General features: G+C 44.8%; 1 protein-coding gene across 3 annotated transcripts; it reads left to right on the top strand.

The window, feature by feature from the left end:
- Positions 1-83,151: 83,151 nt before the first annotated feature.
- Positions 83,152-257,668, top strand: DEK (DEK proto-oncogene). Of its 3 annotated transcripts, none has more exons than XM_073566105.1 (11): positions 83,152-83,217; positions 181,325-181,490; positions 209,570-209,668; positions 211,869-211,978; positions 212,516-212,610; positions 212,726-212,846; positions 212,959-213,156; positions 226,031-226,166; positions 228,106-228,269; positions 256,532-256,600; positions 256,788-257,668. In XM_073566105.1, exons 2-11 carry the CDS (start codon positions 181,334-181,336, stop codon positions 256,797-256,799), a joined length of 1,161 nt encoding a protein of 386 aa, XP_073422206.1. In that variant the 5' UTR covers positions 83,152-83,217; positions 181,325-181,333; the 3' UTR covers positions 256,800-257,668. The 3 variants fall into 3 exon arrangements, with proteins under 3 accessions (XP_073422206.1, XP_073422204.1, XP_073422203.1); XM_073566103.1 differs by lacking the exon at positions 83,152-83,217 and adding an exon at positions 136,556-136,697; XM_073566102.1 differs by lacking the exon at positions 83,152-83,217 and adding an exon at positions 136,613-136,747.
- The last annotated feature ends 29,024 nt before the right edge of the window (positions 257,669-286,692 follow it).

The raw sequence follows: 286,692 nt of genomic DNA, 5'->3' as shown, positions 1-286,692 counted from the left end.
CAGAACAAAACGTTAACTTTACATGGAAGTGATGGAGTTTATGTTCACACGTTGCACTTTTGCTGCTATCTTTTTATACCAAGTTTAAGCCGCTTGCAAAAAGCAGATTTTACTTATTTTTTTCTACACTTTTTGCTTAGTCTTTGCTACATCTTTGTCAGAGTATTTTTGCCTCTTGTTCATGCAAGGTGGGAACATCAGGGTGTGGGATTGTTTTTCAGCATATAGCAGTGGCAAACATCATGTCATTGAAGCAGAGGCGTAGCTAGGGTTTTGCTTTAGGTGGGGAGAAATTTCTGAGTGGGCCCCTAACTAGGTAACTTTGATTACAACTCGGTGACGCACCCTAATAGTGGATGTAGAAGATGACTGCGCTGTTACTGAAAATAATCCCAATATAAAGACCAACATGGATATTACATGGTCAGTGGTAAATACCAGTCCTACAAAACATACAAGTGATTACTGCACAGTTACAGATAGTGCCTTACCGCTGATGTTCTTTCTGATGGAATCGTTCACTTTTCACGACTTTTCCATCTGGCCCAGACCGACATGACAACTTCTCCAGCCACGACTCTGCTTCAGAGAATACAACAGACATGTTTCACTTCTCATATTCCAGCCCCATCACCATCTAGCCCCAACCTGCACAAACTCCTCATCCTGCTGCTTCCCCAATACTGAGCCGCTGCTGCCGTATGTGTCCCTATTACTGCACCTGATACCCCAATACTGAGCCGCTGCTGCCGTATTTGTCCCTATTACTGCACCTGATACAGTAGCAACGGCTCAGCATTGGGGTATGTGTCCCTGTTACTGCACCTGATACCCCAATACTGAGCCGCTTTTGCCGTATGTGTCCCTATTACTGCACCTGATACCCCAATACTGAGCCTCTGCTGCCGTATTTGTCCCTATTACTGCACCTGATACCCCAATGCTGAGCCGCTGCTGTCATATGTGTCCCTATTACTGCACCTGATACCCCAATGTTGAGCCTCTGCTGCCGTATGTGTCCCTATTACTGCACCTGATACCCCAATGCTGAGCCGCTGCTGCCATGTGTCCCTATTACTGCACCTGATACCCCAATACTGAGCCACTGCAGCTGTATGTGTCCCTATTACTGCACCTACTGTGTGGTTCTGTGTGACCTCTAAATTCCAAAGCATCCCTCTATAATATAGTAATGCCGAATGCAATTGCCCTAGAAAACAGTGCCCACATATTGTCTCCTAGAATGTAATATTGCCCTCTGTGTGCCCCGTTTGACAGTCACTGTAACCTGAGTTCCCCTATAACAATAAGTGCCCACTTTACATTTATTAATGTCCTGAGTTCCCCCTCCTGTACAGCTCCCCTATACACAGTACTATGCCCCCTCACTGTATACATACTGACCCCTTAGTATCCCCCAATGATGGCTCCAACACTGTATGATGGCCCCCTCAATAATCTCCACATTGTATGATGGCCCCCTAGATAGCCTCCATATAGTATAATACACCAGATAGTCCTCAATATAGTATAATGCAGCCACCATGGGCAGACTCTACAGTATAATGCAGCCCCCATGGGCAGACTCAATAGTATATTGCAGCCCCCCATAAGCAGACTGTAATGTAAGGCAGCACCCCCCTATAGGCCGCCTGTAATATAAGGCAGCACTCCCCCATAGGCAGACTGTAGTATAAGGCAGCACCCCCCATTCGCTCCATACACCTTGTACACATACGGCTCCGCTCCGTACACAAACATTTCCGCTCCGTACACCTTGTACACACACGTTTCCGCTCTGTACACCTTGTACACAAACCGCTCCGCTCCGAACACCTTGTACACAAATGGCTCCGCTCACCCCAAACATACGTGGCTCCGCTCCTCCGTACACCTCATACACACACAGCTCTGCTACATCCACCTGGCTGTAAACCCCTCCTGACCCCACACAGAAACTTCACCTTATCCAGCACCAATGCATGACAACCAGCACAGCAGAGTCCTGAAGCCAGGCCAGCCACTGAAGTCCCTGATCATGTGACCCCCTTACTCCGCCCCTCGTGTGACCTCATCACAGGTCCTGTGCACACAGATTAACTCAGGATGACATTGCTGGCACCGGGGCCCCCCACTGCCTTCTCAGGGGCCCATAGCGGCCTGGTGACAGAGTAGGGAGATCGATTCTCCCTGCTCTGCCACAGAATGTAACTGTATCGGCGCGCTTGTGCACGCCGATACAGTTACATTAGTGTAACTCCGGTGGGCCCCCTCAGAGAGCAGGGCCTGGGGCGACCGCCCCCTCTGCCCCCCCCCCGGTAGCTACGCTACTGCATTGAAGGAAGTATGAATGGTCAAATGTACAGAGACATTCTTGTTAAAAATCTGCTGCTACCTACCGGTATGATAAAGATGAAACGGGGGCGAACATTTCAGCAAGACAATGATCCCTAACACACAGCCAAGGAAACTCTTTTTTTTTTTTATTTCAGAGAAAGAAAATAAAGTTGCCAGAATGGCCCAGCCAATCACCTAACCTGAACCCCATAGCTCTTCATGTCGTGCTCTGCTTAGCTATTCATCTTTATGGTTTCTGACAGGTCCACTGATCCCTCAGTGACCTGCCCCCTATTTTACATAATGAATATTATATAGAGAAAAAAATCACCTGCAGCAGGCAGGTGCCGGCGCTGCAGCACGATCGCATGTGTAACGTGCATTTAATTCTTTTATTTTTGATGCTATAAATTCTTTAAGAAAAAAAAAGGGCCTCAAAATGGTGCCAGCCACGCCTGCGCAGCTATAAGTGATCCGTTGGCTGCTACTGCGCAAGCGCCATCTAGCTAAAAAAATGCCTCCTCCAAGATGGTGACACTGATGCCTGCAAATTAGCATCTATCGGATCGCTGATAGATGCTACTGCACAGGCGCGGCCGGCGCTATCTTAGTGGACACCATTTTTTTTTCTCTAGCAAGATAGTACTGCCTGCGCAGTAGCAGTTATCGGATCACCGATAGCTGCTACTCCGCAGGTGCAGCGGGCGCCATTTTGAAACACTTTTTTTTTTCTTTTTTTTAAATTTTATAGCATCAGATAAAATAATTAAATGCACATTACACACGCGATCGTGCTGCATCGCTGGTGCCTGCCCGCTGCAGGTGATCCTTTTTTCTCTTTTTTTTTTTTTCTTTTTTTTGACCAATTGGTCAATTGAGTCAGGCATCTGCATACATTTTCAGTATATAAGTGCCTATCTCCTGTATCACAATCAAGTGGAAATTGTAATTTTTTACCCTTCGCCACGACAGCACCCACTGGAGGTATCGGATCCGCCCCATTTGGAACAGGAAACCCTACAGAAAGATAAAAGGGGGCGGTCCGCCTTTCCTCCTCAGTTTTGGTTTCCTGTTCCCAGGGAACCTCAGGATAATCCTTCAGGAAGACATACCTGGATTTGCACACCGCCTGCACGGTGTCCATGAGAACGGCAGGGGCTGTGATCCGGAGGCAGCGTCAGGAGAGACTCCGTTAGACGGCTCCCCATCGTCTGATGGCTAAGAGGTGATGACCGGGTCCGGGAGGTGCCGTCCGGTCTCACCTAGGAGCACGCCAGGGGGCACCAAGAGCGCAGGAGCCACCGCAGCAGAGAGCGGTAAGTGCGCCAGTGGCGCGAAGAAGAGAAGCAGAAAAAAAAAAGAGGGAGGCAGCGGTGGCGGCAGCGTGGGGAGAAGCGCGGGCCGCATACAGGAGTGGTAGCCGGCCGGCACAGAGGCTCCTGAGCCCAGGAAGTAATGAGTGAACTTCCGGGGCAGGATGGCTGAGGAGCGTGATGGCGCATGTGCGGTGAGCCCGGGGGAGGAGCGACTTCCAGGGAGGAAAAAAAAAGAGGAAATCTATTTAAACAAGCGCCGCAGCTTAGCAGCAGGAAGCCATGTCGTCCCCAATGGATGTGCACACTCCAGCAGGAGACTCTGAGGGGGGCAGCTCCTCCAGGGACTGCACTACTAGGACAGACCCCGCCCGCAGGAGCGAAGTGGGGGAATCAAGACCTAGTACAGGATCCCAGCCATCTGACCCGGTAATAAAAGCTTCACTGGGTGAGTGTGCAATGTATATACTCTGCCTATTAAGCTGACCTCTCCTCCTCCTCCCCCTCTCTCTCAACAAATCGAGCAGAAGGTGTCGAGAGAAAAACTACGGGCCGCTATTCCACTAATTAGAGGGGCGGCAGCCTTCATGGCCGATGCAAAGGCAGACACTCTGCGGCTGGCAGCAAGGTCGTCGGCTCTTGTAAACAACGCCAGGCAGGCACTGTGGATCAAGAGCTGGAAGGGGGACGCGCAATCAAAATCTAAAATTTGCGCAACCCCGTGCGAGGATGACTTTCTCTTTGGGAAAGCCCTAGATGACATACTCGCCAAAGCAAAAGAAAGGAAGAAGACCTTCCCTGATTCTTCTATCCCTTTCTACAGGAGAACCTTTAAAAGGCGACCGTTTGGAAGAAGGAGACAAGCGGATAGGTCAAATAGATGGCCCACGAAGGAGGAAAAGCAAAAGGGTAGCATGTTTAGGGGTTCAACATTCCGGAAGGAAAATAAATATTAAAAAATCAGACCCACCAGTAGGGGGGGTAGGTTAAAAATTTTTTATTCAAAATGGGAACAAATAACCTCAAGCCCATGGATCCTAAGTATAATTAAAGAGGGAATGAAAATAGCATTCCTTCATATCCCTTATGATTTCTTTATCATAACCCGCCTTAACTCTATAGTTCAACAAAAGGCCCTCGAAGAAGAAATTCGGAGCCTACTATCCAAGGGGGTTTTAGTAGAGGTCCCAGAGGGACAGGAAGGTAGAGGATTCTATTCTCCTTTATTTTTAATTTCCAAACCAGATGGTACGTTTAGGACAGTTAAAAATTTAAGGAAGCTTAATACGTTTATAAAAAATTATAAATTTAAGATAGAATCAATCAGATCCACCATAAATCTTCTCTTTCCAAACTGTGTAATGGTGGGGATTGACTTGAAGAATGCTTACTATCATCTTCCTATTCATGATAGATACCAAAGGTACCCAAGGGTCGCAGTGGCATTCGATGGCAAGATCCGTCATATTCAGTATACGGCCATGCCTTTCGGCCTCTCTACGGCGCCAAGAATCTTCACCAAGGTGATGGCAGAGGTGATGGCCTATCTTCGTCAGAAGGACACTCTAATCGTGCCTTACCTAGATGACTTCCTAATTATCGGGAACTTGGTCACCCAGTGTACCAGACGTGTGGCTGACGCGATCTCATCTTTGCAGGATCTAGGCTGGATCATCAACGTCCAGACTTGTTCCACTTTCCCTGCAGATGTTCTTAGGGTTCCAGTTAGACTCCACAAGCCAGAGATGTCTACTCCCTCAGGTAAAGATTGCACTCACAAAAGAGAAAGTGGAGGCAGCCATAAGTAGACCACGCATGTCTCTGAGAGGGGCAATGTCATTATTGGGGTCGCTCAATTCTTGTGCCCCGCCCCGGCAGTCCGGTGGGCCCATTATCATATCCGCACGCTACAGTATCAGATCCTCCAAGAGGACAGGCAACATGGTGGTCACCTCGAGAGCAAGATAACCTTATCACAAGAGGTCTTGACTTCTCTAGAATGGTGGCTAGATGATAACCATCTATCCTCAGGAGTCCCATGGGTTATAGTACCATCTTGTATCCTAACCACCGACGCTAGCCCCCACGGCTGGGGAGCCCATATAAGGAATCGCTTTTGTCAAGGAAAGTGGAATAGAGATGAAGGGGGCTACTCTTCTAATTTAAAAGAGCTGACGGCGGTATATTATGCTCTACAACATTTTCTTCCACAGCTCCAACAGAAACATGTCAGGATCTTGTCGGACATCACCACTACAGTGGCCTACATAAACAGACAGGGAGGTACTCGATCAGAGACTCTGATGTCTTCTGCGGCAAGAATCTTAAACTTAGCCGAAAGTTATTTGTTGTCCCTCTCGGCCCTTCATATCAGGGGAGAGAACAACCAAGAGGCAGACTTCTTAAGCCGACACACACTTTGGCAGGGGGAGTGGTGCCTCAATCGCCGAGTCTTCAAGGACATAGTAGCTTTATGGGGGCAACCTTAGGTGGACCTCTTTGCCACGAAAGAAAACAGACAGATAAAAGTATTTGCTTCCCTGTCTCCGTCAGATCACCCAGACATACTGGATGCTCTCCAGGCTTCATGGAAATTCAACCTGACATACGCCTTCCCTCCGATAATTCTCCTGCCACAGGTCATCCGGAAGATCAGAGAGGACAAGGCGAGAGTAATTTTGATAGCTCCATTCTAGCCCAAGAGACCGTGGTTCTCATGGCTACGAATTATGTCGGTGACAGATCCTTGGGTCCTCCCTTCAATTCCCAACCTACTCTCCCAAGGCCCTTTTTTCCACCCCCAAGTGGACAGCTTACACTTGACAGCGTGGAATTTGAACGGCAGTTACTAAGATCTAGAGGCTTTTCTGAAACACTAATTGCTACACTCCTGCAGAGCAGGAAGCAGTCCACTACCCAGATTTATACAAGGATTTGGAAAAAATTCCTGCAGTTTCATACAGTGCCTCATACCACAGAAGTCTGGATAGTTCCTATCTAAGAATTTCTACAGAGAGGGAAGGACGGGCCTGGCAGTAAACACACAAAGTCCAGGCGTCCGCATTACGGGCACTGTACGGCCATAAAATAGCGGGGAATAAGTGGATATCACGATTTATTACAGCCTGCGAACGGATAGCTCCGGTTCACATACCTGCAATCCCTGCATGGGACTTAAATCTGGTCTTAGACGCCCTGACGGAAGAACCCTTTGAGCCGATAGACACGATATCCCTCAAATGCTTGTCACTCAAGACGGCCCTCTTAGTAGCACTGACGTCTGCTAGGAGAGTGGGTGATATCCAGGCCCTATACATAGATCCACCCTTTTTTCAGATATACCAAGATAGGTTAATATTAAAACCATACCCCCTCATACCTGCCTAAGGTATCAACAAAATTCCATAAATCTCAAGAGATACTTCTCCCGACCTTCTTTGGGGATCCCTCCGCTCCAGAGGAGCGGAAATTGCACACCTTGGATGTTAGAAGAACTGTCCTAAAATATATTGAGAGGTCCAAGAGCTGGAGGCAGTGTAGGGCTCTGTTCATATCTTTTCAGGGCTGTAAAAAAGGGTATGGAGTCACAAAGAGCACAATTTCCCGATGGATCAGGGATGCCATTCGCTTAGCTTACTCTGCGAAAAACGAAGATCCTCCGGAGAGCATCAGAGCACATTCCACCAGAGCAGTGGCAACCTCCTGGGCCAAGAGGGGAGATGTTCCAATTGAAACCATATGTAAGGCAGCAATTTGGTCAACCCCTTCTACCTTCTATAATCACTATAGATTTGACCTTTCATCAACTTCTGACATAAGCTTTGGCAGGACTGTCCTTGGCACGGTGGTCCCACCCAGGTGATGGTCTCTGGAATCTCTCCAGTGGGTGCTGTCGTAGCGAAGGGTAAAAAGCCGGATTACTTACCGGTAATGCTCTTTTAATGAGTCCACGACAGCACCCGCTCACTTCCCTCACTGCTAACGATATCGATAATAAAGTGTATCTGCTAAAGATGAAAAAGTAAAGTTTAGAAATGCAAAGACATTGCCTAACCCTTGGCGGTCCTCCTGGTACTCTGAAATGCAAAACAGAGGAGGAAAGGCAGACTGCCCCCTTTTATCTTTCTGTAGGGTTTCCTGTTCCAAATGGGGAGGATCCGATACCTCCAGTGGATCTGTCGTGGACTCATTAAAAGAGCATTACCGGTAAGTAATCCGGCTTTTCTCCACCATGACAGCACCCACTGAGAGAGGGGATTCGCCCCTAGGAACAGGAAACCTACAAAGAGATAAAAGGGGCGGTCCCCCTAGCTCCCTCAGTTGGTTTCCTGTTCCTGGAAGGAACCCATAGAGAGAAGAGGATACCTGGCCTGGTTGCCGCCTGTACAGCATCCATATGAGCTGCAGGGGCCCCAGAGCTGGAAGCAGCGTCGGGGGAAATCTGATATTCAATTTCCTCCTCCGCTGGTAATGCAGCGTGAGGCCTGGTAACGGTGTGCCTGGCTCACGTACGGTGCTTAGAGCGGCAGGAGCCGGCACCTATGGAGACTCCCCTTGGAGAACGCATTATGGATCAGAGCGTCCTGGCTCAGGGTGAGAGCGCAACTCAGCATCAAGGTACAGGCACCCCCAGGTATGATGCGAGGCCGGGAATGGAACACCGAGCTCGCAAAGGACGCGGTAAGATGCTGAGCGCTGATTCCATACCTGACTCCTTGCGGATGGTCAGTGGTATGGTCCGGTCCGACCGCATAGACCGGAAGAGGCCGTCCTGGCGCATATGAGAGGCACGGCGCAGAAGGCCAGCAGCCGGGGGCTTGGCATGGTGATGCAGCACAATATGGCTGGAGCGGAACTGGCTCCGGTCTGACAGCGTAGACCGGGAGAGGTTGTCCTGGCACGTATGAGAGGCGCAGCACGGCGCAGAAGGCCAGCAGCTGGGGGCTTGGCATGGTGATGCAGCACGATATGGCTGGAGTGGAACTGGCTCCGGTCTGACAGTGTAGACCAGGAGAGGCCGTCGTGGCGTGAAAGAGAGGCGCAGCACAGCGCAGAAGGCCAGCAGCCAGGGGCTTGGCATGGTGGGCCTGAGTCCCAGAGGGGCGATGAGAGCCGCGGCAGATTGACTCCCCCCTCGGCTGATAATGACGGCGTGAGGCAGGGGTCCGGGTGGGGCAATCCTCGCTCACGGATGCAGCACGATATGGCTGGAGTGGAACTGGTGCACGTTTGCGCAGCTGGTCTGCAGTTGAAGGCCTCGTATGGCCACGGATAAAAGTGGTAGATGGGAATGCAAACCACGTCTCAGAACGCCTCGTATGACGGTGCAAGGTACACCCACATGAAGTGGTGGAGGTGCTACCGTGGAGCAGCAGAAAGAGTGGACGCTCTAGGCAGAGTGGTTCCACAGAAAGAGGTGGTAGACGGTGAAGCAGACCACATCTTAGGCCGGAGTCACACTACAGCAAGATACGGCCAAGTCTCGCAGGTTAAAACCAAGCTCTGGCGCCGGCACTCCGGAGCGGAGCGTGCAGCTCCATGTATTGCTGTGCGGCTGCACGCTCCGCTTCGGAGTGCCGGCGCCAGAGCTTGGTTTTAACCTGCGAGACTTGGCCGTATCTCGCTGTGTGTGATCCCGGCCATAGGCTGAGTCTCCACAGCCTGTACCATGTGTTAATTATCAAGGAGACGCAGGGCTGCTCTCTTTAGGTGGCTGCTGAGCAGATGAAGGCCGGGCAATTACCTGAGTGGGATACCAGCTGAAGATCCCTGGTCTGGTTGATGTGTGGGGAAAAAAAACAAGTGCACAGGCCGAAGGTCTAACCTCACCCTGCTCCCTGGAGGGGAAGCTCAGTATAGCTGGACCCTCAGTTTGCAATTAGTCGCTACAGCACCCGGCAGGGGTCAGTGAAGCAGTGTGCAGGAGTTCACTCACTCTTCCTCCTGCTCTCCGAGGGTCGGCAGCCATTCCAGTCTGAACGTGACTGCTCTCTTTAGATGGCAGCAGCTAAGTAGCTGGAAGCCAGGCAAGTACCAGAATGGAATACCAGTCATAGATCCTGGTAAACAGCAGCATACTGGTAGCAATTCTAGGGGCATACACACACAATTTCATGGGCTGAGGTATGCTTACAGAGATGGACTTCTACGCCTTGGTAAGGCTACATCTTTTAATCTGACTTCAGTTAATTGCTTGTTTGTCTTCACAGAGCCTTATGGGGGACTTCAGAATGACTCTGTGAAACGTATGGTTCAATTTTATAGTTTAGACCTTTTCTTGCAAAAGGGGTTGATCCAGCACCTTGTCTCTGTGAAGATTGCCAGCTGTGGCTCGTTAATTGGCTCCTTCGGGTGCGGTCACTCTGACAATTGAGATGTACCATTCAGAGTGGAGGTTATCTGGAACTCTGAGAGGGTGCCCCCTTGAATGTAACTGTGGGCCTGGTCTCTTGTTTGGCACCTTCAAGCGGGGCCATAAGTCTATCTGTACCCCATGGGGCCTATGTATACCATATGGAATAATAGAGTCTGGATACATCGTATTACATCATGCGCCAAAGATGAATCAAAAGGAAAAAGAAAAAGGTACAATAGTGAAGCACACACAGCCAATGATATAATTCATTGTACGTCATATTGCTTCATGGTACGTTATGGAACTTCCTGATATGTCATAGTACGTCATAGTACTTCATAGTACTTCTGGTTGCATCATAGTGCATCAGAATGTGCCATAGCGCATCTTATTGCTTCATGGTACTTCGTGGTATGTCATAGTACGTCATAGTACTTCTGGTTGCATCGTAGTATGCCATAGCGCATCATATTTCTTCATGGTGCTCCATGGTACTTCAGGGTACTCCATGGTACTTCATGATACGTCATAGTACGTCATATCTCATAGTACTTCTGGTGGCATCATAGTGCATCATCGTGTGCCTTAGCGCATTATATTGCTTCATGGTACTTCATGATATGGCCAGGGCTGTGGAGTCGGAGTCGTGGAGTCGGAGTCGGAGCTCATTTTGGTGGAGTCGGAGTTGGAGTCGGTATAAAATGGACCGACTCAGACTCCTAAAATATATAATAAATTGGGTACAGTAATTCAATGCAGGATGTGCTGAATATTTTTTCATAGGAGTTTGGGAAAGTTATGAAATGTCCTATAAATGGCTGTTATATTCCGGATCTAAGGCTACATTCACACACAACGTTTTTCCTGTGTTTTTTGAGGATACGTTTTTCAGCTGCAAAAGCTGATCATCTTTTTAAAAAACCGCATCACCTGAAAGGTTTTTGAGCTCATAGATAATGTTTTCAATAGCAAAAGCAGATTAGAAATCTGCTCTATCTATCCATTTATCCATATCTGTCTATCCATATCGTATCTGTACCAAAAAGAATGAAAACCGGGTAGTACACCAATATATATTCTGTTCTATCTAAACATCTTGATTATTGGATCATAAAAATGATTAAATGTCTGAGGTTCACATTGTACTACAATAAATTTTTCACTTAAATATAAGCAATATGTGTGGGAGTCGGAGTCGTGGAGTTGGAGTCGGAGTTGGAGTCGGTGTAAGGGAAATTGAGGAGTCGGAGTCGCAGGTTTGGCTTACCGACTCCACAGCCCTGGATATGGCATACTACGTCATTGTATGTCATAGTACTTCGTAGTACTTCTTGTTGCATCATGGTATGCCATAGCGCATCATATTGCTTCATGATACTTCATGGTACTCCATGGTACTTCATGATATGTCTTATTACGCCATCGTATGTCATAGGACTTCATTGTGCTTCTTGTTTGCATCATAGTAAGTCATAGTACTTCGTATTGCTTCAGGGTACTTCATAGTACTTCATCATGTTTAGTATTGCATCATGGTACTTCAGATGGCATGCATAGTGCATCATTTTGCTTCATAATACTTCATGGTACTTCATAGTACTACGTCATACTTAGTATTGCATCATAGTACTTCATAGTGCTTCATATTGCATCATTATACTTCATATTGCATCATAGTACCAGGGCTGTGGAGTCGGAGTCGGTGCTCATTTTGGTGGAGTTGAAGTCGGTATAAAATGGACCTACTCCGACTCCTAAAATATATAATAAATTGGGTAGAGTAGTTCAATGCAGAATGTGCTGAATATTTTTTCATAGGAATTTGGGAAAGTTATGAAATGTCCTATAAATGGCTGTTCTATTCCTGATCTAAGGCTACATTCACACACAGCATTTTTGCTGCGTTTTTTGTGGATACGTTTTTCAGCTGCAAAAGCAGATCAGATTTTTTAAAAAAAGCATCACCTGAAAGATTTTTGAGCTCATAGATAATTTTATCAATATCAAAAGCAGATTAGAAATCTGCTTTATCAATCCATTTATCCATATCTGTCTCCATATCTTATCTGTACCAAAAAGAATGAAAGCTGGGTAGCACACAGACTAACACTTCCTGCCAGGCAAAGGAGGAGGAAAGAGCGTCTCAAACATCATTAACAAGATATTTTGTAAGTGACAAAGTTACTGTAACAATGACAGCAGATATGTCTAAAAGACAGCTCCTCCAGCTTGTTGTGAAGGACGGTGTACCATTATCATTATTTGCACGACCAGCTTTTACAGCTATTAATGGAGAAATGGCCCGCAAACTTGGTGTTTCTCTGGAAAGAGAAAGTATTAGAAAATTAGTGATTGAAGAAGCCCTTAAACAAAAGGAAGATCTTAAAAAGACTCTCAAAAGTTGCTTCATGTTTCTTAAAATGGATGCCTGCACACGTCACAGAGTGAACTATTTTGCCATCAATATTCGATAGGTTTGTTACAACAAAAATTGTTACCAACACGCTGGCAGTAAAAGATACTAAACCTCACTCATCACAGCAGCCCGTTTCTCCAGAGCTTAGTGGAAAAAGTTCTGCAAGATTACAAACTTCAAAAAGAACAGGTTCTTGCTAATGTAACGGACAATGCTTCAAACATAAGTACAATTAAACTGATGAATGAGAATAATGAACAACAGCTAGAAGAACATTTAGGATTTAGTATGTTTGAGATGGAAGGCCACAGTGCTGTTCATGTAACTGAGGAACAAACAGATATTACAACAGAAGAACAGCAAAATTATACCGTAGAAATAGATGATCTTGTTGAAGCTGCTTCAAAACACTTTCCTATTCATCACATGCACTGTGTTGTGCACATGCTGCAGCTGGCAATAAGAGAGAGTCTGCAAGAGGGACATGCTGGAAATCTGATTGGAAAAGTGAGGAAATTGGTTATTGCCGCCAGAACCCCTAAAATTGATTCCATCTTGAAGAGACGTGCTGGAAAAGGGCAATTGTTGATCAACTAAAACCGTTTCTTATAGATATGGCGAACCCTCAGGTAACCCTAAATGAAGGTCAATGGACACAGGTGGCTGAATTGAAGGAATTGCTTAATCACCCATTTACTGTGACTAAAAAATTACAAGCTGAGGATTTATCTCCTGGCATTTTCATGAGGGAGTGGAAGAACTTGCTATTTTGCTGTTTAATCGCAGATGGCATTTCTGCTTCAATGAAACGGAGAGAGAGACACCGCTACTGGAAAACAAAATTTTTCTGGCAGCTGTTTATGTGGACCCAAGTCATCGTATATTGCTTGAGGATCAACAGCTTACTAAAGTAAAAGAAGCTCTGACTGAGGTAGCAGTTAGGAAGAGTGGCCTACAGGAGGACTGCCAGGCGCAAGAGGACTCGGGTCCTGACAGTGCTACTGCTGCCATATCTTCATCCTCATCAGATGAGGAGTTTGACTTTGACAATTATTTGGATGACATGGAGCAGGCAAAGCGTTGCTGCAAGGAAAAAGATTTCACTCTGTCTCCTATAGCAAGCAGATTGACCATATTTCAGCAAAATGTTTCACTTGCTCTCAAAGAAATAGAAAAATTCAACCATTCATCAAAACTGACTGTGCATGAGGCAATTCCTTTATACCCGGAAATTGTTAGAGATGTTGCCCATGTGGTTACGGCTTTGCCTCCAACCCAAGTTACTGTAGAGAGGTTGTTCTCTAACCTTAAAATTATTAGGTCAGATTTGATCTCATTTATGAAGGAGGATCTCATGGAGGCAATTTTATTTCTTAGAACAAATTCATAGACTGCACAAATGTTATTTAGTATGTTTTTGTTGAAAACTGTTTTTTGCCACTTATAGTTTATTACATAGTGATGTATGTGTGTGTGTGTATATGTATGTATGTATGTATGTATATATATATATATATATATATATATATATATATATATATATATATACATACAGTCATATGTAAAAGTTTGGGCACCCCTATTAATGTTAACCTTTTTTCTTTATAACAATTTTGGTTTTTGCAACAGGTATTTCAGTTTCATATATCTAATAACTGATGGACTCAGTTATATTTCTGGATTCAAATGAGGTTTATTGTACTAACAGAAAATGTGCGATCTGCATTTAAACAAAATTTGACCGGTGCAAAAGTATGGGCACCCTTATCATTTTCTTGATTTGAACACTCCTAACTACTTTTTACTGACTTCCTGAAGCACTAAATTGGTTTTGTAACCTCATTGAGCTTTGAACTTCATAGCCAGGTGTATCAAATCATGAGAAAAGGTATTTAAAGTGGCCACTTGCAAGTAGTTCTCCTATTTGATTCTCCTATGAAGAGTGGCATCATGGGCTCCTCAAAACAACTCTCAAATGATCTGAAAACAAAGATTATTCAACATAGCTTTTCAGGGGAAGGATACAAAAAGTTGTCTCAGAGATTTAACCTGTCAGTTTCCACTGTGAGGAACATAGTAAGGAAATGGAAGAACACAGGTACAGTTCTTGTTAAGCCCAGAAGTGGCAGGCCAAGAAAAATACCAGAAAGGCAGAGAAGAAGAATGCTGAGAACAGTCAAGGACAATCCACAGACCATCTCCAAAGACTTGCAGCATCATCTTGCTGCAGATGGTGTCACTGTGCCTCGGTCAAAAAGGTGATTATCTCTGAAAATCTCTCAGTGGGTGCTGTCGTGGCGAAGAGAAAAAAATGGATTACTTACCGGTAATACTCTTTTGTAGAGCCACAACAGCACCTGCTCACTTCCCTCCCTTAATATATGTACACGTGGTTCACTCTGGTGGGTGAAGGATTGAGGCTGTATATTTGTGAAATGTATACAGCAAAAGATATAAGTACCGTATTTTTCGGACCATAAGACGCACTTTTCCCCAAAAATTTTTTGGGGAAAGTGGGGGGTGCGTCTTATGGTCGCAATATACTTACATTCGTCCATGGCTGGTGTGGGTGCCGCGGGGCTCTGTGGTGCAGTGGTGGCAGCTGGCTGTGCTCCGGTGCAGGGATAGCGGCTCTCTGTGCTCCGTGGGGGGCTCCGCCGGCATTTCCTCGAAGCCCGGAGGCCCCCGCACATCCGTTGCTGGCTGCTGCCATGTTGCGGTGGCCTCCGGGAACATGGACGCCGGGAAGATGGCCGCCGGTCCGGGGACGGCGCATGCGCAGGTTCAGATCTCGTTCCGAGTTCTCGGGGGACGAGATCTCGTTGCCGAGATTTGAATCTCGTCTCCCGAGATTTCGGGACGAGATCTGAACCTGCGCATGCGCCGTCCCCGGACCGGTGGCCATCTTCCCTGGCGTCCATGTTCCCGGAGGCCACCACAACATGGCAGCAGCCAGCAACGGATGTGCGGGGGCCTCCGGGCTTCGAGGAAATGCCGGCGTAGCCGCCGCCCCTGCACCGGAGCACAGCCCACCGCCACCCTCACCCCACAGAGCCCACCTGCCCCAGCACAGCCCAGCTGCCCCAGCACAGAGCCGCCACCGCACCAGCCTGGACCACTGAATGACCCCTGTGACCACTCCTCCACCTGTGCCGGATCCCTTCCCAGGTAAGCTGAATTCGGACTGTAAGACGGACCCCCATTTGACACATTATTATTTTTTTCCCTATTTTCCTTCTGAAAATTGGGGTGCGTCTTATGGTCCGGTGCCTCTTATAGTCCGAAAAATACGGTATACATATATGCTAGAATCGCTTACTGAACAAATTGACTAAAGCATGTTTGGCGGTTCCTCTTGTTCTCTGTAATCCAACTGAGGGAGCCCGCCCCTTTTATCTCTGTAGGTTTCCTGTTCCTAGGGGCGGATCCCCTCTCTCAGTGGGTGCTGTCGTGGCTCTGCAAAAGAGTATTACCGGTAAGTAATCCGTTTTTTTCCAGGCCTACAGTTGTGCAAAAAATTGATTCTCGATTTTCAGCATGTCATTTTTTAAATTCTCATTTTTATTTTTTTTTTTGTTCTGCTACCGGAAATAGCGACAATCATAGTAATTAAAAATCTTTGTTTTTATTTTTGTTTCAGACAAGTACAACAGCCAGGATCATGTCCCCGTTCACCACCAATTTGTTTTGCTTACCCACTTCACTGCATTTTAACAGTACTTATTTACAGTGGCTACGGAAACGGGGTCGGACTGGGGTGTCTGGGGCCCACCAGGGGAATGGACTCTAGGGGCCCACCCTACAGCTACTGTATATGCAAATATCTGTCAGTCGTTTATCCTGATTATAGTGGAGCATCGGCTGTAAAACACAGACGTCTCCTGCACATCTACTGTGTGCCCCCATAACTGTATGTATAATTACGGTAGTTTACATTAATGGAATTCTTTGGTTAAAACCAGTTATCACCTATCCATGGGTGGACTCCACAGGATAGGTGATCGCTTAGGTCCGACCATTAGAAACTGCGTTGATTGAAAGAATGAGGAAGTTTTATCGTTGATAGAACACATCCTCATTTTAAAATGGGACGGCAGGTGGGATGTCTGACCGCAGCTCCATTTATTCTCTTTGGGGCTTCTAGAAAAAAAACAAGTGCAGTCACTGAGGGAATTAATGGATCAATGGTCAAGTCAGACTTGCCACTCCAGTCTAATGGGGATGAAAAGTTCCACATTTTGCTGTATGGGTCCAAGTAGTCAGACCCCTCCAATCAATACGTTATCACTTATCCTGTAGAGAGGTGATTACTTTTTTTCCACAGGAGAACCCCTGTAACTATATCTCTGATGCTGTGATCCAAGTATTTAATCTCTAATAGAAATAAAGAATCTTTGCCTAAGTAATATCAGAGATCAAATGACTGCCATACACAACACAAACCCCTATACCAAATACAGGGAACAAATACAACCACACCATGACCAAACCACAGTGACCCTATAACAATACATATAAGGAACAAATCCTGCCAGACCATTAACAGACCACGTAGTGACAAACTAATACCACAATCAAGGGACAAATACAGCCACACCATGACCATACCACATATTACCACCACATAGTGACTGAATAATATGATATATTACCAGCATATAGGGACAAAACAATACCACATACAAGGACAAATTATCACCACATAGTGAGCGAATACTACAATACTGATCATGAATACAAACCACAATACTAACAACACTTATTACCACCAGTAACATTATGCACAGTACCTCTGTATATAGTGTCAATGTACAGGTAATACAGGGATCACCAGTGACATTATACACATGAGCTCAGTACACAGTATATAGTGTAAGTGAACAAGTAACACACTGACTCACTTGTGATGTCTGTAGTTGGAAGTCTTTCATCTTCATCTTCATCCAGTGCAGACCACCATCACTTGTTCCAGCAAGGACTCGTCTCTGCAGAAATTAACAGTTATCTATAGTGATCACTTCCAGAGCACATTCCCCACTATTTTCCTCGACTTCTACACTGTCAGATGAAGAAAAAGACAGTGCCGCCCAGCACAGTAGCAGGTCCCCCTTTTGTTCTCCCCCATGGAAGACAGTAACCTCAAAAGTAAATTAAATTACAGCAGTAACAATGTCCCCTGATTGGCCCCTACAGTAATTATGTCTCCACTTGCCACAATAAACCAATAATCTGTGTTCCACATCCTAACCTCCATACAGTAATTGTCACCCCTTTATTTAATAAGGTGCCAGATCCTGGGCCCCTTTATTTAATGTCCCCATCCTGGACCCCAATGTCCAGTTATAATGTCTTCATCCTGGGCCCCTATGTCCACTTTAATAACATCACCTCCCTGGGGCCCTATGTCCGACTGTCACGCTGTGACTTGGCCCTGTGTGACGCGACCTGAAGATCGGTCGGTCACTAAAACAACCAAAACAGACAAGGGGACACAATTACAACGGTGGGCCCTGCAATAGGGAACGGGGAAAGGGACAACTCCTGCACTCTCCTGAGGCTGTGTCCCTGAACTAGCCTAACGTCCCTATACGGCTTCTTTCAAACCGTCGACGACCAGGATACCTCAGCCCTCACTCACCCTGCACCTATCCCTCAGTAGGGAATTGGTAAGTGCGGACACTGGTCCCACCGCTGCACTAATACAACAGAAGGGAAAATAATGGACAAGGAAAAACAAACAACTTAGCTTTCTCTGCTGCCAATGCTCCGAGGCAGCAGAGTAAGGCACTCAAACTCAGCTTTCAGCAGAAACACCACTGCTCCAGATAGCTCCTCTCTCCTCAAAGGTTGGTTTGCAAAGGACCTGCTATTACCAACAGTCAGCTGGTGTACCAGGTGACCTTTTATAGGAAGGCGGGAGTTGTGTCCACTAGCAGACTAAACATGTAATAACACCAGCGGCAAAAACTGATATTAACCCCCCCATGGCCTGAAAGGAAAAAAAGTTTATATCAGAGAATCCAGAATCTGACAGACCCAAAAATGGATCGTGACTCCGACCCTATGGCCACAACCATGCCCAATCACAGAGGGGGGATTCTTCTCACCACCTTGCGTTCCCCGGCGTCCTCTTGTGGCTTCATATTTGGAGTGGCCGTTAAAATGGCTGCCGACTGCCGCTGTAACAGGGCGCTCTGCTCTGTGACAAGCTGCGCGCTGGCATCACAATCACATAGTAACATTGAAAGGCCGCTGGCCTATCAAATGCTGCAGGAGTAGTTTAACCCCTTCATGACCAAGCCTATTTTGACCTTAATGACCAGGCCATTTTTTGCAATTCTGACCAGTGTCCCTTTATGAGGTAATAACTCAGGAACGCTTCAACGGATCCTAGCGATTCTGAGATTGTTTTTTCGTGACATATTGGGCTTCATGTTAGTGGTGAATTTAGGTTGATAATTTTAGCGTTTATTTGTCGAAAATTTAGAAAATTTTGCAATTTTCAAATTTTGAATTTTTATTCTGTTAAACCAGAGAGTTATGTGACACAAAATAGTTACTAAATAACGTTTCCCACATGTCTACTTTACATCAGCACAATTTTGGAAACAAAACATTTTTTTTTTTAGGAAGTTATGAGGGTTAAAAGTTGACCAGCGATTTCTCATTTTTACAATAAAATTTACAAAACCATTTTTTTTAGGGACCACCTCACATTTGAAGTCACTTTGAGGGGTCTATATGGCAGAAAATACCCAAAGGTTACACCATTCTAAAAACTGCACCCCTCAAGCTACTCAAAACTACATTCAAGAAGATTATTAACCCTTCAGGTGTTTCACAGGAACTAAAGCAATGTGGAAAGAAAAAATGGACATTTCAATTTTTCCAACAAAAATTTTCTTTTAGCATCAATTTTTTCATTTTCACATGGGAAACAGGATAAAATGGATCCTAAAATTTGTTGGGCAATTTCTCCTGAGTACAACGATACCTCATATGTGGTCATAAACCACTGTTTGGGCACACGGCAGGGCTCAGAAGGGAAGGAGTGCCATTTGACTTTTTGAATGGAAAATATGCTGGAATATTTAGCGGTTGCCATGTCGTGTTTGGAGAGCCCCTGTGCGCATAAACATTGGAGCTCCTCCACAAGTGACCCCATTTTGGAAACTAGACCCCCCAAGGAACTTATCTAGATGCATAGTGATCACTTTGAACCCCCAGGTACTTCACAAATTGATCTGTAAAAAAAAAAATACTTTTTTTTCACACAAATTTTCTTTTAGCCTCAGTTTTTTCATTTTCACATGGGCAACAGGATAAAATGGATCCTAAAATTTGTTGAGCAATTTCTCCTGAGTGCACAGATACCTCATGTGTGGTCATAAACCACTGTTTGGGTGCACGGCAGGGCCCGGAAGGCAAGGAGCACCATTTGACTTTTTGAATGGAAAATTAGCTCCAATCGTTATCGGACACCATGTCGCATTTGGAGAGCCCCTGTGCACCTAAACATTGGAGCTCCCCCACAAGTGACCCCATTTTGGAAACTAGACCCCCTAAGGAACTTATCTAGATGTGTAGGGAGCACTTTGAACCCCCAAGTGCTTCACAAAAGTTTATAACACAGAGCAGTGAAAATAAAAAATAATTTTTTTCCCTCAAAAATGATTTTTAGCACACTATTTTAATTTTCACAAGGCTAACAGGAGAAATTGGACCATAAATCTTGTTGTCCAGTTTGTCCTGAGTACACTGGTACCCCATATGTGGGGGGGAGCCACTGTTTGGGCACACGGCAGGGCTCGGAAGGGAAGGAGCGCCATTTGACTTTTTGAAATGCAAATTACTTCCTATCGTTAGCGAACACCATGTCGTTGTTTGGAGAGCCCCTGTGTGCCTAAACATTGGAGCTCCCCACAAATGACCCCATTTTGGAAACTAGACCCCCTAAGGAACTTATCTAGATGTGTGGTGAGCACCTTGAACCCTCAAGTGCTTCACAAAAGTTTATGACGCAGAGCCATGAAAATATAAAAAAAAAATTTTCCCTCAAAAAATTATTTTTTAGTGCGCAATTTTTTATTTTCACAAGGGTAACAGGATAAATTAGACCCCAAAATTTGTTGTCCAGTTTGTCCTGAGTACGCTGGTACCCCACATGTGGGGAGGAACCACTGTTTGGGCACACGTCGGGGCTCGGAAGGGAAGTAGTGACATTTTGAAATACTGACTTTGATGGAATGGTCTGCGGGCAACATGTTACATTTGCAGAGCCCCTGATGTACCTAAACTGTGGAACCCCCCCACAAGTGACCCCATTTTGGAGACTAGACCCCCCAAGGAACTTATCTAGATGTGTGGTGAGCACTTTGAACCCCCAAGCGCTTCACAGAAGTTTATAACGCAGAGCCGTGAAAATAAAAAATATTTTTTTTCCTCAAAAAAAAAATGATTTTTAGCCAGCAATTTTTTTTTCACAGGGGTAGCAGGATAAATTGGACCCCAAAAGTTGTTGTCCAGTTTGTCCTGAGTACGTTGATACCTCATATGTGGGTGGGGACCACTGTTTGGGTACACGTCGGGGCTCGGAAGGGAAGTAGTGACATTATGAAATGCTGACTTTAATGGAATGGTCTGCGGGCATCATGTTACATTTGCAGAACCCCTGATGTACCTAAACTGTGGAAACCCCCAACATGTGACCCCATTTTGTAAACTAGACCCCCCAAGGAACTTATCTAGATGTGTGGTGAGCACCTTGAACCCCCAAGTGCTTCACAGAAGTTTATAACGCAGAGACGTGAAAATAAAAAAAAATTTTTTTTTCCTCAAAAAAAATTATTTTTAGCCAGCAATTTTTTTTTTCACAGGGGTAGCAGGAGAAATTGGACACCAAAAGTTGTTGTACAGTTTGTCCTGAGTACGCTGATACCCCATATGTGGGGGGGAACTATTGTTTGGGCACACGTAAGGGCTCGGAATGGAAGTAGTGGCGTTTTGAAATGCAGACTTTGATGGAATGGTCTGTGGTCGTCATTACGTTTGCAGAGCCCCTGATGTGCCTAAATAATAGAAACCCCCCCACAAGTGACTCCATTTTGGAAACTAGACCTCCCAAGTAACTTATATAGATGCATGGTGAGCACTTTGGACCCCCAAGTGCTTCACAGAAGTTTATAACGCAGAGACGTGAAAATAAAAATAAAAATTTTTTCCACAGAAATATTTTTTTAGCCCCCAATTTTTTATTTTCCCAAGGGTACCAGGAGAAATTAGATCCCCAAAGTTGTTGTGCAATTTTTCCTGAGTACGCTGATACCCCATATGTTGGGGTAAACCACTGTTTGGGCACACGTCGGGGCTTGGAAGGGAGGAAGCACCGTTTAACTTTTTGAACGCAAAATTGGCTGGAATCAATGGTTGCACCATGTCGCGTTTGGAGACCCCCTGATGTGCCTAAACAGTGGAAACCCCTCAATTCTAACTCCAGCCCTAACCCCAACACACCCCTAACCACAGCCCTAACCTCAACACATCCCTAACCCTAATTCCAACCCTAACCATAACCCTTACCCCAACATACCCCTAACCCTAATCCCAACCCTAACCACAAGCCTAACCCTCTTTCCAACCCTAACCCTCTTTCCAACCCTAACCCTCTTTCCAACCCTAACCCTCTTTCCAACCCTAACCCTCTTTCCAACCCTAACCCTCTTTTCAACCCTAACCCTGTTTTCAACCCTAACCCTAATGGAAAAATAAAAATATTTTCTTTATTTTATTAGTTCTGCCTACCTATGGGGGTGATAATCAGGGGGTTTATTTACTTTTTCTTTCATTTTGATCACTGTGAGAGTGATCAAAATGAAAGAATGGAATCTGCAGCCGGCAGATTCGGGCGGGCGCACTGCGCATGCGCCCGCCATTTTCCAAAATGGCGGTGCCCATCATCCGGACCCGAGGGACACCGGGAGGGACGGGGTGACTCAGGAGGTACCAGGGGGGGTGAGGGGGGGATCGGAGGCTGGCGGGGAGCAGAGGGAATGGGAGGGGGGCAGATGATGACAGCGACTGCAGATCGCCGCTGTCATTCAGTTGCGGGGGGGGGGCGATAGCCGTGGGGGGGTGCAATCGGTGTCTCCAGACATGTCCGATGCTACAGCAGCGTCGGACATGGCTGGATTGTAATATTTCATCAATTTTCATTGATGAAATATTACTATCGCTCTGATTGGCTGTTTCACTTTTAACAGCCAATCAGAGCGATCGTAGCCACGTGGGGGCGAAGCCACGCCCCCTGTGGTGAATTACAAAGCCCCCTGTATCTGCGGGTCGGGTGACCTTTCAGTGACCCCGGTCACCCGACCCGCAGGGGGGCTTTAAAGTCATGACGCCACATAGGCGTCACTGGTCAGATTTGAACCAGGTTTCATGACGCCTATGTGGCGTCATTGGTCGTGAAGGGGTTAACAAAACTGCTATGTGACATCAACGCACGGCCTTTCACAGAGCAGAGCGCCTTGTCACAGCTGCAGCAGGCATTCATATTGATGTGCGTTGCCGCCAGGGTCTGCTCCAGGTTTTCATGGACCTCAGGCGAAAGAGTATCAGTGGGTCCCTTTAACATGTGCCAGGATTCCTGATGCATAGATAAAAAATACAAGTATAGTACAATATATGGGCACCACATAGTCATCCACACAGTATTATGGGCACCTCATAGTCCTCCATACAAGTATTATGGGCACCACATAGTCAGTCATACAGTATTATGGGCCACATATAATGCTCATTCATACAGTATATCACAGGCCCCTTGCCGTGCTCCTCCGTACAGTATTATGGGCCCTCTTCTCTTCCATACAGTATATTATGGGCCCCCATGCTCCTCCATACAGGATATTATGGGCCCCATGCTTCTCCACAGTATTATGGGCCCCCATGCTCCTCCATAAAGTATTATGGGTCCCCTGCTCCTCCATACAGTATATTATGGGCCCCCATGCTCCTCCATACAGTATATTATAGGCCCCCATGTTCCTCCATACGGTATATTATGGGCCCCCTGCTCCTCCATACGGTATATTATGGGCCCCCTGCTCCTCCATACGGTATATTATGGGCCCCCTGCTCCTCCATACGGTATATTATGGGCCCCCTGCTCCTCCATACAGTATATTATGGGCCCCCATGCTCCTCCATACAGTATATTATGGGACCCATGCACATCCATACAGTATATTAGTCCCCATGAACCTCCATACAGTATATTATGGGCCCCATGCACATCCATACAGTATATTATAGTCCCCATGCTCCTCCATACAGTATATTATGGGACCCATGCACATCCATACAGTATATTATAGTCCCCATGAACCTCCATACAGTATATTATGGGCCCCATGCACATCCATACAGTATATTATGGGCCCCATGCACATCCATACAGTATATTATGGGACCCATGAACCTCCATACAGTATATTATGGGCCCCATGCACATCCATACAGTATATTATGGGCCCCATGCACATCCATACAGTATATTATGGGACCCATGCACATCCATACAGTATATTATAGTCCCCATGAACCTCCATACAGTATATTATGGGTCACATGCTCCTCCGTACAGTATATTATGGGCCCCATGCACCTCCTTACAGTATATTAAGGGCCTCATGCTCCATACAGTGTATTATGGGCCCTATGCTCCTCCATACAGTATATTATGGCTCCCATGCTCCTCCATACAGTATATTATAGGCCCCTCCATGCTCCTCCATACAATATATTATAGGCCCCTCCATGCTTCTCCATACAGTATATTATAGGCCCCCCATGCTCCTCCATACAGTATAATATAGGCCCCCCATGCTTCTCCATACAGTATATTATAGGCCCCCATGCTCCTCCATACTGTATATTATGGGCCCCATGCTCCTCCATACTGTGTATTATGGGCCCCATGCTCCTCCATACAATATATTATGGGCCCTCATGCTCCTCCATACAGTATATTATGGGCCCTATGCTCCTCCATACAGTATATTATGGTCCCCTATGCTCCTCCATACAGTCAGTATATTATGGGCCCCCATGCACCTCTATACAGTATATTATGGGCCCCATGCATCTCTATACAGTATATTATGAGCCCCCTGCTCCTCCATACAGTATATTATGGGCCCCATGCACCTCCATACAGTATATTATGGGCCCCCTGCTATTTCATATAGTATATTATGGACCCCCTGCTCCTCCATACAGTATGTTATAAGCCCCCATACAGTACAGTGCCTTGTGAAAGTATTCAGCCCCCCTGGAACTTTTCAACCTTTTCTTACATATGCTTAAAAAATAAAGATGCCAAATGTAAGTTTTTGATGAAGAATCAACAAGTGGAACACAATTGTGAAGTTGAACGAAATTTATTGGTTATATTATATTTTTGTGGAAATTCAAAAACTGAAAAGTGGGGCGTGCAATATTATTTTGTCACCCAGGTCCCCCAGCGCTTACCCGGGGCCCATGGGGGAGTGCATTATCCTATATGGAGGCTTATGGGGAGTGCATTATTCTATATTGAGGCTATGTAGGGGCATCCTACAGTGTGGAGATTAGTGTTGGAGCTATGAAACTTTGGGAGCTGCTAAGGGGTCAGTATATATACAGTGAGGGAGCATTGGACTGTATAAGAGAGCATCATATTGTGTAGAGGAGAGTTTTAAAGGGGGAGACTCGTCACATCATTAAATGTAAATTGGGCACTTATTGTTATAGGGGAATTATTTCTAGGGGACAATATGTGGGCACTGTTTTCTAGGGCACTTGCACTCGGCATTACTATGTTCTAGAGGGTTGCTTTAGAATTTATAGAGCACAGAGAGCCACACAGCAGGTGCAGTAATAGGGACACATATGGCAGCAGCAGCTCAGTATTGGGGTATCAGCAGGATGAGGGGTTTGTGCAGGTTGGGAATAGAAGGTGAAGGGGCTGAAAATGTGAGAAGTTAAATGTGTTTTTGTTGTAATCTCTGCAGCCGAGTCCTGGGTGGAAGAAGTTGTCATGTCAGTTTGGGCCAGATGGAAAAGACGGGAAAAGTGAATGATTCCATCAGAAAGAGCATCAGCTGTAATTCATTATCTATAACTGTGCTGTGATCTTTTATATTATTATTATACATTTTTATAGCGCCATTTAATCCATGGTGCTTTACATATGTAAAAGGGGCAGATATGGGCAAGTACAATAAACATGAGCAATACAAGACACATAAGTACAGGAGGAGAGAGGTCCCTGCCTTCAAGGGCTCACACTCTACAGGGGATGGATGAGGATACACTAGGAGAGGGTAGAGCTGGTCATGCGGTGGTTCAGTAGAGTGGGGATCACTGCAAGTTATAGGCTTGTCAGAAGAGTTAGGTCTTCAGGTTCTCTTTGAAGGTTTCCATGATAGGTGAGAGTCTGATGTGTTGGGGTAGAGAATTCCAGAGTATGGGGGAAGCACAGGAGAAGTCTTGTATGCGGCTGTGGGAAGAAGAGATAGGAGAGTAGAGAAGGAGATCTTGGGAGGATCGAAGGTTGCGTGTGGGTAAGTAGCGGGAGACCATGTCACAGATGTACGGAGGGGACAGGTTGTGGATGGTTTTGTATGTCATAGGGCTTTGAACTGGAGCCTCTGGACAATAGGAAGCCAATGAAGGGCTTGGCATAGGGGAGAGGCTGGGGAATAACGGGGAGACAGGTGGATTAGTCGGGCAGCAGAATGTAGGATGGATTGGAGTGGTGCCAGAGGGGAGGCCAGAGAGTTGGTGGTTGCAGTAGTTGAGGCGGAAGATAAGGGCATGCACTAGTGTTTTTGTGGTGTCATGGTCAAAGAATGCATGGATCCGGGAAATGTTTTTGAGTTTGAGATGGCAGGAGGAGGCTAGGGTTTGGATATGTGGCTTGAAAGAGAGAGCAGTGTAGAGGATCACCCCGAGGCACCGAGCATGCGGGACTGGGGAAAGTGAGCAGCCATTGACATTGATGGATATGTTTGTTGGAGGGGTGGAGTGAGATAGGGGAAAGATTATGAATTCTGTTTTGTCCATGTTCAGTTTTAGAAAGCGAGCAGAGAAGAAAACTAAAATAGCGGACAGACATTGTGGGATTTTGGTCAGTAAAGAGGTGATGTCGGGTTCAGATAGGTAGATCTGCGTGTCGTCGGCATAGAGATGATACTGGAGACCGTGGGATTCTATGAGCTGTCCCAGGCCGAAGGTATAGATGGAGAAAAGTAGGGGTCCTAGAACTGAGCCATGAGAAACACGGACAGAGAGCGGGCGGGGTGAGGAGGTGGTGTGGGAGAGGGACACACTGAATGTTTGGTTTGTTAGATATGATGAGATCCAGGATAGGACCAAGCCTGTGATGCCCAGAGATGAGAGAATCTGGAGCAGGAGGGAATGGTCCACAGTGTTGAAGGCAGATGACCGCTCTTGGCGGTTAGTAGGTCGTTGGTGACATTAGTTAGGGCAGTTTCAGTTGAGTGATGCAGTTGGAAGCCTGATTGTAAGCGGTCAAGGAGGGAGCAGGAGAGGTGGCAGGGCAATTCAAGATGGACATGCTGTTCCAGTAGTTTTGAGGCATAAGGGAGAAGAGATATCTTCGGTAGTACTGGTAGTTACCATCGACTATATGCCAGTAATATCCATATTGGTCTTTATATAGAGATTATTTTCAGGAACATCACAGTCATCTGCTGAGGTTCTCCTACATCCACTATTAAGGTGCGTCACTGAGTTGTAATCAGGGCTTCCTGGCTAGAGACCCATTCAGAAGTTTTGCCCTCCCCCGAACCAAAAGCCTAGCTACGCCTCTGATTCTTACCCGTTACTCAGACACTCATATTTAAGTCACATGCTGTCCTTTTCCTTGTGATCCTCCTTGAGATGGTTCTACTCCTTCATTAGAGTCCAACTGTGTTTAATTAAACTGATAGGACTTGATTTGCAAAGGCACACACCTGTCTATATAAGACCTCACAGCACATGTCAGACCAGATGTGAATCATGAGGTCAAATGAACTGGCCAAGGAGCTCAGAGAATTGTGGTAAGGCACAGATCTGGCCAAGGTTACAAAAGAATTTATGCAGTACTCACAGGTTCCTAAGACCAAAGTGGCCTCCATAATTCTTAAATGGAAAAAGATTGGGACCACCAGAAGTCTTCTTAGACCAGGACATCCAGCCAAACTGAGCAATTCTGGGAGAAGAGCCTTGGTGAGAGAGGTAAAGAAGAACCCCAAGATCACTGACTGAGCTCCACAGATGCAGTAGGGTGATGGGAGAAAGTTCCACAAAGTCAACTATCACTGCAGCCCTCCACCAGTCGGGCCGTTATGGCAGAGTGGCACAACAGAAGCCTCTCCTCAGTGCCAAGGAAAAAACACCGTGTGCACAACTGTGGTGGTGCCGAGGTAGGTTCCCAAACCATTTATAGTATAATGAAAACCTGGCACTCAACTTAAGGAGGACCAGGCTTGCGCTTTCCCTGCCAGACAAATAAGACTCAACTGCGCTCCAGCAGCACACTGACATTTGGCTTTACAGGGACATACAAAAAGCGTCCTCCAATCTAAGTACAGACAATCTTTGAGCACGTAACTGATGAAAGTCTGCACTGACCAAAACATTTTGTTTGGTACTACAAATAAACTGTTCCATTTAAGCATTTAAGTTGAGTGCCAGGTTCTCCTCAGTGCCAGACATATAAAAGCCTGCACAGAGTTTGCTAAAAAAAACACATGAATAACTCCCAGTGTTAAGCATCGGGTTCCTGTCGCTGCACAGCAGGAATCCCGAGCCTTGCATTCGGCAGTCTCGCATTCCTCTCCGGCCGCAGAGGAGGCTGCTCAGCAGACTCGTCGATCCCGGCGCTCTGCTCAGACCAGCTCTGTGGGTTGGTTGCTGCTGTCACCTCTGGTCCAGCTATAGCAACGCATGCTGGTCAGCAGCGAGCTACTCCAGGGACTAAGTCCTTTCGGTCCACTAAGCATGACCGTGAAACGATCTCATTGGAGATCGGAGGTCACATGCTCAGGTCCTTCTCCAGCTCGGATTGGACCATCAGAAAGGTCGGGAAGGTCCTGGAAGGAAGCTGCTGTAAAAGGTTCGCATGGCCAAGCGGCCATGCGCTAGTATAGACTGCATTACCAGACTATGAGGAGTGAATGTTGTATGTATGAATGTCTCTGGTGAATGACTCATTAAGAAACCCCTACCCTTGGTGCGCATGTGTTGTGCAGCCTGTTAAGCACCCAGTCTTAGGTGTAGGTAGAGGCAGAGTCTGAGACTGGCATCAGTGTCCACCGCTGGCTCTGCACGCCATGGTGCACGTGCTCGACACTCCACCATAGCGTCTATAGTGGCATCCGCAGGTGCGACGCCACGTGCCCAGCAGGTCTAGAGGGACTCTGACCCCGTGTCCTTGGGGCAGAGTTCTGTGACCGCATTCTGTGCACTCCCTTGCTGAGCTCTGTGAGCTTTAAACAGGCTCCGGCATTTATGTTCTGCGGTAGTGCGGCTCTGTGAAGCAACAGAGTCTGCCCCTGTACACACCGGGTGACGCTAACCAACGTGTGTTTTTCTATTATTCCGCCATTACTGAGCAGCAGTTTACCACCCCTGCACGGTGGACCCGGGCTGCAAATGCACCTTAGTACCATCTTTTAATATTTGGTGCGTTCCGCCAGCCCTAACACCCAGACTATGAGAAGTAAGATTCTCTGGTTTGATGAGACGAAGATAGCGCTTAGAATTATCACCAAAAAGTTCTATGTGTGGAGAATACCAGGCACTGCGCATCACCTACCCAATACAATCCCAACAGTGAAACGTGGTGGCAGCATCATGCTATGGGGGTGTGCGAGAGACGAAGTAAAAGTCTCTTCCCTCCTGTAATGTACCTCCCACCCTTGTGATTCCACAGGATCATTGTTTTCTTTTAATTAAAAGAGCTAGGAAGAAACTCTTTGAAGCTCTTAACACAAGGGTGCAAACTTTTTTGGCTCTTTTGTCTGACTGAAGCACATGGAGACCCCGTGGTACAACAAGTCACAGCAGGCTGAGGTATTGAATCTGGAAAATGACCTATAATAACAGAATGCGATATCTCTGAGCCTAGCCGAGCACATTATCGGAATTGGCATTCCTTTCCCCACATGCCCATATTGTTTACCCACCTCCAGAACCTTGCATTATGGCGTTATAAAGCATAGCTAACAGGAATTATATACAGTAGGCATATTTAGTCTCTATGCGCAGATCAGATCCAGCGGAACCCAGTGGCCGTACAATCAACCCATCCAGAGCTTCAGACGCAAAGTTATGGGTCATCCAAGATTCTGGACAGAAAATCTTATTCTCAGACATGGGAGGTGGGAGGAAGTCCAGCCCTGGGGTGGTAGCAGAGTGTGGGAGGGAATAGCCTAGGAGATATAAGGCAGTCCCTCATTTTGGGCTTAGTTTTCTACTGGCAGGAGGCCCCATTAGCTGTCGCGGCCAAGGGAACCATGCAACTAAGATTTGGAACTGTGATCCATCAGCTCCTCCCTGTGGTCACATGCTACCTAACATGGTAATTGCAACCTATATTTCTAGTGTGCCTTTTCGGCGATTAAATATAAAATTAATCATGGGCTGCTCTTTTATCTCGATTCACGAATCCCCACGTCTGCACGCTCGGTTGGTCAATTGTGCGCTACCTGGGTTGGTTTCTGACCCAATATACGCCTGTTGTCAGACGGGGCTTATGTCAAACGAGGAACTGGTGGGAGAATACCGTGTTGTTTTAGTGAGGCACTCTGGCTGTGACTGCTGGGAGGTTTAAATATATATCCCCAGCCTGGACTGATTATATATATATTTATATATAATCTATCCCCTCTCACTGGGAGCGCCTTACTAACTCGTACCTATAAGGGAAGCCTTTCTGGTGACTATTTGCCCTTGGTGCAGTTCCCTGACTGACCTGGAGCAAGTTGTGCCAGAGAGCCGATCCCTGCCGGTCCTTCTCTCCCCTCCCCCGAGGTGTGTGAAGTCGACGCCCCCTTCCCATGTGAGAACCCTCATGGTGTTTTTCAGCTGCAGGGACAGGACGACTGGTTACAATTGAAGGAAACATGAATGTGGTCAAGTACAGAGATATCCTGGATGAAAACCTCTTCCAGAGTGCTCTTGGCTTCAGACTTAGCCGAAGGTTCACCTTCCAACAAGTCAATGACCCTAAGGACACAGTTAAAATAACAAAGGCATAGCTTCAGAACAACTCTGTGACCGTTCTTGACTGGCCCAGCCAGAGCCCCGAACCTAAATCCAATTGAGCATCTCTGGAGAGACCTGAAAATGGCTGTCCACGAACGTTCACCATCCAACCTGACGGAACCGGAGAGGAGCTGCAAAGAAGAATGGCAGAGGATCCCCAAATCCAGGTGTGAAAAACTTGTTGCATCATTCCCAAGAAGACTCATGGCTGCACTAGCTCAAAAGGGTGCTTCTACTCAATACTGAGAAAAGGGTCTGAATATTCATGACCATGTGATATTTCAGTTTTTCTTTTTTAATAAATTTGCAAAAACTTCTACAGTTCCATATTTTTTCTGTCAAGATGGGGTACAGAGTATACATTAAAGAGAAAAAAATGAACTTTTTTGAATTTACCAAATGGCTGCAATGAAACAGTGAAAAATTTAAAGGGGTCTTAATACTTTCCATGCCCACTGTATATTCTTTTCATGATATAAAAATTTGTAAGCATACTTCAAAAGTGTAACTACTGTATATTGTAAAAAAAAAAAAAGGGTGCGCCCGTCAGCTCCGTATGAGGGGGGCATAGGGGCCTAGGATGAGTGACAAGAGGGCCCAGGATGGGGGAACATAGGGGCATGGGATGGAGAAAATAGGGACCCAAGAAAGAGAGACATAGAATCCCAGAATAGGGGAGCATAGGGGGCCTAGGATGGGAGATATTATTAAATAAAGTAGCCCAGGTTGGGGACATTATTTAATAATGCCCCCATTCTGGGCCCCTTTATTTAATAAAGAGACGCAAGATCTGGGACATTATCAAATAAAGGCGTGTGAGGCAGTGGCTGGTGTTACATGTGAGGGTCGCTGCATGTCCCCCCCAATATGCGCACGGCAGCGTATTGAGGCCATGAGAGGGCATTGCAATCACAGGCATAGCTGTGGTTGCAATGCATACTAAAGTGAGTATAGGTCTTGGACATGCTGGTTGTCCAAGGTAGATTTAGGGAAAACCTGCCTGGGCTTTTGTGTATTGAAACAGACTACAGATGGTAGTGCTGCAGTCCGTTTCATTTCCGGCCCGGGTTTTCCATGTGGCTGAAGGCCACAGGTTGCTATTTAAAAACCCTGCAGTATAGGGTTTGGGTGTGCCAGAGTCAGTCTGGTGTGTGCTAGAGGACTGAGCAGTCGGCTTTGCAGTGCTTCATCTGTGTGAGGCAACACAGACAAGGGGAGCCAAAGCAGCCAAGGTAGCTAAGGGGCCTGGCACCCACAGCATACACAGCGGTGCAGTCGCCCTCATCAATTGGTCTCAGAGGTGGACTGTCTTTGTGCCTGGCGGTGAACCGGAAGTAGACTGTCCTGTGCCCGAAGGAGGACTGGCATGTTTAGTGACTGTAAATGGGAGGATATGGTTCCCGGCTGTAATCCGGAGGATATTGGTTTTTTTTTAAACTCTATTTTTATTAGAAATTTTCTTTGTTAACAACAAAAGAAAGGACAGAAAGAAAAAGCCATACAAATACATATCATGTTACAAATTTGCATTATTCAGAGAGACGCAACATCACGGCTCTAATCAAGAGCATGTATCTCTAGTAGCAGTCTGTCCAAAAGTCGATGGCGTCCACTTCTTCCTTAAGATTACATATTTAAAGAACAGCTTTGACTCTGCTACCCTCTTCCCTCCCCAACAATCTCTCCCCCCCCCCAACACCCTATAACCTTTTCCTCCCTTGCTTTGTGGAGAGCCTACCCGCTCACAGGCCCCATGACTCTCCATAATTGACTTTCATTGGCTCACAGAAATCATTTGCTTCAGTTCAGTTTTAATCTTCCCAGTGTTCCCCCCAAAGATTCCTTGTGGTACCATGTTGTGTTCCTGAAAGGAATAACTATGCGTTGAATTTCCTCCTTGTTACAGTGTTCCACAATATAATGCCTCCACTTTGTAAAAAATCTAGATGTTTCGCAAGACTTCCTCTTCTCTGCTTCCAACCTTTCCATTAGCATTACATGTTTCAGGCGACCCGAGAGTTCTTTTATGGTGGGCATGTCTTTTTGCAGCCAGTTTGTTAGTAATATTTTTTTCATGAGCATTATGATTATATGGACGACTTCCGGGGGCCCCCCCCCCCTTCATGAGCAACGGGGGACTTCTCCCAATAATGAAATAAGATCAAATCTCTCGGGATTTCATCACCCCAATCCCATATGTTCTTTATATATTTTCTAACCGCACCCCACATATCCGCCACGTGCTTGCAAGTCGGAGGATATTGTTTAATGTGAAGCACTGTGAGTAGAACATTAACACGGTGGTGCAGTCACCCACGGCAATTGTTCTCAAGAGGAGGAGTGGCGTGTTTAGTGACTGTAAACTGAAGGATATCGTGTACTGTGTAAAGCTGTGAGTGGCACATTAACACGGTGGTGCAGTTGCCCACGGCTACCAGTCAGAGGTGGACTGGCGTGTTTAGTGACTAAGGCCTGTTTCACACTTCCGTTTTTTCAAATCCGTCAAAATCCGTTGGTTTCCGTAAAAAAACGGATCCGCCATTTTTTTGCAGGATCCGTTTTTTTTGTCCCATAGACTTCCATTAGTGGTTACCGCGGATCCGTCAAAAAAACGGATCCGTTTTTTTAAAAACGGATCCGTTTGCATCAGTTTCCGTCAAAAAAACGGAAACGGATCCGTTTGGCGGACACAAAAACGGAAGTGTGAAACAGGCCTAATGAAGAGGATATGTTTCCCGGTTGCAAGGATATCGTATGCTGTGTTTTGCTGAGTTGAACATTAAAGAGACGTTTTGTTTTGAACTTTGCTGGGTCACTGCCTCATCACTGCACAGGGTGATACCGCTGCACTACAGGGAACAGGATGAGAGACATGGATGGGTGACATAATTACTGTATGGGGGGCCACGATGGGTGACATAATTACTGTAGGAGCCAATCAGAAGACATTATTACTGCTGTAATAATTTACTTTTGAGAATACTGTTTTCCATGGGGGAACAAGGGGGCTCCTGTTACTTTAGAGAGCATCAATATGTTGCTTTTTTCCCTCATTTGACGTAGTGTATAAATGGGGGAAAAAGTGGAGAATGTGCTCTCGAAGTGATTAGCTATAGATAACTTTGTCAGAGTCTGGACTGGAAGAAGTGATAGCAATCTGCGGTGGATGAAGAAAAGCGAAAATTAATGACTTCAACTGGAGATGTCAGTGGAAAGTCACAGTAATACATGTACATGCACACTATTCACTGTATCCAGAGCTCCTATGTATAATGTCACTTATGATTCCTGTATTACCTGTACACTTACACTATATACAGAGATTCAGTGTATAATGTCACTTATGATTCCTGTATTACCTGTACACTTACACTATATACAGAGCTTCTGTGTATAATGTCACTGGTGATCACTGCATTATCTGTATACTATATACACAGGAATTCTGTGTATAGTGTCAGTGTACAGATAATACAGGGATCAACAGTGACATTATACACAGGAGCTCTGCATATAGTCAGTGTACAGTTAATACAGTGATCACCAGTGACATTATTCATAGGAGTTCTGCATGAAATATATAGTGTACAGGTAATGAAGAGATCAGTGACAGTATAAAGGAGTGCATAGTGTAATGTCACTGGTGATCAATGCATTACCTGTACACTATATACAGAGCTCCTGTGTATAAATTCACTGGTGAACACTGTACTAGGCTAACTTCACACTTGCGTATGGCTGGTCTGTGGATAGCTGCATATGTCCTCCCTTAAGTTCTGCCTACTTCTGCATACATCCTGCTTTGTCCTGCATACCTATCTTTAATATTGGGTATGCAGGGACATGCGTTGTATGCGCATGCGTCCGCATGCGGCATTTTGACATGCCTGCCGACCACTCGGGAACGCAACATGTTGCATTTCTGTGCGGTCGGCGGTCACGCCAAAACGCCGCATGCGGATGCATCCGCATACAACACATGTCCCTGCGTACCCAATGTTAAAGATAGGTGCACAAGACGCATGCGAAAGTAGGCGGAGCTTAAGGGAGGACATACGCAGCCATCTGCAGACCAGCCATATGCAAGTGTGAACTTGTCCTTATATGTACACTGATACTACACTGCTCAAAAAATAAAGGGAACACTAAAATACCACATCCTAGATTCCAGTTGCAAATATTTATTCATTACATGGTGGAACGCCTTGAGAACAATAAAACATAAAAATGATCAATGTACATCAAAGTGGAAAATCAAATTACAGCCTGATCTAACTTTCGTGGAAATGCCTCACGACAAAGGAATGATGCTCTGTAGTGTGTAGAGCCTCCAAGTGCCTGTATGACCTCCCTACAATCCCTGGGCATGCTCCTGTTGAGGTGTCAGGTGTTCTCCTGAGGGATCTACTCCCAGACCTGGATTAAAGCTTCAGTCAACTACTGGATAGACTGTGGTGCACTGTGGCCTTGGTAGATGGAACGAGACATGATGTTCCTGATGTGCTCAATTGGATTCTGGTCTGGGGAACGGGCTGGCCAGTCCATGGCATCAATACTTTCATCATGCAGGAACTGCTGACTCACTTCAGCCACATAAGGCCTAGCATTGTCATGCATCAGAAGTAACCCAGGGCATACTTCACCTTCATATGGTCTTACAATGAGAATCTCATTCTGATACCAGTCAGGGTACCTCTGGCTAGCACATGGAAGGCTGCGCGGCCCTCCAAAGAAATGCCTCCCCACACCATTACTGACCCACTGCCAAACCGGCCATGCTGGAGAATGTTACAGGCAGCAGTATGTTTTCAACAGCATCTCCAGACTCCGTCTCATCTGTCACATGTGCTCAGTGTGAACACAGGGCGCCAATGTCTAATCTGCCAATCTTGGTGTTCTCTGGCAATTGCCAGTTGCCCTGCACAGTGGTATCTGCTCCAAGCACTGGACACTGTGCTGACGGACACAGCTACCCTTTTTGCCAGAGCTCGCAATGATGTACCATCCTGGATGAGCCACACTACCTGATCAACTTGTGTGGGCTGCAGACACCACCTCATGCTACTGTACAGTACCTATTAAGGACCAACGTGAGTTGGAGTAGTGATACTGCTACCAATAGGGGCAGCACCGCCAGGTAGTGTCGTCAGGATATAGCCAGAGGTTGGCATACAGAGTAGCAGTGTAGTTGGCAGGATAAGCAGGAATCTTAGTCAGCATATAGCCAGAGAACGGAGCAGCAGTAAGATCTTGAGGATAAGCAGGAATTGTATTCAGGATATAGCCAAAGGTCGGTACACGTAGCAGCAATAGGATATTGAGGATAAGAAGGAGGTAGAAAGAAGATAGACTAAAGGCTTGGAGCTCAATAATCTCACAATGAAGGAAGTGCAGTGCCAGGTTTAGGTATGGTGCTCAATCAGGAGATCACAGGGTAAGCCAATCAGGAACTTGGGGTGAAGACATCAGGAACTCTGGTTGGAGATATCAGGAACAACACCGGTACTGGTATCTGATTTAGCAGGGAACTGTTAAGTGAGCTAAATAGCTCGGAGGGAAGAGCTGCCGCCTGGTGCACAAGAGCTGCTGTGTTTGTATCTTGATGTACCTCTAGGAGTGAGAGCAATGACAAAAAACAAAAGTGACCAAAACAACAGCCAGAAAGGATGACAATAGAGAAATGGTCTGTGGTCACTCCTTGCAGAATCACTCCTTTATAGATGTTGTCTTGTTAATTGCCTATAATTTCTACCTGTTGTCTGATCTATTTGCACAATAGTAAGAGAAATTTATTCACAATCCGTGTTGCTTCATAATTTGACAGGTTGATTTCACGGAAATGTGATTGACTTGTAGTTACGTTACATTGTGTTGTTTAAGTGTTCCCTTTATTTTTTTGTGCAGTGTATATACAGAGCTCCTGGGTATAATGTCACCAGTGGTAATATTAGTATTATTGTTTTTATTCATTGTCATTATTGTAGTATTATCCGGTTACTATGTGGTGGTAATATGGGGTCTGGTCAAGGTGTGGCAATTTTTGTCCCTTGCATGAGGTAGTATTCGGTCACCATGTGGTGGTGATTTCTTCTGGTCATTGTGTGACAGTATTTTTCCCTTGCATGTGGTATTATTCAATCACTATGTGCTGGAAATATGCTGTCTGGTCATGGTGTGGCGGCATTTCTCCCTTGTATGTAGTATTATTGGTCTTAGTATAGTGGATGGTGTTGTGAATAGAGGTCACTTGTTCTCTCTGATATCAATAAGGAGATTATTTCCAATATAGATCAATTACTTGGATGTTTAACTCCTCCCTGTCCTGTGACTATTACACAGTAGCAAGTATGCACTTATAGAGGTTCTCAGTAGTGATGAGCGAGCATGCTCGGTAATGCTCGGTGCTCGCCCGAGCATCGCAGTGCTTGCGATGCTTGGCATGCACCGAGTATTTCCAGGATTGTTCTGCAGGGGTTCGGGTCACTCCCCCTGCATGTTTTGGGATTGTCTGCCACGTACTGTAATGCCGCAGCCATGTTGGTTGTGGCATTACAGTGATTGGCTGGCCGCACAGCATCATCAGGTTTATATCAGAACTGGCGCCGCCCTGTTCATCACATTCAGCTCCGGAATCAGATAGTGTAGGGAGAGTTGCTGCCTAGATAGGTTCAAATTTGGGGGTTTCAAAGTTAGTGTGTGTATACCATAATTGAATATACAAATCCAGCTAAGTCAACAGTCCTAAGGTCTAATTACAGGGTATATAGATTGCAGTGCTAGGTAGACAGGGAGTGTATGTGGGTATATACAGATCAGTGCAAGGCATGCAGGCACTGTATGTGGGTATATAGATTTCACTGCTAGTCAGGCAGGCATTGTATGTGGCATACTTCATTGCATACATCAAGAGGGTCCATTCCATTACTGTTTGCTGTTGCTGCTTATTACATATATTGACCATATATACATAGCCCCAGGTATCAGTGGCCAGGAATAATTTTTTTTTTTGCATGTTAATCCTGATTATTTTATTCTAAAGCAATCCAGAGCACACATTTTTTTTTTCTCCATTTGTTTGTTGACACTGCAGAATACAGCCAAATCCTTTTCATAGTACAGCGTGAAAATCCAGCTATTTTCAACGGGTTTGCCCATCCCAGCGATCATATCTGAGTGCACAGAAAATTTGCTATTTTTGTGGTAAAGTCAAAATTTTTTGGAGTGTCTTTTACAATTTCTTTAAGCAAAAAAGGAAGCACACTGTAGCGCCATAACATGCAAATATGAAAAATGAATTGCATTACTGCTTTAGAAGTATGAAAAATTGAGAAAGTTTAGCGCATAAAATGGCCACGTTATGTGTACCTGTAAGCCACGGTAAGGCATTTCTCGTTTTCCGGGCCCTGTCTATGCCAATCCTCACTAAGACTGAAGTCTCCATCTGAATGGGAACCTATGAAAAATCCTCTGTGTAGACTGAAGTCTATATCTCTGTGGAGGGGAAGTGGCCCTGCTTTGATTAAAAACGCCTGCTGCTAACAGGTGGAGTGCTTATTTAGAACGTAAATTAATGCAAATTTCAAAAACTGACCGTCACATCCAAGCATAAGCATAGTGTGAACAGGTGCTTAACCTAGAGTCACCAACTCATACATGTTCAAGCAAAAAAGGAAGCACACTGTAGCTCCATAACATGCAAATATGAAAAATGAATTGCATTACTGCTTTAGAAGTTCACACTATACTTATGCTTGGATGTGACGGTCAGTTTTTGAAATTTGTATTCATTTACCTTCTGACTGAGCACTCCACCTGTTAGCCGCAGGCGTTTCCAATCAAAGAAGTGTATTTTGCTGTAAAAATACAGGCCACATAATTTACAGTGTGGTATCTCTGTCACATGACTCAGCTATCTGTGGGCTAAAAATTGTGGCATTTCAGGCCTCCATTGAACTGTTTTTGCGTGTGCTACCCTAGTTAGTGACACTGTTTTGCTGTAAAAAAATAAAAATACAGGCCACATATTTTACAGTGTGGTATCTCCGTCACACTCTTCACCTATCTCTGGGCCTAAAATTTGGGGCTTTTTTGGGCTAAATTGAACTGTTTCTGTGTTTTTATCATTGATACCAGTTTGGTTCCAAAAAAAGGTGTTACCTACAGGCAAGATATTTTAAACTGTGGTTTTCCCGCACACGGATCACATATAAGCTCCAAAGTTATTCATTTTTAGTGAACGTGCAAAATATTGTAGTCCATTTAAAATGGGCAAGGTTCATGGCAAGGGACAGGGAAGTGGACGTGATGATGCATGCAGAGGCCGAGGACGTGGGCAAGCTGAAATTTGCCCACAACAAAACACCCACATCTTCTCGCTCGACCTTCCTGTCACAATTACTAGGGGACCGCAGCAGTACACCACTGTTGAACCAAGAGCAGTGTCAAAACGTTGTTGTTTGGATAGCGGATAATGCTTCCAGTCACTTTGCTACCAGCACCCTGTCTTCCACATGTCAAGTCTCAGTAGCCGTGAGTCTGGACCACATATTCCTCACCCTGATCCTCCTTCCTACCACCATGCAGAGCGCCCAGAGACAAATGATCCAACACTTTGACACTCCGAAGAGCTGTTCACTTTTCCATTTAGAGATCCGGGCCTCTCTCCCAGTGCACTTGAAGCGGGGCAAGAGGACATCGCTTGTAGCAATGCACAAATATTTGAGCATCACGAAGGTGATGGTGGGAACGTATCACAAGAGGTGGACGATGATGAGACACAATTGCCAAAAAGTCAGGAGGAGGACCAGGATGTGGAAGTGGAAGAGAAGGTGCTGGATGATATACTAACTGACCCAACCTGGCAGGAGGACATGCAGAGCGAGGACAGCAGCACATGGGGAGGGAGGCATAGCACCCCAACAGGCAGGAAGAAGCAGTGTAGTAGCCGCAGATAGAAGACGGGCAACCGTTCCCCATAACATCAACATGACGGAAGTTGCCAGAACAAGTGTTAGGTCTTCCCAAGTCTGGTTGTTTTTTAAAGACACTGCCTATAACCCCAAACAGGCCATTTGCACCACCTGCCATTTCCACATCAGCAGAGGTAGCAAAACTATCAGCCTGACCACCACCAGCATGATCAGTCACAAGGCAGCAAAGCACCCGACTTTGTGGGCCGAATCCCAGGGTAAAGGAACACTGTCTGCAGGTGACACCTCTGCTGCTTCTTCTGCTGTTGTGCATGGAAGCCAATCCACTGTTCATGGTGCCTGTGAAGATGCCTCCTGCCCTACACCTGTCATTGCACACACTCATCTGGCACCATCATCAAGCACGTCCTTGTCCCAGCGCAGCGTTAAGTTGAACATACCCCAGTCCTTGGAACGCAAGCGGAAATAAGCTGCCAACGCCCCAGAGGCCACCCTACTAAATTCACATGTTTCTCATCTGCTTGCGCTCAAATTGTTGCCTTTTAGGCTTGTGGATACGGAAGCTTTCCGCAACCTGATGGCGGCGGCCATCCCAAGGTACTTGGTCCCCAGCCACCACTATTTCTCCCGGTGTGGCGTCCCCGCATTACACAAGCACGTGTCCCACAACATTAGCCGTGCCCTCTACAATGCTGTTACTGGGAAAGTCCACCTAACCATGGACACGTGGACAAGTGCTTCTGTGCAGGAACAGTACATCTCGCTGATGGCACACTGGGTTAACATAGTGGAAGCCGGGACCTAGTTGGACCTTGGGATGGGACACGTCCTCCCGACGCTGAGGATTGCGGGCCCTACGTCAATCAGGGTTGCCCCCACAATCTACAGCTCCTGCACCTCATCCTCCTCTTCAGCCTCCATCTCCGAAATGACCACATCAGTCACCAGCTGGAAGCACTGCAGCACTGCCTCAGCCAAGTGGCAACAGGCTGTTGCTGAAGATAATATGCCTAGGTGACAAACCACACAATGCTGAAGAGTTGTGGACAACTCTGAAAGAGCAGGCAGATCTGTGGCTGACACCACTGAACTTACAGCCTTGCATGGTCGTGTGACAATGGCCGGAACCTGGTGGCAGCTCTGAGGTGAGGCAAGCTCACACGTACCATGCCTGGCCAATGTGCTTAACCATGTGGTTCAGTGGTTTATCCAAACCTACCCTGAGCTGCCGGATCTGCTTGTGAAAGTACGCCGCCTGTGTGCCCATTTTTGAAAGTCAGCTACAGCTTCTGCCACCCTTTCCGTACTTCAGCAGCGTTTGCAGCTTCCGGTTCACCGACTGTTGTGTGATGTCCCCACGCGTTGGAGCTCTACACTGCATATGTCAGAAAGGATTTGTGAGCAGAAGAGGGCAGTTGTTGACTACCCACATCAACAAGGCCATCTGTATTCAGTTCAGACTGCACACAAGACCTCAGGAGTGAACATGGATGTCAAACATGTACCATCCTAGAAAACTTTGAGGAGTCCACCAAGATGGTGAGCAGCGATGATGCAATAATTAGCATCACCATCCTGCTTCTCTGTGTTCTGAAATGCTCTCTGCTCACAATCATAGAGGATGCATTGCAGGTGGAGCGCGATGAGATGGATTAAGGAACCATACAGGGTGATCACACAGAGCCCAGCCACATGTCATCCCAACGTGGATATGTTGACAATGAAGAAGTGGGTGGAGGAAGAAGAGGAGCTACTTTCATGCGCTATAGAAGGTACTACAAGCACAACTCATACCGTCTGTTCAGCGTGGATGACCTGAGGACAGTGAGGAGGAGGAGAGTGTCATGATCCAGGTTGGATCTGACAGATTAAATGCACAAAGTAACCTTTTTTTTTCCTTTGGCTGTGTGCCAAAGGTGGTGTTGCCCCCCGGAGGCCATTAGTGTCATTGCACTGTGGTGATTTCAGTTGTAGTTTTGCCCCCAGTGGCCATTAGGGTCATTGCACTGTGGTGATTTCAGTTAGTTTTCCCCCCGGTGGCCATTAGGGTCATTGCACTCTGGTTACCTTAGTTTGTGCACGTGATTATGTAACAGGTGTGATTGCTCTATAAAAGAGTATCAGGTGTGTTAATCACTGTTGCTGAAAGTTTCTCATTTGCAAGCAAGCCTGGGTAAAGAATGGAGCTGAAGGAGAGTCACGGGCAGCCCAGTCAGAGTGCTGGAGTAGCAGCTATCGTGTCTGCAAGGAGGGCTGGCATGGATTGGTGGAGTGTCAGCTATGGTGTCTGCAAGGAGGGCTGGCATTGCTTGGTGGAGTGGCAGCTATGGTGTAGAGCTGCACTCAGAAATGTCATGAACTCATTTTCTGCTCCACCAGTTGAGTTCCCCTTCCGTTCTCCCTCTGGTGGTGACAGGAGGTAGTGCGGTTGGTTTAAGTGGTAATTATCTGCCACCTGATGAGGAAGATAACGATTGGATCTCTCGAGTATCAGACTGGATATAAGACAGCCGACGCCCTCTCCGGGTCCTGGTAATTCAGTCTGCTTCTCAGGTCCTGGACTTCAGCTCTCTTCCAGTCTTCTCAAGTTAAGTGTGTTTTTTGCTAATGTTCACACTTGCGCTTGTTGGTCAATTCAGTTTGTTGTGTAATCAGCCTGCCCCTGCTGGGGCTAAGCTGAAATTCCACTCCTATTAATCAGTATTTGCCAATCTGCTTTTTGTCCTTAATTAGATTGGCCTCTTTTTTGCTCTGTCTCAGAATATTTCAGAGTGCTGATATAGGTTTAGAAGTCTAGTGACTTCAGGGTTAATTTTGCTATCAGAAGTGTTGGACAATATTTTTGTAGGTTGTTTTTGGCAGATTGCAGACAGTGTCTTTTCTGTCCTTTTTAGTTAGCCGGGCCCCATCGTTTGCTCAGCCTATTTTCCTGCCTTTGTTTGTATTTTCATCTTCACTGTCAATACATGTGGGGGGGCTGTCTTTCCTTTGGGGTCTGCTCTGGGGCAGTTAGTTTTCCTCTTTAACTTCTTTAGGCTTATGTAGTTCTCCGGTTGTGATGAGGTGTCTAGGACCCCAACGTAGGAACGCTCCACGACTACTTCTAGTTGTGCGGTTAAGATCAGGGATCTGCATAGTTTCCAACTTCTCTGGTTTTCTGAGACTTAGCTTGTTTTGTTTTTCCTCCTCGGTTTCCCAATCATAACACAGAATGCTCGACCAAAGCTAAGTGGTGTTCCCCTGTTTGTCACTTTTCCTTATGTGTGTTTAGTGCAGTGGTGGGATTAGTTTCTGCACTGACCAATTCCCTAGTGAGGGTTTAGGTGCAGGGCGAGCTAGGGATATTAGTTATCCTGATCGGCGCCCGGTGCAGAACCGGCCTAGGGAACGTTAGGAGTGTAGAGACACTGACTCAGGGGAGTGCAGGAGGTCTCCACTTCCCCGTTCCCTATTGCAGGGCCACCATTGTTATTGCTACCCAGGTTTTCCCTATTCCCTTTGTCTTATTGTATTAGTTGCCGGCCTGCGGGCCGCGTCACATAGGACAAGTACACGTGCCGCGTCCGGTTGTATCAGTTACCGGCCTGCTGGCCGTATCACTCAGGACGGGGCACGTGACATTATCACCAACCATACATTTTTTTTTTTTTCTGGTTAGCCTCAGGCCATGTTCAGACCTGTGAGTATTTGCTGCTGGGCCTCACTGAGGTGAGTGAGGACCTGCATGGTGTAGAAGCAGTTTTAGCAGCAATTATCAGGGTCTGGGGCCTCCCATTTGGCTCAACCAGGAAATCAAATAGCGGCTGACAATGAAGCCCCTAGAGTCACTGCTGGGGAGCGGGACTTGCTCTTACAGGCGGATGTACCCAGACAGGTAGGTGGAGTTGGTCCCCATGGTACTGTCTGGGGTTCCCCGAGGTAAAGGGGTGCGTCCCTGTAGTTAGAAGACTGGTGTGATAGTCCGCGGGGTCTATGCCAAATCTTCCATACCACCGAAGTAGACGCCCCTCCTGGTCGTTCGGCGTAAGGCGACCAGGGAGTGTATTTTTCCTCCATTTCCCAGGCCTCTCCCTCACCAGTGTGAGCATCAGGTTTGCTGCGGGGGAGTAGGGGCAAATCTCTACCCTCGCCATTAGCCAACCCTGAGAGGCGCAAACCTCGTGGTGGAAAGGGTTGGGGGGTGGTGTACCCCTTGGTGGAGTGCAGGGGTGTGAGTGTGGTGACAGGGGGACGCCTCTGTTGTCAATCCCAGTGAGAGTTCCCTGATTATTGACAAACGAATGTGTGCCAATAAACGTTCAGGTCCGGACTTGTGTGTGAACGAGTGTGTATGGGTCCCACCAAAAAAAAACATCTAGTGGGATTGTGTTGTGGAGACTTACCAGCTCATATCAAACATACACATATATTACTCGTTCCCCAGGTCGACGCTTTGGAGATGAGTGGTGCCTCCAGAACTTACTTTGCCAATACCAGCGGTGTGTTTGTCATAAACCTGAAGTGCAGTTAGTGGTTGGGGTGAACTCTGGATCTGAGCGTTTCCGCTGTAGGTGGTGCCCTGATGAGGAGTGGTCTTGAGGGTCCAGAGGCCCCTCATTAAGGGGAGGGTACTGTCATAATCCAGGTTGGATCTGACAGATTAAATGCATAAAGTAACTTTTTTTTTCCTTTGGCTGTGTGCCTAAGGAGGTTTTGCCCCCGGTGGCCATTAGGGTCATTGCACTGTGGTGATTTCAGTTAGTTTTCCCCCCGGTGGCCATTAGGGTCATTGCACTCTGATTACCTTAGTTTGTGCACGTGATTATGTAACAGGTGTGTTTGCTCTATAAAAGAGTATCAGGTGTGTTAATCACTGTTGCTGAAAGTTTCTCATTTGCAAGCAAGCCTGGGTAAAGAATGGAGCTTAAGGAGAGTCACGGGCAGCCCAGTCAGAGTGCTGGAGTAGCAGCTATCGTGTCTGCAAGGAGGGCTGGCATGGATTGGTGGAGTGTCAGCTATGGTGTCTGCAAGGAGGGCTGGCATTGCTTGGTGGAGTGGCAGCTATGGTGTAGAGCTGCACTCAGAATGCTGGACTCAAAATGTTGGGCTCTTTGGCAGAAAAGCTGGACTCATTTGCTGGACTCTGTTTCTGAACAGCTGCACGCAGGTGTGGACTCTGTTTGCTCCAAGACTGCACTATGGTGCTGAGAAGATCCGTTTCTGGACCGTGCACCCAGATGTTGGACTCGGTGGAGGAAAAGATGCACGCAGGTGGTGGGCTCTGTTGCTGGGAGCGTTAGCAACAGAGCAAAGCTAAGTGGTGTTCCCCTGTTTTGTCACTTTTCCTTATGTGTGTTTAGTGCAGTGGTGGGATTAGTTTCCGCACCGACCAATTCCCTAGTGAGGGTTTAGGTGCAGGGTGAGCTAGGGATATTAGGTATCCTGATCGGCGCCCGGTGCGGAACCGGTCTAGGGAACGTTAGGAGTGTAGAGACACTCAGGGGAGTGCAGGAGGTCTCCACTTCCCCGTTCCCTATCGCAGGGCCACCATTGTTATTGTTACCCAGGTTTTCCCTATTCCCTTTGTCTTATTGTATTAGTTACCGGCCTGCGGGCCGCGTCACATAGGACAATTACACGTGCCGCGTCCTGTTGTATCAGTTACCGGCCTGCTGGCCGTGTCACTCAGGACGGGGCACGTGACAGAGAGCATTGTCAGTCATCCTCTTGGTGAGAACACGGATGTCTTGCCTGTTAGCAGTCTGGCATGTATGGCTGACTTTATGTTGTGCTGCCTTTCCCGTGACCCTTTTATTCTCCAAATTTTGGGTGACAGTCATTACTGGTTGATGACACTTCTAGACCCACGCTACAAGGAGAACTTTCAACCTCTTCTTCCAGAGGCAGACAGGTGTACTAAAATAGTGCAGTACCAGAAGACCATCGTTGCGGAATTATTAAAAAAATTCCCATCTGAAAACGCTGGCAGCAGAGGTCACACTTCATTGGACATCCAAGGAGTACAGGCGAGAGACACAACTCCAGTCCAGCAGAGGCAGGGGAACACAGGCAAAGTTCTGGGTGAGTGTTCTCAGACTCTCCCATTGCAGTGGCCCTGAGGCGTGGTGCACTGTCACAAGGAGTGCAAAGTTTTAGAAGATGGCGAGTACCATGCTGACTGTACAAACGTCCTCCGTGATTCCTCTGTGCCTTATAATTATTGGGTATCCAAGATGGACACGTGGCATGAACTGGTTCTCTACGCCTTGGAGGTCCTGGTGGGCCCTGCCGATAGCATTGTGTCAGAACGTGTTTTTAGTGCTGCTGGTGGAATTATAACTGATAAGCGCATTTGCTTGTCAACTGAAAATGTTGACAGGTTGACTCTTATAAAAATGAACAAGGGCTGGATTGGGCCAGACTTCTCTACACTACCGAATGATAACAGCGAAACATTACCTCAAATCTAGTGTCATTTTTTGGTAGGTACAGTCATATGTAAAAGTTTGGGCACCCCTATTAATGTTAACCTTTTTTCTTTATAACAGTTTTGGTTTTTGCAACAGCTATTTCAGTTTCATATATCTAATAACTGATGGACTCAGTTATATTTCTGGATTCAAATGAGGTTTATTGTACTAACAGAAAATGTGCAATCTGCATTTAAACAAAATTTGACCGGTGCAAAAGTATGGGCACCCTTATCATTTTCTTGATTTGAACACTCCTAACTACTTTTTACTGACTTCCTGAAGCACTAAATTGGTTTTGTATCCTCATTAAGCTTTGAACTTCATAGCCAGGTGTATCAAATCATGAGAAAAGGTATTTAAAGTGGCCACTTGCAAGTAGTTCTCCTATTAGATTCTCCTATGAAGAGTGGCATCATGGGCTCCTCAAATCAACTCTCAAATGATCTGAAAACAAAGATTATTCAACATAGCTTTTCAGGGGAAGGATACAAAAAGTTGTCTCAGAGATTTAACCTGTCAGTTTCCACTGTGAGGAACATAATAAGGAAATGGAAGAACACAGGTACAGTTCTTGTTAAGCCCAGAAGTGGCAGGCCAAGAAAAATATCAGAAAGGCAGAGAAGAAGAATGGTGAGAACAGTCAAGGACAATCCACAGACCACCTCCAAAGACCTGCAGCATCATCTTGCTGCAGATGGTGTCACTGTGCATCGGTCAACAATACAGCGCACTTTGCACAAGGAGAAGCTGTATGGGAGAGTGATGCGAAAGAAGCCGTTTCTGCAAGCACGCCAAAAACAGAGTCGCCTGAGGTATGCAAAAGCACATTTGGACAAGCCAGTTACATTTTGGAAGAAGGTCCTGTGGACTGATGAAACAAAGATTGAGTTGTTTGGTCATACAAAAAGGTGTTATGCATGCGCTGTATTGTTGACCGATGCACAGTGACACCATCTGCAGCAAGATGATGCTGCAGGTCTTTGGAGGTGGTCTGTGGATTGTCCTTGACTGTTCTCACCATTCTTCTTCTCTGCCTTTCTGATATTTTTCTTGGCCTGCCACTTCTGGGCTTAACAAGAACTGTACCTGTGTTCTTCCATTTCCTAACTATGCTCCTCACAGTGGAAATTGACAGGTTAAATCTCTGAGACAACTTTTTGTATCCTTCCCCTGAAAAGCTATGTTGAATAATCTTTGTTTTCAGATAATTTGAGAGTTGATTTGAGGAGCCCATGATGCCACTCTTTATAGGAGAATCAAATAGGAGAACTACTTGCAAGTGGCCACTTTTAAATACCTTTTCTCATGATTTGATATACCTGGCTATGAAGTTCAAAGCTCAATGAGGTTACAAAACCAATTTAGTGCTTCAGGAAGTCAGTAAAAAGTAGTTAGGAGTGTTCAAATCAAGAAAATGATAAGGGTGCCCATACTTTTGCACCGGTCAAATTTTGTTTAAATTCAGATTGCACATTTTCTGTTAGTACAATAAACCTCATTTGAATTCAGAAATATAACTGAGTCCATCAGTTATTAGATATATGAAACTGAAATAGCTGTTGCAAAAACCAAAATTGTTATAAAGAAAAAAGGTTAACATTAATAGGGGTGCCCAAACTTTTACATATGACTGTATAATCCCATGCACTGCTTCACACCCACACATGGGTATATGCTTCCTGATTTTGACTATCTGTTGTTATCCACCGCCTTCTCCTCATCAGCCACCACCACTAGATCACTGGACCGTGATGCAACAGCCACGTTATTGTGCTAAAGGGTGTTTTTGATGCCCATAAAAATAATTTTTACACATGTTGATGTATACCCCCCAGGGGGAAATGTTTGTCAGCCTATACACTTAGTGTATGGACATTACAACCATAGGAGGACCTGCTCCTTTAAATTGGGAAATGATTTTTAGTTGGCCATCCTCCATGTCTCTTCTGACACCACCACTAGATCACCAGGGAGAACGTGTTCCGTGATGCAACAGCCAGTTTGTTTGTTTTTTTCAAGGGAGTTTATGATGCCCGTAACAAAAAAGTTTAAACACTATGTTGTTGATGTGTACCCCCCAGAGGGTAATGTTTGTCAGCTCATACACTTACTGTATGGGCATCACAAGAATAGGAGGCCCACTCCTTTGTAATGAGAATGGATTTTTAGGAGGCCATACTTCTCGTCTCCTCGATGGGGTATTGGGGTGCATCCAAATTTGTGGCAGGCCTTGCATTCACTGCATAGGCAAACAATATGGGAGACCCACTCCCTAATAATGTGAACATTGTAGTTTGGTCAGCTTCAACAATGCAATTCTCCACTGCCAGTTCTTCAGCCTCAACACTGCAATGCTCCACGGCCAGGTGTTCAGCCTCAACTATGCAATGCTCCACTGCTGGGTCTTCATCCTCAACTATGCAATGCTCCAATCCCGGGTCTTCAGCCGCAACACTTAAATGTTCCACTCCCGGGTCTTCGGCCTTTACTATGCAATGCTTGAATGCAGGTTCTTTAGCCTCAACACTTGCACTCACTTCATGGGAAAACAGTATGGGAGTACCAAATGAATACTGGGAACTTTGGTTTCATGTGGCCATCCAGTACATTGGTTCAAAGAGTTATTTGGGTGCGTGTAACTTTGGGGCAGGGCAGGCCTTGCATTCAATGCATAAGAAAACAGTATGGGAGTACCAAATGAATAATGGGAACTTTGGTTTCATGTGGCCATCCAGTATGTGGGTTCAAAGAGTTATTGGGGTGCGTATAACTTTGGGGGCAGGGCAGACCTTGCATTCAATGCATAAGAAAAGATTACTCTGAAAAGGATGTTCGTTAACATATTTCCCAGGAAAATCCATTTTGGTTTCATTTTTGTATGTTTTATTGTGCTCCTGTAAAAGTGGCGTGAAACTCTGACAACATTGTTCACAGCTGTGACGTGGAAGTCAGAAATGCTTCTAGGGGTCTTCCCCATGATGTTCCCATGTCACTTAAGCACTGTTCCCATCGATTTCTGATGTTTTTAGACCCTAAAAAGACCCCGAGGGGAGCTGCAAAAATGCTTGGTTTTCCCATAGACTTACATTGGGCTCGTTAGGGTCGAGCACCCGAGCATTCCAATTTGCTCGACACGAGCACCCGAGCATTTTAGTGCTCGCCAATCACTAGTTCTCGGGTGAAAACAAGTAATCACCTACCTTAAGGACACATTCAGTATTTTGTCAGTATTTTACATCAGTATTTGTAAACCAAAATCAGAAATGGATGAAAAATACAGAAATGGTGTATATGTTTCTATTATAATGTTGGATTTTTCCACTCCTGATTTTCACTTACAAATACTGATGTACAATGCTTTCCACATACTGAATGTGGCTTAAGTATGTGATATGTTATTAATTGATGAGGGTCCGACTGCTGGGACTTTAACCAATTGGCAGAATGTGCAACCCCAAAGAGGATGAATGGAACAGCAGTCAGACACATGACCTGCCACTCCATTTTAAAATGGGGATAAAAGTGCCCTGCCAGGGATAAAAGTTCCCCATTCTTCCGATCAGTAAGGTTTCCAATGGTCGGATTCCACCGATCAATAATTTATCACCTACCTAACCTGTAGATCGGTAATGAACGAGCATTGCATTGAATTGCTTTCATCAAAGAACTCTGTATTGCAAACTAGCATAATTGAACATCCCAGTAATGGTGTGTTCACAGTAGATGTACAGGAGACTCCTATGTTTCACTCCTGTGGGCACCAGACACCCCAGTCTGACCCTAACAACAGCAGCTCATTATTAGGGTGGCTGTCAATAAGTGCTGGGGGCATGGTTACAGAAAGCATGCCAGCAATACCCCAGTTACTGAACTCCAAACGCTACCCGGGGGTAATAAAGTTACTTCCTGACAGCAGGGCTTTATCTGTGAGCGCTTGGCATGTTCAAAACACTATTAACCTGCAGATTAACTCCATATATGCAATGCTAGTTTCACATTTGCGTTGGGCAGAGCTGCAGAGGGCTGCGTACTTCCTCCGTTAAGCCTCACCCACTGTCACACCTCTTCCATTCAGCTCCGCCTACGTCTGCATGCGTCCTGCATACCTATCTTTAACATTGGGTACATAGGCCATGCGGATGTACTGTATACGTATGATTTTACAGAAGCCAACAATTTAGCAGCTATTCTGCTATGAAGAACTCTATGAAAAAAAAAAAAAAAAAAAAATATATATATATATATATATATATATATATATATATGTGTGTGTCTGTCTGTCTGAATGACGTGTATATACAGTATAGATGTATTCTATGTGTATATATCTATTCTTTCGTTTGGGTTTAACCTGTCATTGGGCTTCATTATATGTCCATTTTGCAAGCCTGCAAGAAAATCTCGACATACGGATGCTTACATGCGCAAAATTCGCGGCCACACCTTGACAACGGATGACATACGGATCACTGTTCAGGGAACATTTCTGCGTATTACGACCGTACAATATGGTCCGTATTTTTCTACGTTAAGTGTGACTCCAGCCTAACCCTAACTATAGCACTAATTCTAACCTGCCTTATCTGTTTGTTTTTTTTTTACTTTATAACAAGATCGCTGACTGGCACCGCTGTTGCCAGCAGCACTTGTCACACTGTTTATCCTCTAATCTCTCACTGACAGGAGATCAGAGGAGAAACAGCGTTATTATGAGTCGGGTCGCTCGGGAAAGTCTTTCCCAGTGATTTGTCTCATTGGCTGGAGTGACGCTGACATCATCAGGACCTGAGTCAATCATGTCTTGATGAGGTCGGGGGTCACAGAAAGCGTTGTGCACTGGAATCCCCTTGTTATAAGGTACATGGGAGTCCCGATCAGAGCTGCACAAAGCCCTGCTAGCGCCGACGTTTATCTACTGTTGGCGGTCTTGAAGCGTTTTTTTCAACGAATTAACCCCTTAATTTAACACCTAGATGTCCCAAATTGTACACACAACCCCTAATCTAATTATTAGTCAAAGACATATAAAAAAAATACATGAAATTAAATCGTTTACTGTATGTAAACCATGTGTCATTTCATGTTGGGTTTTGGATTGATTTTACAGAAGCCGGCAATTGAATTAGCAGCTATTATGCTATGTAGAACTCTATGAAATGTAAATATATATATATACTGTATATGTGTGTCTGTGACGTGTGTGTGTGTATATGTGTGTATATATATATATATGTATTCTATGTGTATAAATTGTAAGGTAGTGCTTATTGTTAGTGTTGGGGGACACTCGCTTGCTGCGATGTTGATGCACACAGGAACACTTTCCCTTAACAGTCCAATGCAGTTTATTATGGCATCATAAACCGCACCGTAAGCCATGTTATACTTCACAGACTCACACATAGTCCATAACATTTCAAGATATGGCTTTTCCTTGCAGTCCCTAAACACACTGGACCTCCTTACTGTCCAGTTACCGTGGGCGACCACACGCCGTACAGTTCATTAATGTCCATAGAGCACAACAGGCACCAACAGTCATATCCCCATGTCCGGGGTTACCTCGCAGGAGCTCCGGCTCCAGATGCCAACTCTTTGTCAGTCCTCTTTTTCCCAGGGAAGCTGCCGAACTGGGATCACCGTCCCGGATAATGTCTGGCTCACCAGGCCACCTGACAGTCCAGATCCACAGTCGGACAGTAGCTCCCTCAATGCAGTGCCGTCACTGACTCAGGGATCCGACCCTACTCCCCAGGTCTCCCAACACACTGGCCACCAGGGCCTCATCGGGTGCTATTCAGGACGTCTGTCTCCTCCTGAGACCGTCCAACACTCACGCCTTACCAGGTCCAAGGTCACAGTATGTGCTCCAGGGATCCGATCCTTCTAGCAGAATCTCCCAATACTGACCCTCCAGGACCTTGCACCCTGAACCACTCAGGTACACACACTCTCTCCCCATGTGACCAGACCTCAGGCACATGATATGGTACATAACCACACCCACAGGTGAGGTATGGATCACATGGTCATGATCTCACTACAGGTCCTATTCCACACACAGCCACACACATACAGGCTTTACATTGGGCATTCAGACACATGCCCCTGGGTAGGTTTGTAGGTGACTGGTTCCACCCGTCTCACCAGCTACCTAGAAGCTTTCCCAATACACAGCAACAAACCCTCAGCAGTATTATCTGCTGATCAACATACGTTCAAGCTTCCACCACAAGGCACCCACCATTGTGATACATATCGGCCATTTGCAATCCTGCCACTCACCATTTCCCCATCACAATAATAGAAACGCCTGCATGCATGTCCTGGGAAGCCCATACAGCATCTCTAGCTGTCACAGGGGTCACTGCATCACAATATCTATTTTTTTTCTTTATTAAATATGTCAGTGTGATTTTACTGTCTTGCAAAATGAATTGCCGGCTTTTGCTAAAGGACACCGGGTGCGTATTTCTCGCAAGTCACACGTCTGGTCCGTGTGTAATCCGTATTTTTTGCGCCCCCATAGACTTGCATTGGCGTATTTTGGCCATAGGAGGCTGACAATCGCAGCAATATGGCCGAGACATACGGCTGTTGGGAGCTGCCCCATAGAGAATCATTGGTCCGTGTGCAATGCGTGGTTTTAGCGCCTCTCACTCGTCCGTATTTCTCTAGTGTGACGCCAGCCTTAGCGTTAGGCTAAAGTTAGGGTTATGGTTAGGCTAAATTTAGGGTTAGTGTTAAGCTAAAGTGAGAGTTATTGTTAGGCTAAAGTTAGGGTTAGGCTAAAGTTAGGGTAAGGCTAAAGTTAGGGTTAGGCTAAAGTTAGGGTTAGGCTAAAGTTAGGGTTGTTAGGCTAAAGATATTGTTAGGGTTAGGCTAAAGTTGGGGTTAGGCTAAAGGTAGGGTTAGGCTACAGTTATTGTTAGGGTTAGGCTAAAGTTGGGGTTAGGCTAAAGTTAAGATTAGGCTAAAAGTAGGGTTAGGCTAAAGGTAGGGTTAGGCTAAAGTTATTGTTAGGCTAAAGTTGGGGTTAGGCTAAAGTCGGGGTTAGGGTCGGGGCTAAAATTAGGGTTGGGATTAGAGTTAAGGGTGTGTTGGGGTTAGGGTTGGAGTTAGAATTGGGGGGTTTCCACTGTTTAGGCACATCTGGGGCTCTCCAAATGTGACATGGCATTTGATCTCAATTCCAGCCAGTTCTGAGTTGAAAAAGTCAAACCGCGCTCCTTCCCTTCTGAGCTCTGCCGTGCACCCAAACAATGGTTTACCCCCACATATGGGGTATTGGCATACTCAGGACAAATTGCACAACAACTTTGGGGGTCTAATTTCTCCTGTTACCCTTGGGAAAATAAAAATTTGGGGGAGAAAAGATAATTTTTGTGGAAAAAATATGATTTTTTATTTTCACTGCTCTACGCATTAAACTTCTGTGAAGCACTTGGGGGTTCAAAGTGCTCACCACACATCTAGATAAGTTCCGGGATCTAGTTTCCAAAATGGTGTCAAATGGCGCTCCTTCCCTTCCGAGCTCTGGTGTGCATCCAAACAGTGGTTTACACCCACATATGGGGTATCAGCATATTCAGGAAAAATTGCACAACAAATTTTGTGGTTCATTTTCTCTTTTTACACTTGTGAAAATAAAAAAATGGTTCTGAAGTAAAATGTTTGTGAAAAAAAGTGAAATGTTCATTTTTTCCTTCCACATAGCTTCAGTTCCTGTGAAGCACGTAAGGGGTTATCTTCTTGAATGTGGTTTTGAACACCTTGAGGGGTGCAGTTTTTAGAATGATGTCACTTTTGGGTATTTTCTGTGATATTGACCCCCAAAACTCACTTCAAACGTGAGGTGGTCATTAAAAAAAAATGGTTTTGTAAATTTGGTTGTAAAAATGAGAAATCGCTGGTCAACTTTTAACCCATATAACTTCCTAAAAAAAAAAAAAAAAGTTTAAAAAATTGTGCTGATGTAAAGTAGACATATGTGAAATGCTATTTATTAACTATTTTATGCGATATGACTCTGATTTAAGGGCATAAAAATTAAAAGTTTGAAATTGCAAAATTTTCACCAAATATCCATTTTTTTAACAAATATCATAAAGTACAATATGTCACAAGAAAACAATCTCAGAATCACTGGAATCCAGTGAATCGTTCTAGAGTTATGACCTCATAAAATGACACTGGCCAGAATTGAAAAAATTGGCCTGGTCACGAAGGCAAAAATAGGCTCTGGCGTTAATAAAATGCACCTTCAATCCAACTAAACCATTGGCCTGCTGGGCATATCCATTTATCTTATTTTCTATAAAAACGGTAGCATTTAACATTTATTGTATTTGCCAACACAATGCTTTTCTCACATCACAATTAAAGGAAATTATTCATAATAACGAAATACATATATAATGTATAATATCAGATGCCTGACATAACAAATGTCTTCGTTAATGTTTTTCTATATTTTTGTGGATAGTCAGTGTATGTACAGGAACACAGATTGCTATAAGATGTGTTGTAAAGAACTAATTCATCTCTCTCCTCGCTACTCTTCCGCTTCTCCCCTCTGCAAATCTCTTCACTGGCTCCCACTCCCTCAGCGTATCCAATTCAAATTACTAATATTGACCTACAAGGCCATCTATAACCTGTCTCCTCCATATATCTCTGAATTAATCTCCCGATATCTTCCCTCACGTAATCTCCGATCCTCCCAAGACCGCCTTCTCTCCTCCACACTTATTCGCTCCTCACCCAACTGCTTCCAAGACTTCTCCTGAATAGCCCCCATCCTCTGGAATTCTTTGCCCCAACACGTCCGGCTATCAACCACACTCGGATCCTTCAGACGGAACCTAAAAAACCCATCTCTTCAGGAAAGCCTACAGCCTGCAATGATCCCCACTGCCCCCTCACCACTACTGGAGCTACCGCCTCATAATCACTGGAACTGCTGCAACCCCCTAACCTATTGTCTCCTTCCCCACCATCCTGTAGAATGTAAGCCCGAAAGGACAGGGTCATCTCTCCCCTCTATATCAGTCTGTGATTGTTAGTTTGTTTACTGTAAGTGATATCTGTAATTTGTATGTTACCCCTTCTCATGTAACGTACCATGGAATCAATGGCGCTATATAAATAAATAATAAAAAGAGCTACTGTCCCAGTTTTCCTAGCTGATAGGACCTTTTAAATTGTTCCTGTGACCTCAAACAATGCACTCATAATGAATTAAGATCTTTGACATAGATTTCTCTGAGCCTTTTTTTGTACTTTAGCGGCAATCTGGTAGCCTCTATAGGTTTCTTGGACGTTGGCACCACCTGGTGTCAACAATCTGTACTGATGACTAACAGGTATATCGTCTGTCTTATGTCCTCCAACAGGTGGCAATTAAGAGTTTCCTTCTTTGTTTTTGTTCAGATAGAAAATAGGGGGGGAAGCCGGCACTGCTTAAGGTTAGAACGCATAAATTGGAGTGCATATGCACATAATGTCTAGCTGTATTCAAAAATGAGATATTTAGCAAAAAAATTGATCAATTCAATTGAGCCACCCCGCCGCGCCAAGGCAATCTCATATGGGGGGTCCTACTCTATATATCTTTAATAAATGATGTGCCATTACGGCCTCCTAAATACATTTAGAGCATGACCACATCAAGTGCAATCTGTACCTGAACATTACTGGATCGCTCCCATGAAGCCAGATGGAGCAAGTGCAGATGAAGGCCAACCAGGTCTGAACAGAGACATATCAGGAATGGCCTCCACACATTGCCTGTATTTAAGAGGCCGTAATGGCACAGCATTTATTAAAAATATATAGAGTAGGACCCCCCATATGAGATTGCCTTGGCGCGGCGGGGTGGCTCAATTGAATTGATCAATTTTTTTGCTAAATATCTCATTTTTGAATACAGCTAGACATTATGTGCATATGCACTCCAATTTATGCGTTCTAACCTTAAGCAGTGCTGGCTTCCCCCCCTATTTTCTTGTTGTTGGTTTGTGGCTCACCACCACTGTTGCCGTGCACGCTTGGTTATGTCCGCCATAATTTTTCTGTGTTCATTGTGATGGATTAGGCTGCTGTGCACACACACGGCAGCCCCACCCTGCCCCAAGCTTTATTTAATTGTGCACCTGTGTCTGGACCAACATCGCCCTTCATCTATGTTTGCTGGTCAGGCAATGTGTGGAGGCCATTCCTGATATGTCTGTGTTCAGACCTGGTTGGCCTTCATCTGCACTTGCTTCATCTGGCTTCATGGGAGCGATCCAGTAATGTTCAGGTACAGTTTGCACTTGATGTGGTCATGCTCTAAGTGTATTTAGGAGGCCGTAATGGCACAGCATTTATTAAAAATATATAGAGTAGGACCCCCCATATGAGATTGCCTTGGCGCGGCGGGGTGGCTCAATTGAATTGATCAATTTTTTTGCTAAATATCTCATTTTTGAATACAGCTAGACATTATGTGCATATGCACTCCAATTTATGCGTTCTAACCTTAAGCAGTGCTGGCTTCCCCCCCCTATTTTCTTGTTGTTGGTTTGTGGCTCACCACCACTGTTACCGTGCACGCTTGGTTATGTCCGCCATAATTTTTCTGTGTTCATTGTGATGGATTAGGCTGCTGTGCACACACACGGCAGCCCCACCCTGCCCTAAGCTTTATTTAATTGTGCACCTGTGTCTGGACCAACATCGCCCTTCATCTATGTTTGCTGGTCAGGCAATGTGTGGAGGCCATTCCTGATATGTCTGTGTTCAGACCTGGTTGGCCTTCATCTGCACTTGCTTCATGGGAGCGATCCAGTAATGTTCAGGTACAGTTTGCACTTGATGTGGTCATGCTCTAAGTGTATTTAGGAGGCCGTAATGGCACAGCATTTATTAAAAATATATAGAGTAGGACCCCCCATATGAGATTGCCTTGGCGCGGCGGGGTGGCTCAATTGAATTGATCAATTTTTTTGCTAAATATCTCATTTTTGAATACAGCTAGACATTATGTGCATATGCACTCCAATTTATGTGTTCTAACCTTAAGCAGTGCTGGCTTCCCCCCCTATTTTCTCTTTGTTCAGATACCCTTGTCAATTCCATTCTTCTGCTCCATCATATGAGGTTCCGTCATGGTATTCACCATTTTACTACAAAAAATAGCATAGCATTCTGCACTATTTTGTGCAATATTTTTCGGATAGATCTGCAATTGGGGAGCCTGCGCCTTGGCTGTCATTGCAGATGAGAGCAGTGCCTTATTTGTATCCTTGTAATATAGACAAGTGTGCAACAATTGCAAAACCCTGGAAAATCAGGGAAGAGCGGAACAAAAGCCCTGATTCATCATTTGCAAATTTTTTTATGTCACTTTCTTTTTTTGTTTTCTGGTATTAGTTGCCATTTTTTGTGCAAATTTCAACAAAATGGTGCACAAAGTTCATGAATTTGGTGCAAAATCAAAAATGATTTTTTTCCTGTGTTGAACTGTTTTTTTAATCTTTTTGGTTCCAAAAGTAAATTAATTTGAGCCAAAATACTGAAAAACACAACAGAGGGGAACTGTAGTGAAGTTGCACCAAAATTTACCACTTTTTTTTTTAAAAGGCCCAATCAAATGAGGCTAAACTATCTGGAATTGCTAGACTCCGCCAATACAGCAGAAAACAAAAAGAGAAAACAGACGCGCACACATGAAATAGATTTATCCCCTTTCCAACCTTAGACGTAGCCATACGTCCAGGTCATCTGGTACTTACTGTCCTGGGACAAATGGATACGTCCACACGATTTTGCGCACTTGATTGCTGCCGGGTGTCAGCTGATTCTGACAGCTGACACCTGGCACTCAGTGCTAGGAGCGGTCCCACACTGCTCTCGACACTTTAACTCCTTAAATGCTGCGATCAAACTCTATCACAGCATTTCTGGAGCAGGCAGAGAAAAGAAAGCCCCTCCAACCTTGAATCAGAGACCCCGTGACATAATTGCAGGGTCCCGATCATTGCCATGGTGACCCAATGTCATTATGACTACATCCGGGTCAGCAGAGCTAGAAAAGTTGCTTGATCATGCTCAGAGCATGATGAGGCAAGTTTGACTGTCAGTGCAGCGATGACCGCTTCATACCATAGGGATGCTACTACATCCTTATGCTATACAAGTGATCAGCCTGCAAAAAATGAAAGTACCATAGTGGGACAAAGTAAAAGAGTTAAAAAAAAAAATAGAAAAATGAAAATATATTGTACTCAAATAAATATTTTTGTATAAAAAATAAAAATACACATATTTGGTATTACTGCATCCAGAATGACCCGAACTATAAAACAGTCCCACTAGTTAGTTCCTTTAGTGAACACCATAACAAATAAAAAGCAAGGCAAAAAACAAATGCTGTCTCATCATACTGCCAAAAAAAGTGGAATAAAACGTAATAAAAAAATATAAAAAAAATTCCTGAATTGCTGGTTTTTGTTAATTCTGCCTCCCAAAAATTGGAATAGAAAGCGATAAAAAAAAAGTATTGCTTCTTAAAATGGTACCAATAAAAATGTCAACTTGTCCCACAAAAAAACAAACCCCAACATGACTGTCAGCCGAAATATAGAAAAATTATATCTCTCAAAATGTGGTGATGCAAAAACTAGTTTTTACAATAAAAAGTATCTTATTGTGTGACGGCAGCCAAACGTAAAAAAAATCGTATCTCTGTAATCGCACTGACCCAAAGAATAAAGACGTCTAATCATTTAGAGCGCACCAATTCTTCATCTGCTGTTGATTTGTTCATTCTGCCTTCCAAAGATCGCAGTACAGCTTGGCTCACATTTATCCTGTGCGGTGAGCACTGACACTGGTGTTTCTTTGTACATCACTGAAATACGTGATTCAGATGGAGATGAAGATTCCCTATAATGAGACATATAGAGGAAATGTGGATGCCATAGTACCTGTGATTCGGCAGTGTCCGTTTTTTTAGGCGTGCAGAAATGTGTTATCGGCCACAGTTTTGTGCACTTCTGAAAAGAAGGACACCGCTAAACAGAGGGCAGACTAAGTCCAGATTAACTCTGTTGCCTCATTATAGTGAATGGATCCCTCGGTGGTTTCATCTGAATCGCATCACTAAGATTTAGATGGAAACAATGATGTAAGTGCTCTGCATAGAGCACAGGATAAATGTGATTCCAAACTTTATGTAAAATGTTCCTAACGAAACCTTCAACCCAAGCCATAAAAAAGCAACTTCCCACTCAGGTCTTTCATCTGTTAACGGAAAATGGAAATATAGGGGGCTTCCACGTTACTGATAGAACAAAGGCTCTGGAAAAGCAAACTGGCTCCTCACCCTCCAAAGATATTCAGCAAATTCTGTGCTCCCACATCCAAATGTCCCCTCTTTTCTGAGCTAAACAGTGTGCCTAAACCACATATAGTGTCCACATGTTTTGCATTTCTGAAGCGATGAGAGCCTGCCTAACTTACGGGTGTATGTCTCCAGAAGCATGAGCTGGGCATAACATACTGGTCACTACAGTGTACTGGTCACTACAATGGCAGTTTTAAATTTTCACTCAGCAACATCCACTGCTGCTTCTTTCTGTAAAACACCCATGGAATTAAAATCGTCACTACACCTGTAGATAAATTCCCAAAGGGGTATCATTTCCAAAATGGGGTCATTTGAGGGAGTGATTCTGCTTTACTACCACTTAGAGGCTCTGTATATGGAGTACGCAAATTATTCTAGGAAAATCTGCGCTCCAGGAGGAAAATAGCGTTCCATCCCTCCAGGGTCTCACTGTGTGGATAAGAAGTACTGTACAGTCACATATGCGGTATTGCCACATTTAGTAGAAATTGTGGGACAAATTATGGTGTCATTTTTACCCACTTCTTGTGTGAAAATGTAAAATCTGGGGCTAAAACATTTTATATGGTATAAAATTCTGTGACACACTTGTGTCAATATGATCACTGCACCCCTAGATGAATTCATTGAGAGATTTAGTTTGTAAAATGGGGTTGTTCTGTCCTCACTGAATAAGGCAGAATTATACAGACAGCTAAACCGCTATACCGGGGTCCAATAAGGAAGACTGTAGGTTGAGTCTGTGGTTTTATTGAACTTGATATATTGGAGCGATGAAACTACAAGCAAAACATAATATATACAATCAGTCAGTACAGGGTACATCAGAAATACATATTATACATAGTATACTGTGAATGAACATTTATAAACTAATAGCTGACCAGGGGCAGGAATAATTAACCAGGCTAATATAGGACAGGAATTAGCTACAGAAAGCATGAGTACATACCAGCGATGCAATCACAAGGGGAGAAGAGATATGAGATGGTTCCTGAATGCTGGCTGAAGGAAAAATGGAGAAACTGGAGGGAAAGTACCATAATCCTTTGCAAAGGCTACCAGAATGCACTGCAAAAGGAGGGAAAAGATTCAGACGTGAAAGTAACAAGATAAGAGAAGACTGTAATTATGACTCTGGCCACTAGAGAGAGCTGAAACACTGAAAACAATAGAATCTATGAAAAACTGTACATTCTCTATATTCACCAGTAAATCACTGTAAATATTATCAAACAGACATTCAGAGATTAGAAATTAGATGTCGGAGACAGAACACTTCCCGTCTGAAATCAGTGGATGTCACTATCCTTTTTCTCTGAAGACAACAATAGGACCAGTTCAGTTACCGGTCTGAAGAATGTCTTAAGCTTATTCCCTTTGGCCATCCTCAGTTCAACTTTGCAAACGTTGCCATCCTTACTCGGGAATGTTGCGGTCACTAGACCAAGTTGCCCCTGGTTTCGGTGGACTTGAAAGGATGAGGTCACCAGTGCCCAGATTAGACCTAGTAGATTGCCACTTTGTCCGTGGCTGCAGGGTAGAGAAATATTGTTTGCGCCACCTGTCCCAGAAAGTATTTGCAAAACTTTGTACCTGTCTCCATTGGCGCTTGGAGAGGTCCTTAGCGTTGGAACCTCCTGGAGGGGCACTGGATAGTCCTGTTTTCTGGGTGAGGAATCATAGAATCGTAGCGTTGGAAGGGACCTCCTGGGCCATCTGGTCCAACCCCCTGCTCAAAGCAGGATTCGCTAAAGCATCCCAGTCAGATGTCTGTCCAGCCTCTGTTTGAAGACTTCCATTGAAGGAGAACTCACCACTTCTCGTGGCAACCTGTTCCACTCATTGATCACTCTAACTGTCAAAAAGTTTTTTCTAATATCTAATCTGTGTCTCCTCCCATTCAGTTTCATCCCATTGCTTCTAGTCTTTCCTTGTGCAAATGAGAATAAAGTTGATCCTTCTGCAATGTGACAGCCCTTTAGATATTTGTAGACAGCTATTAAGTCCCTCTCAGTCTTCTCTTTTGCAAACTAAACATTCCCAAATCCTGCAACCTTTCCTCATAAGACAGGGTTTGCAGACCGGTCTGTAAGAAAAAGTTCTATTGAGAGCTGTAAGAGTCGGGAAGAAGTTCCACAGACGATCTCTTATCAAGCTGAGGTTGAAGGTTTATTCGGAGATACACAGCAAAACAGATACAGAATAACAGAGGAGTTGGAATATGTGGGCAAAAACAGGAATTCAGACAGGCAGAGATTCGCTAGGAAGTCTGGCGATGATAAGGCTCTGTGCCCTGGCCATGGTGAGGCACAGTGGCATGATGGCGATGGAATGGCCCTGATCGACAGTAACAGGTGCTTCTTATACATTATCAGAACAAAGAAAGCTGCATTTTGCCGCAGAGGGCGTTAACATTATAATTCTAAGGAGTTTTCATGGTAATCTACAGAAACGTGGTTTAGAACAGAGAATATAATGACATAATACGAAGATATTAATTAACATTTCTTCAAGCAACACTAAAACCCATAAGTCATTGGTATCTATGGCTACTGTCCTAAAATCTTATCATTGTCTCCAGTCTAGGTCCCTAAATTCTCACATCCTGACATTTTAACTACTCTACACTTCGCTACCACACTATCACGTATAAGCATACTGGCCATATATTTGGTGACCTGTGACCCTATTGATCGATCCAATCTTCCTCTACGCACATCGGCTGAGGTTGCTAGGAGACATGATCTCATTTTGCCATCCTCCATCTATTAGTTCTTTTGTAGAAGTAGTTTCCTTTACAACTTGTGTAATTCTGACAAAATGGCTGCTAGAGACAACATGGCCGCTCAGTATATCATGGCTGACCATTCTCTTACAAGTCCCCCTCTTGTACTCTATCCAGAGTACAACATACAGTACTGCAATATTCATGGGTGAATTATTGAAAATAAGAATATTGGGGTAATTCAGTGCTTTATGCACGTGTGTGTAAGGCAAAAGTCCCTAAAAATAGAACAAACACATAATAAAAAAAATAATTCAAATAGTCCCAAAAAAAATAAGTTGCACAATAGTCGAGTCTTTTGGTCTTTTTCTTCTCATTCTTTGTCTTCTGGATTCTCCTGATCTTCTCCCCCTCTCACACTATCAGAGTCCCACTGTATAGTGTGAAACAACTTCTCCTGATCATCCAATAGGTTCATGGTCCCAGGAGTCAAATATGAAAATCTTCAGCGGACCTGGAGGAAATAGAAAAAAAGAGTGGAGTATCAGTCCTTACCAGAAATCTCAGTAAAATAATTAAGTAGTCTACACTGATTGATATGAACCATTTTAACAACTTTGTAGCTTGAAATTTGAGCAAAGACTTAATCATTGTTGTTGGGATATAAGGCACAAGTTTGTCATTAACCCGTTTGTAATACAAGCACTCCCCCTCAATGGGCAGGGACTCAAGGGAATTGAACAGGGATGGGTCTCCATCCTTCTCCTGTGCCTTTATGAGATCTTGCAGAGGAGAAAAGACAAGGGGGGGCTCTCGGGGTTTCTCAGTGACTGCAGCGATGACTTCTTGAGGATATGTCATCGCCTGTGAGTGCAGCCTCCTTGGCCGCGTGATCTACATATGCATTGCCAAGGATGTGGGGGTCAGGAATCAACCTCTGGTGTCCCTTGATTTTACAGAAGGACCATCATTTTGGGAATTCTTTACCCCATTGCTCAATTTGTTTAAGAATTTCTGCAGCAGAGTTTTTAAAGTGACATGCGTGGTTTGTAAACTTAAAGGAGCAAATCCCACTATATGTCTCACTTGATTCATAGTCCAGTGCACGCCCAGTAGGTGCTTCATGCACTGAGTGAATCCTTTTTCCACGGGAGTAAGCAACCTAGAGTAATAGACACTTCTGGGCTTTCTTTGGGCCATTTTTGTAGGAGCACAGAAGAAATAGAGATATCACCGGTGTGAGTCTGAATGTAGAAAGGCTGGGAAGGGTCAGGGTTAACCAATGCAGTAGCTGCCGTAAGGGCGCGCTTCAATCCCTCAAAAGCCTGTAAGGCGGTTCCCTCTACATTAACAGGGTCAAAGTCATTATCAACATTTTTCAATAAATCATACAGTGGTTTAGCCAAATAAGCAAAATCTTCAATGAATTCTCTGGAAAAATTAATAAGACCCAAAAATTTTCTGAGTTCAGTAATATTAGTTGGTATGGGGACAGCCTGAATAGCTTTAACCCTATCATGCATGGGCTTCTTTCCTTCCTTCCGCTGAGACAGACACACCCAGAAATTTAACCTCTGATTTCATCAATTGTACTTTATCTAGACTCATTTTGAGTCCTGCCTCTTGTAAAGCCTGACAAACATTTGCAAGGGTTTCTCTGTGTTCACATTCATCGACAGTTTGAATCAATAAATAATCAACATACTGTAAGACTTTGTCTCCATACCCGAGGGGTTCTAACATCTGAGCCAATGCCTGATGGAAATACACAGGAGAACTGTGAAATCCCATGGGCAGCCGCGTGAACAAGTATTGCACATTTTCAAAAGTGAATGCGAAGCGGAGTGCAGATTCAGGTGTTAGGGGTACTGAGAAAAAGCCATTTGCAATATCCAAACAAGAAAATACTTTACAATCACTCCTCAGCTGTGACATAACTTCAGGGACAGATGCAACAAGGTGAGCTGCTGAGGGAGTGTACTTATTTACAAGTCTTAGGTCTACTACCATTCGAAAACTGCCATCTTCCTTTTTTACAGGTAAAATAGGACTATTACATGGAGAATTTCCTTTCACAACAACACCTTGCTTCTCCAATTCACTGACTGCAACCCTTATGTAAGGGATGGCATCCTCAGGAATACGGTACTGACGCTGGAAAGGTGGCAGTTTTTCACCATCAATTTTAACCTGAGTTTGCATTAACCCACAATCAGTTTTCTTTGAGATCCACAATTCAGGGAACTTTTGCTTCAATTCATTCTTTAAAGCATCATTGTCAGCATTTTCAACATTTTCACCAGTACATGCTCTGAAACTAGCAATGGGTAATTTATGACTCTCCTCCTCCTCCTCCTCCTCTACAGGGACAATTACAGAACAGATAGTGGCTTCTTTGTTCCGCCACAAGACTTTGTTACATAAATCAACAACAATTCCCATTGCTCCCAAAACATCAGTTCCCAAAATAGTGTACCGTAACTGTGGGTTTACCCAAAAAGCGCATCGAAGACCCCTTTGCTTCGATCCCCCTGTGTCCTGAAATCTCAGGTTCACCGGACGACTTTTTACTGCTTGAATACAGGAGCCCCCAAATTCTACCAAAATTGGTAGTCTCAGGCAGTCCAGGGGGTGACTGCAATTTGTGTCATGTTACTAAAACTGAGGCTCCTGTATCGATGAGGATGTCTTCCCAAGGCAGCCCCTCTATTTTCCCTCTGACATAAGGTCTACCGTCCTTGCCCAGGGAAAGGGGGGCAAGGAGGGTAAGGGGAACAGGGGGAGCACTCCATCAATCAGTGTTACCTGCCGTGGGAAGCCCGAAAAATCCATCATCCCCATCTGGACATGGCTTCCGTCCAACAGCTGCCACCTCCGCCCCAAAGAGATCCTTAGTCAGGGTCCGGTCCTCATGTTCCTGTAGCTCCTTGATCAGGGGAGCACAGGGACGAGGAGGAGTGACCCCTCCCTTAATAGCATGGACCTCTGGGTGCGGATGAGTGAAAGCCATTGGGGAAGGAGCAGGAGCAGAAGGCTCCTGTGAGACTGGGTTAACCATTTGAAGACCATTGTACTGCTGATACTGCCTAAGGTCATTCACTGCTGGATACGGAAGTCTAACTCCGAAAGGTAGTCTAGAGAACTCCCGGGGCTGTTGGGGATTAAATGGTGCCCGGGGTTCTAGGGGTACAATCCCTGGCACAAGGTTGGGACAAAAACGTCTAACATGTCCCAGATGTCCACAAAAATAACACAAGGGGGGCCTCTCATGGGATCCCATGGGGGCTCTGCCGAACGGGACCTGCCCATTCTCGGTACCTGGCCATACCCCCCCGGAACCCCTGGCCTCCCCGAATCAGCAGATACACCCCGAGGTGAATGGTATGCAAAAACATTAGACTCATCACCCCTCACCTCGGATTGCATCGTCCTAACAAAACACTCACTTACTTTCCTCCCAATTAGGCAACATTTTTTTAATAAATTTAAGATGGACCAGGAACATTTGGCCTGGGATTTTTTTCTCTCGGGGTTGAAGAAGCATCACACCTAACCTAGGGTCTGCATGTGCTGGAGCTGTCGGGACAATATATCTTTCCTCAACTGTGTCTGCATAAGCTGGAGCTGTTGGGACACTATATCTTGTTATGTACTACTTCACTCATTCTCCTAACTCTCTTCTCCAGTCTACAACTATATTTACATCAGCACTGTGTCTTGAAGCTGCAGTGTCCATCTGTGACATAACTGCTCTCAGCTGCTGCTGCTGCTGCTCGCACCCCTCCTCTCTGTGCTTCCGTGCTAGCTCCAGCATCTCACTCAGCTTTCTAATCTCTCCCTATACGCTGCCCCTCCCCGGGTGATCATGTTAACACATTGTTGTGTAAACTGTTTATCAAGAGCCTGATCAAAGGTTATGACTGTCTTACACAAAGCCGATACCCGGCTGTTACTCTTCCCTAGTGAATTCTTTCTATCTAGTTCCCTGTTTTCTATGGTAAACCATCGCATACAATTTAACCACGTGGTTTCCACATTAACCCCCTCCAGCTGGGGTGTGCCAGCATATTTCTCTGCCTGCTTCCGTAACCACTCCATATTTACAGTGGTCTACAAGGACAAATTTTACACTGTTCTAGTTTCAACAAATGCAATTTAAGCAACGTTAGATACTCACACCTCTCTCGAATGGAAGACCTCCAGCCGGCTGTTTGGGGGTCGACCAGATATCAAAAGAGGTGCAGCCGTGATTCCAGCCTCTCGTTAGCTTGCCAGGCGTCTCCCCACGCCCTTTTAAAGCTTCTTGCTACCGGGCACACAAAAAAATTCTCACGTCCTTGTAGATAGCTTCTTCTTAGTTACTCATCTTTTTATAGTCTTTTTCTTTGTCCGTGGTTTTATTATAAAAAAATCGGGCAGGAGGTTTCAGAGCGATCACGAGAGGTTCTCCTTCAGGCTGGCTTACTTTGATCGGTTTCACGTGTGGCCACACGCGTTTCTTTTATTTTTTTCTCCTCCTCTTCCCACCTCCAAGCCCTCATCTGCAGCTTCTTCCGGTGGTTCTTCTGGAGGCAGCTCTCCGGTGCTGCTCCTCCTGGCTGGCAATCGCCACTTGTAAGAAAAAGTTCTATTGAGAGCTGGAAGAGTCGGGAAGAAGTTCCACAGACGATCTCTTATCAAGCTGAGGTTGAAGGTTTATTCGGAGATACACGGCAAAACAGATACAGAATAACAGAGGAGTTGGAATATGCGGGCAAAAACAGGAATTCAGACAGGCAGAGATTCGCTAGGAAGTCTGGCGATGAATAAGGCTCTGTGCCCTGGCCATGGTGAGGCACAGTGACATGATGGCGATGGAATGGCCCCGATCGACAGTAACAGGGGCTTCTTATACATTATCAGAACAAAGAAAGCTGCATTTTGCCGCAGAGGGCGTTAACATTATAATTCTAAGGAGTTTTCATGGTAATCTACAGAAACGTGGTTTAGAACAGAGAATATAATGACATAATACGAAGATATTAATTAACATTTCTTCAAGCAACACTAAAACCCATAAGTCATTGGTATCTATGGCTACTGTCCTAAAATCTTATCATTGTCTCCAGTCTAGGTCCCTAAATTCTTACATCCTGACATTTTAACTACTCTACACTTCGCTACCACACTATCACGTATAAGCATACTGGCCATATATTTGGTGACCTGTGACCCTATTGATCGATCCAATCTTCCTCTACGCACATCGGCTGAGGTTGCTAGGAGACATGATCTCATTTTGCCATCCTCCATCTATTAGTTCTTTTGTAGAAGTAGATTCCTTTACAACTTGTGTAATTCTGACAAAATGGCTGCTAGAGACAACATGGCCGCTCAGTATATCATGGCTGACCATTCTCTTACACGGTCACCATTCTGGTCGCTCTTTTCTGAACTTGCTCCAGTTTGTTGATGTCTTTTTTAAAATGTGGTGCCCAAAACTGGACACAATATTCCAGATGAGGTCTGACCAAAGAGGAGTAGAGGGAAATAATGACTTCACGTGATCTAGACTGTATGCTTCTGTTAATACATCCTAGAATTGCATTTGCCTTTTTTGCTGCTGCATCACACTGTTGACTCATATTCAGTCTGTGATCTATTAGTATACCCAAGTCTTTTTCACATGTGCTGTCACTTAGCCCTATTCCTCCCATTCTATATATGCTTTTTTCATTTTTATTGCCCAGATGTAGTACTTTGCATTTCTCCCTGTTAAAAACCATTCTGTTAGTTGCTGCCCACTTCTCCAGTTTATTTAAATCTTTTTGAATCCTCTCTCTCTCTTCTCTAGTGTTAGCTATCCCTCCTAGCTTTGTGTCATCAGCAAATTTAATCAGTTTACCCTCAATTCCTTCATCTAAATCGTTGATAAAGATGTTGAACAATACAGGGCCCAGGACAGAGCCCTGTGGTACCCCACTTGAGACATTCTTCCAACTGGATGTGCAGCCATTTACGACCACTCTTTGGGTCCGATCACTAAGCCAGTTATGAATCCACCTAACAGTGGAGAGTAGCTGGAGTCAATAACAAGGGTTCCTCGGGGTCGTTAGGGACTGGAACCAAGGCTCTTGCATTGATTATAGCTGCATCTTCTGCCATGAAGGTGATTAGGCTTTCGTGGGTAAGGCTCGCTGCTCCTTCTTGAAAAAGAGTTGAGTCAAGAATTCTCCATACTAGACCAATCATTCGTTCCCAAGATCCTCCTATGTGTGAAGAGTGAGGCGGGTTGAATGACCATGTGCAACTTTGGTCACTGAGGAACCTCTCGAGAGTCTTATAGTCTAGATTTGAAGGTATTCCCAATTCTTTTGCTGAACCAATGAAGTAGGTACCTCTGTCTGAACATACATGTTTGATAGGACCATGGATGGCAATAAAATGTCCCAAAGCATTGATGAAGCTTAAAGTGTCAAGTGACTCAATGAGCTCTATGTGGAAAGCTCTGATTGAAATACAGGTAAACATGACAGCCCAACGTTTACTATTGGCTTGTCCGCCTCTCGTATGTCGTGTAACAACTGATCAAGGCCCAAACACATCGAGACCAATGCCGGTAAGCGGAGGGTCTGGGCTGATTCTATCTGCTGGTAAGTCGGCCATCTTTTGGGTTTGAGTCGAACCACGAAGCTTACGGCAGGTAATGCATTTGTAGATGATACTACTGATGAGTTTCTTTGCACCGACAATCCACAGGCCAGCAGTTCAGATGGCTCCTTCTGTAAATAGTCTTCCTTGGTGTTTGACCAGATTGTGGTAGTGTTGTACGACTAAGTAGGCAACATGACATTTTCCGGGAATGATGAGAGGGAATTTCTCCTCAAACTCCATTTTAGCTTCCTTCAGTCGGCCTCCTACTCTCAGCAGGCCATTGTTGTCGATGAATGGGTCGAGTTTTCTCAATGCGCTGCTCACTGGTATTGGAGCTTTGTTAATGAGTCATTGGATTTCCACAGAGTAGGTTTCTCTTTGAACAGTGAAGATGATGTGGTTTCTGGAAAATTCTAAGTAGGAGGTAACAGGTGTTTTTACAAAGATGCCAACCTTTACATTTTTCTTTGTCACAAGCTCTGATAGTCCGAATTAGCGAGCTATATGAGTCAGGCAGGTAATGGCTCGAATGAGTGACTTCCAACTTGAAAATTTGTCAAATCTGTGAGATCCAAGCTGGATAGCAGAAGTCATTGTATGAAGTGTAGACACCTGAAGGCGGATTTCGGCATCTGAGTCCTGTCCCACTAGTTCAAAGGTGTCTGGAAAACGTTCCTCAGTGTACAATAACTTTGATCCTGAGAGCCATGTACTTCCTAGTCAACTTTTGTTAACTGCTCTAGTTGCGTGATCAGCAGGATTTTGGTCCGTGGGAATGTAATGCCACTGTTTTGGATGAACTGATCTCCTAATTCGTAGCACTCTGTTGACATAAAGATAGAATCATCTAGTTTCACTGTGGATGTATCCAAGGACTACTTTGCTGTCTGAGTAGAACTTGGCCTGTGTCAGGTCGATATCCATCTCGGATGCAATGAACTCTGCTAATTCAACTGCTAAGACTGCAGCACAAAGCTCTAACCTGGGTATAGTGTGCGCTGGCTGTGGAGCAAGTTTGGCCTTGCCCATAACAAACCCAATGTGGCTCTGACATTTGGAGTCTACAGTTTTGAGATAGGCAGCAGCAGCAATTGCTTTGACAGAAGCATCTGTAAATACATGCAGCCTTTGGCTTTGTGTTTCTGTAGATGGCACAGGGGTGTATGGTCTTGGCACATTCAGGTTGGAGAGGGCTGCTAAAGAGTTATTCCATACTTCCCACTGAATTCTCTTATCAGGTGGCAGAGGTGCCTCCCAGTCCGATGTTTCTTTAGCTAAGTCTCTTAGTAAGGCTTTGCCTTGTATAGTAATAGGAGCTGCAAAACCCAAGGGGTCATACAGGCTGTTGATGGTAGACAGGACACCTCTGCGTGTGAAAGGCTTTTCTTCCTGGCTGACCTGAAAGGTGAAAGTGTCTGACTGTAGATTCCAGAGAAGCCCGAGGCTGCGTTGCATTGGTGTGGGGTCTGACCCCAGGTCCAGGTCTCGGAGACCGTTACACAAGTCTTGTGAAGGGAATGCTTTCATGAGTTCTTGGCTGTTTGAGGCTATTTTGTGAAGCCTGAGGTTAGTGCAAGCAAGCATCTCTTGGGCACTCCTGAGAAGACTGATGCCAGTCTAATTTGAAGGCATGGCTTTCAGACAGTCGTCAACATAAAAGTCTTTTTCTATGAATTGTCTGACATCTGATCTGTATTCTGTTTCTCCTACTTGAGCCGACCTTTTGAGCCCATAAATGGCGACTGCAGGTGAAGGGCTCTTGCCAAAGATATGCACTCTCATGCGATACTCTGTGACCTCTTTAGTGGGATCATTGTCTCTGTACCAGAAGAATCTTAGGAAGTTCCTGTCTCTCTCTCTCTCACAAGAAAACAATGGAACATTTGCTGGATGTCAGCGATGAAAGCAATGGAATCCTTACGGAAGTGCATAAGTACTCCTAGCAGTTTGTTATTGAGGTCCAGTCCTGTCAGTAGAACATCATTCAGGGAGACATCATCAAACTTAGCACAGGAGTCAAACACCACTCTAATCTGGCCAGGTTTCTTAGGGTGGTATACTCCAAACATGGGGAGGAACCAGCATTCTTGAGTCTTTGAGAGTGGGAGCTAGCTCTGCATGTCAGTTTTCGTAAATCTTTGACATGAAGGAGAAAAAGTGATCTTTCATCTCTGGTTTCTTTTGCAGATTATGTTTGAGAGAGGAGAAATGTTTTAATGCTTGATTTCTGTTGTTCAGTAGACGTGGTCTGTGGGTTCTGAAGAGAAGAGGTGCGACCCAGCTGTTGGTCTCATCTTTTACAAGTCCCTTTCCCATTAACTCTTAAGAACAACTTGTCCTCTACTGACATTGCTACTTGGTTGTCTTGCTTAGTTCTCTGGAAGACTGTGCACCCTAACTGATCCTCATAGCTTCCTGACACTTTACTGCTGTCATGAGTAAAGTCTATTAAATGATTGGGAGTTGGATGCTGTGTGGTAGCTCTCTGACATGGAACTCATTGTTACAAGGTTGAAACAGAGATGGGCGTCCTTTTTCCAATGTATTTGTCAGCATGCTTGTCACAGAAGATGGGGCGTGCATGTGTCCCAAGCATACGTTTCCTATTATGACCCATCCTAGCTCTAGCTTTTCAGCATAGGGAGCATTGAGTCCATTGATATGACTTCTCATTTTATGAACCTGTACGATATCTCTTCCCAACAGCAGTATTATCTGTGCCTGATGGTCGAGTTCCGGTATAAGGTGTGCTATGCGTTTCAAGTGAGCATGATGGATTGCCACATCTGGCGTAGGGATTTCAGATCTGTTGTCTGGGAACTGGTTACACTCGATGATCATAGGTAGTGGTAGGCAGAATTGTCCGTCTAAGGACTCAATTTGGTAGTCAGTAGCTTTCCTGTCTGCTGTTGTCACAGTACCTGGACATGTCTTTAATGAATAGGTGATGCTTGGCCCTTTGATGTTGAATAGGTCAAAGAATGTTGATCTAGCCAAGGATCGATTACTTTGATCATCCAAGATAGCATACGGTCTTACAGCTTTGTCTCTATGGCCCTTTGGGTACAATCTGATGAGGCATATTTTTGAACAGGACCTACTGTCTATTGTCCCTTTACAGACTTCAGTACATTGTGAAGTGATCTCTGGCTTAGCTGCATCAGTGTTCCTTTCCTCCCTGCCATGCTCACTGTCAGCTGTTGTGTTTGTGTACTCCATGGAGCTGGGCCAGGGTGTAGAGCAGTGTTATGATCTTTGGTACCACATTCTGTGCTTTTTACACTGACCTTGCAATCCTTGGCAAGATGAGTTGTGGATGAGCAGCACTTGTAGCAGATACCATTCTCTTTCAGGAAGCTTCTGCGATCTGGCATAGATTTTCCCCTGAAGGCTCTGCATTTCAGGATAGGATGCGGCTTGTCAGGGTCCTGCACCTTTGTCTCTGATTGGGAGCAGCCAGCAGACCTGTAATTGAAAGTTGGAGAAGAAACATAAGACTTGTGTACTGCCACAGATGTTCTGCGTGGATTCGCAGCTGGTGACGGTGTGGCATATGACATTGCAAAGTCAAAGCTGGGATCGTTTCTGATTGTTGCTTGTTGGTGTACAAAGTCTACAAAGACGGAGAAGGGAGGGAATGGAACATTGTGTTTGTATTTTTACGTAGAACCATGTGTGAGCCTCCTCTCATGTAGATTGTAGGGCAACTTTTGGACTATAGGGTTAACACCTCTGGGTGTGTCAAGGTATGCAAGTCCTTGTAGATCATCCTCACATTTGGCAACTAGGACTTCTTTTAGTAGGTCACTTAGTTCTCTAAGTTTCTGGAGACCTTTGTTAGATATTTTAGGAAAGTCACTGATTCTTTTGAACAAGGCTCTTTCTATTACCTCTGCTAAGCCATAACACTCATCCAGCCTCTTCGAGATCTCTTTGAGGCCAATCTCAGAGCGGTTTATATTAATGTCTCTGATCCTTACTGCGTGTTTGACTGACTCTACGCCCAGGTATTTGACTAAGAGGTCTATCTCTTCCCTGTGTTGTATCCCCAAGTCTCTAGTGGCATTTTGGAAGGAAACTTTCCAAGCTTTGTAACCTTTAGCTTGGTCAGTGAATTTCATGAGTCCCTTGGCAACCAGTTCACGTTGTGTGAAGAACTTAGCACATTCTGTTGTGAACCGGTTGTCAGCAGAGTATACTGGTGATGGGCTGCCCTGATAGTGATGTGAGGTGCGTTCATACCTGTTAATATCCTCAGGGTGGCGCCAGCCGGTGTCATATTGCTTTGGTCTGGTGTGCGGTGTGTCAGCAAGGTGATTCACGTTGGTTACCTGGTGAGGAGCAAGGTATTCATGAGCAGAGTTGTTTTGCTCCACGTTTTCCTGGAGCTGAGCCTCATGATGACTCTCACTCGCTTCACTGGAGATGTCGTGTTCTTGGTTATAGTTTGGATCAGGAAGTTCATTAACATACTGGGATGTGCGTTGTGGCGAGTCTTGCAGTGGAAACTCCAGACTTGACGTACTGCTTCGGCTATGCAGCTCAGAATTTTTGCATGGCTTCTAGCAATTCTGCTTTAGCTAGGGCTGCGGCAGCTTCTCTTTTTGCTGCTTGGCTCTCTAAGGTGGCATCCACGCGCGCCTTCTCTAACTGATTCATAATATGTATCAGGAATATCTATTATATATAGTATAATGTGAATGAACATTTATACATTAATTGCTGACCAGGGGCAGGACTAATTAACCATGCTAATATAGGACAGGAATTAGCTACAGAAAGCATGAGTATATACCAGCGATGCAATCACAAGGGGAGAAGAGATGAGATGCTTCCTGAAAGCAGGCTGAAGGAAAAATGGAGAAACTGGAGGGAAAGTACCATAATCCTTTGCAAAGGCTACCAGAATGCACTGCAAAGCTTACCAGAATGCACTGCAAAAGGAGTGAAAGTAACAAGATAAGAGAAGACTGTGAGTATGACATCTGGCCACTAGGGAGAGCCGAAACACTGAAAACAATAGAATCTATGAAAAACTGTACATTCACTATATTCGCCAGTAAATCACTGTAAATATTATCAAACAGACAATAAGATATTAGAAATTAGATGTCGGAGACAAAACAGGGGTTACTTTTCTGGCAAATCAGGGGCTCTCCCAGTGTGTCATGGCTACTGCAAACCATAACAGTAAAATCTGCATTATAGCATGGCACTCCTTCCCTTCTGAACTTTGCATTATACCTGAAAAGTATTTCCGGATTACATGTAGGGTATTGGCACACTCAGAAAAAAATGGATTGTAAAATTTGTTGTAAAACATTTTCCTATTCGCCCTTAGAAAAATTAAAAACTTGGGGCTAAAATAACATTAAAGTGGATGAAATGTAATTATTCTTTCTGCACCACTCAATGGTATAAAATTCTGTGAGGCATATGTGGTGTCAATTTGATAACTGCACCCCTAGCTGAATACATTGGAGGGTGTAGTTTGTAAAATGAGTTCACATATGAGGGGTTTTTGTTGTTCTGGCACCTCCGATGCTCTTCTAATATGAAATGGCACCCTCAATGTATTCCAGCAAAATCTGAACTCCAATATGGCGCTTCTTCCCTGCTGAGCTTTGCACTGTGCCTCAAAAGTAGTTTTCCAACACACATGGGGTATCAACATACTCAGGAGAAATTGCCCCACAAATTGTATTGTGCAATTTCTCCTGTGACCCTTGTGAAATTTAAAAAAGGGGTGGGGAAATGTGATTTTATTATTTTCATGGCTCTGTTATAAACTGCTGGGAAGCACCTGGGGGTTCAAGGTGCTCATCACATACGTAAATACACTCCTTAAGTGGTCTAGTTTCCAAAATGGGGTCACTTGGAGAATTTCCACTGAATAGGCACATCAGGGGCTCTCCAAACGGGACATAGTGTCCGCTAATGATTCCAGCAAATTTTGGTTTCAAAAAGTCATACGACGCTCTTTCCCTTCCAAGTCCTTATAGGGGTATCCGCATACTCAGGAGAAATTGCACAATCTTGAGGGGTGCAGTTTTTAGAATTTTGTGACTTTTGGGTATTTTCTGTCATATTGACCCCTTAATGTCACTTCAAATGTAATGTGATCCTAAAGAAAGTTTTGTAAATTTGGTTGTAAAAATGAGAAATTGCTGGTCAAATTTTAATCCCTCTAACTTCCTAACAAAAAATAATTGTTGCATAAATTGTGCTGATGAAAACGTAGACATGTGGGAAATGTTATTTACTAACTATTGTGTGTGCCATAACACTCTGCTTTAAAGGCATAAAAATTAAAAGTTTGAAAATTGCTAAATTTTTACCAAATTTCAATTTTTTTTCACAAATGCAATTCATATTGAAGAATATTTCTTTGAGCATCATAAACTGCTGTTTCTCCACTATATCATTTTGTCTGGAGATCTGCATTTGGGTACAGAGAAGGTTTCTGCTAATTTGGATTAGACACAACTATTGGTATCAAAGCTCTCTAAAGATTCCTTGGCTTTGCAAATTATTACCACCAATTCATTAAAAGTGACATTCCTGATATTTCTTTTGACAGCCTTCACTCATAAGTGTGCCAATTCTCGGAACTTATCTTATTCTGATGTTCAAGCCTTTCAGAAACTCAAATCTTGTCTTTCCACTGCTCCCGATGTTGAAAGATTTTTCTTCCTTGACATGGATGTCTCCAAATTCCTTTGAATCAAATTAATCATACCTGCAGATTATTTTCCAAAAAATTCTCTTCAGCAAAACAGACTTATTCTAATGGTGACTGATTTCTATAAAATTAGCTCTAGAGGAATGTGACATCTTTTTAAGGGATCTAAGTTCCTGATCACCATCTACACTCACTGGCCACTTTATTAGGTACACCATGCTAGTAAGGGGTTGGACCCCCTTTTGCCTTCAGAACTGCCTCAATTCTTCGTGGCAGAGATTCAACAAGGTGCTGGAAGCATTCCTCAGAGATTTTGGACCATATTGACATGATGGCATCACACAGTTGGCGCAGATTTGTCGGCTGCACATCCCTGATGCGAATCTCCCGTTCCACCACATCCCAAAGATGCTCTATTGGATTGAGATCTGGTGACTGAGGAGGCCATTTGAGTACAGTGAACTCATTGTCATGTTCAAGAAACCAATCTGAGATGATTCGAGCTTTATGACATGGCGCATTATCCTGCTGAAAGTAGCCATCAGATGTTGGGTACATTGTGGTCATAAAGGGATGGACATGGTCAGCAACAATACTCAGGTAGGCTGTGGCGTTGCAACGATGCTCAATTGGTACCAAGGGGCCCAAAGAGTGCCAAGAAAAAATTCCCCACACCATGACACCACCACCACCAGCCTGAACCGTTGATACAAGGCAGGATGGATCCATGCTTTCATGTTGTTTACGCCAAATTCTGACCCAACCATCCGAATGTCGCAGCAGAAATCGAGACTCATCAGACCAGGCAACGTTTTTCCAATCTTCTACTGTCCAATTTCGATGAGCTTGTGCAAATTGTAGCCTCAGTTTCCTGTTCTTAGCTGAGAGGAGTGGTACCCAGTGTGGTCTTCTGCTGCTGTAGCCCATCTGCCTCAAAGTTCGACGCACTGTGCGTTCAGAGATGCTCTTCTGCCTACCTTGGTTGTAACGGGTGGCAATTTGAGTCACTGTTGCCTTTCTATCAGCTCGAACCAGTCTGCCCATTCTCCTCTGACCTCTGGCATCAACAAGGCATTTCTGGCCACAGAACTGCCGCTCACTGGTTTTTTTTTCTTTTTCGGACCATTCTCTGTAAACCCTAGAGATGGTTGTGCGTGAAAATCCCAGTAGATCAGCAGTTTCTGAAATTCTCAGACCAGCCCTTCTGGCACCAACAATCATGCCACGTTCAAAGGCACTCAAATCACCTTTCTTCCCCATACTGATGCTCGGTTTGAACTTCAGGAGATTGTCTTGACCATGTCTACATGCCTAAATGCACTGAGTTGCCGCCATGTGATTGGCTGATTAGAAATTAAGTCTTAACACACAGTTGGACAGGTGTACCTAATAAAGTGGCCAGTGAGTGTATATGAACTATAAAAATCTGGAAAGTCTAAAATCAGCCTGTAGCCTGAATCCACATAACCTTGAGGGTTACTCATCTTCTCAATGTTTGACACCCTATCCAAGTTCTTGGATCCAAGTGATGCCTCTGAAGATACACACTCACATGAAATTGAACCTGTACATATCCTTTGTAGCGCTATGGATGGTGCCCTTGCATGGTGTCCACTTCTCCCTCCACAGAGGGACACTGGCTTACTCACTGCCACGTCCCAGCAGCATCGTCCCCGGCCAGTCCCTGCCTCTGCCTCTCCCCGGTGGTGTGCCTATTGTGGATCCGAAGTCCCCTGGTCCCAGTGCAGACATGCCTGAACATTGTCCCCCGGTCCGTGTGCAGCCAATCCCTGACCCAGTATCCTAGATCGGTGTGTGTGATCACAGCCCTAGTCTGTGTCAGCGAACCTAACCCCTGGGGTGAGCAGCTGCAATATCGAGATCTGCCTAGGAGTGGTATCTGGTGGCTACCTGCAGTCCAGTCTGTCTGCACCATCAAGAGCTCCTATGAACACCTGGTACACTTTCTTTTTTTTTTAAACCAGTTATTTTTATTTAGGTTTCAAAAGATTTTAAACAATAAACAGTGGATATCAATATACATGTAACAATTCACATATCTTGTAGTAATACAATCAAAGCCATCCCCCCCTCCCCCCTCCCCCAATACTCCTTGTGCCGGGTATACTTGAGAGTCTTAGCAATCATATCACCGCCATCCAGGCGGACCATATTTTTTCGAAAGTTCTTTCACCATGCCTTCGCCTGTAAATGCTTTCCTCTAAATGCATTACCGTACGTGTCTGAGCAATAAATTCCCTCCCAGTGGGGAGTTCCGAATCCTTCCATTTTCGTGCTATTAGTTTGCGTGCCACATACAGCAACCTCGCTATTGCCACTTTGTAATGTTCTGAGACAGGTATCCCATCCACCTCCCCCAAAACACACAGCACTGGATTCCTGTCGAGCGTACATGCATAAGCTCTCTCAATTTTGTTGATAACGACCAGCCAGTATGCCACCAGCCGCGGACACGACCATAACATATGTAACAGTCCGGCCTGGTCTGTGCCACATCTAGGGCAGCTAGAGTCTCCCCTCAAGCCCACCTTGAATAGGACCAGCGGTGTTTTGTATGTTCTATGTATTACATATAATTGGGAGAGCCGTGCCTGCCCGCTTAGAGAGATCTTCGGGACATATTCAAGAATAGCCTCCCATTGTTCTGTTGTGAGGGTACCCACCTCCCTTTCCCATTTACTCTTTGCAGTGAGGTGATTGTCCCCCAGATAGGAGTGTAGTAGATCATGATATATGCTCGATATAACTCCCCTCGTCCCTCCCTTCATACACACAAAGTCTAGTACAATGTCGCCCTAACCCTCATGGCTCCCAATCTACACTGTGCCCTCCTAGCATGTCGAAGCATATAGTATTGAAACCCCCATACTGAAGGCAAATCAAATTCCTCTCTCAATGTCTCAAAGGTCTTCAGGTCCGTTCCACTCTGCAGCTGGCACACATATCTCACTCCTTTCGCCTTCCAATTGCCCATTTGACGCAGCTTATTAAGTACCTAGTCAGCTCATCCACCCCTCTGATCCTTTTAATGGTGTCCCATACCTTCTGAATCATATCTATGGTAGGATATGGTGCTCCCAGTTTCTTAAAGGTACCATCCTCTAGACCCTGGAAAAGTGGGCGTCTCCCCGTCACATGTACCAGCACCCGGTGAGCTGCTCCTCCACAATCGAGCTCTCTCCATCCCCTGACATGCTGGCCCTGTACTGCCAAGAAATAGACCCATGGATTTGGTGCGGCCAGTCCTCCCTCTTCCTTTCCTTTTTGCAGAGTTCCAAATTTAATCCGTGCCTGCTTCTTGCCCCATATCAAGGATCTGAAGATAGAATCAATGCCCCGAAACCGTTTTTTTGGTAGCCATATCGGCGAATTATGCAAAACGTACATTAGTTGTGGCATAAGGACCATCTTAATCAGGTTAGTTCTACCCGTTACCGTTAAAGCCAATTTGCACCATGCACCTATTTTCCCTTTAAATTTCTCTAGCAGAGGAACCAAATTCAGACCCGTGAATCGGGACAGTGGAAGAGCTACCCATATCCCTAGGTATTTAAACTGTGAAACTAGCTGGAGTTGTTTCCCCCTCTCATCTATCTCCTCCGCTTCTATTGCTCTATCCACAGCAATTACTCTATATTGGGACCACCAGGTCCGTTACACCAGCACCTCGTTCATAATAAGACCGAGTGCACGCTAAACCTATTCCTATACTGTATTTATTGGCGTTTGCACCAGTCGTTTCCTTTAATCCATCCATGTCTACTGACACTTTTGCCTACGATTTGGCTACCAGTTCCAGTATACTGTCTCAGGTGACTGGTTCGAATGAGTTCCTTAGGACCCCAGCACATGAACTGAGGACTAGGGATTTTGAAAAAGAGAAACGTAGATTAATTTCCTACGATCTACATTGTACAACATTAGCTGAATACCACAGGCAGAATAAGATTCCCATGGGGCTTGGGAGCAATCTTCGCCCTACCCTCTTTTCTAATGATCCAGAATATTGCGATAAATACAAAAAAATCCTCAATAAATGTTCCCTTGATATCATCATTTTAACTGTGGAATATCTCCAAAAAGCCATAATTGAGACAAAACAGAATATTCAGGCAATTGAGGCACAACTCTCAACCACTCTCTCTTCTTCTGAGTGGACCTCCCTGAAGACACGGACGGACAAGGCCTTAGCGGATCACCAAAAAACGCTGCAGGAACGTAAGAGGCAGAAATTCCAACGGGACTCTGAGGATTACTCTAATAATCATGTATACAAATGGACAGATTCCTCCGCTCCTACAAATTCTTGGCGCCGACCCCGAAATCCACGCAGATATGGGTCCTTCAGCTCAGAGAGCGACTCCTCAACAACTTCTGGCCGCTACCGTTTTTTACCAAAGGGCCGCAGGGGAGGACACCAAAGCACAGACCCACAAGGCGATCAAGGAGAAAGGATGACCACACGGTCACAGGTGAGATATCAAACCTGGTGATTAATATATCGGACCATCTCCTCTCCCCTGCGGAACTTTCCGTCCTACATAAAGGACTTTCCTTTTGCCCCACTCCAGCTTGGGACTCATTCCAATTAAAAAAGGACCTTGAACGTTTTTATCGGACTATCAGGCTGAAGACTCACTTTGGCTTGGCCTCAAATTCCACTAGGGATTCAGTACCACCCTCAGGGACTGGTCCAGTACCTGAACTCTCTATTTCAACTTTTGGCCTCCACAATCGGAGCAATTTCTGTCCCCCACGCACCCACCATGCCACTGAGACTTTCATCTCCTTGGTAGACCGTGAGGTTAGCGCCCTTTCGCACCAGCAACAACTAGGTTTTTTTCCATCACATTTCAACCTTTCTCCTACTGAAAAACAGGCTCTATCATCTCTACACAATAATAAGACGATTATCATAAAACCTGCTGATAAAGGGGGAGCTATTGTGGTGATGAACCGTACACAGTACATGAATGAGATATCCCGCCAATTGTCAGACACTGACACCTATGGCATTATACCTAGGGACCCGCTTGCCAGCATTAGCAACAAGATTCGCAATGTTATTGATGCATACCTCACCCGTCATATTATTGACCAAAAAACCGCGACTTTTCTTGTTAATCCTCATCCCATCACACCAGTTTTTTACGTGCTACCAAAAATTCATAAATCACTACACAATCCCCCTGGCAGACCAATCGTGGCCTCTACGGATTCTGTTTTGTCCCCTCTCTCTATTTTTCTAGAGAAAATCTTAACACCATTGGTAAAAACAACCAAGTCTTTTCTCCTCGATACAGGGCACTTTTTAGAAATTATTAAGCAACTTGGCACGGTACCACCAGATAGCATTTTGGTCACTCTAGACATCAATAGCCTCTATACCTCGATTAAACATGATAAAGGGATTGAGGCTACAAGACACCTACTTAATTCATCAAACATGTCTAGTGACTCTATTCAATTCTGTCTTGACCTCCTTAACCTGGTACTCTATGAAAATTATTTCATGTATGGGGATACCTTCTATATCCAGAAGTGTGGTACAGCAATGGGCTCAAACGTAGTGCCTGCTTACGCTAATGCCTTTATGAATTACTTTGAAGTCACCTACGTGTTTTCTAATGATTTATTTTCACAACATGTCTCAGGATACCATCGCTACATAGATGACATCTTTTTTATCTGGACGGGCACATCTGATTCTTTACAATCTTTTCATTCCTTTCTTAACTCCATTCTCCCTGAACTTCGGTTCACGATTCATTATAACACTGAGTCTGTACCTTTCCTGGACACAAGAGTTCTTAAAGACACCAATGGATGCCTCTCAACAGACTTATACTGTAAACCTACAGACTGCAATAGTCTTTTGCATTACACAAGTTGCCATCCTAAAACCATCAGAAATAGTCTACCCCGTTCCCAGTTCAACAGAGTCACACGTATAGTCTCTGACTCCAGAACTCTTAATAACAGACTGGACACCATGACGCAAAAATTTCAGGAAAGATGTTACCCATTGAGACTTCTCAATAATGTAAAGGCACGTGCCTTAGCACCCATGTCCCCTCCCCCTCGTACACATCCTAGGGAGAGGATTCCATTTGTACATACATTCCATCCGTTGATGCCCAAGGTATATTCCATCATTAGGAAACACTGGCCCCTCCTGGCAAGGGCCTATCCTGGTATCGATTCCTTCAACTTGCCAACATTAATATGCACTAAAAGACCACCCAATATCAAGGACAAGCTTGTGAGAGCTGACATAGGTAGCTCACGCCTTACTACTACACAAAGGCTACTTGCTACTCGACGTAATGGTACTTTTCCATGTCTAAACTGTGCAGCCTGTTCAAATATCATCAAATCGGACAATATAACCCATCCCAGGACTGGCAAATCCTATCCAATACACGGTTTTTACACATGTGACTCCAATTTTGTTATATATCTGGTGAAATGCCCCTGTGGACTCCTTTATGTGGGTGAGACCACACAGCACATTAAGGACCGTATAGCTAGCCATAAGTCCACCATTCGATGTGGAAAAACCTGGCTGCCATTGCCCGACCATTTCGCGAGATTTAGACACTCAGTGGCCCAACTTAAGTTCCAGGTCATCGAGCATATTCCCCGCCCTAGAAGAGGTGGAGATCATATTAAATTGCTTAAATCACGTGAGACCTATTGGATTCACAAATTGGACACTTTGGCCCCTAAGGGCCTTAATAGAGAGATAGATTGGCTACTTTGAACATTTATTAACATTTTCTCTGTTATTTTACAGAACCGCTAAATTACTGTGATCATAGGTGAGTTTGCCCCACCCCCTCACTCTTATTTTGCATTTATGCTCAGTTTTTTGGATTTTTGTATTTTTATTTTTTTATTTTTTTCATATCCTCCTCTACACAATTTTTTTCTCCATGAGAGGTTAATATCACCAACAATAGTTATACCTTATCCTGTCACCTTGCATAATGTGCCCATTTATACACTCACCAATAGCCCTGTACATATTGGCTATACTTATACTTCATCCACATTATGCTACCACTTCTATTTAGAAGGCTAGTGTCATTTCTCCTATGCAGGAACGCACACACAGCTACCACCATTTGCTATATATGTGTTGTCAAGCTTCCAGCTGCCCTAGCAACGACCATAGTATGCACACAGCAGCTGCATGACGTCACTTCCGGTCTGGGCCGCTCACTTCCGGTCCAGCGTCACACAGGGGCTTTAAAATGCTCACCAGGAGCCATGCAGGCACACACGCCGACTCAGCCAGGCGCGGGAGCGCCGCTTTAGACAGCAACCCCTGCAGGTAAAGACTCTCTACCACTCATGCTCTGCCTTGTGACTGCTCCTAGGCGCTATGGGCTTATTTTAACTGAACACACATACTCTTTATCTAACATTTGCAGGTCCCCACTAGCCATTGATGGTGATCTGGCACCTTTATAAGGATTTTAGCATATGACTAGGTACCATACATTCCTTTTCTATGGTTTCAGTACTGTGTCTCACACATGCTAATTATTTTCACCATTCTTTGCAGTCTCTGTGACACCACAAGGATTTTCATCCCTCTTCTCTATACCCTTCTCTTGTATGGCACTGGATTAAGGTAATTACATACCTCTTTCTGCTTTTAATTATACCTCATTTTGTTACCTGTTATCTTGACAGTCTAATCAGTGTATGTATATATATATATGTATATATGTAAATTCTTTGTTTAACATGTGCTCTACATGCTGTGATCCATGGATTAGTGTACAAGTATGCACCAGGATGACCACCTTATTATTTTTTGTTCATATTCTTACTTTTATTCTGCAAAAAATTTTTGTTACTTATATGTTTCTTTTTATTTTACAGCGATTGTATGATAAAGGCTCCGGTGGAGCCGAAACGTTCTTTATATCGCTTCCATTGCATTATTCTGTTACGCTCCCAGACTGTGTGTTAATAAAATTTAAACTATTTGGCATGATAATCCACAAGAGTGTGCGGTGAATTATATAATTACTCTATCCACAGCCATGACATAAGACTTGTGCCAATTTATCTCCAGTCCCGAAATGCTCCCAAATTGTTTAATTACATCCATCGCGCACCCCAGTGTCTCTCCTGCACTTTCCAAAAACAACAGGATGTCGTCGGCATACAATGATATTTTTTCTTCCAGCTTCCCAAATTTAAATCTGACCACTCCCCTCTCAGCTCTGATCTTGGCCGCCAGGGGCTCCACTGCCACCGCGAACAATAGCGGGGACAGCGGATACCCCTGCCTTGTGCCCCTATGCAAGTCAAACATCCCGGACTGTTCTCCATTCACCTTAACTACCGCCTTTGGGGATGAGTACAATAACTTCACCCAGGCCATGAACGCGGGGCCGAATCCCATCAGTTCCATGATTTTCCATAAGTATTGCCATTCCACGCTATCAAATGCTTTCCTAGCATCCAATGACATCACTATTCTCCTGCCACCATTATCAGCAGGCAGTTGCATATTAAGAAATAATCTTAAGTTAACAGCCGTGGAGCGGTTAGGCATAAAGCCCGACTGGTCCTCGTGTATAATGGTATGCGCAACCCCGGTGAGCCGGGTGGCCAGGATCTTAGCGAGTATTTTGACATCCGTTGTCAACAACGAAATGGGCCTGTACGACTCCGCATACATGGGATCTTTTCCCTCCTTCGGCAGAACTACTATCACCGCTTCCTCCATTGATCTCGGCAGTGCCCCCGTCACGAAAGCCTCATCAAACACAGATTTCAATTTCGGAGCCAGCAGTTCCACTAACTCCCTGTACACCTCCCCAGGTAGACCATCAGCTCCCGGTGATTTGTTATTGGGCATAGACAGTATTGCACATTCCACCTCCTCCACACTCACAGGTTCTTCCAACCTCAACCTATCTTCCTCAGACAATTTAGGTAGTGAAATGCCTTCCAAAAAAATTCTCCACATCCCCCTCTGTGTCCCGTGCTCTCGAAGTGTACAGTGCCATGTAATATGACCTGAAGACCTCCAGTATGTCCTTTGTGTCTGTCAGAGTCGCCCCTGCTTGATCTCTGTTTATACACCCTGGAAGACACCATGCACTTCCAGCTCTTCCAGCTCTGTGCCGCAGATATCACCGCCAACAAGTGACCTACTCTCTCTCCTTCTTCAAAGAATTGGGCTTGCTGAAATGCCCTTTTCCTCTCAGCTTGCATCATGTGCAGTTTATCAACTGCCTCCTGAGCCAATTTTAGTCTATTGTGAGCTTCACTCGTTGGCACCAAAATCATGTCTGCCTCCGCTCTTGTCAGGTCATCCTTTATTTGTTGATCTGCCAATTTAGTTTTGGTCTTACACCTCACAATCTCACTTATAAAAAGTCCCCTCGTAAACGCCTTCATGGCATCCCATACCGTTGTGGCCTCAGTACTCCCTTCGTTCACTTGGAAGAAGTGCTCTAGCTCTTTGGTTGTGCCACCCATGACCACCACTTTAAGCCACGTCGGGTGAAGACGCCAACCTCCCCTCTGACCCTGAGCAGATCGTGACCACCATAGGACCATGATCCGAGAGAGTCCTCTGTAGGTATTCCACCTCCCCCACCATCCCGGCCATAGCGGTATCCCCCAAAGCCAGGTCTATCCTCGACAGTGTTCCATGTGTTGCCGAATGACATGAAAAAGTCCTCTTACCCTCATTTCGTACTCTCCACAGATCTACCAGCCCAAGTTCCCCTACACACTTGCCAAAGGCAGTCATCCTGTCCTTTCCAGCTTCCGTACCTACCGGTCTTACTTTATCCCAATAATCATTCATAGTGTTGTTAACATCTCCCATAATCAACAACGTAGTCTCCCCCCATCTGCCCGTCAGTTCCAGTACTGCTTGTAGTTTCTTTTTAGAGTAAGGTGGAGGGATATATAGAGCCACTAAAATCATTTTGTGTCCGAACAATCTGCAAGCAATCCATACATACTGCCCTTCACTGTCTACATGCACTTCCAGCTCTTCATAATGTGTGTTTTTGTGTATTAGGACTGACACCCCCCTGGAGTACGAGGAATAAGTAGAATGATATGTCTTTAGCATCCAGGCTCTTGACAACCAGCAGTACATAGTGTCTCTAGTGAGATGTGTCTTCTGCAGGCACGCGATCATAGGTTCACAGGATTTGATATGATTCAGAACAGCCGCCCTCTTAACCTTATCAGATATACCACGTACATTCCAACTTAACATCCGAACAGTACGGTTACTCATTGTGCATTAGAAAGAACAATCCATCATCATCAAGTAACATCATTACATTGTGGTCCCAATCATACCCGGTCAAACAGCATGAAAACCCCCATCTCCCTACAAATCCGCCCCACCCACCTCCCTCCATCCCTCTCCGCTTCCCCTCCCCCCACCCTTCCCCTTTTGCAGTTGTCACTCTCCCCAACGTGAGAGTGGGAGCTCAAAGAACCTGAGCAACTTCTCAGTATTCCGCACATCAACATGCGTCGTGTCCTCCTCCATCATTGGCAGCCTCTCCGCCATATTGTCAACAGTATGCATAGTCCCGAACCATTAGTCAAACAATTAACCATAATACATAGATCCCAGTGGGGAGTTCTCCCCCTCCTCTGCGCTCCTATTTCGCAGAGTAAAGCAGCGCCACAACCCTGTCCAGTGATCAGTCTAGCAGGGTCATGTGGTCATATTGCCATTATCTTCTCTCAATTTGCTCCGGTTGCGCTCCAACCACGAAGCAGCCTCAACCGGTGACGGGAAAAAAATGACCTTTCCAAAAGCTTCCACTCTTAATTTAGCAGGATAAATTGTAGAGTATTTCAAATGCAAAGAGCGGAGCTGTTTCTTCACTTCGCCATACCGCAGTCGCAACTTTTGCACCTCGGCTGAGTAATCCGGGTATATTTCGATTCGTTTGCCCTCCAGGTTAAGATCTGTCAACTTTCCAGCCTTTCGTAAGATAGTGTCCCTGTATCTGCAATTCAGGATTCTGGCTAGCATCGTGCGAGGTCCATCTCCCGGCACTGGGGGTCTCATGGGTACGCGATGGGCACTCTCCACCGCAAACACTCTCGACAAGTTATCAGCACCAAACTTGTCCAGCAGCCAGGTTTCAATAAAGGCTGTGTTGTCAGCACCCTCAGCTCTCTCAGGGATGCCCAGAATGCACAAATTGTTCCTACGTGACCGGTTTTCCAGGTCATCATTTTTATTGGCTACTACCATGATCCTCTGAGTGTGCTGTTGTTGTGTCTTTTGCACTGAGGTTAAGTGATCTTCTGTTACACCAACTCTGTCCTCCACCTCAGTTAATCTGGCTGTAACTTTCTGCATAGATGTTTTTATGCCTCCCATTTCTTCTTTCAGGCAATTCACCTGCTTTGTTAGAGCAGTTAAGGCAGTCTTGCAGTATAAGACAGCTTGGAATACATCCCGCAGGGTGGGCTCTGCTACATCTGCACTTTCAGCTGCCTGCAAAGTGTCACCATCCCCCTCTTCCTGCTGCTCTAGCTCTGCATTCAGCACAGGCATCTCCTCATCGTCTTCCTCCTCATCTCTGTGCTTCTCACTCCCTCCATTTCCTTCTTCATCTGTCTCTATGCCCCTCACATATCTGTTCAGCCGGGCTGAGACTTCCAGCCTCTGTGCATAGGCTGTGTTTCTTCTTCCTGTCTCCTCCTCTCTCTCAGCACCATCTTGGACTGGGGCACTGCTGCAGGCTCCGGCATCTTTCTGTCTTTTGCGGCCCATGTCTGTCTCTCTGAGTCTGGCAAAAGCTCGCCCCTGACTCCTGGGACCTTCAGACATCTGATCCTGGTAAAGGAATTAGCTGGTTCGGGCTCTGTGCAGGATAATTGAGGCTAATGGTGGCAGAGAAGCACAGCCACCCGACTTCTCACATGAAGAGCTAGGCCCCGCCCCCGGTACACTCTTTCTTAAGCAGGCCCAGCCCTGTGGCACAGTGGGTCCACAGATCCACTTGCTCCACCATTGGGCATAACATCCTTGCTTCCAGCTTTCCACCTGAAGGGTGATAGCTAGTCACAAAAGCACTCCACTGAAAAATCTTATCTTGTGCAAATTATTCTCTTTTCTCTAGTAACCCAGGTGTTAAATGAATTTATGAACTCCTTTCTCATTTCTACAGGACACTTAAATAAGAACACTGTAAAAAAATGTGGCATCTTGTCCTTAGTATGCAATTCAAACTCTCTTCTGGCACATCTGTCCTCTTCAGCCTCTTCCTATACCACAAGTTCACTGGGCTGAGATCTCTATAGACTGTTACTGATCTTCCTAAGGCGGTAAGGGTCACTACCAACTGGCTGTAGTGGATTGTTTCTTTTTAAAATGTCTATTTTGTCTTCGCCACCACAGCACACACAGAGAGGGGATCTGCCCTTAGAAACAGGAAACCTACAGAAATAAAAGGGGCCCCTCAGTTGGTTTCCTGTTTCTACGGGAACCTGTGGGAAGAGGATACCTGGGCTGTGAGGTCACCTGCGTGGTATCTGTGGGAACAGCAGGGCTGCAGCACCAGAAGCAGTGTTGGGGAATTCTGCTGGTCGGCTTCCCCCACTCATCTGGCGATGGATGGCATGAAGCCAGGGTACGGAAGAGGCCGCCCTGGCTCATGTGGCATCACGGTGTGGCAGGACAGGCCAACACTCATCCAGGAGGAGCAGGGTGCGAGCATCGGCCATCCGGCTCCTCCATGAGACCCAATTTCTGTGCGACGGCGCCGAGAAGGAGAAAGCCAGGCCATGCATGTGCAGTAGCCAGGTAAGCGCTTCTGCCCCGGAATAGCAGAGATCACTTCCAATAGGGCCGGGGAGGTGGTAGAGTCGGCATGAGATTTAGAGCTGGTAGCAAGGGGCCTGCCAGTATGTCATGATGTCCTCCCAAGGAGACTCTGTAGTGCACCCACAGGTGGTGGATGTGCAGGCGCACAGCAGAAGTAGCAAGAGCAGCAGGAGATGCTCCTGGGAGGGTGACTCCATGGGAAAGAGTGGAAGAGACAAGAATTCTAAGCAATCCACACCTTCAGGCGCCTCCAGAACCGGTACTATGCTGATAAGCTTCATTGGGTGAGTGTTACAGGGCTCTACTTATTAAGCTGATTGCCCCTTCAGGTTAAAAATACTGGGAAGTCTAAGCATAGGGAATGTGCTTTGTGCTCACAGCCCATTCCTGATAATTACCCAAGAAGGCTTTGTCAAACTTGTATCAGCCAGACTCTGGAGGAGGAATCGTCCATCAGAGAGAATGATAAAAGACATGATTGTGGAGGAGCTCCAATTGCTCAGGCGCTCGGATAAGGCTGGAAAAAATAAATCCAGCATAAGGAGTGTTTTCCCCATTTCCAGCCCCTCTTCTGACAATGACTGGGTTAAATCTGCTGATTCCTCTCAGGCGTCATCATCGTCTGATGAAGAAGGGCGTTCCTGTTTCCCAATTGAGAGTATCGATAATTTGGTGAAATCAGTTCGGGGGACCATGGGGATTACGGACTCTAAGGAGGCTAGAACCACACAGGAGATTATGTATACTGGCCTCTCATAGAGGAAGAGGCAAACATTTCCGGTAATAGCCGCAGTGAAGGAAGTGGTAAAGAAGTAGTGGGAGAAGCAAGGACAGCGAGGTTTCCTTCCTTCAACCTCAAAGAGGAGATACCCCTTTGATGATGAGGACCTGACAACTTGGTCTAAGGTGCCTAAAGTGGATGCCGCAGTAACTTCAACCTTGAAGCGCTCCACCCTGTCGGTACAAGACTCTGGGACTCTGGCTGATCCTTTGGATCGTAACGCTGACACGCTCCTTAAGAGATCGTGGGAGTCTTTTTACGGGGGGCCTTCAAACCAGCTATCTCAGGCTTTGCACGGCAAGCTCGATGCTGGTCTGGGTGGATCAATTGGAGGAGCAGATAAAGAAGGGGGTCTCTAGGGACAAATTGCTGTCCTCTATCCCTATGACCAGGGGAGCTATGGCTTATTTGGCGGATGCCTCAGCAGACTTCTTATGCCTGGCCGCCAGATCAGCGGGACTGGCTAACACTGCTCATCGTGCCTTGTGGCTAAAGGGCTAGAAAGGGAATGCGCAAGCTAAATCAAAGCTATGCGCAATTCCATGCCAGGGTGAGTACCTGTTTGGCATTGTGTTGATATTATCATCACCAAGGCAGGGGAAAGGAAGAAGGGGTTCCCTAACCAGTTTATTCCATTCTACAGGAGGGCCTTCAGAAAACAGCCATTTGGTAATAAGAGAACCTATAGGAACCAAGATCACTGGTGGCAATAAAGACCAAACAGAAAGGTACCCTTTATAGTGGGTCTTCCTCCAAGGGAGGAGACAAGGTCCGCTAGTCCTGGCCCTCTGGTGGGTGGCAGGTTGTAATTCTTCTGCCATGAATGGGAAAAAATAACATCTAATCCCTGGGCCCTAAGCCTCGTGTCATCTGGCTTGAAATTGGAAATCGGCCGAGTTCCCCCCAACTCTTTTATGTTGACTTCTCTAAAGTCTCCTACGCAACAGGAGGCATTGGAGTTGGAAATTAGGGGTCTATTGTCTAAACATGTTCTTGTTGAGGTCCCAGCGGACCAAAGGGAGAGGGGATTCTATTCTCCTTTATTTCTGATTTCTAAGCCAGATGGTTCCTATAGAACCATCATTAATCTAAAGAAGTTAAATAACTTCCTACAGTCCCATACCTTCAAGATGGAATCTATAAGATCAGTGTCATTTCAGGACTTAACTTTTCTCAGCCTCAGTCTGGTCTCAGGTTTGCTATTTAGCTCCGCTGCATCCTGCAGGCAGTGTCAGCTCTAGTTCTGCCTTCGGCGTGTGTATCTGATTCTGATATATCCTGATTTGCCATGCTGTGATCCCTGACTTGCCCTGTGTCTGTTTATTCCCTCTGTCTGTCCTGACTCAGTGTTTCCCCCGGAAAGCTATTGCTAGGCTGTTTTGGTGGTCCTCCATGACCTCTGATGTCGCTAGGTTTGTGTCTGCTTGTGATACCTGTGCCCGTGCTAAGAGCTCTCCTAACCGGCTGGCGAATTGGTACCATTGCCAATTCCGGATAGACCTTGGACTCATTTGTCCATGAATTTTATCACTGATCTTCCTCCTCGAATGGCAAAACTGTTATCTGGGTAGTGGTTGACAGATTTGGTAAACAGGCGCATTTTGTACCTTTGACAGGATTGCCTAATACAGTAACATTATCTAAGTTGTTTGTTGAGCACGTAGTACGGCAGCATGGCATGCCTTTGAGTGTGGTTTCTCATAGAGGGGTACAATTTGTGTTCAAATTTTGGAGGGCATTTTGTAAAAGATTGGGTATTTGCTTGACCTTCTCCTCTGCCTACCATCCCGAGACCAACGGTCAGACGGAGAGGACCAGTCACTTGAACAGATTTTGTGGTGTCTTGCAACATCTCAGCAGGATGATTGGTGATCTTCGTTGCCCGTGGCTGAGTTTGCATTTAACAATCGGACTAACCAGTCCCCTGGCACCTCTCCGTTCTTCTGTAACTACGGTTTTCACTCCCATTTTGGCGAATTTTCCAGACTGGATTCAGGAGGTCCAGGGGCTGATACAGCAGTTCAACGGTTGGGGGAGGTGTGGAGGGAGGTCCAGTGGAACATTGGGGAAGCTCAGGGCAAACAAACATTTTGCTGATAAGCGATGGTCTGTAGGACCTATGTTCCTGGTGGGAGATAAAGTGTGTTTGTCTACCAAGAACATTCGTCTGAAAGTTCCTTCTGCTAAGCTAGGTCTCAGGTTTATTGGTCCTTATGAAATCATTGAGGTTGTCAATCCAGTTGCCTTTCACTTACGTCTTCCTCCGTCGCTTTGGATCCTCAGTATGTTCCGTAAGTCCCATCTTAAGTCATTTGTACCATCCTCTGCTGGGTCCCCATCCACTTCGCCTCCTGTCTCTGTGGATGGTCAGACCGAGTATGAAGTGGAATAGATTGTGGATTCTCACATGGACCGTAGTTCACTTCAGTATTTGGTCCATTGGAGGGGTTACGGTCCTGAGGATCGATCTTGGGTCCCAGCCCCATCTGTCCACGCTGATCGATTGTTTCATACATGTTATCCTGGAAAGACTGGGGGTCCGGTGGCCAACCTTGAGAGGAGGTACTGTCATGATCCAGACCGGGTTTTGAGTCCTGTCTTTCCATGTTTCCAGTCTTGTCATTTCAGGTGTTAACTTTTCTCAGCCTCAGTCTGGTCTCAGGTTTGCTATTTAGCTCCGCTTCATCCTGCAGGCAGTGTCAGCTATAGTTCTGCCTTCGGCGTGTGTATCTGACTCTGGTATATCCTGATTTTGTCCTGCTGTGATCCCTGACTTGCCCCATGTCTGTCCTGACTCAGTGTTCCCCTGTAAGTTTGTTGACGCCCTGGTTTTGACTTGGCTTGCTTTCAGACCTGCTTCTGTCTTTAATGTTAATAACAGGACAAACAAAAGAGCGCGCAGTCAATTGTATATATAAAAAATACAAAAGTTTTTTTATTAGGTTACAACAATTCAAGACAAATAACAAAGAAGTGCTCATGAATAAGTGTGGACAATATGTCCCATGGAACAGCCCCTCACATTCCCCTAGATGGAAAACCCAATAAGCCACACATATGGGAAAAATATCCTATCTACATCAAGATGCCATATCGGCATCTAAGGGGTAAATCGCTGCAACAGCGGTCACAGAATAGGAGATAAGAAATGCCTGCTAGCAATAGTAGTAAAAATGTGCCCAGTGCTAATTAGATACTGAAGCTGCAGACAGATACCCATAGGGCAACTTACCCGGGAGGGGAAGGAGAGGAGGTTCAGCAGTGAGGCTAGCAGGCATTTCTTGTCTCCTATTCTGTGACCGCTGTTGCAGCGATTTACCCCTTAGATGCTGATATGGCATCTTGATGTAGATAGGATATTTTTCCCATATGTGTGGCTCAGTGGGTTTTCCATCTAGGGGAATGTGAGGGGCTGTTCCATGGGACATATTGTCCACACTTATTCATGAGCACTTCTTTGTTATTTGTCTTGAATTGTTGTAACCTAATAAAAAAACTTTTGTATTTTTTATATATACAATTTGACTGCGTGCTCGTTTCTCCTGTTGTTAACACTAGTTTTTGAGCTTACGCATATGGTGTTGGAGCTGGGTGGTCCCTTGTCTCCTTATCACCTTCTATTTATGGGATTTTTGTTGCCCCTGCTTCTGTCTTTGTCTTATGCCCTTCTGACCAATTCTGTCCCCCTGGCTTATTTCTGACCACGTGTACTTCTGTGACCTCTAGTACTTCTGCTCCTGACTTGGCTTGTCTGACCACTCTTTTGCCACCTGGTGGCGCTTGTGCTGCTGCTCAGTGTTGCTACGCTGTGTGTGCAACCTCTCTTCCCTCACCAGCACCCCCTGGTGGAGGCTGCGCCGTAACTGCAGTAGCTTGACAATCGGCCAATAAATTTTTATTTCCAAGATGCTTCATGGTGTTTCTGGATTTGAAGGATGCTTATTATCATCTGCCAATACATGCCGGGTTCCAGCATTATCTCAGAGTGGCGGTCATCATGGAGGGTCACATCTGTCATTTTCAATTTACGGCAATGCCTTTCGGTCTATCTATGGCTCCTCGGGTCTTCACCAAGTTGATGCTGGGGTGATGGCTTATGTGTGGTTGAAGGACACGTTGATAGTTCCATACTTAGATGATATCCTGGTAGTGGGGAAATCGGCCATCAAATGTGAAGATCGACTTGCTGATACAATTTCATCCTTGCAGGCTTTAGAATGGTTTATCAACTGGGTCAAGTCCAGACTGGTCCCAGTAACTATTCAGTCCTTCCTGGGCCTGCATCTAGATTCTCTAAGTCAGAGATGTCTTCTCCCAGAGGTAAAGATGTTGGCGATAATGCATAAAAGGAGGTCGGCAATAGATAACCCTCAGACGTCTCTAAGAGAGGCTATGTCCCTCCTGGGCTCTCTTACATCCTGCATTCCTGCTGTTCAGTGGGCCCAGTTTCATACTAGATATCTGCAGCATAAGGTCCTCGATGATGAGGAATGGCTGTAGGGTAGACTGGATGACAAGATAATGCTGTCATTAGATGTAGTTAACTCCCTGTCATGGTGGTTAGATCAAGATCATCTCTCTAATCTGTCATGGTGGATAGATAAAGATCATCTCTCTAATGGGGTTCCGTGGGTCGTGATACCCTCGAGGGTGGTTACTACTGATGCTAGTCCCTTTGGATGTGGGGCTTATTTAGGCGATAGCTTAGTCCAGGGACAGTGGTCCATAGAAGAAGCCAATGACTCCTCTAATTTAAGAGAATTAAAAGCAATCAGTCATACTATACATGAATTTCTCTCACAGCTGCGCGGGTCTCATGTGAGTCCTGACGGGCAATTAAAAAAGGAGGGAAGCCAGCGCTGCTTGTGGTCAGAACGCAATACATAAAGTGCATATGCACATATTAATTTCTAACTGTATTTCAAAAGGAGACATTTAGCAAAAAATTGATCAGTCATTTGAGCTACCCTGCCATGCCAAGGCAATCTCATATGGGGCAGTCCTCCTCTACGTTTTTTATATTCGCTGTGCCATTGCGGCTTCCTAAATGTATTAAAAGCAAGACCATATTAAATGCACACAATACCTGAAGAGTTTCTGAATCACTCCCATGGTGCCAGAAAGGTGAGTGCAGATAAAGGCCAAGTAGACCATGGGAGTGATTCAGAAACGCTTCGGGTACAGATCTGCTCTCTCAGGGCCCATTCCGTCATCCTCAGGTGTAGGGTCTACACTAGACGGCTTGGAACTTGAGAGGCAGTTACTGAGACTAAGGAGGTTCTCTGATTACCTGATTAATACCCTTCTGCAGAGTAGGAAGGAATCCACAACAAAAATAGATAGTAGAGTGTGGAGGAAGTTCCTTAATTTTCATAATGGGGCCTTCTTTAATGAGGTGCCTATTACTGCTATTCTGGAGTTTCTGCAGAGGGGTCGGGAGCTGGGTCTTTCAGTTAATACACTAAAAGTTCAGATTTCATCTCTAGAAGCCCTGTATGGTCAAAATATTGCGGGGGATGGGTTGCACGATTTCAGCATGCGAGCGTAGCAACCCAATGCACATTAGTCGCTTACCCTCTTAGGACCTGAACCTGGTCCTTGACACCCTGACAGGCCCTTTGTTTGAACCCTTAGGGTACCGTTAAAATAAGCGATGCACCAGCTATCCCGACATCGATACGACCTGGTAAGCATCGCTGGTGCGTCGCTAAATGATCGCTAGTAAGATGTCAGTCAGATCTACTCAACAACGCAGCAACGATCTTGGCGGTCGTTGGGACCTTGTCACACAGCAGCGATGCCTCCCGCCTGTGTCCATGATTTCTGAGGTCACTCGTCGGTGTCAAACACAGCGATGCATGCTGGCCAGTGGGACACCAGAGATCAAAAAATGGCTCAGGACATTCAAGCACGATCAGCGACACACGTAACGAGATTGCTGGCGAGGTTGCTGTTGCGTCACAAAATCGGTGACGCATCAGCGATCTCGCTAGTGATCTCGCTTAGTGTGAAGTACCCCTTAGACTGTTTCATTGAAACATATTTCATTGAAGACTGCCTTATTATTTGCTTTAATGTCTTCTAAGAGCCCCGTCACACATAGCGATCTCACCAGCGAGATCGGTGTGTGACAGCGATCGGCCCCCCTGCCGGTATCGCTGATTGCTGTAGGAAACCGCTGGACATTTCTTTTGTCGCTGGTCTCCCGCTGGCCAGCACGCATCGCTACGTCTGTCAGGCGGGAGACCAGCGATCTGCTGGTAACTAGCGTACACATCGGGTATCTAAGGGACGCACGTCCCTTGGATACCCGATGTGTACGTTAGTTACCAGCTCCCTGCATCAGCGCACTGGTAACTAATGTACACAGCGACGCCGCGCGCTCGGCATCTCTGTGCTGATCGCTGGAGAAGCTGTCTGTGTGACAGCTCACCAGCGATCACATAGTGACTCACCAGCGATCCTGACACGTTGATATAATTGTCGGGATTGCTGGTGAGTCGCTGTGTGACTCCAGCTTAAGAGAGTGAGCGACATTCAGGCTCTGTTGATTGACCCTCCCTTCCTCTTAGTATTTATTATTATTATTATTTATTGTTATAGCGCCATTTATTCCATGGCGCTTTACATGTAAGGAGGGGTATACATAATAAAAACAAGTACAATAATGTTAAACAATACAAGTCATAACTGGTACATGAGGAGATAGGACCCTGCCCGCGAAGGCTCACAATCTACAAGGGATGGGTTAGAATACAGTAGGCGAGTGTAGAGCTGGTCATGCAGCGGTTTGGTCGATCGGTGGTTACTGCAGGTTATAGGCTTCAGGCTCTTTTTGAAGGTTTCAATGGTAGGTGAGAGTCAGATATGTTGTGGTAGAGAGTTCCAGAGTAGGGGTGATGCGCGAGAGAAATCTTGTATGCCAAGGGTCCCCAACCGCCGGTCCGCGGCCCAGAACGGGCCGCTGCAGTGCCCTTGCCGGTCCGCGGACACAAGGGGAGCCAGGGGCGGTCAGTGGCGTAGCGGGGGCTGGGGCGGCGCGCAGCAATTCTTAGCGGCGTGTAGCGGCGGGCAGGGAGCGATCAAGCAGCTCCGCTGCCTGCAAGAGGGAATAGCAGGAGCGGAGCTGCAAGGACCCGTCCAGCTTCCTGCCCGCCGCCCGCGCTTCCTGTCTCTGACTGTGTGAGAGCGAGGAAGCGCGGGCGATGCTGCGACAGGTGAGAGGTGGTGTGTGTATGTATGTCTGTCTGTGTGTGTACATGTATGTCTGTGTGTGGTGTGTGTGTACATGTATGTGTGTGTGTGTGGTCTGTGTGTGTGTGTGTGGTCTGTGTGTGTGTGGTCTGTGTGTGTACGTGTGTGTGTGTGGTCTGTGTGTGTACATGTGTGTGTGTGGTCTGTGTGTGTACATGTATGTCTGTGTGTGTGTGTGGTCTGTGTGTGTGGTCTGTGTGTGTACATGTATGTATGTGTGTGTGTGTGGTCTGTGTGTGTACATGTATGTATGTGTGTGTGTGTGTGTGTGTGTGTGTGTGGTCTGTGTGTGTACATGTGTGTGTGGTCTGTGTGTGTGTGGTCTGTGGTGTGTGTGTAGCCTGGCCGTGTGTGTGTGTGTGTGTGTGTACATGTATGTCTGTGTGTGTGTGTCTGTGTAGGTGGAGCCTGGCCCTGGAGGAGATGGGGACATGAGGAGAAGGCCATGATGGGTGTAATGGTAGAAGGCAATGAGGGGGTAATGGGAGAAGACCATGATGGGGGTAATGGGAGAAGACCATGATGGGGGTAATGGGAGAAGGCCATGATGGGGGTAATGGGAGAAGACCATGATGCCGGGGGTAATGGAAGAAGGCCATGATGGGGGTAATGGGAGAAGGCCATGATGGGGGTAATGGGAGAAGGCCATGATGGGGGTAATGGGAGAAGGCCATGATGGGGGTAATGGGAGGCCATGATGGGGGTAATGGGAGAAGGCCATGAGGGGGGTAATGGGAGAAGACCATGATGCCTGGGGTAATGGGAGAAGGCCATGAGGGGGGTAATGGGAGAAGGCCATGAGGGGGGTAATGGGAGAAGGCCATGAGGGGGGTAATGGGAGAAGGCCATGATGCCTGGGATGATGGGAGAACGCCATGAGGGGGGTAATGGGAGAAGGCCATGAGGGGGGTAATGGGAGAAGGCCATGAGGGGGGTAATGGGAGAAGGCCATGAGGGGGTAATGGGAGAAGACCATGATGCCTGGGGTGATGGGAGAAGGCCATCATGGGGGTAATGGGAGAAGGCCATGAGGGTGATGGAGAGAAGGCATTGATGTGAGTGATGGAGAGACGTCAGTGATGGGGTGAAGGCAATGATGGAGAGAAGGGAGTGATGGGGTGAAGGCAATGATGGGGAGAAGGGAGTGATGGGGTGAAGGCAATGATGGAGAGACGGCAGTGATGGGGTGAAGGCAATGATGGGGAGAAGGGAGTGATGGGGTGAAGGCAATGATGGAGAGATGGCAGTGATGGGGTGAAGGCAGTGATGGAGAGATGGCAGTGATGGGATGAAGGCAATGATGGAGAGATGGCAGTGATGGGGAGAAGGGAGTGATGGGGTGATGGAGCAGGCAAGAATGGGGTGATGGAGCACTCATTCAAAACCTATGGTGAGTTGAGTCACATTATAAATGTTATTTAATTATAAGTATGCACTGCTACACTACAACCGTGTCCATAGCCCCGCCCCCTTATGACCAAAGCCCCGCCCCTGCCACACCTCCATCCCCGCCCTACCGGGCCATGGAAGAATGGTCTTGCTTGAAACCGGTCCCTGGTGCAAAAAAGGTTGGGGACCACTGTTGTATGCGATTGTGGGAAGAGGAGATAAGAGGGGAGTAGAGAAGATCTTGTGAGGATCAGAGGTTGCGTGCAGGAAAGTACCGGGAGACGAGGTCACAGATGTATGGAGGAGACAGGATGTGGATGGCTTTGTATGTCATGGTTAAGGTTTTGTACTGGAGTCTCTGGGCAATGGGGAGCCAGTGAAGGGATTGACAGAGGGGAGAAGCTGGGGAATAGCGGGGGGACAGGTGGATTAGTCAGACAGCAGAGTTTAGAATAGATTGGAGGGGTGCGAGAGAGTTCGAGGGGAGGCCACAGAGCAGGAGGTTGCAGTAGTCAAGGCGAGAGATGATGAAGGCATGGACTAGGGTTTTTGCAGATTTTTGGTTGAGGAATGAACGGATTCGTGAAATATTTTTGAGTTGAAGTCGGCAGGAAGTGGAAAGGGCTTGGATATGTGGTTTGAAGGAGAGATCAGCATCAAGGATTACCCCGAGGCAGCGAGCTTGTTTGACTTGGGAGAGTGGGCAGCCATTTACTGTAATGGATACGTTCGTTGGGGGGGGGGGTCACGTGAGATGGGGGAAAGATGATGAATTCTGTTTTGTCCATGTTAAGTTTCAGAAATCTAGCGGAGAAGGATGAAATAGTGGACAGACATTGAGGGATTCTGGTTAGCAGGGAGGTGATATCTGGTCCAGAGATGTAGATCTGTGTGTCATCAGCATAGAGATGATACTGAAAGCCATGAGATTCTATGAGCTCTCCCAGGCCAAAGGTGTAAATGGAGAAGAGCAGGGGTCCTAGGACTGAACCTTGTGGGACTCCGACAGATAGGGGGCGAGGTGAGGAGGTGGTGTGTGAGTGGGAGGCGCTCAATGTCCGGTCTGTTAGGTATGATGAGATCCAGGATAGGGCCAAGTCTGTGATGCCAAGGGATGAGAGGGTCTGTAATAATAGGGAATGGTCCACTGTGTCAAAGGCAGCCGACAGGTCCAGGAGGAGGAGGACAGAGTAGTGTCGCTTGCTCTTGGCGGTTAGGAGGTCATTGGTGACCTTAGTAAGGGCAGTTTCAGTGGAGTGGTGTGACCGGAAGCCTGATTGTAAGCGGTCGAAGAGGGAGCAAGAAGAGAGATGGGAGGACAGTTCAGGTAGACGTGTTGTTCCAGTAGCTTGGAGGCATAGGGGTGAAGTGATATAGGGTGATAGCTAGATACAGAGGATGTGTCAAAAGAGGGCTTTCACTATTTCAGGATAGGGTAGTTTTGAAGCCTGACCCTTCATACCTCCCTAAGGTAGCGGCAGATTTCATAGAAGTCAGGAGATCTTCCCTCCTTTTTTGATAATCCTTCAACTCCTGAGAGATTTCACACCTTAGATGTGGAGAGCTGTCCTGGGTTATATAAACAAAACTCGTCCCTGGAGGCAGAGCAGGGCTCTGTGTCTTTTCAGGGCCATGGGAAGGGGTCTGGAGTCACAAAAAGCACCTTATCCCAATGGATAAGAGGTGCAACCTGTCTGGCCTTCTCAGCAGGTGAAAGTCCTGCGGATTAGGATATAGGTACATTCAAGACTAGCTATGGTATCCTCCTGGGCTGAGAAGGCGGACATTCCGACTAATTTAACATGTAAGGCTGCAACATGGTCTTCACCATCTACATTTTAAAGTCACATTTATAGGCTTGATTTATCGTCACCCTCTGACTTAGTTTTCGGGAGATCTGTCCTCAACACGGTGGTCCCTTCCAGGTGATGGTTCTCTGAAAATCTCTCAGTGGGTGCAGTCGTGGCGAAGAGGAAAAAAACAAATTACTTACCGGTAATACTCTTCTATAGAGTCCACGACAGCACCCACTCACTTCCCTCCCTTAGTTGTTTATGGATGTATTGTACATGGCGCACTTTGGGTGGAGATTGTATGTATGTACATAGGTGTGTATAGATGTTAAAGTTTAGGTACATTAAATGTCTCGCTATGGCAAATTGACTAAATCTTGTTTGGCGGTTACTCTCATTCTCTTTAATCCAGCTGAGGGGGACCGCCCCTTTTATTTCTGTAGGTTTTCTGTGCCTAGGGGCGGATCCCCTCTCTCAGTGGGTGCTGTTGTGGTCTCTATAAAAGAGTATTACCATAAGCTGTTTTTTGTTGCATTACTAGGAGTTCAATGTGCTTGACAGCTAACCCAATTGGTTTTCAAAGAAATTTTAAGTTTCCACTGTTCGAATAGTGACTGACCGTGGTGTGCAATTTGTTTCCAAGTTCTCATGAAGTTGATACCTTTTAATGGCTAACTGAAAAGATGGTAACACATAGAAAAATATTCAGTCTCGAAAGTTTGCAATCTACTGGCTAACACGGTACAAAGATATACATCTTTCCTGTATCAAGTTCTCATGAGCACTCAAGTATCTAAAAATCTCAAATTGGCAAACTGTAGAATCAATCAGTCCATTAAACAATACCTATGTATTTCCTCTAATTTCCATCAATATAATTGGCCAGATTTGCTACCATGTGCTGAATTTAAATACAAATTCAGTATAAAGGAAATCTCACTTTGTTACAATGTATGGTTGAGCCTTGTCTTCCTCTCTCAGTTGCATTAAAAAAGCCAACTTCTTGCTATGAATAGTGTTTCACAGGGCATTCACAGGACATCCATATCATTTGAGATGCAAGCTAATTTAGCTGCCGTTGCGGCCAGTGTGAGACTGGGGTGTCAAGGGCCAGTGGTGTAACTACAAAGTTATGGGCCCCGGTGCAAACTTTCAAATGGGGCCCCCCCCATGCCAAAATACACGCACATCTCCGCTCACCTCATACACACGCGCCTCCGCTCCGTCCACCTTGTACACACGCACCTCCGCTCCGTCCACCTCGTACACCAGGCTGCGCTCTGTACACACATGGCTCTGCTCCATACACCTCGTACACACACGGCTCCGCTCTGCACACCCCATACACACACAGCTTTGCTCTGCACACCTTATACACACATGGCACCGCTCCGTACACCACACACATGGCTCTGCTACACCCCCCTGTAAACCCCTCCTGACCCCACACAGAAACTTTACCTCATCCAGCACCATGACAACCAGCACGGCAGAGTCCTGCAGACAACGAGGCTCTTGATTATGTGACCCCTGACTCCTCCCCTCCTGTGACCTCATCACAGGTTCTGTGCGCACAGAAAAGAACAGCCTACGACTTCATTGCAGGCTGCGGTGGGTCTATCTGGGAGGGCGAGGATGGGGTGCATGGGGGGTGGCGGCTCAGTGCGGGACGCGGGGGATGTCAAACGGGACTATCCCGCAAGAATCGGCATGGTTGGGAGATATCATGGTCTGACCTGCCGGGCCCGATTCCCCCCGGGCCCAGTCGCAGTGGCGACTGCGGTAGTTACGCCCCTGCCAAGGGCCCACCAGTAACATTGACACAGGGGGCCCATTTTTCACCTGCATACAAATATTACACTACCCTCATTCACAAATTTACCTATATTTCTATATAATAATAAACTAGGTCGTTTGGTTAATGAATGATGAGTAAAACATGTGAATTATGCCAAGTAGTGCCATTACAGTGGGGTTTGGGGCCCATGTCTGCACAGGGGCTGAACAGGCCCTATGGGCTAGTCTGAGCCTAGTTGTGGCAAATGTGAAGAGTACTGATAGAAAATGTAAACCTGTAGCCAACATCTCTCCTAGGTAAGGAAAATAGATTTTCACATATGATTTTACGGAGAGGGGTCGGTATGGGGGTGAGCAGAGTCACAGGCAGGACTGTGGAGGTGGAGTCGGAGTCAGTGCTCATTTTGGTGGAGTCGGTATAAAATGGACCGACTCCTAAAATATATAATAAATTGGGTACAGTAGTTCAATGCAGAATGTGCTGAATATTTTTTCATAGGAATTTGGGAAAGTTATGAAATGTCCTATAAATGGCTGTTCTATTCCTGATCTAAGGCTACATTCACACACCGTTTTTACTGCGATTTTTTGAGGATACATTTTTCAGCTGCAAAAGCAGATCAGATTTTTAAAAAACCGCATCACCTGAGAGGTTTTTGAGCTCATAGATGTTTTCAATATCAAAAGCAGATTAGAAATCTGCTCTATCCATCCATATCTGTCTCCATATTTTATCTGTACCAAAAAGAATGAAAGCCGGGTAGCACACAGACTGACACTTCCTGCCAGGCAAAGGAGGACGAAAGAGCGTCTCAACCATCATTAACAAGATATTTTGTAAATGACGTTACTGTAACAATGACAGCAGATATGTCTAAAAGACAGCTCATACAGCTTGTTATAATGGTACACCGTCCTTCACCACTATTTGCACGACCAGCTTTTACAGCTCTTAATGGAGAAATGGCCCGCAAACTTGGTGTTTCTCTGGAAAGAGAAAGTATTAGAAAATTAGTGATTGAAGAAGCCCTTAAACAAAAGTAAGATCTTAAAAAGACTCAAAAGTTGCTTCATGTTTCTTAATATGGATGTCTGCACACGTCAGAGTGAACTATTTTGCCATCAATATTCGATAGGTTTGTGACAACAAAAATTGTTACCAACATGCAGCCAGTAAAAGATACTAGAGCTCATCACAGCAGCCAGTTTCTCCAGAGCTTAGTGGAAAAAGTTCTGCAAGATTACAAACTCAAAAAAGAACAGGTTTTTGCTATTGTAACGGACAATGCTTCAAACATAAGTACAATTAAACTGATGAATGAGAATAATGAACAACAGCTAGAAGAACATTTAGGATTATGTTTGAGATGGAAGGCCACAGTGCTGTTCATGTAACTGAGGAACAAACCGATATTACAACAGAACAGCAAAGTTATACTGTAGAAATAGATGATCTTGTTGAAGCTGCTTCAAAACACTTTCCTATTCATCACATGCACTGTGTTGTGCACATGCTGCAGCTGGCAATAAGAGATAGTCTGCAAGAGGGACATGCTGGAAATCTGATTGGAAAAGTGAGGAAATTGGTTATTGCCGCCAGAACCCCTAAAATTGATTCCATCTTGAAGAGACGTGCTGGAAAAGGGCAATTGTTGATCAACTAAAACAGTTTCTTATAGATATGGCGAACCCTCGGGTAACCCTAAATGAAGGTCAATGGACACAGGTGGCTGAATTGAAGGAATTGCTTAATCACCCATTTACTGTGACTAAAAAATTACAAGCTGAGGATTTAACTCCTGGCATTTTCATGAGCTATTTTGCTGTTTAACCACAGATGGCATTTCTGCTTCAATGAAACAGAGAGATAGACACAGCTATTGGAAAATAAAATTTTTCTGGCAGCTGTTTATGTGGACCCAAGTAATCGTATATTGCTTGATGATCAACAGCTTACTAAAGGAAAAGAAGCTCTGACTGAGGTAGCAGTTAGGAAGAGTGGCCTACAGGAGGACTGCCAGGCGCAAGAGGACTCGGGTCCTGACAGTGCTACTGCTGCCATATCTTCATCCTCATCAGATGAGGAGTTTGACTTTGACAAGTATTTGGATGACATGGAGCAGGCAAAGCGTTGCTGCAAGGAAAAAGATTTCACTCTGTATCCTATATCAAGCAGATTGACCATATTTCAGCAAAATGTTTCACTTGCTCTCAAAGAAATAGATAAATTCAACCATTCATCAAAACTGACTGTGCATGAGGCAATTCCTTTATACCCGTAAATTGTTAGAGATGTTGCCCATGTGGTTACGGCTTTGCCTCCAACCCAAGTTACTGTAGAGAGGTTGTTCTCTAGCCTTAAAATTATTAGGTCAGATTTGAGGTCATCTATGAAGGAGGATCTGATGGAGGCAATTTTATTTCTTGGAACAAATTCATAGACTGCACAAATGTTATTTAGTATGTTTTTGTTGAAAACTGTTTTTTTGCCACTTATATAACACTATGTAATAAACTATGTATTAGTTTATTACATAGTGTTTGCATATATACAGTATATACACTCACTGGCCACTTTATTAGGTACACCATGCTAGTAACGGGTTGGACCCCCTTTTGCCTTCAGAACTGCCTCAATTCTTCGTGGCAGAGATTCAACAAGGTGCTGGAAGCATTCCTCAGAGATTTTGGACCATATTGACATGATGGCATCACACAGTTGGCGCAGATTTGTCGGCTGCACATCCCTGATGCGAATCTCCCGTTCCACCACATCCCAAAGATGCTCTATTGGATTGAGATCTGGTGACTGAGGAGGCCATTTGAGTACAGTGAACTCATTGTCATGTTCAAGAAACCAATCTGAGATGATTCGAGCTTTATGACATGGCGCATTATCCTGCTGAAAGTAGCCATCAGATGCCTGTTCTTAGCTGAGAGGAGTGGTACCCAGTGTGGTCTTCTGCTGCTGTAGCCCATCTGCCTCAAAGTTCGACGCACTGTACGTTCAGAGATGCTCTTCTGCCTACCTTGGTTGTAACGGGTGGCAATTTGAGTCACTGTTGCCTTTCTATCAGCTCGAACCAGTATGCCCATTCTCCTCTGACCTCTGGCATCAACAAGGCATTTCCGGCCACAGAACTGCCGCTCACTGGATTTTTTTTCTTTTTCGGACCATTCTCTGTAAACCCTAGAGATGGTTGTGCGTGAAAATCCCAGTAGATCAGCAGTTTCTGAAATACTCAGACCAGCCCTTCTGGCACCAACAATCATGCCACGTTCAAAGGCACTCAAATCACCTTTCTTCCCCATACTGATGCTCGGTTTGAACTGCAGGAGATTGTCTTGACCATGTCTACATGCCTAAATGCACTGAGTTGCCGCCATGTGATTGGCAGATTAGAAATTAAGTCTTAACACACAGTTGGACAGGTGTACCTAATAAAGTGGCCAGTGAGTGTATATATATATATACTGTATATATGCAAAGTGTTATATATACTGTGTATATATATGCAATCGATATTACATAGTGTATTACATATTTACAACTTATTACAGTTTTTTGTGTTCTAAAGTTGAATTCCAGTAAATATTATGTTCTATCTAAATATCTTGATTATTGTATCATAAAAATGATTTAATGTCTGATGTTCACATTGTACTACAATAAATTTTTCACTTAAATATAAGCAATATATGTGGGAGTCTGTGTAAGGGAAATTGAGGAGTCAGTCGCAGGTTTGGCTTACCGACGCCACAGCCCTGGTCACAGGCAGATATAGTCATGCTGCTGCAAGTTCTTCTGAAACTATACACTTTAACTCCTTTACCCACCACCCCCCCCCCCCCCCCAAGTCTTTAACCTTCATGACCAAGCCAAATTTTACAAATCTGATCATTTTCACTTTATGTGGTATTAACTCTAGAATGCTTCGATGGATCTCACTGATTCTGAGATTATTTTTCATGACATATTGGGCTATGTGCACACGTATTTTTTTTGGTGTGCAGATTTTGGAGAGAAAACCGCAGGTAAATCCGCAGGACAAAAGTCCAGCAGTTTATCTGCGGTTTTGCCCTGTGGTTTTACACCTCATAATAGATGAGGTGTAAAATTGCAGCGTTTCTGCACCAAACAATTGACATGCTGCGGATTGTAAACCGCGGAAAAATCAGCATGTGCACGTTTTTTAATTTCCATAGGAAATAAAGGTACTGTACAACGCAGCAGAATCCGCACCGTGTGCACATACACTTGTACTTCATGATAGTGGTAACATTTGTTCAATATGACTTGTTTCTTTGTGGGGGGAAAAAAAAAAAAAAAAAAATCGAAACCTTGTCAAATTTAACAATTTTCAATCTTAATTTTTACGCCCTTAAACCACAGTTTTGGCTTCCGAAATAGTTAAACTAAATTTCCTACGTCTACTTTACATTAGTACAATTTTTGGACCATCTTTTTTTTGTTCGGAAGACTGAAAGGTTAAAAGTTGACCAGTGATTTCTCATTTTTCCAACAAAATTTACAAAATCATTTTGTTTAGGGAACACATCACATTTGAAGTGACTTTGAAGGGCCTATATGGCAGAAAATACCCAAAAGTGACACCATTCTAAAAACTGTACCCCTCAATGTACTAAGACCCACATTCAACAAGTTTATTAACCCTTCAGGTGCTTTACAGGAATTAATAGAATGTGGAAGGAAAAATTAACATTTTAACTACTGCACAAAAGTTTTACTTTAGACCCGATTTTTTGTTATTTTTGCAAGGAGTGATGTCTTGGAAGGCAGACTTTGATTGAATGGTCTGTGGGTGTCATGTCGCATTAGTAGAGCCCCTGAGGTGCCAGAACAGAAACCCCCCATAAGTGACCTCATTTTACAAACTACACCACCCAATGAATTAATCTAGGGGTGCAGTGCTCATATTGACACCACACATGTCACAGAATTTTATACCACTGGGCAGGGAAGAAAAAATAAGTCCATTTTTACCACCAAATGTTTGTTTTAGCCCCAGATTTTACATGTTCACACTAGGAAATAGGTAAAAATTGCACCAAAATTTGTCCCACAATTTCTTCTGAATGTAAAAATGCCCTATATGTGGCTGTACAGTACTGCTTAGTCATACTCAGGAGGGACAGAGAGCAATGTGCTTCCTGGAGTGCAGATTTTCCTAGAACAGTTTGCAGACTCCATATACAGTGCCCCTATGTGCTAGGAGAGCAAAATCCCCTCTCATGTGACCCCATTTTGGACATGATACCCCTTTGGGACTTTATTTACAGGTGAAGGGACGATTTTGATTGCATGGGTGTTTTCCAGAATCAAGCAGCAGTGGATGTTGCCAAGTGAAAATTGCAAACTGCCATTGTAGTACCCGTACATTGTAGTGCCCAGTATGTTGTAGTCCCCAATATGTCATAGTGCCCAGCTAGTGCTTTTGGAGACATGCACCCCCCTAAATTAGACTGGCTCTCATCACTACAGAAAAGTCAAACATGTGGATGCAAAATGTGGTTTAGGCACACTGTGGCTCAGAATGGAAGGGCTTTTGGATTTGTGAGTGCAGGATTTCTAAATTTCTTTTGGGGGGGTGAGGAGCCATTTGACTTTTCCAGAGTCTTTGTAAAATCTGTAAAGTGAAAGCCCCCTATATTTTCATAACAGATGATGGACTTGAGTAGTGACTTGCTTTTTTGTGTTGATTGAGCTGAAACTTTGTTGGGAACATTTTACATAACATTTGGGATCACATTTATCTGGCACGCTACGCTGAGCACTTATAACGGGGTGTTGTGGGAACCATTCCTGGCGTTAAGAGCCAGGTGTCGGCTATGATATTAGCTAAACACCCAGGGGTGATTGATTGCGCACACACAGCTCCTGTACGCGCAAAATTACCAGAATGTACCCAGTAAGTCCAAGGTTGAGAAGTCATTGCCAACCAGGACGTACTGGGTGCGTCCAAGAACATGAAGAGGTTAAAGAATCGTTGCAAGAAGCTGGCTCCTAAATTCAACGGTCCATTCCAGCTTACTCATCTGCTTAATTCTCATTTGAGGCTATCTCAGACATTACCAGTTTCAAAAACTTTTCATATCTTCTTAAAGCGGATCTGTCACCACATTAGACCTATGTAAACTGTTATAGATAGCTGAAAACAGTACTACCTGTATGTCTCATATCAGATGCCTTGTTGTTGAAAAATCTTTTATCGCTTTATATAATCTCTTCCAGTCTCTGGGGAGGACGTTGTCTGGAAGATAGGAAGAGCACTCTGCCACAAGAGCTTGTTTTAATTAGCAGGGGGAGTTACCAGTGTGATGTGTAGTGGCAGCCCTCTGCTCTCCTGACCTCACTGCAGAGCTGTGTTTAGTTATAACTGACACATCTGCAGATTCCTCTCAGCTTCAGCTTTCATCTCGCAGGCAGATAGGGTTGCAGTAATGTTACCGGCCCTGCCTGCTGTATTGTTTTAGGCAAAGTGGGGCCCTCGGCAAAGTTTAAAATGGGGCCCAAATGCTAACATATTGCACATCACACAGAAGCATTTTGATTGTAGCTACATACGCTGAGTTCAGGACGTTAAATTAGTGTGATCGACAATATTTGTCGTTCAACACTTGTTTCCTGGCCTCTTTCCACCATCTGAGAAATTAAAGAAACCTACGATGGTGAGGGTGAAAACTGACAAATCAGAAGTGTACAATATGAATAAATGAGAAAAATTAAATGCTTGATAAAATAGTCTCTATTATAAAAAAAATGGCACAACAACATAATTTAAGTGCATAAAAAAGGCATATAACCGCTGTTTAGATTTTTTGTAAATATATATCTCCATGAACATGGATAATTAATGAATATAACCAGTGTATACTAGTATATCATGGATGCCCATACCCCACAGGCTTAAAATGAGACTAATAGAACCAGGTAAGTAGCCAAATGCTCAGCATGTAAAGTGCATAATATGCAATAGTGCAGAAAAGAAAAATACCTCCGCAAAAAATAATTTGAATGTGATATGCAATAGTGCAAATGAAAAAGTGAGCCTCCACAATTGAAATGTAACGCTGTGCACTATAGTGAGCTAAGACGTGGCCAAACAATGAGCCACTTGAAAATAGTTATAATGAGGCTAGATTTACCTGCAAGCCCTGGGTGTCTGTGGGTGACACGGTGTCCCTTGATAACGCACCCCGACGCGTGTTTCGGAAGGTTTCTTTAATGTTGCACCGGATGGTTTTAGCGAGGTCATATTAATCCTAAATATATATGTTTTCTATACATATTATATGTACATATTTGGTGTTATTGAAAGTGTGCTCACTATCTAATTTTTCACCATCTGAGAAAGAATGATGGGGACAGAACTATCACTAATGGATCAATCTGTCCCCATACAGTATCGTGTTATCAGCAGCATATCTGCAGTTTACACCCCATAGGCCTCCATATAATATAAAGTGCCCCATAGTCCTCCATATTAAAATACACTGCTCAGTCCTCCATATAGTATAATACACTCCTCATAGTCCTCCATATAGTACAATACACTACCAGTCATCCATGTAGTACAATTCACTTCCCATAGTATAATGCAACCCAGTTCTTCACATAGTATAATGTATTCCCCATAGTCCTCGATACAGTATCATGCAGCTCACATATAGTATAATGCAACCACCCCACAGAGTACAATGCAGCCACGCCATACAATATAATGTAACCCCCCATAGAATATAATGCAGCCCCCCTCTTATAGTATAATGCAGCCACCCCTTAGAGCATAATGCAGCCACCTCACAGAATATAATGTAACCCCCCCATAGAAAATAATGCAGCCCCTCCATAGAATATATGGCAGTCCCCTCAGAGTATAATGTAGCCCCTCCATAGAATACAATGTAGCCCTCCTCATATTGTATAATGTAGCCCCCTCAAAGTATAATGAAGCCCCCCATACAATATAATCTAGCCCCCCATAGAATACAATGTAGCTTCCTCATATAGTATAATGTAGCCGCCTCAATATGATGCAATAACCCCCCATAGAATATAATAAATATAATGCAGCCCTGAATAGAATATAATACAGCCCACCTCCCCATAGAATATAATGTAGCCTCCCATATTATATAACATAGCCTCCCCCATAGAATATAATGTACCCCCATGGTATATAACACAGCCACAAAGTATATAGCACAGCCGCATAGTATATAGCACAGCACCACAAGGTAGATAGCACAGCACCACATGGTATAAGCACCATGGTACACAGCACAGCCCCACATGGGATACAGCACAGCCCCTCCCCCAGTGTAGCACCATGGTATACAGCACAGCCCCACATGGTATAAAGAACAGCCCCCCCTGCACAGCACCATGGTATACAGCACAGCCCCCAACACAGCACCATAGTATACAGCACAGCACCATGGTAGAGCCCCCAGCACAGCACCATGGTATACAGCACAGCATCGTGGTATACAGCGCAGGCCCCCAGCACAGCACCATGGTATACAGCCCCTCTCCAGCACAGCACCATGGTATACAGCTCCCCCAGCACAGCACCATAGTATACAGCACAGCTCCCCCAGCACAGCACCATGGTATACAGCACAGCTCCCCCAGCACAGCACCATGGTATACAGCACAGCCGCCCCAGCATAGCACCATGGCATACAGCACAGCCGCCCCAGCACCATGGTATACAGCACAGCTCCCCCAGCACAGCACCATGGTATACAGCACAGCACTATGGTATACAGCACAGCTCCACCAGCACAGCCCCCCCAGCACAACACCATGGTATACAGCACAGCACCATGGTATACAACCCCCCTCCCCCCAGCACAGCACCATGGTATACAGCCCCCCCAGCACAGCACCATGGTATACAGCTCCCCCCAGCACAGCATGATGGTAAACAGCACAGCCCCCCAGCACAGCACCATGGTAACAGCGCAGCCCCCCAGCACAGCATCATGGTATACAGCACAGCCCCCCCAGCACAGCACCATGGTATACAGCCCCCCTCCCCCCAGCACAGCACCATGGTACAGTACTCACTTGCATAAAAAAAAAAAACTCCTCACCTCCTCATGCCTGTGCTGCTCCTGCCTCCCGCTCTGCCTGGCACACAGCGGATCCGCTGTCAGAGGCACAGCGGGGAATGATGGGAGAGGGAGCGTCAGCTGACACTCTCTCCATCATTGCTCTCAATGCAGTGGTGGGGGAGTCGGCGCTGGGGGCAGACGGCCCCCCTGCGTCACAGGTGCCCCATAGTGGCTGCATGATGTGCCGCTAGCTGGGGGAGCGGGGGCCCTAGGCAGCTGCCTGGTCTGCCTGCCCCTAACGCTGGCCCTGACAGCAGAGCTCAGAGAACTTAAAAACATATGTTTACAAGAAGACAAATTAAATTTGCCTGTTCAGTGTTAATTACTTGTCTCACACTGGGAACTCTCTATTCATGTAAAATAATCTGTAGAGGCAGAGTTATCTTCCAGGCAGCGTCCTCCCCATAATCCAGCAAAAAAGCACACAGATGAACGGCAGACTAGGGCACACAAATCACCACATTAACAGACGGAGCTATTTATCTGAAGTATTGCGGTGTATAGTTCAGTAAAACAACGGAGGTGCTTGCATGTAGAAACATGAATATTTCAATGTATAATACAAAAAGAAAAATGCAGCACTCCCCAATAGAGCTGAAAAACTGTGTGTCTTTATTTCACATGAAATCCATCAACAGGTATGTGGACATGCAGGACGTTAGGTGCCGGACAACAGCCGTTTCGCTATTACTCACTTCTGCGGGTCCAGGTTAGGGGATTAGCTTAAGGTCATTTCCTTTATAGGACCACAGACCTTACCAATTAACATACATAAGTTATGAGACAAACATTTACAAATATATGTTTAGCAAAATAATTATACAATGCACTGAGTGCAAAATACTGGGAAAGGATAATTCTTTCCATATTGATTTACAAGATAATCTATATTTTTACAATATCATAGGAAGATTATAATCTAAATAACTTTATATATAATTATTTATAAAAATACTGATAGATCGATCCGGTCATTTAGTCCCAGAGGACCTTGTGCGTTCGCTTTCAGAATCCATCTCGCTTCTTGTTGCGATAAAGCTTTGTCATGGTTGCCTCCTTGAGGTGGACAATTGACCTTTTCAATCCCTGCAAAACTCAAAATTTCTGGGTTAGCTTTATGCACATCTTGAATATGCTTAATTAATCGCAAAGAGCCCTCTCCTGAGGTAACAGATCTATAATGTTCACCAAAACGTATCGGAAGTGGTCTTATGGTTTTTCCAATATAAAAATAACCGCATGGACAGAAAATAATGTAAACCACAAATTTAGTTAGAAAAGAAATGTAGTTTTGTACCCTATGTTCAATAGAGCCAAAATGTATAGAATTCCCTGTCAGGTGTACGAGATGACAGTATTTGCAGTGGCCACATTTATAATTTCCTTTTACTGATAAATCTCGTAGCCAATCATTTGAGGGGGACAAAGTCTATGATGTACTAATAAGTCACCTATATTATGTGCCCTCTTATATGCGAATTGCGGAACTAGTTTGCCATCTGTGTGTTAAGTTTTATCTGCATCAATTAGATGCCAATGTTTTCTCACTGCTGCATGTATTGCTCTATCCATTGGGCTATGTTTAAAACAAAAATGAATTTTTTTTTTTGTAGGTTTAACTACATTATTTAATTTTTTTAGTCCTTTCCTTTAACCCCTTCCTGACATCCGACGGTATATCCCGTCCATGGGACCTGGGCCCCTATGCCCATGGACGGGATAGTACGTCGGGCGCGATCAGCGGCGCCCACGTGGTGAGCGCCGCTGATCACGGCCGGGTGTCAGCTGATTATCACAGCTGACACCCGGCACAATGTGTCAGGGGCGGTCACGGACCGCCCCCGACACGTTAACCCCTTGCACAAACATGATCGCGGTGTACCGGGAGTTAAAGGGAAGCATCGGCAGGGAGGGGGCTCCATCCGTGCTTCCCTGAGCCCCCCACGGCAGCGCAATGTGCAGCGCTGCTGCGGGGGACTCCTTTCCTCCAGGCCCCCGAATCCAAGATGGCGACTGGGGCCTTCGGGGGCCTGAGGAAGCTGGCTTCCTCAGTGCCTGCAAAGCGCAGGCATGAGGAAGCCTTCTGCAGTACCTGTGTCAGATCGCTGATCTGTCACAGTGATCTGTGATGTGACAGATCAGCGATCTGTCACAGGACAGTGATGTCCCACCTGGGACTATTTAATAAAGTAAAAAAAAAAATAAAAAAAAGTGTAAATAATGAAAAAAAAAAATCGCCAAATAAATTAGAAAAAAAAAAAAAAATATTCCCCCAATAAATCCATTTTTTGGAAATAATAAAAAAAAAAAACAATAAAAGTACACATATTAGGTATCGCCGCGTCCGTAACGACCCGCCCTATAAAACTGTCTCATTAGTTAACCCCTTTAGCGAACCCCTTAAAAAATAAAAAACGAAGCAAAAAATAATGATTTATTATCATACTGCCAAACAAAAAGTGTAATAACGCACGATCAAAAAGACGCATATAAATATCCATGGTACCGCTGAAAACGTCATCTTGTCCCGCAAAAAACGAGCCACCACACAGCATCATCAGCGAAAAAATAAAAAAAAGTTATAGCTCGCAGAATAAAGCGATGCAAAAATAATTATTTTTTATATAAAATAGTTTTCATTTCATAAAACCGACAAAAACATAAAAAAACGACCTAAATGAGGTATCGCTGTAACCGTACTGACCCGAAGAATAAAACCGCTTTATCAATTTTACCGCACGCGGAACGGTGTAAACGCACCCCCCCAAAAGAAATTCATGAAACGCTGGTTTTTGTTCATTCTGCGTCCCAAAAATCGGAATAAAAAGCGATCAAAAAATTTCACGTGCCCGAAAATGGTACCAATAAAAACGTCAACTCGTCCCGCAAAAAATAAGACCTCACATGACCCGGTGGGTCAAAATACGGAAAAATTATAGCTCTCAATAAGTGGTGATGCAAAAACTATTTTTACAATAAAAAGCGTCTTTTAGCGTGCGACAGCTGCCAAAAATAAAAACCGCCATAAATAGTAAATCAAACCCCCCGTTATCACCCCCTTAGTTAGGGAAAAATAATAAAATAAAAAAAATGTATTTATTTCCATTTTTCCATTAGGGTTAGGGCTAGGGGCATGTTGGGGTTCGGGTTGGAGTTAGAATTGGGGGTTTCCACTGTTTGGGCACATCAGGGGCTCTCCAAATGCAACATGGCGTCTGATCTCAATTCCAGCCAATTCTGAGTTGAAAAAGTCAAATGGTGCTCCTTCCCTTCCAAGCTCTGCCATGCGCCCAAACAGTGTTTTACCCCCACATGTAGGGTATCAGCCTACTCAGGACAAATTGCAAAACAATTTATGGGGTCCAATTTCTCCTGTTACCCTTAGGAAAATAAAAAATTGGGGGCAAAAATATCATTTTTGTGGAAAAAAATGATTTTTTTATTTTCACGTCTGAGCGTTATAAACTTCTGTGAAGCACTTGGGGGTTCAAAGTGCTCACCACACATCTAGATAAGTTCCGTGGGGGGTCTAGTGTCCAAAATGTGGTCACTTGTGGGGAGTTTCAATAGTTTAGGTACATCAGGGGCTCTCCAAACGCACATGACACCCGCAGACCATTCCATCAAAGTCTGCATTCCAAAACGTCACTACTTCCCTTCCGAGCCCCGACGTGTGCCCATACAGTAGTTTTCTCCCACATATGGGGTATCAGCATACTCAGGACAAATTGGACAACAACTTTTAAGGTCCAATTTCTCCTGGTACCCTTGGGAAAATAAAAAAATGGTGACTAAAAGATCATGTTTGTGGAAAAAATACGAATTTTTTATTTTCATGCCCGGGCGTTATAAACTTCTGTGAAGCACTGGGGGGTTCAAAGTGCTCACCACACATCTAGATAAGTTCCTTGGGGGGTCTAGTTTACAAAATGGTGTCATTTGTGGGGGGTTTCCACTGTTTTGGTACATCAGGAGTTTTCCAAACGCGACATGGTGTCTGATCTCAATTCCAGCCAAAAACGTCAAATGGCGCTGCTTCCCTTCCGAGCTCTGCCATGCGCCCAAATAGTGGTTTACCCCCACATGTGGGGTATCAGCGTACTCAGAACAAATTGCACAATAACTTTTAGGGTCCTGTTACCCTTGGAAAAATAAGAATTGAGGGTGAAAAGATCATGTTTGTGGAAAAAATATGATTTTTTAATTGTATGGCTTTATGTTATAAACTTCTGTGAAGCCCATGGGGGTTCAAAGTTCTCACCACACATCTAGATAAGTTCCTTAGGGGGTCTAGTTTCCAAAATGGTGTCATTTGTGGGGGGTTTCCACTGTTTTGGTACATCAGGGGTTTTCCAAACGCGACATGGTGTCCGATCTCAATTCCAGCCAAAAACGTCAAATGGCGCTGCTTCCCTTCCGAGCTCTGCCATGCGCCCAAATAGTGGTTTACCCCCACATGTGGGGTATCAGCGTACTCAGGACAAATTGCACAATAACTTTTAGGGTCCTGTTACCCTTGGGAAAATAAAAATTGGGGTGAAAAGATCATTTTTGTGGAAAAAATGATTTTTTAATTGTACCGCTGTACGTTATAAACTTTTGTAAAGCCCGTGTGGGTTCAAAGTTCTCACCACATATCTAGATAAGTTCCTTGGGGGGTCTAGTTTCCAAAATGGGGTCACTTGTAGGGGGTTTCCACTGTTTAGGTACATCAGGGACTCTCCAAACGTGACATGGCGTCCAATCTGAATTCCAGCCAATTTTGCATTGAAAAAGTCAAACGGCGCTCCTTCCATTCTGAGCTCTGCCATGCGCCGAAACAGTCGTTCCCCCCCACATATCAGGTATCTGCGTACTCAGGACAAATTGCACAATAACTTTTGCAGTCCAATTTCTCCTGTTACCCTTGGTAAAATAAAAAAAATTGAACCTGAAGTATTTTTTTTATGAAAAAAAGTTAGATGTTCATTTTTTTTTTTAAATATTCAAAAAAATTCCTGTGACGCACCTAAAGGGTTAATAAACTTCTTGAATGTGGTTTTGAGCACCTTAAGGGGTGCAGTTTTTAGAATGGTGTCACTTTTGGGTATTTTCTATCATATAGACCCCTCAAAGTGGCTTCAAATGTGATGTGGTCCTAAAAATAAAATTGTGTTGTAAAAATGAGAAATCGCTGGTCAACTTTTAACCCTTATAACTTCCTAACAAAAAAAAATTTTGGTTCCAAAATTGTGCTGATGTAAAGTAAACATGTGGGAAATGTTAGTTATCAAGTTTTTTGTGTGCCGTATCTCTGTGATTTAAGGGCATAAAAATTCAAAGTTGGAAAATTGCGAAATTTTCAAAATTTTCGCCAAATTTCCGTTTTTCTCACAAATAAACGCAAGTTATTTGAATGAAATTTTACCACTAACATGAAGTACAATATGTCACGAGAAAACAATGTCAGAATCACCGGGATCCATGGAAGCGTTCCAGAGTTATGACCTCATAAAGGTACAGTGGTCAGAATTGTAAAAATTGGCCCGGTCTTGAACGTGCAAACCACCCTTGGGGGTGAAGGGGTTAATAAATCCATTTGAGAAAATTTTTTTACTCGTTCATGTGCTTCATTTAATAAATTCATAGGGTATCCCCTGTCCAAAAAACGTTGTTTCAGCTCAGAAATTTGTTCATTGAAAATAGTTTCATCGTTATTCAGTTTTCTTACTCTTAGCATTTGACTATATGGAAGTCCCTGTTTTGTATGTAGTGGATGAGCGCTTTTATGTGAGTAATTATTGGTTGCGGTTTCTTTTCTAAAAACTTGTTTTTAAAAAAACTTTTATTTTAATTTTGACATCAAGAAAATCTATAGTGTTTCCACCAAATGAAAACGTGAAGCGCATGTTGTCACTGTTCACATTATTCAGGTATTTTACAAAATCCGCAAATTCTTCCTTAATTAAGCATATTCAAGATGTGCATAAAGCTAACCTTAAGGCTATGTGCACACGTTGCGGATTCTGCTGTGGATCCTGCTGCGGATCTGCAGCGTTTCAGGCTCTTCGGGTCCGCAGCAGATTTAGGTGCGTTGTACTGTACCATTGTTTTCAATAGTAAACTGAAAAACGCTGTTCACATGCTGCGGGTTCACATCCGCAGCATGTCAATTCTTTGTGTGGATTCCGCTGCGGTTTCACACCTTCTCCATTGTAGAGGTGTGAAACCGCAGGTCTTTTGACCTGAGAATTTACCTGCGGATTTTTCAAAATCCACGCGGAAAAATCCGCAGGACCTAAATCTACGTGTGCACATAGCCTAAGGTGTATCGCTAGGACACAATTTTTTTTGCCATATCTTCTCTATGCTTACTAGCTTGCAGATCATAACAGTGCACTGAAGCACGTTCGGCCTATGCAATTTATACTTTTAGTTTCATCCAAATAATAAGTTTTTCTGGCATATAAGCATGTGTCTTATTTAACCATTTAATTGTCTGCGGCTTTGTGGTTGTGCACTGAACACCATGATATATTGCTGTGACACAATTTTTGCCATACTTTCTTTATGCTTACTAGCTTGTAGATTATAATAGTGCACTGAAACACTTTAGGTCTATGCAATTTATACTCTGATTTTACCCCAATGAGTTTTTTTCTGGCATATAACCATGTGTCTTAATTAACCATTTAATTGCCTGCAGCTTTGTGGTTGTGCACTGAACACTCTAAGGCTATGTGCACATGGTGCGGATTCTGCTGCGAATCCGCAGCGTTTCTGGTCCTGCGGGTCCGCAGCAGTTTCTGCTGCGTTGTACAGTATCATTGTTTTCAATGGTGATACCAAAAACGCTGTGCACATGCTGCGGATTTTTCCGCTCGTTACAGTCCGCAGCATGTCAATTCTTTGTGCGGATTCCGCTGTGGTTTCACACCTTCACCATTGTGAGGTGTGAAACCGCAGGCTAATCCGCAGGTAAACCGCAAGTATTTTGACCTGCAGATTTTTCAAAATCCGCAGCACTTCCAACTACGTATGCACATAGCCTAAGATATATTGCTGTGTCACAATTTTGCCATACTTTTTTTATGCTTACTAGCTTGCAGATTATAATAGTGCACTGAAGCACTTTAGGTCTAAGCAATTTATACTCTGATTTTACCCTGAGTTTTTCTGGCATATAACTAGGTGTCTTAATTAATCATTTAATTGCCTGCATTTTTTTGTGGTTGTGCACTGAATACTCTAAGGCCGGAGTCACACTGGCGAGGAATACGGGAGCGTGAGAGGCGCAAAAAACACGCATTACACACGGACAAATGACTTTCAATGGGGTCACTCGCACCAGGTGTATTTTTCTCTTCCGTATCCTACGCTCCGTGCCAATCGCAGCATGCTGCGATTGTCAGCGTACGCCAATGCAAGTCAATGGGTGCGCAAAAAATACGGATTACACACGGACCACACATGTGACTTGCGAGAAATACGCACCCGCTGTCTTTTAGCAAAGCCGGCAATTCAGTGCGCTGTACAGTAAAATCACACTGACAGGTTTAATAAAGAAACGAAAGAATAGATATATACACATAGAATACATATATATATATATATATATATATATATATATATATGCATTCTATGAGTATATATCTATTCTTTGGTTTGTGTTTTAAAACCTGTCATAGGGCTCCATTATATGTCCATGTTGCAAGGTGACGAGAAAATCTCGCCATACGGATGCTTACATGCGCAAAATACGCGACCACACCTTGATTACGGATGACATACGGAGCACTGTTTAGGGGCCATTGATCCGTATTACGCATGTAAAATACTGACCGTATTTTGCATTGGTTAGTGTGACTCCAGCCTAAGACAGGGTTCCCCAACTCCAGTCCTCAAGGCCCACCAACAGGTCATGTTTTCAGGATTTCCTTAGTATTGCTCAGGTGATAATTGCATCACCTGTACAATACAAGGGAATTCCTGAAAATATGACCTGTTGGTGGGCCTTGAGGACTGGAGTTGGGGAACCCTGCTCTAAGATATATTGCTATGACACAATTTTGCCATTCCTTTTTCTACACTTATTAGCTTGTATGCAATTATACTCTGATTTTACCCCAATGAAGAGTTTTTTCTTTGGCATAATTACTTTAATATAAACATGTGTTGAGCATACAGTTGTGGCCAAAAGTATTGACACCCCTGCAATCCTGTCAGATAATACTCAGTTTCTTCCTGAAAATGATTGCAAACACATTCTTTGGTATTATTATCTTCATTTAATTTGTCTTAAATGAAAAAACACAAAAGAGAATGAAGCAAAAAGCAAACATTGATCATTTCTTACAAAACTCCAAAAATGGGCCAGACAAAAGTAATGGCACCCTCAGCCTAATACTTGGTTGCACAACCTTTAGCTAAAATAACTGCGACCAACCGCTTCCGGTAACCATCAATGAGTTTCTTACAATGCTCTGCTGGAATTTTAGACCATTCTTCTTTGGCAAACTGCTCCAGGTCCCTGATATTTGAAGGGTGCCTTCTCCAAACTGCCATTTTTAGATCTCTCCGCAGGTGTTCTATGGGATTCAGGTCTGGACTCATTGCTGGTCACCTTAGAAGTCTCCAGTGCTTTCTCGCAAAACATTTTCTAGTGCTTTTTGACGTGTGTTTTGGGTCATTGTCCTGCTGGAAGACCCATGACCTCTGAGGGAGACCCAGCTTTCTCACACTGGGCCCTACATTATGCTGCAAAATTTGTTGGTAGTCTTCAGACTTCATAATGCTTTGCACATGGTCAAGCAGTCCAGTGCCAGAGGCAGCAAAGTTTTGGCAAACTCCAGCCTGGCTTTTTTATGTCTCGGGGTAAGAAGTGGGGGTCTTCCTGGGTCTCCTACCATACAGTCCCTTTTCATTCAGATGCCGACGGATAGTACAGGTTGACACTGTTGTACCCTCGGACTGCAGGGCAGCTTGAACTTGTTTGGATGTTAGTCGAGGTTCTTTATCCAACATCCGCACAATCTTGCGTTGAAATCTCTTGTCAATTTTTATTTTCCGTCCACATCTAGGGAAGTTAGCCACAGTGCCATGGGCTTTAAACTTCTTGATGACACTGCGCACGGTAGACACAGGAACATTCAGGTCTTTGGAGATGGACTTGTAGCCTTGCGATTGCTCATGCTTCCTCACAATTTGGTTTCTCAAGTCCTCAGACAGTTCTTTGGTCTTCTTTCTTTTCTCCATGCTCAATGTGGTGCACACAAGGACACAGGACAGAGGTTGAGTCAACTTTAATCCATGTCAACTGGCTGCAAGTGTGATTTAGTTATTGCCAACACCTGTTAGGTGCCACAGGTAAGTTACAGGTGCTGTTAATTACACACATTAGAGAAGCATCACATGATTTTTCGAACAGTGCCAATACTTTTGTCCACCCTCTTTTTTATGTTTGGTGTGGAATTATATCCAATTTGGCTTTAGAACAATTCTTTTTGTGTTTTTTCATTTAAGACAAATTAAATGAAGATAATAACAAAGAATTTGTGTTTGCAATCATTTTCAGGAAGAAACTGTTATCTGACAAAATTGCAGTGGTGTCAATACTTTTGGCCACAACTGTACTTTATTATTATTGATATATCTTTCACATTGCGTTTTTTTTCATTGCTTTACCTCAAAGATATTTAGATAATATATTTTCATATGCTCTAGGCACTTTTGTATTTAGCAAATATTTTATTTCCTTTTGGAATTTTTTTTGTATTTTTCATGCTTCCATGCACTGTTTGATTTTTAAACTAAGTTTTTTTTGTGTGCTTGGTACTTACCTCATTTTCCCAGTGTTGTTATTCTTCATCATGTTCCGCTAGCTTAATGTGCATATAATTATAATTTTATTACACTCTAATGAAAAGATTTTTCTAATCTGATATTTTTTGGCATTTTTTTCGTCCTACCTCCATTTAAATCTTGGGAGGTTGTGTATATATATATATTAAATTTGACTTTTTTTGCTCTATGAATTTGTTATATGACTATCTATTAAGATATTAAAGGGAACCTGTCAGCAGAATTATGCACAGTAATCTACACACAGTGTCAGGTCGACGCCGTTATACCGATTAAAATGATACATTGGTTGATGAAATTAATCTTGTGGTTGTTGTTTAATGTTTATTTTCAGTTTGTTTTGAATGATGCTCGTGCAGGGTGGGCCTGTGGGGGGGGGGGGTGTGCTTCATGTAGTGCTCTGATTAGATATTCATAAAGAAGACTGCTGACAGGTCACTGATCCCTCAGTGAGCTGCCCCCTAGTTTACATAATCAATATATATGTACCATATTTTTCGGACAATAAGACGCACTTTTGGTCCTCAAAAAACGTGAAAAGTGGGGGTGCGTCTTATAGTCCAGATGTACTGGCTGTGGTGGGGAGGTAGGGGGAGTAGTTTCAGCAGAGCAGCGGGTCACAGAGGCAGGGGCCGGCTGCTGTGGCTAACTCCTGTGCCCACTGCTAAAGAGAAATGAATGTTCACTGGTATACATGGTCCCATTCTTTCCTTATCCTAGTATGATTGGTCCCAACCCCCATCCTGGTATGCATGGCCCCATCAGAAAACATTAAAAAGCAAACCATTACACTTAACTTCCTGTCACTCCCTCGCAACGTCCTGCTCTGATGCCAGCAGCTGCTTAATGCTTGCTGCTGGCGGTAACGTGTTCCCATACTTAAGAAGAATGAATATTCACCCCATTCCATGAATATAAATTTTTCTTAAGTATGCGCACACGTGACCGCAGGCAGCAGCAGGAAGGCTCCGGCTGACACTGTGCTCACTAGAGAGCAATGAATACTCACTGCTTTGCGTGCACATAGTCCAAGGAAGGAGAGCAGTGAGTATTCCGGCAGCTGCCCTTCGGCTTGCAAGCTGCGCATCACGTCCATGCCATACGCTGCTTACAAGCATAAAGCAGTTGCTGGCATCAGAACAGGATGCTGCGAGGGAGCGCTGGGAAGGTAAGTGTAATTTTAATTTTTTTTTTTATGCTTTCTGATGGGGCCATGCACACCAGGATGGGGGTAGGGGCCATTCATATGAGGATAAGAATGGGACCATGAATACCAGGACCGGGATGGGAGCCAATCATACCAGGTTTGGCCTGCATTCCAGGATAGGGATGGAGTCATGCATACTAAGACAAGAAAGGGGCCCTACCAGGAAAGCGATGGGGGAGATGATTCCTGCCAGTATAGGGATGACGGAGCCATGCATACCAGAGTAGGGAGAAGGGGGCCATGCATACCAGGATAGGGACTTTAGGTATTTTCTGTGGTGAGGTGAATGGGAATATGGAAGTAGGCATCTTTTAGATCTATTGTTGCCATCACAAAATTGGGACCTATTGGTGGAATTGCTGTTTCTACTGATTCTATTTTGAACTCTCGGTGTGTGACATACCGGTTGGGGCTTTTCATGTTTATAATTATACGTGCATCTCCAGAAGGTTTCTGTACTATAAAGAGTCTGGAGTAGTGACCCCTCCTCCACTCCTGACTTGGTACTGGGGAGATTACGTTCTTAGATAGATAGATCCTGAAGCCCTGATATTAAGAGGTCCTGAGCACCCGGTGATGGAAAAGAGGTGACTCTTAAACCCTGAGGGGGAAGGACTCTAATTCTATTAGCAAGCCCTCCCTGTAGAGGTTGAGGACCCACTGGCTGTTGGAAATCAACTCCCATTGGTGAAGGAACCTTGAGAGCCTCCCCCAACAGTGTCTGAGTCATTGTTTGTCCTGCTGCTGTGTTTGGGAGACAAGGATGTTCTTGCCTTTCTCCTTAGGATAACTCCGCCTTCCCATCTTTCCCCTTTCCTCTAATTTGAGGGGTGTCAGGCAGGGAGGGACAAAAAAAAACAAACCACTTTTTCACCAACTTTTGTTCAGGTAGAGACTTTTTATCTATGGCCTTCTCTAGTATTTGATCTAGAGCAGGACCAAAGACATATTTCACCTTTGAACGGGATGGAGCAGAGCTTAATTTTGCATGTGACGTCCACGCTCCACATTTTGAGCCACAGTGCCCTTCGAGTAGAGTTGGACTGGGCCATAGCTCTGGCAGCTAGGCAGACTGACTCAGCTGAGGCATCAGCTAGGAACCCCGTTGAATTTAATAACTGAAGGGAGTCTAGTAGCTGCCCCCTTGAGATCCCCTGGGATATGTGACTGTCCTGCTGATCCATCCACCGACAAAGGGATCTGGCAAAACACATGTGGAGGCAATATTAGTTTTGAGGGAAGGGGAGGTTTCCCAAGACTTTCTCAAGAGGCTCTCCACCTTTCTATCCATCGGGTCTTTTAGCCGAGAGGAGTCCCCAAAAGGGAGAGAGGTCCTCTTGGCTACTCTAGCCACGTGTACATCCACCTTAGGGATCTCCCAATTAACTGACTCTCCCTCCAGGGGAAATCTGTATTTCAGTTCACAGGGGGTGCTTAGGTGTTTTTCTGGAGATTCCCACTCCTGGGAAATCATGTTTAGGACATTCTCATGGACAGGGAATCCTATTTGCCTTTCCACCTTCAGACAGTCAAACATTTCATCCTGGATCGTTTTTGGGGTTTGCTACTCTTCGAAGCCCATAGTATTACATACTGAGCTAATCAAGTCCTCCATGAATTCCATGGAGAAAAAAAAAAAATATTTCCTAGCCTCTGTAGATCTACAAGATGAAGATTCCTCCCATCTCCCAGAGGCCGAACTGTAAGAGTCCTCAGAATCTGAGTCAGAGGGCTCAAAATACATCTTCCTTTTCTTGGGGCAGATGGACCCAGAGAAGGAGGAGTAGGAGATGGGGGTGTCAGGGTGGCAAGGGAGGATTAAACTTCCTGTTTCACAAGGGCACGTATCTCCTCTTCTAGTGAGGGGTGCTCAGCCCTAACCACCGTATCAGTACACTCGCGGAACAACTCCCATCTGGATGGGAGCTTCCTGCAGCAGATTGTGCATTTAAATATTTTTTGGCCTGGTTTTTGTGGGAAGACTTGTCTCCCTAAAAACATGAAGAGAGAAAAAGAGGGGGAAGTGACACCAAGGGGACGCTTTTGAAAACCCCATATTAGGACCCCCCCCTATTTCCCATACACTTACTGGGGCAGGGGTAGCAATGAGCTCTGCAAATGCAGGGCCTGATGCAGAAACACCTTCCATGGGGACAGATAGCCTTACAGGAAGGTGACTTCCGCAAGGTTTATATAAAACAAATCCAAAGTGGAAAAAAGAGCCGGGCTAAATAAACCGCGCTGACCAGAAAAAAACGCACCTTCGGCAGTCCATATAATAAAAAACTTCTTTAATAAGCCTACACGTTTTGTGGCAAAACCAGCCACTTCATCAGGGCATAAAAAACAATCACAAATTCAGGATATAAATACAATCACAAACTGTTTCAATACACCTTTCTTTGACATCATTTCCTGTGGAAACACCCATATATCATATAAAACCATGTATATAAATAAAAAATGCTTAAATATTGTGATTAAAATCCAATAACATATCTATCAATATCATGGAAATTTTATACACCAAAATAACAAAAAAATATATGCCCTGATGAAGTGTCTGGTTTTGCCACAAAACGCGTAGGCTTATTAAAGAAGTTTTTTATTATATGGACTGCCGAAGGTGCGTTTTTTTCTGGTCAGCGCGGTTTATTTAGCCTGGCTCTTTTTTCCACTTTGGATTTGTTTCATTTACTACCAGCGGGATACCAGCGACGACCAGACCTTTATGAGTGATTCCCAGTTTGTTGTGACTCACACAACTTCAGCAGGTGAGTCTAACTGATTGGGCTTGCTTGCTATTGTGGTTCTTCAAGACAATACACCCTATGTGCGCTTTCCATTTTTGTTTTTTCTAGCAAGGTTTATATAGGAATAAACCCTCCCTCAGCGCCATCAATTATCCCCCTCCTCCTCCCTGGGTCCTGAGCACGCCATTCGGTGTTCTGAGGGCCAAAACTGGAAGTTTGTGCCCTCCACCGTGGAACACACAGCCTGGAAGTGACACGTGCGCCCTGAAGACGTTACTTCCGGGACGCCGAACAGCGTGCGCAGGAGGAGGAGGAAAACCGGAACGCTCACGGGAGGACTCCGGAGCGGGGGTTACTGGCCCGCTTTACCCCCGGAGGAGGCACGGGAGGGCCAGGAACGGTCCCGGAATCCACAGCGAGCGGGGAGACAGGAGCAGCCTTCCGCAGAGGAGGGAGGCCCCGACTGCCACTGCCCGGCTATCTGTTTAAGGGTATCACTGCAGTCACCGGCCACGCAGCATACCCCTTAACCTCTCCATGCCCCAAGGGGGACAAGAAAGACACTGGCAAACAGAGGGTGGGAGGATTTTTTAACCTCTTTGTGCTTCCTGTCCCCCATTAGGGTGTGGAGACAACCTCCTATGCTGTCGTGGAAGATTACTAGAGAAATAGTTTTAACGATATAAAAAAAAAAAATTCAAATCACTCCCCTCTCACCCCAATAAAAAAAAAAAAAAAAAAAAAAAAAAAAAATCAAAACACACATATTTGGTATCACCGTATTCAGAATCGCCCGATCAATAAAAAAAAAAAGGATTAACCTGATCGCTAAACGGCGTAGCGGGAAAAAAAAAATCAAACCGCCAGAATTACATTTTTGGTTGCCATGACATTGCATTAAAATGCAATAACGGGAAATCAAAAGAACTTATCTGCACCAAAATGGTATCAGTAAAAACGTCAGCTCGGCGCGCAAAAAATAAGCCCTCACCCAACCAGAGATCATGAAAAATGGAGACGCGATGGGTCTCGAGAAATGGCGCAACTTTCTTTTTTTTCCAGCAGTTTGGAATTTTTTTCACCACTTAGATAAAAAAGAACCTAATGACCTGGAAGACGCTTAGAAAAAAGTTTGGGCTAGCATGGAATATTTAAAAATTCATTAATATATGGGCAAGCCCAGATTTCCCACAGGGGAGGGAAAATGACCTTTTTAGAGAGTGGAGGGAGAAGGGGATAAGGACTTTAAGGGTGTGTGCACACGCTGCGGATTAGGTGCGGATTCATCCGCGCGGATTTTGTAAAATCCGCAGGTGAAACCGCAGGTCAAAATACCTGCGGTTTTACCTGCGGATTGCTCTGCGGTTTCTCATCTCCTCAATGGAGGAGATGGCAAACCGCAGGAGAATCCGCAGAAAGAATTGACATGTCAATTCTTTCTGCGGATTGAAAACCGCAGAAAATTCCGCACCGTCTGCACTGCGGTTTTTGATTCCCATAGGGAATCATGGTACTGTATACCGCAGCAGAAACTGCTGCGGGTCCGCAGCGGCCGGAACCGCAGCAAAATCCGCAGCGTGTGCACACAGCCTAAGGGGACTTGATGCATGATACAGAGCGGAGATGGATGACGTGTGGGGAAAGAAGGGAGAAATATGACTTGCACCCATTCCAGACTCTCCAGTATGAACAGATAAAGCAAGGGATAATGAGGAAATTACTTAACGTAAACAATGAATATGGGATAAACCACTTGGATACGATTTTATTAAAGGACATTTATGAGATTACCATTTCAAGGTCTCTATAGGGACTTACGAGAAGCATTAGTTCCCGACATACCAGGGAAAATTTTAGAGGGATGGGCAAAGCAGTTGGGAGACCAAGAAGGGGAAGAAAAAAATCTTGAAAGGGTGGATGGAGATGAGGAAGATAGTAAACGAAATCTGGACAGACACTCAATACAGACTTATACATAGGGCCATATATGGTTTCAATTTTTTGAATATTAGACAAGACAAACTGGTGAAATGTCCGAAATGTGATACGGAAAGAACGGACTTATACCATGGGATTTGGCAGTGCGGAAAAATTGAGGGATTTTGGAAGCAAGTTCAGGGATTGGTTAGAACAATCTGGAATAGAAACATGGAGCTGGAACCAATGGCTTGGCTATTCCATTATCATCAGGAGGGAGGGGATAAAGGAGGGGGTACAATACCATCTCTCTTCCATGGTATAGTCGTGATAAGTAAAAGGGCAATTCTCCAGAAATGGTAGGTGAGAGAAATTCCCTCTAGAGAAGAGGTGATAAGTCAGCTGAAAAAACCGCTCATGCTGGAGAAAGTGGTGGTGGAGAGGAGCAAAGAAAGATCGACAGCAATATTTTTCAGTAAGTGGAGAAAGTGGTATATGCTCAGGAGAAGAAATAAGACAAATAATGTTAACATTTGTATCTACAAAATGGTATATGAAGAAAGATCTGTTAAGATCCCTAGGTAAGCTGAAATTATAGGGGGAGGTTCCAAGGCCGAGTCGGAGGGAAAGGGTTGTTAAGTAAGTTTGGATTTAAGACATAAGAAACTGTTGAAGGATGGGAGGAGGAAAACAGGAATGAAAAATATATAAGGAGGAGTTGAAAGAGGCAGATTGAAAGGATTATGTGAATTTATTGAGATTCCTTGATAACTTATGACGTTTGATATATTTTTGTATGCCAATACTTAACCTTTCTATAATTTGTATATTTTATGTAAGAAAATCATTAAAAAGTTGATTTAAAAAAAAAAACAAAAAACTGCAATTTGTTTTGCTGCCACTAGGGGGAAATGTTTTCCATCAGTTACATCCTCATTGATTCTTTTCTTTGTCTATTTTGCTAGTTAAAATCTGAATATTTTGTGTTTATTTTGATTGTTAAAAATTTATAAAACTTAATAAAAATTACAGTTATAAAAAAAAAATGTAAACATCAAAAAAAAAAAAAAAAAACCTAGACATGTTTAGTGTCTATGAACTCGTAATGACCTGGAGAATCATAATGGCAGGTCAGTTTTAGCATTTAGTGAACCTAGCAAACAGCCAAAAAAAAAAAAAAACACAACAACAACAACAACAACTGTGGGATTGCACTTTTTTTTTTTTTTTGCAATTTCAACACACTTGGAATTTTTTCCCGTTTTCTAGTACACGATATGGTAAAACCAATGGTGTCGTTCAAAAGTACAACTCGTCCCGCAACAAATAAGCCCTCACATGGCCATGTTGATGAAAAAATAAAAAAGTTATGACTCTGGAAAGAAGGGGAGCGAGAAACAAAAACCCCGGTCATGAAGGGGTTAACATGGATGTTAATCTATGCAAGCGCTGAGGAATATTATTTTGCATTTTAAAAAAAACAAACAAACACATAGGCTGCTACACAGGATTATTATGTAGCGCAAAAAAATGGTTTTCTATAAGCTGGTACTACCTAATATTATTTGCCTCTACAAATAGCTGGTTTGTATATTATGGTAGTGGATGAAACCCTTCCTATTTCCCCCTAATCACACAGTCCGTTCCTAACTCTAAACTATACAACACAATTGAAAATAGAGATCTGCAGCTTGTACTTACAATTATGCTAAAACACCCAGGTGCCTGCCTTTCACTCTACCTCGCATGAAATCTTTCCCTACACTATCTCCACCGAACAAAGAACTAACCTTCAGCTCTTAAAAGAGCTTTTTGGAATAACACTCACTATAACCTCCTGTCACTCTCCCTGCTGCAATGTGCGCAAGATGGTGCCAGCAACCTATAAATATTCCCTATAACAAGGTAAGGCCAGCTAGTCACAGTAACGCCACACCAAAGATGGCACCAGCATTAGGCTATGTGCACATGCTGCGGTTTTTGCTGCGGTTCCGCAGACATGGTACAGTACCATGTAACCCTATGGGTTTTCAAAACCGCAGTGCTCACGCTGCGTTTTTTTCCGCGCGGTTTATAAACCGCAGCATGCCAATTGTTTCTGCGGATTCCGCTGCGGTTTTACACCTTTAATATAGTAGAGGTGTGAAACCACAGGGCAAAACCGCAGGTCACTTTACCTGCGGTTCCGCGGGGAAAAACCCGCAGGTGATTCCACAGTGTGTGCACATAGCCTTACTGTGATTGGCAAGCCAGCCCCAGCAAGTTCTTTGGCTGCAAATAAAGTGCCAAACATGCTGAGCGGTCACTGGAATACTGATTTGAATACATAATTACTCACTGAGTAAGGGTATGTTTCCAGAGGTCAGAATCCCTCAGGATTTGCTGCGGATTGGACGCTGCGTTCAGATGTTACATAACGAAGAGGATTTTATGAAATCCCATCTCCACTATGGGTGCACGGCCACCTCCGGCGAGTCTTTATAGACCGCTCCATGTCTATTTCTCTTGTGGAAGACGCTCAGTCTTTGCAAGATAAATAACGCAGTCTATGGATACGATGATTCTGCATGTGTTCAATGAACACATGCGGTATTACCACACGTACAACAGGGGGTGGCACTTCGGGCGGAGGGAGGGGTATCCACTGCATCAAAACCAGGGCTGTGGAGTCGGTAAGCCAAACCTGCGACTCCGACTCCTCAATTTCCCTTACACCGACTGCAAGACTCCCACATATATTGCTTATATTTAAGTGAAAAATTTATTGTAGTACAATGTGAACATCAGACATTAAATCATTTTTATGATACAATAATCAAGATATTTAGATAGAACATAATATTTATTGGAATACAACTTTAGAACACAAAAAAAATGTAAAATTGTAACCATGTAATACACTATGTAATATCGATTACACACACACATATATATATATATATATATATATATATATATCACACTATGTAATAAACTATGAGTGGCAAAAAACAGTTTTCAACAAAAACATACTAAATAACATTTGTGCAGTCTATGAATTTGTTCTAAGAAATAAAATTGCCTTCATCAGATCCTCCTTCATAGATGACCTCAAATCTGACCTAATAATTTTAAGGCTAGAGAACAACCTCTCTACAGTAACTTGGGTTGGAGGCAAAGCCATAACCACATGGGCAACATCTCTAACAATTTCCGGGTATAAAGGAATTGCCTCATGCACAGTCAGTTTTGATGAACAATTGAATTTTTCTATTTCTTCAAGAACAAGTGAAACATTTTGCTGAAATATGGTCAATCTGCTTGCTATAGGAGACAGAGTGAAATCTTTTTCCTTGCGGCAACGCTTTGCCTGCTCCATGTCATACAAATACTTGTCAAAGTCAAACTCCTCATCTGATGAGGATGAAGATATGGCAGCAGTAGCACTGTCAGGACCAGAGTCCTCTTGCGCCTGGCAGTCTTCCTGTAGGCCGGTCTTCCTAACTGCTACCTCAGTCAGAGCTTTTTTTTCCTTTAGTAAGCTGTTGATCATCAAGCAATATACGATGACTTGGGTCCACATAAACAGCTGCCAGAAAAATTTTATTTTCCAATAGCTGTGTCTCTCTCTGTTTCATTGAAGCAGAAATGCCATCTGCGATTAAACAGCAAAATAGCAAGTTCTTCTGCTCCCTCATGAAAATGCCATGAGATAAATCCTCAGCTTGTAATTTTTTAGTCACAGTAAATGGGTGATTAAGCAATTCCTTCAATTCAGCCACCTGTGTCCATTGACCTTCATTTAGGGTTACCTGAGGGTTCGCCATATCTATAAGAAACAGTTTTAGTTGATCAACAATTGCCCCTTTCCCAGCACGTCTCCAAGATGGAATCAATTTTAGGGGTTCTGGCGGCAATAACCAATTTCCTCATTTTTCCAATCAGATTTCCAGCATGTCCCTCTTGCAGACTCTCTCTTATTGCCAAGTGCAGCGTGTGCACAACACAGCACATGTGATGAATAGGAAAGTGTTTTGAAGCAGCTTCAACAAGATCATCTATTTCTACAGTATAATTTTGCTGTTCTTCTGTAGTAATATCTGTTTGTTCCTCAGTTACATGAACAGCACTGTGGCCTTCCATCTCAAACATACTGAATCCTAAATGTTCCTCTAGCTGTTGTTCATTACTCTCATTCATCAGTGTAATTGTACTTATGTTTGAAGCATTGTCCGTTACAATAGCAAGAACCTGTTCTTTTTTGAGTTCGTAATCTTGCAGAACTTTTTCCACTAAGGCCTGGAGAAACTGGCTGCTGTGATGAGCTTTAGTATCTTTTACTGCCAGCGTGTTGGTAACAATTTTTGTTGTCACAAACATATCGAACATTGATGGCAAAATAGTTCACTCTGTGACGTGTGCAGGCATCCATTTTAAGAAACGTGAAGCGTCTTTTGAGAGTCTTTTTAAGATCTTACTTTCTCTTTCCAGAGAAACATCAAGTTTGGGGGCCATTTCTCCATTAAGAGCTGTAAAAGCTGGTTGTGCAAATAATGATAATGGTACACCGTCCTACACAACAAGCTAGAGGAGCTGTCGTTTAGACATATCTGCTATCATTGTTACAGTAACAAAATATCTTGTTAATGATGTTTGAGATGCTCTTTCCTCCTCCTTTGCCTGGCAGGAAGTGTTAGTCTGTGTGCTACCCAGCTTTCATGCTTTTTGGTACAGATAAGATATGGAGAAAGATATGGAGACAGATATGGATACATAGAGCAGATTTCTAATCTGCTTTTGATATTGATAACATTATCTATGAGCTCAAAAACCTTTCAGGTGATGCGGTTTTCTAAAACTCTGATCGGCTTTTGCAGCTGAAAAACGTATCCACAAAAAACGCAGCAAAAATGCTGTGTGTGAATGTAGCCCTACATCAGGAATAGAACAGCCATTTATAGGGCATTTCATAACTTTCCCAAATTCCTATGAAAAAATATTCAGCACATTCTGCATTGAATTACTATACCCAATTTATTATATATTTTAGGAGTCGGTCCATTTTATACCGACTCCAACTCCACCAAAATGAGCACAGACTCAGACTCCACAGCCCTGGTCAAAAGTAAAGGGAATCCTAAACATGGAGACACATCCTAACAAATAGCCCGAAACCGTACTATTCGTGCGAGAAACAAATGGTGCAGAACGTATTCGCTCATCACATGTAAGCACAAATGTCAAAAGTGTATGGGTCCTTACAGGGTTAAAGGGAATCTGTCACCCCATTTTAGCCCTATAAGCTGCAGCCACAGCCATCAGGGGCTTATCTACAGCATTCTGTAATGCTGTAGCTAAGCCCCCGATGTAACCTAAGAAAAAAAACGTTAGATTATACTTACCGGGGGGCAGGTGCGGTGGGTGTCGCGGTCCAGTGCCTTCCATCTTCTAGCGATGTCGTCCTCCTTGCTTCTCCCTTGGCTCCTGCGCCACGTGTACTTTATCTGTCCTGTTGAGGGCAGAGTACTGCAGTGCGCAGGCGCCAGGAAAGGTGAGAGGTCCATCACCTGCACACTGCAGTACTTTACTCTGCCCTCAACAGGACAAAGTACGCGTGCGCAGGAGCTGAGGGAGAAGCAAGGAAGAGGATGTCATCGCTAGAAGATGGAAGGCACCGAACGGGACAGCGACACCCACCGCATTCGTCCCCCGGTGAGCAGGGCTGTGGAGTCGGAGTCGGTGCTCATTTTGGTGGAGTCGGAGTTGGAGTCAGTATAAAATGGACTGACTCCGACTCCTAAAATATATAATAAATTGGGTACAGTAATTCAATGCAGGATGTGCTGAATATTTTTTCATAGGAGTTTGGGAAAGTTATGAAATGTCCTATAAATGGCTGTTCTATTCCTGATCTAAGGCTACATTCACACACAGCGTTTTTCCTGTGTTTTTTGAGGATACGTTTTTCAGCTGCAAAAGCTGATCATCTTTTTAAAAAACCGCATCACCTGAAAGGTTTTTGAGCTCATAGATAATGTTTTCAATAGCAAAAGCAGATTAGAAATCTGCTCTATCTATCCATATCTGTCTATCCATATCGTATCTGTACCAAAAAGAATGAAAACCGGGTAGTACACCAATATATATTCTGTTCTATCTAAATATCTTGATTATTGGATCATAGAAATGATTAAATGTCTGAGGTTCACATTGTACTACAATAAATTTTTCACTTAAATATAAGCAATATGTGTGGGAGTTGGAGTCGGAGTGGTGGAGTCGGAGTCGGTGTAAGGGAAATTGAGGAGTCGGAGTCGCAGGTTTGGCTTACCGACTCCACAGCCCTGCCGGTGAGTATAAGAAAACTCCTTTTTCTTTTCTTTCAGGTTACAGCGGGGCTTATCTACAGCATTACAGAATGCTGTAGATAAGCCACTGATGGCGGTGGCCGCAGCTTATAGGGCTAAAATGGGGTGACAGATGCCCTTTAACCCCTTACCTACAATGGACGTAATATTCCGTCCATGTGACCCTGGACCTAATTACCATGGACGGAATATTACGTCCCAGCGATCACGGACCGCCCCCGACACGTTAACCCCTTGTACACCGCAATCGCGGTGTACCAGGGGTTAAAGGGAAGCATCGGCAGGGAGGGGGCTCCCTCCGTGCTTCCCTGAGCCCCCACGGCAGCGCAATGTGCAGCGCTGCTGCGGGGGTCTCTTTCCCTACAGGCCCCCGGATCCAAGATGGCGACGGGGGCCTTCGGGGGCCTGTAGGGAGCTGACTTCCTCACTGCCTGCAAAGCGCAGGCATGAGGAAGTCTGCAGAACTGCCTGTGACAGATTGCTGATCTGTGATGTGACAGATCAGCGATCTGTCACAGGACAGTGATGTCCCACCTAGGACAAGGTAATAAAGTTAAAAAAAAAAAAAAAGTGTTAAATTAAAAAAAAAAAAAAAAAAAAAAAAAAAAAAAAAAAAAAAAATCGCTAAATAAATTAGTAAAAAAAAAAAAATATATATATATTCCCCAATAAATCCATTTTTTTTTAAAAAAACAAACACTAAAAGTACACATATTTGGTATCACCGCGTCCGTAGCGACCCACCCTATAAAACTGTCCCATTAGTTAACCCCTTTAGCGAACCCCTTAAAAAATAAAAATAAAAAACTAAGCAAAAAATAATGATTTATTATACCACCGAACAAAAAGTGCAATAACGCGCGATCAAAAAGACGCATATAAATATCCATGGTACCGCTGAAAACGTCATCTTGTCCCGCAAAAAACGAGCTGCCATACAGCGTCATCCGCAAAAAAATAAAAAAAGTTATAGCTCGCAGAATAAAGCGATACAAAAATAATTATTTTTTATATAAAATTGTTTTCATTGCAAAAAACCGACAAAACAAAAAAACGACCTAAATGAGGTATTGCTGTAACCGTACCGACCCGAAGAATAAAACCGCTTTATCAATTTTACCGCACGCGGAACGGTGTAAACGCACCCCCCCCAAAAGAAATTCATGAAACGCTGGTTTTTGTTCATTCTGCGTCCCAAAAATCGGAATAAAAAGCGATCAAAAAATGTCACGTGCCCGAAAATGGTACCAATGAAAACGTCAACTCGTCCCGCAAAAAATAAGACCTCACATGACTCGGTGGGTCAATATACGGAAAAATTATAGCTCACAATATGTGGTAATGCAAAAACTATTTTTACAATAAAAAGCGTCTTTTAGCGTGTGACAGCCGCCAAACATAAAAACCGCCATAAATAGTAAATCAAACCCCCCGTTATCACCCCCTTAGTTAGGGAAAAAATAATAAAACTAAAAGAAAATATATTTATTTCCATTTTCCTATTAGGGTTAGGGTTGGAGTTATAATTGGGGGGGTTTCCACTGTTTGGGCACATCAGGTGCTCTCCAAATGTAACATGGCGTCTGATCTCAATTCCAGCCAATTCTGCAAAAGCAACATGACACCCGCAGACCATGCCATCAAAGACTGCATTCCAAAAACGTCACTACTTCCCTTCCGAGCACCGACGTGTGCCCATACAGTAGTTTTCTCCCACATATGGGGTGTCAGCGTACTCAGGACAAATTGGACAACTTTTGGGGTCCAATTTCTCCTGTTACCCTTGGGAAAATAAAAAAAAATGGGGACTAAAAGATGATGTTTGTGGAAAAAATACGATTTTTTTATTTTCACGCCCGGGTGTTATAAGCTTTTGTGAAGCACTGGGGGGTTCAAAGTGCTCACCACACATCTAGATAAGTTCCATGGGGGGTCTAGTTTCCAAAATGGTGTCATTTGTGGGGGTTTCTACTGTTTTGGTACATCAGGGGCTTTCCAAACGCGACATGGTGTCCGATCTCAATTCCAGCCAAAAACGTCAAATGGTGCTGCTTCCCTTCCGAGCTCTGCCATGCGCCTAAATAGTGGTTTACCCCCACATGTGGGGTATCAGCGCACTCAGGATAAATTGCACAATATCTCTTAGGGTCCTGTTACTCTTGGAAAAATAGGAATTGACCGTGAAAAGATAATTTTTGTGGAAAAAATATGATTTTTTAATTGTACGGCTGTATGTTATAAACTTCGGTGAAGCCCTTGTGGGTGCAAAGTTCTCATCACATATCTAGATAAGTTCCTTGGGGGTCTAGTTTCCAAAATGGGGTCACTTGGGGGGGGTGGGTTTCCACTGTTTAGGTACATCAGGGGCTCTCCCAACGCAACATGGCGTCCGCTCTGAATTCCAGACAATTTTGCATTGAAGTCAAACGGCGCTCCTTCCCTACTGAGGTCTCCCATGCGCCGAAACAGTGGTCCCCCCCACATATCAGGTATCAGCGTACTCAGGACAAATTGCACAATAACTTTTGCAGTCCAATTTCTCCTGTTACCCTTGGTAAAATAAAGAAAATTGAACCTGAAGTATTTTTTTTGTGAAAAAAAGTTAAATGTTCATTTTTTTTTTTTAAATATTCAAAAAATTCCTGTGATGCACCTAAAGGGTTAATAAACTTCTTGAATGTGGTTTTAAGCACCTTAAGGGGTCCAGTTTTTAGAATGGTGTCACTTTTGGGTATTTTCTATCATATAGACCCCTCAAAGTGACCTCAAATGTGATGTGGTCCTAAAAATAAAATGGTGTTGTAAAAATGAGAAATCGCTGGTCAATTTTTAACCCTTATAACTTCCTAACAAAAAAAAATTTTGGTTCCAAAATTGTGCTGATGTAAAGTAAACATGTGGTAAATGTTATTTATTAAGTTTTTTGTGTGCCGTATCTCTGTGATTTAAGGGCATAAAAATTCAAAGTTGGAAAATTGCGAAATTTTCCAAATTTTCGCCAAACTTCCATTTTTTTCACAAAGAAACGCAAGTTATTTGAATGAAATTTTACCACTAACATGAAGTACAATATGTCACGAGAAAACAATGTCAGAATCACCGGGATCCACGGAAGCGTTTCAGAGTTATGACCTCATAAAGGGACAGTGGTCAGAATTGTAAAAATTGGCCCGGGAGTTAACGTGCAAACCACCCTTGGTAGTGAAGGGGTTAAAGAGGCTATGTCAGCTTTACTAGGCCCAGCTCCTCTGGGAATTATACAGTAATATGAGCAGTCCGCACTGTGGACACAGCCTGGGGATAAGAAACAGGAACGCCACAGCTTTAGGCTGTGTGCACACGCTGCGGAAAAGGTGCGGATTCAGTACAATCCCCAGGTGAAACCGCAGGTCAAAAGACCTGCGGTTTTACCTGCGGATTGCTCTGCGGTTTTTCATCTCCTCAATGGAGGAGATGGCAAACCGCAGGAGAATCCGCAGAAAGAATTGACATGTCAATTCTTTCTGTGGATTGAAAACCGCAGATAATCCACGCGGAAAATTCCGCACCGTCTGCACTGCGGTTTTTGATTCCCATAGGGAATCATTGTACTGTACACCGCAGCAAAATCCGCAGCGTGTGCACACAGCCTTAGTCTATTCCGACATCTCCAGGAAGAAACCCCCAGCTCACACCTGACAGCCTGACAAGCTGAGCGTTTCCCGCCATGCAGGCGGCTCCTCCAGCACCAGAGCTGTCGCGGCTGGAGAGGGGCTCCGCTTCCAGCACGGGCCTCTCCTCTTCCGGGGCCGTCTCCGTCCTGTCAGCTCTGCTGTGTCCTGTTCCCGCCTTCACAGGGCGCTGCTCCTCCTCTCTGCCTGTGGTTGGTCGCTGTTTTCCCGCTTTGCTCTTCCACCGCCATTTTAAATAAAAAAAAAAAAAATAAGGAAATATTATCTCCTCCTGTCTATAAGCTGCTTTGTTGGCGGGAACAGGGTCTGGAGTCGGAGTACCGGAGCCATAAGCTGCACGTAGCTCGGGAGTCGCCTCAGGGCTGGTGGAAGCTTCCAGTGACAGGTATCTCATCTTCCCGCTGCGCCATCTCCTCTCTCCGGCCTGAGCCCACGGTGAGTGTTCGGGACGTGACTGTGGCCTCGTCACGTGTGTTCGTGCCTGGCTGTATGTGACGGGCGGGTGTGTGACCCCCTGCTCTCCCCCGTGGGCGCAGCTCTCACGCCTGATGAGTGATGTCCCTCGCTTCTCAGGTCTGTGCCGCTTGGTCTCCGCTTCTCCATAGAGCTCAGGTGCAGCTGGAGGAGCAGCTTGTGCTTTCCGCCCCTGGCAGCCTGGGGAGCTGCCATCATGTCCTCAGGGAGCAGCTCGCAGCACATAATTTCATTATGGTGACCAGGATCCTTCAGGGAAATGTTAATAATTGTGAGCTGTAGTAAGGTGACGCCACATGGCTCCGAGATCAGGTCTGTACAAGAAGCACAGTGCTGACACCGAGCCACCAATGCTTCTATGTCATTCACTGAGGGTGATGCTTCCTGCACACAAATTGAGAGTGAAGTTGGGTTTTTCAGGGGAGGGCAACATCGGTAAACCTGACTGTGTGTATGTATATATATATTAAAAATGGGCTTTTTCCCTTATCGACTTGCTAGATGTGATTTCTATTTATTTTTGGGCTGTCCTCCCCCTTTTTTTTTTTTTTTTTTTTTTAACTATTACTGTATCATGTTTATTTCCCCATATGCAAAATTAAAAACAAGTGACCATTTTACAGACTTATGTGACTACAGTTGGTGAGTTTAACCCCTTCCTGACATCCGACGTACTATCCCGTCCACGGTACCCGGGCCCGTATGACCGTGGACGGGATAGTACGTCTACCGCGATCAGCGGCGCCCACGTGGTGAGCGCCACTGATCGCGGCCGGGTGTCAGCTGATTATCACAGCTGACACCCGGCACTATGTGTCAGGGGCGGTCACGGACCGCCCCCGACACGTTAACCCCTTGCACACCGCGATCAAACATGATCGCGGTGTACCGGGAGTTAAAGGGAAGCATCGGCAGGGAGGGGGCTCCCTCCGTGCTTCCCTGAGCCCCCCACGGCAGCGCAATGTGCAGCGCTGCTGCGGGGGGCTCCTATCCTCCAGGCCCCCGAATCCAAGATGCGACGGGGGCCTTCGGGGACCTGAGGAAGCTGGCTTCCTCAGTGCCTGTAAAGCGCAGGCAAGAGGAAGTCTTCAATGCCTGTGACAGATTGCTGATCTGTGATGTGACAGATCAGCGATCTGTCACAGGACAGTGATGTCCCACCTGGGACTATGTAATAAAGTAAAAAAAAATGTAAAAATAAATTTAAAAAAATCGCCAAATAAATTAGTAAAAAAAAAAAAAATAATCCCCAATAAATTCATTTTTTTTAAAATAATAAAAAAAAACTATAAAAGTACACATATTAGGTATCGCCGCGTCCGTAACGACCTGCCCTATCAAACTGTCCCATTAGTTAACCCCTTTAGCGAACCCCTTAAAAAATAAAAAACGAAGCAGAAAATAATGATTTATTATCATACCGCCAAACAAAAAGTGTAATAACGCGCGATCAAAAAGACGCATATAAATATCCATGGTACCGCTGAAAACGTCATCTTGTCCCGCAAAAAACGAGCCGCCACACAGCATCATCAGCGAAAAAATAAAAAAGTTATAGCTTGCAGAATAAAGCGATGCAAAAATAATTATTTTTTATATAAAATAGTTTTCATTGCATAAAACCGACAAAACATAAAAAAACGACCTAAATGAGGTATCGCTGTAACCGTACTGACCCAAAAAATAAAACCGCTTTATCAATTTTACCGCACGCAGAACGGTGTAAACGCACCCCCCCAAAAGAAATTCATGAAACGCTGGTTTTTGTTCATTCTGCGTCCCAAAAATCGGAATAAAAAGCGATCAAAAAATGTCACGTGCCCGAAAATGGTACAGATAAGAACGTCAACTCGTCTCGCAAAAAATAAGACCTCACATGACTCGGTGGGTCAAAATACGGAAAAATTATAGCTCTCAATATGTGGTGATGCAAAAACTATTTTTACAATAAAAAGCGTCTTTTAGCGTGCGACAGCTGCCAAACATAAAAACCGCCACAAATAGTAAATCAAACCCCCCGTTATCACCCCCTTAGTTGGAAAAATAATAAAATAAAAAAATGTATTTATTTCCATTTTTCCATTAGGGCTGAGATTAGGGATAGGGGTGTGTTGGGGTTCGGGTTGGAGTTAGAATTGGGGGTTTCCACTGTTTGGGCACATCAGGGGCTCTCCAAATGCAACATGGCGTCTGATCTCAATTTCAGCCAATTCTGAGTTGAAAAAGTCATATGGTGCTCCTTCCCTTCCAAGCTCTGCCATGCGCCCAAACAGTGTTTTACCCCCACATGTAGGGTATCAGCCTACTCAGGACAAATTGCAAAACAATTTTTGGGGTCCAATTTCTCCTGTTACCCTTAGGAAAATAAAAAATTGGGGGCAAAAATATCATTTTTGTGGAAAAAAAAGATTTTTTTATTTTCACGTCCGAGCGTTATAAACTTCTGTGAAGCCCTTGTGGGTTCAAAGTGCTCACCTCACATCTAGATAAGTTCCTTAGGGGTCTAGTTTCCAAAATGGGGTCATTTGTGGGGGGTTTCCACTGTTTAGGTACATTAGGGGCTCTCCAAAGGCAACATGACACCCGCAGACCATTCCATCAATGTCTGCATTCCAAAACGTCACTACTTCCCTTCCGAGCCCTGACGTGTGTCCATACAGTAGTTTTCTCCCACATATGGGGTGTCAGCGTACTCAGGACAAATTGGACAACAACTTTTGGGGTTCAATTTCTCCTGTTACCCTTGGGAAAATAAAAAAAAATATGGTGACTAAAAGATCGTGTTTGTGGGAAAAAATATGAATTTTTTATTTTCACGCCCGGGCGTTATAAACTTCTGTGAAGCACTGGGGGGTTCAAAGTGCTCACCACACATCTAGGTAAATTCCTTGGGGGGTCTAGTTTACAAAATGGTGTAATTTGTGGGGGGTTTCCACTGTTTTGGTACATCAGGGGTTTTCCAATCGCGACATGATGTCCGATCTCAATTCCAGCCAAAAACGTCAAATGGCGCTGCTTCCCTTCCGAGCTCTGCCATGCGCCCAAATAGTGGTTTACCCCCACATGTGGGGTATCAGCATACTCAGGACAAATTGCACAATAACTTTTAGGGTCCTGTTACCCTTGGGAAAATAAAAATTGGGGTGAAAAGATCATTTTTGTGGAAAAAATATGATTTTTTAATTGTACCGCTGTACGTTATAAACTTCTGTAAAGCCCTTGTGGGTTCAAAGTTCTCACCACATATCTAGATAAGTTCCTTGGGGGGTCTAGTATCCAAAATGGGGTCACTTGTAGGGGGTTTCCACTGTTTAGGTACATCAGGGACTCTCCAAACGTGACATGGCGTCCGATCTGAATTCCAGCCAATTTTGCATTGAAAAAGTCAAACGGCGCTCCTTCCATTCTGAGCTCTGCCATGCGCCGAAACAGTCGTTCCCCCCACAAATCAGGTATCAGCGTACTCAGGACAAATTGCACAATAACTTTTGCAGTCCAATTTCTCCTGTTACCCTTGGTAAAATAAAAAATTGAACCTGAAGTATTTTTTTTGTGAAAACAAGTTAGATGTTCATTTCTTTTTAAATATTCAAAAAAATTCCTGTGACGCACCTAATGGGTTAATAAACTTCTTGAATGTGGTTTTGAGCACTTTAAGGGGTGCAGTTTTTAGAATGGTGTCACTTTTGGGTATTTTCTATCATATAGACCCCTCAAAGTGGCTTCAAATGTGATGTGGTCCTAAAAATAAAATGGTGTTGTAAAAATAAGAAATCGCTGGTCAACTTTTAACCCTTAACTTCCTAACAAAAAAAAATTTTGGTTCCAAAATTGTGCTGATGTAAAGTAAACATGTGGGAAATGTTAGTTATCAAGTTTTTTGTGTGCCGTATCTCTGTGATTTAAGGGCATAAAAATTCAAAGTTGGAAAATTGCGAAATTTTCAAAATTTTTGCCAAATTTCCATTTTTTTCACAAATAAACGCAAGTTATTTGAATAAAATTTTACCACTAACATGAAGTACAATATGTCACGAGAAAACAATGTCAGAATCACCAGGATCCATGGAAGCGTTCCAGAGTTATGACCTCATAAAGGTACAGTGGTCAGAATTGTAAAAATTGGCCCGGTCATGAACGTGCAAACCACCCTTGGGGGTGAAGGGGTTAAGGCACGGTGTACTTTCAGCATTTATTTCCAGGGGCAAAAAGTGCCCCATAAAATGAAAAACGCACAGTAATGTCAAGACGACATTGCTGTGCACGTTTTCTGTCCTATGTCACGTCTGCCAGCACAGCCTGGCTGTCAAAGTGCTGAGGTGTGCGGACAGCTGTCACTGAGAATGCATCCAGGCACCTTCCTAACAGCGTTATCTGATGTGACTGGTTCCCTTTCAATGATGAGCCCTATAACTTGGAAGAGCCTGGCTCTCGGTGTACTAGCACTACTGTGTGTGCCAGATTCGTCATCTATGCCCTGTGAATTTATCCGCCGTAGGTTTAGAACATTGCCAGGATGCTAAATGCCACTTCACACGTGACACAACTCGTAAACTCCTTCATGACCTTGGACTTATGCATATGTCCAGGTCGGTAGTTACTTGACTATCACTGCCTGCCGATTCTGACAGCTGAAAACCGGGCACTCGCTGCCAGCAGTTCAACCTCCTAAATGCTGTGATCGCAGCCTTTAGGCTATGTTCACACGTCGCGGTTTTTTCGCGGCGGTTTTAAACGCGCGATTTTGCTGTGAAAAATAAGCATCCCATGCATTCCTATGGGATTCCGCAATGCTGTGCTAATGCTGCATTTTTTTCTGCGGAGGAATTGCTTTGCGGTAATAGATGCAGCATGCTCATTAACTTAGCGGAATCACTGCGATTCCGCCCACATAGGAATGTATTGTTCTGCTTTCTGCATGTGGCTGTGCACGCCCTGCGACCATGTGAAAAGTAAGCGGAACATTTGCGGATGGTACCCACGGTCCGGAGGAGAGGAGACTGTCCTCCGGGTTGTGGGTACCTTATCCCTGTAAAAAATAGAATTGTTGTTCTCACCTTCCGGCGTCCCGCTCAGCCTTCCCGCGACTCTCCACGCTCCCGGTCCCAGTAATCCTTTGCGAAAATGACCGCGCTGACGTCGCGATATCGCGGGAGCGCGAAGTCTCGTGGTCATTCACGCAAAGGATTACTGGGACCGGGAGCGTGGAGAGAGGCAGGAAAGCTGCGCGGGACGCCGGAAGGTAAGAATAACAAAATTTATTTTTTAATTATTTTTTACATCCTATCTTTTACTACTGATGCTGCATAGGCGGCCTCAATAGTAAAAAGTTGGTCACACTCGATAAACACTATGTTTGACGAGTGTGACCAACCTGTCAATCAGTTCTCCAAGCGATGCTACAGATTGCTTGGAAAAACGCTAGCATTCTGCAAGCTAATTATGCTTGCAGAATGCTAGTTTTTCTGTGGGAATTTAAATGTTTAAATGCAATTCCCCCCGTGCGGAATGGAATCCGGAATTCTTGTGGTAATTTCCGCGAGAGTTCCGCTACGTGTGAACATAGCCTCAGAAGGCAGGCAGAGGAACGGAGCCCCATCTGTCCTCCTATCTGCATCCGCTCAACATCACTTGAGCACAATCGTTGCCATGGTAACCCAATGTCATGACGACATCTGATTCACCAGGCTCTAGCAAACTGTTGGTCATGCTCAGTGCATGATCTAACAAGCATGTGTGAGAGTATTGCAATGCATTAGAACTATGATCAGACTGCAGAAGGTGAAAGTCCTATAGAGGGACTAACCTTAAAAACATTTATTTATGGGTACAATTTTTTTTTCATAACAACAAAAGTACACATATGGTATTGGCATGTCTGGGATGACCTGACCTATACAACTGTCCCACTAGTTAACCCTTTCAGTGACTACTAAAAAAAACCATTCTTTTTAATTATACCGCCGAACAAAAAGTGACATAAAAGGCAATGCAAGACAAATGTAAATAAAAATGGTATAGCTGAAAGCGACATCTTGTCCCGCAAAACAGCTGTATGGTGTCTTATCAGCAGAAAAATAAAGATACAGCTCTCCGAATTAAGCAATACAAAAATAATAAATTTTTCTATAAAATAGTTTTTATTGTGTAAAAGCCAGGGCTATGGAGTCTGAGTTGCTATAAAATATATAATAAAATTGGGTACAGTAGTAGAATGCAAGATGTGCTGTAAATGTTTTCATAAGAATTTTAGAAAGTTATAAAATGTCCCATAATTGTCTGTTCTGTTCCTGATCTAAGGGTCTCTGCTTTTAGTTGAGATGAATCTGTGCTGCATTTTGTGTACCATATTTTTCGGAATATAAGACGCACCTTTTGCCTCCAAAAAGAGTCGGTGCTTCTGGTCCGGATGTACCTGCTGTGGTGAGAGAGCGGCATTGACGGAGCAGCGGGTCACAGAGGCAGGAATCGGCTGCTGTGGCTAACTCCTGTGCCTGCGCTGCTAAAGAGAAATGAATATTAGCTGCATTCCTCACCCGTGGGCGTGGAGGGCAATGAATATTCATTTCTTTTTATCATCCTGGTATGATTGGCTCCCATCCCCGTCCTGGTTTGATTGGCCCCATCATAAAACATTTAAAGGGAATCTGTCACCCTTTTTTTTTTTTTTTTTTTTTGACTGGTGACAATCAACTGCCGGCATTGACATCGGGCTTATCTACAGCATTTTGTAATGCTGTAGATAAGCCCCCGATGTAACCTGAAAGATGAGAAAAGCACGTTAGATTATACTCACCGGAGGGGGCGGTCCGGTCCGATGGGTGTCACGGTCCGGCACCTCCCATCTTCATACGATGCCATTCTCCTCTTCCCTTCCTGTAGTGGCGCGGCGCACTGCTCTGCCCTCAAGGGCAGAGCAGTGCGCCGGAGCCACTACAGGAAGGGAAGAAGAGTACATCATCGCATGAAGATGGGGAGGCATCGGACCAGACTGCCTCCTCCGGTGAGTATAATCTAACGTGTTTAATTCGGTCGTCAATGACAGCACCACCTGACAGAGGGATCTGCCCTTCAGGAACAGGAAACCTACAGATACAAAAGGGTGGCACCTCCCACGCATCAGTTGGTTTCCTGTTCCTAGAGGACAGGACTTCCTACAGATCGTCCGTCATGGATCGTCAAGGAAATTCCCAGGCCGACTGACCGACCCGGGGGGGGGGTCTCCTACCTGTCAGTGCAGAGTCCCAGCAAGCGTCACGGTGGGACCGGGCAGGTCGCCACAGCATTGTGTGGAGCAAGGGGTCCGGAGGACAGCCGTCTCCAGAGTGCCGGCACCAGAGGTATGTATTCCCCGGGCCCTTCCTGGAGCGCCCCCCCACGGGGTCTGGTCTTCATCTTCGGCTCGGTCCTGCGTTAGCGTCCAGTCAGCGGTACGTGTCGGCGCACGGGGCTGGAAACATACCGGGCCGGGGGTGTCGTGCCAGTGCCCCATCGCGCATCCCGCGGTCTCAGTTTGAACGGCGGAAGTGATGCGGCGGAGGGGGCGGTGCCGGGAATGCCGAAACCGGAAGTCGGGTGCCGGCCGGCTTTTTTGTATGCGCCGCAGGAGCGCAGCTGTGCTGGGGGGGTGGGGAGGTCACGAGGGGGTCCCAAGTGGGAGGTGCTCTTGGCCACAACCCTGCTGGCCGGATATCCGGAGGCAATGTATGGCAGGCTGGGGCACTTCTGAAGGCCCATTGCAGCAATGGATACGACGGAAGCCCCCATAGACCAACAGGATGAGATGCAGGAGCACCTGCAGAGGCTGACCTCAGTAAAGCCTCATAAAAGTGGTCAGCAGAAAAAGCAAGGATGAACGAGCGGGCAGAGCCACAGAAGTTCCTCCAGACTGAAGGATCCCGCTGCCTCCCTCCGTGATCCGGTACCTGCTTCGACTGCATGGGTAAGAGATCTCTGTGAAAGTACCCTGATGCAGTATTCCCTTATGTTTTTTTTTTCTTCTTGCAGGGGAAGAAAGGTTCGGGTAAACAGAAGCACAGGGAGTGTGCCCTCTGTAGTTGCCCCATGCCAGATGCCCACCCTAAAAAGTTGTGTCAGCCGTGCGTGCGACAGACGGTAGGGTTTAAAAGGGAACGATAGTCCATGGCTAGATTGACAGGCCCTTACACTCTCCCCCGTTTATACAGGTGGCGGAAGAGATGCCTGACTTCACCGCAAGCCTGAGAGAAATGATCAGGACAGAAATGAAAGCCCTATCACAAGGGCAGTCTTCTAGGAGACGAGAAGCTAGTCTTTCAGGTTCAGAGTCCTCGGTCGCCCCTAGGAAGGACGATGACTCCTCAGAGTCCCCTGCCTCCTCTTCATCTTCTTCGGAGGAAGACTCTAGCCATTTCTGCTTCCCCTCAGACCAAATAGGTTAGTCAAAGCAGTAAGATCCACCATGGGGGTAGCGGACACAAAACCAGAACTCACAGGATATGATGTTTGGTGGTTTAGATCCAAGGAAGCGCAGGGCCTTCCCTCTAAATAACAAGGTCCTGAGCCTGATAGACAGAGAATGGAAAAGGCCTGAAAAGAGGGGCACCTTACCACCGGCCTTTAAACCGCGGTACCTCTTTGATGACCCAGTGGTAAGCAGATGGGACAAGGCCCCTAAGCTTGATGCAGCAGTAGCCAAAGACTCCAAAAAATCCTCCATACTGTTTGACGACATGGCCTCCTTGAAAGATCTGTTGGATAAAAAAGCGGATTCATTTCTAAAAGGAACATGGGAGATGTCAGCTGGCACTCTAAGACCATCAGTAGCCGCCACGTGCACAGCCAGATCCATGATGGTCTGGCTTGATCAACTGGATTCTCAGCTGAAGGACGGAGCCTTGAGAGCATCCATCCGGAAGACCCTGCCGATCATTCAAAACGACGCTGCCTTTTTAGCTGATGCTTCAGCGGATTCGGCAAGGATGGCGGCCAGGACCGAATGCAGCTCGAAGGGCTCTCTGGTTGAAATGTTGGCCGGGAGATATCCAGGCCAGGTACCGACTCTGTTCCATTCCGTGTGAGGGGGAATATCTATTCGGTCCCATGCTGGACGAACTTTTAGAAAAAGCCGGGGATGATAAAAAGAAATACCCCAGTCTGCCGAATCCTTCCTATAGACGTCCCTTTACCTGGAAGGGATATTTCCATAGAAGGTCGTCCAGGGATCAAGGCAGATGGGATGAAAAAAGAAGGAAAAGTACAGGATTTATGTTTGGAGGAGGGGGGTGCCAGGAAGGGCCAGCGCGTGAGGCTAAAAAGCCACCCCAATGACTAGTTGCTCCGGTAGGAGGGAGACTAGCTGTCTTTTACCCGGCCTGGTCGCTAATTTCTAGTAGCAACTGGATCCTGGGGTTGATGGCATCGGGACTACGGCTAGAATTTTCCTGTGTCCCCCAAAACAGATTTAAGGTTACCCCACTTAGATCTTCCCCATCAGAACAAGTTGCCCTGGAGGATGATCTATGCCACAAGAAGGTCCTGACGGAGGTGCCGGAGGCAGAAAGGGGAAGAGGTTTCTACTCCCCGCCTGTTCCTAGTCCGTAAGCCAGATGGCTCCTTCAGGACTATAATAAATCTTAAAGCCCTTAACGAGTTTCTGAACATACGTCCGTTCAAAATGGAAACAATCGATTCCACAATAAAATTGCTGTTTGAAAATTGCTTTATAGTGGTGTTGGATTTAAGACGCCTACTACCATATACCCATTCATGCAGCCCATCAGCGTTTCTTCAGAGTGGCGATTCAGTTAGATGGGTCAGTTCAACATTTCCAATATGTGGCCCTCCCTTTTGGGGTTGCAGTCGCTCCACGGGTATTTACTAAAGTTGTATCGGAGGTTATAGCCCATCTGCGTGAATCAGACATTCTAGTGGTCCCCTACCTGGATGACTTTCTTATTATAGGCAAAACGTCGGAACATTGTTTGGAGCAGTTACAAAGGGCAATGTCTGCCCTAGAGCGGTTAGGATGGCTACTTAACCACAAAAAATCTCGATTGCAGCCAATGAGTCCAGCAATTCTTAGGCCGAATCTTAGATTCTGAGAAGCAGGAATGCCATCTGCCTCTTGAGAAGTTAGTTCGCCTACACTATCAGGTCCTGAATGCTTCCAATAACCCCACCATGTCCCTCAGGAAAGCCTTGTCCCTTCTGGGCTCTCTCTTGTCCTGTATCCCTGCTGTCTGGTGGGCCCAGTTTCATACAAGGAAACTACAGGGCGAGGTTTTATTACATCAAAGAGTCCTGGGGGGGGGGGGGGGGTTACCTGGAGGGCCAGCTAGCTTTGTCCCGGAACACGAGAGAGTCCCTAGAGTGGTGGTTAGAGAAGAATAACTTATCCAGGGGGGTGCCCTGGGAGTATAACACAACCCGCATAGTCACCACAGACGCAAGCCCTTCCGGTTGGGGGGCTCATATGGGTGAAATTTTAGTCCAGGGCCTATGGGAGCATCATCAGGTAGAAATGTCGTCTAACCTGAAAGAATTGACAGCAGTGGAGCAGGCAGCTAAAAAGCTCCTTGTGTTTCTACAGGGTCATCACGTGCGAGTGTTCTCCGACAGTCAGGTCACCGTGGCTTACATCAGTCACCAAGGCGGGACTCGTTCCAGACCCCTGATGAATGTAGCAGAGCGTTTGCTCCAACTAGTAGAGCAGCATTTTCTATCTTTAACAGCTCTACATATAAAAGGAAAAGAAAACACCACGGCGGATTTCTTAAGCCGCAATCTGCTAAAACAAGGGGAATGGTCCCTAAAACCCTCCATCTTCGACCTGCTTGTACAAAAGTGGGGGCAACCAGAGGTAGATCTCTTTGCCACCAAGGAAAACATGAAAGTGAGACAATCTTGCTCTCTAAATCCCAGAGAGGACCCTCTGCCGGTGGATGCTTTTCTGATAAAGTGGGACTTCAGGCTAGCCTACACCTTCCCTCCCCTATCTCTACTACCCCTGGTGATGAAAATCAGAAAGGACAGGGCAAGGATTATAGTGATCGCTCCATTTTGGCCCAGGAGGGCATGGTTCTCATGCCTCAGGACCATGTCTGTGTCCGACCCGTGGGTGCTTCCGGACATCCCAGATCTCCTATCCCAGTTTACCATCCTCAGGTGACTGGCCTACATCTGACGGTGTGGATTTTGAACGGTCACTGCTAAAAGATAAAGGTTTGTCCCCAGACCTGGCTAACACCCTGCTTAAAAGTAGGAAAATCATTACAACCAAAATTTACGTTAGAATCTGGAAAAGATTGCTTCAGAACTCAGTAGTCGCTGGGGAATCGGCACCTATAGTTCAGATCTTAGAATTCCTACAGAAAGGTCTGGACATGGGGCTTTCCACCAATACCCTTGGGGGCCCTTTTTAGCTGTGAAATCGCGGGTAATTACTGGGTCAGTAGGTTCATTAAGGCGGCAGGTAGATCCAGACCAGTAGTGAAGGATAGGTTCATGCCGTGGGACTTGAACCTAGTTCTCACGACTATAATAATCTTTATTTTTATATAGCGCTAACATATATTCCGCAGCGCTTTACAGTCACTGTCCCTGATGGGGCTCACAATCTAAATTCCCTATCAGTATGTCTTTGGCGTGTGGGAGGAAACCGGAGTGCCCGGAGGAAACTCACGCAAACACAGGGAGAACATACGAACTCCTTGCAGATGTTGTCCTTGGTGGTATTCGAACCCAGGACTCCAGTGCTGCAGCGCTAACCACTGAGCCACCGTGCTGCCCGATATGGCTATGACGGAAGCTCCATTTGAACCTTTCTCATCAGCTTCCATAAAAAAATCTGTCCCTCAAAGTAGCCTTCCTGGTAGCTCTGACGTCAGCTCGTAGAGTAAGCGACATCCAGGCATTATCTAGGCTTCCTTCTTTTATCGAGTTCAGAGACGATAAGGTAATACTTGAGCCTGATCCAGCATACCTACCTAACGTGGTTTCTAGTCTTCATAGGACACAGGAAATAGTTCTTCCATCCTTCCTCCCTAATCCAGCTAACGAGAAGAGAAAGAAACTACACACCCTAAACTGTGTTCCAAATTATTATGCAAAAAGAGTTTAGGAGTGATAAGGTTAGAATTTTTTTGTTTGTCATTTAAACTCATTGATGGTGATGTGTCATGGCTCTTTATATCACTGAAAGCAATTGCAGATACCTGTGCAAATTAGTTTGGCAGGTGTGTCCAAATAAAGGCAAGACTACTTAAGAAGGCTGTTCCACATTATTAAGCAGCCTACATTTTTTGCCAAAATGGGAAAGAAAAAGGATGTGTCAGCTGCTGAGAAGCAACAAATTGTGGAGTATTTAGGTTAAGGCATGACTACAATCAACATTGCCAAGACACTTCATCGTGATCATCGCACAATCAAGAAGTATGTAGCTGATTCCCAGCACACACGTGCGCGTGCTGATAAGGAAAAATTGAGGACTCTTTCCAACAGGCATTTACGTCAGATTAAAAGAGCAGCTGCAAAAATGCGTTGTCATAGCAGCAGACAAGTTTTTGAAGCTGCTGGTGCCTCCAACGTCCCCCGAACAACAAGATGCAGGGTCCTTCAGAGGTTTGCAGCTGTGCGTAATCCATCCTGTCGACAACCTCTATCCAGTGCACACAAGCAGAAACTGCTCCAGTGGGCCAAACTATACATGAAGACTGACTTCCGAATTGTTTTGTTCACCGATGAGTGCCGTGCAACGCTCGATGGTCCAGATGGATGGAGTGGAGAATAGCTGGTTGATAGACACCCCATGAAAACACAGCTAAGGCGCCAACAAGGAGGAGGTGGAGTAATGTTTTGGGCTGGGATCATGGGGAGACAGATTGTCGGCCCCTTTAGGATCCCTGAAGGGGTAAAGATGAACTCCATAATCTATGTGGAGTTTCTAAAACAGAACTTCCTGCCAAGGTTCAAGAGGAAGAACCGTGCTTTCCGCAGCAAGATCATTTTCATGCATGATAATGCACCGTCTCATGCTGCAAAAAACACATCTGCATCTCTGGCTGCTATGCACATAAAAGAGGACAAACTTATGGTGTGGCCACCATCTTCCACTGACCTCAACCCCATTGAGAACCTCTGGAGCATCATCAAAAGGAGTGTTTATGATGGCGGGAGGCAGTTCACATCTAAGCAACAGCTCTGGGAGGGTATTCTGTCCACATGCAAAACAATTGAAGCACAAACCATCCAAAAACTGACAAATTCAATTGATCGAGAGAGTTCAGAAGCTTCTTTCGAACAAGGGGTCCTATGTGCAAATGTAATATCACCTAGAATAAAGTTTTGACTTGAAAACTGTTGGATTTCATTTTGTAATAAGCTGATAATGCTTATAATTTCACAATTGACCATTTTTTTTTGTTCAAAATAAAAATAAAAAGGTTGAAAACTCTTCTGTGCATAATAATTTGGAACATGCATTTTGAGTGTTTCTTTTTAAAAATATACTGTTTTCATAGGCACAATACTTAGGAGGTGTTCCAGCAACTTCGATCAAAGGATGGTTAAAATCAAAAGACTTTATTAAAAAAAAATGATTAAAAACAGAATAGAAGCATAAAAAACATATGGTTCACCATTGTGACAGACGCTTACGCGTTTCAGACTGGAGGGTCCTTACTCATTGTGTTTTCATAGGCAGTTTGTTAAAAAACATTGCAATTATACTAGAATATTACATGACTGGAAAATAACAATGACTGCAATTCATATAGGTAATTTAGCGAAAATATGAGGAAATATTTTTTGCATAATAATTTGGAACACAGTGTAGATGTTAGGAGATGTCTCATAGAATATCTGACAGTTACCGATCCCTGGAAGAAGGATAATGCCCTATTTGTCTCTCATCAAGGCGCTAGGAAAGGTCTTAGAGCATCAAAAAACACACTAGCCAGGTGGATTAGAGAGGCTATTTCACTAGCATACACCTCAAAAGGCAGATCGGCACCTGGGAAGCTGAGGGCGCATTCCACCAGAGCCATGGCGACCTCGTGGGCCGAAAGATCAGAAGTATCCATTGACGAGATATGTAAGGCGGCTACTTGGTCCTCTCCGAGCACCTTCTATAGTCATTATAGGCTAGACCTGGGTGCTTCCTCAGACTTCTCCTTTTGGTGTCAGGGTTCTGCAGGCTGTAGTCCCTCCCTAAAGTAGTTATTACTCTCTGTCAGGGTGGATTTGATTTAAATCTAACTGATTTAAATCACTAGTCAGTAAGGCTTGATTTAAATCAAAGTTTCTACCTAAACTAGTTCTTGCTACTTTAACATGCAAGTAGATGAAGATTTTTAGATCACTTTTTATATTACTTTTTTCTCCCCAGTTTAATGGGTTAATCATTCATATTTGGACACCACTGTTCTGTTGTACTTAGGAAGGAGAAAAATAATCCTGACCTTAATAACAATTTAAATAGATTTATTCAACTGAAACAATAACAACATTACAGCATAAGTTATTTGCTTAAACATCCATGTTTGTTAACTAATTTGGCTAAACAAAGTATATATATATATATATATATATATATATATATATATATATATATATATATATATATATATATATATATTTTAAGAACCTTAGATTGTCAGCCCAGCCGACACATGAAAAACTTAAATACTACTGTCCCTGCTGTCCTCTGTAGCTCACTTGTCGTCATCTTCATCATCTTCTTCTTTGTTCCTATTCATAATCCGGGAAAGAAAAACAAGCTTTCCTGCTTTATTGGGTCCCAACCGATTTCTCAATTTAGAATGAATGAGTCCAAAGGAAGAGAATATTCTTTCAACGCCTGCAGAAGAAGCTACTGCTGTTAAAAGTGAAATCATTACTTGAACAGTCTCTAAATCCAAGCGCTTAAGTGACTTCCACCAGTTTACTGGTGTGACCTTCCTTAAAATATCTTCAGCAAACATATATTGAATTGTTCCCCCTTAGCTCTGAAGTTTATTATAGTTGGCATTAAAGATGGATGATTGCTGGATACCCATGTCATAGCTAACTCCTCTTCCTCAGCACTTGGGTTTTGACCCTGATATTGGATATTAACAATATTTGCCAAAAAATGAGCTGGAGTCAGTGCTTGTCCCATTCGTTTGTTTACTGCTTGTAATTTAATTCTGTCCATGTGTAGTTCTGTTTTTAAGTGTTCACTCAGTTCCTTCCAAATTTCAACAGCATCCGCAATAAAACAGCTATTTTTCTGTATTTTGTTTAAAGCTTGAGAGATGGGTTTCAGGAAGCTCAGCATATGTTCAACAATTCTCTTAAGCCCAATGTTGAGGATTTTGGCCGTGACAGTGCCATCTATTTTATCTCGATTTTCTTCACAAAGTGTCATCAGAATAGGCCAGTTTTTGATATACTGCTCAAAACAGTCCACCACAGAGTTCCATCTAACATCTTGAGGGAGCGTTAGCTTGGTTCCACCCATCCTTTTCAGAGCTGCTGCAGCAAAATGATTATTACGGAAGTATTTAGCAATTTCAACAACATTAGCCTTTATTTCTGGAACACTTAAGTATTTGGCTAAGAGGTGCAGCAAATGAGCACTGCAACCATATGTTATTAGCAGCTTTGTATTCCCTCCCTGCTCTTCTAAATCTCTTCTCATTTTGGATACATTTGCAGCATTGTCAGTGACCAAACTGCGTACTAGACATTTGAATTTTTGTTCACATGTCGTTATAGCTTTTACTGCCACTTCTTGTAAGTATTCTGCTGTGTGTGCATTTCCTGACTTATCAGTTTTGTGCAAGGAAGACTTTACCTTCTGTTGTTATACAAGCACATACAATAGGATCATTGTGGACATTACTCCACCCATCAATACTTAGGTTAACAATTTTACCCTCCAGAGCTGTTGCACATTGCTCCATTTCTTTGTCATACACTTGATCCAGCAGTTTCCCTGCAACATCAGCTCTGCTGGGTGGACTGTATCCTGGTCTCAGTGACTGAACCATATTAATGAAATGTGGGTTCTCAGACGGAAAGAAGAGTTCGTTGCATAAATAAACTGGGCAATTTTTTCATCAATCAACTCTTTTTCTAATCTGCTAGTTCTTATCACAAACCTATCTATGGTGGTTCCAGGAGGTAAAGGTTTTTTCTTCCTTTTGGGTGATGGTGATATGTGGCTGTGGGTGTCTGATGATGATGCTGCTGCTGCTAATGAAGCACTATCCTGGATGGATAACTCTGAAACTGTAGAACAGGATGATGGTGATCTTGGAGGTGGATAGTTTCCAGAATCCATGAATTCCCCTAAACAAAAGTCAATGCTGTTATTTTATTGTTTATACAATTTCTGCTTATTGTACACAACACATCACTGCCCCTGCCCCAAAAGGAATATTTGTTTTTCTTCATAACTGTACCAAATGACAGTAACATGCAGTAATAAGAAATATAATTTTTCTCACACATGACAGTTCAGTCTTTAGAAATAGGATTCAATAAAAATGTTTACCAACCTGAAGATCCTGCCTGTTCAGAAGTGTTTCTTTGGTCATCTTCATCACCGCACTTCTCATGATGTTGCCTCATTCGCTCCACCAGGCCTTGCATCTCTTTGTTGCATCGTTTGCATTTTGCACGCATGCCTGCCTTACCGATAGGCGAAGGAGCTTCATTAAAATATTCCCAAACTGGGTCTCTTCTACGGCCTGCTGCCATTATAAGGAAAGAATGTAATAAACCTCAGATCGTACACACAAACAGATCCAGACTTGTCTGTCTGTGGCTATGATGCAGTATTGTGCTCAAAGTTTCACTTTCATTTTCTTGTCTGCTTGCCCTTCCTCCTCCTCACACTTAGATTCACATTCTTCTTGTGTTGTGCAGATCTATTCCACTCCAAACAATCAGAAACATATTGTCTAACTTCTTGGACTTGGCACTGAAGGGGTTGATTCTGTATTCATAGGTTTGTAGAACAATAGATAGGATTAAGGTCTTTTTCTCAACTCTGTTCATGTTGTAACATTTTTGCCGTGAAGAAGAGGCTGGGACCTCTGCGGAGTCAAATTCAGTTTTGAGAACTGCGTAAGTAAAGCGAGCGTCTGTGATAATATAGGAGAGAAACTGCCCACTTATCCTACAGAAACCTCTGGAAGAGCATGGCATTGTGAATGTTACACATATACAGCCTTTATTCTACGGAGTTAAACAACTCAGCTTTATCTCATGATGGAAGAACCTTTGGATGGTAAAATATTTTCCTCAAAAAGCAGTGTATTGAAAAAAATCCGATTTAAATCAAAAAAATCCGATTGATTTTTATCCACCCTGCTTTCTGTAATTCTCTCAGGTGGTGCTGTCATGGACGACCGAATAAAGTCTTAGTTACTCACTGGTTAACGGTATTTTCGGAGTCCATGACAGCACCCGTAGATTCCCGCCCTGGCCTTTAAGTTTGGGTGTGCACTTTTCCTCTTGTATATATCCACTGGTGATAAATAGTTAAGTAATAATCGTATTGTACATAAATCATACCATTAACCTCAGTGGTCCTCTTGTCCTCTGTAATCCAACTGATGCGTGGGAGAGGTGCCGCCCTTTTGTATCTGTAGGTTTCCTGTTCCTGAAGGGCGGATCCCCTGTCTCAGGTGGTACTGTCATGGACTCTGAAAAATACCGTTAACCGGTGAGTAACTAAGACTTGTCTTTCAGGTTACATCGGGGGCTTATCTACAGCATTACAGAATTTTGTAGATAAGCCCCTGATGTCAATGCCGGCAGCTGATAGGCCAAAAAAAGGGTGACAGATTCCCTTTAAAGGTAAAAAAAAAACCACCATTACACTTGCCTTCCCGGCGCTCTCGCAGCGTCCTGCTCCGTTGCGCCTTATGCTTGTAAGCAGCACATGGCAGGGATGTCATGTGCTGCTTGCAAGCCGAAGGGCAGCTGCTGGAATACTGGATGCTCTGCAGTGCACGCCGGGACTCTGTGCGCGGAGAGCAGTGAGTATTCATTGCTCTTCAGTAACGCGCACAGTGTCAGCCGGAGCCTTCCTGCAGTTGCCGGTGGGCGGTCATGTGTGCCACCACTTAATAGAAATGAGTGTTCACCTCGCACCACTGTTGGTGTTTTTTTTTTTTTTTTTTCCTTCCCAAAGATCGCAGTAAGGCTCGACTCACGTTTATCCTGCGCTCTATGTAAATATCTGAAAGGCGTAATTCAGACGGAACCCCCTGTAGAAGATTCCCTGTAATGAGGCAGATAGAGGCACTGTGGACGCTGTCTGGCCTATGATCTGGTGGTGTCTGTCTTTTTAGGCGTGCATTAAAGTGCCGTCAGCCACAGGTTTGTTCATTTCTGAAAAGACCACCGTTGAACTGAACAGAGGCCAGTTAGTCCAGAGTTACTTTGCTGCATCATTATGGTGAATGGATCCCTCGAGGGGGGGATTTCATCTGAATCGCGTCACTCTGAGATTTGGACGGAAACCCTATGTAAGTGCTCAGCGTAAAGCCTAAATGTGATCCCAAAGTTATGTAAAATTTTCCAAATTAAAGCTTCAAATTAATCCACAAATCAAGTCCACGCTCGGGTCCGTCATCTATCAATGGAAATATAAGGGCTTCCAGGTTACTGGTAGTGCAAAGGCCCTGGAAAATGAAAATGGCTCCTTGCCAGCAAATCCAGCAAATTCTGAACTCCCAAATGCAACTGCTCCTCTCCCTTCTGAGCACTACAGTATGCCTAATCCACATTTAGCATCCACATGTTTGGCATTTCTGTAGCTATGAGAGCCCGCCTAATTTACAGGTGCAATTTTCACTCAGTAACATCCAGTTTCTTGTTTCTGGAAAACCCACAGTCAAAATCGTCACTATGCCTGTAGATAAATTGCCAAAGGGGTATACATTCCAAAATGGGGTCACTTGATGGGGGATTCAGTACTGTACACCTACATATTGGGTATTTCTACACTTATCAGAAGTCGTGAAACAAACTTTGATACCATTTTTACCCATTTCACAGTGAAAATGTAAAATCTGGGGCTAAAACAAGTTTGGTGGTAAAAATGTAATTATTATTTTTATTTTTTATTTTTTACTTCGCTGCCCAATGGTATAAAATTCTGTGACACGTAAGGAGGGGTCAATATGATTGCACCCCTAGATGAGTTCATTGAAAGGTTAACAATAATTGTTCTAATTACAAAATGACCCTTGATATGTGGGCGGAACTTCTTATTAATACAACATATTAAACACTTACCAGGTGTCTGATTTCACCATGGTGTCAACTAGAAGTGACACATGATTTGGTTATAAAAATATTACTTTATTAGTAAATCCTCTTAACCCCTTCACTACCAAGGGTGATTTGCACGTTAACTACCGGGCCAATTTTTACAATTCTGACCACTGTACCTTTTATGAGGTCATAACTCTGGAACGCTTTCATGGATCCCGGTGATTCTGACATTGTTTTCTCGTGACATATTGTACTTCATGTTAGTGGTAAAATTGCATTCAAATAACTTGCGTTTATTTGTGAAAAAAACGGAAATTTGGCGAAAATTTTGAAAATTTCGCAATTTTCCAACTTTGAATTTTTATGCCCTTAAATCACAGCGATACGGCACACAAAAAACTTAATACATAACATTTCCCACATGTTTACTTTACATCAGTACAGTTTTGGAACCAAAATTTTTTTTTGTCAGGAAGTTATAAGGGTTAAAAATTGACCAGCGATTTCTCATTTTTGCAACACCATTTTATTTTTAGGGACCACTTCACATTTGAAGCCACTTTGAGGGGTCTATATGATAGAAAATACCCAAAAGTGACATCATTCTAAAAACTGCACCCCTTAAGGTGCTTAAAACCACATTCAAGAAGTTTATTAACCCTTTAGGTGCGTCACAGGAATTTTTTGAATATTAAAAAAAAAATGAACATTTAACTTTTTTTCACAAAAAAAATACTTCAGGTTCAATCTTCTTTATTTTACCAAGGGTAACAGGAGAAATTGGACTGCAAGACTTATTGTGCAATTTGTCCTGAGTACGCTGATACCTGATATGTGGGGGGGAACCACTGTTTCGGCGCATGGCAGAGCTCAGAATGGAAGGAGCGCCGTTTGACTTTTTCAATGCAAAATTGGCTGGAATTCAGATCGGACGCCATGTCACGTTTGGCGAGCCCCTGATGTACCTAAACAGTGGAAACCCCCCCCAAGTGACCCCATTTTGGAAACTAGACCCCCCAAGGAACTTATCTAGATGTGTGGTGAGAACTTTGAACCCCCAAGGGCTTCACAGAAGTTTATAACGTACAGCAGTACAATTAAAAAATCATATTTTTTCCACAAAAATGATCTTTTCACCCTCAATTCTTATTTTTCCAAAAGTAACAGGACCCTAAAAGATATTGTGCAATCTATCCTGAGTACGCTGATACCCCACATGTGGGGGTAAACCACTATTTGGGCGTATGGCAGAGCTCGGAAGGGAAGCAGCGCCATTTGACGTTTTTGGCTGGAATTGAGATCGGACACCATGTCGCGTTAGGAAAGCCCCTGATGTACCTAAACAGTGGAAACCCCCCACAAGTGACCCCATTTTGGAAACTAGACCCCCTAATTAACTTATCTAGATGTGTGGTGAGCACTTTGAACCCCCCAGTGCTTCACAGAAGTTTATAACGACCGGGCGTGAAAATAAAAATATCGTATTTTTTCAACAAACATCATCTTTTAGTCCCCATTTTTTTTATTTTCCCAAGGGTAACAGGAGAAATTGGACCCCAAAAGTTGTTGTCCAATTTGTCCTGAGTACGCTGATACCTCATATGTGGGAGAAAACTACTGTATGGGCACACGTCGGGGCTCGGAAGGGAAGTAGTGACGTTTTGGAATGCAGACTTTGATGGATTGGTATGCGGGTGTCATATGCGTTTGGAGAGCCCCTGATGTACCTAAACTATTGAAACTCCCCACAAGTGACCCCATTTTGGAAACTAGACCCCCCACGGAGCTTATCTAGATGTGTGGAGAGCACTTTGAACCCCCAAGTGCTTCACAGAAGTTTATAACGCCTGGGCGTGAAAATAAAAAAAACATTTTTTTCCGCAAAATTATATTTTTGCCCCCAATTTTTTATTTTCCTAAGGGTAACAGGAGAAATTGGACCCCAAAAGTTGTTTTGTAATTTGTCCTGAGTAGGCTGATACCCTACATGTGGGGGTAAAACACTGTTTGGGCACATGGCAGAGCTTGGAAGGGAAGGAGCACCATTTGGCTTTTTCAACGCAGAATTGGCTGGAATTGAGATCAGACGCCATGTTGCCTTTGGAGAGCACCTGATGTGCCCAAACAGTGGAAACCCCCAATTATAACTCCAACCCGAACCTCAACACACCCCTAACCCTAATCTTAACCCTAACCCTAGCGGGACAAGATGATGTTTTCAGCGGTACCATGCATATTTATATGCGTCTTTTTGATCGCGCGTTATTGCACTTTTTGTTCGGTGGTATGATAATAAATCATTATTTTTTGCTTCGTTTTTTATTTTTATTTTTTAAGGGGTTCGCTAAAGGGGTTAACTAATGGGACAGTTTTATAGGGCAGGTCATTACGGACGCGGCGATACCAAATGTGTACTTTTATTTTTTTTTTTTATTTTTATTTTGAAAAAATGGATTTATTGGGGAATATTTTTTTTATTTTTTTTTTTACTGATTTATTTAGCGAGGGTTTTTTTTTTTTTTTTTTACTTTATTACCTTGTCCCAGGTGGGACATCACTGTCCTGTGATAGATCGCTGATCTGTCACATCACAGATCACTGTGACAGATCAGCGATCTGTCACAGGCACTGCTGCAGACTTCCTCATGCCTGCGCTTTGCAGGCAGTGAGGAAGTCAGCTCCCTGCAGGCCCCCGTCGCCATCTTGGATCTGGGGGCCTGTAGGGAAAGAGCCCCCCGCAGCAGCGATGCACATTGCGCTGCCGTGGGGGGCTCAGGGAAGCAAGGAGGGAGCCCCCTCCCTGCCGATGCTTCCCTTTAACCCCCGGTACACCGCGATCGCGTTTGATCGCGGTGTGCAAGGGGTTAACGTGTCGGGGGCGGTCCGTGACCGCCCCTGACACACTGTGCCGGGTGTCAGCTATGATAATTAGCTGACACTCGGCCGCGATCAGCGGCGCTCACCACGTGGGCGCCGCTGATCGCGATGACGTAATATTCCGTCCATGGTAATTAGGTCCATGGTCACATGGACGGAATATTACGTCAATTGTAGGTAAGGGGTTAAATTTAATTAGGAACAGGTGCTAGAAAGAAAAAAGCACTTGAGCTCAAAATATTATGATGGTGAAACAGGCAAAAAAATAGAGAAATGGACCTATGAATGTTATTGTATCCTATTGCATAACAGTCATGGCATTAGCTGGTGTTTCCAACATTTAAAAAAAAAAAATATATACCTTCTAATCATCAATTACAGACTGATTCATAGAATTTGCTGGTATACCCAATATTTTGGGGAAAAGGTAATCTATTGCATGTCATGAAATGGCTAAGTGTTCCTATCAAATTGGTGGGTACGAACTTCTCCTCAACCCTTCCCAAAATCAGTTTACAGGTTGTAGTCACTTATTCAGCCAATGGGTGGCAGGTGTCCACTCTTGACATACCACTCCCAATGTAGTGTAACTGAAAGTTGCCATAAACAGCAAAGCAATAAGGACCTTTTTATTTTTTTTCCCAATTGTTCTTTAGTAGATAAGCATCAATGCACTTGTGTTACAATACAACACCATTGGTTTTTAACATTGTGTACGGTAAAAATAATTCCAACTGCGGTGAAATTGCAAAAAAAAAAGTGCAGTCCCGCAGTTTTTTTTCTTTTTAGTTTTTTTTACCTTCACTAAATGCTAAAACTGACCTGCCATTATGATTCTCCATGTCACTATGAGTTCATAGATACCCAAACATGTCTAGGTTTTTATTTAAGTGGTGAAAAAAAAAAAAAATTCCGCCATTTTCCAATACCTATTGCGTCTCCATTTTTTTGTGATCTCAGGTTGGTTTGGGGCTTGTTTTTTTTTGCACGCTGAGCTTACATTTCTATTGATATCATGTTTGTGTATATACGGTCTTTTGATGCCTGTTGTGGTGACCAAAAAAAAGTAATTTGGGTGTTTTTACTTTTTTTTTCTCATTCAGGTTAATTCTTTTTCCAGGACGTCCCTCCTGACAGCACTGTCAGGAGGTTGTCCTTCTTATTCTTGATTGGGACAGGAACACACAAGGTTTAAAGTCCCCTCCTTCCACCACCCTTCAGTGTTTTTCCTGTTCCTATCAGGGATGGACGCAGAAGTGTACCTGTTATCTTCCAGCGAACTGGAGCTCCTGATGCAGGAGGATCAGGACAGGGTCCTTGTCATCTCTCCCCTCCCTCACGTGGGAGGTCCGGATGCTGAGACCCCACCGAACAAGAGGTCCCTCAGCCTGTCCAGTTGAGCAGGGGCTCCTGGAGTAAGCCGCTTCTCCTCCAGAGGGGACAGCACCATAATAAACCTGAAGTCACTTAAACAGATGGGTATCGTACAAATACTCGAAATGGAGTCTATAAGATCTACGACTCCATTAATCAAGGAGAATATAGTAACGTGCACGTTAGATCTCGAAGAAGCATATCACGTGCCTATTCATCTTCACAGCCAGCAGTATCTAAAATTTATGTTGGTAGAGGAAGGGAAAACGCAACATTACCAATTCAAGTGCCTCCCATTTGGTCATTCCTCAGCACCACATATTTTCACTAATCTAGTGGCAGAATTTATGGCCTTTCTCAGGGAGTAAAGGCCCCGTTACACATAACGATGTCCCAGCGATCCCGCCAACCAACCGATATGGGATCGCTGGGACATCGTTAGGCTGATCGCTGGTGAACTGTCACAAGACAGCCCCTCAAGCGATCAGGACCAGCGACTCTGGACGCTGGTTTCTAATGTAAACATCGGCGGTAAACGCCGGTTTCCAAGGTAAACTGCGGGTATCCAGGAGCCGCGGCTCCTAGATACCCAATGTTTACATTAGAAACCAGCGTCGATCGCTGGTCTCTCGCTGCCACACGCAGCGATGCGTGCTGACCAGCAATGGAAAAACGGCCCAGGCCGATCGAGCACGATCAGCGATAACTGGCAGGGGGGCTGTTCGCTGATTTCCCCGCCGTCACACAGCGAGATCGCTGTGGCGTCACAATCGGCGATCTCGCTAGTGAGATCGCTGTGTGTGACGGGGCCTTAAGGAATGTTAATTGTCCAGCGTCAGTACGACTTCCTGTTGATGGTGGAATCCCCAAAGCACCTGAGGACCAGTTCAACGTCAACCATCTTAGTGTTAAACAGCTTAGTCTGGAACATAAACTGAATAAAATCAGAACTGATGCCCGGAACACAAAAGGTCTTTCTAGGGATTCTCTTGGACTCCAAACCGATGTCTTTCCTGCCAGAAAAGAAACAGGAGGAACTCGGAAACAAGGTTATAAACTTTTTTTTTTTTTTTTTTTTTTTTTTTTTTCCCCCCGCTCAATCGGAGACAGGCTAACAGGAGTAGACACCTTTTATCTTAAAAAAAAAAAAAAAAAAAAAAAAAAAACATATGCTTTTAACCATTTCCTCTAATCCCAGCAGTGCTGAGGAAGATACGAGGAGGATCAAGCCTAGGTGACCCTCATATTACTTTTTTGGCCCAGAAGGTGCTGGTTTCCCTTACTGAGAAGGATGGCCATAGAAGATCCCATGATCCTTCCAGAGAGCATGATCTACTGGTTCAGGGGCCAATACATCATTCCAATGTGAAGCTCCTACAGTTGTCTGCCTGGATCCTGAGCAGCAGATCTTGAGGACTCTGTCATAAGGATGATACAAAAAAGTAGGAAACCGGTAACGTCGGCAATATATGCGAAAATATGGAAACTCGTAGAAGCGCAAAATGGCCGTTGTCGCTCCTATTCTCCCATCAACTATTTTCTAAATTTCTGGATTAAAGATTGATTTCTGAAGATTTGTGAGTGATGTCCCTTTTCTTTCACATGGACAGTCAGTATTGTTTGTTTTTCTGGACGAGCACCCAAAGATTCAGGTTTAATTGCCAGCAGTGTTTGCAGTACACAGATAATTATTGTGCCAATAGGTGCGTTTGCGGTTTGCTTTGCTCTGTGTGGAAAATGTGGAAATTTTTTGTGCAATATCTTAAGGCAACAATAGTATTATCTAAGCCTGATATTCCCAAAATCTTAGATTTCCTCCAAGCAGGGATTGAGGAGGGCCTTAGAACTAGTACTCTGAAAGTGCAGATTTCGGCTCTGAGTGTATCTATGGACTATCCACTAGCAGGACATCCATGGCTTGAATGTTTCATAAAGTCCACAGGCAGAATAAGACCCACGTTTAGAGCCTATGTCCCGCCTTTGGGATTTGAACACAGTCTTAAATAGGTTATGCAGATCACCATATGAACCACTTAAGGATTGAGATATAAAATCTCTCTCCTTTTAAAACTGCATTCCTGATTGTCATAACAGCCAGAGGAATGGGGGGGAGGGAGTCATTTTCCGTTAAAAGCCTATATCTAAGAATCTTAGATGACTTCATTATTCTTAGATTAGCATCTGTGTCCTTGCCAAAAGTTGTAACGTCTTTTCATATGAGTTAAGAGGTAGTCTTGCCTTCTTTCTGCCAAGACCATAAAAATAATCAGGAATGTTCTTTTCATTATCTAGATGTCAGAAGGGTAGTCCTCTGGTACTTGGAAGCCACAAAGGACTGGCGAATAGATCCTAATCTGTTTTATACAGTTTTGGGTGAAAAGGGGTAAAAGGCATCAAAAGCAACATTGGCACAATGGGGTCAGATCAGTGATCAGCCTGACCTACACACCAGAAGGGAAGTCTCCTCCAGTCATTATCAGAGTACATTCCACAAGAGCAGTAGTAGCCGTTTCTTGGGCAGAGCAAGCAGAGGCCTCGGTGGATCAGATCTGCAGCTCTGCAACATGGACAAATCCGAATACCCATTTCAGACACTATAAACTGGACGTTTTATCTGGCCAAAAGACGTCCTTCGGAAGGAAGGTCCTCCAAGCAGTGGTTCTGCCCTGAATGTATTTTCTGGCATTCTCCTGATAATGCTGTCAGGAGCAACATCCTGGAAATTTGGTATTAGACCTAATGGTAATAGGTTTTCCACGAGTCCATCATGACAACACCAATTACATTCCCTACCTTAAATTCCTATCTAATGTGACTGTTAAATATGTGGAAAGGGAAAACTAAATAAAATAGTTGCATGCTTCCTAGTGGGGTACTTTGAAAAAAATCACTGAGGGATGGTGGAGGGGCCTTTAAATATCTTGTATGTTCCTGTCCCTATCGATTGATAAGGACAACCTCCAGATGGTGCTGTCATGATGGACTCCTAGAAAACCTGTGTTTTTTTTTTTGTTTTTTTTTTTTTTTTAAACTTTGTGTGCTTCAGTAGTCTCCATGGGAGACTAGAAGCTGCAGTTGTCCCATCGGCTCTGCTACAAACAGGCGATGATCAGATCACCTGTATGTAGCAGAAATGCTCACTTGCTATGAGCGCCAACCACTGGGCGGAGCTCGTAGCAATCTAGCAGATATCCATAGAGGTCTGTTGGAGACTTCTGGATGTCATGCTAACCCAATGGTGACCCATGATCACGTGACAGGCTCATCGATGGGCAGGATTTCCAGCACGCTTGCCACAAGCGCAAGTTAAATGCTGCAGTCAGAGATTGACAGCGATATTCAACAGGTTAACAGCCACGGGTGGATCGCGATTCCACCCTCGGCTGCTGCGGGCACATGTCAACTGTACAGATCAGCTGTCGTACCCGGAAAGGTGCGTGTTCAGCCCACACCAAATGGAGAGTCAGACATCGGCATACTACTGCACCCGATGTCAGAAAGGGGTTAAACCAGTGAGTTAAGTTTGAAAAATGTAAAAAAAAATTTTTTTTTTTATTATATCCCTTCTCAAATGCAAGTGTCATTGAAGAAATGTTACCACTGTCATGAAGTACAATATGTCACGAAAAAACAATCCCTGAGATCGATTGACGCAGTCCAGAGTTATTACTGGAGATGAGCGACTTTGCCTTTCTTTGGGTCGAGTCGGGTTTTGCGAAACCCGACTTTCGCAAAAGTCGGGTCGAACGAAATCGGCCGATTATCGTGAAAAGTCGAAGGCCGACAAACACGAAACCCAATGCAAGTCAATGGGGAAGCAAAGTCGGCAGGGAGTGGAGGACAGGAAACACACCTACAGTGCCCTTTTGAATGCCAAAAACATCAATTCTGATTACTGAAGCTTTTCAACCTTAATTTACTTCATAATAGTTACGCACTGAAAAATGGGGGTTATTTGGCTAAATTTGTGGGGGGGGTAGGGCTGGCTCCAGGTTTTCATGTGCCCTGGGCCAAAGAGCGCCCCTTTAACACATACCACTCATGATGCTTCGATACCGCAGAGAAATAGCGGCATAGTACAATGAAAAATACTTCACTTTTTACATCTCATGACTGATATCCATTTTTAATAGCTCCAAAAACGGACAGTATATTACTCCATACAGTATTATGGCCACCGCATAGTGTGCTATACAGAGTAATGAGGCCCATATATTTCTCCATACAGAATCATTGGTCCCATATAATGTTTCAAACAGTATATGATGAGCTCCACATAATTCTACAGTATATGTTGGTCCCCATGGATGAAGCTCCACTGTTTTATGGGCCCAAATAATGCTCCATACATAATGGGCCCAATTTCTAATGCTCTAGTGTATAATGGGCCCTGTAAATGCTGCTCCAGTGTCTGATGTCCACCTTTGGAATGCTCCAGTGTATGGTGGGCCCCATATATCATTATCCAGACTATAGTGCTCCCCAAAAATTGCTGTCCCAACATTGAAAACAATTAAATAAGTCTCCTCGCTATGGAATCCCTGTACTAGTCTGGACTCGTCGTCGTCCCCATCGTCCATCTCACTGCATTTGGCTGTTTAGGCAGAGGGCATACAGACGTGATGTCATTGCGCTCTCTGATCAGACTATCACTGTCAGGAAACGCGGAAGACGTCATGGCGGTGGAGCAGGGAGAGGTAAGTATTTCAACTTTGCAAGTGCTGTGATCCTGAGCAAGCGGGGGGCCCACTTGTTGGCGACGGCAGTGGCACAGGGCCCCTCTAATAGTACGGCGGTGTGTCTGACGGCGGGTGGGCGTGGGCCCTCCCACCGGCAGAGACACTTTAGCATACTATGAGGGGCCCTGTGCCAGTGCTGTCGCCCATGAGTATGCCCCCCCCGACCAGCTCAAGGAACCTGCACTTTCATCTGCACCTTCCTCTTTGTCACCATGTAAGGTGGTATAGTATGCGGGAAGGGGAACCGGAGTTTCCTCTGGGTCAGATTCTGGCTGTGTAGAGTGCGAGGGGAATGTAGTGGTCTGGGTCAATGTACCAGCAGAATCATCTAGCAGTGGCTGGGCATCAGTGCACTTGTGGCGTCCCCAGGAGTATGGTCGGCACAGTGGCATTACCTTCCTCCTAGGGAGTGTGATGTCATGCTTGGGAGCAGCGAAGGATCTCTCTAGCAGTTAAACCAACACAACACATTTCCCACTCCACGCCAGCAGGGAGACCTCTGAACATGACTGCTGAGGAGCTGCTCTCTGTGGTCAGGAGGAGGTAAGTTAGGCCATTCTGTGCAGGGAAGTGTGTGGACGTGAGAAGGGGAGCTGGAGGATGAGCAGAGTTAAGGCTCACTCCTAGCTGGAGCGCATGGTCTGGATTCCAGTCTCTGAGTTTGTAGGGACACTGACGTTCCTGCAGCAGAATCCGGAGGAAGTAGCAGCTGTAAATGCTCTGTACCCAACTGAGGCTCGGAGGCCCCAGCATCGACATGTGTGAGCCAGAAGGAAAAGGCTACGGTTGCCAGCCATACGAGAAAGTTCCAAAAGAGAGTCACAGGGGGAACTGTTATGATTGAGTCACTGTAGGAGGCAAAAAACAGAAATGCTAGCTAAGTCCAGAAAACCAGAGAGGTTGGCAGCTATCGGATTGCAGACCCCTGATCCTATCCACAACAACTAACAGTGGGGGGTTCCTACGATGCCCTAGACCCCTCGATCACAGCCGGAGAATTAAATGGGCCTAAAGAAAGAAAGGGGAAATCTAAACTGCCCCAGAGCAGACCCTAAAGCAATAGGCAGCCCCCAACATATAATGACGGTGGAGCAAGATGAAAACACTAACACAGACAGAAAGATAGACTGAGCAAAGACGGGGCCCAAGCTAACTAGATAGGAAAGGACAGGAAGGCTGCTGTCTGCAATCAGTGAAAAACCCTATAAAAATAAGAGCCAACAGACTGACAGTGAAAAAGGCCCTGAAGACGCTAGGCTTCAAAAAAGCTATGTCAGTACTCAGGAATATTCTGAAGACAGAGCAACAGGCAAAAGGAGATTCAGCTCACCCCAGCAGGGAATGGCAGAATCCAGAAAAGCAAGGCAAACAAAAACAAAACACAAATGCTAACAGGCAAAGCAGAAAACTTAGCTTTAGAGGAGCAGGAATCAGACTGGTGTCCTAGAAGTCCACAGAGAAATCACCTGCAGGGCAGAAGGGCGTCGGCAGCCTTATATCCAGTCCGTGACTCCACTCAGCCAGTCATCCTCATTAGGCTCAGGTGCCTGATAATCAGGCTCATTACCTTCCTTTACCAGAATAGGGAGTTCACCAGACCTCAGTGACCAAGGGGAAAATGAACTCACAACAGGGAACTTCATTGAACTCAGCACTGCGAGTACCTCAGATAAGCGCTAGAACGGAGGCCACACTACCTATCTGCAGATGGAGAAATCCAAATTGGTTTCCAGGCTGACCAACTCCTTCTCCATCTGTACTCTGGACAACAGCTACCAAGTACAGGTAAAGGAACTGCACGACTGTGTCTGTCACCTTTCTCCTGCGCCTGGCGCATGGCTCGGCTGCATCCTGCACTGCACACCATCTCCCAACTCTTTCATCTGCCCTGCGACTTACGGCCCTACCTGTGCAGGTCTTCTACATCTTAGCTGCACCACAACATCTGTCCCACAGAAGCGACACTGCAGCGCTGGTCAATCTAATCAGAAACCAGAAGTGGCGTCGCGTATCCTTCACCTATAAACGTAATTCACCCCTTTGCATGGACGCCCAGGGCCACGGAACGGGTCACCACCACCGTGACACATCCCTGTGAGACACCGGCCCGGTACCGATTAACCCCACTGCCCTGGCTGGCCACCCACACTCCATGTCAGAATCATCTTGGACTGGGGAATTCACAATTTGACTTGATAACCCAGGCATGGTATGATAGAAAGAGCTACATGGACTAATGTGAAGTGTGGCCTGCTGCATCATTCACTTTGGGTGGGGGTGCAGGACACAAGGAAAGGGGTTCTTCCTGACCAGGAGCCAGCACTTGACCACTCGGTGCTTGCATTTTTTGAAACTTCAGAAGAGGCGGGCATATTTGATGGAGTCTGTTTCGGCAATGTAAGCCAAAAGCAGTTACTCATGCTTCACCTTTAAAAGCGGTTAACTTACAGAAAAGGTATCATTCCAGGCGTTCCGTAGCCAGACAGTGATGCAGGCTCAACACATCCTGCTTTAGCTGCTGTTGTGCTTTTGCCACCATCAGCAGATGCACCACCACTATCCTCACCAGCTGGCCCCCCCGTGCCCACGTCCGCGGCCTCTTCCACCAAACTTCAAAATTTTGCACAAAATAGACACAGTGATATCTGATGAAATTTGGATCAGAAATGTACAGCTCTATTCACTCAAAGGATAATTGTCAATCTCCATATATATTCCATCAGTCACACAGACGCTCACAGGCTCAGTATGGATTAGACAAGAATATAAAAATTAGACAGTGTACAGTATCATCAGATAGCAGGTATATATAGCATATTTTAAACATTAACAATGTACGTCTATATAACAGGAGCAGGGTTGAGCCACCACGCTAGTGTTTTGGTTCGTCACACAGGAGGCAAGTTCGTCGAACCCCATTGAAAACAATGGCAGACAAATGGAAAACAATTACAAAACACCTTAAAAGGTGTCCCAAAGCAGAGCAAATGCTCAGAAGACAAAAATTACATATGGAAAAGGGCAACTACATTTAGAAAAGAGGTGGAGGAGGAAGTGGAGGAGACACAGATATAGGCTTGTCATTCCCTTATAAAGTCAAGAAAGGCTGGAATAAAAATGTAAAATACCAACCAAAAAAAAAAATTCTGAAATCGAACACGATCATATACCGCCGGACTTCCCACAACTAAATTATGCCAACTGGTGATCAGGCGGCGTTATTCCAACGAGCCTCCAAACAGCGTCCATGAAGGGAAAGTGTTTGCTTTCTGGGGGCAGTATGATTGCAAAGCAGAACCTTAAAGGAATGTCCAAAAGGGCACCACCAGGAGTGGAGCCTGCGGCTTAATTGGACTCCACCCGGGAAACCACAACCATGCCACCTCAAAAGATGCATATATTGAAAGCTTTGTCGATTGTGTGTGTGGTGTGGTATGTCCGTTTGTAGTTGTACTAGCAATTTGTCAGCTTTATTCCGTTAACGAACGAGACTCCGGCATGCCCCCGCGGTACGCGTCAAGCTTAATAGAGGGATACGCGAGGCTCTGGCACTATCATGGCGTTACATGTCCGGGGCTGCATGCACGCTGCACTGAAAGGACCAGCTTTTGTCGCTTCCAGGGGCAGATAACCAGCAGAACACCGTTAGTGATGGGGATCTGTGATTCCAATTATTCCCTGCGAACGATGATTTCCCAGTAAGTGCAGGTCAACCGCAATTCCTGAATTAGGCCTAACCGGCATTCCTGAAAAAATGCAAAAAATTACGTGTCCAAACCACAGTTGCTGTAGCTTGCTTAACAGCTCTGCAGCCGTTCTCAGGCCCAGTATGGATTCTAGAAAGTTGATAAAGGGTACAGTTTCACCGGGTAACACATGTATGTAGCATAGCTTACACATTAAAATCCTATGTCTATATATCAGGAGGCGCAGGCTCAGACGGTCTCAGGCCCAGTATGGATTTGACCAGCTTGTACAAAGTTGAGAAAGGGTACATTATCCCTGAATAGCAGGTGTGTATATATAGCATAGTTTAAATATTTAAAATCTCCCATGTTCTCAGTATGGATTAGACAACAATCTAAAAAGTAGAAAAAAGGAAATGTATTTGAAGCGTACACCAGTATACACTTTTGGTGGTATCTTTAAATCTTCATATATATATTTCTGTCTCAGTAAGACAATCCAGACTCTCCGCAATAGGAAATGAGATGCATATAATTACTGACATAAATGCTAGTGATTCCAGAAATCTAGGAATTCCTATTCACGGGATAAACTTCCATTACAATTCTCAGAGGCGATGCAGACCCTCAATTAGTGTGTGGAGACAGCGAAAACCTTTCTTTGTAAAGAAAGTGTTGCTGTATCGCAGTACCGTTGATCCCATCGCCATTACTCATATCCATATAATTTTCATCACAGGGAGAGATGTAAACATGGTGCTCGCTGCCTATCATGCTCTGTCACGTAACTTTGGAGTGCAAAAGACAGAAGCCACAGGCCGTAGGCGATTCATCTGGATTGGCATGAGAGGGCACATTTAAAAATGTGCGCTGGAATGTCACATGTCTGTGGGTAGGAAAACTGAAAGCTGATGCGAAACCACCACTGCATCTCATTGTGAGTCGACGTCCATATGATCATCTGAAGCTAGATCCCGGCCAGCGGGACAGGGCATAACTACGTCTTAACGATCATCTATCAGTTCACCAAATTTGTAGTGGCAGTCCCAGTAAAGGATTTGACAGCCCATACCTCACAGCGGAGGAGTAGGGAGAGGTAAACATTGCAAATGCTGGGGCCCTGCCCAAGCAAGGGGGGCCCACTCGTGGGCTTCGGTACTGGCACTGGGCCCCTCATAGTACGGTGGTGTGTCTGACGGCGGGTGTGCACCCCCACATCAGAGACACTTGATTGCACTATGAGGGACCCTGTGCCAGTGCCCGCGCCCAAGAGTCGGCCCACCCACCAGTCCAGGGCAACGGCACTCGCACGGTTTTGTGCGCTAGGTGGTGACCCCGGCCATGGGGGGAGGAGGCAGCCCAGTTAGGGAGGTTTACAAAATGGTATATGTTGATGTGGAACATTAACCTGCTGCTAAAGGCGAAATTGGTCAAGTCCCAGGAAGAGGAGGACCAAGGCAAGCCATTTTTCTGGCAACCTATGTGTCATCAGGGTAAGGTGTGACAAAATCCTTGGAAACCCATGCATGGTTCATTTTAATGAAGGTTAGATCATCCACATTTTGGGTCGACAGACTGGTCATTTTTTGTCAGGATTGATCCAGCAGCACTGAAGACTCTCTTTCCGATAGCACACTTGCAACTGGGCAAGCGAGCTCCTGTAAGGCTTATTGTGCCAATTCAGGCCAGGTGTCCAGTTTAGCTGCCCAATAGTCAAATGGGAATGACCTGTGAGGGAGAACATCGATATGGGAGGAAAAGTAGTTTGTAACCATAGTTGACAAGTGCTGTCTCCTGTCACTTTCAATTGATGCAGTATTACCAGTCGTGTGAGCGGGACTTGAAAAATCAGTCCACAAAATGGTCATGAAACCCCCGTCTCCAACGCCACTTCTGATGTGTGCACCACCAACACCTCTTCCAAGTTGCCCTCAGCCCCTACGGCTCGTGTGAGAACCATCACTGCTGCTGTGTGCTGGGAATGCCTCAACCAACCGGTTTACCAGAGTTGCTTGTTTGTTAGCCAATATTAGGTCAAGGTTCTCCTGTGGCATTATGTTTTGGAATTTGCCTTTTATAGCGTGGATCCAGGATGCTGGCCAACCAGTAGTCATCATCGTTCATCATTTTGGCAATGCGGGGGTCCCTTTTTAGGATCTGCAAGGCATAATCTGACGTGGGCCAATGTTCCCGGTGTCAATGATGCACTGTGAGTGCTTGGTGGAGGAGCACTTTCAGGCAAATCCACATCCCTCCAGTCACGCACAAACCCAGTACCAGACCTTGCCACGCCAACATTTTCTCTTGCCCCACGAGAAGCATCCTCCTCCCCTAAATAATCATCCCCCATCATCCTCCTCCTCTTCTTCCTCCACCTCGTCCACGACCGTACCCTGAACAGACAATGGCTGACTGTCATCAAGGCTTCCCTCCTCATCATCCTCGGCTGCAGACGCCTGCTCCTTGATGTGCGTCAAAGTTTGCATGAGCAGACGCATAAGTGGGATGCTCATGCTTATGATGGCGTCTGCGCCTACCAGCCGTGTACATTCCTCAAAACATTGAAGGACTTTACAGACGTCTTTCAGCTTCGACCACTGCACACTTGTCAACTTCATGTCTGTCCTCAAAGTGCCTGCCCGTGTATCCTCCCACAAATGCATTATGACCTGCCTCTGTTCGCACAGCCGCTCAACCATGTGCAGGGTGGAGTACCACCTTGTTACAATGTCGATAATTAGGCGGTGCTTGGGAAGGTGGAGAAATCGCTGCAGCTTCTGCATACGACTGGAGTGTACCGGCGGATGTGCGAGCACAGTCTTCGAACCTTATGGAGCAGGCCTGTTAACTTCGGATAATTAGTGATGAAGCGCTGCACCACCAGGTTCAAGGTGTGAGCCAAGCAAGGTATGTGAGTTTTGAAAGGGCTATGGCTGCCACAAAATTCCGGCCGTTATCACTAACTACCTTGCCTGCCTCAAGATGTAGACTGCCCAGCCATGACTCAGTTTGTCGCTGAAAGTAGTCGGCCAGTACCTCCGCCGTGTGTCTGTCGCCCAAACACATCATCTGCAACACAGCCTGCTGACGCTTTCCACTAGCTGATCGATAGTGGGACACATCGTGTGCACCACTGTCAGCTGCGGATGCAGTGCTTGTGCTACTGCGCTCTGGACGAGCTTTCTCTTCTGGAGGAGGAGGGTCGAACGCCTACAGCCAACTGTTTCCTATACCGTGGGCTAGGCACCACTGTGCCATCACAGCTGTCCCCTGTGGACCCTGCATCCACCACGTTAACCCAGTGCGCAGTGATGGACATGTAACGGCCCTGGCCATGCCTACTGGACCACGCATCAGTTGTGAGGTGCACCTTTCCACTCACTGATTGCTTGAGTGCATGGACAATGCAGTCTTTCACATGAAGGTGGAGGGCTGGGATGGCTTTGCGAGAAAAGTGGCGACTGGGTAGGTCATAGTGTGGTACTGCGTAGGCCATGAGTTCGCGGAAAGCTGCGCTTTCAACCAACCGATGGGGCATCATCTCTAACGAGATTAGTTTGGCAATGTGGGCGTTCAAACCCAGTGTACTCGGATGAGAGGATGAGTACTTGTCCTACTCATAGTCTCTGGTAGGGTGAGCTGGACTTGAGAGCTGCATATGGTGGAACTAACGGTGGACATGGCGAACAGAGGGTTGGTGATGGAGTTGGTGTTCTTTCTGATGGCCTAGATTCAGTCTTTTGTTGCAATAACAGTGTGATTCCCCCTTGCGACAACAACTCAACATTTGCTGCTGGTGGTGTGCTAACTGGTGGACTTACAGTGGGGGAAACAATGTAGCATTGCTGACTAACTTCTTTGGGAGCAGTAGCACATGTGGTACGTGAGTTTTGGTAGTCCGTCCACGCTTGCAAGTGCATGGTGGTTAAATGTCTTGGCATGCAACTGGTATTCAAATTTCTCAAATTTTTCCCTCGGCTAAAGGTTTTTGCGCATTTCTTACAGATAACCTTTGCCTGATCATTAGGATTTTGTTCAAAAAAGTGCCACACTGCACTCTTCCTACTATGGAAGACATTTTGAGGCCTTGCACGCTGTGCTGTTTTGACCCTCTGGCCAAGCTGTCCTGCAACTCTTGGTTTTTGTAACCCGTTTTTGGACTGCTCCGGGCCTGCCAGATAACAGCTGTTGCGATGTCGATGCCCGCTGAGGATGCTCCTCCTCCTCTTCTGAGCTATTGGCAGCGGCACCCTCTACCCCAATGGATGCCAATCTGGGTCAACAACTGGGTCATCCATCACCTCCTCTTCAATGTCATGTGCACCTTCCTCTGTGTCACCGTGTATGGTGGTATAGTATGTGGGAAGGGGCACCTGAGTTTCATCTGGGTCAGATTCTAGCTCAGTACACTGCGAGGACAGTGTAGTGCTCTGCGTGAATGTACCAGCTGAGTTTCATCTGGGTCAGATTCGCTGTGCATCAGTGCACTCCATGTCAGATTCATCTTTGCCTGGGTAATTCACGATTTAACTTGATGGCTTGGTATGTGAAAACCGCTCCATGGAGTAATCTGTAGTGTGGCCTGCCGCATCCTTCAATTTTGGTTGGGGTGAAGGACACAAGGAAAGGTGTGGTTCATGAACATGAGCCTCCAATGATGACTCAGTGCTTTTATTTTTTAAAACTTCAGAAGAGGAGGCGATAGAGCTGGAGGCTGAGTCAGCAATGTAAGCCAAAACTTGTTCTTGAAGCTCCGGCTTGAAAAGCGGTTTACATACAACCAGAAAAGGGAGCCTTCGAGGCCTTGTGGAGCCAGACAAGGACGCAGGCTCAACACCTCCTGCAGTAGGAGCTATTTTGCTTTTGCCACTACCGGCAGATCCAACACCATCATAACCAGCTGCCAACCCCCGCCCACTTCCTCATTTTTGGGGAAAATGTACCCAAAAAAACACCAACTATATGGTACTGTAAAACAAGGTACAAGGTGTATATAGTAGTGGGGAGAATTGGAATCTCTCTAGACTTCAGTACACAGTTGGATTCGGTCAGGCCCTGTGTCTATAACACCGCAATGTGACTGGCAGAAATTGCCTAGTGTATGACAAACTACAAGGGGTATATAGAATTGGGCAGAATTGTACAGTCATGGCCAAAAGTTTAGAGCATGACACAAATATTAATTTTTACAAAGTCTGCTGCTTCATTTTTTCTAATGGCAATTTGCATATACTCCAGAATGTTATAAAGAGTGATCAGCTTAACAGCAATTACTTGCAAAGTCAATATTTGCCTAGAAAATTAACTTTATCCCCCAAAACACATTTCAACATCATTGCAGCCCTGCCTTAAAAGGACCAGCTAACATCGTTTCAGTGATTGATCTCCAGCCCTGTCCTAGTCAACACTCACACCTGTGTTAATGGAGCAATCTATCATGATTAAGTAAGAATGACACCACTGGACACTTTAAAAGGAGGCTGGTGCTTGGCATCATTGTTTCTCTTCTGTTAACCATGGTTATCTCGAAAGAAACACGTGCAGTCATCATTGCACTGCACAAAAATGGCCTAACAGGGAAGAGTATCGCAGCTAGAAAGATTGCACCTCAGTCAACAATCTATCGCATCATCAAGAACTTCAAGGAGAGAGGTTCCCTTGTTGCCAAAAAGGCTCCAGGGCGCCCAAGAAAGACCAGCAAGCGCCAGGACCGTCTCTTAAAAGTGTTTCAGCTGCGGGATCGGGCTACCAGCAGTGCAGAGCTTGCTCAGGAATGGCAGCAGGCAGGTGTGAGTGCATCTGCACGCACTGTGAGGCGGAGACTCTTGGAGCAAGGCCTGGTCTCAAGGAGGGCAGCAAAGAAGCCACTTCTCCAGAAAAAACATCATGGACAGACTGATATTCTGCAAGAGGTACAGGGAGTGGACTGCTGAGGACTGGGGTAAAGTCATTTTCTCTGATGAATCCCCTTTTCGATTGTTTGGGACATCTGGAAAACGGCTTATTCGGAGAATACCAGGTGAGCGCTACCACCAGTCTTGTCTCATGCCAACTGTCAAGCATCCTGAAACCATTCATGTGTGGGGTGGCTTCTCAGCCAAGGGAATGGGCTCTCTCTCAGTCTTGTCTAAAACTAGGAAACAAAAGAGCGCAATAGGGTCTTATCTGGTGATAAATGAAATAGATGTGAAAAAAGTCTACTCACCCTTTCCAGGAGAGGTATAAGCATATAATCTCGCCGTCAGCTTGCTGCACGCCCGAAGGTCCACTGCGTGACCTCCAATGCAAATCCTTAAGGATATAAAGTTATTCTCGGGCTTACTGTGCGCTGCTTGACCGGAATGAAATCGCCACAATATGAGCAATTTGTCCATTTATTTCCCTACGCGTTTCAAAGTGTGAACCACTTCTTCAGGGGTTGACATCTGTCACCACAATTGCTCATATTGTGGTGATTTCATTCCGGTCAAGCAGCGCACAGTAAGCCCGAGAATAACTTTATATCCTTAAGTCTTGTCTAAAAACACAGCCATGAATAAAGAATGGTACCAGAATGTCCTCCAAGAGCAACTTCTCCCAACCGTCCAAGAGCAGTTTGGCGATCAACAATGCCTTTTTCAACATGATGGAGCACCTTGCCATAAAGCAAAGGTGATAACTAAATGGCTCAGGGAACAAAACAGAGATTTTGGGACCATGGCCTGGAAACTCTCCAGATCTTAATCCCATTGATAACTTGTGGTCAATCATCAAGAGACGGGTGGACAAAGAAAAACCTTCAAATTCTGACAAAATAAAAGCATTGATTTTGCAAGAATGGACTACTATCAGTCAGGATTTGATCCAGAAGTTGATTGAGAGCATGCCAGGGAGAATTGCTGAGGTCCTCAAGAAGAAGGGTCAACACTGCAAATATTGACTTGCTGCATTAACTCATTCTAACTGTCAATATAACCTTTTGTTACTCATAATATGATTGCAATTATATTTCTGTATGTGATAAAAACATCTGACAAACACATAAAAACCAGAGGGCAGCAGATCATGTGAAAATATAATATTTGTGTCATTCTCTAAACTTTTGGCCATGACTGTAATCTCCCTAGAGTGTAGGTCTGTAAGAACGGACAAACTCCTTGGCTTTTCCTTAGAGTCACACGCTTAGCTTCAATTTGGCAGTGGTAACAGCCGTTACACAGTACTGAGAGAGGAGCGTGCACGTACACCGCTGTACGGTGTATGTAAAATTGTCAAGCTCCGTGTTTTTGTATACGGACTGACACGCTGTCTCTCTAGTTTTGAATGTAATCAAACAGCAAATATACTGAACTGTTTGAAAAACAGACAAAACTATAAGGTGTAGGTCTGTAAGAACGGACAAACTCCTCGACTTTTCCTTAGTCACACACGTAGATGGCTTAAATTTGGCCGTGATAACAGCCGTTACACGGTACTGTGTGAGGAGCGTACACCGCTGTACGGTGTGTGGAAAAAATGAACGCTCACTACCTCACCAGGACAAAACAATACAATTTGGATTGCTTTTAAAAAAGCAGTTTGAACACCAGTGTGCACACAGAAATGCAGCTACCGTGTTTCCCCGAATATAAGACAGTGTCTTACATTCTTTTGACCCCCAAAAGTCCCACTATGTCTTACTTTCGGGGTATGTCTTATATTAGAAAAAAATCCCACAGCCTGCCATTGTACAGTATCCCACAGCCTGCCATTGTACAGTATCCCACAGCCTGCCATTACGGTATGGTACAGTATCCCACAGCCATTGCTTACCGGATGGCGATTCCTCTGCGGTGCGGGACAGGGCAGGGCAGGCTGCTTCTTCCTCGTGCAGGGGGACACTGGCCAATGAGCGGTGACGTCAGGGCGGCGGCCGGCGGGCGGACTCACAGAAGCCGCTGGGCCAGTCAGAGAGGCCCTGACTTCTGCCCGGGGGACACAGGGGGACACAGGCACCGGTACCGGTATGTTAAACCTAATGCATTATACCGGTACCGCACAACGTCTTACTTTCGGGGCACCGCTGATCCGCTATGTCTTATAAACGGGGGATGTCTTACATTAGGCATCCCCTATTATTCCCCTAGTACGTCTTACATTCGGGGGTGTCTTATATTCGGGGAAAGACGGTAGCCTTAAAAGGCAGGCTAATCACCACCAGCAGCTGAAGCAGTTTTTTTTTTTGCCTTCCTAACGCTATCCCTACAGAATCAGCAGCTGCAGCAGCTCTCCCTATTCTGAGATCAGCATGAGAAACATGGCGGTCGGCGTCCCCGCCCTTTTATACCCCCTATGACGCCACACAAAGCAAGCCAATCACTTGCATGCCCTTCTCCAAGATGGTGGTGACCGCTGCCTATGTCATCACGTTGCCCACAGTGTCCATTCTTCCTGATTGGCTGAAAAAGGGCGCTAAAGCATCTTTTGAAACGAGACTTTGGCGCTAAAGTCGCCGACCTCGTGCTAAGGTCGGGTTTCGTTTCATGAAACCCGACTTTGGCGGAAGTCGGCGACTCTTGAATTTTTTTTTCGACCCGTTTCACTCAACTCTAGTTATTACATAAAGTGACACTGGTCAGAAATGTAAAATTTTGGCCTGGTCATGAAGATGAAACCATGTTTGGTCAGGTGAAAGTGTTAACACTTGTTATAGATTTGTGAAAGTGTTTTCACTCTTCCTGACTTCTTATTCGTTTCCATGTTTGTCACACTTCAATGTTTCAGATCACCAAACAAATTTCCGATAACAAAGATAACATGGGTAAACACAAAATGCAGTTTTTAAATTAAGGCCTTTGTTAAGGGAAGAAGAAATCCAAGCCTGCAAGGCACTGTGTGAAAAGGTGATTGACTGGTTGGGCTACCCTCGGCAGTAACAACTGCAATCAAGCATTTGTGATAAGTGGCAATGAGTGTGGTGTGTGTGTGGTGTGTTTTTTTTTTTTTTTTTTTTTGTTTACAACATTCTGTAGGAATTTTAGCCTATTCATCTTTTCAGAATTGTAATTCAGCCACATTGGAGGGTTTCAGAGCATAAAACTACTTTTTAAGGTCATGCCACAGCATCTCAATCAGATTAAGGTCAGGACTTTGACTTCAAAGTTGTTTTGTTTTTTTTGTTGTCATATGCCATTCAGAGGTGGACTTGCTGGTGTGTTTTGGATCATTGACCTGTATAACCCAAGTGCGCTTCTGCTTGAGGTCACAAACAGATGGCCGGACATTTTCCTTCAGGATTTTTTGGTAGACCGCAGAATTCATGGTACCTTTTACCACAAAGTTTTCCAGGGCCTGTAGGAGCAAAGCAGCTCCAGACCATCACACTACCACCACATTTTACTGTTTGTATGATGTTACTTTTCTGAAATGCCATGTTTTATCTACGCCCAATGTAGTGGAACATAAACCTTCCAAAAAGTTCAACTTTTTGTCTCGTGAGTCCATAGAGTATTCTACCACAAGTCTTGGGGGATCATCAAGATGTTTTTGGCAAAACTGAGATGAGCCTTTGTTTTTATTGCTCATCTGTGGTTTTCGTCTTGGAACACTGCCACGCAGACCATGTTTGCCCAGTCTTTCTTAGGGTGGAATCTTGAACACTGACCTTAAGGCTATGTTCACCCGCTGCGGTTCCGGCCGCAGCAGAACTGCAGCAGTTCTGCAGACAGTGTACAGTAGCATGTTATCCTATGGGATTAACATTCTGCTGTGCACACGCGGATTTTTAACTGCGGAAAAACTGCGATTTTTGAATCCGCAGAAACAATTGACATGTCAATTATTTCTGCGGATTCTGCTGCGGTTTGCCACCTATTCCATTGTCCAGGTGGCAAACTGCAGGGCAAAACCGCAGGCATTTTACCTTCGGTTCTGCAGATGAAAATCCGCAGACCAATCCGCAGTGTGTGCACATAGCCTAACTGTGGCAAGTGAGGCCTGCAGTTCTTGGGATGTTGTTGGGGTCTTTCGTGACCTCTTGGATGAGTCATCTCTGTGCTCTTGGGGTAATTTTAGTAGGCCTGCCTCTCCTGGGAAGGTTCACTGTTCCATGTTCTTGCCATTTGTGGATAATGACTCACTGAGGTTCACTGGAGTGCCAAAGCTTGAGAAATTACTTTATAACCTTTTCCAGACTGATGGATCTCATTTACGTTCTTTCTCATTTATTCCAGAATTTCTTTGGATCATGGCATGATGTCTAGCTTTTGAGGACCTTTTGATTTACTTCACTTTGTCAGACTGGTCCTATTTTAAGTGATTTTCTTGATTTAGAGCAGGTGTGGCCGTAATCATGCCTTGGTGTGGCTAGTGAATTTGAACTCATCTTGCCAAAGATGTGATTAAACCACAGTTAATGTTTTAAGGGTGGAGGGGGGTTAATCACTTTTTCACACAGGGCCCTGTAGGTTTGGATTTTGTTTTCCCTAAATAAAGACCGTTTTAAAAACTGCAATTTGTGTTTACTTGTTATCTAATATTTTACATTTGTTCTGAAACATTTGAGTGTGACAAACATGCAAAAGAATAGAAAATCGGGAAGGGGTTAACCACTTTTTCACACAACTGTATGGTTAGTTTGCTGCTTGTTATGAATTATTTTCTCTGGTCCCTTTAATTTAGTTCCCTTATAAATTTGTTGCAGTCCTGATAAGATCAGAAGGTGTTGGGTAGGCCAGTCTTCACAAAGAGTGCTCTGGAGTGAGATGAGCCAAAGAAGTTGTGTGACTTTTCCTTAATTTGATGCATCTTTCTACAGCTGTGAGCCACCACAAGAAATATGCTCTAATCATGGACTGAACTACATTTCTGTCCTACATTCTGAATAACTGCTCGGATTGCTCTGCACACCCCCATTTGATAAGCGCTCTGCTCATTTAAAAAAAAAAAAAAAAAGTTGGAAGGGCTATGTTAAAACAGCAAGTTGCTATATTTTTTCACAGCTATGAGTTGCATCAAGATTTTGTGACATCTCAGGCTATGTGCACACTGTGTGGATTCTGCTGGATATAAGCAGTGGATTTGGCCCTGCGTATATGCAGCAGAACTGCATGTGATGTACAGTAGCATTAAAGCCTATGTGAAACAAAATCCGCTGGCATGTCACTTCTTTTGTGTGCTTTTGCTGCAGTTTTCCACCTGCTCCATTCTAGAAATCCGCAGGTGGAAAACCGCAACGAAAAACCGCACTAAAAAAGCATAGAATACGCACAAAAAACGCGATGAAGTTTGTGAAATCTGCAGCTGCGTTTTCTGCCAGCAGATGCATTTTTTTGTGCAGAAAATTCTGCACACAAATCTGCAACGTGTGCACATACCCTCAAGCAGTTTTAGGCCAGACTTTTTGGCGCAAACAGCTTGATAAATTAGTCTCTGACAACACATTTACAAGGCAATCTGCCAAATGATCACACTGCATGTCTAGAGGCTTCTGTTAACCCCTTCTCGACCAAGCAATTTTTCCGTTTTGCCTCTTTTTCCTTTCCTTAAGGGCCTGTCACACTAAGCGATATCGCTAGCAATATCGCTATAACTTGTGACTTTATAGCGATATTGCTAGCGATATCGCTGTGATATTTAGCTCCGACCGCTCCCCCGCTGGTTATCGCTGATCGCGTGAGAACGTCCTAGGCCGTTTCTCGTCGTCAGCTTCCTGCGGCGCTGCCTGTGGAGAGACGAACGTGGATCCGGGCGGGAGGACGCAGGATCACCTAGTGTGACAGGTAAGTAGCGACCCCCAGCGATGTCGCTGGTGAGATCTGCCTGTGTGGCAGCTCACTAGCGACCACTTAGCGATGCACCAGCGATCCTGACAGCGTCATATCGCTTGTCGGGATCGCTGGTGCATCGCTAAGTGTGACAGTACCTTTATTCCTAAAGCCATAACTCTGTAAATTTTTTTTTTTTTTTTTTTTTTTTTTTTCCACCATAGCCATGCGAGGGGCTTGTTTTTGCAAGATGAGTTGTACTTTTTCCAATTACACCATCCATTTTATCATGTGATATACTGGAAAGTAGGGGGGAAATTCCTAATGTGGCAAAAAGTACAATTCGGCAATTGTTTGTGTTTTTTTGTTTTCTGTTTTTTTTATATTTAACATTCTCAGTTTACGGTGAAAATTGACCTGCCAATATGATTCTCCAGGTCAGTACGCTTACGGAGTACTAAACGTGCATAGATGGTGTTATTTCAGTGGTGAAAATTCAGAAATTTGTAATTGGAAGAAAAAAAAAATTAGTTTGCCATTTTCCGAGAGTTGTAACATTTTACATTTTTGGGAGCTGGATGAGGGCTTGTTTTTTGCGCCCTGAGCCAATGTTCTTATTGATACCATTTTGAGGTAGATAGTGTTTTGATAGCCAGTACGTCATATGTTGTTAAGGGGTTAAACAGCCATTGCACATTCGTGGCAATTGCCTCATGTAAAACTGTGCTGACCAAGGATCATTGCTACCGTCTTTCATCCGCATACAGTTTGCACTATTGAGATTTGTGTTTGCGAAAACATGGGTTTAGTAAGATCTCTATGCAACACTGACTCTTGTTTTCCTTTGTTATTTTTTTTTCTTTTTTTCTTTTTCTTTTTTTTCTTCAGATAAGAAACATGGCGTCAGCTACTACATCAGACACACTTAAAGAGGAATCAGAGTCTGTGGAGAAGGCCACAGAAGAGCAAGCAAAGGACGAGACTGCCAATGGAAGTGAAGGAGAAGAAAATGATGAAGAGGAAGATGATGAAGAGGATGACGATGAGAAAAAAGGTCTGTACATTGAGTATAGATTGTCAAGATGTCACATACATCATGTAATATGCTGGATTTAGGAATAAGGGCTTATTTACTTGTAGATTGAGCCCTCGTGGGCAGGGTCCTCTCTCATCCTGTACTAGTTGTGAATTGTATTGTTTAAGATTACTGTACTTGCCTTCCTGTAGACACATGTGAGGAAGCTCCTGCTGATCGCCGCAAATACTCTGCATTTATACAGAGCCCTGACTCTCAAAAGGTACTGGGATAATCGTGAGACCATCCAGGACCGTCCACAACATGGATCGGTTTGTCACGAGAAGCGCAGGGAAGGAGCAGAGGGAGGAGGAGGCCTGCAGAATGGGAGCCCAGTAATGGCGATGGAGACAGGCACAAACAGGGCAAGCAAATGAGGAGGTAGAACGGGAGGAGGAAGCCCCAGAGAAAGAAGGAAATTTCAGCCAGGAGGAGACAGTGGAGGCAAGAGACACACACTGGAAACGCAGATACATGCTCATGGCTCATTAAAGTTTAAACAGCTAGCAAAAGAAATGGCATCATACCTTGCTGAAGACTTTAAGCAGGCAGTGGCTGACATGATTCAATCTACCACTAAAGAGCTGCAAAGCAAGATGACTAATCAGGAGCAGAAACTGCAGGAAGCCGAGCAGAGAATCTCTGAGGCTGAGGACAAAGTTATTCGGCTAGAAAAACAAGTCAGTGACTTAAAGAAACAAGCCTCCTACACTGTGGATAAACTAGAGGATCTGGAGAATGGGTCCCGCAGAAGCAATCTGAAAATGATAGGCCTCCCAGAGACAAACACAGCAGCTAAATGATATCTATGAGGTGGAATTGCCAAAAGCACTGGGACTGTCACATAACTGCAGAGTGGAGCGTGCACACAGGATAGGCCCCCCCCAGAGAGGCCTCTGAGACGTGCAGGAATAAACAGAATAACAAGGAAGCTCAGAGACCACGCCAGGCAGTGGCAAAGTACTTGAACTTTAAAGATAAGTAAGAAATACTCAGGGCTTATAAAGGAAGAAGGCGACCGCTGATAATTCAGGGACATAAAGTCCTTTTATTTGGAGACTATTCCGCAGAGGTGACATGGAGAAGGGCATTCAGTGAAGCATGCACTCTGCTGTTTAAACGCAACATCAGATTCCAGCTAAACTACCCAGCAACGCTGCGTTTTAGGACAAGAGATGGTGTGATGAGGTCATTTACAGATCCCAAGGAGGCCATGAAAATTATGTCCCAGCAGCAACATTCATCTGGCCAGCAATCACCTGATAACACCAGCCCTCCGAGAGAGGAGACAGGGGGAGATGCTGAGGACGAGAGGGGGGAGACCCTATCCATATAGCCTGAGGTTGGATTTACAATTTGGAAGGAGATAATGAAAGAGACAATGGCTAAGGAACAAAGAACCCCAATGACAAGGGCGTTCAGGAAGAACCAAACAAGACAGAATACTAAATGATCTAATGCTTATGAGATTGTGTCAAGATATATCCTGGGGTCAGCATAAGTTAAAAGTATGACTGGAATACCTCACATGATAATATGAAGATGGAAGGGAGAAATTTTTGTGGTCCAGGTTGAGCTACAGAAAGACTACTTACACTCCCAATCACCTAAAATAGGAAGACTTACAGTAATAAGGGATATCATCTGTGAACCACATGGTGGTGTAGAAAACTTACAAATTTACAGGTATATTCACCCGACCGCGTCAATATCAGACGGAACTATGTTCGTTCAAGGAAGACTACAGGACAGCTGGTGGAGAGAGCCCCCCTTCTCCTATTTCCTTTTTTTTTTTTTTTTTTTTTCTTTCTTTCTTTCCCATCTTATGTCTTTTCACAGGTTCTGGTGGACTGAATGGAGAATTTGGGGTGGTGATTTAATTAGTCTGCAAGCTGATAATACTGGCTGATGGCGAATTTGTGACTTCCAGGTTTATGGACATTGTGAGGTTTTCGCAACAAAACGACATATGAAGTTGGGATAATGATGACCAGATGTGATGTGTATACTAGGTAGAAAACTGGGTAGTTAGCGTGCACTCTAGTCTAATATAGACGAGGTGCAGGTGCAACGGACCATTAAGTCCTAATTACAAGTTAATTAAATTCACCGCACACTCAAACAGACTTTATCCAAATAGGTGTTCATTTTATTACATGTGGGAGCCAAACAGGAATATAGCACACAGTGGAAGCGATATAAACAAGACGTTTCGGCTCAGCCCGAGCCTTTATCATATCGCTTATTCCAATATTGGAGGTTTGTAAAGGGTGCAGAAGGAGAGGAGAATCTCTCAAGAAGAAATGCCAGGATAAATGGCTGATCTGTGCTGAGAGAAGGAAGCGCTCCCGCGCCTGGCGATATGATAAAGGCTCGGGCTGAGCCGAAACGTCTTTTATTTATATCGCTTCCACTGTGTGCTATATTCCTGTTTGGCTCCCACATGTAATAAAATGAACACCTATTTGCATAAAGTCTGTTTGAGTGTGTGTGGTGAATTTAATTAACTTATACTAGGTAGAAGACAAGATCTTCATTGAATGCTGATGGTAGTATTTTGTGTTAAATTAAGATATCTTCCAGGGGGAAAGTATCATACAAATACTAGGTTCACATTGGGAGATATTGCTTGAGAGGATGAAGGGGGTGGGAGTAAAGTATTTTTATACCTCTTTGACATCAAAAAGGAGAGATGGAGAAGAACTTTAAGATAATATGGTTGTGAATATTAAGATGTTAGGAAATTGATATGATAAATTAAGGGAAATAGATGTTGATCTAAGATTTCAGAGTTTCAAGGTTACACGAGGGTCAGGGGTCAGGGCTCAGATAATGGCTATAAAATAGGTACAACATGATAAATATGGGATAATAGGCAGGCGGGAAATTTTCTCTTTTGGTTTGGATAATGGCGGACAAAAAGTCAACAAAGAGGTTGTTATATGGAGAGAGGGTGAGATGAGAAGGGGGAGGGAGGGAAGTTAAAGTTCATGAGCCCACTGCTATTGAACTAATTTATTACTGACGGAGAAAACATTGACAGGTAGTCCATACCTGAGGGAGAAGTTTCACACGTCCTTGCAGAAGAAACCATTTTGCAATTAAAAATGGTTAGATTAATAACATGGAATGTAAAAGGGTTGCGCTCACCACATAAAAGGATGATGATACTTCGTCACCTGAAAAGATTGAAAACAAATATACCCTTGCTTCAGGAGACACACTTGGGTAAAGAAGACTTTTTTAGAATGAAGAAATTATGGGTGGGAGAAGTTTATGGTTCTAGCTCGGTAGACAGAAAAGCAGGAGTCCTAATAGTTATACATAAAGCATTGGCACACAAAGTTTCATCCGTAGAAATGGAACAGGAGGGTAGGTTAATCCGTTTGAAATTAGAGATAAATAATGAGAGTACATATATATGCCCCGAACATAAATCAAAAGAAATTTTTTTTATATCCTTACAGAACAAAATACTGGCTGATAGTGGTAACAACATAATCATAGGAGGAGATTGTAATGAGGTGCTTAAGGAGGAAGAGGACAGTAAAGGGAGCTTAATAAGATTAAATCCAGGAGAAGGGAAGAGATATAGGGGGGAAAAAGGTTATTTGGAAGATATGATATCGAATTGGCAGCTGAAAGATGCGTGGAGAACATCTCACCCTATGGATCGGGAATTTTCACATTACTCTCATGCACACAAGACATGGTCGAGAATAAACATGTTCTTTGTGTCAGGCAAGATACTACACAAAATGTGTGATGTCAATATTGAGGACATGGTGATATCAGATCATAGTCCTATATCTCTAGACTTAGCTGACGCACATCAGAAAGGGACGGACTATTTATGGCGATTTCCAGGAAACCTGACAAAAGAGCAAGATTTTGTGAAACGGATGGGGGAATGGTGGACAGAGTTTGCAATGTATAATGAGGAGCACAAATCTAACCCTAGACTATATTGGGAAACAGCAAAGGTGGTGATAAGGGGAAAGATCATGGCTTACACACAGAGAATAAAAAAATGAATAAAAGAGCAGTACTTGGCAGCAAGCAGCGAAGTTAGGAGCACCTATACAAAATATAAGAACTCACTACTGGATGAGGATAAAGATAAATGGATGCGGGCCAAAAAATTTTTTTGAAGAATGGGCGGAAAAAAGAGAGCAATTATATAGAAATCACTGGGAGGTAGAATTAAATAGGTATGGTGACAAAGCAGGGAGAATACTGGCTAATTTGGCTAGGGGGAAGATATGTGGGTACATGTATAATGACAATTAGAGATAAAAAAGGACAACGACTGACTAATCCCAAAGATATAAACAGAGTGCTGGGCAAATTCTATGCTAGGTTATACAAGGATGAGGATCATCAAGATGTAGCGGGGGAGACATGGCTGGGTAGAGTTGATATCCCTAAACTGACGGAGGAGGAATTACAGAATTTAAATGGTTGCATCACGGATGAAGAAATTAGTATGGCAATAAAAGGACTGGGGGCCAATAAGGCTCCAGGGCCCGATGGATTTAATGGTTCATTTTATAAGGTGCTGAGTGAGAAAATAGTTCCCAATCTTAAAGATTTACATAATCACATTCTGCAAGGGGAAGCTATGTCAGAAGGGATGAATACGGCCTACATAAAGCTTCTCCCGAAGGGAGGGAAGGATTTGGAAGACCCTTCAGGACATAGACCGATATCATTAATAAATCAAGATGTTAAACTTCTCTCAAAAATAATAGCAGACAGGCTGGCTAGGATACTGCCTAGATTGATATCAAAGCAACAAACAGGTTTTGTGAAGGGAAGATCAGCCATTACTAATATAAGGAAAGCCATGTTATTGCTAGACAAGATTAGAGGGAAGCATTTGGATAAGGGAGAGGATCCAGCTATGGTCACACTGGACGCAGAAAAAGCGTTCGATAATGTGAAGTGGCCATGGCTGGGTCAAGTGTTGGATAAACTAAATCTGGTAGGTCCGTTTAGACAATTTTTGGCGGTACTATGTCAGAATCCCAAAGCAAGGGTATACACGCCGGGGCTTCTCTGATGCTTTCGAGCTGAAAAAGGGAACGAGGCAGGGGTGCCCGCTGTCCCCCTTACTGTTTAATTTGGTGATAGAACCTATGTCGAGATATTTAAGTGATTGCAGTTCCTACAAAGGGATAAAGGTGGGAAATGAGACAGTCAAAAATGCCCTATTTGCAGATGACATAATTCTGTTCATGAACAACCCAGAGGATAATCTCCCAATGTTGCTGCTTGAAATTGAAAAGTTTGGAAAATTCTTGGGCTTTCGTTTAAATAAGTCTAAATGTGAGATTCTGTTCATGAGGAGTGAGGTAAAACGTGGCCAAGAGTAATATAATCCCGAAAGCAACAACATCTAAGGTACTTGGGAATTTATTTGGGGAGAACGCCAAAATAGATTTATGATCTCAATTATAAGCCTATCATAGATAAAATAGAGAAGGAGTTGGAGAGGTGGGGAAATCTACCCCTCTCGCTGCTGGGACGCTGCCTCCTAATAAAGATATTCCAAACAAAAATCATCACGTAAGGTACCGTGAGGATCAAAGAAGTGAAAAACAATGAGGTTAATAAAATTATAAATTTTTATTAATTACAAATTAAAAATAACATAAATTGTATTAAAAAGACAGGACTGAGGTCTCCAACAAGGGGGGTAGGAAACAACCAGCAAAAGATATATGGTATCTCCAGAGGGTGCCAAATAGCTATTTAGAGTATATTCAAAATGAATCAGGAAAAATCCCACCAAAGTGTTTAAGGCCTATGTTCCAACAGCAATTTACAAAAAACTTGCAACAGTGGGTACTGTAAGTACTACAAAAGGAAAAAATGGCCTAGTATGCCAATTGGCATGTCTTTTTAATACAATTTGTTATTTTTAATTTGTAATTAATAAAAATGTATAATTTTATTAACCTCATTGTTTTTCACTTCTTTGATCCTCACGGTACCTTACGTGATGATTTTTGTTTGGAATATAATTATTGAAGTGATTATTGCCTTTTTGATTTAGGATCATGGGTACACCTAATAAAGATGACAAGCTTTGCGAGATTACTGTACCCAATGCAAACTATCCCAATGTTAATTCGTCACGCAGATGTTCTCGGATTAAACAGGGATTTTTCTAAATTCATCTGGAGGGGTAAAAGAGCGAGATTGGCTATAAGAACTCTAATGCACACAAAGGAGGGTGGGGGAGTGGGATTGACAAATATTAGGGGATAATTTATCTTGTTTAATGAGGAATGTAATAGACTGGATTAAAAAAACGGGGTGATATACTGACTACAAATTGGAAACGGAATTTTGTGGGACCTGACGGCGCTGCTACATACGCCGCTGTCACACCTACCGCCAAACATTAAATATTCGGTAATATGTAACGTTACCATTGCCACATGGAAGGCAGTAAGAAAAAAAAATAAAAATGTCGTGGAGAGTGTCAAAACACCTGAATCCTTGGGCATTTCCTGCCTTTAGATTAGGAAGAGAAAATAAATTATACACAGAGTGGTTGGGGAAAGGTATACAGACGTTAGGGGAATTACTACATCTACAAGAAGGCCGGTGGTTGACGGGATTGGAAGTGATAGATTTGAGCTGCCGAGATTTAATTTTATGTTATATAGTAAATTAAAGCATTATGTATTAGACCTTCAGGATGTGAGGAAGGAAATCGATTCAGAAATATGGGAGGACTTGGTTACCAAAGACATTGGAGAAATATCTATCGCCTCAATATATGGGATGCTGAGGGACATATTACGCCGTTCCGGGAAGGGCAAAATATTTCACAAATGGGGGAAAAACATATACATGATGAAGAACTTGGGCATAAGATTCTGCGGGGCTGGGAATTGGTAAGAAAGCATATCATCAATGAACAATGGAGAGAGTCAGTTCAGAATAATGCATAAAACAATATGCGGCTTCAATATACCTCCGAGACCGCAGAATCCTGATAGGCGTACAATGCCCAAAACAGACACAGAACATGGATTGTGGGCATGTCCCAGGACACAAGAACTCTGGTTAAAAGTCCAGGATATGTATCTGAAGATCTGTGGGATATGGGTAGAAGTAGATCCACTGTGTTGGTTGTTTCACTTTACGACGGGTAAAACAAGAGGGAGACTTCTACATGACTTGTTTCACACCATTGCAATGGTGACAAAACGTCTAATTCTGCAATACTGGCTAGCTAAAACACTCCCAGGGATAAAAGAGATCAAGGAAGGTTTAACATCGGTCTTATTTTTGGAAAAAAGAGAAACAAAGAAATAAAGATAAAATGACGAAAAAATTTTTTTTAAAATGGAGTGTGTTTATAGAAACGTCACTGACCACCAGAGAAATTCAAGACAATGAGCGCCTTTGTGGATTCGGATTGGTATCTATTAGAGGATTTGAGTGGTAATCTGGGTAAACTGAAATGTGTTATATGAACTATATGGAGGATAAGGTGGAACTTGGAGATAAGGTGTCTGATTTCAGTCAATGCGATCAATGAAAATGTGGATGTAAGGGGGTTTGATAATTTTATATTTAAGTTTATTTTTGCTTCTATTCAGGCTTAGGTGATAAGCATGTTTAAATATGTTCTTTGTAACAATTCAATGCAACATGTATAACTTGTAATATGCAACTTCATTACAAAATGAATAAAAATGATGTTTCAAAAAAAAAAAAAAAAAAAAATTGTGTGTATTATGTATACCCCTCCTCACATGTAAAGTGCCATGGAATAAATGGCGCTATAATAATAATTTAGTCTCCAATTGCAGACATTAACCCCTTAGAGACCCTGCCCACTTAAGTTTTTGCATTTGTTTTCTTTATCGTTTAATTGGGGGACACAGGTAACCTTGTGTATGTGCTGCTGTCGCTACGAGGCTGACACTAGGCAAAAAATGAAAATTGCTCCTCCCCACCGACAGGCACAAAGCACCTCAGTTTATGCTTAGTGTCTGTAGGAGGCGGACCTGGATCTGATTCCAGATCCGCAGTTTTTTCCTTTTCAGGTCACCTGTTGTGTTTCTATTGATCTTTTCTTTTTGTCTTTCCGGTTTCTTCGTCTTCAGGGTAACTGGGTGTAATTTCTCACCGTTTTCCCATACTTATGCGACCGAGAGAGCAGTGTGGTATCGCCCACTCTCAGACCTGCAGACAGGACCTAATCCTCTTGTCATCCTTAGCGGTGCTTTAGTGTTATTCTTGGTGGCCGATCCTTTGCCTTTTCCCCGCCTAACCCCTCTCCTCAGAGAGGGCTGAGAGGAAGACAGTGGTCACCAGCGGTGGCCTCCCACTCTTTTAAGGGGTTGATGCCGTCTTCTGCACCGTCTGGAGACTGTGCGGGAAGGAGGATCCCTGATGCCAGCGACCCTCTCTCACCCGTGGGCTCCTGATGTTATCCTCATCTGTGAAGAGGAGCCGGAGACGTCATCTTGCAGGTAATGTATATAACGAAGCAGGCAGGTCCGTCACGCAGTACCTTAATAGTTACGAGCCATTAACAGGGCACTTCTCCCCAGGCAGTGCTGAGCAGAAAGGACCCCTCTTTGATTGTCCCAGTACCTTAATAGGGACCTTTATCAACCGTGGCCATTTTCTCCTTTTCTGCACTTCTCTCCTGCCATTCCCGCCTGAGCGCTTAAATTTCGCTCTTTCTTGTCCTATGGAGGGCCTCGCTGGATCAGAGAGCCCCTGCTCGGATTAGGCAGCGCCCTCCACCTTGCGTTCGTCTTACTCCGCCCCCCTTCCCGACTAACAGTTAATCGGTGGAAAGTCTTCATCGGCTCCCGGCACGACAACCAATCAGAGGGGCGCTTCCATTTTCTACCGGTTGGCTAATCTGTTGGGCTGGCCACGCCCCCTCCGGCCCTTCAGCCAATCGGATTCTTCCTCCTATTATCTGGCACCTCCTTAGCCATGCCTCCCGCTCTGCAACAGGCTGCTGGGGACCGCTGCTTCTGCCTATGGTCTTAAGACAAGGTGGGGCACAGTTAACGTTCGGTCATCTGCTGTATATCGCTGGCATCGGGTAGTGTCTTTCTCTCCCTCCCTGTCTCCTGTCTCCTTTTATAGTCTCTTCAGCAGTATCAACTAGCCTCGACTTATGCCCAACTCTGCAGGGGGTTCTTGTCCTCCCTCCAAGCCCACTGGTTCATCACACCTGTGCCTGCTGTAAATGAAAGTGGCCTTCAAGTCACCTGTCCCCTTTCTGCCCATCCTGCACCATGTCTGCGCCACCAGAACACTCCAACCCCCCCCCCCCCCCAGTGTGGGCTGTTGCTATGTCTCAGTCGGTTTCTGACCTGACTACAGTATCCCAGTCTCTGGTTCAGGTCCTAGAACGTCTTCTACATCTATCTGCAGCCACCAATGCTTTGATCGCCCCTCATGAGGATTCGCTTGCGCCTGACCACGACCTTCACAGAGACCAGGTTAAAGGTTTGGGAAGCGGGCATTGTCCTGCACCTCAAGTTCGCCGGGCCCCTCTGTATCATCCGGGATGCCCCTCTCTCCCCATTCCCCCTCCATGGAGGTGGACATTGGGTCGGACGTGGGATCCCAGTCCAAGTCTGACTCAGACCCAGACCAGGCATCTAAGATGCAAGACATAGTTGATCTTTCTTGGCTATTACTCAAACTCCAAAACTAAAGGACGATGAGGCACCCGCTCGGGAGCACTCCGTTTCCTTCAAACCGCTTAAACGTCCTTCACGGACCTTTCCCAATCACAAAGAGTTTGAAGTGACCATGGCTAAACGTTGAACATCCCAAAAAGCGTTTCACGGGAAGGAAGCTGCAAGACATCCTATATCCCTATAGTCCTATATCCCTATATACCCCTAAGGTGGACCCGCCGGTCTTTCGCCAGTCCTCCAAAACAGTCCTGTCTCTACTGGATGGTGCGTCTCTTAAGGACGCCACAGACAGGCAGATTGCGTCTCTGGCAAAATCGGCATTTGAAGCGACTGGTGTCTCCCTCTGCCCCAGCTTCGCCTTCAGCTGGGTGGCGAAATCCATATCCTCCTGGGCCAAAATTCTTCGCCAGGGCATCGTAGCGGCAGCCCCTACGGATTAGCTGGCAGACCAGATTGCTCACGCTGGCAAATATCTTCTGGCTGCCTCCTTGGATGCGGCTGCCTGTTCCGTGAAAGCAAGCAGTAACATCGTTGCCATACGCCGCATCCTTTGGTTGAAGATGTGAAATGCGAACCCAACCTCTAAGAAGTCTCACCAACCTGGCCTTTCAGTGTTCTAGGCTCTTTGGGTCCAGACTGGACCAGATCATTTTGGACACTACCGGGGGGAAAAAGCACCTCTTTGCCTCAGTTCAGTCTAAACGCCCTTTCAATAGGAAGGGACCCCTGGCTTTTCGGCTCTTTCAATCTTTCTCTTCCTCAGGAACCGCCTCCAAGCAGGACCTTTCCTCTGCTCCAGGGGAAAGGAAACAATCCTTCAAACCTGCGCCTCACTGGAGGCCAAAGGGCAGTTCCTCCAAGACCTCTGTGTCCCGCTTTCACAGATTTTCCTCTAAGTGACGGGTCACCCCCATCTGGAAATCTTTCCAGGGTGGGAGGCCGACTTCTCTTCAGGGACGCATAGCTGTCAGTGGTCGATGCCTGGGTCAGAAAGATCGTTACGTCCGGTTACAATATCTATTCCCCCCGACAGACATTACTTTGTCTCGCCCGCCAAAACTTCTATCCCAAGCCCCAGGGGTATTTCAGGCCGTCTCTTCCCTCCTGTGCTCTGGGGTAACCGTTCCTCGAACGAACTATTTTCAGATACCAAGCGGAATGAGAGCCCTGCTCGCAAGCTTACAATCTATGAGGAAAAAGGTAGACACGAAAGGTGGGTGGTAACAATAGTATGGACCAGCCATAGTTAAGTGTGTAACAGTACGAACACAGAGGGCAAATGGATGCATAAAGCATGTGGGAACATGATGCGGGGAACCTGGTTATGGTAGATCTTTTGGTTGTGCCACACAGATTAGGTTAATGTGTTGAGGTGGTAGGCCAGTCTGAATAAATGCGTTTTCAGGGCACGCTTAAAATTGTGGGGCTTGGGGACTAATCGTATTGACCTGGGAAATGCATTCCAAAGAATTGGCGCAGCAGGTGTATAGTCTTGGAGACGGGAGTGGGAGGTTCTGATTGAGGATGCTAACCTCAGGTCATCAGCAGAACGGAGGGCTCGGGTAGGGTGGTATACTGAAACAAGGGAGGAGCTGTAGGGTGATGCTGAGCCATGGAGAGCTTTGTGGGTGAGGGTAATAAGTTTGTGCTGGATTCTGGAGTGGATGAGTAGCCAGTGTAATGACTGGCACAATGTAGAGGCATCGGTTTAACGATTGGCGAGGAATATGATCCTGGCTGCAGCATTCAAGACAGATTGGAGGGGGGAAGAGTTTGGTAAGAGGGAGACCGATTAGAAGAGTTACATTAGTTGAGACGAGAATGAATAAGAGAAACAGTAAGTTTTTGCGGAGTCAAAAGTAAAAAAAAGGTTGAATTCTAGAAATGTTTTTGAGGTGCAGATAACAAAAGCGAGCCGGTGATCGGATGTGGGGTGCAAAGGAAAGCACGGAGTCAAGTATTACCCCAAGACAGCGGGCATGTTGCTGGGGAGTAATAGTGGAACCACGCGCGGAAATGGCAATGTCGGGCATAGGTAGGTTAGTAGAGGGAGGAAACACAAGGAGTTCAGCCTTTGACAGGTTCAGTTTCAGATATAGTGAGGACATATTAGACACAGCGTTTAGACAATCGCTGGTGTTTTCTAGAAAGGCTGGCGTGATGTCAGGAGAAGAAGCGTATAATTGGGTGTCGTCAGCATAGAGATGGAACTGGAAACCAAATCTACTGATTGTTTGACCAATATGGGCAGTGTACAAGGAGAATAGGAGGGGGCCTAGGACTGATCCTTGAGGACCCCCAACAGTAAGGGGAAGATGAGAGGAGGAGGAACCAGCAAAAGATGCAGTAAAGTAGTGGTCAGAGGTAGATAGGATAACTAGGAGAGAGTGGTGTCCTTGAGGCCAATGGAACGCAGCATAGTGAGGAGGATATGATGATCCACAGTGTCGAATGCTGCAGAGAGATCCAAGAGAATTAGCATGGAGTAATGACCATTGGTTCTACTCCAATTTTTTTTTTTTTTTTTTTTTTGTAGTCTCGAAAAAAGACGGTTCGCTCCGCCAGATCTTGAACCTCAAACAGTTGAACCACCATATTTGGATCCACCACTTTAGGATGGAGTCCTTGTGCTAGGTGATCGCCTTCATGGAGCCAGGAGAATTTCTTTTTTCTGTAGACATTCAGGATGCTTATCTCCACATTCCTGTTAGTCTTCAGCATCAGAGATTCCTTCGCTTTGCGATCCAGGAGGATCATTATCAGTTCACGGCCCTTCCTTTCGGCCTGGCGTCTTGCCCCCCAGGGTCTCCACGAAGGTCATGGCAGCGGTCATGGCCATCCTTCGCTCCAAGGGGATCCTCATAATCCCTTACCTATATGATCTACTGATCAAAGGCTCGTCCTGCCGGGACTGTGACCAGAGTCTTCAGGTCACTCTGGTCCATCTCGGCTGGATAGTCAAAAGAGAGAAATACTCCCTGATCCCAACTCGGTGCCTGATGTTCCTGGGTATGGAGTTCGACACGACCCAGGCTCGTGTCTTCCTCCCAAAGGAGAAGTTTTCATCTCTCCGCCAGGGAATCCGTTCTCTAAGACGACCAGCTCTTTCCCTTACGGTCCTGCATGAGGGTTCTGGGGAAGATGGTTGCATCCATGGAAGCCGTGCCTTATGTCCAGTTCCACACCCGTCCTCGGGACAAAAAATCAGTCTCTGGACTGACCGGTACTTCTGCCTCCCAAAATGAGGCAGTCTCTGACTTGGTGGACGCTATCCACCACAATCCTGTGTGAGAGGTCTTTTCTCCCTCTCCGGTGGCAGATCATCACCACCGACGCCAGTCTCCTCTGGGAGCGGTCTTCATCACAGAGCGCAGGGTCGCTGGAGTGCCTAGGAAGCCCTTCTCCCCATCAATCTTCTGAAGATCAGGGCAGTCTTCCTTGCCCTACTCTGCTGGCAGTCCCTCCTCGCAGGCAAGCCGATTCGCATTCAATTGGACAACGCCACAGCCGTGGCTTACATAAACCACCAAGGCAGGACTCGCAGCAAACAGGTCATGTCAGAGGTGACAAGAATTCTGTGATGGGCGGAGCGTCACGTCCCTGCCATATCAGCCATTCACGTTTCGAGGGTGGAAAATTGGGCAGCCGATTTTCTGAGTCATCAGGGCCTCGCATCAGCCGAGTGGTCTCTCAATCCCACAGTCTTCGACCAAATATGTCAGAGAGGGGGCACTCCGGACGTCGACCTCATGGCGTCTCGAATCTACCACAAGGTTCCTCTGTTCGTAGCCAGGTCCCGGGATCCGCTAGCCATCAGCTGCGATGCTCTAGTGATCCCAGTTTGAGCTGCATTATCTTTCCGCCTCTCCCTTTGATTCCGAGGGTCGAGAAAAAGATACAGAAGGGATTCCCATAATCCTGAAAGCTCTGGACTGACCAAGATGTCCTTGGTATGCGGAGCTAATAAACATGCTTTCGGACGCTCCCTGGAGGCTTCCCGACCGTCCATATCTTCTCTCGCAGGGCCCCCTCTTCCACCAGAGTTCTCAGTCTTTGAGTTTAACGGCATGGTCGAAGAGGCCGCAGATCTGAAGGAGGCTGGTTTTTCTCACCAGGTCATTCAGACCATAATTAGGGCGAGAAAACCGGCATCCTCACGCATTTACCACAGATATTGGAAGGCCTTTCGGTGGTGCGTGGAGAAAAACTTGTTTCCAATGTCCTTTTCCCTTCCTTCCATTCTTGGATTTCTTCCAGCGGGTCTGGACTCGAGTCTATCGCTCAACACTCCTTTAAAGGTCAGGTTTCCGCTCTGTCTATCCTCTTCAGAGGGATCTGGGTTCCCGTTCCAAAGTGAAGACCTTTTATTCAGGGTGTCACCCACCTGGCACTACCTTACCCATCCTCTGATAGAACCGTGGGATTTTAATCTCGTTCTCGGCGCCCTTTGAACCCATTGAAGATCTTTTCTGTCATGGAAGGTGGCCTTCCTAATCGCCATTTACATCTATTAGGAGGGTTTCCGAGTTAGCATTATCTTGTTGTTCTTCTTTCCTGATTCTACATCAGGACAAGGTAGTTCTCAGACCTGTTCCTTCCTTTCTTCCTAAGGTGGTCTCTTTTCACATCAATGAAGACATTGTCCCCCCTTCTCTATGTCCTTCACCCGTTCATCCCCTGGAGAAGTCCCTTCCACAAGCTGGATTTGGTCAGAGCTATTAGTCTGTCAAGGACTGCTTCCTTTCATCAAACCGATTCCATATTTGTCATCTCTGAAGGTCGTCGAAAGGGGCTCCCAGCTTCTGAGTCCACTATCGCCCATTGGATACGTTTGGCGGTATTGGAGGCTTACCGCGTTCAGTACAAAAGGCCCCCTCCGGGAGTGAGGGGGTCACTCCACACGGGCCGTGGAGGCTTCCTGGGCTGTTTGTCACCAGGCTTCGGCCTTACAGATTTGCAAGGCCGCGACCTGGTCATCCTTGCACACTTTTGCGAGGATTTACAGGGTTCATACCCATGCGGCGTCTGATGCAGGCTTGGTTAGGAAGGTGCTGCAGGCGGCTGTTTCGCACCTGCCATCCTACGTCTGTATTCCTTTGAATTCGTTCTGTTCACACCCTTGGGACTGCTTTTAAACGTCCCATGGCTACCTGTGTCCCCCAATGAAGCGATAAAGAAAGACTTTACGGTGAGTACCAAAAATCCCTCTTTCTTGGAGCCTTCATTGGGGGACACAGCAGCCTCCCTAACGGTTTGTACCGCTTTTTGGGCTTAAATGCCTTTGTTGTTGGGTTGGTACATATGTTGAGTTCTGGTTGTTTCTACTGCTTTTACACCAACTGAGGTGCTTTGTGCCTGTCGGTGGGTGTATACTGCTGGGGAGGAGCTATTTTCATTATTATTATTTATTTTTTTTTTTTATCATTTTAACGAAATGCTCAAACTGACCTGCCATTATGATTCTCCAGGTCATTGCAAATTTATAGACACCTAACAACAGGTCTAGGTTCTTTTTTATCTAAGTGGTGAAAAAAAAAAAATGCGACATCTTCCGATACCCGTAGCGTCTCCATTTTCGTGATCTTGGGATGGGTGAGGGATTATTTTCTCTATCGCTTCATTGGGGGACACAGGAACCATGGGGTGTGCGCTGCTGTCACTAGGAGGTTGACACTATGCCGTGAAAAAAGTTAACGCCGCCTCCGCAGCATACACCTCTCCGACCGGCTGTAGGACAATCAGTTTTGCTTAGTATCAGCAAGAGGTGGACAGGGGTCTCTCGTAGACCCAGGCCTACCTCAACGTGCGTTGTTCCTTTTTAGGTCATTATTGGAGGGATACAGAGTGAAGCTGTCACTACTGTAGTCCCACATAGGAGCTTTGAGTACGGTGTGTACGGCCACCCCGTATCCTCATAGCTCCCATAGGCAGGGCCTTAAGCACAGCACCGAAGTGTGAGGCGATCGGACCCGGCCCTGACCTTTTGTCTCCAACCATTTGCCCACCAGAGCCTGATGGTAAAGGGAGACATCCTGCGGAAAGGATTTGGGACAGCAATCCTCTCAGGTCATGAAGGGAGGACTTGGAGCTGCCACGAGATGAATCCAAATTAGACGAGCCAATTCACATGTGGAGGGTGCAATTCCAAGCTAGTTAGCATAGCGGAAAAAAGGAGATTGACGGCACTCCAGGAATAAAGAAAAAAATATATATTTTATTGTGGCAAATTAAGCCATATTAAAATCAAGTTTAAAAGGCAACTTGATTTTAATATGGCTTAATTTGCCACAATAAAATAAATATTTGCCGGCACAGTGAGTGCTGCGCTGTCACTCCTCTTCCACTGCTCTTATTCCCCTGACCGTCATCAGTTAGTGGGGCAATCAGGATGGTTAAGGGAGATAGGTCCCGTTCCTCTTCTTTCTCGTCTGCCACCGTAGTAAAATACGTTGTATGTACCTCGTGTAATGTCAGGCTTCCTTCAGGTCAGTCCTCCCCTCTGTGTCCTATGCAGGAAAGTGGGAACAGCACCCCTTTTCCTGTCAGACCCCATGGATTATCTCAAGGGGATAACGCTGCCTTGCCTGCCGCCCAGGGGTCATCTTTTGGCCCCGGGGACAATGAGGTTCCTTGCCCTGGGTGGGCCTCCTCGTCTAAATCCTTGGCCGACCTTACCTAGGTGTCACAGACCTTGTTAACGGTACTCGACAAATTGCCACTTCAGTCTCCAACAACTTCCAGTACGTGGGAGAAGTCCTTTTTTGGGGCCTTTAGAAGAGTCTTGGGACAGAGGAGTTTAGGAGAGAAATAGAGGGTGACACTCCCTTAGCAGCCCTTAGGCGAAAGGCAGAAACTGGGCTCATGGGAGATAATGGGGATAGCTTCACTCAAGAAAACTGACTGTATTATTGTGTAACAATGGTCAGTGACAAGGGCATCCCTGACACCGCTAACAGGCAACTCATTGTCCCTCAGAAGTACAGGACACAGCTAGTCCAACTGGCCCATGACATCCCCTTGGCTGGACAAGGGAGGAAAAGGACTGAAAAGAGACTCGCCCAAAGTTTTTACTGGCCTAGCATCTCGCAGTCAGTAACCCAATATTGCCGTACCTGCTATGTGTGCCAGCGAATACGGCATCCAGGAGCTCGACACAAGGTACCTCTGCAATCCCTGCCCATAACTGAAGAACCATTTCAACGTGTAGCTGTCGTTATCATAGGTCCTCTGGCCCACCCCAGCCGGTCGGGGAAAAAATATATCCTGACAGTGGTGGACTAAGCCACTCGGTATCCTGAAGCTGTGGCTCTGTCCAGTATTACAGCAGTAAAGGTAGCCGAGGCCCTTATTACCATCTTTACCCGGGTAGGGTTTCCTAGCGAAATATTATCGGATCAAGGCACTCAGTTCATGTCAGATCTGGTCCAGTCCCTATAGCATATCTGTGGTGTTCGAGCCATTCGCACCACCCGATACCACCTGCAGACCAGCGGAAAATGTGAACGCTTTAATGGAACCCTAAAAAATATGCTGAGGGCTTTTGCTGACGTTGAGAGAGACTGGGAAAAATACCTGCCACATCTCCCCTTCACCTATCGGGAGGTTCCCCAAGAGTCCACAGTGTGTTCTCCCTTCGAACTACTGTTTAGCTGGAAGGTCCAGGGCCTCTCATTCTTCTGAAAGAACATTTGGAGAGAGACATCTCAGATACCGGAATGCCCATCATTCCCTATGTTCTAGAGTTCAGAGACCGTCTCGCCCAGCTAGCTACCTTGGCTAAAGAACATCAGCGAATGGCCCAGTCCAGACGACAAACCTGGTATGACCGTTATGCCAGGACCTGGGAATTTATGGAAGGACAACAAGTGCACATGATTACTGCTTCCCCTGCCAACAAGCAGTGTGGTCAGACCCATATCAGGTTGTCAAGAAAATTAATAACACTACGTTAGTGGGAGGAGACACAGATTAGATATTAGAAAAAACTTTTTGACAGAGTGATCAATGAGTGGAACAAGCTGCCACGAGAAGTGGTGAGTTCTCCTTCAATGGAAGTCTTCAAACAGAGGCTGGACAGACATCTGACTGGGATGATTTAGCGAATCCTGCTTTGAGCAGGGGGTTGGACCAGATGGCCCAGGAGGTCCCTTCCAACTCTACGATTCTATGATTCTATTGCCCTGGACTCTAGTGGACAACATCAAACCGTCCACACTAACATGCTGAAAGAATACCACGATCGATCTCTGCCTGTTCTAGCCGTCTGCCAACCCCCTAGTGATACTGCAGATGACGAGTGTCTCCCCGATCTTCTCCAGGTCGCCCAAGCGGGAGGATCACTGGAACAAGTGCCCCTGGGCTCCCATTTATCGAATATACAAAAGGAGGATATTTTTGCCGTACTAAGACCGAGAGCTGCTGCTTTCTCCTCAAAGCCGGGGAAGACTACTCTCACCAACCACCATTTGGAAACCCCCGGACAACGCCCCATCCAGCAGGCTGTCTACCGGGTTCCAGAGGCTGTTCAAGGCACGATAAAGGACAAAGTTGAGATGAAACGACTGGGAGTTATTCAGCCATCTCACAATTCTTGGGCCTCTCCTGTCGTCCTGGTCCCCAAGAAGGATGGTACAACATGATTCTGCGTTGATTAGACTTATTAAATGATGCCACCAAGAGTGCTTACTCCATGCCCAGGATTGATGATGTATTGGATCGTCTGGCCAGTGCCCAATTTGTGACCACGTTAGACTTGAGAAAGAGGGGTACTGGCAGATACCCCTAATGGAGGACGTTTGGGAGCGCGCTGCCTTCATTACTCCATTTGGGCTTTTTGAGTTCCTGGGAATGCCCTTTGGGATGAAAACGGCCCCTGATGCTTTCCAGAGACTGGTAGATCGACTGTTAGAACAATGTCAGGACTTTGCCTGTGCTTACTTGGATGACATTGCTATTTTTACCACAACCTGGGAGGAACATCTTAAACACTTGGGCATAGTGCTAGACTGTATCCTTACTGCAGGACTGACCATTCGCCCTGATAAGTGCCAAATAGGGATGGCTGAGGTGCAGTACCTCGGGCATAGAGTAAGGGGTGGGACCCTAAGGCCTGAGCCTGCCAAGGTGGAAGCCATTAGCAACTGGTGTAGACCCCAGACTAAAAAGCAGGTACTTGCATTTTTAGGAACTGCTGGTTACTATCGAAAATTCGTTCCTAATTTCAGCACCTTGGCCAAGCCCCTAACCGAACTGACCCGCAAGAACATGCCTAGGAATGTGACGTGGATGACTGCATACGAGGATGCCTTTTCAGCGTTAAAGACCGCCCATGTCTTGGCTGCCCCTGATTATAAGCGCAGGTTCCTCGTGCGGACAGATGCATCCACCTTTGGGATTAGTGGATGCATCTGTTCATGATACCAAAAAAGGATGGCTCAGTTCGACCGATTTTAGACCTCAAAATGCTAAACAAGTGGGTTCGCCTACGGCGTTTCATGATGGAGTTGATTCGGTCGGTGATTGCGTCTATGGAGGAACAGGAATTCCTGTGCTCCATAGATATTCGGGACGCCTACCTACAGGTTCCTATTTTTTCGGGGCACCAGAAATTCCTGTGCTTTGCCATCCAGCAGGATTTTCAGTTTGTGTCCCTACCTTTTTTGGGCTGGCAACAGCCCCCAGGGTATTTACAAAGTTATAGCAGCACTGGTGGCCATTTTAAGAGTCGGGCATAGTGATTGTCCCGTATCTCAACTATATTCTTGTCAAGGCACCATCCTTCACTCAGGCTCAGGAGAATATATTTGTGATCATCGATACTTTATCCCGGTTTGGGTGGCTTATCAACAGGGAGAAATCCTGCCTTACGCTAACCCAGCTCCTAGGATTCCTAGGCATGATATTCAACACCGAGGGGGGAAAAAGACAACCCTCCAGCTGGGATTTCTCTTTTATATTCTCGTCTCCTATCGTTCCGCACCGCCATGAGGGTCTTGGGGAGAATGGAAGCAGCCTCAGAGGCAATTCCTTTTGCCCTGTTTCGCTCCACGATACTTCAGGGAGACATCCTCCGTCAGTAGGACAGATCCATCCCTTCTGTGGATTCCCCCTTTTCCCCCACTACCCAGACCAAACAGTCCCTCAAGAGGTGGCTAACCTCTCTGATCCATCTGGGTTGGTCTTTTCTTCCCGTCCATTGGCAGGTGATAACCACGGATGCCAGCCTACTAGGCTGGGGTGCTGTATTCAAGCAACTGGCAGTTCAGGGGCGTTGGTCGATTCGAGAATCCTTGCTGGCTATCTGAGGGCCATCCTTCAGGCCCTATTCCATTGGGAAGGTCCCCTTTCAGGCCAGCCGGTCCGAATTCAGACAGTAGTAGCGCCTTGTCTCTATTTCTAGAACTGACTGTTAGAAATGTGCTTGTGACTAATTTTAGTCTAGCATGTCTATTATCTTAGCGTCTGCGCACCAGTGATGAGGAGCTCTTTCATCATTTTATTTGTGGTCGTCGTTCCTACAACTGGGATAGACAAAAAGGTCAATAGTTACCTTCTGGTCCTTCTTTTATAAGATCTGTAGAAGAGTGTGTTCGCTACGCCCAGTTCGCTGAGTTTAAAGTGTCCCGTGTTAGCTCCTCCCAGTTGGCTTTATTTGTGGTCGCCGTTCCTATAATTACTTGACTGTAGCACTGGGACTAACAAAAAAGGTCAACAGTTACCTTCTGGTCTCTTTTTTGCAAGATCTGTATTAGTGTGTTAGCCCTGCCCACTTGGCTGAGCATAAAGATCTTTATCATTTACATACCGTAACTTTTTGTCCACACTTGCTCACGGGGTATTTGTGTGTCTGGGGACGGGCCGTTTACTTTGTCTCTGGTCGGTTTATCCAGCCACTGCCTAGCTGGCTATTTATTTTACCAACTTAGCTATGAGTGAGACTATGTATACTGGTATTTGCGCAGTAGCGCCTTGTCTCTATTTCTAGAACTGACTACTGTTAGAAATGTGCTTGTGACTAATTTTAGTCTAGCATATCTATTATCTTAGCGCCTGTGCACCAGTGATGAGGAGCTCTTTCATCCTTTTATTTGTGGTCGTCGTTCCTATAACTACAGATTATAGCACTGGGATAGACAAAAAGGTCAATAATTACCTTTTGGTTCTTTTATAAGATCTGTATAAGAGTGTGTTAGCGCCACCCAGTTGGCTGAGTATAAACAGTGTCCTGTGTTAGCTCCGCCCAGTTGGCTGAGCATAGTGTCCTGTTTATTTAACTGATCATCATGGCAACTGAGCCCCGAACCAGCACGGTCTTTGTATAAGTACAGGCGCTTTAGATCACAGGTATTGCGCCTTATTGTTTTCTCCAACGATGTGCGTCTATTGGTGACTATGGCAGCTGCATGACTAGTAATACTTTGGTTATCTACGTCTCGCTCTGGCCGGGAGCGCCTATGGGGGAGTGTTTTTGGTCATCGCCTACTCGGATAAGGCTAGTTTCACATTTGCGCTTTTGAGCGCAACGACGGCCTGCGCACGGCCGCCGCTAAGCCCCGCCCCTGCCGCGACTCCGCCGGTAGCTCCGCCTACCGGCGCATGACGCTGCATGCGTCCTGCGTCCCCTATCTTTATCCCTGGGGGCGCAGGCCATGCGCAGTATGCGTTTGGCGGCGCATGCGTCCTTTTCACGGTGCGCCGAGCGCAACCAAACTGCAGCAGGTTGCGTTTGGCGCTGGTCGGCGCACCGTGAAAAGGACGCATGCACCGCCAAACGCATACTGCGCACGGCCTGCGCCCCCAGTGATAAAGATAGGGGACGCATGCAGCGTCATGCATCGGTAGGCGAAGCTACTGGCGGAGGCGCGGAAGGGGCGGGGCTTAGCGTTGGCCGTGCGCAGGCCGTTGCTGCGCTCAAGCGCAAATGTGAAACTAGCTTAACTACTACAGTGAATGTGCTGCATATCTTTAGAATGTCCCCTTAATTGTGTCTTTGTGACGCGCGCTTTGTTTATTATACGCCGACGCTTGCGCAGATAATCATCACAGCAAGTGAGCTGTATATCTTTGAGGGTTAATCGGTCACATGACCGCAAGCGTCCCCTTGATTGGTCTTATTTGTGTGTGACGTGCGCTTTGTCTACTATACGCTGACGCCTGCGCAGTAGGTTACTGCAGGGCGCCTGCGCAGTAGCAATATTGAGCTCTCTCACTTCCTGTATTTAGGATGTGTGCCTTGTCTCCCGGACACCGACACTTGCGCAGTTGGCATTCTGTGATGTCACATGCCGCTGCTGTTAGCTGTCAGCCATAGCTATGGATCAGTGACTAACCGCTGACTCTTAGGTATATTGGATGTTAACCCTGTCATGGTAAGCAGCGGCGCAGCTGCTCCCTATCTACTAATTATGCAACCATATATATTGACACAGCTGACTGGCAATCTGTACCCCTGACGAAGCCACGTAGAGTAGCGACACGCGTCGGGTCTCTGGCTCTACCTGCCCCACTTCACTTCTCAGGGTTTTGTATTGTGCTGATTTGTATGTGTGGTTATCATTTGGGGTGGCTATAGAGATTTTCTCTGTCCACTTAGACCCTCTCTAGCCCCTAATGGTCTGGCTGATCTGGTCCTTGATGTTTCCCTCTGCCTGATCTTGGGCTGGGGTATGCATATATGAGGTGTATTTAGTGTGCATTTCTATCTTTTTTTTGTACACCTCATAGTGATTCACATCTTCTTGGGTTTACATTATCCCTTGTACTGTTTTTTGTAATTATTGGGTTGGAATTGCATCATTTTTTCATTGTATTTGTATATTATTGGTGTTTCTGATTCATATGCTCTATATTACCTATGTGTGGCTTACTAATTCTCCTATTGAGAATCCTGTTTTACATGGACCTAGGGATATAGGCATCATTCTCGGTGAGGGTGATAGTTGGTAACAGGTGGGTTGCTCTATTATGAGCATTGTATTATTTGTGTATGTGTCACATTTGTGACCATTTTTAATGTTTTTAAGAATTTTTGCTGTGTTTAACGAAATTTGTATTATATATGCTATGTCCTATTCAGGGTGATCCCCTGCTCATGGCTTATTTTTCTCTCCTTTTTGTCAAACATATGTACTATTTAGGACTAGGTTGGATCCCCTTAATTATCCTTTCGGTGGTGCCCCATTTCTTTGTTTCGAATTCAGACAGACCATGTCACAGCAGTGGCATGTATCAACCACTGGGGGGGACCCGGAGCTCCCGGGCAATGGTATCCAAAATCTTCAGCTGGACGGAAGCATGGATTCCGGCAATATCGACGGTTCACATCCCAGGCATAGACAACAGGGCCTCTGACTTTCTCAGCCGGGAAGGACTTGTGGTAGGGGAATGGTCTCTTCATCAGAAAGTATTTTGTCAGATCTGCCATCTATGGGGTACCCCAGATGTGGACCTTCTGGCATCCCGGCAGAACAGGAAGGTCCAACAGTTTGTCTTCAGTTCCCGCGATCCTCTCGCAGCCAGGGTCGACGTTCTGGCCGCTCCTTGCTCACAGTTCAGACTCCCTTACCTGCCATCTCCCCCCCCCCCCCTTACTCTCCTTCCCAGGTTATGAAAAAGATCAAGGTGGAAGGGATACCGGTCATAATGATCGCTCCTATTGGCCCAGGAGGGCCTGGTTTGTGGAGGTAATCAACCTTCTCACAGATGCGCCCTGGAAACTCCCCGACTGACCAGATCTCTTAGCCCACGTTCCGTTCTTCTTCCTGAATTCTCAGTTGCTCAATTTGACGGCCTGGCCGTTGAAACCATGATACAGAGAGCGGACGGATTTTTGGACCAGGTGATCAGCCCAGTGATCCAGGCTAGGAAGCCATCCTCTTCCAAAGTCTATCACCGAACTTGGAAAGGCTTACTTCAGCTGGTGTGAGTCTAACCACGTCACACCTATTGCATGCTCTTTACCAGCCATCCTAGCTTTCCTCCAGGCAGGGCTAGATGCGGGTCTTGCCCTCGCTTCCTTAAAAGGTCAGATATCTGCACTCTCTATTCTTTTTCAGAAGAATTTAGCTTCCTGTCCGCAGGTTAAAACCTTTCTTCAAGGGCTAGCCCATGCATCCCCTCCATACAGGTCCCCTGTGGCCCCCTGGTATCTCAATCCGGTATTGGAAGCTTTGAGATCCTCCCTTTGAACCCCTCCAGGAGGTTTCCATGTCTTTCTTGTCCTGGAAGGTGGTATTTCTTGTAGCTATCACCTCTCAGACGTGTCTCAGAGCTGGTGGCCCTCTCGTGTCGTTGCTCCCCCCTTTTTTTGATCCTTTACCAAGATAGGAAGGGAGGGGCCGCAGAACCACCTTTCTCCCCAAGTTTGTGTCCGCTTTTCATCTAAATGAGGATATAATCCTTCTGTCCCGCTCCAACTCCATCCTCTGGAGCGCTCTGAATAAGCTAGACCTGGTCAGGGGCTCTAAGGGTTTACCTGGCTAGGACTGTACTCTTCAGGAAGACAGACTCCCTTTTTGTCATTTCAGGTGGTGCAAGAAGAGGCCTGCCGGCCTCCAAGGCTACAATCGCCCGCTGGATCAGAATGGCTATTCTGGAGGCTTACCGGGTTAAGAACAGAGTGCCTCTTGCTGGGGTTAAGGCTCACTCTACCTGGGCAGTGGGTGCCTCCTGGGTGGTACACCATAGGGCATCAGCCATGCAACTGTGCAAGGCGGCTACCTGGTCCTCTGTTCATACCTTTTCAAGGTTCTACAAGGTCCATACCTACACTTCTGCGGACGCCTGCTTAGGTAGAAGAATATTGCAGGCGGCAGTGGTGAGTTCTCCGACCTGGAATGAAGTACCTGTTTTTTTTCCCTCCCCAGGGACTGCTTTAGGATGTCACATAGTTCCTGTGTCCCCCAATGAAGCGATAGAGAGAACTGGATTTTTGGTTGCTTACCGTAAAATCTGTTTCTTGGAGCCTCCATTGGGGGACACAGCTCCCTCCCATGTTTAGCTTAATTTTTTTGGCTATGTTTTTGATGAATGTTCCTACTGTAAGCAACCAAAAATCCTGTTTTTTTTGCGTGCGGAATTGATGGTTTTTATTGATATGATTTTGGTGCAGATACGATCTTTTGATCGCCTGTTATTGCATTTTAATGCAATGTCGCAGCTACCAAAAAAGCGTTCTGGCGTTTTGACTTTTTTTTTTCTCACTACGCCGTTTAACGATCAGGTTAATCCTTTTTTTTATTGATAAGGCGATTCTGAAGACGGCAATTTCTCTTTTCTATTTTTGAATGGGGCGAAAGGGGGGGGTGGATTTAAACTTTTTATATTTTTATTCTTTTAATATTTAGTAATTTTTTTACTATTGGCATGCTTCAATAGATTCCTTGGGAGACTAGAAGCTGCCATGACCCAATCAGTTCTGCTACATACAGGCGATAATCAGTTTACCTATATGTAACAGAATTACTGACTTGCTATGAGCGCTGACCACTGGGTGGCGCTCATAGAAATCTGGCACTGACAACCATAGAGGCCTCCAGGAGACCTCTGGTTGTCATGCCAACCCATCGGTGACCCGTGATCGTGTGATGGGGGTCACTTGTGGGAGGATTTCCAGCCCGATGGCCGGAAGCGCGCGTTAAATGTCACTGGCAGAGTTTGACAGCGGCATTTAGCAAGTTAATAGCCGTGGGTGGGTCACTATTCCACCTGCGGCTGTTCCAGACATGTTAGCTGTTCAAAACAGCTAACATGTCCCGTGAAAGATGTGGGCTCACCACCGGAGCCCACATCAAAGGAGGGAAGCGACCTCCGCAGTCGGTGCTCATTTTGGTGGAGTCTGTATAAAATGGACCGACTCAGAGTGAATCTACAATTTTCATAGTCATGAAAATAAAGAAAACTTTTTGAATGAAGTTTGTCCAAACTTTTGGTCTGTACTGTATATATGTAATCGATATTACATAGTGTATGACGTATTTACATTTTATTACAGTTTGTGTTCTAAAGTTGTATTCCAATAATTATATTTTATGTTCTATCTGAATATCTTGATTATTGTATCATAAAAATGATTAAATGTCTGAGGCTCACATTGTACTACAATAAATTTTTCACTTAAATATAAGCAATATATGTGAGAGGTGGAGTCTGTGTAAGGCTGGTTTCACATTAGCGCTTTTTAAGCGCACGCACGGCCGGGGGTAGCTCCGCCCCCGAGCCGGCTCTCTGCCCGTCGTGCCCGCCCCTTGCTTGTAGCGCCGCCTCCTAGCGCACAGCGGCGCCTGCGCCGTGCGCGCCAAAATCCGAAAAGTTTGATTTTGGCGCGCACCGTCAAAAGTGCGCAGCGCAGGTCAAAGCGCAACTAGCGCACGGCCTGCGCACGATCTGCGCACCCTATGCTAAAGATGGGGTGCGCCGATCGCAGGCGCCGCTGTGCGCTAGGAGGCGGCGCTACAAGCAAGGGGCGGGCACGCCAGGCAGAGAGCCGTCTCGGGGGCGGAGCTACCCCAGGCCGTGCGTGCGCTTAAAAAGCGCTAATGTGAAACCAGCCTTAGGGAAATTTCGGAGTCGCAGGTTTGGCTTACCGACTCCACAGCCCTGCTCCGCAGTACTGGTATGGCGGAGGTCGCAAAGGGGTTAAAGGATGGCCGATCTGTTGTCTTTAATAGCCTGGTTAGACAGGTCAACTGTGCTCCATGCACAAAGTGTGATTGTTGATGCCATAATTCTGGGCACATAGAATATCCTTATGTTATTGTCCTGAACATGTACTGTAGAGTGCTGATTTCTAAACAAAATGTCCCCCCCTCCCCCCAAGGGTTTTGTTAATTTGATATTGTGGTTGGCCAAGGTGAAGTTTAAGTACATTTAACTTTTGAACCTGCGTTGCTTGTATCACAGACTTCTTGGCATATCAACAGGATAGCACTGTTCTGAAAACAAGTACCGTATATACTAGAGTATATGCTGAGATTTTCAGCACATTATTTTGTGCTGAAACACCCCCCTCGGCCTTATCCTTGAGTCATTGTCCCAGAATATGGAGGGGGAGAGGCAGCGGGTCACAGGAGGCTGGAGCCTGACTATGTGCGTGGAAGGCAGTGGGTATTCATTGCTCCTGTGCTGACAGTGAAAATTCATTTCTCTGTAGTAGCGTGCACAGTGTCAACCTCAGCCGCCTGCTTCCTGCAGCTGCTGGGCCAGTCACGGGAGCCCGCTACTTAAGGGAAGTGAATATTCACCTCTCTCCACTCCCATGCGCATGGGGAGAAGGGAATATTTCTCAAGTAGCAGGGACACGTGATCGCCCGGCCGCAGGTAGTCGGCGGCTGAGACTGACACTGTGTGCGCTACTGAAGAGCAATGAATACTCGCTGCCTTCCACGCACATAGTCCCAGCGGGGAGTATTCTGGCAGCTGTGCTCTGCTGGTAAGCAGTGCCTGACATCCATTCCATTGTGCTGCTTACAAGCATAATAAAGCAGCTGCTGGCATCGGAACAAGACTCTTCAAGGGAGTGAAGTGGGTGGAGGTGAGTAGGATAGTGTTTTTTTTTTTGGTTTGGGTGGGGGAGGTGCCACACAGACCGAGACTTTTTCAACATGACTTTGTTGGGGACCGCTGTGGATATACCATCCATATAAAGTTGGGAATAACCATTTTACATGCCATAAAAGACTGATTAGTGGTGTAACTCTGGCCTGTCATTGATGTTGCTGTGAGCTGACACCAACAAGTCGTTTTTTAAAGGGAATCTATTAAGCGATTTATGCCCATACGACAGGTAGCATGAATCCAAACCTGGTTACACAACTGCAGAAAGGTATATTAATTTATGAAATTACAGCCAGGAACCATGGATGGAGATGAGACTAGTCAGGCTGTGCCCCTGGACAGGTCTTCTTGGCAATGCTGCTGTTGATTGATGACTTTTTTCTTTGCATGTACATATGGAGAAATCTGTCAATCTGCAGTGGCACTGGCACAAGCTGTCCGAGGGCAGAGACGGATAAGTCTTGTCTCTGGCAGTATCTCCAAAGTATATTGGAGCATTTTAGAGAATAACCGGACTAGCTGCAATTAATGCTGACTGTGGTTTGTGTAGTATGATTTGTCCTAACATTATTTCAAATTTTGCTTTGGGTCAGTACCCCCACTTTGCGCAATACTAGTTTTCATGTCTGTTCCTTTTTAAGTATAGAAAACTGAAATAATCTGTTGCATCCATTATGCAAACTGAAGCAGGGTCCCTATTGATTAGTATGTAGTTCTTAGAATGGAAAAAGTTGCTCTGCATGCAGGACTATTTATTTTAATAAAAGGATGGTTTGTGGTTTTTTTTTTTTTTTCTTTTTGTTTACTCAGAAAAGAGCCTTATTGTAGAGGGCAAAAGAGAAAAGAAGAAGGTGGAGAGACTGTGCTTAGAAATGTCAGTTGTGAAAAAAGAACCAGTCTTAACTGAAGGTAATGACCTTATTTCATTTTCAGTGTATAGCAGTGTGTGTGTGTGTGTGTGTATATATATATATATATATATATATATATATATATATATATATATATATATATATATATATATATATATATACATACACACATTCATACACACAGCTCTGGCAAATTGAGACCACTGCACAGTTTTATAAAAATCAGCTTCTCTACATGTCTGACTTCCATTCCAGTGTCAGTTGAATTCCAACCAGAGTACACCTCATTCTACCTACTTAATGTGCTTCTGATTAGATGATCACCTGAACCAAATCTTATTTAACGAAGGAAAGTATAAAAAACCCTGCTGTGGTGTTCACAATCCTCTTGCAGTAGGACAAACTGGATGGCAAAACAAGTGATAGTAATATACTAAAAGTAATAGGAATGAAAAAAATAACTTTTAACCATGCCAAAGGTGTTGAAAAGAAAAGTCTTGAGTGAGGAAAAGAAGGGCTACAGTGAGTGTCACTTTGCCTCCATCCTTAAAATTTCTAAGACTGCAGTCTATTACAACAAGGTCAAGCAGTACATTGGGGACAAAAAAGCTGGAGACTGGAAGAGGGCGAAAACGACTCTCCACTGACTGGGGATAACCATCTTATTCGAATTTCACTCAGCAACTGCAGGACGACATCAATTGATCTACAAAAGGAATGGCAAATGGCAGCTGGGGTGAAGCGCACGGCAAGAACAGTTCATAACAGGCTCCTAGAGGCAGGGCTCACGTCATGTAAAGGTAGAAAAAAGACTTTCATCAATGAGAAGCAAAGGAGAGCCAGGCTTAAGTTTGCCAAGGAGCATAAAGATTGGACCATAGAGGACTGGAATGAGGTAATCTTCTCTGATGAGTCTAATTCTCAGCTTTGCCCAACACCCGGTCGTCTAATGGTTAGACGGAGACCTCGAGAGGCGTACAAGCCACAGTGTCTTGCACCCACTGTGAAATTTAGTGGAGGATCGGTGATGATCTGGGGGCTACTTTAGCATGTCTGGATTTGGGCAGGTTAATCTTTGTATGTGGCTTGATTCATACGTCCTTCGCAAAGTTATCCTGGAAAAACAGTTGATTCCATCTGCTCAGGCAATGTTCCCCAACTCTGAGGACTGGTTTTTCCAGCAGGACAATGCACCATGCTGCACAGCTAGGTCAATCAATGTGTGGATGAAGGACCACCACATCAAATCCCTGTCATAGCCAGCCCAATCTCCAGACCTGAACCCCATTGAAAACCTCTGGAATGTAATCAAGAGGAAGTTGGATAGTCGCAAGCCATCAAACAAAGAAGAACTGCATACATTTTTGTACCAGGAGTGGCATAAGGTCACCCAAAAGCAGTGTGAAAGACTGGTGGAAAGCATGCCAAGACGCATAAAAGCGATTAAAAATCATGGTTATTCCACAAAATATTGATTTCTGAACTCTTCCTGAGTTAAAAAATTAGTATTGTTTCTAAATGATTATGAACTGCATTTCTTTGTTCTTTTGACCATTTCTCATTTTCTGAAAATAAATACAAAATTTAGTGGTTGGAAATTGTGAGACATGTTGTCAGAAATTTATAGAATAAAAGAGCAATTTACATTAAACTCAAAAATATACCTATAAAGACATAAATCGGACAAAATGAAAATTTTCCCGTGGTCTCAATTTTTGCCAGATGTGTATGTATGTGTAATATATTTACATTGCCATGACCTAATGTGAGTCCCCACAATGATTGGTTATGTCGCAGAGCATGTATAGTGTAATCTGTATGCTGCTTTCATCCAGTATTAAAGTGCCCAATATTTACTCAAGAAGTATGTTGTCTGAAACACTGCAGTGTTTCAAACATGCCTGGATGAGAACTTAGTCACTGTTTGATACATGCTGGCCATTGCTCAGGCAACATGTATTAGCTACCAGGTTCTCTTTATGGGAATATTTGCATTGTGAGGATCTGTAGCTTTAAGAAAACCTACAAGTGTCAATATGTATCCACGCATTGCTTTTGCATTGGCCACTTTAATTGGTTTCATGGCTAACCACACTCAATGGAACATTTCTCTCCACTTGGTGCCTTAAGATTCATTTTTCTTTTATATGCTTTCATTTGTTTGTCAACTCAGATTTAGGTCTTCAACAGTTTGTAGGATGCGTGGAGATTTCATTCTTTCATTCCTGCCTTTTTAGGAAAGGGAAAAAAGCTGTATGATATTGAAAGAGTACAGTACTTTTTAAAGAAAAAGAAATGTGAAGAATTAAGACTCTTACATCGATTGCTTTTCAATCGTCAGGGCACAGTAAGTGTGACATGGATACCTCTTGATCTCAGTTTCTAATCTTTTATCAGAGCATGTGCTATAACATCATGTCTATATGTTCCCTCTTTCAGATCAATGTTTAATTAGACATTACTTTCAGGAAAAGCACAATTTAATAATTTTAAAGTCCTTAGTCTCTGTTCCCTTAAGTTTCACTGCGGTGACTGCAAACAATATATTAGCAAATATTTCAAGTTGCAGATAATATCCAGCCTGGTAATAAGGGTTGGAGCCTGGAAGTTCCTAAATGTTTGCTTCACAGTGGGAATATTATATCAGACCTGAAAATGATCTGGTATTTTATGAATGGGTATCGGACGTCTTATTTGCATGCATTACACTCTTTGTGGATTAGATGTTTGAACTATGTATTTATTATGAAACCGTTTCATATTTGCAGACAAAATAAACTAACAGATTTTTTTTTTTATTTTTCAACTTTGTGTATAATATGCAGCAGTTCATTAGAAATATCAGGAAGGTGCAAGACTGATTGCTGTAATGGTTTCTTTTTAGGTGCAAATGATAAAGAAAAATATTGGTCAGTTTAATGGATTTCCATTTGAAAAAGGCAGCGACCTATACAAAAAGAAAGAAGATATGCTTAAGAAGTACGTATTTATGTTGATTGTGGGGGATGGGTGAATGGTGTATTTTTTCAATGTTTTTGCTTTTTTTTTTTTTTTTTTTTTTTTTCTCTTCCCTTTCCTCCCCACTCCTCTCTAGGTTTAAAAAAGACGACTTAAAAAATATCTGTGGTGTGCTTGATCTGGAAAAATCTGGAGCGAACAGTGAATTGGTTTCTAGAATTATAACTTTCCTCATGGCGCCAAAGTCTACAGGGAAAGTATGTATTCAACTACTAGTCTTGAAAGTCAATCATTGTGAAAGTCTACTTGCCAGTGATTTGAAAAATGTTAAGTGTATTTTTTAATAAACTATTTATGCTCCCCTTCCAGCCTCTGCCAAAATCCAAATCAAAGCCTCCTAAAGGTGGTAAAAAAGAACGAAGCAGCTCTGGTTCTGCTCGCAGATCAAAGTCTCGTAGAGCCAATGTAATTTTATCTGATGAGTCTAGCAGTGAGGAGGAGACAAAAGATAAAGAGGAGTCTTCAGCTGATGAGCAGGAAAGTGAGGATGAAGTAGAAGATGAAGAGGTACAAATGAGAAGTGTGTGATCACTACTCTGTTCAATCTATGGTGGTCCCACATGTATACTACCACTCATATTCCCACAGTATTGATTGGAGAGGGGGTCATACATGCACAGCGCTGCTTCATTCATATGGAATTGGGAACCTTTGTTCGTAAGATCCCATCAGGTGAACTACCAATGATCACATATATTATCACCTATCCATGAGAAATGTTTGTGGTATAACCTTTCTTTATAGAGAGACTTAAAGAGAGACAGACCTATATCTCTATTGATATTTTTTTTGTCACTGTGTTGAACTTACATTTCTGAACTGATACAGTTTTTGTGCAGCAGCATTATAGATTTATAATTACACTAAAATGTCTGATGTAATTTTGATATCAGAAAATTGTCTTTGCTATAACGCAGCTGCTAACTTCTTTGTTGGCATGTATGGCAGCTTTATCTTCTCTAGGTTTAACAGCAAAATACCCTAATATAATTGTTTTACTACATCATTCTATTGCAAACTGCTGCATTTTATTAGTTTTTTCTTTCACCCCCTTTACTCACAAGCCTGTTTTCACCTTTATGATCAGGCCAGTTTTTTCAATTCTGACCAGTGTCACTTTAATAACTCTGGAATGCTTCGTAACCTAGTGATTGAGGGTTTTTTTTTTGTTCTGTTTTGTTTGGCCACACGTACTTCATATTAGTGGTAAATTTTGTTCAATATGATTTGCGTTTATGAAAATTTGTCAAATTTGAAAATTTCCATACTTTGGACTGTTGTGCCATTTAACTCAGATAGTTCTACCACACAAAATAGTTAATAAAATTTTCCACATGTCTACAGTCATGGCCAAAAGTTTAGAGAATGATACAAATATTATATTTTCACATGATCTGCTGCCCTCTGGTTTTTATGTGTGTTTGTCAGATGTTTTTATCACATACAGAAATATAATTGCAATCATATTATGAGTAACAAAAGGTTATATTGACAGAATGAGTTAATGCAGCAAGTCAATATTTGCAGTGTTGACCCTTCTTCTTTAGGACCTCAGCAATTCTCCCTGGCATGCTCTCAATCAACTTCTGGATCAAATCCTGACTGATAGCAGTCCATTTTTGCAAAATCAATGCTTTTATTTTGTCTGAATTTGAAGGTTTATGTTTGTCCACCCGTCTCTTGATGATTGACCACAAGTTCTCAATGGGATTAAGATCTGGGGAGTTTCCAGGCCATGGTCCCAAAATCTGTTTTGTTCCCTGAGCCATTTAGTTATCACCTTTGCTTTATGGCAAGGTGCTCCATCATGTTGAAAAAGGCATTGTTGATCGCCAAACTGCTCTTGGACGGTTGGGAGAAGTTGCTCTTGGAGGACATTCTGGTACCATTCTTTATTCATGGCTGTGTTTTTAGGCAAGACTGAGAGAGAGTCCATTCCCTTGGCTGAGAAGCAACCCCACACATGAATGGTTTCAGGATGCTTGACAGTTGGCATGAGACAAGACTGGTGGTAGCGCTCACCTGGTCTCCGAATAAGCCGTTTTCCAGATGTCCCAAACAATCGAAAAGGGGATTCATCAGAGAAAATGACTTTACCCCAGTCCTCAGCAGTCCACTCCCTGTACCTCTTGCAGAATATCAGTCTGTCCATGATGTTTTTTCTGGAGAAGTGGCTTCTTTGCTGCCCTCCTTGAGACCAGGCCTTGCTCCAAGAGTCTCCGCCTCACAGTGCGTGCAGATGCACTCACGCCTGCCTGCTGCCATTTCTGAGCAAGCTCTGCACTGCTGGTAGCCCTATCCCGCAGCTGAAACACTTTTAAGAGACGGTCCTGGTGCTTGCTGATCTTTCTTGGGCGCCCTGTAGCCTTTTTGGCAACAAGGCAACCTCTCTCCTTGAAGTTCTTGATGATGCGATAGATTGTTGACTGAGGTGCAATCTTTCTAGCTGCGATACTCTTCCCTGTTAGGCCATTTTTGTGCAGTGCAATGATGACTGCACGTGTTTCTTTAGAGATAACCATGGTTAACAGAAGAGAAACAATGATGCCAAGCAACAGCCTCCTTTTAAAGTGTCCAGTGGTGTCATTCTTACTTAATCATGACAGATTGATCTCCAGCCCTGTCCTCATCAACACCCACATCTGTGTTTAATGGAGCAATCACTGAAACGATGTTAGCTGGTCCTTTTAAGGCAGGGCTGCAATGATGTTGAAATGTGTTTTTGGGGGATAAAGTTAATTTTCTAGGCAAATATTGACTTTGCAAGTAATTGCTGTTAAGCTGATCACTCTTTATAACATTCTGGAGTATATGCAAATTGCCATTAGAAAAATGAAGCAGTAGACTTTGTATAAATTAATATTTGTGTCATTCTCTAAACTTTTGGCCATGACTGTACTTTACATCAGTATCATTTTTTAAACTTTTATTTTTCTCTTCATAAAAAAAATTTAAAGTTAAGCAATTTTTCATTTTTCCAACCAAATTTTCAACACCATTTTTATTAGAGATCACATTTTAAGTGACTTTCAGAGGGCCTATGTGACAGAAAATACTCAAAAGTGACACCATTTTAAAACTGCACCCCTTTAAAGTGTTCAAACCACATTCAGGAATTTTAAAAACCCTTCAAGTGATTCACAGGGAAGTAAAAGAAATGAAAATGTAATTTTTCCCTCAAATATTGTTTTAGCACCAAATTTAGCATTTTCACAAGTGTAACAGGAGAAAATTAGCCATACAATATGTGCAGTTTCCTTTGAGTACACCAGTGTGGTGGAAAGCTACTGTTTGGGTGCACTGGCAGGCTAAAAAGGAAAGGATCACTATTAGACTTTTGGAGTACAAAATTGGCTAGTATAGATAATGGACACCATGTCGTGTTTCCTTGAACCCCTGATGTGCCTAAACGGTGGAAACCCCCCACAAGTAACCTAACTTCCAAGCCTACACCCATCAAGGAATTAATCTAGCTGTCTGATACAGGAAAGATTATGACCTCATCTTCGCCATGTCAACCTTTATGGATGATATCATGACATCAAAGCTTGCAATTTACCATCTTTTCAGTTAGCCATTAACCCTTTAATGACATCCAATACATCTTTTTACTGACCTGAGATATAAGGGAATGTCATCCCCATACAGGTGACAATAAAGCAGCTGACAACTGTTCACTATAGCTGACAACTTGCTGTATCTCCAACAATCAATGTTGTCATTGTCCATATCTATTTAACCCCTTAGTTGCTGTCAAAAGTGACTACATCAAATAAATGGTTAATTGATTGTGGGATCTTCCGCTTTAATCTAATTGACACACCGAGATCATGATTGTGTGGTCCTGATGTTTGCCATAGCAGTTCATGGCCAAATAGCGGCCTGAGTCTGCCGGCTGTAGCGGACGGTTCAGAAGTTGAGTGATATTTTAGGTGGTAAAAAAAAAAAAAACACTTTCATTCAAACTACACCACTTTGCATTATTTCCTAAAAATCACCTGAAGGGTCAATAAACTATCTGACAAAAGTTTTCAATATGTCGGGGTGCTGTTTTTAAAATGGTCTCACTTTTGGGGGTTTCCAATATATAGCACCCCCAAAGTCCTCTCAAACCTGGATAGGTCCATCAAAAATAATTTTGCAAATTTCTCATTCGCCTTATTGGGGGACACAGAGACCTTGGGTGTATGCTGCTGCCACTAGGAGGCTGACACTATGCACAAAAAAAGATAGCTCCTCCTCCGCAGTGTACACCCCACCGACCGGCAGAGAATTCCTCAGTTTAGCTTAGTGTCAGTAGGAGGTGGACACGGGTCTTTTATTAGACCCATATCTACCTCGTCGTGCGTCGTTCCTTTTCAGGTTCTACGGAGGGATACAGAGTGAAAAGTCACATCTGTACTCCCACATGGAGTCTGCAAGTACGGCGTGTACTGCCACCCCGTATCCTTGCAGTTCTCCGCGGCAGGACCAGCCAGACGGACGCCGACACCAAGACGTGCCAGCGACTCCAGGGGTCCTTGTCGCCAGTCTCCCTCCCACTCGCCTACCAGAGCCTGTCGGTTGGATGAGACTCAAGACTTCTTCAGACAGGTAACGGATCGTGGATGGGTGAGTATTAGGCCCCGGCTTCATATTTATTTACCTGCTGCCCATTCCCGACGGTCACCTCTTCAATGGTCACAGGGGTAGGCGCTGCGGTCGCTCGCAGTCGCCACAAGGCTATAGGCAGCTCAATGTTGCTGGGCATCCCCCCCCTTCCCTCCCCCCTTTCTGGGTACAGGGAGCACAGGGTGTTTTCCCATTGGGAGCGACTTGCGACTGCGGCGTCCCACTTTTTCGGACCTCCGCGCCGACCCCCTGCTGACAGGCGGCCGCCGCAACTAATTTAGGCCCCGGCTTCAGTTCGGGCCTACCGCTGCGTCGCGGCCACGCCCCCCGCCCCTTTCTTCTAAGCGGGCTTCTCTCCCGCTCTTCCCAGGCCCTCCCACCGCCTGTCCTTCACCTGCCCAGCCTGTTATTGGCTAGAGGGCGGTGAATCGTTAACCCTGCGTGGTGCTCCGCCCTCCCTCCTCTCCTAAGGCGCGCTTTTTCTCAGGACGGCGCCATTTTCCCAGCCTGTTAGCCGGGCACCAGCTCCTCACTGGACAGCATCTTCTCCAGCTGGTTTTTTTCAGGAGGTCTGTCAACCGGATTTCGCTCTGACCTGCATCCACTGACAGGTCGCAGAGCATCGCTTCTGGGGACACCGGACCGTGAGTAGCTCTGCACTGCAGACTGACCCTTCTCCGCCCTCTGTCCCCCAACCTTCCGGCATTACCTCAGCTTTTGACTATGTCTAACTCTAAGTCTGATCGTACCCGCTCTACCGCCCCCCCCCTGCATTTTAGTCAAGTACTTTGCATGTTCTTCGTGCAATCGCAAACTTCCCTCAGGCCAGTCCACTCCCCTCTGCCTGGATTGTAGCAATCCAATTCAGCCTGACGCCGTCCAGGAGCCATCTGCGGCCCCAGGTGAGAGTGAGCCCCCCATGCCTGGCTGGGCCTCCTCGCTATCTCAATCAGTGGCAGACCTCACCAGGGTGTCTCAGTCCCTGGTGGCCGTTCTTGATAAGTTGCCCCTGGACTCTTAAGCAGGGCCAAGCAGGTCCCAAATTGTTCCATCTGAATCAGCCAGCGGTAGTCGCAAAAGACCCAGGCAAGATTCCCAGCCGGAATCCTCTCCTAGTCCCATCTCACCGCATAGCCCTTCTCACCAGCCTCCCTCTCGGGCCTCGTCTCCCGAGTCAGGGGAAGCGCTTTCGGACAAGTCATCTGAGGGGATTTTAGAGCTGGATTCAGACCAGGATGCAAGCATGAAGGTCACAGTGCAGGACCTCATTGCTGCGATCCATCATACCTTCGATATTGCTGACTCCCCTGCGAAATCCTCAGATCAGGAGGTTTCGTTCAGACGGGCAGAAACTCCCTCCAGGGTTTTTCCTTTCCATTCCCAGTTTGGGAAAATTTTTACCAAGGAAAGAGAGGATCCGACCAGACGCTTTCAAAGAGGAAAACGTCTCGGCATACTCTACCCATTTGCTAAGGAGCTCACGGACAACTGGTCGGCCTCTCCCTCGGTCGATCCGCCCGTGTCCAGGCTATCCAATAACACTGTTCTCCCGCTTTCAGGCGTGGCGTCCCTAAAGGATTCTAATGACAGGATTATAGAATCCCTGGCGAAGTCTGCCTTTGAAGCGGCTTCAGCGGCGGTGTGTCCAATCTTTGCTTCATCCTGGACAGCAAAGACCATAGCCACGTGGGCAGACGACCTTCGGCAGGGCATCTTAGATAAGGCGCAACCGGAGCATTTGGCCAATCTCGCCAATCAGATCTCCCATGCTGGGGACTATCTTCTCTCCGCTTCCTTGGATGCTGCATCCTGTGCAGTTCAGGAGTCAAGCAACGTTATTGCAATTCGACGTACACTTTGGCTAAAGGCATGGCAAGCGGACTTGTCTTCTAAAAAGTCCCTCACTAACCTGCCTTTTCAGGGGGTGCGCCTTTTTGGGTCCCAATTGGACCAGATTATTAAGGACGCCACCGGAGGCACGAGTTCACTCCTCCCTCAGTCCAAGCCTCGCAGACCCCCACTAAGGCATCAGTTTCGACCCTTTCGGACTTTCCGCCGTTTCAATACGGCGGACAACTCCTCCAGCCAACAGAGACCGCAGGCTCGCCAGGAGAGAAGGAAAGTTTCCTTCAGACCCACTCCTTCCTGGCGACCCCACACCTCCCAGGGCAGACCGTCCAGATCTAGATCTGGACGGTCTACTTCAGCATGACTATCATCGGGCACGCGAAGGGCCTTTCCAATTGGGAGGTCGACTTCTTTCCTTCAGGGACGTTTGGCTGGCCGCCGTGGAGGACGCCTGGGTCAGGGAGGTCGTATCCTCAGGATACAAGATAGAGTTCGTCTCTCTCCCACGGGATCGTTTCTTCGAATCCCAGCCTCCAAAGGATCCAGCCTTGATCCTGGGATTCTCTACAGCTATCGCCGCTCTCCTCAGTTCCGGGGTGATTGTGCCCGTTCCCGAATCGGAGCGCTTCACGGGGTTCTACTCGAACCTGTTTGTAGTGCCGAAAAAAGACGGCGCAGTTCGACCCATCTTGGATCTCAAGCTGCTCAACAAGAGGGTCCGCCTTCGCCACTTCCGCATGGAGTCGCTTCGCTCGGTCATCGCCTCCATGGAGGAGCAGGAATTCATGTGCTCAATAGACATCCAAGATGCCTATTTACATGTTCCAATTTTCTCCGGACATCAGAAGTTCCTGCGCTTTGCGATTCGACAGCACCACTACCAGTTTGTCGCACTGCCCTTCGGTCTTGCCACCGCTCCCAGAGTCTTCACGAAGATCATGGCTGCGTTGATGGCTTTGTTGAGAGTCAGAGGCCTCGTTCTTTTCCCGTACCTAGACGATATGCTGATCAAGGCTCCCTCATTCCAACAGGCTCACCAAAGTTTGTCAATCGTCCAGGACACTCTTGTGTCGTCAACAGGAAAAAGTCCTGTCTGGTTCCTACCCAACGCCTGGTCTTTCTAGGTCTTCTGTTCGACACTCGTCGGTCAAGGGTCTTTCTCCCACAAGAAAAGATTCTCTCTCTGCAGCAGGAAGTACGATCGCTGCAGACCTCACGATTCCCATCCCTCCGTACAGCCATGAGGGTCCTGGGAAAGATGGTGGCGGCGATAGAGGCAGTTCCCTTTGCCCAATTTCACGCCAGGCCTCTCCAGCAGGCCATTCTGTCGAAGTGGAACAGGTCGCCTCGGTCCCTGGATCGCCCTGTCCATCTTTCTTACCGGATCAAGCGGTCTCTCAACTGGTGGTTGTCGTCACCTCTCATTCTATCGGGTCGATCCTTCCTTCCCATTCACTGGCAGATAGTAACCACAGATGCCAGTCTCCTCGGTTGGGGTGCTGTGTTCCGCAACCACACTGTTCAGGGTCGATGGTCGGATCGGGAATCAGCGCTACCGATCAACGTTCTGGAGATTCGAGCGATCCATCTTGCTCTGGTCCACTGGGAAAGGCTCCTCAAGGGACTGCCAGTACGGATTCAGACAGACAACGCCACAGCGGTGGCATATGTCAACCGCCAAGGGGGAACACCGAGTGTTTCAGCCCTGGCGGAGGTGTCCAAGATTCTTCGTTGGGCGGAGATTTCCGTCCCGACAATTTCCGCGGTTCACATTCCCGGCGTAGACAACTGGGCCGCCGATTTTCTCAGCCGCGAGGGTCTCGCGGCGGGAGAATGGTCCCTACATCCGGAAGTGTTTCATCTGCTCTGCCTTCGGTGGGGAACCCCGGATGTAGACCTCATGGCGTCTCGCCTCAACAGGAAAGTCCCACAATTCATGTCCAGGTCTCGGGACCCTCTGGCAGTGGGCGCCGACGCCCTGGCCGTTCCTTGGTCCCAGTTCGAACTTCCCTACCTGTTCCCTCCTCTGCCTCTTCTTCCCAAGCTGTTGAAGAAGATTAAGGCAGAAGGACTTCCGGTCATTCTCATCTCCCCGAATTGGCCCAGAAGGTCTTGGTTCGCGGACATTGTCAACCTTCTCGCGGACGCCCCCTGGAAGCTTCCAGACAGAACAGATCTGCTGTCTCAGGGTCCGATTTGCCACCCCAATTCTCGGCCGCTCAATTTAACGGCGTGGCTGTTGAGACCGAGGTTCTGAAACGAGCAGGATTTTCCGACCACGTAATTCAGACCATGATCCGAGCCAGAAAGCCATCATCTTCCAAGATTTACTACCGTACTTGGAAGGCCTATTTCACTTGGTGTGAGACCAATGACGTCGCGCCCATGTCTTTTTCACTCCCTTCAGTCCTAGCGTTTCTTCAGGCAGGATTGGATGCGGGGCTTGCCCTCAGTTCCCTGAAGGGTCAAGTTTCGGCGCTGTCCATTCTGTTTCAGAAAACGTTGGCTTCCCGTCCTCAGGTTAAGACCTTTCTTCAGGGCGTGGCTCACACGGTCCCGCCGTACTGGGCGCCCGTGGATCCATGGGATCTTAATCTGGTTCTTGAGGTTCTGCAAGGTCCGCCCTTTGAACCCCTCAGGGATATTTCCCTTTCTCTCCTTTCTTGGAAGGTAGCCTTTCTGGTGGCCATCACCTCCGTCCGGCGCGTGTCGGAATTGGCAGCTCTTTCGTGCCGCTCTCCCTTTCTGGTTCTCCACCAGGATAAGGTAGTTCTGCGGCCTCCGCCCTCGTTCCTTCCGAAGGTGGTGTCCTCGTTTCACCTCAACGAGGATATCGTGCTCCCGTCCTTTTTGTCCGAATCCAACTCATCCCCGAGAGCGGTCCTTGAACAAGCTGGACCTGGTTAGGGCGGTAAGAGTCTATCTGTCTAGGACGACTTCCTGGCGAAAGACAGAGTCTCTTTTCATTATCCCTGATGGAGCGCGGAAAGGTCACCCGGCGTCAAAAGCCACCATTGCTCGCTGGATCAGATCGGCTATCCTGGAAGCCTACCGTGTTAAGCGTCGCGGAGCCCCTCCGGGTATCAGGGCCCACTCTACTCGAGCAGTGGGTGCCTCCTGGGCGGTGCGCCACAGAGCTTCCGCACTGCAGCTTTGCAAAGCTGCAACATGGTCATCGGTTCACACGTTTGTGAAATTCTACAGAGTCCACACCTACGCTTCGGCGGACGCCAGCCTAGGTAGACGGATTCTGCAGGCCGCGGTGGTGAGTCCGCTGGCCTGATGGAAGTTTGTTTCCCACCCCAGGGACTGCTTTGGGACGTCCCAAGGTCTCTGTGTCCCCCAATAAGGCGAACGAGAAAACAGGATTTTTGGGTTGCTTACCGTAAAATCTGTTTCTCGGAGCCTTCATTGGGGGACACAGCACCCTCCCATGTTTTACAGCTCCTGTTCTTACTTTGGTTGAATGGTTACGGTTGAGTTTATGTTGTCAACCTATTCTGTTACTTCTACTGCTTTCTCACTAACTGAGGAATTCTCTGCCGGTCGGTGGGGTGTACACTGCGGAGGAGGAGCTATCTTTTTTTGTGCATAGTGGCAGCCTCCTAGTGGCAGCAGCATACACCCAAGGTCTCTGTGTCCCCCAATGAAGGCTCCGAGAAACAGATTTTACGGTAAGCAACCCAAAAATCCTGTTTTCCTTGAAAAAAATGATAAATTACTGCTACATTTTTAAACCTCCTTAAAGGCTAACAAAATATATTAGCATTTTAAAAATGGTGCTGATTATAAGGCAGACATATGGGAAATGTTTATTAATGTTTTGCTATGCTTTGACTATCTGGATTGAAGGGATAATCATTCAAAGTTTAAAAATTGCGAAAAAAATTTTTACTTTGTCAAATTTCTGATCTTTTTTTTTTTATAAATAAACACATAACATATCATACCATTATCATAAATTATAATGTGCCATGAAAAAATAAAACCCAAATTACTGGGGTTTGTTGAAGTGTTTCAGAGTTATCACCACATAAATTGACATTGGTCAGAATTTAAAATATTGGCCCCTTCACTAAGGGGTTAAAAGGTATCAATTCCCAATATTTTTCTAGCATCTTGATCCCCTGCAAAAAATTGTTAACATAGCACCAGTTTTTTAATTTTTACAAGAGTAACAGAAAAAAATGGACTGAACAATGTTGTGGAATTTCTCCAGAGTATGCTGATACCCCTTATGTGGTTGAAAACTACTGTTTGAGCCCAGAGCTCGGAAGGGAAGGGCGTCATTTGACTCCTTGAATGCAAAATTTGCTGGAAAAGATAACTGATGCCATGTAGTGTCTACAGAGCCTTTGACATGACAAAACCGCAGAGACGCCACCCCCCCCCCCCCCCCCCCCGGGGCCTAAGTGACAGAAAAACTCTTTAGGTGTTTCACATGAACTAAAACATTGTGTAAGGGGGGTAAAAAAGCCCACAAAAATGTTGCTTTTGCCCCCCAACTTTTTTTTTTTTTCTTACAACGATAACTGGAGAAAATGGAACATGCAATTTCTCCTGAGTGATGCTGTACTTTATATGTGTTGGGAAGCTGTTTGGTGCCTGGCAGGGCTTGGAAAGGAAGGCGTGCAATTTGTCTTTTGGAGTGCAAAATTGTCTGGAATCGATAGCTGATACCATGTAGCGTTTGCAGAGCCCCTGATGTGCCTAAACAGTGGAAACCCCCACAAGTTACCTTATTTTGGAAACCACATCCATCAAGGAATTTATCTAGAGGTGTGGTGAGCACCTTGAAACCCACAGGTGCTTCACAGAATTAGACTGTTCTGTGAAAATGTAAAAAAATTGAACATTTCCCAGAAAAATGTTGCTTCAGACCCACATTCAATTTTACAAGGTTAACAGAAAATGGATTCCAAAATTTGTTGTGCAATTTTTAATGAGTATACAGATACCCCATAGTGGAAAACTACTGTTTGAGCACATGATAGGAAAGAAAGGAGTGCCAATTGAACTCTGGAACGCATTTTTGACTGGAATAGATTGTGGATGCCTTGTCACAAATAGCAGAAATCCCTGCATGTGACCCCATTATTTTTTATTTTTTTTATTTTTAAACTACACCGCTTGAGGAATTCATCTAGGGGTGTAGTGAGCACTTTTAACCCTCGGGCTATTCACAGAATTGTATAACATTGGACTAATTAAATGAAAAATTACTGTTCTCCCCCCCCCCCCCCCTTAAAGTGTTGCATTGGCTGGCCCCAAGTTTTTAATTTTCAAAAGGAATAAGAGAAAATGAACAGTACGACTTGTTATGCATTTTCTCCTGAGTATGCCAATATCCCATATGTGCTCAACAACTAATTTTGCGGCACAGCGCAAAGCTCAGAAAAAGACGAGTGCCATATAGTGTACCCCTTTCACATGTAAAGTGCCATAGAATAAATGGTTCTATGGCATTCAGATTTTGCTGGAGTGGTTTGAGGGTGCCATGTCACACTGGCAGAGCCCCCCTGAGGTGCCAGAACAACAGAATCCTCTATAAGGGACCCACCCTTTTTACAAACTACACCTCTTAATGAATTTGTCTAGGGGTGCAGTTAGTATGTTGACACCATGTGCCTCACGTAATTTTGTACCATTGGGCACTGAAGAAAGAATTACATTTTTACCACTAAAATGTTTTGGCCCCAATCTTTTAATTTTCATAAGGGTTAAAGGGAATCTGTCACCCCATTTTTCGAGTGACAGCTGCTGGCACCGCCATCAGGGGCTTATCTATAGCATTCTGTAATGCTGTAAATAAGCCCCCGATGTAACCTGAAAGATAAGAAAAATGAGTTAGTTATACTCACCCAGGGGCGGTCCGGTTTTGGTCTGATGGGTATCGTCTGTCTGGCGCCTCCCATCTTCTAACGGTGATGTCCTCTTCTTTGCTGCCTGTCGTGGCTCCTGCGCAGGCGCACTGCTCTGCCCTGTTGAGGGCAGAGCAGAGTCCTGCAGTGCGCAGGCGCCTGGGAGAGGTCCGGCGGAGACTCCAGCAGCACTGGACACCTGCAGCTGCACAGCGGACACACCCTCATCCCAGCCTGCAGCATCACCCCGCTCCTGCCTCCTCCAGCAGTGACCCTGGGACCCCGCTTCACTGCAGCCACCAACCCCCGATAAGCAATAGCAATAAGACGCATGGATTATAAGAACCACAACCATTTAATTAAAAAAAAAAATCCTATTTTTAATCCTCCAAAATTTGTGGTACTTCTTATAATTCGGAGCGTCTTATAATACGAAAAATACGGTAAGTGATAAGACGTATTTATTAGTCTTTCAAAATTACTGAAAAAAAAAAAATCTATTGATGCTACATTTGTATTTGTTTTGCTGCTTTGACACCAATTTTTCTATAGAAAAAACATTTTCTTGTGGGAGATGACATTTTTCAGCAATACCATAACTATTTACGTATGACTTTCTGATCGTGTTATTCCACTTCGTATGTCGGCTATACGATGAAACTTAGTTTTTTCTATATGATTTTAATTTTTTTACAGCCTTTACAGTGGGGGTCTGTGTGACGAGAATTTTATATGTCTAGTCATTCCGGATGGCGATTTCTGGGGTACAGCTCCTGTGCCCTCACGATTGCCATGACATAGCGGCAAAGTATGACGTACTGGTGCGTCAAATGTTGGCAAAGGGTTAATGGGAATCTGTACACAGTATTTCACTCAAACTGTTTGTGTGCATGTAAATTTTAGAGTCTTGAGTTATCAAGAAATTTGCGGTCTTGACTCTAGATGATGATGGAAAAAAATTGTTTGGGATAGGATCACAGAGATTGTTAAATGTACTAAATGTCATGTTACTACAGTTTAGTGCAATGTTTAATATTGGTATTTGTTAATCTGCCTTCTAGCCTCCAAAGAAAGTTGCCAAGAAAGAGAAGGCCAGACCCAAAGTGACATCCAAAAATAAGAAAGCTGCAAAGTCATCAAACGTAAAAAAAGCCGATAGTAGTACAACTAATAAAAGTAAAAATATTTCCAAGAAAGGTAAATTTTAACTGTTAAGATTTTACTGACTGAATAACCCCTCTAAGATCTCTGAAAATCTGATGCTGTTTAATTTGCATCATGTAGTACTTTGGTGTCTGTATTTCTTTTGGTCTAGAGGTATTAGAGTACGGTAGCTATTTCTTCAGTACGCTAAGGACATGATACACCGCACGGCCGCAGGTCTCCTAAACTAGACAGCTTCATGGGCATACATGAGGCTTTTGAATTTGCGTCATGAAACCTGCGATTGGTAACTATTGTATAGCGTCTTCTTATTCTACAGCGCTTTACAGACATATCTCTGTCCGCACTTGGGTTCACAATCTAGATTCTTTATTAGTATGGCTTTGGCATGTGGGTGGAATCACACACGGATTTTGTCCTTAGTGGAATTTAAACCCAAGATAGTGGGATTTAAACACAAGTCCTCAGCTCTGCAAAGCCAAAGTGCTATTGTGTGCTAGTTACAGTATTGTAGTCACCCCAAACCCTCCCCAATGTGGCTAAAACATTGTCACTGGAGGTCATTTCCCATCGAGATGGAGGTTTGCTCAGGTTTATTCAATTTTATATCAACTGTAAATGACTTTAACCCCTTAACGTCCAATGACTGACTGTCCGTCATTGGATGCCTCCCTCTGTTCGGTGCGGGCTCCAGCAATGAGCCTGCACCTTTTCCGGGACATGACAGCTGATCTGATCAGCTGACATGTGCCCGGAACAGCCGCGAGTGAAATTGTGATTCACCCACGGCTGGTAACATGTTAAATGCCGCTGTCAAGACGCACAGGAAGCGCGTCTTCCTCCTCCCATCAGCGCCCGTGTCACATGTCCACGGGTCGCCGACGGGTTGGCATGACAACCCGGGGTCAGGAGAAAACCCCTGTGGTTGTCATTGCTGGATCGCTATGAGCGCCGCCTGGTGTTCGGCGCACATAGCAACTGAGCATTTCTGATACATAGAGCAGGGCTGTAGCCCTGCTCTATGTAGCAGATGCAATCGGACAAGTGCAGCTTCTAGCCTCCCATGGAGACTATTGAAGCATGCAAAAAGTAAAAAAAAAAAAAAGTTTTTAAAAATAGAGTTCAAATCACCCCCCTTTCGCCCCATTCAAAATAAAACCATTAAAAAAAGTTAATTATGCACATTATGTATCGCTGCGTTCAAAATCGCCCGATATATCAATATAAAAAAATAATCAAATCTGAAAACCGCGTAGTGAGAAAAAAAATCGACATGCCAGAATTACATTTTTTTGGTTGCTGCAATAAAATGTAATAACGGACGGTCAAAAGAAGATATCTGCACCAAATGGTATCAGTAAAAACGTCAGCACGGCACGCAAAAATAGGCCCTCACCCAGGCCCAGATCACGTAAAATGGAGGCGCTATTGGTCTCGGAAAATGGCAATTTTTTTTTTTTTAATAAACTTTTGGAATTTTTTTTCACCACTTAGATTAAAAAAAAACCTAGGCACATTTGGTGTCTGTGAACTCATAATGACCTGGAGAAACCTAATGGCTGGTCAGTTTTACTATTTATTGAACCTAGTAAAGAAGCCAAACAAAAAAACAAGTGTGTGATTGCATTTTTTTTGTGCAATTTCACTTCACTTGGATATTTTTTTTACCGTTTTCTGTTACACAACATGGTAAAACCAATGGTGGTGTTCAAAAGTACAACTAGTCCCTCAAAAAAACAAGCCCTCACATGGCCATTTTGGCCAAAAGATAAAAAAGTTGCGGCTCTGGGAAGAAGGGGAGAAAAAAAGAAAATGCAAAACCAAAAATACCCCTGGTCGTTAAGTGGTTAACTTGCATATGTAGTTTTAGCATTTATAAATATTACAGAATAAAAAAAACAACCTTTTTTGTCTCGTGACATATGCATGAATTGATTTTTTTTTTTTACATAGTGGCAAATGTGTTTTACAGAAAAAGCTGTTCAGTCAGAGAGTGAGGATGATAGCTCAGATGATGAACCACTCATCAAAAAGGTTAAAAAGCCACCAACTGATGAAGAGCTACGTGAAACCATAAAGGATCTTTTGTCTAAAGCAAATCTGGAAACTGTCACAATGAAACAAATCTGCAAAAAGGTACTTATCTCTGACTGGTAAAGTCATCTTTTATCTTACTCCAACCCCTCTTACATCTTTTACTAGCTGAAGAGTCCGGCGTTGCCCGGGTATAGTAACAAACTGTGGTTAGTTATAACAAATTATAATTATTATCCTCCATCCCATATACCCATCATACATATCCTCCATCCCATAGTCCCGTGCCCATATACCCATCACACATCCTCCATCCCATAGTCCAGTGCCCATATACCCATCACCCATATCCTCCATCCCATTGTCCAATGCCCATATACCCATCACACATCCTCCATCCCATAGTCCAGTGTCCATATACCCAACACCCATATCCTCCATCCCATAGTTCAGTGCCCATATCCTCCATCCCATAGTCCAGTGCCCATATACCCATCACACATATCCTCCATCCCATAGTCCTGTGCTCATATACCCATCATGCTTGTCCTCCATCTCATAGTCCAGTGCTTATACAGGGCTTTGCGTGTGGCGTGAGTATGGCTATGCGGAACACACACACACACACACACACACACACACACACACACACACACACACACACACACACACACACACACACTTTAGATATAGATAGATACCACCTGAAGAACCCGGCGCTGCCTGGGCATAGTAACTAACTACGGTTAGTTATAACAAATTATAATGAAATATATATATCTGAGTGTAGCGCCACATTCGCTATAATATCCCACATCATCCCATCAGCCAGGGCTACCGGACTACTACCCCTAATATCCCACATCGTCCCGTCAGCCAGAGCCACCTGACTACTACCCCTAATATCTCACATCACACCGTCAGCCAGAGCCACCAGACTACTACCCCAATATCCCACATCGTCCCATCAGCCTGGGGTCAGAACCCAAGCACTGAGTGGAACGGTCGTAACTTCCATACCGGGGATCCCTTTAAGAAAGGCCTGGCATCAGAACCAGAGTGCTGAGTGGATTTGCCCTGACTTCCATACCGGAGATCCCTTTAAGAGAGCCTGTGATCAGAACCAGAGCGCTGAGTGGATTTGCCCTGACTTGCATACCAATGATCCCTCAGCGCTCTGATTCTGACCCCAGGGTTCAATTCAAGGTATTTACCCTAACTTCCATACCGGGGATCCCTTTAAGAGAGACCTGGGGTCAGTACTAATGCGCAGAGTGGATTTGCCCTAACTTCCATACCAATGATCTCTTAAAGAGACCCTGGGGTCAAAAACACAGAGATGAGTGGAACGGTCCAAACTTCCATACCGAGGATCCCTTTAAGAGAGGCCTGGGGTCAAAACCAAAGCCCTGGATGGATTTGCTCTGACTTCCATGCCAATGATCCCTTTAAGAGGGAAGATGTGCCTACGGGATGGAGGATGTGTGATGGGTATATGGGCACGGGAGGGGGTATTCATTTCTGTCATGTGTTCTCTGCTCCTTTCAGAGGACAGACAATGGCTGGGAGCTTATGTTCCCAGGGATCCTAGATTTCTCCCGATATGTCAGTGTCTGCTGAGGTGTTATCAAGTTGCTCTGGTGAAATGAAAGATGCTTTGTGATTGGTTAGATAGAGAGAGATATATATATATATATATATATATATATATATATATATACTGTATAGACACACTCAGTTTTATATATGGAGATATTATATACTGTATAGATTAACAAACACTATAGTGCCAGCCAACGCTTAAGAAAATATTTACTTGTTATTTTCTCGTTCCTGGTGGCTCTTTTCTTGCAGCATTGAGAGAGTGGCTGGTCTGGTACAGCTACAGTTGTGGCTAAAAGTATTGACACCCCTGCAATTTTGTCAGATAATACTCAGTTTCTTCCTGAAAATGATTGCAAACACAAATTCTTTGTTATTATCTTCATTTAATTTGTCTTAAATGAAAAAACACAAAAAGAATTGTCCTAAAGCCAAATTGGATATAATTCCACACCAACCATAAAAAGAGGGTGAACACACGTTTTGGCACTGTTCGAAAAATCATGTGATGCTTCACTAATGTGTGTAATTAACAGCACCTGTAACTTACCTGTGGCACCTAACAGGTGTTGGCAATAACTAAATCACACTTGCAGCCAGTTGACATGGATTAAAGTTGACTCAACCTCTGTGCTGTGTCCTTGTGTGTACCATATTGAGCATGGAGAAAGGAAAGAAGACCAAAGAACTGTCTGAGGACTTGAGAAACCAAATTGTGAGGAAGCATGAGCAATCGCAAGGCTACAAGTCCATCTCCAAAGACCTGAATGTTCCTGTGTCTACCGTGCGCAGTGTCATCAAGTTTAAAGCCCATGGCACTGTGGCTAACCTCCCTAGATTTGGACAGAAAAGAAAAATTGACAAGAGATTTCAACGCAAGATTGTTCGGATGTTGGATAAAGAACCTCGGCTAACATCCAAACAAGTTCAGGCTGCCCTGCAGTCCGAGGGTACAACAGTGTCAACCTGTACTATCCGTCGGCGTCTGAATGAAAAGGGACTGCATGGTAGGAGACCCAGGAGGAACCCACTTCTTACCCCGAGACATAAAAAAGCCAGGCTGGAGTTTGCCAAAACTTACCTGAAAAAGCCTAAAACGTTTTGGAAGAATGTTCTCTGGTCAGATGAGACAAAAGTAGAGCTTGTTGGGCAAAGGCATCAACATAGAGTTTACAGGAGAGAAAAAAAGAGGCATTCAAAGAAAAGAACACGGTCCCTACAGTCAAACATGGCGGAGGTTCCCTGATGTTTTGGGGTTGCTTTGCTGCCTCTGGCACTGGACTGCTTGACCGTATGCATGGCATTATGAAGTCAGAAGACTAGCAACAAATTTTGCAGCATAATGTAGGGCCCAGTGTGAGAAAGCTGGGTCTTCCAGCAGGACAATGACCCAAAACACACTTCAAAAAGCACTAGAAAATGGTTTGAGAGAAAGCACTGGAGACTTCTAAGGTGGCCAGCAATGAGTCCAGACCTGGATCCCATAGAACACCTGTGGAGAGATCTAAAAATAGCAGTTTGGAGAAGGCACCCTTCAAATATCAGGGACCTGGAGCAGTTTGCCAAAGAAGAATGGTCTAAAATTCCAGCAGAGCATTGTAAGAAACTCATTGATGGTTACCGGAAGCGGTTGGTCGCAGTTATTTTGGCTAAAGGTTGTGCAACCAAGTATTAGGCTGAGGGTGCCAATACTTTTGTCTGGCCCATTTTTGGAGTTTTGTGTGAAATGATCAATGTTTTGCTTCATTCTCTTTTGTGTTTTTTTTTTTTTTCTTTCATTTAAGACAAATTAAATGAAGATAATACCAAAGAATTTGTCATTTCAATCATTTTCAGGAAGAAACTGAGTATCTGACAAAATTGCAGGGGTGTCAATACTTTTGGCCACTGTATCCATGTAATCCCTTGCTAAGGCTATGTTCACACGTTGCGTTTTTCCTGTATTTTTTATGCAAATTAAGGATTAGTTACGATTAGTACAGTTAAATAAGTGATGTATGAAAGTAAACATTGGCAATGCATTTTGCAGTTCAGACAATGTCTTGGGTAAAATTCCTGACTAATTCCCTGTTTTAAATTTGCAATTTTGTATATTTTTTTTCATCAACTCATGAACTTTTTTTGTTCAGAATACACTATTTTCAGACAGATAACATATTTTTCGCTTTGTAAGATGCACTTTTTTCCCCCCAAATTTGGAGGGAAAATAGGGGTGCGTCTTACAATGTGAATATAAACTTATCTGTGCTTGCCGCTGCGGGTATCCGGTGCTTGCCACCGCCGCGCTCTGTCCGCCGGGTGCTGCCGCACTCTGTCCCCCGGTGCTTGCCGCCAGGGCTGTGGAGTCGGAGTCGGTGCTCATTTTGGTGGAGTTGGAGTCAGTATAAAATGGACCGACTCCGACTCCTAAAATATATAATAAATTGGTGCAGTACCGTAGTTCAATGCAGAATGTGCTGAATATTTTTTCAAAGGAATTTGGGAAAGTTATGAAATGTCCTATAAATGACTGTTCTATTCCTGATCTAAGGCTACATTCACACACAGCGTTTTTCCTGCGTTTTTTGAGGATACGTTTTTCAGTTGCAAAAGCCGATCAGCTTTTTAAAAAACCGCATCACCTGAAAGGTTTTTGAGCTCATAGATAATGTTTTCAATAGCAAAAGCAGATTAGAAATCTGCTCTATCTACTGTATATATCCATTTATCCATATCTGTCTATCCATATCATACCACAATAAAGGACGGGCAGATAACATGAGGCATGCAGGGAAAAAGACGGACGACAGCCGTTTCGCGTACACAGACGCTTCAACAGGTCCAGGCTGTCGTCCGTCTTTTTTCCCCACATGCCTCATGTTATCTGCCCGTCCTTTATTGTGTGACCTTTAATGGTTGAATAAAGAAACACTGCACTGCAAATCTGTCAATAGATTCCAAATAGATAAATAGATATTATGTTCTATCTAAATATCTTGATTATTAATCATAGAAATGATTAAATGTCTGATGTTCACATTGTACTACAATAAATTTTTCACTTAAATATAAGCAATATATGTGGGAGTCGGAGTCGTGGAGTCGGAGTCTGTGTAAGGGAAATTGAGGAGTTGGAGTCGGAGTCGCAGGTTTGGCTTAACGACTCCACAGCCCTGCTTGCCGCCGCGCTTTGTCCCGCGCAAGCACAGATGGAGATCTCGGCACTGAAATCTCCCGAGATTTCAGTGCCGAGATCTCCATCTGCGCTTGAGCGGCGGCCATTTCCAGGAAGCAATCCACCGCACAGGCAAGCACGCATGGATGGAACGGCAGAGCCCCCCCCCCCACGCAGCATCAAGAGACAAAGCGCGGGGACATAGCACAGCGGGAGCATCGGACACCCGCAGCGGTGCGCCGCACATCAAAACACCCCCTCATCCTGGCAGCAACGTTCCACTCCTGCCTCTTCCAGCAGCAACCCTGGAACCCCACTTCCCACCACCACCGGTAAGCAATAAGACGCCTGGATTCTAAGAAGCACCACCATTTTATTAAGTTTTTTTTCTATTTTCTCCTCAAAATTTGGGGTGCGTCTTATAAAGCGAAAAATGCGGTAATTCTTTTTCCACTAAACAACTTTATCAAATTGCCCCTTTTCTAGGACATCCCACATGACAGAACAACAGTAGGTACTGCCGCTCATCCTCTAGGGACAGGAAACACATGAGCGGTTTAATGCTGCAAACACCCCTCACCCTTTCCATTTCAACCTCAGTGTTTTTCATGTCCCTAGCAGGAGATGTATGCGCATCTATGGAGATGTATGCGCATCTATCTTTTACTCTATGGAGGGGCGCCAAGCTTATATTTTGCTGTGCCAGGGGTCCTTCTGTTAGGTCAGTAGAGTGGGAATTGATTCCTGGCTTTGCTTCTTCCATTTGTGGGGGGTCTTTGCATCACGTTGCATCCCCTGGGCACACATCCGGTGACACACGAGGAGTGCATTCCATGGTGGAACACATTTCCTGTTTCCAGAGGACTTTTCCTGCGCAAGTGCATTCCAGGGTGGAACGCACTTTGTTTCAAGAGGAACACAGGAAATAGACGGCGCAGTGTGTGTTCCAGCGTGGAACGTAAGGCATTATGGAAAGTGAGCATGCCATGCACCTGGGACAAGGTAAGGCACTATAAGGGTTGTTGGTGATGTAATTGCTATACACCATCTGACCATGAATGTTGATTCTACACCGTCCGAACAATCTCTGGGCATTGTAAGATTATAATCTCATTGGCCCCGGTAACCCTCCTGCTAGTGTTTTGTTTTTGTTTTTTTGATTTTTTTTTTTTTTTTTTTTTTGTTCAATTGTAGGTTTTTAATTTTTTTTTTAAATTTAGGCCAGAAGAGCTGCTTTTAGGATCTGGTTCTTTCTCCTTCCTCCAGGAAGAAAACCAGAAGATGTCCGGCATGTAACACCAAACAGAGAGAGGCACATGAAAAGCAAAGTTCAGACTTTCAGCTTTCATTTGAGGGTATCCACATTAAAATTGGATGAAGGGTTTAGGAGTTTCAGCTCCTTAACATGTGCCACCCTGTTTTTAAAGAGACCAAAAGTAGTTGGACAATTGACTCCAAGGCTATTTCATGGACAGGTGTGGGCAATCCCTTCGTTATGTCATTCTCAATTAAGCAGTTAAAAGGCCTGGAGTTGATTTGAGGTGTGGTGCTTGCATTTGGAAGGTTTTGATGTGAAGGAAACAATCGGTCAAAGGAGCTCTCCATGCAGGTGAAAGAAGCCATCCTTAAGCTGCAAAAACAGAAAAAACCCTTTCTGAGAAATTGCTACAACATTAGGAGTGCTGGCGGCAGTGTCGGTATTGAGATGCAAGACTCGTGCGAATTTCTCGCAAGTGTGACCACTGCCTTAAAGGGATAATCATTCAAAGTTTGAAAATTGCTAACTTTTTTACATTTTTGTCAAATTTCTGATATTTTTATAAATACAAAACATATCAACCTAAATTTACCATTATCATAAAGTATAATGTGTAACAAAAAAAATCTCCAAATCAATGTGATATGTTAAAGCATTCCACAGTTACTACATAAAGTGACACTGGTCAGATTTCAAAGATTTGGGCCGGTCACTAAGGGGTTAATAGGGAAGGATTCAGGGATCACATTAGATCTAATGTGCACATTAAATTTAAAAGACACACATATGGCCATCCGTCCTGCCTGCCAACAATTCCTGAGGTTTGCACTGCAGTATCAGGCAGGGCTGTGGACTCGGAGTTGGTGTCATGGAAATTGAGTCTGAGTCGGAGGTTTGGCTTACTGACTTCACAGCCCTGGTATCGGGGAATAATCCACCAGTTCCTAGCGGTCGGCATGTCCTCGTACCTCATATTTTTACAAAAATAATCACTGAGGTGGCAGCTTTCCATAGAAGGAAAGGGGTAGTTATCGTCCCACACTTGGACCATCTTCTCTTGGTGGCAGACTCGGTGATTCATCTCATCGAGACTATTCTCACTTTAAGAAATCTAGGGTGGTTCATTAATTGGGAGAAATCCAATTTGGAACCAGACACGTGGAAAGTATTTTTAGGGGTTCTCCACTCCCATTTCAATATATCCTTTCTACCCCTTATAAAAATTGAGTAAATCCGAAACAGATTTCAATCTTTCCAGAGGAAGAAAAGGGCTTTAGTCGGGTACGCAAAGAAAAAAAAAATAGTGAATCTTACATCCCAAGTATACAATGTAGCCAGGCCCACTCAAGAGGGTTGCAGGAAGCCATTCTGACAGCCTAGAACAGACAACCATCCATACTAGACAGAAAGATTAATATATCCACAAGTCTTCACTGTCATGGTGGACGTTCCTAACAAAGCTCCAGAAAAGGGGTACTATGGCTGCTATCCCCCATTCGTCCGGGTTACTAATGATGCAAGCCAGCTGGGTTTGGAGCCGAAGTCGAAGGTCAGTACCTTCGAGGAACATGATCCCCAGAGGTGGGCAGAAGATCATCCAACTAGAGATCTATGAGCAGTATGGTAAACGCTCCAGAGGTCCCAGGACAGTCTCAGGGGTTAATATGTGAAGATCCTATCAGACAACATCACAGCAGTCTACTTTTGTCTGGCATCAGGGAGGCCTGAAAAGTCAGGTTCTGCAGAGCCTTGCCTGGCTGATATTTTGATGGCCGGAAAATGCCGTCCTTTCTATTTCGGCAGTCCACCTAAAGGACCCCCAAATCAAAGTTGTAAGAAGACAGTATGGCCCTCCGAATTAAACACGGATGTATTTCATCAGCTGACCCAGCATTTGGGTGTCCGTGTATAGACATGTTCACAACTTGGAAAAATACAAGTGATCGATTTCTTTCTTTCTCCATAAATTCAGAATCCAACCCGGAAGGAATGGATGCCCTGTCTCAAACCTGGGATGGAGATATACTATATGCTTTTCCCCCTTTTGCATTAATCCAAAGGGTCTCACAGAAAATCCAGGAAGATCGAGCCACAGTGATGCTGATCGTGACCCCTTCAACCTATTTTGGGCCAGGTTTCCCTTATTAAACCACATGGCTCTAGAGCAGTGATCCCCCATCATTTCTGCCTTGAGAGCCACAGTAAAGGGAATCTGTCACCCATATTTAGTGATATCATGTAAAGATATCACCCAATTGTGCGTCCCATAAGGATTCTATTAGGATTTTTTTATTCCCCCTGACCCCGTACCTTTGAGGCATAAATACTTTTTTTTATCTTGTTGGGGATGTATGCAAATCGCAGCGGTCCGGTCCGATAATCGTGGCTTAGTCACCTTCTCCCCCCCCCCCCCCCCTCGGCTTGCTGCACATAACCTTCATCTGTGAATATCACACATAACGTTGGTTTCCGCGCTTGCGCATTGTAAAGGCCTCCGGCGCAGTATGCTTTGTCCAACTGTGGGCAAAGCATATAATCGCTACTGCGCATGCGCCAGTATTCACCGCGGTCTATGCCCCGGAAGTCTTCACATGCAGGACACACTTCCGGGGCATAGACCGCGCTGGAAAATACTGGTGCATGTGCAGTAGCGATTATATGCTTTGCCCACAGTTGGGCAAAGCATACTGCGCAGGCGCCGGAGGCCTTTACAATGTGCAAGCGCGTAAACCAACGTTATCTGTGATATTCACAGATGAAGGGTCCCTTCATACATCAGGATATACACCTACTGCACCTGACGGCTTGGATCCTGAGTGGCATATCTGAACTCTAAGGCTACGTGCACACGCTGCGGAATGGGGTGCGGATTTGGCCACGCGGATTTTGTAAAATCCGCAGGTAAATCTGCAGGTCAAAAGACCTGTGGATTGCTCTGCGGTTTTGCCCTACAGTTTTTCATCTCTACATTGGAGGAGATGGCAAACCGCTGCGGAATCCACAGGAAGAATTGACATGTCAATTCTTTCTGTGGTTTCAAAACCGCAGGAAATCCTCACCGTCTGCACTGCGGTTTTTTATTCCCATAGGGAATAATGGTACTGTACACCGCCGCAAAAACTGCTGCGGACCCGCAGCGGCCAAATCCGCTGTGGAACCCGCAGCGTGTGCACTAGGGTGACCGCAAAAAATCGATGTCAGAATTTTGTCCGTCTGGACCCCACAAAACGATTCCCCTTTCCAGATATTGAGAGAGCCAAAATTTGAGCTCGATCAAACGATGTTAACCCGTGCCGCTCGTCGCTCAAAGTTTGAAAAAATCCAAAATTGAGGTATTTTAAGATTTAGGTATTTTGCATAGTCTGTTAGACTATAAAGAATGTGACAACAACATTGCAGAAATAGCCCTGACCAAATTTTCGAACCATTTGTGGTATTTGAATGCAGAGTTGGTGGGATTATCGTTTTTTGATCCCACCATTACAGACAATGAAAAGTTGTTAATGGCTAATAAATTGCTCAGTAGCACAGATGAACCATCAGAGCACGCTAGGGTTGTAAATCCAAAAGTTAGGAAAGAAAAATTAAGAGGTAGGAAGTAACCGACTTTAACGACCTTCTGACAAAAGATGAAGAACAAAAGCAATATGTATGTCCTGCAAGTTGTAAGCAAATGCTGAGCATTATATTCTGACGTTTCAAAAACTACTTTAACAAAAGCTCTAGAATAGATTAGATTTACTATGTAAAATTATCAACTCATGTAGGTTAGCGTGCTCTGATGGTTCATCTGTGCTACTGAGCAATTTTATTAGCCATTAACAACTTTTCATTGTCTGTAATGGTGGGATCAAAAAACGATAATCCCACCAACTCTGCATTCAAATACCACAAATGGTTCGAAAATTTGGTCAGGGCTATTTCTGCAATGTTGTTGTCACATTCTTTATAGTCTAACAGACTATGCAAAATACCTAAATCTTAAAATACCTCAATTTTGGATTTTTTCAAACTTTGAGCGACGAGCGGCACGGGTTAACGTCGTTTGATCGAGCTCAAATTTTGGCTCTCTCAATATCTGTAAAGGGGAATCGTTTTGTGGGGTCCAGACGAACAAGATTCTGACATTTTTCCCCCCCCCCATATGAGATCCGGTCACCCTAGTATGCACACACCCTAAGGTTATGTGCACATGTTGCAGATTTTGATGCGGATCCACAGCGTTTTTGGACGTGCGGGATTGCATCAAATCTGCAGTATAGTGCACAGCCAATGTTAATCAATGGTAAATTAAGAATTGCTGTGCACATGCTGCGGGAAAATCGGCGCAGATTTGCAGCGTTTTTTTCCCCGCAGCATGTCAATTCTTCGGATCCGCAGCAGCGTTTAGTCTGGCACATATATTTATCTTTATGGGTATGTTCACACATTGCAGATAACCCTGCATAATTTGCTGCGGAGAATCTGCACCTCTTGGCAGAAAACACAGGGCCAAACGCTTGTGGATTTAATCCAGAATTGATGCGGATTTTAATGCGTTTTTGCTGCGCTGATTTGTTGTGCAATTTCTCCTGAATACGCCGATACCCCATATGTGGAGGTAAACCACTGTTTGGGCGCACGGCAGGGCTTGGAAGGGAACAAGGACCGTTTGACCTTGGCTGGAATGGAGATCTGACGCCTGGTCGCGTTTGGAGAGCCCCTGATGTGCCTAAACAGTGGAAACCCCCAACAAGTGACCCCATCTTGGAAACTAGAACCCCCATGGAGCTTAACTAGATGTGTGGTGAGTGCTTTGAACCCCTAAGTGCTTCACAGAAGTTTATAAAGTAGAGCCGTGAAAATAAAAAATCATATTTTTTCCACAAAAATGTTTTCACCCCCAAAGTTCAACTTTCACAAGGGTAACAGGAGAAGTTGGACCACAAAAGTTGTTGCACAATTTGTCCTGAGTATGCCAATATCCCATATGTGGAGGGGAACCACTGTTTGGGCGCATGGCAGATCTCGAAAGGGAAGCAGTGACGTTTTGAAATGCCAACTTTGATGGAATGGTCTGAGGGCGTCGTGTTATGTTTGCAGAGCCCCTGATGTGCCTAAACAGTAGAAACCCCCCTCAAGTGACCCCATTTTGGAAACTAGACCCCCCCACCCCCACCCAAGGAGCTTATCTAGATGTGTGGTGAGCACTTTGAACCCCCAAGTGCTTCACAGAAGTTTATAACACAGAGCCATGAAAATAAAAAATCAATTTTTTTCCACACAAAATGATTTTTTTTTTAGCCCCCAATTTTTTTATTTTCCCAAGGGTAACAGGAGAAATTAGACCCCCAAAATAGTTGCGTAATTTTTCCTGGGTATGCGGATACCCCATATGTTGGGGTAAACCACTGTTTGGGCACACGTTGGGGCTTGGAAGGGAGAGGGCACCATTTGACTTCATGAACACAAAATAGGCTGGAATCAATGGTGGCGCCATGTCGCGTTTGGAGACCCCCTGATGTGCCTAAACAGTGGAAACCCCTCAATTCTAACTCCAACCCTAATCCCAGCCAGAACTATAACCCTAACCCCAACACACCCCTAACCTTAATCCCAACCATAACCCTAACACTAATCTTAACCCTAATTCCAACCCTAATAGAAAAATCTTTATTTCATTATCTGTCCCTACCTATGGGGTGACAAAGGGGGGGGTATTTTACTATTTTTTTTTTTTTTCATCTAGATCACTGTGATAAACCCTATCACAGTGATCAAAATGTACCTAGAATGAATGATTTGGCAGGCGTTTGGAAGATGGCGGCGCCCATGGACGATGCAGGAGGGACACTGGGACTCAGGAGGTACGGTGGGGGGGGGGGGGGGCAGATCGCCCGTCAGTTGTATGGGCGGGGGGGTTAATCTATGTCTCCAGCTATGGCCGATGCTATTGCAGCATCGGCCATGGCTGGATTGTGATATTTCACCAAGTTTCATTGGTGAAATATTACAATCGCTCTGATAGGCTGTTTCACTTTCAACAGCCTATCAGAGTGATTGTAGCCACGGGGGGCAAAGCCACCCCCCCCCAGGGGTGAAGTACAACTCTTCCTGTGCCTTATCAGCTGGCATGCGTGGTCGCGTTTTTTTTAATTTAACCCCTTAGTGACAGCCAATTTGCAACGCCTACGTAGGCGTCATGCAAACCTGTGCTTTTACGACCCATGACGCCTACGTAGGCCTCATGGTATAAATCGCGTTCCTGCGGGTCGGGTGACCGGGGTCAATGAAAGGTCATCCGACCCGCAGAAAGGATAAAGGATATGTTTTGGGAGTGTTTCAGAAATATAGTACATTTTTGGTAATTGCATCCTGTGGCACAATTGACTGCAAAAGCGCTGTAACATAAGACCTTAATGTTTTAAAAATACTGCTTTAGGCTAGTTTCACATTTGTGTCTTTGTGGTCTGCACATCGTGCGCAAGTAGAAACACATGCAAAAACGCATCATGCATTTTTGCATGCGTTTGCGTTTTTTATGCGCATTCGTTCTCTAGGGGTTAAAACCAGTGTCTACACATGTTTACGCCAAAACGCATGCGCACGAAAACGCAGATGTGCGCATGTGTTGTTTTTTTTACGCCTTTCGGCGGACCAAGAAATGCAACAGGTTGCGTCTGATGCGCCTAGGCGCATACCTTGAAAAAACGCATACGAATGCGTGCAAACGCATGACCATGCGCACGCCATGTTTAACATAGGGACGCATGCACATGGACACGCATGATGCGCTGCGCAAAAAACCGCTAATGTGAAACAAGCCTTAAAGATAACCTCCCTGCTCTCTTGCTGTATTTGTATTCTCCATGATATAATCAGTCTGGAGCCTTTCATTCCCTTCCCAACATGGCTATTATTTATTTAGTTTTGTGATTTCGTTTTCTCCTCCTCTTCCTCAAAGAGCCGTATGATGGCTTGTTTCTGGAGGTACAAGTTGGATTCTTGAATGAAGCCATTCATGTTATTGTGTAATGTACTGGAAAGTGTGTGTGTGGGGGTGGTGGAATTCCAAGTGTGGTGGAAAAGGCAGAAATCCACAATACTTTGATTTTCTTGATAAAACTGTGTGAGGCCTTTCTTCTTGAGCCCTGAGCTTGCCTTTTTTATTTATACCATTTTGGAGTAGATACAATGTTTTGATCACTCTCTAATTGTATTTTTTTTCTTCAAAGCTGTGTGGCAGTTATAAAACTAATTCTGGCATGTAGGTTTTTTTTTTTGTTTTTTTTCCCCACATTACCTTCCCGATCAGTTAATTGTTAAATTTTTAAATGAAACATTGATACCACATATGTATTTTAATTTTTTTTTCTTTTATATTTTAGCGGGGGGACTGGTAATTTGAACTCGTTTTTGTCCGTCATGTATGTATGTGGAGAGATAGAGAGAGATATATATATATATATATATATATATATATATATATATATATATATATATATATATATATATATATATATATATATATATATTATGTATATGTACATACATACACATAGAGAAGGTATAAGTAAGGAACTTGGCACTCAACTTATGATAAGGAAATCCAGATTTTTTTTATTTAGGCAGTCACAAAAACAGAGGACGTTTCGGTCCCAGTTGGTCCTTCATCAGCCCGACTGCTGTAGGAATGAGTAAGTATAGATACAGGGCTATATGTGCCTGTAGGTGAAGATGGTGTAGTAGCAACCGTATTTAGAGTCTAGTCCTGCAATTATGAGAAGGGGTGTATAGGTCAAACCTGACCAGGGATTTGAAAAGCAGGTGTTGTGCTTAGCCTCTCCTACACTGACCCGGAATCCACTGTTGTCAGCGGCCGGACTGTGCCTGTCGCTGATTGGCAGTGGCCAATCAGCGACGCGGGATTTCCGTTACAAACAAACAATTAGACGATTATGTAGTGTGTATGTATGTGTGTATAAATATTATATAATATATATCTCTGTATGTATGTGTGTATCACGAAACATCTTTCATTTCACCAGAGCTGGTTAAAAGAAGCTGAGCTGTGATTGGTTGCTATGAGCAAGGTTTCCCACTTGACAACACCTCAGCAGACACTGACATGGTGGGAAAAATCTAGCATCCCTGGGAACATAAGCTCCCAGCCATTGTCTGCCCCCCCCCCCCCCACAAAGGAGCAGCGAGCACATGACAGAAATGAATCCCCCTCCCGTGCCTATATACCCATCACACATCCTCCATACCAAAACGTCAAAGTGTGAAAAAACGGATCCGTTGCAGATTTGCAAAAAACTGATGCACCGGGTCCGGTTTTTGGACGGATCCGTCGCAGCAGCCAGTGTATGAAATTTAAAGGAACAGAACTCTGGAAAAGGGGAGAGAGACCCCAAGGTCTCTTAAAGGGATCATCGGTATGGAAGTTAGGGCAAATCCATCCAGCGTTCTGGTTCTGACCCCAGGCCTCTCTTAAAGGGATCCCCGGTATGGAAGTCATGGCAATTGCCTTCAAATTCTCTGGTACTGACTCCAGGCTTTCTTAAAGGGATCTCCTGTATGGAAGATAGGGCAAATCCCTCAGTGCTCTGATTCTGACCCCAGAGTGCTATTAAAGGGATCATTGGTATGCAAGTAAGGGCAAATCCACTCAGCGCTCTGGTTCTGACCCAAGGCCCCTCTTAAAGGGATCCCCGGTATGGAAGTGAGGGCAAATCCACTCTGCGCGTTGGTACTGACCCCAGGCCTCTCTTAAAGTGATCTCCGGTATGGAAGTTAGGACTGTTCCACTGAGCGCTCTGTGTTATGAACTGGTCACCGAGGAGGATAGCAGGAATAGGCTTGGCCACCAGGAAATCAGAAAGGTTGGTAACTTAGCGTATTGCAGACCCCTAATCCTAGCAACACAACTAGCAGTAGCCGTGGGGCGTACCTACGATGCCCTAGACTCCTCGGCACAGCCGGAAAGCTAACTAAGCCTAAAGCAAGAAAGGTGAAATCTAAACTGCCCCGGAGTAGAACCCCAAACATATTGTCGGTGAGACACAAACGCAGGCAGAAAATAGAATGAGCAAATGATGGGGCCCAAACTGACTAGATAGGAAAGGAAAAACACTGTCTGCAATCACGCAAAAGCCCTAAAAAATCCAACACGTCTGATGTACAAAAAACACTGAGGTCTCACGACCTCTCCCCCACTATATCAGCATTCTGGTGTGAACTGGCAGCAAAGCAAAAGAGACTAATATAACAGGGGACTGAACAAACTGACACAAGCTGTTACGTATGGAGCGGGGTCCAGCACTGCCCCAGCAGGGAGCACGCTGAGCCCTCACAGCAAAGCAGAAAGAGGCAAAACCAGATCAGATGCAAAGGATTAGCAAATGAACAACTTAACTGAAAAATGCAGGATCAGTCAGGAGATGCCAGACCTCAGAATGCACAGTAAGAAACTAATCACCAGCAGCCACTGAAGGAATCCTGCTCACTTAAAAACTCAAGTCAGTAACCCCTGATTTCCAATCATCGTCGACAGGTGGCAGACTTTGGCCAGCTCCACTACCCACTGTAACCACCAGAGGAAGCCCTGACTCAAGTCAAAGTGAGAGAGTTCACAACAGCTCTGGTTCTGACCCCAGACTGACGGGATGATGTGGGATATATGGGGTAGTAGTCTGGTGGCTCTGGCTGATGAGATGATGTGGGATATTAGGGGGAGTATTCCAGTGGCTCTGGCTGACGGGATGATGTGGGATATTAGTGATAGTAGTCCGGTGGTTCTGGCGGATGGGATGATGTGGGATATTATGGGTAGTAGTCCGGCGGCTGTGACGGGATGATGTGGGATATTAGTGGTAATTATCCGGTGGCTCTGGCTAACGGGATGATGTGGGATATTAGGGGTAGTAGTCCGGTGGCTTTGACGGGATGATATGGGAAATGAGGGGTAGTAGTCCGGTAGCTCTGGCTGACATGATGATGTGGGATATTATAGTGAATGTGGGTATGCGAAGTGGATGGGGCTCTACACTCAGCGATAAACAAATATATATATATATATATATATATATATATATATATATATATATATATATATATATATATATATATATATATATATATATATATATATATATATATATATAAATAAATAAATATATATTTCATAACTTGTTATAACTAACCGTAGCTAGTCACTGCCCGGGCGGCGCCGGGCTCTTAAGCTAGTGTGTGTATATATGTGCATGTATATACATATATATTACAGTACAGACCAAACGTTTGGACACGCCTTCTCATTTAAAGAGTTTTCTTAATTTTCTTAACTATGAAAACTGTGGATGCACTCTGAAGGCATCAAAACTATGAATAAACACATATGGAATTATGTAATTAACAAAAGTGTGAATCAACTGAATGTCTTATATTCTAGGTTCTTCAAAGTAGCCACCTTTTGCTTTGATTACTGCTTTGCACACTCTTGGCATTCTCTTGATGAGCTTCAAGAGGTAGTCACCGGAAATGGTCTTCCAACAGTCTTGAAGGAGTTCCCAGAGATGCTTAGCACTTGTTGGCCCTTTTGCCTTCACTCTGCGGTCCAGCTCACCCCAAACTATCTCGATTGGGTTCAAGTCTGGTGACTGTGGAGGCCAGGTCATCTGGCGTAGCACCCCATCACTCTCATTCTTGGTCGAATAGCCCTTACACAGCCTGGAGGTGTGTTTGGGGTCATTGTCCTGTTGAAAAATAAATGATGGTCCAACTAAACGCAAACTGGATGGAATAGCATGCCGCTGCAAGATACTGTGGTAGCCATGCTGGTTCAGTATGCCTTCAATTTTGAATAAATCCCCACCAGTGTCACCAGCAAAGCACCCCCACACCATCACACCACCTCCTCCATGCTTCACGATGGGAACCAGGCATGTAGAGTCCATCCGTTCACCTTTTCTGCGTTGCACAAAGACACGGTTGGAACCAAAGATCTCAAATTTGGACTCATCAGACCAAAGCACAGATTTCCACTGGTCGAATGTCCATTTCTTGTGTTCTTTAGCCCAAACAAGTCTCTCCTGCTTGTTGCCTGTCCTTAGCAGTGGTTTCCTAGCAGCTATTTTACCATGAAGGCCTGCTGCACAAAGTCTCTTCTTAACAGTTGTTGTAGAGATGTCTGCTACTCTAATCTGAGCTGCTGTTAACCTGCGATTTCTGAGGCTGGTGACTCGGATTAACTTTTATTCGGTCGTCCATGACAGCACCACCTGACAGCACCACCTGAGAGAGGGGATCCGCCCTTTAGGAACAGGAAACCTACAGATACAAAAAGGGTGGCACCTCTCCCACGCATCAGTTGGTTTCCTGTTCCTAGAGGACAGGACTCTCTACAGATCGTCCGTCATGGAATCATCATTGAATACCTAGGCCGGCTGACCGACCCAGGTAGCGAGGGGGTCTCCTACCTCGGTCAGTGCGGGGTCCCTGGAAGCGCCACGGTGGGGCCGGGTAGGTCATCACGGCAGTGGACGAAGCAGGTGGAGCAGGGGTCCGGTGGATGCCGTCTCCAAGCCAGCACCTGGTATGTATGCCCCGGTGCGCTTCCCCAGGCCCGGTCCTCCGGGTCGGTGCTGTCTCCTGGCCGGGCTCATGGCGGCGGGCGCGGGGGGTGCTGGCACTCCGGGCGGGGCTGTGCGGCTCCTTCGCGCGCGCTCCCGCAGGGCTCTGTGAGCGGCGGAAGTGACGCGGTGGAAGGGGCGGAGCGATAGCGCCGATACCTGAAGTCGGGTGCCGGCGGCCTCCGGCGCGCGCCGCGGGTGCATGCCGGTCCGGGGGTCGCGAGGCGACCCGGCGAAGGCAAGGGGGGCCGGAGCATGGGGGAGGGAACGCAAAAGCCGGGTGGGTGGTGCTATGGCAGGATGCCTGCTGACCTGGACAGGATGCCATATAAGGCAGATGGGGACGCCGCTGGGGTGCTTCTGAAGGCCCCAGCAATGGATACGTAGGAAGCCCCCTTAGTCCAGCAGGACGAGACGCAGGAGCACCCGCAGAAACAGGCGAGTGGCCAACAGAAGAAACAGACGAACTAGCGACCAGAGCCGCGAAAGTTCCTCCAGAAAGGACCCCCCTGCCTCCCTCCGTGATCCGGTACCTGCCTCATCTGCATGGGTAAGAGATCTCCGTGAATGTACCCTGATGCAGTGTTCCCTTATGTTTTTTTTCAGGGGAAGAAGGTTACGGGAAAACAGAAACACAGGGAATGTGCCCTCTGTAGTTCCCCCCTACCAGATGGCCACCCTAAAAAGTTATGCCAGCCATGCATACGGCAGACGGTAGGAGTTATTAAGGACAGGGAGTCCAGGGGTAGATTGTCAGGTCCTTATACTCTCCCCCGTTAATGCAGGTAGCGGAAGAGACACCTGACTTCACTTCAAACCTGAGAGACATGATCAGGGCAGAAATGAAAGCTTTACGTCAAAGAGAACCTTCTAGGAGAAGAGAGGCTAGTGGTTCAGGCTCGGAGGCCTCAGTCGCCCCTGGGAAGGGTGACAATTCCTCGGCCTCCTCGTCGTCTTCCTCGGATGAAGACTCTAGCCGGTTCTGCTTCCCCTTAGACCAGATGGACAAATTAGTGAAAGCTATACGGTCCACCATGGGGGTAGCGGACAAAAAACGGGAACTCTCAGCACAGGACATAATGTTCGGGGGGTTGGACCCCAAAAAACGTAAAGCTTTTCCATTGAACGAAAAGGTTCAGAGCCTAATTGATAGAGAATGGAAGAGACCGGAGAAAAGGGGCTCCATGCCACCAGCCTTTAAGCGGAGATACCCCTTCGATAACCCGGTAGTAAGCAGATGGGATAAAGCCCCGAAACTAGATGCAGCAGTAGCCAAAGCATCTAAAAAATCCGCCATACCATTTGACGATATGGCCTCCCTGAAAGATCCGTTAGATAAAAAAGCGGATTCTTTCCTTAAAGGGACATGGGAGATGTCAGCAGGCGCGTTAAGACCAGCGGTAGCTGCCACCTGTACAGCCAGATCTATGATGGTCTGGCTGGATCAGCTAGATTCCGAACTAAGAGATGGAGCTTCAAGATCATCTATTCGGAAAAATTTGCCCATCATTCAGAATGCCGCGGCGTTTTTAGCCGATGCTTCTGCAGACTCTGCAAGAATGGCGGCTAAAGCCGCAGGTCTGTCTAATGCAGCGCGAAGAGCGCTCTGGTTAAAATGCTGGCCAGGAGATATTCAAGCCCGGTCCCGCCTCTGTTCCATTACCCTGCGAGGGGGAGTACCTATTCGGCCCCGTCTTGGACGAATTGTTGGAGAAAGCTGGAGATGACAAAAAGAAATTTCCCAGTCTCCCGAACCCCTCTTACAGACGTCCCTTTGCCAGGAAAGGGTTTTTCCGGAGAAGGCCGTCCAGAGATCAGGGCAGATGGGATGATAAAAAAAGGAAAGGTACAGGATTCATGTTTGGGGGAGGGCGCCAGGAAGGTCCAGCTCGGGATACGAAAAAGCCGCCCCAATGACTAGTTACCCCAGTAGGAGGGAGACTAGCTGCCTTCTACCCATCCTGGTCTCTGATCTCCAATAGCAGCTGGATATTGGGGATAATAGCCGTGGGACTACGACTAGTTTTCTAGGGTTCCCCTTGATCAATTTAAAATCACCCCACTCAGGTCGTCTGCGGCAGAACAAGCTGCCCTGGAAGCCGAGGTTCATAACCTGTGCGCTAAGAAAGTCCTGATAGAGGTTCCAGAGGAAGAATGGGGGAAGGGATTCTACTCCCCTCTGTTCCTGGTCCGCAAACCGGACAGCTCCTTTAGGACAATAATTAACCTTAAGGCCCTCAACAAATTTTTGGTCATACGTCCCTTTAAGATGGAAACGATTAAATCTGCAATAAAATTGCTGTTCCAAAACTGCTTCATGGTGGTGTTAGATTTAAAAGACGCATACTACCATATACCCATCCATGCAGGCCATCAGCGGTTCCTCAGAGTGGCGGTTCAGTTGGATGGATCAATTCGACATTTCCAATATGCGGCCCTCCCTTTTGGAGTGGCAGTCGCTCCCCGAGTGTTTACTAAGGTGATAGCAGAGGTTATGGCCCATCTACGTGAATCGAACATTCTGGTGATCCCCTACCTGGACGATTTTCTTATTGTAGGTAAAACGGCGAACCATTGTTTACAACAGCTACAAAAGACAATGTCTGCCCTAGAACGGTTAGGATGGTTGCTGAACGTCAAAAAGTCCCGGTTGCAACCAATGAAAGTCCAACAATTTTTGGGCCTAACCCTGGATTCTGAAAAACAGGAATGCCGTCTGCCTCCGGACAAGCTTGTTCGCCTCCATTATCAGATCCTGAACGCCTCCAATAACCCCACCATGTCCCTCAGAAAAGCCATGTCCCTTCTAGGCTCTCTTTCGGCCGGCCTGTATCCCGGCAGTCCAGTGGGCCCAGTTTCATGCAAGGAAACTACAGAGCGAGGTCTTATTACATCAAAAAGTCCTTGGAGGTTACTTGGAGGGTCAGCTAACCTTATCCCGTAACACAAGGGAGTCCCTAGAGTGGTGGTTAGACAAGGATAACTTATCAAAAGGGGTGCCCTGGGAGTATAACGTAACCCGCATAGTCACCACGGATGCTAGTCCTTACGGTTGGGGAGCTCATATGGGTGAAATTTTAGTCCAGGACCAATGGCAACATCATCAGTTAGGAATGTCATCTAACCTAAAAGAATTGACGGCAGTAGAACAGGCGGCTAAAAAGCTCCTTGTGTACCTACAGGGCCATCACGTGCGAGTGTTCTCCGACAATCAGGTCACCGTGGCATACATCAATCACCAAGGCGGGACTCGTTCCAGACCCCTGATGTTTGTAGCAGAGCGGTTGTTCCATCTAGCAGAACAATACTTCCTATCTTTAACAGCATTGCATATAAAAGGAAAAGACAACATCACGGCAGACTTTTTAAGCCGCAATCGGCTAAAGCAAGGGGAATGGTCTTTAAACACCTCCATATTCAATCTGATTGTTCAAAAGTGGGGATATCCAGAGGTAGACCTATTCACCACCAGAGACAACACGCAATTGAAACAATTCTGCTCCCTGAATCCCAGAGAAAATCCTCTGGCGGTAGATGCCTTCCTGATAAACTGGGACTTCAAACTAGCCTACGCCTTCCCTCCCCTATCTCTTCTACCCCTAGTGATGAGGAAAATCAGGAAAGACAGAGCAAGGGTGATAGTTATCGCTCCGTTTTGGCCCAGGAGAGCATGGTTCTCATGCCTCAGGACCATGTCGGTGTCCGATCCTTGGGTTCTGCCGGACATCCCGGATCTCCTGTCCCAGGGCCCAGTCTTCCATCCTCAGGTGGCTGGCCTTCATCTGACGGCGTGGAGTTTGAACGGTCATTATTAGAAGAGAAGGGTTTCTCCGCAGACCTAATTAACACCCTACTTAAAAGTAGGAAAATCATTACCACAAAAATTTACGTTAGGATTTGGAAAAAATTCCTTCAAAAGTAATCGCTGGGGATTCAGCACCTATAATGCAGATATTAGAGTTCCTACAAAAAGGTCTAGACATGGGACTCTCTACCAGTACCCTTAAAGTACAAGTGTCAGCCTTGGGGGCTCTGTTTAGCTGTAACATTGCTGGTAATTATTGGATAAGCAGATTCATTAAGGCAGCAGGTAGATCCAGGCCAATAATGAAGGATAGGTTTATGCCGTGGGACTTGAACCTAGTCCTCACTGCTATGACAGAGACTCCATTCGAACCTATCTCGTCGGCTTCCCTAAAAAACCTGTCCCTCAAGGTAGCCTTCCTGGTAGCTCTAACATCAGCTCGCAGAATAAGCGATATTCAGGCTTTATCTAGGAGTCCTCCTTATTTACAGTTTAAAGAGGATAGGGTAATACTTAGACCTGACCCAGCGTACTTGCCAAAGGTAGTTTCTAGTTTCCATAGGACACAGGAGATAGTTCTTCCATCCTTCCTCCCTAATCCAACTAACGAGAAGGAAAGGAAACTACACACCCTGGATGTCAGGAGAGGCCTCATAGAATATCTGTCAGTCACCGATCCCTGGAAGAAAGATAATGCCCTATTTATCTCTCATCAAGGCCCCAGAAAAGGTTGTAGAGCATCAAAAAATACACTAGCCAGATGGATTAGAGAGGCGATTGCAATAGCATACACATCAAAGGGCAGGTCGCCACCCGGAAAGCTGAGGGCGCATTCCACCAGGGCAATGGCAACCTCATGGGCCGAAAGATCAGAAGTCTCCATCGACCAGATATGTAAGGCGGCTACTTGGTCCTCTCCGAGCACCTTTTTTAGTCATTATAGGCTAGACCTGGGTGCTTCCACAGACCTCTCTTTTGGTATAAGGGTGCTGCAGGCTGTAGTCCCTCCCTAAAGCTGATATTACTCTCTGTAAATCTCTCAGGTGGTGCTGTCATGGACGACCGAATAAAGTCTTAGTTACTCACCGGTTAACGGTATTTTTCGGAGTCCATGACAGCACCCGTATATTCCCTCCCTTATAGTTTAATTGGGGTGTGCACGTCTTTTTTCTTGTATATGCTCACTGGTGATAAAAGTTATAATTGTAAAGAATACTGTACATAAATCATGCATTAACCTTGGAAGTCCTCTTGTGCTCTGTAATCCAACTGATGCGTGGGAGAGGTGCCACCCTTTTTGTATCTGTAGGTTTCCTGTTCCTAAAGGGCGGATCCCCTCTCTCAGGTGGTGCTGTCAGGTGGTGCTGTCATGGACTCCGAAAAATACCGTTAACCGGTGAGTAACTAAGACTATCCTCTGCAGCAGAGGTGACTCTTGGTCTTCCTTTCCTGGGGCGGTCCTCATGTGAGCCAGTTTCTTTGTAGCGCTTGATGGTTTTTGCCACTGCACTTGGGGACACTTTCAAAGTTTTCCCAGTTTTTCGGACTGACTGACCTTCATTTCTTAAAGTAATGATGGCCACTCGTTTTTCTTTACTTAGCTGCTTTTTTTCTTGCCATAATACAAATTCTAACAGTCTATTCAGTAGGACTATCAGCTGTGTATCCACCAGACTTCTGCACAACACAACTGATGGTCCCAACCCCATTTATAAGGCAAGAAATCCCGCTTATTAAACCTGACAGGGCACACCTGTGACGTGAAAACCATTTCCGGTGACTACCTCTTGAAGCTCATCAAGAGAATGCCAAGAGTGTGCAAAGCAGTAATCAAAGCAAAAGGTGGCTACTTTGAAGAACCTAGAATATAAGACATATTTTCAGTTGTTTCACACTTTTTTGTTAATTATATAATTCCACATGTGTTAATTCATAGTTTTGATGCCTTCAGAGTGAATCTACAATTTTCATAGTCATGAAAATAAAGAAATATGTACTGTGTGTATGTATGTGTATGTATGTGTGTGTGTATATATATATATATATATATATATATATATATATATATATATATATATATATATATATATATATATATATATATATTTATGAATATATAGAATCATAGAATCGTAGAGTTGGAAGGGACCTCCTGGGCCATCTGGTCCAACCCCCTGCTCAAAGCAGGATTCGCTAAATCATCCCAGTTAGATGTCTGTCCAGCCTCTGTTTGAAGACTTCCATTGAAGGAGAACTCACCACTTCTCGTGGCAGCCTGTTCCACTCATTGATCACTCTAACTGTCAAAAAGTTTTTTCTAATATCTAATCTGTGTCTCCTCCCATTCAGCTTCATCCCATTGCTTCTAGTCTTTCCTTGTGCAAATGAGAATAAAGTTGATCCTTCTACAATGTGACAGCCCTTTAGATATTTGTAGACAGCTATTAAGTCTCCTCTCAGTCTTCTCTTTTGCAAACTAAACATTCCCAAATCCTGCAACCTTTCCTCATAAGACAGGGTTTGCAGACCGGTCACCATTCTGGTCGCTCTTTTCTGAACTTGCTCCAGTTTGTTGATGTCTTTTTTAAAATGTGGTGCCCAAAATTGGACACAATATTCCAGATGAGGTCTGACCAAAGAGGAGTAGAGGGAAATAATTACTTCACGTGATCTAGACTGTATGCTTCTGTTAATACATCCTAGAATTGCATTTGCCTTTTTTGCTGCTGCATCACACTGTTGACTCATATTCAGTCTGTGATCTATTAGTATACCCAAGTCTTTGTCACATGTGCTGTCACTTAGCCCTATTCCTCCCATTCTATATATGCTTTTTTCATTTTTATTGCCCAGATGTAGTACTTTGCATTTCTCCCTGTTAAAAACCATTCTGTTAGTTGCTGCCCACTTCTCCAGTTTATTTAAATCTTTTTGAATCCTCTCTCTCTCTTCTCTAGTATTAGCTATCCCTCCTAGCTTTGTGTCATCAGCAAATTTTATCAGTTTACCCTCAATTCCTTCATCTAAATCGTTGATAAAGATGTTGAACAATACAGGGCCCAGGACAGAGCCCTGTGGTACCCCACTTGAGACATTCTTCCAACTGGATGTGCAGCCATTTACGACCACTCTTTGGGTCCGATCACTAAGCCAGTTATGAATCCACCTAACAGTTGCCTTGTCCATTCCATACTTAGTCATTTTTTCAATAAGGATTGTATGAGAGACTTTGTCAAATGCTTTGCTGAAGTCAAGATATACTATATCTACAGCATTTCCTTGATCCACCCAATCAGTAATACCGTCATAGAAGGAAATTCAATTAGTCTGACATGACTTATTAGTTACAAACCCATGCTGACTCTGTTTAATCACTTCATTCTTATCCAGGTATTGACATACATGTTGTTTAATAATTTGTTCAAAGATCTTTCCTGGTATAGAAGTCAGACTCACCGGCCTATAGTTGCCTGGGTCCACCTTCTTCCCCTTTTTGAAGATAGGAACAACATTTGCTCTTCTCCAGTTTTCTGGCACTTCTCCTGTTCTCCAAGAATTTTCAAAGATTATGGAGAGGGGTTCAAAAATTTCTTCTGCTATCTCCTTCAGTACTCTGGGGTGTAATTCATCTGGACCTGGAGACTTGAATTCATTTAGGTTAGCTAAGTGTTTCCTCGCTATCTTTCTGTTTATAGATATCCTGGATTCTTCTATTCCCTTAATAGGACAGTGAATAACAGTTGATGTTACATTTCCTTTCTGAGAGAAAACAGATGCAAAATAGGAATTTAAAAGTTCAGCCTTCTCAACATCCTGTCTTACCATTTCATCATTTTCATCCTGTAAAAATCCTATAGCATCTTTGACTTTTCTTTTACTTTTGACATATCCCCAAAATCCTTTATTATTGCTTTTGACATCTCTTGCAAGCCTCAATTCATTTTCAGCTTTAGCTATTCTGATTTGTGCCCTGCAGGTTCTGCAGACAGCATTATATTCTTCTTTAGATATGCCTCCCTCTTTCCATTTTATAAACATTTTTTTCTTCCTTTTTAGCATGTGCTTAAGTTCTGTGTTCATCCATCCTGGTTTCCTTAAATGCTTCCTATTCTTCCCTCTTTTCGGAATTGTTAACAACTGTGCTTTGAGAATTTCATTTTTCAAGATTTCCCATCCTTCCTGGACATTTTTGTCTTTAAGGATATCCAGCCATTGGATCCCTCCAATTCTCTTTCTGAATCCCTTAAAATCTGCCTTTCTGAAATCTAACCTTGACGTCTGAGTCTTCACAGGTCTTCCGCCTCTAGTTATCCAAAATTCTAAAATAGCATGGTCGCTACCTCCTAGGGTCCCAGCCACTTTTACCTCCTCAACCATTTCCTCCCTGTTTATAAGGATTAGATCCAAGGTAGCAGTTCCCCTTGTTTTCTCCTTTACCTTTTGGAAGATAAAGTTGTCAGCAAGAGAGGATAAGAATTTCCTTGACCTGTTAGTTTTGCCTGAGAGAGATTCCCAACAAATGTCTGGATAGTTGAAATCTCCCATGACAACTATGTCATATTTTTTGGAGAACTTGGCCATTTGATGCATAAAGAGTTCATCCATATCTTCAGCTTGCACAGGTGGCCTGTAGTAAATGCCTACAATGGTGTCCTTTCCATTGTTCTGTCCTTGTATTCTTACCCAAACAGTTTCCACAGAACTCCCAGTCTCTGAAGCTTCAATCTCTGTGCAGATATACGTGTTTCTAACATACAATGCGACACCTCCTCCTCGTTTATCACGTCTGTTTCTTGCAAATAAGTTGTATCCTTCTAGTCTTGTATTCCAATCATGTGTATTGTCCCACCAAGTTTCAGTGATTCCAATGACATCATATTTCTTTTCCTGTGTTAGTAGTTCCGATTCTCCTTGTTTGTTGCCCATGCTTTGTGCATTAGTATAGAAACATTTTAGTTTGTGATAGGTTTCTCTTTCTCCAATATTTTTATTAATTAGATTCTTTCGTCTTTGTTCTTCCTTTCCACTTCGAATAGCAGAGTTCTCAATAGCATTTGTCAGGTGTATGGCTTTTTCTGGTCTTTTGCTTCCCTTCCCATGTTGTTCTAGTTTAAAGCTCTCCTTACAAGTGTAGCAAGGCGACTTCCAAATACCTGCTTTCCAGTCTTCGTAAGGTGCACCCCATCTCTAGCAAGTAGTCCATCGTATAAGTAGTTCACTCCGTGATCCAGAAATCCAAATCGTTGCTGACGGCACCATCGACGTAGCCAGTTGTTCACCTGCAGAATCTTATTCCACCTCCTTGTTCCATGGCCATCCACTGGGAGGATGGAAGAGAAGACCACCTGCGCTCCCAGTTCTTTCACTTTTTTGCCGAAGTCTTCAAAGTCTCTGCAGATGGTTTCCAGGTCGTTTCTTGCGGTGTCATTTGTCCCCACATGTAGTAGCAGGAATGGGTAGTCATCTGTAGGTCTGAAGAGTCCTGATATCCTGTCAGACACATCTTTAATTTTTGCACCTGGAAGACAGCACATTTCTCTTGAAGTTATATCCGGTCTGCAGATAGCGGCCTCTGTTCCTCTCAACAGGGAATCCCCCATGACCACCACTCTCCGTTTCTTCTTCACAACATTTTTCTTTCTCCATCCAGGAGGACTCTGAAGGCGTACAAGGTTGCTGTTTGTTGGCGAAGTCTTATCCTGATGTATTTCTTCATTGTTTTCCTGCGTGAGAGCCTGGTACTGGTTTCTGAGCAGTATGGGTGCTGACTGCCTCCTGATCCTCCTGCTTCTCTGGGTCACATGTCTCCATTCCTCTGTTTCTTCAGGTGCACTTCGAATTTCTTCTCTGTCTGTAACATGAAGAGATATTTCTGCTCTGTCCAAGAACTCTTCACCTTCCTTAATGATCTTCAACGTAGCTAACCTCTCTTCGAGATTTTGCAACTTTTCCTCCAACAGGGTCACAAGCTTGCATTTGTGGCATGTGAAGTTTGGCTTTTCCACTGGTAAATCTGTGAACATGTAGCAAGAAATGCAGCTCACCAAATGGCTCCTGGCCTCTTCCATCTTGAGATTTCTTTAAAAACGATGAAAGATGAGCCAAAATTCGCGCGCCGACAGTTTTCGCGCGGTTTCTCCGATTTCCTCTTTTCAGCTGCAACTGCCAAAACCCAGTGATCGTTGAGCTCGCGGAGACTCTTCACTTATCCCAGAAGGCACTGGGAATATGCAAATGATCTCCTCAAGACTCTTCCCCTGGTTTTATGTTAGTCCCGCCGAGGGACTTGAACCTGCAGTCATCCGATCGCTAGTGCTGTACACAGCATTGTTACTGTATTGCTGTGTATAACAAAACAATCAGTCTCCTATGAACACCATGCAGTGATGTGACCCTCCCCACTTTTGCCAGTGCGCTGTAAATGCTGCTGACGTAGGCATTTGACAGGTTAACAGCCATGGGTGGAGCTCTGCTCCATATGCGCTTATTAGAAGCAGATAATATTTGAATATCCTTTGCCGTAGATGATAGCGGACTATCTCAGTCATCATCTGCTGGTAAAGATGTGTTCAGTTCCCAAGCTTGTATCAAATTCAGGGAACTTGTATATGACGTAACTGTACGTCAAATGTTGGTAAGGGGTAAGCTAAAAATGTTTTGTTTTTTTTTCTGTTCATTTGAGTGTGACAGTTGGTGTGTTGCCATTTGACTTGCCAATTTATTCACACATATTGAGGAAGGATAAAAAATGAACTGTAGACCACAGAGCTATGAACAAAGATGCTCCAGAACAAATTTAATTGAGATTGAAAGTATTAAATGAAGCAGACCTGTTAGAGGCGCTGAAGGGGGGTCTTATGAATCTGGTACAGCATGCAACACTGGTGTATAAATGTCCGACGATTGTCATAGAATGTTTCACCTATTTTTAAGGTATATGAAGGCTATCCGAACTGTGATTTGTCCCCAAGAAAGGCATTCATTAAGACCACAGTTAAAGAAGTAAGTGTTTTTGCCGATTACAATCATGCATACCCCCTATTTATATTTAAAATGCTAATTAAATCTACAAAATTGGGGAAACTTTCCATTTCCATTGTTTGGGTTCAACACTGACGATAAATTATGTAAAAGCAGATTTGTCTTTAAAGATTTTATTATAAACTTGCACTTTTTTTTTTTCTTTCAGTTAATATCCTGATTCAGATAAATTGCGTTTTTTTTATTCATGGAGAATACATGGACTGTTGGATTACATTCACCAAGAAATCACACCAGCAAAAATGTATTTTTACCACTTTGGTACAGCATATTTTAAGCAGATTTTGCTGTTTTTGATTTGAAATGTTTGTAAATTGCTTAATTAACTTTTTTTTTTTTTACCATATTTTTTATTTTTCTTTAAGTTTTAAGTCAGTTTTCCCATGTCCTATTCGACATCCTTTATCTTAGTGTTTTGTTTGTTCGTACTCAAGTAGAAGCCATTTGTACGGTGAGTTATGTTGTAAAATGACACATTCACATATTTGTGCTTTCAATAAAATACTTTCTTCTTGAAAGAAATAACGCACATCAGAATTTAAAAACTAAAGAAAACTCAGCATTGTAAATTGACAGTGCTTTCTTACTGACTTTTACCTATGAAATGAATATAGGATTCTAAGACTTCACTATTAAGGTCAATGTTTTAAAATATCATCTTTTTGGTTGTACATTGCATGTGGATTGTTTTCATTGCATGTAGATGTTAATATTTTTGTATTTTTTATTTGAACTTTTTATCGCTCTAGTGTAAATTTTAAATTACAATTTGAAAAATCCAGCTATTAAAAAGAGAAAATTTGACATCTGTATATTTGTGAAAGATATTGACCACATTTAATGTATGCATGAAAAATGAAAATGGGTCCTCTGTCTGAGGGCAAAGCTACTTCACATCTGCTTTGACTTCTTTAGTAATGAAAGCTTTGTAATAGCCCACTGTGCGCAGGTCAGAATGACTAGGAAAGAGGCAAGATGTATGATGTTGTGTGGTGGTGTCACAAATGAATAAATGTCTATTAATTATAATGCATTTAAGATCTGTTTGTTTGGGATGTTAACTTACCCTACACCGCTTCTTTAAAATAAGAATTGTCTAAATTAGTTTGGTCTTGTATATGATCAAGTAACTAATGAATGTGCATATGGTCATAAATTTGCATACCAGATGAATCGAGGACAGGCTACAGAACCAAGCTTCTTAGATTAGCTTCTTGAAAACTGACAAAGTTGAGTACGGTACATATTCTAATTATAAAAGCTAAACCTTCCAGCAGGTTAATGAAAACCTATTTCAAGAATGATTATTGGAAAAAAAAAACTAAAACATTTTTTATTTTTAACACTATTGACTTGATCAGAGATTTCAAATCTGACGTGTCACTTTGTGACTAACTTTGGAATGTAAATGTAAAAGCATATACGTGATTGAGGTTTTTTTTGTGACTCATTGTACTTTGTTAATAGTAAATGTAGGTCGATATGTTTTGCGTTTATTTATAAAAATCAGAAACTTGAGGTTTTTTTATTTAAATTGGCAATTTTCAGATTTTGATTATCCATTTTAATCAGTCATACAAAACGTAAAAAAGTTAGTACATAACATTTACTTTGTCTGCTTTACAGCAACACATTTGTAGAACATCCTTTTATTTTGTTAGGATGTTAGAAGCATTACAAATGTTAGCAGCAACTTTTCACTTATTCAAGGAAATTTACAAATCTTATTTTTTTTTTTTTTAGCAACCCATTCAGGTTGTAAAGTGACTTTGGGGGTTATACATTGGAAATTCCCCAAGACTATGCGCCAACGATTCATAAGTAACATCGTTTGGGATGCAGTGCATTTTCGCCAGGAACAAAGCGCTGCATTTTATTGAACGCAGATAAATCTGCATGTATTCACTGAACCATGCGGATTTCCCGCATTCAATACATTCTATTGATGAAACTTCTGTCTGGAGTGACTCCGCAAGAGAAATTCACATGTTGCGGTCCTCAAAGATGCGCCGCATGTCAGTTACCATGGGTGATTCACAGTTGCACGTACAGGCATAGTGGACATGGGGTTTCTAGAAATCCCATCCACTATGCTGTCACAGCTGGCCGCTGCATTTCTGACTCTGCGTAAATATGCAGTGTCAAAACCACAGCAATTCCTGATCGTGGGCACGTACCCCAAAAGTGATACTTTCAAAGCAGTACCCCTCAACAGATTCATAACTGCTGTCAGGTAGTTTAACTCTTCAGTTGCTTTTCATGAATTAATGTAAAGTGGCACGACAGGAATGAAAAAATGTTTACTTCCTAAATGTTGCTAACTTTGAACAGTTTAAACCAGGCTGTGCCGCTATATCCCTTTCAATATTAAAAACGCAGTGGCCAGATGTGAACACGCAAATATTCGTCAAATGTATAATCCTAGAAGACAAATTCAACCCTTAACAATAATAAAAACATGCCTCTTGTGTTAGGAACGCTTTAAGGTAAAAACCCTGTCATTTAACAATTATTGTAAAAAGTTGTAATTGTACACGCAGTTCAGTAGATTTATAAAGTGCCAAGATTCCCTTAAAATTAAGGGCGACATGGGGGCGTGGCTATGCCGTGAGAGAGAGGACGCTGGTAAGGAGAGCTCCTCATTATCCTGTCAGATCCTGAACCCGGGACCCCCTTACTGTGGCTTACCTACAGCTGGCTGGACCCTCTTGGATATCGGGGCCCCCCTGGGTACCCCGCGGCAGGTCGGGAGGCGGCTTATGAGAGCGGGCGGCCGGCTGGCTTCCCCACTAGGCAGCGGCCATCTTGGGTGCGCTGCTCAGCTACAGAGAGCTGCAGCGCCGGTTCACGTTGCTGCACCGCCGCCGGGCAGTGAAGAAACTCACAGGCAATTGGAGGAGACGCGTGGTGAGTGCCCTGAAAAAGTGGGCCCTGCGCGGTACTCCTCTCCTATAACCTGCTCACTGCGCCGGCTGGCGCCATGACTAGAGGAGGCTCAGTACACCCTCCCCTACTGCAGCTGCTTTTGTGGGTCCCCCCTCTCCCTCCCCCGGCCATAAAGACTTGCACCGTACTTAGTTGCCGTCGTCCTAATCTCTGAGGCATCCTTCTGCAGCCTGATATATAATTAACTGTTTCCAGCCTTGCTGCTTTCTCCATCTCTGGTGGTGATACCTAGGCCACACATTTCAGCTGCTCCATCTGACCGCTGCTGCAGATAATCATGAGCTGACTAAAAGGGTCAGGAGCGGCAGCGGAGAAACTGAAGGAGTTTGCTAGACCGGACCCCGCTGAAAGTGCACGACATAACAGGAGCACTTCCTCTCAGCACAGGGCAAAAATCGCCATTCTGGGGGTGAGGAGGAGATGGAACAGGAGGAACTGACCCTGCATCAATTGCTCAGATGCTTGTTTATCTCCTCGGCCAGGACATCCCTGACGGAGAAAATTGAGGATGTTTATGCGGAGGTGGGGAGACTTCATCAGGACATGCAGGCCATGAGGGGACGCATTACGGAGGTGGAGACGAGGGTGTCTAAGGTGGAGGATACCATTACACCCATGGAAGCTAAATTAACAAAGGTGGCAGGCTCCATGAATGCTTGGAAGCAAAAGGCGGACGATTTGGAAAACAGAATGCGCCAGTATAATATCCGTATCGTTGGTCTGCCTGAGCGTTCGGAGGGTCAGCAGTTTTTGGAGGATTGGCTTAAAACCTCTCTGGGGGATGAATTCTCCTCATTGTTCGCTGTTGAAAGAGCTCACAGGGTCCCTACAAGACCGCTGCCTCCGGGGGCCCCACCTCGACCTTTCCTGGCTCGCTTGCTTAATTGTAAGGACAGAGATACCATTCTGCGTCTGGCACGACTGAAAAATCATTAAGTTTGACAATGCTGTCGTTTCCATCTTTCTGGATTTCTCCATGGAACTGCAGAAACAGCGGGCACAATTCACCGAGGTCAAGAAACGACTCAGGGACAGGAACATTGTATACTTGATGATATATCCGGCCTGACTTCGGGTTGTTCATGAGGGTTCCTCCATATTTTTTACAGATCCGGCAGAGGCGACTGAGTGGCTGTGGTCCTACAGGGGATCCCCTGTGAAAGGATCCTAATGTGGTGGCTATTGCTTGAGATCCTCTTAATTAACGGTCTAATTGGAGCTCTATCGGCGAGTTCACAGATACTAGCTATACCGGACGCTGTACTCAGTGATGGTATCCCCTTGTTTATCGTTGTTTGGGGGTGTAACACTGTATGCCTATGTTACTAGGTTCCTGTTTTGCTTTTTCTTTTCAAAAGTTTTAACTCTTATAGTTGTTTAGATGGAGGCCGCAGCCGACGCCAAATTCTGCTATCTGTGTGGGGTCTCTGCACCTGGATCGGGCACCATTATGCATCATATACAGATGTAGGGGAATGGGTTCTGAGCTGATTTGTATGACCTGGAATGTAAGATGCATAAAAACCCCTCGAAAGAAAATTAAGGTGTTCTCACAAATTAGACATTATCGTCCTCACATTGTGGCTATGGTAGAGACGTACCTGACCAGAGATACGGTTCGATGGGTACAGAAACCGTGGGTGCAATGGTTTATACATGCTTTTCACACCAGCTACTCAAGGGGGGTTTCACTGTTGATTCATAGGGATGTTCGGTGGGAGGCCCGGAAGGACCCCAAAGGATGATTTGTGTTCGTGCATGCGCTGATTAATTCTCAGAAATATGTCATTCTTTGTATATATAATCCCCCTCCGGCCAATATATCAATTATTCAGAAGGCAATGAGCTTTGCTTTAAATTACCCAGACGCACATGTCATCTGCATGGGAGATTTTAATTTGGTCATGAATAGCCGTCTTGATAATTTGAGGCTGGGTGATGGAATAGAGGGCGGGGTCCCCCCCGGGCACATCCCAACTGTCACAATTCATAGCGGGTGGCTGAATCTGGAGAATGCGCCATCCAGAGACGAGGGAATACACTTGCCATTCCTCCACTAAACGCTCTGTCTCGCATAGACTACATTTTTGGGTCCAGCAGTCTGGCAGCGTGGGTGGATGATATTAAACATGGAAGTAGGGGGATTTCGGATCATAGTCCAGTTATTCTCAAGCTTAAATATGGGCCATTGACTAATAGGATAACATGGAAGCTGAACCCTTTTTGGCTGAAGTTGATGACGTCCCCTGATAGAACGATAGATCAGTTACGTTGCTTCATCTCGTCCCACCCCGAAATATTAATGTATTTTGGGATGCTCTTAAAGCCTTTTTTACGGGGTTGTCTATCCTGTACGATTTCTCACATTAATCGGGTGACATCGGAGGAGGATGGAGAGACGTCTGAAAGACTCGGAGGCAGCCTATATATCGGATCAAACTAACAGTAATAGGGTAGAATGGCTGACCGCTCAAAGGTTATATGCTCAATACACTGACACCAAGACGAAACGTAAATTATTTTTTGGCCGGCAGTCTTATTTTGAAATGGGGAATCAGGCAAGTAGATTTATGGCCTACTTAGTACGACAGCATAATGCAACTAACACAGTTCTACAGATTTGTGATTCGGGTGGTACTTTGGTTTCCTCAACTGAGGAGATACTAAAATGCTATTCTGACTATTATGGTTCATTGTACAATTCTAAAACTGATGTGGATGGCCCGGAGTGTCTAAATTATTTGTCAGATATAGAGTTTCCTGCGCTAAGTCTTTCCCAACAGGCCTTTATGGATGCAGAGTTTACTCTGGAGGAGGTAGAGGACGCCATAAAAGACATGGCCTCCGGGAAGGCCCCTGGGCCGGATGGATTTCCTGTGGAGTTATATAGGAAATATCAAGATATACTGGCACCCCTTTTGCTGACTTTGTTTCGTGGGATTTGGGAGGGAGGATGCATGCCGGAGTCCTTTTATGAGGCCAATGTAATAGTTCTTAAAAAGAAGAGGAAGGATCCTTTAGATTGTGGATCTTACAGGCCTATCTCACTAGTAAATGTGGGTTATAAAATTTTTACAAAAATCTTGGGACAAAAGAGTAAATTCAGTTATATTAGACCTTGTACACCCTGATCAGACGGTTTTATGCCGGGGAAGAGCACCTCCATAAATATCAGACGAGTCCAGTCAGTGGTCCAATATAGCTCTCTGGTACCAGATAATGAATGGGCACTGGCATCGCTGGATGTGGCTAAGGCCTTTGACTCGCTTGAATGGCCTTTCCTCCGTGCATGTTTGTAGAGGTATGGATTTGGTGATAGATTCCAAAAATGGGTCATCGTTTTATACATGAAGCCCAAGGCCCGGGTCATTGTGAATAACTCCATATCTGAATCATTTTTACTACATAGGGGAACTCGTCAGGGGTGTCCCCTTTCCCCGTCCCTTTTTGCTCTTGCTATTGAGGCGCTGGCAATTCGTATAAGATCTTCTCCTGATATTGCTGGTATAAATAGGTCGGACGGATACCATAGGCCTATATGCTGACGATATGGTGATATTTATGGACAAAGCGGAGGAGACCCTGACAAGTGATCACTACCATAAATAAATTCAGTAGATATTCTGGCCTATACATAAACTGGGAGGTCTGCTTTGATGCCTCTTTCCCACGCTCCAATGCCACGACTTGAGACTCTCTCCTTACTGCCCATTGTAACCAGTTTTAAATATTTTGGTGTTCATATTTCGCAGGGTAGTAAATTTGATCTGTAACTCAATATACAACCATTGCTGGAGACTGTCAAAGGTAAATTTGCGATTTGGGGTAAACTTCCACTGTCTGTAGCCGGACGTATTAATCTAATTAAAATATTACTCCCCAAGCTTAGCTACTTTCTTCAACATAGCGCGGTGGTGGTGCCCAAATCCTTTTTTGCTAATCTGAATTCCCAAACCACATCCTTTATTTGGGGGAAAGCCAGGCCTAAACTTAAACTAACTACTTTACAGAGGCCCAAGGGGGGAGGAAGGGCAGCGTTACCTGATTTCTTTATTATTTAGCTGGACAGGCCAAGGCCATAAGTACTTGGATGCCTGGAGGTCATCTCCAGAATTCTGAGAGTCATCTACTTCATGCTACAGGGATTAGTTGCCGACTGGGTTTTTTGGAAATGAGGAAAATGTCCCGAAACTGCTACCTCTGCTTCGTCTGGCACGATTGATATGGAGACAGATTAAGGGGGTGGTTAGATTTGGGGATGTTATAGCTGAAATGACCCTATGGGATAATGACTACCTCCCGGTACTACTTGAACATCCATCCGCTGAGTTCTGGGTTCAGTATAGTGTCTCTACGATAGGTGACCTATATGATCATGGAACATTGGTATCCTTTGAGCAATTACAAGTTAATCGCAGTGTCCCGAGATCCCAGTTTTTCCGTTATTTATAGCTAAGATCAGCTTTTCAATCGCACATGAGGTGTATAGATAATGCCATTTCGTCTCTACCCCTGATAGGGATTCTCAAATCACAGGGCCCTCAGGGTCTCATCTCCTCTCTATATACATATATGTTGTCAGTGGGGACAGAATGTGCTTTAGATTCCGTTAAGAAATGGGAGAGGCTCATCCCAGATACACAGGGTGAAGAATGGGAAGAAATCCTGGAATCACCAATCTGGGGGAAGAAATCCTGGAATCACCAATCTGGGTGTCTCCGTCGGCCAACAACAGGATGATACAATTGTATATTATTAATCAATCATATTTGACTCCAGTCCGACTCTTTAAGATGGGCCGATATCCGTCATCGGAATGTTTGAGATGTCACTCAATAGATGCAGACTTTATTCATATGATATGGTGCTGTCCTGTTGTTGCGCAATACTGGAGAGGGGTGATGTCAGTATTAACATCCTTGGTACAAACCCCTGTTCCCCCTGAGCCACTGATTTGTTTGTTTGGAGTGTGGGATGAGGAAACATGGAGTCATTATGTTGGGATTTTTCTACGGGAGACACTGTTCATGGCACGGAAGATACTAGCATTACGGTGGATGGGGAATTCACCCCCTTCTCTTAGGTCTTGTATCACTCTGGTAAATTCGATTATCCCATATGAACGTACACTGTATCAGAATAGAGGATGCCCGGGCAAATTCAGGAAGATTTGGGAGAGGTGGAACTCCTCTCGCCCCACTTTGCAGAGCAGAGGCGCCGCACAGTAAACTGCTCATTATATAGACGTAGGCTGCGGAATAGTTTGTTTTGATAGATGTAGGTAGGGTTTAGAAGCTAGGCAGGTTTTATTACTGGTATAATAACATAACACAACATTAATGTGATTCAATTGATATGTCTTTTTTTTTTTACACACAACTGATGTATATATTATGCTTCACGTTTTCATGTTATCTGAGCATGTATATACTGTGTATCAAGCTTAACATCTTGTATTAAATGTGTGTTTTATATAACTGCTTACGGTTTAATAAACGAATTAAAAAAAAAAATAATGGCGACATGTGGACTGAATGTGCGTTGTGGCTGAAGGACGTAGGACAGACCCACCTCATCATTGTTGTAAGCTGCACAGCATGGACAGTTTGTTTTTTGTTTTGTTTTTTTTTTGTCTACACGCTCCATTCCATGTAGACTTTTACTACATCTCAATACAGCATCAGCCAAATATACAGCACTTCAGGTCCTTTTGTTCATAATGTTATAGCATAAGCTCATCTAGGACAGGCTTCTATACAGTTCATGTACTTGAAACCTAGTAATTTGGTTTACACAAACATTTTTTCATCTGATCACTGTAATTGATTTCTCCTACCTGAACTTATCCTCTTGTGCACTGTCACTTTAGAATATCCTGTGATTGCTGTAGGAGATGAATTCATCCATAAATAAGGATAGATTTGTGTCTGATAATTTATCTGGCTGACTAATACAATTGCTTATACTCTTTACTTGATTTTAAGGGTATCTTGCCACTTTGTACACACAGTTCACTAGATTTATAATTCCAACTTTTTTCCAATAATCGTTATAACAGGGTATGTACCTTTTTAATGCGTTCCTCACATGAAGCATAGGTTTTTAAGAAGTGTTGAATTTGTTGTGTGCTCACATCTGGCCACTCTGCGTGTCGCAACCTGGTTTAAATTGTTCTAGTGACACAATATAGTGACATGGATTACATTATTTGATTTAACTTCTGAACAGACCTTTATAGCTGGCAGACACTAAGCTGTTATTTGGCCATGAATTGCCATGGCAACCACCAGGGCAAAATCATTCCTGCTGGTCAGAGCTGCGGTTCCCACGCTGTCAAAAGGACAGCGTGAGCAGAGGTATGATGTTAACCTCTAGTCCCTGGTGTCAGCTGATGGGACTACTGCTCCCATCATTTGACACTTGCAGCCACTAATAACAGTGAGAGCAGGAGCGGCTGATGGGAATATTCATCACCCACTCCTGCGCTATAAAAAAAAAAAACTTCCCCTGCATTTTTGATAACCAGCTTCAAAAGGCTGGTTATCAAGAATAAAGGGATCCTCACGCTGTTTTTTTAAATTATTTAAATTTTTAAAAACCGGCATGTACACACACATTTTTGACAACCCGACGGCTTGGGGTGCTCTTGTTCCAGGCTGGTATGGGGCCATGGCCAAAACCTAAAAATGGCATCCTGCAGCTGCCCAGAAAAGGCACATCTGTTTAGATGTGCTAATTCTGGTGTTTTGCCAGGCTCTTCCCATTTGCCCTGTAGCGGTGGCAAGTGGGGTTCATATTTATTGAGTTTATCACCTTTTGTATTGTCAGGTGACATCAAGCCCACGGATTAGTAATGGAGAGGCATCTATGGCACCTATCCATTACTAATCCTATAGTTACATGGTAAATACACAGCCAGAATAAAATCCTTTATTAGAAATAAAACAAAAGTTTTCCATTTTAATTTTAAAATAAGTTATACTCCCCTAACTCCTAATTTCATCGAAGCACTCTATCTTCTGTAAAAAAAAAAAAACAACAATATACCATACCTGCCTGTCAGTCTGTCCCACACCGTAATACAGGTGTCCGGGGTATAAATGGTTTAAAATCTAGATGGTGCCAAGATGCGACTGTCCAGGCTGACAACCACTGGTGAAGTCATCGAGGTTTTTGTTATTTTTAGATTTTTAAAAAAAAAAAAAAAAAAATGGAAAACTGTTTTCTCCTTCGCCGCATTGGGGGACACAGGACCGTGGGTGTATGCTACGGTCGCTAGGATGCTGACAATAAGTGAACAGAAAAAAAAGTTAGCTCCTCCTCCGCAGTATACTTCCTCATGCTAGCTGTAAGTGAACCAGTACATGCTTGGTGGCCGTAGGAGGCACACGGGTCTGGTTTTTCAGACCCTTTTTTTTTTTTTTTCCCCCTCTTTTACCATGAAGATGAGATAGGGGTGACGGACCCAATTGAAAGGGTCTGATCTCCCTAAACCAACCACAGGCGAGCACGTGGAGTGTCGCCTCCATGTATCCTCATGTGACACTACGCTGGTCACAGCCCTAACCACCCTAAGGTAGAGAAACCCTAGGCTGTACAGAGGCATAAATTGTAGTCCGTGCGGCCCCCGCACGACAAATTTCATACAGATTCAATCTGTTGGGGGGAAAAAAGTTCTCACCAGGCCAAATCTAAGTCCCACAGATTTTCAACCAAATGACTCGAGGCATTTTCCGGTCGACACCGGCAGAGTAGGCGACGCTTGGGTCAGAGAACTGGTGTCCTCTGGGCACAAAATAGAATTTGTCAACAACCCTCCAAAATCTTTTTTTTTTTTTTTTTTTTCTTTCCCATCCTCCCAAAGCGGAAGTACGTGCTCGGGCTTTCTTCAAAGCCATCAAGTCACTCCGTCACGACGGGGTGATCATTCCCGTACCAGAAAACGAATATCCAAATCTGTTTGTGGTCCCGAAGGACAGAACTGCAAGACCTATTCTGGACCTAAAGCTCCTAAACAGATTTGTCAGAATCAGACATTTCCAGATGGAGTCCCTTTGCTCTGTCATTTCATAATTCGAAAAAATGGGGAATTTTTGGCCTCTATTGACACCTAAGACGCCTACCTTCGCATCCCCATTTTTCCTTCGCATCAAAAGGTTCCCTACGCTTCGCTGTCCATGGCCAACATTACCAGTTCACAGCCCTCCCTTTCGGGTTTTCCACCGCCCCCAGGGTGTTCACAAAGGTTATTGCAGCCATCAATGTCCATCGTGCATTCTCGGGGCATAGTAGTCATGCCATATTTGGATGACCACCTGGTCAAAGGACCATCTTTTCGAGTTTGCAAGGAATGAGTCTATCACGTTGGATACGCTTTCCCGCCTAGGGTGGCTAGTAAACTTGAAAGTGTTTTCCTCTGTTCCAGCTCAGAAGATTTCCTTCTTGGGAATGATCTTCGACACCTCCCGAGGGTTGGTAATTCTCTCTCGAGACAAGGCCCTAGCCCTCCGTCAGGGAATTCAGGCACTCCGCCAGTCAGTTCCTCGTACCGTCCGTTTCGGAATGAGAGTCCTGGGGAAAATGGTTGCAGCAATGGAAGCAATTCCGATTGCCCAGCTTCATCTTCGTGTCCTGCAGCACACCCTCTTGGCATCTTGGACAAAAGCCCGTTTTCTCTCGACCGCCGTGCCAGCGGTCTGCTCAGGTCAGGCAGGCACTCAGGTGGTGGACACAGTTCTTCCAGAGGCCTGTTACTTCTTCCAAAAGTCATCAGGAAAGTCAAGTCAGAAAGGGTCCCAGTAATCCTAGTTGCCCCAGACTGGACTCATCGGGCGTGGTACGCAGATCTAGTGCAACTACTTGCCGAAGCCCTCTGGCGGCTACCTGATCATCCGAACCTGCTTTCCCAGGGTCCGGTCTACCACCAGAACTTGGGGGCCTTGTGTTTAACAGCCTGGCTGTTGGGTCCTGGATCCTGACCCAAGCCAGGTTCTCCCAGGATGTGGTCACAACAATGATTAGCGCTCGGAAGCCTGCCTTGGCACGTATCACCGCATGTGGAAAGTCTTTTTTGCATGGTGCAAAGACCGCTGTCATTAGGGTGTTTCATTTTGTATGGTAAAAATTAAAATGTCAAATTTTTGCAGACTTTGCTTACGCCCCGAGTCTCACTAATGTAAAAAGTATATATACCAAATTTCAAGACGATCGAATAATATTTAGAGGTTGTACACTTATCAGTTTAGTAAAAGTACGCAAAAAACTGAATTTCTAATAAAAAATACTTGACATTGAAAATCTAACAATTAAACTTAGAATAATAGTGACAAACAGTAACATTGATAGGCAATATCATATGTATTAAATGATTTACACTAATGTGCTGTGAAAAATGCAACTCCTTTTGTTCGCTTGGTGACAGCTTTTCTATGATAGTCGACAACTCTTAACAAGATCTGTTTCTGTTGTTAATCTCTGAATTATTAAACTTCTTTATCAGAGCAATGCCCCTTTCCGCGGTGTCATTCACCACCTTAAGTGCATTGATGGAGCTTCTTAGTGTATCACTGCAGTATTTGTCTACGTTGTGGATCTCAAACAATGTCTTTGTTTTACTTGTAACAAAATCGCTGAGCTCTTTTCCTTCAAAAACTAGGTTTTTACCTTCCAACCGTTCCAGTTCCTTCTTCTTTGGAGAGTTGTTCTCGATCCCATGTAGCCATGAGTGTGTGATCAAGAGGTTTAATCTACGACCTGCACAAGATTTTTTTCCACTGGTGGTGCAGAAAATTCGTCCTCTTCGTGAATTGATGATGATGGAGATGAGACTGAGTGTTCCACTATCTGTCTTGTTCATTTTGGCGATTATTTTTTTTATAATGTTTCATCTTGTATGCCTCCTTTTTTTCTGTATTTATTTGCTTTTTAATTTGTGAGGCAAGAACCTTATCTACACCACTCATTGATGAACTCATACGATCCTCTCTTTGTGACATAAGGAATGCTTTATCATCTTCTAGTACGCTTTTCATGGACATCATATTTTGCCTGGCAATATCAAATAGCTCAACAAGATCACCTTTCCAAATCTGCCGCTTCATATTTGCTTTGTCAGTGTTTCTTGATTTCTCTTTACCCAGATGTTGATATTCCTTGTATAACTTCTGTATGGATATTCTCCTCTGTCATGACAGGGATACTTGCTTTCTTCCTGTAGTTTAATACTTGTGGATTTAGCAGCACACGAGTGTTTTTCATTTCCTTGTGATGGTAAATAAAAACTAAAAGCACTTTTTCCTTGGAAGGGAGTCGAGCTCCCAAAAATTCACCACCAGGTACCTTTTCAAGTAACCAAATTCCCTTTTTAGTACTCTTTCAGTTAACTACCTGCAAAACATAATAGAAACACAACATACACATTAGTGTGATGTCGATGATACATTTTCATGAATTTCAGTACTTTCAGGTAAGTGATCAAAGTGTGCATCCCCTAAATATTAATCAATTTCGCTAAAATGTTTTACATGGATCTTTTAGATGACTTAGACCAAGGATTCAAGCAAAGTCATATGAAAATCATAACTTCGGAAAAATGAAACACCCTAGCGTTCATCCTCTGCTGACTTTCTCTATTCCCAACATTTTAGAACGTCTCCAAACCGTCCAGGACTCGGGTCTTGCACCGAGCTCCCTCAAGGGACAGATTTCAGCCTTTTCCGTCCTATTTCAGCGCAGGATTGCTGCCAACCTGCAGGTAAAAACTCATGATCCAGGACGGGATTTCGCTTTGACCCGTCCTGGTTAGACTATGGGTTAATTGTGCTGCCTCTCTCTGGCAGCAGGAGACTATTTAGTGCTCACTGGACCTGGGTCCGGTGTCCGTTATACTCCTGCCCTCGGCTGAGTTAAGTGACCTCTTGTATACGTGTGCCTTGTGCCTGATATCTTGCTTGTTCGGTTGTGATCTGGTTCTGTCCCTGTTACGAGTTCTGCCTGACCCTCTTGTACTGCGCTACCTCTCGTGTATGACTCTCTGCTTGTGACCCGACTTCTCTCTGCTTGTCCCCTTGGTACCACGTCATCCTCTTGTGTATGACCTTTGGCTTTGTCTGACTACCCGTCTGTTTGTCCCTCCTGTACCTCGTTTGCCCGTACTGCTGTGACCTCTGTTTTGCCTGACTCTGAGTTGTTGTATGGTGTCCTGTCCTATCTGAATACAGGACACTAAGCCCCACCCCCTTGCAGTCACATGACCATAGGTCCCGTGCAGACTATTCAGTTTCAGTGTCCGCAGGTCCTATGCCTCTTTACTTTCCAGCGCTGACTGGACCCTGACACTATTAGCCTGAAGCACGCATGGTCACCTCTGCTGCCCTGCTCCACAGGTATCTTTTAGCACTGCTTCTGTACTCAGGACACGCGCACTGGCTCTATGAGCAAGTGCAGTGCGGTGTCTCTGACATTATAACTGACCCATACCATTTTTTTTTCTCTGCTCCCATTCACCTGTGTGTGTGATGGATCCTGTGCACGCTCTTTCTGAGCAGGTTAAGCATCTGACGCAGATGTCTCAGAAACTCTTTGGAGAACAAAGAGTCCTGGCTCAGTCTCAGCAGCTGATCGCCGACACTGTGCAGGGAGTTCTTTCATGGGGGGCTCAGGATGTTACATTAATTTCCCCTGAGTCTCCAGTGAAGTTACCAGATACCTTTTCTGGAGATAAAAATGACTTCAGAGTTTTCAAGGAAGGCTGTAAGCTTTTTTTTTTCCTTAAGACCACACTCTTCTGGGGATGAAAGTCAGAGAGTGGGGGTCATTATGTCTCTGTTAAGGGGAGCCCCCCAAGCTTGGGCTTTCTCCCTACCACGGCCCCTGAGCGTATGACTGTGGATGCATTTTTTGAGGCCCTGGGGCATATTTATGATGAGCCTGATCGGGTGCGTATGGCTGAGGACAGGCTGATGAATGTTTGCCAGGGGAAACACTCAGCCGAGTGGTTTTGCTCAGAGTTCAGACGCTGGGCTGCTGAGGTCTGCTGGAACGACGCCGCTCTCCGGGGGTTGTTCCGTAGAGGCCTGTCTGAGCATCTGAAAGACGCCTTGGCTCTCCACCCCCCACCTGATGCCCTGGAGGAAGCTATGACACAGGCCGTCCGAATGGATCGCAGGTTACGGGCAAGGGGAGTGATACAAACCGAGACATCATTATTCTCCCAAGGAAGGGGAGCCAGTTCTTCATTGAAAATCACGGAGATGGGAACCATCAACCTTAAGGAGGAAGAAAGGAGACAACGGCACGTGAGAAAATGCTGTGTTCACAGTGGCGAGTCGACATTGGAAAAAGGATTGCCCCTCCCGGCCACTAACCAACAAGCGACAGCCCGGGTGATTATCGTGGAGGTCACCCAGGCTCTCAGATACCCTTTTCTGCATTTTCTAAAATGTCATTTCAAGTGGAACTTTGTTGTGGGGGTGTCTCCACATCCACTTCTGCCTTCGTGGATTGCGGTTCATCATTGAAATTTATTGACTCTGACTTGGTGGCCAGGTGTAAGTTAGGGACAGTTAGGTTGGAAACTCCGATTCACCTTGTTGCTATTGACAAAACACCACTGGTTAAGAATGACATTGTGTTTTGTACTGAAGATTTTCTCCTTAAAGTGAGTTCCTTACACCAGGAACGTATTTCATGTTTTGTAATGAACAACCTGCCTGCGGGACTTGTGTTGGGGTTCCCCTGGTTACAGCTGCATAATCCTGTAATTGGGAATCTCGGGATATTGTTAAATGGGGTCCCTATTGCTCTGAGAAATGTCTTGTTTCTGTGTCTGTGTCGTCCGTGGGTCTAGAAGGCATTCCGGAGTGCCTGATAGATTATACTGATGTTTTCTCCGAAAAAGAGGCTGAGGTTTTACCACCACACCGCCCATTTGATTGTGCCATTGACCTGGTTCCAGGTGCTAAATTGCCCAAAGCCCGCCTGTATAACCTCTCGGGTCCGAAACGGGCTGCGATGAAGGAGTATATTTCTGAGAGCCTCCGTAAGGGACATATTCGTCCTTTTGTTTCTCCTGTGGCGGCAGGGTTCTTTTTTGTAAAAAAAAAAAAAAAGACGGTGGTTTGCGCCCATGCCTCGATTTTCGTGAGTTAAATAAAATAACTGTGAGGAATACTTATCCCCTTCCACTTATTCCTGATTTATACAATCAGTTGGCCGGAGCTAAGTGGTTTTCGAAATTAGATCTACGGGGAGCGTATAACCTTATCCGAGTCCGGGACGGAGATGAATGGAAGACCGCTTTTCTCACTACTGAAGGCTTGTTTGAAAATTTGGTCATGCCCTTCGGCCTGACCAACGCTCCAGCGGTCTTCCAAAATTTCATAAATCATGTGTTCTCCGATTTGATTGGACGTTTTATGGTGGTGTATTTGGATGACATTTTAATCTACTCGCCTGATAAACAGACTCACATTGGTCATGTTCGGGCAGTTCTCCAAAGGCTCAGGGAGAACTGTCTGTTTGCTAAACTTGAAAAATGTTTATTTTTTGTTCAGGAACTATCCTTTCTGGGGTTCATCGTGTCTGCTGAAGGGTATCGCATGGATCCTAATAAGGTGCAGGCCATTCTCGAGTGGGTTCAACCGTGTGATTTGAAGGGTCTGCAACGTTTCCTAGGGTTCGCTAATTATTATCGGAAATTTATAAGGGGGTTCTCACAGGTGGTTAAACCCCTCACAGACATGACTCAAAAGGGGTCCGATATCAAGAATTGGTCAACCGCAGCGGTAGCGGCATTTCAGTTTTTGAAAAAATGTTTCATGTCGGCCCCGGTTCTTATCCAACCGGACCCCTCTGAACCATTTATTGTTGAGGTAGACGCCTCAGAGGTGGGGGTGGGGACGGTATTGTCCCAGGGACCCGCCACTTTGACCAATTTAAGACCTTGCGCCTTTTTCTCAAAGAAGTTCTCCCCTGCGGAGAGAAACTATGATGTGGGGAATCAGGAACTTCTGGCCGTAAAATTGGCTTTTGCAGAATGGAGGCATTTTTTGGAGGGGGCTGTTCATCCTATAACGGTAATCACGGACCACAAAAACCTAGCTTACATTGAGTCAGCTAAAAGGTTGACTCCCAGACAGGCTAGATGGTCACTTTTTTTTTCCCGATTCAACTTCTCGATCACTTTTCGACCAGGATCCAAGAATATCAGAGCGGATGTGTTGTCACGCAGTCTTGATCCGGTTTCCCCCCGGAACCTCCATCCTCCATTCTTCAGCGTGGGGTGGTGGTGGCAGAGGTTTCTAATGTGTTGGAACGGGAGATTCGAGAAGCCCAGACTCTTGCACCTCCAGCTAAGCCGTTGGATAAACTTTTTGTGCCAGCTCAGTTTCGTCTCAAGGTCCTCCAGGAGTTCCATGACTCAGTTCTGGGTGGACATCCAGGGATCTCAGTGACCCGGAAGGCCATTTCTAGAATATTCTGGTGGTCTTCTTTAGCCTCTGATGTTGGGGAGTATGTGTCTGCGTGTGAGGTTTGTGCCCATGCGAAAACTCCCCATAACCGGCCGGCCGGGGAATTGGTACCACTGCCAATTCCTGAGAGACCATGGACTCATCTGTCCATGGATTTCATCACCAACCTTCCCCCTTCCAAGGGTAATACCGTGGTCTGGGTTGTAGTGGACAGGTTTAGTAAGCAGGTACATTTTGTACCTTTGGCAGCTCTACCTAATGCGGAAACATTGTCCAGATTGTTTGTGGAGCATGTGGTGCGGTTGCATGGGGTACCCCTGAATGTGGTGTCTGATAGGGGAGTGCAATTTGTGTCCAGATTTTGGAGAGCTTTTTGTAGGAGGTTGGGTATTGGTCTGTCCTTTTCATCCGCCTACCATCCAGAGACTGGTCCGCTCAGTCTGCCCATTAATCAGTCTCTGGAGCAAATTCTGCGTTGTTTGACCTCAGCCCGACAGGATGATTGGTGTTCTGTGTTACCATTGGCTGAGTTTGCATTTAACAACCGCACTAACCAGTCTACGGGTACATCTCCTTTTTTTTGCAATTATGGGTTTCATCCTCATTTTGAAGAATTTTCCCGCTTGAGTTCTGGGTGTCCTGGGGCGGACGAGACGATCCAGCGGTTGGGGGAGGTATGGCGGGAGGTCCAGAATAACATTACGAAGGCCCAGGACAAATTTAAATTTTTTGCGGACAAAAAACGATCCGTGGGTCCAGTGTTTCAGGTCGGAGATAAGGTATGGTTATCCACCAAAAATATAAGGCTTAAGGTCCCCTCTGCGAAGCTTGGACCCAAGTTTATAGGTCCCTATGTAATTACCGAAGCAGTTAACCCGGTGGCTTTTCGGTTGAGTCTTCCGCCATCTCTAAGGATCCCTAATATTTTCCATAAGGCCCTTTTGAAACCTGTGAGGTCCAGTGGGGAGGGATCATCATCTTCCCCGACACCGTTTCTGGTAGATGGGCAGGCTGAGTATGAGGTGGAACGAATTGTCGACTCCAGGTTGGTCCGTCGCGCCCTTCAGTATCTGATACATTGGAAGGGCTACGGTCCTGAGGAACGCTCGTGGGTTCCTGCTCAATCAGTTCATGCGGATCGGTTGATCCGAGCCTTTCACGCCAAGTACCCTGAGAGACCTGGGGGTCCGGTGGCCCCCCATTGAGAGGAGGGTACTGTCATGATCCAGGACGGGATTTCGCTTTGACCCGTCCTGGTTAGACTATGGGTTAATTGTGCTGCCTCTCTCTGGCAGCAGGAGGCTATTTAGTGCTCACTGGACCTGGGTCCGGTGTCAGTTATACTCCTGCCCTCGGCTGAGTTAAGTGACCTCTTGTATACGTGTGCCTGATATCTTGCTTGCTTGTTCGGTTGTGATCTGGTTCTGTCCCTGTTACGAGTTCTGCCTGACCCTCTTGTACTGCGCTACCTCTCGTGTATGACTCTGCTTGTGACCCGACTTCTCTCTGCTTGTCCCCTTGGTACCACGTCGTCCTCTTGTGTATGACCTTTGGCTTTGTCTGACTACCCGTCTGTTTGTACCTCCTGTACCTCGTTTGCCCGTACTGCTGTGACCTCTGTTTTGCCTGACTGAGTTGTATGGTGTCCTGTCCTATCTGAATACAGGACGCTAAGCCCCGCCCCCTTGCAGTCACATGACCATAGGTCCCTTGCAGACTATTCAGTTTCAGTGTCCGCAGGTCCTATGCCTCTTTACTTTCCAGCGCTGACTGGACCCTGACACTATTAGCCTGAAGCACGCATGGTCACCTCTGCTGCCCTGCTCCACAGGTATCTTTTAGCACTGCTTCTGTACTCAGGACACGCGCACTGGCTCTATGAGCAAGTGCAGTGCGGTGTCTCTGACAAAAACTTTCAGGGGGTCTCCCACGTGGTATCCCCCTATAGAGCCCCCCTGGACCTTAGCCTGGTCCTGAGTGCTCTGCAGGATGCTCCATTCGAACCACTTCAGGATGCCTTATTAACATACCTCTCATGGAAGGTAGTTTTTCTCGTTGCTATAACGTCAATCAGCTGGGTTTCGGAGTTGTCTGCTCTATCCTGTCTATCCCCGTTTCTGACCTTCCACCGGGATAAGGTGGTTCTCAGTCCTGCCCCTCCTTTTCTGCCTAAGGCTGTTTCCTCTTTTCACATTAACGAGGACATTGTCTTACCCTCCTTTTTCCCAGCACCAGTATACCATGTGGAAAAGGCCCTTCATACGTTGGATCTAGTGAGGACTCTCAGGAGGCATGTGTCACGGACGGCATCCTTTCATCAGACACACATTCGTGCTCCCTGAGGGTCGTAGGAAAGGACTTGCTGCTTCAAAGTCTACTATAGCCAGGTGGATTCGTATGGCGACTCAGGAGTTCTACCGCATCTGGGACGCTCCTGTTACAGCAGGGATCAGGGCACGCTCCACACAGGCGGTGGGCGCTTCGTGGGCCCTTCGGCACCAGGCATCAGCAGAACAGGTTTGCAAGGCTGCAACCTGGTTTAGTCTACATACATTTTCAAAACACTACAATATCCACACCGACTTTTGCAGATGCAAGTCTGGGCAGAAGGATTCTCCAGGCAGCGGTAGGGTACCTATAGACAGTTGGTACTTATGGCTTAAACCTGTTGTGAGCTCATTTTCGGGTTTGCTTCTGGTGAGGGTTATGGAGCTGGCTGTGCTGACAGAGGAGTAGTGAGTTCTCTATCTGGACTCCCTCTGTTGGTGAAGGGAGGTAATGAAGCTGATCTAAATGGCAGAGACCGGCCACCTGAGGAAGAGGATTGCGATTGGACATCAGGAGTTTCTGATTGGATTTAAGGCAGCCGACTCCCTAGTTTCTTGCTGGTGATTTTTCCTGACTGTGGCTCCTGGTTTCCAGTTTGGTTCCTGCCTACCTAAAGCTAAGTTTTCTCTGCTATTGTTCATATGAGTTTTTGTCTGGTTTACTTAGTTTTTGTGTTCAGCCAGCCCTGGCTGGGACTGGGCTGAATCCCCATTTTTGTCTCTGATCAGTTGATCTCTTTTGCTCTGTCTTCAGAATATACCTGAGTGCTGATATAGTGATTTGAAGTCTAGCGACTTCAGGGCCTTTTTCTATCAGACATGTTGGACATTCTTTTTAGCAGGGTTTTTTGCGTGATTGCAGACAGCAGCTTCTTTCCTGTCCTTTCTAGTTAGCGAGGGCCCCATCGTTTGCTCAGCCTATCTTTCTACCTGTGTCTGTGTTTTCATCTTGTTTCACCGACAATACATGTTGGGGGCTGTCTATTGCTTTGGGATCTGCTCTGGGGCAGTTTAGATTTTCCCTTTCTTTAGGCTTATTTAGTTCTCCGGCCGTGACGAGGCGTCTAGGACCACCGTAGGCACGCTCCATGGCTACTGCTAGTTGTTGTGGATAGGATCAGGGGTCTGCAATCTGCTAGTTACCAACCTCTCCGGTTTTCTGGGCTTAGCTTTTTTGTTTTTTCCTCCTCGGTGACTCATTCATAACAAACCGTTGGGTCAGTTTCCCATCTGTGTCCCCCAATGAGGCGAAAGAAAAAGTGATTTTTGTGGTGATCAATGTAAAATCCTTTTCTCCGAGACGCTCATTGGGGGACACAGCACCCACCGTTAGCCTGATGGCTTTTTTGTTTTCCTTTTGATAGGTGGGTTTCTTGACATGTTGTACCTGTTTAAGATGATCCTTTTTTGTTCCCTTACTGCTTTTGCACTGAACTGGTTCGCTTAGAGCCAGCGTGAGGGTGTATACTGCGGAGGAGGAGCTAACTTTTTTCTGTTCACTTAGTGTCAGCCTCATAGCGAAAGTAGCATACACCCACTTTCCTGTGTCCCCCAATGAGTGTCTCGAAGAAAAGGATTTTACAGGGAGTACCACAAATTTTGTTTTATTTCTAATAAAGGACTTTATTCTGGCTGTGTGTTTATTTACCATACTATAGGATTAGTAATGGATGGATAGGTGTCTTACAGATACCTTTGTATTGTCAGGTGACATCAAGCCCACGGGTAGTAATGGAAAGGCAACAACCACCCCACAAATATAACCCCACTTGCCACCGCTACAGGGCAAGTGGGAAGAGCTGAGCAAAGCGCCAGAATTTGCACATTTAATAGATGTTCCTTTTCTAGTCAGCTGTGGGCTGCTATTTTCATATTCTTGATAACCAGCCTTGCTGACAGCTGAGGCTGAGTTCACACGTGGCTTTTTTTTGCGTTTCCGCGGCGGTTTTAACCGCGAAAACGCGAAAAATAAGCATCCCATGCATTCCTATGGGATTCCGCAATGCTGTACTAATGCTGCGGTTTTTACCGCGGCGGAATCGCTTCGCGGTAAAAACCGCAGCATGCTCATTAATTTGCGGAATCGCGGCGATCCCGCACCCATAGGAATACATTGTTCCGCTTACTTCCCACATGTGGCTGTGCCCACCATGCGGAAAGTAAGCAGAACATTTGCGGATGGTACCCACGGTCCGGAGGAGAGGAGACTGTCCTCCGGGCTTTGGGTACCATATCCCTGCAAAAAATAGAATTTAAAAATAAAAAATATTGTTATTCTTACCTTCCGACGTCCCGCGCAGTCTTCCTGCTTCTCTTCACGCTCTCGTTCCCAGTAGTCCTTTGCGAAAATGCCCGCAATGGCGTCCGTTCTCGCGGGATCGCGAAGTCTCGCGGTCATTCGCGCGACGTCATCGCGAATAACCGCGAGACGTCGCGATCCCGCGAGAACTGACGTCATCGCGGGCATTTTTGCAAAGGATTACTGGGAACGCCTGCGCGGGACGTCGGAAGGTAAGAATAACACTATTTTTTTTTTTTTTTTTTACATTCTATCTTTTACTATTGATGCCGCATAGGCGGCCTCAGTAGTAAAAAGTTGGTCACACTTGTCAAACACTATGTTTGACGAGTGTGACCAACCTGTCAATCAGTTCTCCAAGCGATGCTACAGATCGCTTGGAGAACGCTAGCATTTTGCAAGCTAATTACGCTTGCAAAATGCTAGTTTTTCCGCGGGAAAATCGCGGGAATTTAAAATGCGATTTTCCCGCGGACTGGAATTCCGGAATTCTCGCGGTAATTTCCGCGAGAGTTCCGGTACGTGTGCACTTAGACTGAGGGTTGAAGCCCACAGCTGTGAGTTTTGCCTGGCTGGTTATAAAAACAGGGGAACCCACGCCGGGTTTTTTATTTACAGTGCAGGAGCGGCTGATTAATACTCCCATATTAGCGGCTGCAGGTGTTGGATGATGGGAGCAGTAATCCCATCAGCTGACACCAGTGACTTGGGTTGCATCAAAATATATATGTTTGGCACTGCATAATGTTTACGTTAACGGCTGCATGTCATATTTATGGGCCTTTTTTGGAGGATAGCTCAGGGCTTTCCAGTCCCTTAGTTTTTGGATATACACCTCTCTGTATATGTGTTTTAATGGTTAATCAATAAAATATTTTAATTGATAGTACTATTTTTTTGGAGCCATTAGTTATTATTGGTAGTCAAGTAGTGATAAACCAGTGACCGGAGGTAAACTTTATACCTCTGATCACAGCTGAGCACTCACGCTGCTTCATGACAGCGGGGGAACCGCTGTCGATCCGAAGAGGTGTTTGCCGTGCTGTCTTGAACATGACAGCGTGCCAACACTGGATGTTCGGGTCCTCCATTCAAGAGAATGGGTTCCGGGTACTGTTCTGGAACCTGAACTCAATCTCTTTGTAACTGTTAGCCAAACCCGAACATCTAGGAGTTCGCCCATCTCTACCCACGATCAACTGAGGAGGCCACAGGCTGTTACCACTAATAAGCTGGTTATTTGAGAACTAACAGTGAGCCTATGGAATATTCACTTCCAGTTCTGGGAGACTATGTTTATTCCCCAGGTACAGTAACTGCTAACTCCATGATAACACAAGTAAATTATTAGTTGCCACCACTAATTGTTTTCAGACCTATTGGATGCCTGTTAAATGTAGCGTATGGCTTCAGGAGTGTGGTTTTAGGAAAGGAATAGAACTATTACATTTCATATTTAACCCCTTTCTGACCTTAGACGCACTATCCCATCCAAGAAAACTGACATTCTGACTACGGACGGGATAGTACATAGTACGTCATCGCGATCGGCCGTGTGTGCGCGGCCGGGTGCCTGCTGATTGTCATAGCTGACACCTGGCACTTTAACCCCCAGCACACTGCGATCAAACAAGAGTGCAGCGTTCTGGTGTCATAGGGAAGCCTTGCGCAGGGTGGGTGCTTCCCGGAGACCCTCAGAACAACGTGATGTGATCACGTTCCGAGGGCCTACTCCCTGCAGGCCCCTGGATCCAAGATGGCTGCGGGGTCCTGCAGGGAGGTGGCTTGTCAGTGCCTCACTGATCTGACACAGTGCTATGCGAAGTGACAGATCAGCGATCTTACTTTGTCCCAGGGTGGGACATTACTATACAATGTAAAAAAGTTAAAAAAAAATTATACTGTGTAAAAATATTTAAAAAATTCCTCAAAAAGAATTTCCCCAATAAATACATTTATGTAAATAAAAAAAAACAAACGTACACATTTAATATCGCCGCGTCCGTAACGACCCGCCCTATAAAACTGTCCAACTAGTTAACCCCTTCAATGAATACTGTAAAAAAAATGCTTTATCATAACGCCAAACAAAAAGTGCAATAGCATGCAATCAAAAAAAGATAAACAAACATCGTATCGCTGAAAACGTCATCTTGTCCTGCAAAAAACGAGCTGCCATACAGCGCCATCAGCGAAAAAAATAAGGTTACAGCTCTCAGAATAAAGCGATGCAAAAATAATAATTTTTTATATAAAATAGTTTTAACATTACGGCGATACGTCGTTTATATAATTTTTTAATCGTGCTAAACAGAAGAATAAAACTGCTTTATCAATTTTACCGCACGTGGAACGGTATAAACGCACGCCCCCTCCCCCAAGAAATTTATGAACTGTTTGTTCATTCTGCCTCCCAAAAATCGTAATAAAAAGCAATCAAGAAATGTCTTGTGCCTGAAAATGGTACCAATAAAAACGTCAGTCCGTCCGTCCCACAAAAAACAAGACCTCATATGACTGGGCTAAAATATGGAAAAATTATAGCTCTCGAAATGTGGTTATGCAAAAACAATTTTTTGTAATAAAAAGCATCTTTTAGCGTGTGACAGCTGCCAAACGTAAAAACCCAATATAAATAGTAAATCAAATCCCCCTTTATTACCCACTTAGGGAAAAATAATAAAATTAAAAAAAAAGTTTTTCTATTTTCTCATTAGGGTTGGGGCTGAAGTTAGGGTTTGGATTAGGGTTAGGTTTGTAGTTAAGGTTATGGTTAGGGCTGGGATGAGGGTTAGGGGGTGTGTTGGGGTTATGGTTGGAGTTAGAATTGGAGTTTTCCACTGTTTAGGTACATCAGGGGCTCTCCAAACGCGACATGGCGTCCGATCTCAATTCCAGCCAAGTTTGCGTTGAAAAAGTCCAAGGTGCTCCTTTCTGAGCTCTGCTGTGCGCCCAATGATTTATCCCCACATATAGGATATCGGCGTACTCAGGAAAAATTGGACAACTTTTGGGGTCAAATTTCTCCTGTTACCCTTGTAAAAATCAAAAATTGAGGGCGAAAAGATCATTTTTGTAAAAAATAAAATAATTTTTCTATTCTTACGGCTGTATGTTACAAACTTCTGTGAAGCACTTGGGGGTTAAAAGTGCTCACCACACATCTAGATAAGTTCCATAGTAGGTCTAGTTTCCAAAATGGTGTCACTTCGGGGGGGGGGGGGGGTTTCCACTGTTTAGGATAATCAGGGGCTCTCCAAATGCGACATGGTGTCCTATCTCAATTTCAGCCAGTTTTGCATTGAAAAAGTCAAAGTTGCGCCTTCCCTACCAAGCTCTGCCATGCGCCCAAACAGTGGTTTACCCACACATATGGGGCATCAGCGTACTCGGGCCAAATTGCACAACTTTTGGGGTCCAATTTCTCCTGTTACCCTTGGTAAAATAACAAAAAATGGACCTGAAGTAATTTTTTTGTGAAAAAGTAAAATGTCCATTTGTTTAAAAAATAATTCCAAAAGTTCCTGTGAAGCACCTGATGGGTTAATAAACTTCTTGAATGTGGTTTTCAGCACCTTCAGGGGTGAAGTTTTTAGAATGGTGTCACATTTGGGTATTTTCTATCATATAGACCCCTCAAAAGGACTTCAAATGTGATGTGGTCCCAAAAAAAGTGTTGTAAAAATGAGAAATCGCTGTTTAACTTTTTACTTCCTAACACAAAAATATTTTGATTTCAAAATTGTCCTGATGCAATGTAAACATGTGGGAAATGTTACTTATTAAGTATTTTGTGTGACAAATCTGTGAGTTAAGGGTATGAAAATTCAAAGTTGGAAAATAGCGAAGTTTTTGGCAAATTTCCGGGGGTTTTTTTCACAAAAGCAAATCACATTGAATAAATTTTACCACTATCATAAAGTACAATATGTCATGAGAAAACAATGTCAGAATCACCAAGATCCATGGAAGCGTTCCAGAGTTATTACCTCATAAAGGGACTGTGGTCAGAATTGTAAAAGTTGGCCTGGTCATTAAAATGCAAACCACTTGTGGGGTAATAGGCACTGTTTATAACAAAAATACAGCATAAACAATTACAGAATATAAACTGGATTAACAAAAAAACTTACTAAACGCTGGTCACAGAGATGGCTCAGCTTAGCAGATGCAAGCAACCCGATTGAAAACGTCTATAAACGTGTATCGTGCCTACTCTAATTCATATTTTCCGGCATGGAACACAGATCATAATATGCCTTGTATTTTTTTTTTTATCGCCACCTAAATTACATCAACACACCTCCCCCTCCATGACTTGTAACAGGGCTGGTCATGGGCTGTGGCTTCAGCTTCAGAAAATTAAGATTTTTCTGTAATCCATGACGGAAGCAATGAGAGAGGGGATCTGCCCTTTAAGAACCGGAAACCTTCAAGATAAAAAAGGGCGGCACCTTCTGTGTCAGTGGTTTCCTGTCCTTGACGGGAGGTCCTTCTTGACAGTGGCAGATGGTAAAGATGAAGAAAATGGAGTTCCTAAACCTGAGCCATCCGGTTATCGGCAGGGCAGTCTCTACTGTGGCGGTGCTGGGAGGCCTGATGGATGGGGTCTTGTCCGTCGGACGTGATGTGGGTGTCCGGCGGCCTTGCATCCTGGATGCAACAGGACTTGGAGACGGAGCATCAACCACGGTGCCAAAAACGTTCCCAGGAAAGTGCAGCCATGTCTGGACAAGAGCATAGTAAATCGTACCAGGAATTCCAGGTCAAGCCTGCACATCTCCAGCAGAACAGAAAACTCCGATGTCTCCAAAGAAAAGGTTTTGGATGTCCTACCTCCTTTTTATCCTCTCAGTGGTGAGTGATCTATGTGAAAATCCAACCTGTTCGTGAGTTTTCTTTCTCTTTCGGTCCTCTATGGCCAGGAGATCCTAAAAAAAATGCTCAGCAACGTCTAATAGAACCTGTTTGCAGTGTGACCAGAGGTTAGCCAGTTAGCGTGGCCTAAAAAAAAATTATGCCAGGCTTGCATAGATGAGTATTTCAGAGGAGTTTACAAACTTATTTTTAATTTAAGATCCCTCATTAAAACAGGTACAGAACTTCTTAAGATCCCTATCCCACTCAGGGGAAACATCTCGTAGACACGAGGTCTCGTCATCAGCGGAGTCAGGCGAAGGGGTCCTGCAAGACATTTAATTTCCTCCTCAGAAAGTGACTTGGAGACAGGTCATTGCTTTTCACTAGAGGAAGTGGACAATCTAGTAAAAGCAGTGAGGGCCACTGAGGATTGTGGATCAAAAAACAAGAAAATCGGTGCAAGACAATGTTTTGGACTCTGGCTCAGGAAAAGCATAAAACTTTCTTCATTAATGAGACAACACAGGATCTCATAATGAAAGAAAGGTGAAAGCCAAAGAAAAAGAGCCATCTTCAAGTTGCCTTTAAAAGAAAGTACTCCCTTGAAGAGGAGGCAACAACATCCTGGAACAAAGACCCCAAATTGGATGTTGCCATTTCCAAAACCTGAAAAAAGTCCTCTCTCCCCTTTGAGGATACAGTTTTGTTAGATAAAAAGAATCAATACTTTCCTTAGAGGTACGTGGGCGTTGTCAGTGGGGGCATTAAAACCGGCCATAGCAGCAACTTATACTGGCATATCGCTCATGATCTGGTCAAATAGATTAGAAAACCAGCTAAAAGACAATGCTTCCCGAGAGTCCATGTTGGCCACACTCCCGGTGATGAACGGAACGGCTGCTTTGTCAGATGCTTCGACTGACTAAGCCAGATTGGCAGCTAGGTCAGTGGCATTGTCTAACTCGAGATGTGGAACTGTCTGGTTAAACCGCTGGCCGAGAGACATGCAGGCGAAGGGTAAGTTGCTCTCTCTACCATGTGAAGGGGAATATTTATTTGGCACAGCCCTGGATGAAATCCTTCAGAAAGCCTTGGATAAGAAGGGGTTCCCAAGACCTCCTTTTCATCCTTCAATCAGCACTTTTGGAGGAAGAAATTCAGACGAAAGAGGGTGTTCAGAGAGCAAGAAAGGAGATGACTGATCCAAAAAACTAAATTATTTCTGTTCGGCAGTACCTTCCAGGAGAGCAGAAAACCCTCCAAATGACTCTTCCCCAGGTAGGTAGGTGTGTGTGTGGGGGGGGGGGGGGGGCTCTCTTTCTCTCTCTACCTTCCAGCCTGGGGAAAAAAAAAAGATTCCTTTAGGCTATGTGCACATGTCCGGAATTGTAATAGAGTAAGAAAAGGTCAAACCCATAAAAGGGAGCGCCTCAATTGCATAAGAAATTATATATATATATATAGATATATATATATATATCTCTATCTGCTGTGGTTTGCCATTGCCTTTATACTGAGGTGTGGCATTTGGTCTTCTTGAGTCTCCTTTGCACACAGATGCAATTTTAATTGTCTTTATACTATGTATTTTGTTCTGTCTCTGTATTTTTTTGGTGAATACTAAAAATTCAAATTTTGTATTACACATATTTGGTGTGTATGTGTATATATATTTCTTATGCAATTGAGGTGCTCCCTTCTATGGGTTTGACATTCTCTTGCTCTATTACATGTCTACTTGCATACCCTGGTGAGACCTCTTGCTCTTACATATAAATATAAATTTTTCTGGTGGTGCCCTCCATTTACTGTGTACACATGTCCGGAATTCCTGTGTATTTTATAAGATTTTGCTGCGTCTTTCACCGTGAAAACGCAGCGTAAACACTGCGAAAACGCATAAAACAAGCAACCCATTGTATTCAATGGCATTACGCACATGCTGTGCTAATGCTGCGCATTTTTCCACGGCAAAATCGCATCGCGGAAAAATATGCAGCATGCTCATTCTTTGTGCAGAATCGCGGAAATTCCGCACACATAGGAATGCATTATTCCGCTTACTTACCGCATGTGGCTATGCCCATCATGCACAAAGTAAGCGAAAAATGTGCAGATGGTACCCAGGGTCTGGAGGAGAGGAGACTCTCCAGGCTCTGAGTACCATATTCCTGTAAAAAATAGAATTAGAATAAAAATGGTGTTATTCTCACCTTCCGGCGTCCCCAGGCCTCAGCGATGCTCCCGGCAAGTCCCGTTCCCAGCGATGCCTTGCGACAATGACCTTTGGTGACGCAGCGGTCTCGCGAGACCGCAACATCAAAGGTCATTGTCGCAAGGCATCGCTGGGAACGGGACTTGCCGGGAGCATCGCGAGGATCGGGACTGCTGCGTGGGACGCCAGAAGGTGAGAATAACACCATTTTTTTATTATTTTAAACTTTATTTTTACTACTGATGCTGCATGGACAGCCTCAATAGTAAAAAGTTGGTCACACTCGTCAAACACTTTGACAAGTGTGACCAACCTGTCAAATCAGTTTTCCAAGCGATGCTAAAGATCACTTGGAAAACGCTAGCATTCTGCAAGCTAATTACCCTTGCAAAATGCTAGTTAAAACGCGGGAATTACGCATGTGGAGTTCTAGCGTATTTCCCGCGGCAAGGAGTTGCAGAATTCCTGCGGGAATTCCGCAACGTGAGCACATAGCCTGAGCGTCTGGATCCTTGGCATAACAAGGCTGGAGTTTCTCACACATCCACAGAGAGGTTTGTGATAACTGCCCCATGACTGTCTCCAGAATAACTGGCATCAGAGACAGAAGTTTTAAATTTACTAGAAGTTCTACTAGAGAAGGTGAAGAAAGGGTTTTATTCACCCCTGTTCCTAATAAAGAATCCAGACGACTCCTACAGTATGATGATCAACGTAAAAAATTTGAACACGTTCACATTCAAAATGAAATAAAAATCTACAGTAAAGCTACTCTTCTTGGGATGTTATGTGGCAGTACTAGATCTAATTGACATGTAATTCCATGTGCCAATATAGGCAGAATTCCAGAATTTTCACGAGACACTTTCAATACAATGCCCTTCCCTTTGGCCTAGTGGTAGCACCTCAGGTGTTCACAAAGTTAATATCAAAGG

This window comes from Dendrobates tinctorius, unplaced genomic scaffold, assembly GCF_039654945.1.
Source record: "Dendrobates tinctorius isolate UK_male_01 unplaced genomic scaffold, ASM3965494v1 ptg000004l, whole genome shotgun sequence".
Classification (NCBI taxonomy): Eukaryota; Metazoa; Chordata; class Amphibia; order Anura; family Dendrobatidae; genus Dendrobates; species Dendrobates tinctorius.
The sequence above is the reverse complement of the archived record's forward strand: the minus strand, read 5'-3'. Positions and strand labels throughout refer to the sequence as shown.

Coding starts and splice junctions, on each gene's coding strand:
- DEK (XM_073566105.1), top strand. CDS start 181,334: ATGGCGTCAGCTACTACATCAGACACACTTAAAGAGGAATCAGAGTCT. Junction 212,847..212,958: donor CGCCAAAGTCTACAGGGAAA/GTATGTATTCAA, acceptor CTCCCCTTCCAG/CCTCTGCCAAAATCCAAATC. Junction 213,157..226,030: donor ATGAAGTAGAAGATGAAGAG/GTACAAATGAGA, acceptor TCTGCCTTCTAG/CCTCCAAAGAAAGTTGCCAA.